At 41.7% G+C, this 286141-nt stretch overlaps 3 protein-coding genes and 2 long non-coding RNA genes across 7 annotated transcripts; 4 read left to right on the forward strand and 1 right to left on the reverse strand.

Annotated features, from left to right (window-relative positions):
- Positions 1 to 10534: 10534 nt before the first annotated feature.
- On the forward strand, positions 10535 to 178763 carry SLC35F3 (solute carrier family 35 member F3). Of its 2 annotated transcripts, XM_069010287.1 has the most exons (8): positions 10535 to 10794; positions 11065 to 11294; positions 132093 to 132417; positions 165913 to 166132; positions 171943 to 172068; positions 174425 to 174617; positions 176172 to 176261; positions 177308 to 178763. In XM_069010287.1, exons 1-8 carry the CDS (start codon positions 10742 to 10744, stop codon positions 177550 to 177552), a joined length of 1482 nt encoding a protein of 493 aa, XP_068866388.1. In that variant the 5' UTR covers positions 10535 to 10741; the 3' UTR covers positions 177553 to 178763. The 2 variants fall into 2 exon arrangements, with proteins under 2 accessions (XP_068866388.1, XP_068866389.1); XM_069010288.1 differs by lacking the exons at positions 10535 to 10794; positions 11065 to 11294 and adding an exon at positions 116692 to 116888.
- Positions 178764 to 188248: 9485 nt separating this feature from the next.
- Positions 188249 to 190206, forward strand: COA6 (cytochrome c oxidase assembly factor 6). 2 transcript variants are annotated; one of them, XM_069008516.1, is made up of 3 exons: positions 188249 to 188319; positions 188476 to 188632; positions 189731 to 190206. In XM_069008516.1, the coding sequence occupies exons 2-3, from the start codon at positions 188489 to 188491 to the stop codon at positions 189824 to 189826; spliced, it is 240 nt and encodes a 79-aa protein (XP_068864617.1). In that variant the 5' UTR covers positions 188249 to 188319; positions 188476 to 188488; the 3' UTR covers positions 189827 to 190206. The 2 variants fall into 2 exon arrangements, with proteins under 2 accessions (XP_068864617.1, XP_068864616.1); XM_069008515.1 differs by lacking the exon at positions 188249 to 188319 and having other exon boundaries at positions 188326 to 188632.
- A 605-nt stretch (positions 190207 to 190811) lies between these two features.
- Positions 190812 to 224865, reverse strand: TARBP1 (TAR (HIV-1) RNA binding protein 1). The gene is made up of 30 exons (XM_069010289.1): positions 224031 to 224865; positions 223841 to 223938; positions 222958 to 223027; positions 221974 to 222122; positions 221236 to 221288; positions 219574 to 219675; positions 218363 to 218494; positions 217225 to 217321; positions 216257 to 216346; positions 215415 to 215553; positions 213648 to 213744; positions 213178 to 213353; positions 210074 to 210171; positions 209263 to 209424; positions 207447 to 207640; positions 206069 to 206324; positions 205797 to 205985; positions 202361 to 202560; positions 202154 to 202225; positions 200885 to 201005; positions 199948 to 200058; positions 199233 to 199382; positions 198003 to 198089; positions 197243 to 197439; positions 196648 to 196729; positions 195167 to 195338; positions 194736 to 194927; positions 193658 to 193782; positions 192386 to 192522; positions 190812 to 191186 (listed from the first exon to the last, which is right to left on the reverse strand). Exons 1-30 carry the CDS (start codon positions 224863 to 224865, stop codon positions 191024 to 191026), a joined length of 4746 nt encoding a protein of 1581 aa, XP_068866390.1. The 3' UTR covers positions 190812 to 191023.
- A 36024-nt stretch (positions 224866 to 260889) lies between these two features.
- LOC138107234 (uncharacterized) lies at positions 260890 to 265429 on the forward strand. Its single transcript, XR_011149336.1, has 3 exons — positions 260890 to 261210; positions 261368 to 261448; positions 263094 to 265429. It is a non-coding gene; the product is annotated as an uncharacterized lncRNA (long non-coding RNA).
- A 3098-nt stretch (positions 265430 to 268527) lies between these two features.
- LOC138107235 (uncharacterized) lies at positions 268528 to 271546 on the forward strand. Its single transcript, XR_011149337.1, has 3 exons — positions 268528 to 268617; positions 269152 to 269370; positions 271058 to 271546. It is a non-coding gene; the product is annotated as an uncharacterized lncRNA (long non-coding RNA).
- Positions 271547 to 286141: the final 14595 nt, after the last annotated feature.

Genomic DNA, 286141 nt, shown 5'->3' on the forward strand with positions numbered 1-286141 from the left:
TTATCTTGACAGTCTAGAACTAAGAAACCAATATGAAGGATTATGACACTTCACAGTCAAGGAGCTGCCACCAGAAAGGATCTATGACTTTGAGTGCTACAAGTTGTTATCTTGTTGCAGATAAGTTGAGACTGTTAATTCTTGTTGATAATGTTTATAATTGCCTAGTAGTTAATAAACCACAGTTTAAACATCTAGTTTCTGGAGAAAAAGGAAACTTTTCTTATACGACTTCTCAACCACCACTTTCTACCAATAATATGTTTAGAAAAGGAAGATCAAATTCTGAACCGAGCTCATAACATTTGCATCTAATCATGATCCATTAGAGCTGGGGTGGCAGAGGGAAGAGAGGAAAGAAGACAATCATCTACAGAAGTTTCTCTAGCTTGACAATTAGAGCAGAAGCTGCAGACTAGCCAGAACTAGAAGCTGCACAATTAATTACCGAGGCCTGCAAAACTTCACCTCTTCCCAGGAGACAAACAGAGCTGAAAGTTTCCAGTTGTTCTGTCAAGCACAGAGTACCCTTGCCTCTTGTTTGATCCTTCTCCATGTTCCTGGCTCACTGCTGGAGAGAGCAGCCTCCAAACAAAAGCTGTGTCACCTGCCCACCACTCTGCAGCACTTGTCAGTCTCATTTTAAGTGATGGTGTAGCTCAGCATCCCTACTAAATGTTGTTATGGTGACCGTGGGAACCTAACGCTGAGCACTGCATCTGTCTGCTTCTCTACTGCTAATGATCCTGCTGTGTACAACTTCAAAAGGAATGGAACCAATGGGCTGTTTTTAAAAACCTGGATAATCAAAGAAGCCAGGGACTACAAAACTGTCCTTCTATTAAAAAATTCATGCTTGAGTTTGATCCCAGGTAGAGGAAGGGGGGGTAGATAAATCTCTTGGTACATCTCTATAGCTTGATCCTTTGTTTATTTAGGGCCTTATCATGCTCCTGCAGAAGATGGCAAAAATGCCCCATGTGAGCAGCCTCCAGTGGGGCCCACAGCTGGTACAGCAGCTTGGAGAATGAGCTGATCAGTGCCATGGTCTGAAGCTAAGTGTGTGTGTGCAGACACACATACTTTATTGGGAAAGCAGTAACAGAGGGTAAGAACGTGCATGCTGGCACATACCTGGGCAGTTTCATATTGCAGAATTGCACAATTCTCAGGGCACATTTTCCTATCATCCCTTCAGCTCTTCGTGCCTTTTGCTTAACACTGGTAACAAATGAATCTATGTAGGTAAATAACTTAAAACCAAATAAAATCAACAGTTGCTTAGGAAAGGTATAGAGATGAAGTGTGGTTTTAAAAAAGAAGTTTGTTAAACTCAAGTAAAAAATATAATAGATCGGTTGACCGTATAATGGTTACCTTTTTATCCTCAGCCACAGCCACATGAGAGGTCTTACTTATCTCCTTTATATCACAGGCTCTTTCTGTAAATCAGATTAGTTGGTGTCTCACTGATCTTTCCACTGTATATTTGCTTGTCTTGTTGGTGTGCGTCAAGAAATACCACAACACAGATGGCATGAGATGCAAACCCCTGCAGTAAGATGGATCTCAGGTGGTAAGTGGGAGCTCTGCAGCCATCCTGCCCGTTCTAGAACAAAGTAAGAGAGGGAAGGCTGAACTTTGGAAAAAATGGCATGCTGATAATTGTTACCACTGGTGGACAACTATGGGTCCTCTTGTATGTTTCTCAGATATTTGGATTCCATATTAATGAATTCTCAAGGATGTTCACAATTTTTTCATCCCAAAATTTTCTTTTTCTGCTTTTGAGTAGTGGGAGGAGGTTCTGGGTTTTTTCTTGGTGCTTTTTACTTTTCCCTTGTGATTTGGCTGCTTCTGTTTTGTCATTTTGATGACTGCCTCACTCATGTGCCTGCCTGAGTTCAAGAGGCATTGGGACAACGCTCTCAGGGACATGGTGGGATTCTTGGGGATGGTGCTGTGCAGGGCCAGGAGTGGGACTTTGATGATCCTTGTGGGTCCCTTCCAACTCAATATATTCTGTGATTCCATGAGGTGAAATTGGAGCCATGGAAGCAGGCAAGCAGTGCTCCTCCTAACACCCCCCTGCATTGCAGGCTGCATGGAAATCTCTTTTGTGCTTCATTTGTATCTTTAGAAAATGTCACCGAAGAACCTTTTAGAAAGTTAGTGCTACAAACTGCATTTCTGAAGGCTATGACACAGGTAACACTCTGCAGCCCTGAGCTGGCTCATAGGCCACAGAGCTGATGAGCATCCATGGGTAAAGCATGAGAATCAAGAGTAATTAAATTTTATCAGATTAAATGATAACTCTGGAGGGGGGTGAAAAAAGCATTCATACTGAACGAGAGAATGGACATTCAGAAAAGGGAAAACAAGTCATTACACAAGCTCCAGGATTTATTTCCTTTCAATCTTGTTTGACAACTAATATAATAAAATGGAAAAAGCAAGGAGGCTGCAAGTAAAGAGATAGCTATTGACTAATGCAATACAAAACATTAAATGGTATAACAGCAGCAACAGCAGCAGCACTTCCCTCAAAATCTAATATTGAGTCTGTGTTTTTACTGGCGTGATTTTGGCCTGGCACATGAAATAGCTGCTGCCAGTGAGCAATGGAGATTGATGTCTCTGCTGTGGAGAAGAGATGGACAAGACTGAATTCATGCTTTGACGTGTGTGTCCTACTACTTCCATAATGCTGATGGAGGCTGCAGCAAACACACCTAAGCAAAGCACTTTACTGTTTTGGGATGGAAAACTGCTGCTGGTAAATTACATGTTTGTTGCGTATCTCTTCAAAGTAATGAGCAGAGCTGAATGTTTTTGCTGAGGTTTTATTTTAATTTGGCTGTTAAAATTAAGCTTAAAAAATGGCTTCTGTACATTACTTACAGACAATACAATATCTCTGCTTGTGTATAATATTGAGGAATATTATACCAGGTAAAGCAGAGAACATCCACAACTACTGGAGGAAGGAGAGAAGGGAGCCTGACTTGGCTCTGCAAGGACAAGGTCGTTTTTTATGGACTAATGCAGCCAAAGTGAACTTGAGGCATGGACCAGCATGGCCACCGCAATAACTGCATTGTGTGGGTGGGCTTTTGTCTTGAATGGTATCATAGTAACTGAGAATTCAGCTGGTGGGAGGAGAAGGCACAAAAAAAGGCTCTTTTATATATGACAACTAAAGGAATAAATACAATTTTTTCCCTAAGTGATGTCAAAAGACAGGCTAAAATATGTTGTGATGAGAATTTGTTTTGTTCTAGTAGAGAAATATATTTAAGGTTACAAGACATTAATTTTAGTAGTAGCTGAGGGTTAAAACCCTAGTTATAAGTGTGTATGAGTACTGGAGTATTGCAAAACACTATCTGTAGCTCAGTGTTCAGGCAGTAACAATGGCTGTATTTTAAAGGGGCTGTTTTATTTCCTTTTCAATGTTTATAAAAATGCATTCAAGGCAATATAAAAATCCCATGTGAGATACAAAGGGTGAAAATTACATCTTCATTGCACTGTAAAGCATAAAAAGTTGCTGGTTTTCAACTTTTTAATGTGTGAAATCTCAACTGCAGGAGGACAATAAAAAAAATTAATCTATTTATTTCTCCTTTTTAGCTATTTGATACAACTAAAATTTTTATTTCTGGCAGGCATTAAAAAAAATCCATTTAGGGAGGTTTGCAATATCCTTGTTTTCTCTATTTACTACAGATTCTAAATGTCAAGGCTAACATTTTTACTTATCTCTATGGCCAAATAATTAAAACTTCACAGCAACCTGAAGAAGATTGTGGGAGAGAAACATTCTTACAGGTCCTCAGTCTCACACAGCACTGTCATTTCCTGAAGTGCCCTGGAGCTCTATATCCTAGGAAAAGTTGTAAATTTTGTCTCTTGATTACTCCTTCTAGGACAATATTTGTATTGCAAGAAATTTAAGGTGAGTGTCCCTTTTCTAATGAAGATACGTAACCATAATGTAATCTCTTCCTTAACTACATATAAAGTTTTAGTTTGCCTTCCTCATATTTATCATGTTGTAAATATGGCTCAATTTTTCTTTGAATTTTCTCACATTCTCCTAATTTTACTTGAATAGGAATTTTGCATGGGCAAGCAAAAGAAAACCTTTATACAAGGAAAACCTTTAGCTCAAAACCAATAAAGGTAGCCTAGAAAAAGGAATATAAAAATACACTTTAGAAGAAACTTTACCAAGAGAGGAACACAAGCTTCTATGAACTTTTAAGACATTTTTATGTGTTTAGCTTAAGCAAAAACACAAGAAGTTAAGATATTTGCAATAAAATTTTCTTGTAGTCACATTTCTTTTGAAAATATGCAAAAATTTTGATCACAAAATTCATGCCACTCTTTACAATGAGAGCCTACCTGTGAATTCAGAGAATAGACATGGGAAGCAACTCTGCTAAGCTGGTGAAGTTTTACCAGTATGAAGTAGATTAATTGAGCTTAGAGGATACCTGTGCCATAAATTTTAATGACTTGAAACTAGTGTGCTTCTGTTGAGAAATGCAGCTGCTTGTGTCTACATACAAAAATGCTATTTCCATCTAGGCGACCAGAGGTAAAGAATGTTTTAACTACCTGGGACATTCACTTTTCATATATAAGTAAATAACCTAAACACTGTTTCCAAAGCAGGCTGTTGTGTATTAGAATTACAATGCAATTTACTTGACAATAAAATGTTCTATAGTTATTGTGCCACAGATGAATGATTTTAAACAATGATGTCATTAATCTTGATCTTGTGGTGTTTTGATAGGCATGATTATGTACACATGCTTTCCATCCACTTTGTCCATGTCTTTCTGAGCTGTATGTGCTTATACAGCCCGTGAGGCAATAAGTTAAAGCGGTATGGAGTGTCTGTATCGATTATTGTAAATGAAAGTTTACCTTTGGACCATCAAGTGATGCTAGCATATGTCCAGCTACCAAAAAAGAGAAAAATAACAACTAAAACACAAAAACCCAGCTAGAGGACATTAGCATACGTGTCTTTTTCAAAACTAAGCTTTTGTATCTAGCTTTCCAATCAGCATGCACAGCAAAATAAAGCCTGATGCATTGAGCTGCATATGGAGAAACCATACTATTTAACATGTTGTTCTGTGCAGTAAGCAGCTCTAGCATGAATGGGCTGGAGGGAATTCTGGACAGTTCAGGACTACAGCTTTTGGAAGGTCATCTTCTCCTGACTCAACCTTTAAGAATATGATTTAAAAGCTTTCTGACTTTCCTCAGCAAATGGCCTTTGGCAGGATTAGACTGCGCTGCTGCCAATCCAGCTCAATACCAAGCATGTTAATGAGGTGTCTTGGCCTTTTTATTAATTCTACAAGCAGGGTAGTCCATTCAGCAGCGACTGAGAAAGTTTAATCAAATAATCTCATTGTTCCAAATTTATCACCACAATAAAAGAATCTACTAAGGAAATACAAGATGAAAGAACTCATTTTTAATGCTGTATCATTTTCCACTAAGAAGCAGTGCAGCCTTGAGGCTCACAGCAGTGCTAACATCCATGTCTCTGTGGGTATGCAGTGTATAGGGGTGTTGCAATCTGCAGGAGGGACCTGCATAGCAAATTGTCTGTCCCTGGTTCTTATTGCTCTCACTAACAATTTATACTGTTAACAGATTTACTTTTTCTAATTAAGTCTTTTGATTTCAAAAAACATCCAGAAAAAAGTGTAGTGAGATACAGTCTTTATCCATGACATGATGAAATCTATCCATTGTAGGTGACAAAAGGTGAAGAGCACCTTTTTGCATATTGTGGGGAGAAGTGAGGTCTGAGTTGGTGTAACAGAATAGTTATAGTAGCTTCCAAAATTAATTCCAGATCTGGAAAAATAAGTAGGGTTGACTTAAAAACAGAACTTAAAATGCACACATGGAAGTAAGCGGTTTTGCCCCACGCTTTAGAACCATATGGCAAAAGCGTAATGCTTTTTTGATCTCCTAAGCTTATAGATCAAAAATTCAGCTGTGGGTTTTTTAATGTTTCAGACACATGTGCAGCTTCAAACAGCTGCCATTAATTTTATAAAGTAAAAATTGGCTGTCAAATCAGTTTCCAAGTGTTCCTTTCTCTTCAGAAATCTCTCCTGCTGAGAAATCTGTGCAGTTCAAGGCTAGTGACACATTTTTTTGCATCAAAAATATTCAACTTTAAAAACACCTTAAAGACTAGAAAATAACCCAGGAGTTTATCTGGAGGGTGAGAATTATCAGGTTTTGCTTGGGGCTAGCACAACTTCCAGATAAGCAACTTAAAACATAACCTGAATATTGTGCTCCAGTTCACTAAAGTTACTTCCCTCCCTGAGCACAAATCCAATAAAAGTTTTCTTTCACATTCTTTCTGGAGTCCTTTGTTCTCTTTCCTGTATCTTTCCCCTTCTTCCTCATTCCCTGGTTGTTTGGCTCGCCCCTCAGCAAACTCATGGGACAAGGATGAGCTAGGACTCATGCACAGATAAATACAGAAAACTTACAGTACCAGTATCTAGTCTTTCCTTAACCTTAACAGGTTTTATAGCACGTTACTTCTAGCACAAATAACTTGAAATGGCAGAACATGAAGGGATATCAAGGCTATATAGCACACCAATGGACTTTGAAACTGAAGCCTCTGGCGTGTCTCAAAATATGGGATATTGAAGAGGTCTGCTGTTATGTAATCTCTCATTAACATCTCCTACAGTCCTTTTGGGGCTCTTGTTGGAGGAAGGAAACATTACTGTTTTTCTGCTTTTTGCATTTTGGGTTTGATTTGAACTGGGAAGAGAGGCACCAGCAGGGCTCGTATGCCACTAAGACACGGTAAGTTGTTCTAATTTTTTTCTGCACTTCTCATCTAATAGTGGATATCAAAACAAAAAATAGGTCTATTTTCCATTCCAAATATAAAGGAATTCTATTTTCCACTGTGTCTATCAAAGAAAGAAAGTGAACAGTTTATATTCAACCACTTCAAAGCAGCAGATTAAAATCAGCTTTCTATAAGGCAGCATACCTCCCAGGAACTGGGACACTAACTCTGTATGGCCCTTCCTAACTATAACAGGCAGCTACATTGTGATTTCCAGAGCTTTACAGTTGCTTTCAGCAAGGTGTCATGACAAAAATTGTGATGCTTATTTGGTTTTGCCATGCATTGCAGGGGGATCAGAGGAATGGGAGAGCTCATGTGACAAATTTCCTTCCACTTGTCTTAAGTTCATCTGACTGCTCTCTCAAGCACAGCGTTGGTTTCTCTACTTGAGAGAGCAAGGGTGATTCTGTCAAAGGTGGTCAGGCTGATTTTTACTTCTCATTCAGTCTTCATTTGGCCATTTTCTGCCTGCTGTATCAGTTTTTCTTGGTTTGCTGGGTTTATTTCAACCATTTCAAGATGGTATTTAATACTTAGAAACAACCATTTCAAGATGGTATTTAATACTTAGAACCAAGCAAATATCTAGGATGGACTAGAAAATTTCTGATTTATTTTGTTTTTGTTGCTGATTCAAAGTATTTTGTATGTGAAATGAATTATGCTCGAAGTTGCATTCCTATTCAATCTGAACATGCTACAATTAGTCCCACTGATAGAGCTGGAGTCATTTGGGTTATGTAGTGACATTATATTCATGTGGATGTCAAATTTGACCCCAGCTAGAGAAAATTAATAGCTTTTAAGAGTCTTTTACATGTAAAACTGTTATCTTGTGGTGGGGGTTGGGAGAAATAAAAAAATGCACTTACCTTTCTCATGAAATTAGTAGTATTTTGATAAATGTAAAACTCCATCCCAGAGAATCTTCTGGCAAGCTAGTATTGATGGGAGGTGAGAATAAATGCAGTTTAAATTACATTTTCCTTTGATATGGCATCACACTGTAGACAACATAATGCTAATATATCTTAATGGCTGTGCCTTTTATGAGCTGAATATCAGTCAAGCATGTAATTTTATGCTGTCTGGAAAAACATAAAAAGGAGTATCTAACAGGACAGAATAAGGCACCACACTCTAGAATAATTACTTATTGTTCCCTTGCTATAGAGCTCTGCCTTTTAAAAAAAATACAGTTTCCTAACTTTTCTGTGTTTGAGTGATTGCAGGAGTTTTACTAAAGTAATAAACTCTCACTAGTAAGAGGTTCAGAAAAGCTGCTTACAGTGGCTCCAGCTTGGTGTTGCATATCATTTTGCCCAGTATTCCTTAAGTAGGTATATTCTGCTAAGCAATTTTTTTTCTTACACTTTGTAGAACTGCTAGTATACTACAACATTTTCTTCTCCTCGTATTCAAAATCTTAAACAGCTCCATAAATCTACAAATTCCAAGCCATGTGGAATCCCATAATTTTTGCTTTAATGTCCTTTGCCATGTTGTAACATTTCAGTTTTAGCTACAATGCTTGAACATAATTAAAATAATATACATGAGAATTTTTACTTGCATCTCTCCAGCAATTTTTAAAGAAACATCATCTACATCAAGGTTTGATAAGATCCTAAGAGGTAGCGGTTGGTAGATGTTGCATCTTACAACAATTTTGAAAGGTCATATTTATTAAACATTTCAGTGAACTTTAAGATGTTCCCTCCCATGCATTTTTTTCCTCTCTCACAAGATGCATGCTCACTTCAAGTTTGGCAGTGCTGCCACCCAAGCTGTCCAAAGTCACTTGCCTGCATGACAGGAGAAACACCCATCTGTCATTTCATTTACGCCTTGGGATGGCAGCAGCTGGGGAGGAATAAAACAGCTGAAAAAATGTTATTGGATCGAAGAATAAGATGGTTCTGGCATATTAAAATGGATATGTGTGTAATAGGGTCTCTGACTTCCACAGCTACTCTCTGGTGCTATAGAAGATGGGCAGCTAAACATATCAGTGACAGAGGCAAAATTTCTAGCAGGGTTGAACCAGCCTCCGCTAGTTTGCACGAGCCCATGCCAAGAGGCAGATGAATGCTCAGCAGGTGTCAGTCACTATTGGCTGGTTAACAGAGTTCAGCTTGCTTCATTATTAGAAACTTTGCTGGCTCTGAGACTATGTTTTTTTTCTGGACCTATAATTATGAAAGAATTTTACACTAGATGCATGCAGTATTACAGGAAATTCTCAGAATAAATCCTATCCTTGTCCATCACTTAAAGCCAGAGGTAGCATGGACTTTGCATACTGAATGATGTTGGTCCAGTGATGGCTTTTGGAGCCTGACTGAAATGATTAATCCCATTCACGCTTGTTTTCACCATTCCTGCCCTAAATGCCCTAAAGAGACTTAAAGCAAGACAGTGATCAGTATCCTTAGATTTAGTGAGCATTGTGTTTTATCCCCTCATCTTAACCAAAAGCATCCTTCTGCATTGATTTGTGTACCCTGCAAGGAGCTCTGTCATTGCTGGCAGGCAGCATCAAACACCTGCACAATTACTCTCTGTTTGCACTATTGGACCACTGCTGTTCACCTGTAGTGGATTTTGGAACCGGCTTCCTCAGCAGCAAACATTTTTGCCTTCGCAGGCTCAAAATAAAGGTTGGAGAGGAAATAAATGTAGTGCATTATTCAATACATGTGTATTTAACATGATAATTAGCTTGATTTTCGTCTGCTGGATATTTGTTTTACTTTTCCTTTCTGATAATGGTGCAGTGATGCTGTAATGTTCCCTTCAGTGACAGTGAAAGATTGTGTTTAACTGATCCAGCTCACTTCCACATTTGATACCTCGGTGGTTTAATGTTCCAGGTAAACTGAGCTTGTGCAGTGGTGAAAAGTAACAACCTTTTCTCCTTGGACTTGATTTTTTTTTCCACCCTAAATATATATGGAAACATATATACAAAACACTCTTTAACTTCAACTATCTCTACTTCTAGGTGATCAAATTTTGCCCAATAATCTATTATCAGATTTTTATCCTATTTGTTTGCGAAGAAATTCTTTGTATAAGCATCTATGCTAACATGTTCATTTAAGCTTAACTGCATGTTTGCCACTTAAGTTAGGTGGTGTGATAAAAAAAAATTTAAAAAGTAAAGGTGAATTGATAGAAGGCTGTGTGGCTCTGAAACTGCCTTGGCGGCCTTACGGGGGTAACCAGGTGGGTGTCCTGGTCAGATGGGGTCCACGGTCACTTCAGGGCCGGCCCTGCTCGGGCTGTCGGCCCCCCCGCGCTGTACCGAGCTTGTCGCCGCCGAACAGAGGTGGGAAAGGCGGGGCCGGGCGGGGCCGGGCGGGGCCGGCGGGCGCGCCCCGGGAGGTGAGGCCGCCCCGGGAGGTGAGGCCGCCCCGGGAGGTGAGGCCGCCCCGCCCCGCCCGAGGGCCGCTTGTGGCGGCGGCGGGCCCGGGGGCTCCCCCTGCCGGCGGCCGGCGGGAGCGCGCGGGTGGGGGGCGCGGAGCGCGCCCTGCCCTGCCCGGCCCCCGCCGCCGGCGCTCCGCGCTCCGCAGGCGGCAGCGGCTCGCAGGCGGCAGCGCTGGCCCGCCCGTCTCCGTCCTTCCATCCCTACCTGCCTCTCTCCCTGCCTGCCTCTCCCGCCGGGGCCAGCCCAGGGACCCTCTGCCACGGGGGCGCCGCCTCCCCCGCTCGCTCCTTTCCTTCCTTTCCGCCTCTTTCCCGGCCGGTGAGAGCCGCCGGCTCGCCCCGCCGGGAAGCCTGGGCGCCCCCCAGCCATCGCTGCTGCTCCCCATGGGGATCCGGGAGTTCCCCAACGGCTCCGCGCGGGGCAAAGCCGCCACGCTGTGAGTACCGCCGGGGGCCGGGCGGGTGGGCCGGGGGGACGGGGACACCGCACACCGCCCCACCTCACCTCACCCTGGTCGGCGGCGCCGCCCGTTCCCGGGGGTCGCTCCGGTGGAGGGCGGCGAGGAAAGTTGTGGGCGCCGCGGGTCCGGGCGGGCTCCGCTGCCGGCAGGGGTCCCGCCGTCCGCCGCCAACTTCACCCGGGGCCGGCGGGGGGCGGTGGCGCTGGCAGCGCGGCCCCGGGCTGATGCCCCTCTCCCGACCCGCAGCGGCATGCGGCGCTCCCCCGATGTCAGCCCCCGGCGGCTGTCCGACATCAGCCCGCAGCTGCGGCAGCTCAAGTACCTGGTGGTGGACGAGGCCATTAAAGAGGACTTGAAGTGGTCTCGCTCCGTGGAAGACCTCACCAGCGCGTCCGTGGGGCTCACCTCCATCGAGGAACGCATCCTCCGCATCACCGGCTACTACGGCTACCAGCCCTGGGCCGCCAGCTACAAACGTGAGTCCCCGGCACGACGGACGGGCGTGGGGGTTTGCCAGGACAGGGGCGAGCGGGGGCAGCCCGGAACCGGCTGAGGGATGTGGGTTCGAGGGGCTGATCGCTTTGCCGCTGGAACAAACCTCGCTGAAGTGCTCTCACTCTCGGCGAAAAATTCTGTGCCCGCGTTGCCTTAGTCCTTTGGCAGTGGCTGGTTCACGAGAGCGTGGTGCTAAGAATGATGACAGCTAAATTCTGCTAAGAAAATAGGTCAAATGTTTGTCTTCGATGTTGCAGTCACACGTAGCGACAGTAATCACCGTGGGCTAACAGCTGTGTAAAAGCCCCTGCACGTTCATGCACAGACTATTTCCACAAGTAACGTGTTATCAGTGTGTTTCCGTTGTTTTAGGAGTCTGTCAAATTTTCCCAGCACTTGAGCTGAATGATCTGTCTTTTCCTATGTCGAGTGAAACTGTTTCTTTCGTATGCATGCACTTGAGAAAGAAACTTCCAATGATAACGATATGAAGAGAGGTGTAGCTGTATTCTTTCAGATACATGATTTTAAAAAAGGAATGCCCTATTTCTTGTCCATCATTCATCATGTTTATGTTAATTGTATGCATGAAAAAGTTCTAGAATACTTTACCAGTTAATTGAAGTCATAGCGTTATTTTGGTTGTCTTAATGTCGTTTGTAACATTACAGGGTTTTTGTTGAAAAAAGGATTCTGCTGTAACAGAGATAATTGCTTTGCTGGAAACACTGGCTCTGATAAAGTGGTTGTTTTCATGTTGTACTTCCCTAAGTATTAAGTGCAAATATTCTGAAATATTTACTACTGGATTATCTATTTGGCAGTGTGTTTAATAATGGAATAGAGTGATACAAGAATGCATGGCACACAGTACTAGTTCAGTTTTTCTCTGAGAGGAGCCACTCCTGGTTGCCTGAAAATAGGACTTTACTAATAAATATTCTAATACCTCTTCTGTGAGAGCCTTTTAAAATTTTTTTCTTTGATTGCAATGATGACAGAAATATTGGATATTTGCTACTTTACTCACTAGGAGTATGGTATTTCTGGAAAAGCAATTCCAGTGCCCGGATTGGGGCTGTTCTTGAGAGTAAAGCTTATTCAGGCAGTTTTAAGGATCAGATCATATGTGGATGCCAGACTGAGTTGGATGTTAATGGTTCTATCTGACAGAGTGACTAATAGTCTAGCTGAAGTCACACTGAGCTGCTGTGGCTGAACCTTCTGAAATAATAAAGGTCATGCTGGCTCCTCAATTATAACCTATTTGTTGAAATTTATAACTCTGTCTGAAAAAGTTAATAGCAAGCCCAAGCCTGCTATTCTAGTTACATTTTCTCTCCTAAATTGATGTGAATAACAAAATTACATACTTGAATTGTAATGCTGGGGAATAAATATACAAAGTGTCTGATTTTCATAAATGTTTGTCTAAAAATAATAGGTTATGTGAATTTGTTGCCAATTAAAATCTGAGTTACTAGGATCATGGAAGGACACGTAGAAGAAGAGACACATCTCTGCAGCATGGTTTAAGGAGAGCTGTGTTGATCTGCATCAGTTGAATAGCTGACTGAATGGGGTATATCATAAAGTGGGAAGACAACTTTGTCACCGCCACTTTGAAACCTCTTTGAATACTCCCTCAAGTTGGGTTGACATCTAATTTTGGGATATGGACTTTCCTTGTGACTTTGCAGTTAGAAAATTTATTTGGCTCAAGTACTGTGAACAAATGATTTTTGTTAAGCTCAGATTGCAACCTGGGTACTTTTTGTCATCTTATTTTGCATGCTTGTAGACATTTGGATGCACTATGATTATAATTACGGAGTGCACTAATAATGGACCTGCTTTGCAGAAAATAAATCTATAATATGGTCTGATCTAGATTTATTTAGTCTATTTCTCTTGGTGACGTTCTTTTTATTGCAACTAAATTGCCTTTAGGGCCAGATCTACTTCTTTTGCACTCGAGTGTATTCCCTTCATACTTTATTTAGACTGCTTATATATATACAGGTGTATGTGCAGATATATATAATTGTTTGAGAGATCCAGAAAGCTTTGGCTGATTTGGTTGCTTTTGTTTTAGCAAACTTCTGTTAGGGAAACTACCACTGATAATCCAAAATAGTGTTACCATGATCCCAAAACTTCCTTGGAGAACAATTTAAAACATACCGGGATGCCTCAAGATTATGTAGCAAATCCAATATTGAATATTCTTATAAATTAGTGGAAAGAGAGGAGAAAGAAGTGAAAATGTGCTGAAGACACAAATTGATCTGGGTTGGACAGAATGAGAAAAGACTCATAACATTATTCTAGGGAGACTTGCCTCAGCCAGGTGACTTGCTGAAATGTCAATAAATGTCATTCAGTTATCACAAACAGAAGCCTCACGTTTCTTGAAAATGCTGAAATTACCTGCCAGCTTTCACATTACATTGGCTGGTGAGTTTGGGACCGTACACAGCTCAGGGAAGACCTCTGCTGTTTGCCTGCACTTGCAAACCAGATTTTAGGAACTGGAATAATGTGATGCAGTTCCTGTGTGTTAGGATGCCTTCAGAGAATTTAGTGAAATACTGTAATTTTGCTTGTCCGCTCTCAAAAAATATTACAGGAGGCTCTGACATGAGCAAGGAGAAAGAGTGCAGGCAATCTGTAAAGAGCCTCAAGAGTTTTTGCTGTTTACCTTAAAGAGGTTGAAATGAAAGTATTGGAAAGTACTGACACATTGCTTAGGCAGGTAGAGAGTTTTTCTTCTTTCTGTGTCATAAGAGAAAAAGGCAGGCAAAGAAACTGAAAAGCCATCAATTAAAGACTGATTGAAAAAGAATATTTAAGAAAACGTAATTTATTCTTGAGATGAAGATTTCAAGGGATTGTAATAGCAGTGAAAAGATCTGGAATTGTGATAAAATAAACATATAGGAGAGAATATTAAATTTCATTATCCAGAATTCAAATTAGCCCCTCCTTAGGGTGTGAGGAGACTTTTCTTGAGGGTTTCTTGTGCTTCCCTCCATAGCATCTGCCAACCTTTAGAAAGAGAATAGGAGTGTTTCCTGATCCAATCTGGTAGTTCTTATTTTTCTGAATTCTTTGATTTCCAGGGTAACTAATTATGTGGTTAACTGCTCTCCAGTCTAAATCAAATATTCATACATGTCCCATGGGAAATATTTTGCAGCATGTGATTTGATTTTTCAAATATGAAGGCAGAGGGGAAGAAACAGATAAGATGCCATCAGATTGTAGAATCATACTCTTATGCAGCTACCAATGTAACAGCTCAATATCTGTGAAGTTCTCATTATCAGTAAGAGGTATGTTGCCTTTTAGTTTTTTTTCTTTTAGTTAGAACATAGGAATCAAAGACTTTAATTTAAAGAAGCCCCCTAAACAATGCCACAAGATTTGCAGAACCCATTGACAGTCTTCTGTCAAAGAAGCTATTGTTAGAGCTGTATTAGCACTGCTGTTCTCTTCCATGAAGGTTATGTGAATTCTCATGATTTCTGCCTCTGGAAGCCTGGGACTTCAGCTGAAGAGCAAAGGCAAGTTTGGAGGTGAACCGCCGTATTTTAAGTTTCAATTTCACACCATTGTCAGTCAGAATCAGTTTTCTAAATATTCTAAATATTTTTAGAAGTATAGTTCCCTGGGAGCTTTTCTGCACTTGACAGATACTGGTGTCACGAAACTCTTGGACTGTCCTCCTGGGCAGTATGGAAGACTTGTCTATTTTAATGATTGTAGCAATCGCCAGGGTGCTTATTTCCTGTGGAAACAAATGTGCACAGCTATCACCTTTACCAAACCTTCATTTTTCTCTAATTAGGTCTATTTTGTGGTGATTCAATATCACACTGTGTCATTATGTGATTAGTATTTTAAATACATTCACGTGGGCTTGAGCCAGCTATCCTTATTTTGCAATCTTCTTCCTACAGATCACCTGCTTCTACTCCTTGTTCAAGATTAGGGTCTTTCTTTTAAAGCAGGGACTTTCATATATCCTTAGCATGTGTTTGTAAATACAGACTTATTGTGGACAAAACAGGATTATATGGGCCTTGGCCTCCCTCTTTTATTCACTTACATTCTTTCTGCGCTCACAGATGTTTCTCTACCTGCAGAAAGAAAATTAAGAGAATAGTATGTAGTTTTAACTCCTCTCAGTTCTGTTTACTAGGAATTGACTGCTATCTGTGGGTCATGGCTTGTGAACATACATTTCTCTGAGGCTTTGACCTTGTGAATAATTCCAGGTTGTGGCAGTGATAACTTCTAAGAGATGTGATGTTCAGGTGAAAGGGAAAGATTGTGTCCTCTAAATGAAGTTCTCTGGCTTTGCTTCTCCCTGCTACTTTAAGTATCAGTTTTCATATTTTTAATGTTTCCTCATAGTTATTTCAGCAATAACAAAAACCATATCATTTTAATGCACAAAATTTCAATATAGTACTCATCCAGTGTGTAGCACATTCGGTCTTGACCTGAATGTGGAATTGAAGTGCTATCACCAGTATAAGTAACATACTGGAACACATTGGCTGAATAACCTGAGCATTGCTCAGAAAGCATAATTGTCTGAGTATGCCAATCACAGAATTATATCAGAGAATGATTTGTGTAAGAAGGGACCTTAAAAGTCATCTAGTTTCCACCCCCCTGCCATAAGCAGGGACACCTTCACTGGACCAGCTAGCTCAAATCCTCATCCAGGTTGGCCTTGAGCACTTCCAGGGATGGGGCACTCCTAACTCCTCTGGGCAGACTGTTCCCAGCTATAGACTTTGATGGCCTTTCAAGGTAATAGTTTAGTGTTGGTTTTAGCTAATTAAACGTATGAGCACTGTACCCTTATAAATATTAGAGTATCAGTTATACAGCTAAAGACCAGTGTTTCCAACTGATCCCCAGTGTTCCTCCTTGTGATTTTCTTTTCATGTGCCACTGAATGCTGAAATTTCACAGTTGCTAAAAGCAAATCCAGTGAGGATATGAATCGAGAGAAATTTGTGCAAATACCATTTTCATGTCTTTGCATCTGAGGGAGAATTTAACTTACTCTTTTGAGTTGATATACTCCAGAAGTTCAAAGATATAAGTTGAAGACTATAATTTTCTCTGGGGAAAGCCATTTTCAGGCCAACAGTAAGCAGTTAATTTAAACTGATTGCTTGCTTTCCAATGCATAAATATTGAATGTAATAAGTTTATAACTGATGCAAGACTTGGTGGTATCGTTCATGTTGCTGTTTCTGAAGTCAAATGATTATGTGAGAATCTTGCTTTTCACGTGAAAACGTGGAGTAACCTCTAGATGTCTTGCTTGGTGCAGCTATCTAAGTTTCTCTCCCCAGGGTCAATCTATAGGTCAACAGCCCTTCTACAATACCCAATCTGTAGGTCACCACTGAAGAAGCTTAGAAGATGAATAACAACATGTGTTTTATAGCTCTTTTTTTTTTTTTCCTTTAAGATAGGCTTATGGCATCTGAAGCCTAGTTTATTTTTTAATCAATGTTCTTCAACTCTTCATTGTCAATGCTAACATAAGTAATTTCTATGCTACCAAGAACACCTACGAAAACACGGGAATGCCTACAGGTTAAAGAAAGCAACGGTGATGAATTGCACTGCAGATTTAAATTACTGCAGCGTTGTTGTTTCAAATGTCAGTTGCAGTTATCTGCCGCAAACTAAGCCTACATACGGTGATACATGAACCAGGGATATTAGTGACTTATGCCCACATGGCAGCTCACACAAAGACTTCTTAAGCAATTTCCTCACGTGCATAGTAGTGTAACTGAGAAGAGCTGTCCCCAGAAACAGTCTTTTTAAGTATTTCAGAGACCCTATCACAAGTCTGCCTGTAGCCCAGATACTACAGGATATGTTTCTCCTTTGGAAGGGAACCCATTGGCTCCTGGGGGTTTTAGATCTTTGGGTGGTCTTGCAACTGAGAATGAGCATATCTAGCCACCCAAGGCAGGGCAGAGCAGTGCAGGTGCTGAATACTGAGCAGCTGCAAAAATTCCAGGTGCATATTTAAAAAAAGAAGCCTTTCAGACGCTTCTTTTTCAAGACAATTCCAATAGAGGAGAAACATAGGGATTCTTAGGCTTTTGAAAATTGGTAATAATTTTTTGGCCTGTCCTAAGGAGAAAACTGGTTCCTGTTGCAATATAGAGCTTAATTAATCACAGGCTTTAAGTTTTAAATTTCTTGCTGGCAAGCCAAGCAAATTCTAATTTAAACTGGTTTGCTAAACATTTTTGATTGTTTAATAAATATTTAGTAAATGGTAAATGTTTAGTGAGCATTTAGTAACTTGTTTACTAAACAATTTTAATTGTGTAGTGTTAAGTAACCACCACTTTTAACTAGGCAGATAAATAAATATTTTGTGTTTCGTATCTAGGTTTCAAAGGGAAGAAACTAAAAATTGCCACCTACAAAATGGGCCCTCTTTTTTTGCTTGTTTGCTGTTTAAACAAATTAATTCATTGCTTTCAGCTTTTTTTTTCAGTGCAGCTTTAATTTCATGTCATCTTCAGCCATTTATGCAAAACAGTTCATGGGACAGCAATTAGGAGTCTGTTGACTTCCAGCATTCATTTTATACCCTTAATGAATGTTATCATTGAATGCTGCTGTGTTAGAATATACCACTGAAGTCTCCACCATGAAAACCTACTGCTAAACCTAGCTGTACGTTTTTGCAAGGTCAGGGCCCATGTTAACAGTTTTGAAGAGAGTTACCTGGCATTTGAGAATCCTTTCATTGGAAAACTGCATTTTTTTTTTTTTAAATAGAAATGTGAACATGTTCACTAATCAATAATAATGGGTTGTTGCTAAAATCAGATACTACTCTGAATTGATATGGAATAATGAGGGAGCAAGTTAATTTGTGAAAAAAATTAATTTGGAAACTATCAAGAATCATGAACAAATACTTTTTTTTTTGGAACTATTTTTATTGCAGACCCTTTGTCAGGGTAAATTTCTGTAATAGTTCTGGAGTGCACTGTGTGAGGTATGTTTGCAACTTTAAATAATTATTTCTTTAAAAAACCCAATTAATTGCACAAGATAATGGCATTGAAATCAGACTAAAGCCCGTGTTGTTCTACAGTGATATCAGATACTGTTGTGTTACTGGAGTGTTACTGAAACACAAAGCCACAAAAGGACAATGACCAGCAGTGCTCATTAGCTTAATAGCTAGTTTTACTAGATTCTGGCTCATGTCAGGGCTGTCTTCAAGGTGAGTTTTTGTGCCATAATCTCTCTTCAGTATAATAAGGTGTTTGCGTTTCATATTCCTTGGGTAAATTGCTGATAATTTCTGCCATTTACTTGAGATCAAATAAGCCTCAAGAGAAAGAGGAGGATGGCAACCTGGTATAGGGGCAGCTATACCCTGCCAATGGCAAGGAGTTGGAACCAGGTGATCCTTAAGGTCCCTTTCAACCCACACTGTTCTGTGGTTTTATAGAAAAGTTATGTAAAGGCCACTTTAGCCCTTTGGCAAGTGCCATCCTTTGGAATGCAAGGGTGTCATTTTGTCCCTCTTGATGTTTTGGAAGCTGAAGCCATAGACTTTCTGTTGTTGCTTGTGAATGATGACTACTCTGAGAACAGTAATAAGATGAGCACTTATGTTTGTAGAAATTTATCTGCAGATCATGGTTCCTACCTAGGGAATACCTTGCCTTCATGGGATACATCTTATTGTAGAAACCACTTCCTGAGCATTTATGATTCCCTGTTTGTCTTCACTAGGCATATGTTCTTTCATTCCTCAGCATATTCTTTGAAGAAAAAAAGATGCTGTGATTGTGTTGTAGTGCTAGGTTTAGTTTAGCAAGCTGCAGCCTTCCCTGAGAGCTCAGCAGAGCTGCTTAGGGCAGTACAACCATTGTCACCCTCCCGCAGTCCATTTCGGACAGCTCTGCAGTTTTGCTCCAGCAGCCATCAGCTTTACAACACAGTGGCAGCGAAGGAGGCGAGAAGGGTCTCCCCATGAGGGTTTCAGAGGATCTTTAATCTTACATCTCATCCCAGCGACCCCCAGAGGCAGAGAGACCTCGTGATCCAGGCACAGGGGCTTTTTCTCAGGGGCTCAGGGGCGGTACATGGGCAGAGTTGGGGTACAGGAACCAACAGGGAGGACCCGAGGGAGTGGCCAGGACTAGGGGCAGGGGACAGTGGGGGGGGAACAATGTGAAAGGCATTTAATGAATGAATCAGTAGGAAATACAACACCACATGATTGCATGGAAGACCATAGAGAAATATTTTCTTTATGAACCGCTACATGTAGTATTCCTTAGACAGAAGGGATGCAGCAGTGATATTCCCTGATTTCATTTTCTTTAGACTTTGAGAAGCTTGTTCTCCTCTCAGTCATCTCCCCTTATAAAAAAGTGCATCTGAGTGGTTTCAGACACCTCTCTTTTTCTCTGGAACTTGAGGGCCTAATAAGGTTCTTTTTTTTTTTTTTACCAAATGTGCCTTATTTTGCTTCCCGTCATTTTGTTTCCATGAGTGTATCTGGGCAATAGAGGAATTGGGATGCTTTCTGAGAAAAGCTCTTCCAGCAGTGTAGGAATTTAGGTAGCCTCACATTTAGAAGAATAACAATGACATCATGTAGTCAATAGGATGTATTAACTCAGCAAGCCAATCATCTGAGGCAAGGAAATTTGAATATTTGAGCTTCTCCAGGATAAGGGAATGTAACTGATTTTTAGTGAAATAAGAAGGCCTTAATCTTGCAATTAAATGTTCTTTTTGCTTTGCTGTAACTAGCCTCTGTCAAATAATTCATGAGAAGTGCCTTATATATCTAAAGGAAGCAAGCAGATTTTCAGTTTTGAGCACTGGTGCAGAGTCCTATTGATCCCATTACAATATAAATATTGTGGCAGAGCTGATCCAATAGTAACAACCCAAAGGTGTGGGGTTTGAAGAGGTGGACTCTGCTGGGTGGTGCATGCAAAGCCCGTTTATTACACAAGTTACCAGCATTTTATAGTTTACTACTCCTGGGTAGATCCATAGGCTCAAACCCCCCTGCCCCATTCCCATAGCAACACTATCAAGTCCTTGGTGATTCCCTCTTGCAACAGCAGTGTCCTGGCTAATCATCCTTTTGCACCAGAGGCTCAGGTCATGTCGTCCTGTTCGTCCTGTTTTGCCTCTTGTTCTTGCCTTGGGCTTTGTTTCATCTGTTTCTTGTTCTTGCCTTGAGTTTTTATCTGTCCCATGGCTTTCACAGCACTAAAACTAGTAGATCCACACAGCTATCAACTTTCATTGCTCTCTGGCCTCTGTCACAACGGGTATCTTTTCCTTGACTCTTACATCAGAAATACCACAAATTTGATGCTTTTCCTCACTATCTCTTCACACCAGCTAAGGTACCAAAGTAGCATGGAAGTTGAGCTGCTTGTCCACTGTCCAAGCTGAGCAGGCCAAGTCATTCCTCCTTAAACTCACTGACTGTTGTGCTGTTTTTAGCCCTGTGGCAGCCTGGGGGCTCTGCCTCATCCAGGATATCTTGCTGTGGCTTTGCCAGATCCATGCAGTTGTGTGAACAGAGCACAGGTTTGTGCTCAGGTGGGAAGTGAAGCAAGAACCTGCTCCTTCAGAGCTGCTGTGCTTGTGTGAGGATGGTGATGGTGTATTCGTGGTCATGCTCTGAAAACCTGGAGTTGTTTTTCCTGTTTCAAGCAGTAACTGCTTTCCAGAAAATCTGGTTCATTGGGTGTTCAGTAGGGATTATCTGCTTGCAAATTTTTTGTCCTAGTTGAAATATGCAGTGCCAGGATTAACATCAACAGTGCAGTGTTTGCACCGTGAAACAGGAAATACAACTTTATGGCTTTGATTCTGTTGTCTCTCCTTCTCACTTGTGCAATGTTTTTTGGAAACTTTGAGACTGATTTAATTACCATGCAGCCATTTATTCTGGACAAGCAAAGATGGTAATCATGTTCACTTTTTCAGCTTAGGCGCTAGCTACCAGTTATGGTTTTGGTTAGCACTTCCCATGGAATGGAAATTAATGACAAGAAAACATTGTTCCTTGTACTTTTGCTGAAATGATTTTTAGCTGCATAGCATTTAGTGTTCTGCTGGCCTGGTAATTTCTCAGTTGTGGGTCTTTCTTCCCTTCAGAAACAAGACATTTATAAAGTAAAGAAATATGTTTAGGTTTGATTACCAAAGGCTAGTTAAAAAGAAAAAAATTACAAAATAATGTAAAGGTAGAAAAAGGCAGTCAAGAAACAAACCCCTTAATGTCAGTGGAGACATGGAAAATGTCTCTAATTAAGTTAGGAGATTTGATCACTTTCAAGTTGAGCAAGAGGAATGAATAAAGAGCAGAAAAGGCTATTTTTTTTTAGCAGATTTGGCTTCCTGACACTTCTACATCATATGTTGTGACTAGAGGCCTCTGTTTTTCAGGACTTATAATTTCAGCTATTTCTTACATGCATTGCAAGTGTATTCCATGGGCCTGAACTTGGGAACTCAGATTTCAAGCAAGCCAGAGATTATGCCCAGACAAGTATTCTGGTGCATTCAGGAGTTAAAAAATTATTTATGTTTTCTCGATAGACATAGGAATGACAAATGGGTCTTGACTTGGAAATGAACATAAGCCCACATTCAGTTATTATAGTAGGTATATCATGGTACTCCTACATACAGCCATGTGAACTTTCTCCCAATATATGGGAAGTAAAGTCCTCTTTATCAGTCTGGGAAATTACATGAGTTGGAGTAAAAACTAGGTTAGCATGAAGGAATAGAGCTACTCTATGCATGGCTTCAGGGATTTTGGGAGGCTATCTGACTCCTGTATGGTTTTTCCAGCTTGCCAGGTTATCTTGGGAGAATATATGAAGAATGCACAAAGACATCTTAAATGACTGCCTTCCCACAGTCGTTGGCTTGTAAGACTTACTAAGATCCTCTTAGAGGGTGCAGTGTGGAATTGGATCTCTGGTTCCAGTTCATAAAATTACATCACAGTCTTTGGGAAGCATTATTTGATAAGTAACTTATTTAATAAACAACTTACTTATTTGCTTTTCTTGTTTCAAAGACAACTTGCTTTCAAACTTTATAGCTTTGTAATATGTAGTTTACTATCTGGAGGAAATTCCTTGTCTTCTGCAAATAGTGATTTTAAGAGGTAGAGGGCTGTAGATGTGTTTTGACTTCACCCAGAGTGAGAAGTAGTTTTATAGTATTTTATAATATTTCTCCAAATGGAAACCAAAACGAGAGTAAATCATAGAAGCATGGATGAGTAATTTCTTTGTAGAGAAATGCATGGACAAGAAACATGTACTGGGAACAATACTTTGTGCTTTCTGTTTTTGCTATCTGCATAGTAAAAACTGGATCTCATTGGAAATAATTCTGGCAAACAATATTAGGCATTCTGTATTTATTTCTACAATATGAAAATATTTTTGCATAACATCTTTATAGGAATCTTTGCTATTAAGATTACTTTAAAATGATGCTCATATACCAGACAGTGTTTTATCACTGCATGTCAAATTGTTTTACACTGTACAATAACATTTCTCTAAAGGCACAGTATCTCTTGTCTATATCGTGAAAATGCACTGGAAGTGGTAGTGGAACTAGAATCTTTAGAGTAGTTTTAGAGTAGTTTTTGTTCCACGATGAGCTTACTGAACAAGGGAAACAGGGAAATGCGTCTCCAGTACAGCACTTTTTAATGTATTATTTAGTTCTGCACTGATAATGATGAGAGAATTAGAAAACCTGTTGGGATGAATCCCTGACTCCAACCAAGCCCATGGCACTTTTCTCAGCAACTTCAGTCAAGCCAGGCTTCACCTATCAGGCTTAAGTCTTTGAGTTTGCCTTTTAAGCAGGCTTCCTGCTTTGTGTGCTGAACATTTGTTCCTAAGGCAACTGCATCCAATTACACCTACCCATACATGGTCTCTATTATATGCTCCTGAGTGGTACTGAGGAGCTCAATTTAAATTACAGAATAATTATTTCTTTTAATAGATGTGCAATTTTAAATTTCTTTAATCTTAAACTTGGTGTTTAGTTATTACTTAATATCTTGTCCCAACATGGGTAGAAAGTATCTACAGAAATTGAGAAGAGACCACTCTTTCTTCCCGTTGCCTAGAAAACTGACTACCAGAGCCCAAGTGCTGAAAGCAGAATGAACATACATGCAATTGTTTGCAGTTTTAGGTTAGGAGTAAAGGATTGAGACTTCTAACAGGGCATGCTATAGAAGCAACAATAGAGGAGAAAAAAGTCCTTAAACAAGTCTGTTACCAATAGAAAATATGTATTGCCCTAAGCTCCAACTCCCACATTTTTGCTAAATAATAAAACATTGTTTATGTCTTTCTGCTTCAGATGAAGACAAAAAATCTGCCTGTACTAGAGTGGGGGTCACTGAATCGGTCTGAGGCAGACGCCTTTCAGAACAGTAAAAGAAAGACATTCCAGTTCATCATTTGTATAAGTAGCAGTCTGAAAGCCATTTAGGTTTTGACAGCCCTGACTCAGTCAGGTGAGGAATAAGAACATATAAACCCAGAACTCCTTGCAAATGTAAACAAAGGACAGTATGCAGTGGGATGGAATTACAGTGTTCTTGGAGAAATTTGAAATGCTAGAGATAAAAAAAAGTTGCACATTCAGCTTAGGTTTTTGGTGGTGATGTTGTTGTTGTTAAATTATCCCACCACAAAGCCACATGTGTGATGGGCAGGATGTGGCTTGGAGAAACTCCGTGGTATTGTTTAAAATCTATCTAATGAAGCTGTTTGAGTTAGTGCATTAACCTCTTATCTCTTTATTTTCAGAGGCCAAAATTGTTCCATCTTCATGTTGGTAAAACTGATAGAAGCTAAGAGGAATTTTGTCAAACTAAAACCAATAACTAATGATATGAAGGAATACTGCAGTCCTGAAAGGAATTGAGGATTCTGGTCTGACTCTGTAATAGGTTTGTGAAAGCTGTGCAGTTTGGCAAGCCTGGACACTCTTAAACCTCCAGAGAGTCCCAGAGCATGCTCACCAAAGTATTTTTATAAACACAACATGCTATATCACAAGGCTAGAGTCTCTTTTGCTATTTGAACATGTTCTACACTTTTCAAATGGAAGTGCAAAGTGACTGGATCTGGTCCCAGCTTCTAACTGAGAGTATTTGTGTTGCAACTATCTATTGATATAAACATGTATAGAAAATTCCCTTCCAGCCAAGAGTATTCCCCTTGTGAACGTCTAGTGAATTCTTGTTTCCTTCGCTTTTTTCCATGCTGAAGGCAATTAGACAGTTGGTGTTTTTGATCCTCCAATTATCTATAAGAATATGATCCTTCTTATTTATGCTGGCTGAGGACAGCATGGGAGCAATGAAACTGCCTTTCCCTCTGAAGCAGTTCAAAGCAGGAAGAGGTAAAACAATCTCAAATGTTGAGATAATTAGGATCTTGAAACACTTTTTTGGAGGGAGGTTTGTAGAACCTATGCAAAGTTGCATGCCCAGTTGTAGGAATTGTAGCAGAGAAATAAGAGGTCAAGATCAAGAGGCATAAAATACCCTGGATATTAAGTGCTCTAGCTGAATTACTTGCACTGTAGAATAAATGGAAGGTACAACAAAATCAGCACCTTGCAGAAAGGCTTCTTCTACTTGAGATATATAGCTCTCAGTTAGTTCAAGGTTAAAACAGTTGCACTGTAATCTGCTTTGTGTAACAGCAGCTGATCTTACTAAAGGATAAGTGGTTATATAAATCTCAGCTCAGTGTTGAAGCTGGTGAATTTCACTGATGAATTTCAATAACCAACCTTGCAAGTCTGATCTTTCTTGGGTTTTTTGTTGCTGTTGGTTTATTTCCCAATAGGCTGAATTATTCTGTCATCTCATAAGGATGATTTCATTTGATTTTCTTTTTTTTTGTATTAAAATTAGAGCAATTCTCAACCATTGTATAATTCTAATAATATATCTCAATTTTGCATTTATAAGCTTTTGGGATTAACTAATGAATGAAATTTAAATATTATATTAGTTATGATAAGGTAACATTTCAGGCATGTCAGCGTTGAAGAAGCATTTGGACAAAGTCCTTAATAATATGCATTAACTTTTGGTCAGCCCTCTGAAGCTGGCAGCTGGACGAGATGACCATGGTAGGTCCTGTCTGAAATTGTTCTATTTTTTCCTACTCTTCATCTCTCATAATTTTTTTATGCTAATGTTACACCATTAAAATATTAAGGACCTTATCCAGTAACCAAAATAATAGCTGAAAACACCCATGGGTGTAATTACAGCATCATGCATCTGCTTTGCAATTGAAAAATAGGTCTTTAGTGGTTTTATTCAGTTAAATAATGAGGAAGCTGTATTTCATTGGAGTTACTGAGTTGCATGGAAATGTCACTGCAACTATTTAATACACAAGTTTCAAGCCTGCAAAATTACATATGAGTAACTTAAGCTGTGCAGAAGCTGTGTGACTAAAATTATTTGTCTGTATATATTAGCTTGGAGGATATGAATTATCTGTATTGCTCCAAGTAGTTGGTTTTAGACAACAGTGAATGTAGAACTTTTAAAAAAATACTAATTTAATATTCTTCACATCATAAAAGATCATTTTTGTCTGTGCTAATTATAGCGATCTAGAAGATTGTATCATTACTCTCATATATAAATTTTAAGTAAATTTGTGTGTAAATAGACCAAATTTTTTTTTTTGTACAAACATAAATAATTCCCTGCACTGTCAAAATACTTGAGTTCTCATAGTCATTTTGTCCTTTTCAACGTAATCACTGATCTATGCTTTAATTTTTTTCAAGTCTGATCTAGTCATTTTTACAGAATACAATGGAATCCAAAGTAACTTGCGCGTGCTGAGCAATTTAGCTTGACACAATGGTCTGTCTATAAGGAAAAATTCTTGTGACAGGGTTTCTTTGTGGTTTATTTAATACAAATTAGAATCTGTATAAATTAGTGTTTTGATGGATGTTTGACTTATTTCAGAAAAATGTATTTCTTCAGGTAATAATTCTGAGTGAACAATTAGACATTGTTGCAATGTGTTGAGAACTTAAGACTTTGATACCTTGTTTGCAAGAAGCACCATTTCCTTAAGCATAAAATCCTCTTCAAACCAAATACATCATTCATTTTATTTACATTGGTTCTCTGTTGACTTTAGTGAAGTGCCAATTAAGCAGTACAAGCTTGTAGAATACCGCTTAAAATAAGTAGCTTGGAAAAGACAAGTAAAGACAATTATCAGTTGTAGGGTTTAGGGAAAACAACATTAAATTTTCAGATGTCTCTCTGAATAAAAATTATAATTTAGATGCCCTGGATCCCAAATGCGGCATGTGACAAGAAACTGTAGCTACCTTTTCCTGGTGCTTTTGTTTGTTTTGTTTTGAGGTTTTTTGTTTGTTTGGGGTTTTCTTGTGGGTCAGGTTTTTGGAAAGAGAAAAGATCTTGTTACAAACAGGTCTTACAGACTTGTAGACTATACAAGATTTATAGTCTCTTGTACAGAACACAACTCTTCTTGTTCTAGATAAACATCACTCAAGGGACAGCCATCTTTAAGTAGCCGCTATTAACCACATTTTATTTGCGAGTGTTCAGCTGCAATTTGAACAAAGAGAGTGGGAGGAGAAGGAGAGAAATTAATCCTACCTGCTGGGAGGCATCCTGTGGGAAGCCTTACAGTTGCCTTCTGTTCTCCAGCCAGATCATTCTCTTGCTCAAAGCCCTCAACTTCTTCCTTGCTGCACTCTCTACCCCATTTAGCACTTCATTTGTCTTTTCTCTCAGCTACTGATGATTTTTTTTTTCCTCTCCTGTTTAGGTTTCTTATCTGTCATGGGGAAGTCTCTTTCATTTTCTAAAGCTGGCTGCAGTACTGGTCGTGTATAGATAAAGACCAGACCTAGAAGAAAAGGAAATTCAGAAACACTAACAACATTCTGGACACTGATGTGCTAAAACCAAAAACTGCTAATATGTTCTGAGTTTTCTGTGGGGAACCCAAAGAGAGAAGGTGGCCAGTGCTAGAAAGGCAACTCTCAAAGGAGTTGGGGAAAAATGGCAAAGGGGAAGGCTGGTAAATCATGAGTTATACCAGTTAATTTTTACATTTAAAATGAGTGAACATAGGATTCTAAATAGAGATGGCGTTTCAAGTTGCTTTGTGATAGGATCTGTACAACTGCTGGGCATCAGTACAAATATTATGAATGTAAAGTAGTATCTGTTCTGCAGAGGAATATATGTCCCAATCTGTTTGTGTGTAGCCAGTCATCTCTAAGAATGAAATGCTAGTAAATTGTATTGAAGCCCTCTGCCTCCTTTAAACCAGCATTTTCTGAAGAGCTGGTCAGACCTTCCCTCACAGCTCCTGCAGTGAAAATGAGAAATATCAGTTCACACAGCAAATGTCACATAACTCACCTGAGTTCTGGTTTTGATAGTCATGATGTGCTGGACTATCCATATGCATATATATGGCAGTTAACGAAAACGATTTTGGCAGTAACAGAGCAACAGGGATAAAATATGGAAATCGAAGGAAAACACACTGAATCGATTCACTAAGTAAAAAAAATAAAGCAAAATAAAACACAAAGTGAAAGAGATTTTTATGGAAGTGTAAGAGTACGTGGGTGAGATGCCATATGGAGCATTGGGTTGCGGGCAGCCAAATTTGCATCTGATGTGAGCTCTGTGAAAACTTGTAAGGAAATAAATAGGATAAGAAAGACATTGAAGAATAGCAAAGGCATAGGAGAGGTCATGAAAGTTTCAAACAGGTCTGAAGAGCTAGAACTGGGAAGAAAACTAGGCTTCTTTTCTGTTGAAAATCTCAGAAGTGCCAAGGTTTCTGGTATCTTAATACATTTGTTATACTCTTACTTAAATAGATTATGAGCTCAAACATTAACACATGAACTGATTGCACTCCAAACAAGTTTTGTTAAAAGGTGACTACTAGCAGGGCTATATTGTAATTTTTTGTTTTGTAGGTGGGCAGAAAGATAAAAGCAACTTTATCTGAAATAACCAGATGAAAAAAACCCACATAGTCTAGTATCAGTCAAAAATTACATTTTCATATAGCCATATAAGTACTTAAAGAGAATATTAAGAAGATTCCTTCCATTTAAACATTTCCTTCTCTTGTACTATATCCTAGCCTCCATAATAAACAAAAATAGTGGTCAGATCTTGGTTATGCTTTTTTCTCACCTTGTATTGTTTCCTGACTTAGAAATTTGTTGGCCAGCAAACTCAGCTGTTTGTGATAAGGGAGAGAGAAGAGAGACATCTTCCATTGAAAGTAGATTTTGGGGGCAATGTGGTACAATTGAGTGATCTTAGAACAAGCAGCCGCATCTACCTGTTATTTTCTATGGACATTGTTTTGACTTGTATCAGTCCAGGATAACAGGAATACAGGGAATGGGGTAATGTATTGATGTGATCTGTGCTCTAGAAGTGCTTTGTACTGGGAAGTTGTCTGAAAAAGGTACCCCTTCCTTTCCAGATAAATTGTTCTTGGCAAAGTAACACCAGAATCCACAGTTCTCTACCTCCTTTGCTTGGTGGCTGAGCCTGTCCATATGCAATATGCCACATATCTAAATCAAGATTTTAATCCTGGTATTACAGTGCTCTGTGCTTTCCATTGATTTAAATACAAATATGATTCTCACACATGCAAACCAAGTGCATGTGTGTGCAGTGTTAACATCCAGTGCTGTTGGGCTTTTAGTGTTACCTTGGTGAAATATGTGTCCCTGAGCAGAAACAGTTACATTTTTCAGAAAAAGTACCACAAGAGAACATTATGTAGGGATCCCCACTGACACCTTTAGGTGGTTTCTTTATGTTGACTGATTGTTCTTGCAATTCTTTTCCCCCCTCCCTTTCTAATAATTTAATTTGTTCGCTTGTATAAAGCCCATTCGTTTTGCACTGAATTTATTATCTCTATCCCAGCTATGGATTTGTTCATCTAAGGCATTTTGCAAAAGCCTTAATTTAGGCTTTTCTACAGTTGCAGCAGTGAATATTGTAGTCTGACAACCAGTTATTTCAACCTGCATAGATCATTCCTTGAGTGGTGTTCATAGAGAAATGGAAAAATTAGTAAGGGAGTTTGGCAGAAAGTCTATGTACTATGCTTTTTACATGGCCAGGAGAAATAAGGATAACCTCTTTAGGGAAAAACAGAGGGAAGGCATTAGGAAAGAAATTAGTGCTATTTTCCTATGACTAAGCTGTTCTGCTAAGAAGTCTGTAAGCACCCACAGTGTACTAAGATCCCTGTTTTGGGTGCTCAATGGAATTCAGAGACAGATTTCTTTTTTATTTAGAAATTGAAATATGCATTGAAAATTTATTTCAAAATACTGGAAATTTTTGTGTTGTCCATGATGCATAATGTTGAGTGGGTGATGGATAAAAGTATAATTTGAAATAATATGCTAATACAGTTATAATGAGAAAGTTTGAATTTTTTAAATGACTTCTTATTCAGTAAGGTTTAGGGTCCACAGACAGGATACTGTAACCAGAAGACACCACAATTACACTGCCAAGCCCCAAATCAGATGCGCTTATTCTGGGCTGGTACACTCCTGCTAATTCTGACTTTCCAACACCTAGACATAGCCCATTACCTCTTACAGCATTTCTTTCCAGTAACTCCTGTTACTTGAGGATAGAAATACAGGAATTGCCATGGTTGCTCTGAGTTAAATTCCATCTAATTGTTATTTAGCTTTCAAGAGAAAGCAAGGTTAGGCAGGTCTGAGAATGTATTATGAGAGAACCTCTCCAGAAAGTTGCTGTTAGATTTTTTGGGGGGCCTTTTTTTGTTGGTTTTTTTTTTTTTTTTTTGGTTTGGTTTTGTTTTGTTTTTTTCCTGATCCCTTAGAGTTAGCTGGTAAAAATAGGAGTTCACATATTTAAATTCAGGTTTTGAATGTTTTGGCAGGTGGTGTCTTACAGGTTCAGATAGTGTCTTAAAATAATCTAACAGCTTGCCTATGTATATTTAAACTGCAAAATAGAATATACTATGCCAGTTATGATAAACTATATGGAATATTATCTTTGGCCATGCAAATTACAGGGACTTTATTGATTTGATTGTCACTGATTTAGTTCAGAATTCTCAAATACCTGACAAGGTAAACAGGATTGAATGATAACAGCCAGCTGATCATGAAATGATGTTTTGCTAAGCAGTAAAAATGCCTAGCTACCAAAGTAACAGTGAAAAAATATCAGAACATGCTGTCATCCCCCCTTATGCCATGTGTCTTAGAAACAAATTTGTCTGAAATGGGAACACAAGCAGGTGAACCAGATAAAGGAGTATAACCTAAAATATTTCTATGTCTTAAAAGTATAAAAAGTAGCTGCACTGATGCCTAGACATTCCACACAGTTTTGATGAAGGACAGGAAGATGAAAAAAAAAAAATTAATTTTCAAAAGTATTATCAGAAGATAGACTTATTTTCTTCATGGTTTGTTTCTCAAGTTAAATTATGTGTGTTTTTTTGTGAAACCAGGAGGCCTTTACAAAAGTATAAGTACAGTTCAATTCCATGAGCATTCATCCCCATTGAGTAAAAAGCAAGCTGGTCACATACTCAGACTGTTAAAAAGTGCAAAAGATCTTTGAATGCAAAGTGTAATTAAAAATTCACTTATTCTGTTTCACAGTATCATTCTTGTGTAAGTTTGACTTTTTCTTTAATGGAGTTCAGATTTTCAGTTATTGTTATGTTTTCAAATGTATTTAGCATGTTATACCTAAACCTTTTCTCTCATGCTAGGTTTTTTCACATACTGGAATCACCTCTTCAAAGTTTCTCCTACATGCTATCTAAAAAGACCTCTAACCTGATGTGCCAGTTTGGACAAATTTGGAGGAAAATATCCTCTGATAGAAGGCAGGTTACAACCACCCACCATGTTCAGGAAAAAAAATTTCCTCAGAGGAAAGTAAAAGAGATTAAAAAAACTATTTATTTAACAAACACACAAGAAAAGGATAACAATGCTAAATAATAAAACCTCTCGCTGTGCAAAGAAACCTGGGAAGATTTCAGAGTCCTTCTGTAGGAGTGGTCTCTCTCCTCCTCCTTGGAGCTGGGTTGGTGCGGGCCCACCTCCAGGGCCTTGCTGGAAAATTCTCCCCATGTGTTCTGATGCTGTTGAAACAGTCCAGAAGAAAAGAAGGGAAGACCCAAAGTCTCAGGAAAACTAAGTTCAACTCTCTGTCTCCCTCCGGAGAAAAGGAGCCGAAAGCTGGCTGAAAAGCAAGAAGGGAGCTTCCCCTGCTCTTGCTACCACAGCAGGAGAACACAGAGGAGTCTGTGTATGTGTGTCCTTGAACAACTGCTTTGAAAAGTTCCTCTCCCCCCTCTCAGGCTCAGTTTAAAGGCACAGAAAGGCACAAAGTTAATTTCTGGGCAGAGAGCAGTGATAGGAGATATACATCACAGTCACCTCAAGACACCTGATAACAGGTATTAGTTTTGAATATTGCTCCCAGCTGGTCCAGGCATAAGGTATATTTTGTGATTTTTGCAACTGTATTTCCTCCCCAGACCAGTTCTCTTTGTTCTCTTGTTATACCCTCCTTTGATCCTGTTTATTTTGTACTATTGGGGGAAAAGTGCTCTAAATAATAATTCTATTACTGATACTGATGGTCCCAGTGTAGGTGGATTCTGAATGTTACCACAATATAAATGTTTATAAGTTATGCCCACTGACTGTAATGCCAAGGGTTGGTGTGTTTCTTGTCTGACATGGGGAGGCTGCAGACCTGCAAACCAGTCAATATGTTGTGACATGTCTGGGAAGGAGGGACTGTGTGTGGTTTATTATTTAATAGGAACTAGCTCATAGAGTCAGACAAAGCATTTGGGTTCTCCCAGTTCTGCTGGAAAAAAGACATCTGTATTAGTTGCAAAAATGTTTTTCTTTTCTTTAACAGAGAAAGGTAATTGAGAGAACTTTCCTGTTTATAACATCTATAAATATGAGATGGGGTGTTTGGATTTGCTGTAGAAGTTTGTTAGAAAATGACTCAAAGAGGAATGCTATTCTCTTTCCACATGTGTCCTGTAGGGTAGTTTTGGACCTTTACATGCCAGCTTGGGCGACTTGTAATAATCACACTGTGAGGTGAGTGACCTCAGACCGGGGGCAGCCTGGATCTTTCAGGTGCATGCTGCTCCACAAGCTGAATCTTCTACAGATTTTTTAAAATTTATTTTTCACTGACTCCAAGGTGACTAATTCATTCAGAAAGATTACATCATATTAATTACTAAGAAGTATTTGACAAGTTGTGTTCTTTCCCAGGGTGGAAGTGTAAAGTGTGGGAGCATAAATCAATAGCGTCAAGCCTTGTGCACAACAGGCTGAGATAGGAAGTGACTAGAGGTGGGATAGACAATAGTCTTATTTTGTTATAAGCAAACTAAAGTCATCTCTGAATGTAGGTTCAAGAGGAAGGGAATGATATTCAGCACTGTTCTTGGCGGTGATTTTTCTTGACACCTGGTGAGTTGACCTGTCAACAGATACATGCAGGAAACGGGGACAACCCAGTGAGGGAAGTGAACAGCTTAAGCGATGGCCTCTTCCCTCTCTGGTTACTGTGGCTGATATCTCCCTCCTGTATGGTTTTTCCCATTATTTAATTATTTTATGCATTGCACAGAAAAGGAAGCATACTGCACAGGAATGAACCTCTGAAAGGATTTCTGTTCTTGGTGTTGATGCTTCTGCAATATGATGGTATCTGCAAGGAAAGTGTTCTCTTCTTCTGTCAGGCTTAACTATCCTCCGTATGATACAGTGGAAACAGATACTTTTCACTGCACAGTGGTCTTTTTGGGGAGGGATATGTCTGGTGAAGCAATTTATAAAGTGATGAAATTATGTTTCAGTTCAGAAGTATTCTGATGTAGCAATTGAGAGTGGGAGATTCCAGTGGTCTGGACAAAGTGAGCAGACTTGTTTGATAAGTAGCATTGCATGTCATTTTTCTCTTTTTACAACAAGAATGAGATTTGCAAAATCCTGAATGCTGAAGGCTGGAATTTCCCTTTTTTTTTGGAGGCTAGGTATTGTGCATCTCACTTGCACCTTTGGAAGTTTACTGAATTGCCTCACATTCTCAAATGAAATTAAATCATTCCTCAACTCCAGCAGAGTGGGCTTTTTTTTCAGTCTTAGAATTGTTAGTGATGGGCATGGTAAACTGCAGTAATTTTATGTAGATAGATAAATACATAACATTATTTAAAGGGATATGAAAAAGTCTCATAAGTGAAGCCTAACTTTGAAAATTTGGGGGACTTTATGCTTAAGTAAATACATTATAATCTATTCAGATAATTCCAAGTGAGTTACTAAAACTGATCAGTATAACAGCTTTGTTTGCTGCTGAAGTGTTAGGAAATGTCAAAAGTGAAAGAGGTAGCAGTCCCTGGTTGTTTAACCAGGACTGCATTTTTTGAATGGCTGCCCCACTTTTGGTATTTGTAATCTATTCTGGAAGAATGGAAAGAATTTTCTCTTGATTGAATAAATCAAATGAGTAAGTTTGGAAGCTGAAGATCATATTACAATAAGAATTTTCTTTTCTACTAATTCTGATTTTGTTGGGGTTTTTTGTTTTGTTTTGTTTTTTTTTTTTTTAAAGATGTACTAGCTCTCTAGGTTCCTCTTGAGCCTCCTTTCTCCAGTCTAAAAAATCCCAGTTCCCTATCCCCTTCTCATAAGGCTTGTGCTCTAAATCCTCCACCAGCTCTGTTGCCCTTCTGGACATGCTCAAGCACCTTCCACCTCTAGCAGTTCTCCTGGATAGCCCCACAGTGTGATGGGAGCTCAGATGAAGAGGGGATTTATTAGAGTGTAAGGGGAAAAGAGCCAACTGGGAGCTGAAAAGAGCAGTTGGGAGTCTGTGGAGGAGCTGGCAGAGGTTGCAGCCTGGTCCCCATGTGCTGAGGGCTCACTTTGGCCACTGAAGGGGTTTCTCTCAGAGCTCCCATCACCTGTGCTGTGAACGTACTTGGTCAACTGCCCCATGGAAGGACTCTTCAATTCCTGTCCCCCACAGCTGTGGAGCTACCCCAGGGCATGTGCTGGCCCACTCTGGTGCCATATGGGCTGTCTGCTGGGGCTGAGGCATCAGTTCATGTCCAGGTGGGACATAAGAAAAAAGAAATGATGTGAGCAGAGCATGACCATACAGAGGTGTTTCCACAGAGCTGTTCAGAGGGAGCTCTCCGGAGTTCATACAGCCCACTGAAGAGGAGTGTGGGTGATGTGCAGGCAGACTCACAGGGCAGAGGTTGATGTTGCTACTAGAGCTGGGTGTGACAGTGGTTGAGGAGACTGCCAGTTGTCAGATCCAGGGCACCACTCGTCTCCTGGGGCCAGCAGTGGGAATGCTGATGGGGGATTGCTATATTAGCCTCCACACTAACACCCTCTGCCAGCCTTGTTCATTTAAACCATAGTCTTTGGTCTTCTGGTTAAACTGGAGTCAAATGAGTTAAAGTCATTGCCCTTCTCTTGAATACTTGTCTTTATACATGGCCCTGCCTGATTTCCATGGGTTAAAATTACTGGATTTAAGAGTGAACAGTGAAGTCCAAGGAAAAACAGGTTTTGCTTGTATACCTTCCAACCTTCATAATCTATCCATCTCAAAATGAAATCAATTCCGGATTTCTTTAATATTCTGCTCCTTTCTTTGTTGGTTTTGTGGACTTTTTTCCTGCTGTCTATGTAGGAAAGGCCAGGAAGACCAAGGCTGGCTGTTTTGATTGAAGGATCCTCTGAAGTACTGCAAGAATTTGTTCACAGTGGGAGCTTATCCCATTCGTTCTCATGAGTTTATTTTAAACAGGTTTAAGCAGAAATGAAAAATAAACAAGGAATTTTAAATAACCTGACTTAACATCCTTTCTCTTTAATGAGAACACACCAAGTCAGAAGCCACTGGGCTTTATTCTGTCATGATTCCTCATGTTCATTATTTTTCAGTTATCCATCAAAACCTGAGGAATCTACGGTTATTTAACACGAGGAGAAACACTCTTCATATCTTTTATTTAACACCTCCTTCTAAGCATCCTTCATTCTTTGTACAGAGAGAATAAAAGACACCAGCTTTTTTTTGTTTGCTTGCTTTTTGCTGTGTTAGTCATCTTTTAGGTTCTTCTTGTCAGTATCTGAAAATGTTTTCCTTTCATTCCAACTTGTGCAGCTGAATTCTTTTTTATTGGTATTATTATTATTTTTGCTTCCTTTGGTAAGAGTAGTTCTGTAGGTAAGTGTGGATAGCATTCAATGCTGTTTTTCAGGTCAAATACTTTATTTCATTCTGTCTTCCTCTGGAATTTTGGGACCCTACTAATTCTGTTTGGTGGCTAAAGCAGTAAATTTTAGCAAAGCCCTTATTTGGACATGTCACTGCAATGCTTTGTGAACAGTGAGAAAAGTTTGGTTTCTGTTGAAAGGAATGTTACAATTTGGATGAAGTTATCAATATTTCTGGTGATTGCTTAAGTATATTTAACTATGTGGTTTATCTTCAATTTTTCTATACTGCTTTAGGTATAAATTATTACATTATTGTATTTAATAGGAAAAGAAAAAATGCCATAGAACAGTTGCATCTAGTTAACTTCTGTAGTTTCTCATTTAATTATTTGTCATTTGTTCCCTTGGTTGCTATGATAAATAAACTGTAACTAGGTTTATCTGACATTGGGGTTTTTTTCCTTTCTCCTTTTTTAGTATTTCTGCTCTGTTGCTATATTTTGTATTTTTCCTAGCACCTCCTGTCTGACTGCCTCTGCATGTTTCCATCTTATGTAAAACATCTGTAATTTCATTTTCATTAAGCACGTGGATACCTAGCATATCTGGTCTCTTTTTAATTAACAGGGGAAGACATAATCATCTCAAATTCTAGAAGAATTTTTAGGTGATCTATTTAATCACTGAAACAAAAATAAAATAAACTTTCATTTAGACTTTCATCTGGAAGTTCCTATCTATTGCTTTTTCCTTCTTCTTCTCTTAGAATAACCTCAGTTCTTCCTTATGTTTTCCGTTTAATGCCTTAAAACTTACATCTTACTAGGCAGCTGTATTGTTGTTGTTGTTGTTGTTGTTGTTTTTTTGGGGGTTTTTATTCCACAGTCAATGTTATATGCATAAAGCAATTTTGTTGTGGAAGCAGTTAGGTATGTGCCTAAATTAGTGCTCTCGATCCTGGTGGATCTTATGTCCACTCTTCTTTTGCAGTCTTCCTTCTTGTCTTTGCTTCAGAATCTGCATCTGGCTTGAGGATGTTGTAACCTGTAGTCTCAATACATCTGTGCTGTTAATGTAACCAGGAAGTCTGACCTGCATGTCAGGTGCTGGATTCTAAATGACAGATTTGCTGCATAGGACTGCTGGTACCACTATGCTATCCCAGCTATTCTTCACAATTTGGGGTTTTAATAACATTGCTTAACTGAGTATTTATCAGATACCCATGCAAACTATTGTGTAGAACTTCTGTGATTAAGTTTTAGAACTGATGAAATCACCTGCTTCAAACAGTGTAAAAGAATTGTTTATTTTTCATATCTTAACATTGTTTTAATATGAATAGGCCAAAGGGATGTGGAGGATGTAGTTCTGTGGCACAGTCAAGTTACATTATTTACAGATTGAGTTTTGCTGGAATTCGTATGGTGGATTTTTATTTAGTGTTTTGTTGTTTGTTTGGGGTTTGTGATTTGTTTTCTTTTTTAATCTTACTACATTGGTAGCTGTGAAGGTACCATTACATTGATACCTGTGAAGGTGATAACCTAATTGGTTAACAGAATATGATTAATGCTGTAAGAGCCACAATTTTAAAAGAACAGAAGTATAGTTTTTCTTCTGGTTGAAATGTTACCAAAATATAGGAAATCCTGTCTTTAAATTAATGTTATCTTTTCATTAATCTGAAATTTAGCACAGCATCTCTGCTTAAAAGGGGAGAAGAATTATTGGAGAAAGTAATATACAGCTAATACAGCTACACTTTTAACACTAATTCTACAGAACACTGGCAGGGACAGTAAGTAATATAAAAATACCAAAACAGTTTAGAAATATGGACAGAAGTAAAAGCTGAATTTGGAAAGTTGCTAAGTCACATCCACACTTGTGAGAGTTTTACTTTACCCAGTTTCAAAAAGAGATTTTTCAACGTAAGTATTTGTTAGAAAGAGAAAATGCCAGTGACACAGTGGTACTGAGGGCCATCTGACAGTAGGAAAAATACTGTAGACATGAATTTATAATGGGATATACCAGTGGAGGAAAATGTGGCTTTTCATGCATCGTCATCCCCTCCTGGCAAAAAGGCAATTGAGGCAATGAGGGAATTGAGCTGCATCTATAATTAGTTTGATTCTGGGTGCCATCTCCTTGATCAAACTTGAGTGAACCCAAAGGAAGAAATGTATTTTGTATTAGATGGCTGGAGGGGTCCATGTTGTAAGAGAAGAATAGCGGAAATTAACACAGTATTTAGCTTGCTTAAGAAATAAAAGAAGGGACAGAAACACAACACATGCTTAATTTAGCATTCATGTCTCTGGAAATAGTAAAGGGACAATGATTCTGCTGGTTTTTACATAGATTATCAGAATCAACACTGCCTGAGACAAACACACTCAGGAGCATATTTGATGTGTTTTTCTGGCTGTGAAGCATCAGACCTTCTGGAAGAAAATGCTTGGGGAGGTCTTTCTGGAGTTGTACATCTTTGGTTTGTTAGCAGTCACCAACATCACTTGTAATGCAGCTACGGAACCTTCACTGTGCGAGAAATTGCCTTAAGGAGTTCATGTGTACTGCCAATGGCATGTTTAAAAAATAGATGCTGCTCTGTTTGCAGGCACATAAATCAATTGAACCTTCTGCAGGATCTTGTAAGTTATTAAAAGGCAGTGTAAGGAGTAGAAGCTAGGAGAGATTTATATCCAGGTGACATGAGCTGAAATGGATCAAGGACATTGAAAGCCTGAGCAACTCAAGAAAAGAATGAGTCTCCCTACATATTTGCTGCAAATAGCTAAGCTTGCTTTGTTTTCCAGGTCATTTAGGTTAATTAGTAGTGAATTTTTTCCCATAATCATGACTGATGGCATACTCTGAGGTTGACACCAGGTATTATTCTTACTGCAACTTTGCAAAGACTCCCAATCACTTTAGCTCACTTCCTAATAGACAAATATTGCTGTATATCCTAGGCAGTCCAGGTACTCTTAAGATATTCAAGTATTCTATTGAAGATGTCATAAACTCTAATCTTGTGAGTTGCATCAGAAATCATTGCTTAGAAAAATTAAGGATATAGTCAAAAACATTAATGTTTGTTTTTTTGAGGTAATCTGTGTGTCTAGCAGACTTTCTCCTTTCTGAAGAAGTTTTAAAATAAAATGCTTAGTTCTTATCTTAGCTAAAATATATTCCTTATCAATGGCTTTAGTTTTTAATGCAATATCAAAGCTGGACTTTTAGTTATGTTTTAAAATGTCAGCTTTGCTTTGAAAGAGAATCTGTTGTGCATGGTTGTAATTAGAATGAAATGCAATAGTGGAGAATTCTAAGGTCAATCAACTGAGATCACATAAAACTGACTTTTTCTTGCAGTCATTACATATGCCTATTTTTTATCTTCCTATTCTTTGGGTAAATTAGATTTTATGTTTTATAAATTATTTGGAAATAATTTTAAGAAATATTTTGCTTGAATCTTACTCCATTTGTTTCTCTTTCTCCTAAGGTCAACATATCTTCCTTTAGTAAGGTTTTGGTGTACTAATGCTTCATGTAGGTCAATGAGGTCACATCCTGAAATCTTTTTTCTCTTCTACCCTATATGAGATGTTTTGAAACATTTGCTTTTTCATTATTTTTTGTGGATTGTGTGAATCTGACTTACTGCCCACTACAGTGGGCTTGTAGGTAGAAGACCTGTCATATACTACACAACATAGCTGGGAAAATGTCAAGAAGTTTTGGTGTCCTGCTTCATCTTGAAAAACTTCACAGGGAAGATAATGGTTCTTACAGTTGCTTATTTTGGTCTACTTTTGTCCCCATAAATTTCAGTGGTAGAATTCTCCTGGTTTCAGAGCAGCCAACACCAAGAACTATAGATATGCAGGCAGGGGTTTTCAAAAGCACTAAATAAACACAATTCGATTAGCTAAGTGCCCAGTAGCCCTGAGGGAAGCAACCAAACAAAACCTGTACTTCCCTACCTTCCACTCACTTCTTCAAACCAGTGACTGTTGTAACTTTGCTGAGCAGTTGTGAGGGGTTTAGGGCATATCTCAGGCATCTTATGCACACAAGTTTTTGGTGCTGTCACCCATAGCCTCCTACCCTATGGCAGATGTGGCAAGAGCTGTTAGTATGAAAGCTCCTCAGCACAGTCCCGTTTGCAGTGCACGTTCTTTGCTCAAACCCAGTGTCACCTCAGCATTCAGCTGTTTCAGCTCAAATGCTTAAAACCAAAGCTTTGCATGGGAGTGAGTGAGCCATAAGTGCCTATTCTCTTCTGCTGCTGTGTGGTAGGGCAGGCAGCACACTGGAAAAAAGAACTGGAAATAGTGAAATCTTGCACCCCCATAGCAAGATCGCCACAAAACATGTTAGTACTTTGACAAGTTGAGGAGGAGCTGGATTATTTACTGTATTGTAGGTGAGGTTATTTATAGTGTGTAACACTGCAACTGATAATTGGTGCCATGTAGTGGTAGAAGTATACATCCACATGGTTATTAATTGGGCTTGTCTGTTGTTTCTTTCAAGAGAGGCTGGGAGATATTAAAGACTATGGAAATTATGCCTGCCCTACAATGCCAATAATTTTAATCATGACTGTAATATCAGTAAGATACCCTTTATGTTTATTAATCTCATGTACGTGGTTTCCCAATAGAAACAGAATAACTTAAGCATGCAGAAGGGTTCCATGTATGTATCTTAGAATTCCCATTCTGCGAAGTGCCATTGTGATACAGGCTTGATCCATGTGAAGACGAAGACTGAGCAACATGTCAGTTCCCTTTTAAATGATGCCCAACCTGTGTTTTTTTCCTACTGTTGTTGCATCTACTGTAATTTCAACCTACTACCAGCTCCAGAGACATACACCCCAGTGCAAAGCTTAATTATAGCCATCTGAAGAAAAGTGACGATGAATCAGCTCTTCACCAGGCTGAATATTAAAATGGCTCAAAATAAGATATTTGCAGCATTTACAGATGTAAAAGATTCTGTGGTTGCCCAGCAACCAGGGAAGAAAAAGCAAACAGAGAACACTTTTCTTCACTAGTGATGGGGAGCACCGATGCTTCCTTGTCACTGGCTGCAGCTTGAAATGAAAGACCACCTCCTACTAACATAGGTTTCTACTCAGATGAGCACATCCACCTCCTTCTGGACTTGACCTTCACAGAAGGTCATTAGCTAGAAGATCAATAGGCCATGAAAGCACTTGCACAAATTGCTGGTTGTGTAGCCACCCTTGCTAAGGAGAACGTGTGAAAGGGGAGTCATCTCTGTAGCAACTTCATTGGACTTTGAGTCAATGCCTCTAAGCATTTAACTGGGCTATGCCTGTGCTTGCTATCGTGTCATTAGACACCTGTCAGGGTGATGAATAGTTCATCACAAACATCAAGCATGGATTCATCTGGCTGTGACTGAAGCTCACTTTTTATTCTTCCCCCATGGATTGCAGACCATTATTCCCTTCCTCCTTGCAGCACCTTTTCATGTTTTGTTAGGGTGTTAATACCCTTGTCTCCTCTCTGTGTATTTTGCATCCCTTTGACTTCTATTTGTAGGTCACTGTTGCCTGACTTCTGATCATTTGACTCTGTCCACGTGTCTCCATTGTGGTTGGCAGCTCCTCCAGCTGTGGCGTTCTGAATGTTTGGAGCTCTTTTCCCAGCTGCTGCTCAGGCTGCAGGACTGCATGCCTGTGTGGCACTTTAAGCAGCAGTGAAGTGCATGCTGGTTGCTGTGATTAGCTCACAGCTCATGTTGGGGTCCAGCTGCTGGAGGAGGCTGCAGATGGGTCACTCCCTGTGCCTGGGGGCACCCTCCTGGCCATAGCCTCACTGTAAGGGAAAGCACTCACAGCCTACCTGTACTAGGTGTACCCAGGAGTCTTCAGGCCTCTCCTCTTCTTATATATCCCAGACAGCAGTATGGTCTCAATGACTTCTTTTCACCTTATGATCCACAACAGCCTGCATTTCTACAGAAGCTCTACTTACTCCTTATTAGTGTTACTGGGTTTTCCCTTGCAGTTACGCTTGTCGAACAGCATCCAGCCTTCCTTCCCATCAAAGGGTTGGCGAGACACCACAAACTCGGGTGGTATTTGGACAGCTTGTTCTGCTTCCTCTAGTATAGCAATTTGTGTATTGTGTGCCAGGTGAACCAGGAAAGAGAGATACATAATCACACAGGGAAATTATGGCACTGCATAGGGATGGATTGAGAGAGAGCTTTAGCAGATGAGTCACAGGAGTAATGCCAGATTCCTCTGCTCTGGCTTTAATCCCAAGGAGCATTCTGAGTGTTGAGGTGGTGAAAAAAATAATGGAAATTCAAAAAATTATTCTCATGTGAAGGAAATGGAAATGATAGTTTCATTATGTAGGAAAATTCAATATTGAAAATACATTTTGCTGTAATTGTGTAGTTCTGTAGTGTGTGCAGGAAAGCTTTGGTATACTTGCTATTTGATGGTACCATCAACCCTTCCTTCTTCCCTTTTGAAAATATATTAAATTTGTTTGTTTTTTTTTCTTTGTGGCAGAGTAAGACAAAAATCATATCACTATTTTTTCCCCCTGTGAGAGTTCTGCTGGTAAGAAGAAGAAATATACATGGCAATATAATTTACCTCACATTCTGGCTGGTGCTTAACAACCAGCTTCTCAAATGGGTACTCATCCCTGGCCCCACAATACAGTCATTTTCATAAGTCTGTGCTTCATAACTGGCCTTTGTATTTTACCAGTGAATTCCTTCCACACACAGCCCGAACAAAACTGTGATTAAAAAATTAGAACCTTGCAGGTTCATTATTTTCTGTGTTTTGTGAACTGAAATGTGCAATGTCTACAGATAAACTTTTCTAATTGTGAAAGCCTCAGATTGTATAGATTCTTCTAAAGTTTCAGATTGTCAGAATGCTTTTTTCCTTCTTATGTTTGGTTTTAAATGCTTGTCTAAGCTACAAAATGCAGTTCCAGGGCTTCACAAGTATCAATACCCCAGACACATTATAGGCAAAACTGGGAAGTAAATGCAGTGAGTGCTATTTGTAACCACTGCTGCTATGTAGTATCCTGCACTTCTGCATGTCTTGGTGAGAGTTCTGGGGCTTGTGCTTCCATGTCACTTGTGCTTCCATGTCACTTAAATGCTTTTGGAAATTTTCCTCAATGCGTTTGACCATGAATTCAGAAGTCATTCAAGGGTTCTTAAATCTGTATTTCAGAAGTTCAACATAACTGTGCTGAAAGTCTGAAAGTCAAGATTAATCTTCTTTCTTAAGGCTGTGCTGTTTTGTTGTGATGGAACTAAATATTATGAAATTAAAAAATAAAACGCTTAGCTCCTTATTCTGCAGTAATTATACACATGCTTAATTTCAAGGACAGAAACAGTTTGTGAAAGACTTTAGGAATAATAATGTGAGTTACATTTCAGCAGTGTCTGTTTTGCCTACAGAGATTGGGTGCTTTTTTGTTAATTGGAGAACAATTCTTAATCTCCTTTATTTCAATTAGAGGAACCTTTTCAATCTCCTTTATTTTAGAAGTTTATCTAGAATTGGTGCAGTAAAATTGTTCATATAATCTAAGGCTATGAAAAAAAATTCAATAAATTATTTTTTTAAACTGAAGTAGTTTCAAAAGGCAGGTGCAATCACTGCTCTTTGGTTTTTTTTTCACTCATTTCCCTCCTCTCCTGCCTTTGTTTTCTTTGCTGTTCAGCTACCTCCAGGCCATCTTTTTCCTTGTCCACCCATTCCCCCCTTGCTGTATTCTTTCTTATCTTTGTTTTACTGTTCTGTTGCTGTCTGATTCAGCATTTCCAGCTCCTTTGATTTGCTTAAACAAACTGCACTGCAAAAACAGTACCTGTGTGCTGCAGGTTTGATTTGAAGTCTGGGACCTGTCTGAGACCCCATTGTCCTTCAGCATTGAGAACAGCAAATATTTTAAGGACATGCTGCTCAGCAGCTGTAGCGATTTCTCTCTTATGACTGCTCAGCAGGATTTTCCCTCTAGACTTGAATCTGTAGGCTCATAAACTCTTTTATAAAGTGTCTGGCATCTGCTCACAGGAAGGTGATTTGGGGATAAGCAAAACTGATGTTGGTAAATGAGACTATTAATAGGTGGGTTTTAATAAATGATCTTGTATGTTGAATAGCAGATGTAATTAATTGTGATTTTCCTAACAGTGGAAATATTTCAGCAGCAGTAATAATCCATTCACATCCACACGAGTGCAGACATACCTGGGGTGCTGCTGCTAATTTTCAATCAGAGCAGTTTCCTTGGTAATTTTAATAATGTTGCCAGAAAGCTCATGGGGAATTCAAGGTGAACAAGCAGATCTGCACACGGCAGAAGCTGCACCATGTTCCAGCACAGCCCCTTTGCCTTGGCTCTGAAAGCAAGCAGGTGACATAGGCCAGAGTCATCCATTACCTGTCAGAGACCAGATGTTGCCCAGGACCTGCAGCTGCCAGCCAGGCCAGAGTGTGTTTGTGCATGTGTGAGGAAGAGGAGGGCTAAGCAAAGCAGTAGAGCTGGGGACCCCAGGTCCAAGAGCCCCAGGATCTGTGTGAGGCGCTCTTCTGTGGTGTGAGATGTGGTGCAGTGTCTAGTCTTTCTGCCAAGAGATGGAAGGGCCTCTCCCCAGGAGATGAGCCATCAGGAGGCACTGTAAGATGAAGTGAAAACCTTTTTCTAGCATCCTACAGATACTTGTTCAGGTTACCCCCCTCTTGCTACGCCTTTACTTTCAGATTTAGTATTAACAATGGCAGTAATATTGAAGTTGTCTGGCAATGGGGGATGCACCCAGTCTCAGTGTCTTAAAACATTTTGATTCAATGAAATTGGGCAGGCAGTGCCATTGGCAAGCTGATTCAAGTAGGATTGACATCCAGTTTGTCTGCAGCCAGTGTGGCTTGATGGTTCCTGCAAACCTGACCTTTACTGCAGATAATACTGAACAATGGCTGTTTGTCCCGAGGGGATCAGGGTGCTTTGCAGGGGTAGCCACCTTGCAAAACCTAATACAAGGAAGTTTTAGCAATTCTTTGGATGACACAGAGAAGCAGTAGTGGTTTATATATTTGCATATGAAGATAATTTTGGAGTATTCTGTGTATAAAAGCAGCAGTCATACAGAATGCAGCTTGAATTAGACTTAAAAGCCACCAAATCCATCAAGCAAGAAAAAAAAATTGTGGGGATTTTATGGTCAAAAAGCCAATTAGAGCTTTACAGAGCTTATAGAAGAGATTTAAGCTTAAAGCCTCTATGAAAGCTTGCAGAACGTATGCCAAAGCAGAAAATTAGCAACAGTTTGCAATAGCTAATTCTTTTATCAAAAGTGAACTCTGTCAACTTAAATTGTTACTGTTTGTAATCTGAATTGACTATATTTGTTTGAAAGGAAAAGCTGAGGTGGGGTAGATAATGGGGAAATACAAAAATAACTGCATGTGACGAAACAGCAAAAATACATAATCCTGATCTTCAGTTAGTAGTGTAATGCCAAGTTCAAGGATGATAATAAATAATTTCACTTAAAAACAAATTCTTGTAATTCACCTACTACGCTCACAAAGGTCTATAAATCTGTCTTGTTAAAGAGATTGTTTAGAAACACTTTCCAATACAATTGTTGAGGAGGGTGAAGTGGATTTGTGGGTTGAAGAGTCATAATCTCAGCACTTTGAAGGATCCTTCTTTTTTTTTATTTCTCCTCTTCCTCAAGGAGAAAACATTGGGAACCACAGAATATGTTGTAGCTTTTAAAAGAACAATTTTTTTGTATGTAGGCTGTACTTCTGAAGGATGCATTGTGCTGTTCCCGAACATTTAGAACTGGAAAAGGGATGCAATCAAATGCTTCAGTAGGATTTGTTCTCAATAGGTGATACTAATTATGTTCAGTAGGTAATGAGAATAGTTGCCAATGCAAGCAACCAAAGGAATGGGTATTGGAGGCATCACCTGTGGGCAAAGACACTACTTCTATTCACTGGGCACCAAGTGCTTAATAAAGTGTTTTACTCCTCTCTATGCACAGCAAAAGCATGATTAATATTAACAGCAGTAACAGTATCTGGCAAATACAAGCATTTAGTCACCAAGTCTACTGGAAAATAAAGTGTCTCAGGAACATTGCACTGTATCTGTGATACACTGTAAATTTTTCTAAGGTTTGGAATCTAAACATCCTTAGTTATGCAGCTGGAACAACACAAGGACAACTGTTCACGTGGATTCTGACAAATACCAGGTTTGTATGTATCTGGGTCAAATTGATCTCCCACTGGATTTGTTAGGATGAATCAGTAATACAGACTCTGTGTTTACCCTCCGAGTAACTGGTATTGATCTACATGAGTTTTGGGAAAGGTTTTCTGAAATGCTTTGCATTTGCTCTTAATGCTTTTTCTTATCAACAATGATTACAAAACCTCAGATGATAAGGCCAGAATTATTGTCTCAGTACTGTGTTATTCTGTTTTATCCGATTCTGCCATTCACCTTTATCTTTTTATTATTAAAATTCTTGGCTATTCCCAGGAACTAAATGATTAAAATTGGATGTGCTGTTAAATGTTTGCTTCTATTTGCCAGCTGAAATTATCTTTTAAATAATCTATCAAGAAAAAAGAACCCCCTTGATTCATACTAATTCTATTGATTTTGGTAGGAGATAGACTTACAAACTTACTTTCTAATGATTTCAGTTATTGCTTTTAGAGGGAAAAGGAAAGACTAGGATTCAGAAATTGAGATTACAGAACTGTGACTGAGATAGCACAGCCAAGAATGAATCTGGTATCTAGAGACAGTTATGAATGGCCCAGACTATGGAAGGTCAGATATCGAGGCTCTTCTTGACCAAAAAAAAAACCCAGCAGAAAAGTCTGGTTCTGCTAAAATATTCTCCCTTTTCGAGCTGGGAATGTGGTCCAGGATTCATAAATCTCAATATTCCTTAAAGTTAACAAATAACTACGAAAACCTGTGTGTGCTTCATGCTTATGAGCATATGCTAATCACATATCTGGTGTCAATTCTTCCCCTAGTTCAGGTAACAGAAAGATAGTGCATCCAGAAATATTTCACCTAGCTTGAGTAAAGTTTCAGTAGGATGCTGTGAGATTAATTTTTTCTCTTTGGTTTCACTTTAGAAGTAGCAAAATACCGAGAAATTCTCATTTAAAATAAAATTACAAAGACAGAATAGTGGAGTAATTTGCAAATGCTAGAATTTAAGTTGCCTGCAGAACCTGGTTGTGACCCAGTTTGTGTAGGTGGAGTCATCAGACTTTCTGAATCCAGGCCAGTGCAGCCTCTGTAGCCAGTCAGCAGCTGGTTAGGTCAATCTTCTCCATGTGCTTTTACTCATCACTGGCCATAAAATACTTTTGATCCTGTATTGACCCTCCAAAGAAATTAGACCTATTGAAAAGGATACTGTTCATGTTTTAGGTTCTGCAGCTGTTAAATATTTGTTAGCTACATTTTCCCTAAACTATTCCACAAAGGAGGGACAAAAGTGTGTTGTTATTCTGGACGCAGAGTGTGGCATGTCAGAAGACACATCTCTCAGGCACGTGAGAGATTCCAGGATTGCTGGGAACGCCCATGCTGTATAGAAGGATTTGTCTATAACCGTTCTCAAAGGAAGTGGGAGAGAACCCTGTTAGACTTGCCAGGAGGAAAACAGTTAAACTAGGAGAGATTTGGAGCAGGGCTCTGCCAGCACCCACCATGCAGCTCTTTGTTACATCTGCCTGTTGCTCCAGGACAGGAATAAACCACAGCCACCATTGCAAATGCCCCAGGAAGGAGGTTTAACAGTGTCATACCTACTGAAGAAGTGCCTGACTTTCTCACCACCCACTTGGCCACCTGCAGGATGGAAAGCTGAGCAGCTCTGTAGGGCCTGCAGGCCTGCATTCAGAAGAAGGTGACTCATGGCGTTTATACAGCAATGGATATAAATTCATGTCTCTATCCCAAGGTGCTGCTACAACTGTGAGCTCTGGGAGAAGCTGAAACTGCAGCAGGCTTCCAGCAGCATCCTTGTACCCTCTGCTTTATATTCCTTTGTTGTTTATCTGGTACAGATAGAGCTGTTGCTGCAGAGTCACTGTAACAAAATGGAGTTTTTCTTATGTGGCGCTACTTGAAGCTTGCTTACATCTCTTTACTGACTGCTGCACTGTTTTATTCTTTTTATCTATGATTACATGCTTTCTTTACATATAGACAGAAGAACATGCTTTCTTATTTACATATATTTGTGTGTAAAGCCAGTTTGCAGCCTTACAATGATCTTTCAGCCTAATGTGTTCATAGTAATATTGTTACCTTGCATATGAACCAAATGTTGATCGTTTCAATTTTTAATTGTGCTTTGGCAGGCAATTTTAGAAGTTTCCGTGTTGCTTTGTTATCTTTTCCAAAGTCAAGCTAGAGTTCTTCTAAGTCTGACTAGGTTTGATACAAGTTGTGGGAAGTGATTTTGTGGTTAGAGATGATTTTAAATGCAACTTATTTGTTTAAGACCACAACTGGAACTCAAAAATCCTTCTGATTCTATATGACCCTATTAGGAAAAGGAATGTGTAGAAGTCAAGCAATGTGTGTGAACAGTCATAAATGCAGACTTGAAGGTGCAATTCCTCAGAAGACTTTTTAAACTGAGGTTTCTTCCTGCCTTATGATTGTAAAAGTAGTAATTATTCTATAAGTGTAATAGCTGAGTAATATTTGGAACAATTTCCATTTTAAAGGTCTGAATTTGTCACTGAAGAAGTAACTGAATACACAATGGTGTAGAAAAAAAATCAATGTACTTCTTACCATATGCTGAATAATTACTTTTTCATGGATATAAAGGAGAACAAAAAAACCTCTGAAAAACATAGACCTCTCTTGCAAATTATTAATTTCACTTTGCAGACAAATTTCTTAGGTTTTCTTGTCAAAGAAGAAATGTCAAATGGAGATAATGTAGAAATCGAAGACTTTTTAAAGATGTAAAACTTTAATATCTTCCTGAATAAGAGGAGGGGTGAGTACTGTGTCTGTGAAACTTATAGGTGATGTGGAGTTATGAGTTGTGAGGAGAAAGAAGTGGATAGGAGTGAAAAAACAAAACCCTCTTTGAAAAATGCAGGATAATACAATGAGGAATTTCAAGATGAATGAGGTAAAAGCTGTAATTTATCAGATGAGATTAAGGTGTTTACTCATGAGCACATCTGCAAATATGTTGCATTAGTCAGAACATGCCTGAAGCTTTTATGACCTCTTACGACAAGGAAAGTATTAAGAATATTTTTCTAGATTACAGGTATTTTGATGTTTTATGAGGAAATTATTTTCACCATGTTTTCTTTAATGTGTGGGAGTGATAATATGAGTGCAGACGCACTGGTAAATAGCAGAGTTTATGGTCTGGGTTCTCTAAATTTTTCTTGCCCGGGATTCAGTCTGGAATAAATCATAACTGAATAGAGTTTGGGGCTCTCATATTAGCCTGGGTTGCAAAAGCAATATAGACTGCAATATATTTATGCTGTATTTGCAGCCATCCTCTGGAAAGCTCCAAGAACAAAACCAGACTTTAGATCGACTGTTTGGCCATTCCAGACAGTGTTGTGAAGAAGCTGGGGGTAATGGTTCCAGTATGAAACCTCTGTTTATGCAGCACCCCACCCACACTGGCTCTGACTCTTCTCTTGTACTTGCGTTCATAAACATCCCTGCTTACAAGATTCTCCAACAAAATATTTTAAAGAGTAGCAGACGTATATTGTGCATCTCATCTCAACCTCTCGTGAAACTTCCATTTAGTGTAAACATTAGGCAACTAAGACAGCCTTCTTCCTGTGACGTCGATGATGAATTCTGACTTCAGGGGCAAATACAGCTCAGTTACAATCAATGGCAAAACTCCAACTGACTTGAGCGGAACTACTATTTGGCCCTTGGTGTTCATCACATCTCTAGCTAGCTAAGGACACAGTAAAGCCTGGAAATCCATGTGTTTATACTTTGCATTTGTTCCTCAGATAACTTTCTGTCAGTTCCTTAAAGCTCTCTGTGGTTTTTTTCAGCTCAGGAACTTGAATTGCTGCCACATTCATGCTTGGAAAATCTCAAGACTTTAAGTGTAGTCCTACCTACATTGAAAAATGAGTGTGTAGCTCAGATTGGTACAGCCATGGGTGTTTATTTTAGAAGTTAAAGCATGTTCTTCATTTTTCTTACTGCTACTTGCCTTGCAGAGTGTACCCACTATAGAGCAGGTATGCATCCTTTCCACTGTTGCCATCAACACATCTTTCCTTTTCCTTTTCTTCTGCAAAACCTCCCCCAGATCTTCAGCTGATGGATCACAAACACCGTTAAACCGCATGAGGTAATGACAAGGAGATAGCACTACGTCAGTGTGGCTCAGACTTTGCCAGAAGAACCTTGGAAGGGAGACAGAGACATGGGATGCTCCCCGCCACCACTCTCTTCATTTCAGGACTGCAAAATTAAGTCTGTCTGAGCTAGGACTTGAAGAGGTCGTGTACATATTTTGGAACTCTTGTTTCTCACACTCTGCGTCTTCACATGGCTCAGAGCAAACCACACCATGCATGTAATCAGGTGGCTGGAAACAGAACTTCAAAAGAGAATTGGAGACACCAGTTTTATTCCAGGAGTTCAGAAACTAGAACACTTAATATGCCTTATGAAATTAGAGACATTATTCCTTTGGTCCATGTGGAGTTTTGGATGCTAGCAGCTGAAAATTTTTTTCATTAGCAAGCCAGGTGTCCTTCATTCCATCTGTGCAGAATGCAAGTCATTAACTTTTAAAAATTACCTTAAAAATTTTTGTGAAATGATTTTCATAAAAAGACTTGAATAGGAACCCATACAGGAATGTGTTATGTGACTGACCAGACTGTCATCTTTAAATGCCTTTAGAGATGTTTGCAAAGAACCCATTTTATTCTGACTACCTGGATATAGGTAGGAAGAATTAAGATTTTTTTTTTCCTTCAGAGAATGTATTTTGTTGAAGCTCATAAATGAATTAAGAAATTCCCATTTTGGCTTCAGTGATGCAGGTCTTTTGACTTGCAATCTGAGAAAATGGTGGATTATGTTTTGTTTATCAATGTTTTTCTCAAATTACCATCCCCAATTTGGAAGCACAACTAGATAAAAAAATGAGCTAACAAAAGACCTCCAGCAACAAGCAAACCCCAAACATAAACAAAACCCACACAGAACAAACAAAGAAAACCCCAAATCTTTGTCCCATCTTGTTTTTTTCCATTTGCCTCTGACTTGGAGGAAGTGTTTATAATTTGATTTTTCCAACAATTGGAACATATGAGGAAGGACCATTTATATACTGGATATCATTGTGACCTCTGCTAGAAAGACTGAAGAGACCAAATATCAATTAAGGGAGGAAGAATACAGCAGCAAATGAATGCTTAGGATGTTGAAATATTGCAAATAGAATAAAGAATCCTGTTTTTCTAAACTGACTCTGGGGAAAAAAGGTGTTTTAGAGAAGCTTGAGAGAAAGTGGGCTGAAGATACCTTTTGCCCTAACTTTGCCCTTACTTGAAACACTTTCTGCCTTGGGTACATTATTTCCAAATCTTCCCATCTTCTCCTTTTTCAAATCAGTCTGCTAAAATACCAGCTATGCTGAGTCTTACTGTCAAATTTCTGAGAAGTGTACACAGTGGATCTCCATATATGTTTGCTGTGCTTGTTACAGGATGAACTTGTGGGATAGTAAAAGGAATTGAATGAAAGCGTAAGTGGGGCATTTTAGTGAGAGTTTCAATAGGTGAAAGTATGTATGAATGGAAATTTGTGGTTAGAAGTGAACAGTAAGGAGAAGTGAGAGGATAAGAACTAGATAGATGCAAAGCAGTACAACAGGAAAACGAGGTGAAAATGCAGTAAAGGGGTCTTGATTACTTAAATTCTTGTTGGATAGCAGTGAGGCTGAAAATGAGCAAATTTTCTTCCAACTTATGGAAGGAAATATTCTGGTTTCTACCCCCATATTGTCTCCTCTTGCTCTCAGTCTCTGTGATATCATCAGTGTCTCTATGACACTGTGAAAATGTGGTGGGAGCTGAGCCCAGAAAATATATTGGAAATGCAGCTCCCACCCTGACAATCTAGGCATAATTTCTAGAGAGCTTTAAAAATAAAATTGTTCAGTTCAGTGGAAGCTGTAGAATCAGTGGAGGAATTAATTGGAAATTAAGAGAGAAGTAGACAGGAAAAGTCATTTGAATGCATGCTTCAGTTTTGGACGATAGTTTGAAATCTGTAAGGAAACAGCAGGAAGAGGATCTTCAAAGTAAGAGTTTGACTTAGCATCAGAGATGAAGAAGCTTTGTAAATTGTTAGCCCAAAGATGGAGCACTTTCAGATTAAGGGCTAAGTTTCATATCTTGGGGAAATTCACAGGGAAGGTAGATGCATCAAAGTTTATTCATGATTAGATCAGTGATTTTAAGCATTATATAATGCTTCAATTGGCTGTCATTGGCAGACATCAAGTTGGTTTATTAGTCTTACTTTTGGTGGGCACTCCAGTGGTGAGCACCACTAGGACAGGTTTACTCTCTCTCTTTATCCATGTGTTGCCATACAGAGGAGCTATCCAGACTGCGTAAGCATCATTTTCTGTATGATAGTTCATTCTAAAATTTTGCTGAAATCTTAAGGTGCTGGAATGAAAAGTACTATTTGTTTGAATAACTGAAGATTTCTAACATGGCATTATGGATCACTTCAGTCTTTTTGCATAATACTGTATATATTTCTTCAGTTTCTGGACAAGCCTTACTAAATTAGTTTTTTTCACAACCTGACAGTGATAGATATATTATAAATATGAACATAAACAAATGATAAATTTATCACGAAAAACAATTTTTCAGTAGAAGCCTGTCTTCTTTCTGAGAGTATTTCTCAAGTACCTACACAAGATTTTGGCCCTCCTTAACCTTTTAAAAATCATCTTGTGTATATGATGTCCTTTGAGTGCTTTTTTTGTTTTGCTTTTATTTTTTTAAACTGATGTTTTTGAGTACTTTGGCAATCCTTGTTCATTTGTTTGCCATAACTCTAAAATTATGTCTCTGGAGCAATACAAAAGAAGATGATGTAGTTTGTGCAAACCTGTCAACTTTTTTTCGGACTCATTTTAAGACCATTGTAGAAAATCACAGGTCTGTCTAACCTTAATGTGTGTTACTTCTTGGAGTGGCTGTTATCAGATATTTTAAGAACAAGGTAAGAACAGGACACAAAAAATAGGGGTTTCCTGGTAGGGAATTACTTCCCTGTTCTTGGAATTCATTTGCTTAGTGTCTTAGCATTTTGCAGTAATGAAGAGTACACCAGTACCTCATTTCACCTGAACAGGGGGAGAGGAAGCAGCCTGCCTGTATGAAAAGCTGCCGTGGACAGCAGCTGCTGGATAAAATGTCATGACAGCATACCCCTTTGTGTATGTCAGCCCCACAGACTGTGGAGTGCTGTGGCTCTTCCCTGCTCAGAGACCTCCTGTGCCTGAGGAGGTTCACAGATGAGGCTCAGCAGCTGTGCTAGCACAGGTAGCAACAGGGCAAAGACAGCTTGAGCACAAACTGACATTGCTGCCCATGCAGGACACTGCAAGGGTCCTAATACATTTCAATCACAATTTTCATTTTCTCTATGAACCTATCCACACATAAAGCACATACTTCTCTGTAACCCCCCTCTGCCCCACATACATGATAAAGATTTTGGGTTTTATTATCTCTTTGTGGGATTTTTGTTCATTTTGTCAGGGTTTTTTTTCTCTCTACTTGAAATGACTCCTTAGAGACTTCCAAGTGGCATTCTTCTTCCTGTCACATTTCTCTTGCCATTGATTTGTTCTCTTGCTTTCAATAGAGGCAAAATTTCAACCAATTTTGTAGTTCTTTCCTTCCACATAATAACTGATGCAGCAATGTCCACACAGCTCTGAGATTACGATTTAAGTTATGCTTTCTCTCTGACTGCAAAGATTTTCAGAAACAGAAGTTCACATATTGTAGCTATAACTTAAAGGCTGTTTGCTTCAGATGTTATTTTACTGTTTCCTGGCAACAGACTGTTTTTTTGCCTTCATCTCTCTTTAGTAGGTCCTAAGTTCTGGGAATACATTTCCAATCATTATATATGTGAAAGTTAGTGCAAAAAACACTATGCATTCTTTTGAGAACATTATATTCTTAAATTAATTTGTTCTCTTTCTCATCTAGAGTACTTATGTGCTGTAGCTTCCATGTCTTTAGCCAAAGGCAAAAGCCTAGCTGATGTCTTTAAAATAAATAATTGCTGCTCCCTGGATTAGCTACATCATATCAGGAAATAGTCTTTCAAATACTGGTAGATATTAAATGTAAATGCTGCTGGATAGTGAATGTATATAAAGGGATAAACCAGTGGAACTCAAAACAGTTTCAGGGAAAAAAATAAAAACATTCACTATTTTATTGTATAGGATATGTCTCAATGTACAGTGTTTGATCTCTTGCTTTTTTAATTGTTGACTTGAGCTTTCTGGTTGGGTTTTTTTTTTTTTTTTTACATTCAGTAGTCCTGCTTCAGCTGAGATCTGAGGGAGTGAAAGCACATGCATGCATTGCATAGTAATAATGCTCCTTGAGCAAGTGTGTGCAAGAGAGCAGCTATACTGGGTCATATCAAAGGCCCAGGTACTTCAGTATCTTCACTCCTTCAATGACTGTATGCTGTTTACTAAGGAGGAGTAAGATCAGGACAAGCCCATACCAACACCTCTTTCTAATAGTGCATCCAGTATCTGCATCTCGGTGACTTCCTGGACAAGATGTTGTTGCACCAATCCAACAGCATAATGAAGGTTTAAAATAAACATAGATGTAATTTGAAGACCATTTTTCTACCATTACTGTTTAAAATGCTTTTGATACAAGGGATAATCAGCATCCTCATTTTGAACATAAATAATTTTATTTTACCTGTGGCTGAAAAACAAAAAGCATAAACTATAATTGTGTTATTGAGCACAATCTGAGGCCATTTCAAAAGGAAGTTTGCATTACCATGAAAGAAGTACTGCTATTCCTTTGTCTAGAGCCTACTCTTTTGTTGGATGTGTCATTAGAAGTTGGGCAAACTGAGCATAAAAATCTTCTTCCCCTTAGAATATATTTTAGCACAGACTCTTTCACATTTCCACTCTTTATTTTGCTGTATCTTTACAAGTGTCCATTACTGTGAAGTACCTGAATACATCTGCAAGTAGTTTTCAAGCTTTGAACTCTCCCAGATCTTTTCATGTATTAGTTGCATTCAGATTTGCCGTAATAATTTTATTTTTGTATACTGGTGTATGACATCTTTAAAAAGTACCCAAACAAACCCTTGATGTTCTTTGATGAACTGCTGGGTTGTCTTTTATTATGAAGTTTGCCTTGAAAAGAAAGGATGAAAAACATGTATTAACCCTTCCTGAAGAAAAGCAGCAGAGACCATAGAGTATTTCTCCTTTTATGCCCAAGTATCCAGGCACATAAATATGCCCTAAAGTTACTCACCTCTGCTTCCAGGACTGCTTGGTTTTTAGTATTAAACATTCCAGTGTTGGTTGGAACTTTTTGTATATTTGGGAAGAAGAAGAAAAGAGTAAATCTCAGTCATCTCTGGAATCTGTGTATCTGTCCTGTATGGGTGTACTGGCTTCTCTTCCCATCCTTTTTCTGTGTTTCAAGGATACATGGCTCTGTTTCCCACAACATGTTAAATTTTTACAAGTAGGAATGGCAAATCCACACCTCGATTCCAAATCTGTCTGTAAGTCAAGGTCAGGGCACTCCACTGGGCCATGCACTGGGAATCCATCTCACCCTGGCAGTGCTAAGTGCAGTAACAGGAGCCACAGGGAGCCAACACCAGCTCCTGATGTGTCCTCTACTCCCTTGCAGTTGCTGAACTGCCTAATTTCAGGGCCAGTGCTAACCTGTGTGCCCCATTCTGTCACTTCTCTCCCTCTCTATGGACGGGGCCTGGTTTCTGCTCTGAAAGCTCAGCATCATCATATCTAGCATCATTTTTTGAAGCAAGCTCTAACTATGTTTTCAACTCTTAAAGCAGAGAAATGCAAGTTAAAGACATTTTAAAGCCTCTTTGCAATGTCAAACGTTGCTGTGATTAAGCAAGAGTATTTGTGCCAATGTATGGTATCTCATGAATCATTCAAATAGCTAATAATGGACGATCTGTATTCTGTAGATTGATCACAGATTTATTTTCTTGCAATTCTTAGGGATGAAATGTGAATTCTGCTGGTACAGACTGTGTCTCATCCTTGTCGATAATAAAGGAGCTACAAAAACTTCCGACATCTCTTTAATTTAAATTTCCAGGAATCAAAAACAAGGTGAAGTCTTTTCATTATGCATGAAGAAAACTTAGTAAGCATCCATTTCTCATCCAGTTGACTTGTCTTTTCTGCTGAACTGATTTTGTGGTAGTTTGATCTTGGCTGCACACCAGGAACCCACCAAAGCTGCTCTATTACTACCCCCTCTGAGCTGGACAGGGGAGATGGTTACTAAGTTATTTTACATATCCTAGGCAGCAGAATTTTTAAAAAAGCAAACAAAATCTGGACAGTATTTTGTATTTAGATGCTTGGTTAGAGAGTTTGGTCAATAAAGGAGAAACTGTGCTGTGTGCAGTTACAGACCCCTTTTTAGTGCCCACCCCAGCCACAGAATTCCCTCCCAAGAAGTGAAGGCCCTGGGAGATGCTGCTTCAGTTTCTATACAAAATCCTTTTTTCTGTCATTTCCACACAAAATGCACAATTACATCTAAAACAGTAAGAAGCTGTTCCACATATAACTTTATATATCATGTAACTGTGCTCCTTCCCAGCTGATCCAGCCGAGTTCCTGCTAAGCCCAGGTTCATTGGCTCCTCCGTTTATGTCCACAGAGCAGTCGGTCTTGCGCCTCCCTGGGCAGTCGTGCTCAGAGAAAGAGGGCAGAGAATCATGATTCACTTTTGACAGTGCCATAAAAGTGAAACAATTGTTCTGTACACACAGAGGATACTGGATTTACTCCATGCTTTTCGGTTCATAACTCGGGAATCTTTAAAATTTTCTTCTGCATATTATACATAGATCAATTTACTTTGTTGATCAATTTGTATTTTGTGAAAGTACAGCCAAGACTGTATTGTCTACAAATACCTGTACAATCCTCCTAATTCTCAATGCCACTGTGAATACAGAGGTTTCATATTCAATAGCATCATTTTAACTACACTCAACGCTATGTAATGATATATTACCGAAACTTTCAACGTCATTTTAATGTGAAAAGCTGTTTCTACAGACAGCTGAATTTTAATCACTAAAAATAGTAATAAAAAGTATATATCTTTCGTTAGACTTGCCTGAATAATTATGATTTATACCAAAGAGGTATAAATCACAATTATGGGGTTTCTCTCATTAAGCACTGAAGTTAAATCACGGTGTACATTTTACTCCAGTGGACTCATTCCCATTTTTAAAGCAAGTCACTCATGGCAGTATAATTCAGAAGATTCTACTGTGCTGTTTATAAAGCTATTCCCAAGCATGTTTCTAATAGTTAGTTCCTAATTGTCCAGATCATTTTTGTAGAGAAACTTCTGCACTGCATTATCATCTGCGTTTTCCCTGCAATGCTGTAGAGAAGCACAAAAATCATCTCATGGCCTTCCTCTTGATCTTCTTTCAAGTTGCAGCAGTTGCAGCAACAACTATGTAAGAGTTGGTGTAGGTTCTGTATATCCTCTAAGTATTGACCTTCATGCAATTGCTGGAATTTTTAGTAGATTTTTAAAATAATATGGGGATTAAAAAGCATGACAAATCCCAGGCTAGAACTTGCTGTAGTCTACCTCTCAATGACATCCATCTTGAGATATCCTGCTTTCTTGCTAGGGATTAGGAATGTGTCTTCATGTTTCTACTGCTGTTTCTACTGCTGTTTCAGCTGCCAGTGATAGCATAATCCATTGACCTTCCTCATCTTTTTTCTCAGCCTTTTGGATCAGAGTGAAACATGACTGGAAACTATGAAAGTTAAAAAAACCCCTTGATTTTTCTTTTCTCTCTGCATTTCTATTGTATAAGATGTTGTGTAAGATAATTTCCTTTCCTCCTCTGTGAACTTTTTTTGGGTCAATAGCGTCTCTGAGGATCCACTAATATTGATACTCACCTGTTTCTTACCAGAGCAAGAAGGCCCAAATTTGTAATTCTTTGCTAATCTAAGTGCCAGTTCTTAGTTTTATTTTACATCCTTTTATTATTGTAAATGCATTAAGATAAATTTTTTGGTCTTTGTCCTGTATTTTGGCATTTTAAATATTGATTTAAATGTACTGAGAGGGGAAACATCAGGCATTTGGAGAACTGACTCTTCACAGGAAGATTTTTAACAAAAAAACATCTGCACGCTCCTTTTTTACCCTTGAAAGAAATCAGTAGGTTTTTTTTGTGCAAGGAGGGCCGAGTGTCCTCAGCACAAGAGTTAAGCACCCTTTAATCTTCTACTCAGGAGTGCATTCTTGAGGTCAAGAGAAGTTTGCTTCAGCTATTAGATGACTAAATTTCATCTTTGAGATCACCGAAAAGGGAAATCTTTACTGGAGCGGTTGGGATTGTGAGAGTTATCCTGTGTCCATTGTATACCTGAAAAATGACGTGGGAAGTTTCTTACCAAAGTTAATTTGGTCCAGGAATTTCATTTTCATCCAGATAGCCTAAGCTATTCCTTCTGTTAGTGAAATGATAACCACGAAGTAACACTTCTCTACACATGGCTCTATCACCAGTCTCTTGAAACTTGTATTACTTATGCTTTAAATATATGATTGTATGTATAAGCTTACTTAGTATATTGATGCATGGTTGTATAGTATATTGATATAGGAAGTGCTATAGTATCATTCATTCATCAAGCATAGTATATTGATGCAGGGAGTGCTACCCTTGTTAGGAGAATCCTTATGAGCTGCACTGGGGTACCCCAGCAATGTTAACAGCTGAAGATCGTCGTGCAGAAATGAAGCTCAGAGTGGACGTGTGGAGAAATAACGACCCTGTCCCCCCTTCACTCTTTTCCTCGATACGTCTGTGACAATTAAGGGTCTGTTTAATTAACTTCTGTGTCAAACAGCCTCCAAAACCCTTATTTCATAACACACTGAAGTAGCAAAGAGCCATCTCTTGATTTATATTGTTATTCAACACATATTCATTTCAAGGTTACATTAAAATGAATTTATTAGTGAAATTAGTGTTCTGAAATGTGAGACCAGGAGGTACAACCTGCAAGTGAGTTGGCTTAATATCAAACACAGTAATTTCTTTAAACTGTATAAATAGTTAAGCTGTCAGCATCCAAGCTGATGTATGCAGTTATCCTCTTCGAGCCTGTGGGAACGGTGTGGGTGCATAAATCGTCTTACTTAGAAAAAACAGTTGTGTAACTGGGCTTTTAATTTTTACTGGAAAATGAAAACACGAGCAGTTGTAGGAAATTGTCTTCATTTTGATCATTTGAATTGTTCTTGGGCCACCAGAAAATTATTCTGTGTCACAATGCTGTACCAGAGCCTTCAGCTGCTCAAAACTATAAGAAGATGCTAAATAATAAATACTTCATGGTATTTTAAAACTTTTCTTAAAATATTTTCTTTTCACATATACATTTTATTGCCTGTTAATATTAAATATTTGAAAAGTAGCTTTAAAATACTGAAATGTTTTGCTGGAGCTTATTGAATTGTTGATAACAGTTGCCAATACGTTGATTGGTAATTTTACTTGGAGGTTAATGTCATTATTCCAATTCGCTTTACAAGACAACTTTGTAATGGTGAAAGTTAATTTTTGATCACGGTTTATCTTAGACTTTACTGCCTGATATTTAGAAAATAACCCATTAAAATGTCTGAAGGTTTTCTACTCAGGTTCATAATACAGGTTTATTTATTTCAAGTAACAGTGAATTAAAGAAAAAAGTAATTTAATTTAATTTTTAAAGGTATCTGTGTACTTTTTAAGCTCTTCTATAAATCTGGCTTATTCTAGATGGCATTAAAAAACCTGAAACAAAACAAAACCTCTATTGGTAATTCTACTTTCATCTGGCCCTACTTTGGAGAAATTATATTCACTTAAAAACTGCATTTCTGTGTAAAATATTTTCCTACAAGTAGTAATTTCTTGAAGATTTTTAATCTTAGAAGTAGATGATACATAACTTTACAGTCTGTCATGTGCTTCTCCGTTTGCTAGTGTTATAAGTTTGTCTAACAATCAAGGTCACTTGTAATCAAAGGTAATTAAAGAGAAAATTAACTTCTCTTTTATTCAGAATATGCCTCCTTTGCACATATGGTTTATAAGATTACTGTGTTCATTCAATCATTTTCTGTTCTGATTTATGGTATATTTTTACAAAAGAAACGGGTTAGAGGGAGAAAACGAGAGTATAAGTAGTACAACTGTAGATGCTAACTGGGGGAGTTATACTGTAGCTAGTGGGGGTTATTTGTGTTTCTTTTTCTTTCTAGAAATATCAGTAAGATTTCAAATTCACCTTTCCTTTAAAACTAGTCTATATTTCAACATTTTTATCTGTTCTTCCAAAAGAGTTTTCTTCTTTTATATTTTTTAACTAAAAAGCTTGCCAGAATGTGTTCATGTATTTTGTAATGGTTGTACATTGTGCAATATAAGGGAGTTGAGAATCTGATCAACCTAGATACATGTTTTTATGGATGTCCCAACTTTTATCCAGTTGTTCATAATGAATCTGAGGAAGATGTCTTTCTAATGCATAGCACAACTACATGTTGCTTAACTGTGCTGGTTTGGGCAGTTTTTCAACCAGAGTTTGGTCGAGGAGGAGCGGGTTGCATCCTAATCTGGAGGGTACTGAGGGGTTACTTCTACACCATACATAAAAGTAGAAGAAATTGTGCTGTACCTTTTGAATGAAAAACTGAAGTAATCTTTTATCTCAGAGTGATGATTTAGTAGGTTTCTTAATCTCTCTGAGCTCATACATATGATTTCTGTAGGTGCTGCGTGGCACAGGAGCATCTAGCCTTTGCGGCATTTGTGGTGTCCAAGTCTGTGGATGTTGTTTAAACTTCAGCCCTATGCTTTGCCTTGGAGGTGGGGTGTGTATATGTGTGCAAGTGCTGTTTTGAAGTCAGGAGAGGGAAGGAGAGAGCTCAGTTAATCTTCTTGAACTGTCCTGCAATAGATGGCATGCTACTGACACCTTGGTGGTTTGGCTTACCTAGGCAGTGGCCCTATAAACGCTTAGGGAACTTTCTGAAAAGTTTGGGCTTTAGGACTAAACTTCCAAAACCCTGTGTCTGCTTTTTTCTTCCTTTTTTTGGTTTTTAACTGGCCATGAACTGCATCAAACTGGTTCATTGGTCAGCAGATGGAAATAAAATTTTAAAATGTGGTACCTTTTCCAACATTTGTAGTGCTAAAGCCAAACAGAACTGAAGAGGACTATTTCCCTGGCTTAAAATGTCTTCTTTAAAATTTCTGCTTTGAAGTTTGAAGTGTTAGAACAAGTCCTTGTCACAATGGATTAGTGAGCATGGAATATATCAAGCTGTCACCAGGGCATTAGAACTTGAGAATGGCTGTGACAGTTCAGACCAGAGATCCGTCCAGCACTGTATCTTATCTCAAACAGTGCCAGCAGCAGGCTTTGTGGGCAGAGTTGCAGACAGGGCAGGAATGCAGCTGTAGCTCCCCAGAGTATTCTCCCCGGCTCCCATGGTCTGTGGCTCAGGGACTTTTTGAGTATCATTTTCTTTGGCTGCCTTTGACAGGCACTGTGAATGTGTCACAAAGTGCTGCCTGGGCATCTGCCCTACAAGGAAGCTTGCATGTGTATCAGGACACAGCTGGTTTCTCAGCCTGGTGTGCCCTGCAAGGAAACATGCATATGTATGTGGGTTAGGAGACAGCAGGTCACTGAGCCTAGTCAATCACTGTGGGGTCTGTATGCCCTAGCACTGCTGTGTTTGTTGACACTAGTGTGAAGATTCATGCTCATTGTTGAATTTTTCAAGATTTTCAAGAAAAACTAGAAGTTAAAAAAAAAAGAAAATTACATGCATAGATGTCACCCGCTTGTTTCCAGGATTTGCATCCTGGACCTTATATACTTTATTAGTTTCTGGTTGGTTGAACTTTGAGTGCCTCCAGAATGGCTCACTGTCTTCAGTTCACAGTATTGGACCCAGCAGTGGGACAAAGCACTGTGGGACACTTGGCCCCATAACTTGCTGTAAACTTAGTGAAAAGGAAGGCCCTGTGGAAGATGAGCCACAGCAGGGTGAGAGCCAGCTGGCTGGTTGGAAATGCCTATAGTGTATTGGTGAACTCACATTAGCTACTGCACTGCAAAGACAGCCCACCTGGGTAGACAAGTTCATAGGTGGCCTTCTCCTTCCCTAACAGGGAGGCCATGCAAGGAGAAGGATTTGCTTCAGGGTTTCCAATGTAAACAACAACAACAACTACAACAATATTTTATTGGTATTTATTATTTTTATCCCTGAGATATTTGGGAGCTACTGATCTTGCTTTTATTTTTTTCAACTGCATGTCTGAAGTCCATTTTGTGCTCTTTGAATTGGTGGAAAACATATTTGGAGTCCAGTAGGCAACTTGAATAGGAAGATTCTACCCTGGTTTTCTTCTCTTTGTACCTTCTCTCTTAAACATAAAGGATATTACCATCTTTATATGCTGTGTGCCCACAGAAAGAAACTGGACCTTACATACTTTAGATATCTGTGCAAAAAGAGTGCTCAGAATATGACATAAATGTTACGTTCCCTTTTCAGGATGCACATAAACTGTTTTCAGTGGTATAAGCACAAAGGTATCAAAATCAGAACTTAAAAATACGAGAACTAAAGCAGAAGTAATTAGCCAAGTCTGCATATTGGTACAGGTGATTCATGTTGAAAGAATCCCCTCTCAGAAGTAATGATGGAGCCAGAAATATCTTTAAAAACCAGAAAGTCTTCTCTAAATGTAGCCGTGCTGCATTCACTTAACTGTATGTCACATTTCTTTCTCTTCAGGGCTTACTTGAATCCTAATCCTTACATTGTGCATTCATTTCTTGTTAATGGTCACTGGTTTTTACCATTTCACATTCTTTTGATCAAAAGGTCTTGCATGCTGTGACTTATCGCTCAACCAAATCATGCTCATGATGTCTCACCTATACAGTACATTATTTTATTGATTTCCACCCCCCTAGCATTTTTTGCTGCTTATCTCTGCAATATCTGAAGCATAGCAGCTTAATAGATTGACAGGAAACCTTCAAGGCAGTGTTTCATACAGGGTTGTTCCAGTAGTAATTTTGAAAGAAAAAAAGTGGCTCTGGTGTCATGATAAGGAGCATTCAGGGGGAGGAACAGAGAGAAGAGGGCAGGAAGGAGGAGAGCAGTTGTTGCTTATATGAGGAAACAAAAGGATCGGTTTGTAGGAGAGCTAGTACAAGTAGTAGTTGCTCACAGAGCTATGGGGTTTTTCATACAGGCTTGAATTAGTAAAGTCTAAGATGTGAAATGGGAATGGTGAGTGAATTTTAAAGAACAGTATCCAAAGTCATCTATTTGAAAATACTAGGTTTGGATGGTTGTTTGGTTTGGTTTGGTTTTCAAGGAAAGGCATAATGATAGCTTGTTTCATTCCTGGCATTACCCTGATCGATGGGTTTATTTTCTCTCTTTTTACAGCTATATGTCATTTATTTATCTCTTTTCAACTCTCTGTAGATGACTGTCTTAAATAATGAGGATAAGCGTTGCATAATGTGCAATATGTTTTATCACAAACACACACATATATATATATTTATATATAAAATTCTGGATGTGAGCAAGAGCAAACTTTTTGACATTACAAAGCACTGGGCTTTGAGCAGCTGCATGGCTAAAGCAGAATTGCAGGTTGCAAACGAACTGGAGGTCAGACAACAAAGATGTGACCACAAACCCAAGGATGTGGTCGGTGGCACCTCCATGAAAGTGTTTTGTATGATCTGTGCTGCGTTTTTAAAACATGTAGCTTGCTAAAACTGTTTGCTAGATAAAAGGATCCTGGTAATTTCTGTCATATAATGCCAAAAGCATTTTTCAGCTAACCATGAGGGCTGTCTATATTCAACCTTTTGTAAAAGTTTGGCTGTATTTGAAAAAGTGCTCAAACCCATTTAGAGCCAAAGAAGCACCACTGGGATTTGAAAACAGTTAAGGAAAGAAAGCACCACCTCTCTTTGAAGCCAAGTCCTTTTGTATATTACCCTCTATTTATCTTTGCTTTTTTCCATGTGCCAGTTCCTTCTGTAGATATCATCTTGCACTTCCCTCAAAAGACCATGAATCAGTAAATCACAGTCCTTTACAAGGTCTCCTGTGCTCTCTTAGAGTTTGAGTCTACTGTGGGAGTTGTAAAAACAGCAGGTTGCCTCACTTGCAGGCCCCCGTTTGGAAAATGGCATTGTTATACAGTGGGCAGAACAATCAATCTTCATCTGGAGCTTTCAATGTGAGTAACATAAAACAGAAAAATTGTTTTTGTTATTTGAGCCTCAGAGTGCTCAAGCAGTGAAAAATTATTATGTAAAATTTAGCAATATACTACTAATGTGATCTGCATTTAATGAATGTCCTGATGTATGTAGTTCATGCATACTTAGCTGAAGAACTTGAGTGGTGCCTTTGCACTTGTGCACATATACCTTTTCCATATTCCATCCCATGTACCAAGTTCACCAGAATAAAGGGACTAAACAGTACAGAAAGAGTGTGGTCAATTAAAGCTGAAAAATTTCACACATTTCAGATTCATAAAACCAGTGTGTGAAACAGAATCATAGAACAGCCCAGACTGGAAGGGACCTCAAAAGATCATCTGGTCCAACCTTTGATAGGAAGGGGAGCCTAGATGGGATTATCTAGCATCTTGAACACCCCCAGTGATGGGGAGTCCTCTCACCATGTCCCTGGGGAGGTTTTTTTGGATAGCTGAATGACATCTTAGTATCAGGTTATGAATAGCCTGAAGAGGAATCATTCAAAAAGAAATGCTTAAAAATAGCCTTAAGGGGGAAGTAAGAGTGAATTTTTCTTGTTCATTTTATGTGTTAGAAGCACCTAAGTGGACCAGATGAGAGCTGTCTTGCTACCTTTTGAATACAGAAAGAATAGTTATAAATCATATACTAGACTTCACATCAGGCAGTCAATGGGGTAACAAAAGCTGGTAAAATGCCATCACAGGAGACCAGCAGAGTCTCCTGGCTGCAGGTAACTCCAAGGAGGTTATGAACTTCAAGGCTGCACTATAGACATTTACTTTTTAATGCAGTAACTTAAAGTGAAATGAAGAAACTAATTGTACATGGTCTTGATTTTAGCAGGATTCCACTGAGAAAACATCCTGCTGTAGACTTAAAAAATTAGGCTGGTTTGACTTGCTAGAATCTGTCTTTTCAGATTACATGGAGACCCTTCTGAGACCCAAGAAGTGTTGCTAAGGCAAAATGCATTAAGAATTACATTCAGTGCTTCAGGGCAGTGAATAGGCATTTTTTGCCCTTAGAATTTACTTACTTGTCTGCACTTTTCACACATTGCACTCAGCTCCCAGGTGGAGCTGATGGTGGAGAAATAGCCAGGTTTATGTAAATTCTTGGTCTCCAGCTAAAGAGTTGGTCTTTCTGAAACATGAATATTAGTTTCTCGTCATTAGAAAGGAAAACCTGTGCTGAATCTGATATGAAAAGTCTATTGTGAGAAGAATTAGTATCTTCTATTCATAGTCTTAGTTTGGTCATGATAGGTACAAGTTTATCAGCCAGATTTCTGAACAGGTCCTCTGGAGGTGAAGTCATGGAAAGATTTTTCTAGAAACCACATTTCAGATTATGTCAGTTAGTAAAGAAAAACCTGCACCAGGGACTAGGAAACTCCTTGATGACTCTGTGATGTTGAAGCTCACCCAAGAGGAGAGGGCTAAATGTTTATTATCTCTAAGCTTAGCAGATTTCAAGGGTCTCAGGGAGGTGAAGGACATCTCTAGACAGAGAACTTCTCTGTCTGGAATATATCTCTTCTTATGCCTGAAGGGCTCAGTTGTGGTATTTGAGATCTAATTTTGCACTGAAACTCAGCTGCTTCTTGTGTTGAATTGGGCTTCTTTTAAGAAAATGAATTGCCTTAGGCTTTATTCCTTAAAATATGACTCTTCCAGATGCCAGTTTTTCTTAAAGGAAAAAAAGCTTGGTACTGGCTATGTTTAGCAAACGTCTCTCCCAAGAATTTCTGCAAAACCACTTACTGCAGATCTGACCAGTTTCAGCCCCAGGCTTGTGGGAGATTTGCTTAGCACTTGACCAGAGATCTGAGCTATTTATTAGCTCAGCATAGCTTTTTATTGTGAAAATATAAACCCCAGAGTGTTAATGAATGCAAGTAAAAACACGGATGTATTTAGTGTAATATCCACACTAAAAACGTGGGTAACATGGCTCTCTTGACAATGGAGCATTTCTATAAGGTTTTGTATTAGGTAAGAACAATAATAGTGGTAAAACAGAATCCCAAGTGATTCTTGGTATTGAGTGGCTATTTCTATCCCAAGTCAGCTGCAGACACCAGCCATCCACCCACTGCTTACATTGTTCAGACAAGCACATTGTTCTTCCCCTGCTCTAGAGGTGCAGATTGTGCCAAACAAGTGGAGATTCTGGTCAACTTTTGGATTCTGTGAACTCTTTTTGGGCTGACTGGAGAGATTTCCAGTAATGTTTGTGTTTGTTCTCGTGAGGAGCAGAGGGTACGTTCACTTTCCTAGTATGATTCATCAATTTTCTGTGTTTCTTTAAACACTTCTAACAAAAATTGTCTCTCTGCTTATGCTGCAGAGGGATTATGTATGAATAAGCCTTGCACCCAGTATCAGCCTTGAGACAAATAGGTTGTGTCCAATGCATGGATCAGTAACCTTTGAGAAAAATAAATGCCTAAAATGAAACATCCTGCAATTCTTCTTCCCTTGAGCATTTCAGCTACTTTGACTTCTCTTAAGAATATTGTGAGTCTCCATCCTTGGAGAAAAGCTATAAATTGTTCCATTGAGAACAGCATTTATGTGGTTCTAATGTTTCGTGGTCTTCAAGTTCTCTCTGTAGACTAAGTGGTGTAGAGCTGTGCTCTGTAGCAGTGACAGCTCACAAGCAGAACCATCAGCTTCTACAAGAAAAGCAGTAACACGATTAGAAAATATGTAAATTTTTGCAAGTGGCATCTTCCTCCTGTGATGGTGATACATACTGTGAGTAGACTGTCATCAAGAAGATATTCTTCATGGTTTAGAAATCAGATGAGAGTTCTCTTATCTGTGCTTTACTGAAAAAACACTGGAAGTTCCCCAAGCTCCTTTAGGTGATTTCTTAGGGACTTTTACATTCACAACATGAACAGGTAAAAATACATTTCTCTGTCTGTAGAAATCTCACATACATTCAGTGGATAAAAATGCCTCTACTGGGACCTTTTAACATCTAGTCAGAAACAACAGCAGGAAAACCTCTTCCTAACAGAGCAAAGCCTTAGGCTTTTCTTTGCTGCCTTGCTTTGGGTGCCAAGAAGCTTTTTGCAGTGGTGTATACCCTGAGTTCTCTGGTTTTGCATAAGCCATTGGGGACCCTCTCAAATACATTCTTAAGAATCATTCCAGCACACACTGAAAAAAAAAAAGCTATTTAAACTTGTGACTTTAGACAAACATGTGAGTGTTGACCATTGAGGTCTTCCACATCCAACTTCTTCGAATTTCCTCATGGTAGAATACCTACCATGGGGGAAACTCATCGTTCTGTGCTCTGTAAACATTCAACCATGGAAAGATTTTTATACAAGGCTCTGCTTATTTCAGAGCATCCCTTGGGAACCCAACTCAGAGAAGCCCATCAAGGAGTTCTGGATGGTTTCAAATTGCCTCAGATGTCATCATTGTTAGAGGCTTCTTCAGGCAAGCCTGAGTTATTGCCTCTATCAATTGCAAGTAAAAGGGGATTCTTCATCTTCTCAACCAATTTTGCTAACAAGTGTGGCTTGACAGCTCCATTCAGGATGCTGATAGCTTTTATTCCAGGCTTCAAAATACAGTGCCCAAGGGAACACTCAGTGAGCTACAGCAATTACAACCTTCAGCTGTGCTTTCTTCACTGCTTATTTTCAAGCAGAGGGATTATCTGGCGTAAGTTTTATCCTGTCATCAGCTGACATATTTGTTTCCCAGGGTCTCAGATCACTGCTGTTGGCACACTGGTTCACACATCAGATTTCCTGGTATACATGAGTAAAATTATATCTGTTTGGCTTAAACCAAATTGTGTATAAGCACTACAGTTTAGTGCAGGCTCTCACAGACCTACAGCTATGTTTACAGAGTGGTCCATCTAGGCTAGTTTACCCTGCCTCTCAGACAGGCTGGGAGGCTTAGGTGCCATACTAAATGCCATTAAATGCCAATGCTATGCCCAGTACCCAGTTTAGCTAATTAGGAATTAGTTTGTATGTCTCCACTAAATTCCATCATGCACAGTAGAAATTAACTTGATTCCTATATAGGTTTTGTGAGACAGAACTGCTTATTTTGTATTTCTTACTAAAATGATTATAGGAATGTTCTTCCATGCTTGATGTGGGCATACATCTACAAGCCAATGGGTACTTCTTAACTGAAAGTTGTCTCTCATCATGAATTGTCACATGAGTTGCTAAGTAATAAGTTTTGTTCATATTTTTCCTTTCACTCAAGAGTACTGAATAGTTTTGACTTTTCTATTCCTTCCTGGCAGTGAATGGATTTTGTAATGGCCCTTGCATGAGAAGGAAGTTGTTCAGATTTGTTAGTATCTGCTGCTTCCTGAGGCCAGTGGGTTATGTATTAACTACCACTGCCCCTGCCTGGCTGGAGATTTCAATTGCAGATACATAGCAGGGTCAATGATTATGAGGTATTTACCCACTGTGGAGTGCTGCATTTACCTTTTAACACAAGTTCATAGCCATAACACATGGGAGGTAATACATTTGTTGGATCTGAAAAGAAATAGTTTTCTTTCACAAGGAGGTGATTTGTCTGGAGATGAATATTCTGTACTTCCAGATGGCCCCTGAGAAACATTGTCACTATCCAAATTAATAGTAGAGACTTCCCTACTAAATGCAAGTGTTTTACAGATGAAAAGCATTACTTTCTCTCTTAGCAGTTCTATTAAGGACATTGCTCTGGGGTTTTCACACTGTATTAAATCTCTCAAACCTGCCTTTGATGTCAGCTAAATAGTAACCATTTTTCAACTATAACCAAATTCCGAACTGCTCTCCCTGCTGCCTTCACAGAAATCTTTGACACTGGGAGTTTTCCTAGAAGTCTGCTTTTCATTTCTTCCTTTTTCTTTTGCCATTTGATGTTTACCAAGGTGACTTGGCCTGCTCGTAAGTTTAGGAATATTGCATTCAATCTGAAAATAAACTTTAATATATCTTGATCTTGATAACCTACACTTGATCAGTAAGAGAGCAAAAAAGTTTGTGAAGGTGTGCTCCGTACCTTGGAGCATTCATACAGGGAATTCATACAGGGCAATCCAGTACTATGTGGAAGAATGCACAGTTGCCCTGAACGAGCCTGCTCTAGAGTCAGGAGCTCTGAAATAATTTCAGCCATGTTAGGCTCAGCCTATGTGACACCATCAGGGAACAGATCTGATAATCGGCCTAATGACACAGCACTCTTTGGTCTCACCAGACACCAATCTGTGCAGAACTCCCTGTCATTTGTGTAGTTAGCAGCCCACATGGACATTCCCAAAGCAGTGCTCACCAAGCTGTTGAGATATACCCACAGAGAGCTTTCAAGTGAGTCCTTTGCTACCTATGCAGCAAAGCAGTGCACAATGGGTGGTCTCTTATCTATGTGATGTCCCACATTAAGTTCACCAAAGTCCTTCCTTTAACTTTCCATGCAGTGCTCTCTGGGAAGCAGCACACAGTCTACTCATAGATAACTTGTAAAGTGAGTACGGGACAGGTGTGAAAAGTACAGGGTTGCAATACTTTAAAGACTATGCTGAAATTCATAGGATTTGTCTCATATCTCTTTGATCTTTAATTTCCTTTCTGCTGTGTAATCTCACAGTAATGTGCTCAAAATCAGTGGTGATAGTGGCATGAAAAATCAGAATGAAGAACAAAGTATATTATGTCCTATCAAAAGGCATATATAACTTATTTTAGGTAGCCTGAGTGTTGTTCTCATTTGCATTGAGACCTCTTTCTGTAACTCTAGTGATATGAAGAAACATTAGAAGATGTATTTACATGTAGTTTATAGCCAGAGAAATACAAAGGGGTGAAGAGAACTAGCATGAATATAATTAAGATTTTCAGTGGAGAAATGTTTTAAGCTCTAATGAGCAGAAGGCTTCATAGACCAATGTGGAGCACTAGTACCAAATTACTAAAATCTCCCACCCAAAAGAAAAGTTGGGAGCTCAAGCTGTCTGCTCCAGAGGGGTGACAGCAGCAGTGTTAAGGAAACTCTTTCTTCTGCTTTCAAGCCTTCTACTTGCATGTTTCCTGCAAGGACTTCGGAAGCAGATAAGGCAGCTGCCGGGGCTGGAAGAAGGCCACTGCTGCAGACCAGTGTGCCAGACTGCTTGGGCAAATCCATGAGAGGCAGGAAGGATGGAGAAGGAGCAGCAGTAAGGAGGGCATAAGTAGAAGCCAGCAAAAAGAGGTTTGAAGTCTCTGGTGAAGAGGAATTAATGGTAAATTTTTTAGCATATTGCTGTTGCTCAATATTGAGTTTGCTGCTTTTATATTGAAATGTGGATAAAGATTCAGCAGTCCCAGGAAAAGTAGTTTGATATAGCCCATTGAGATTTATACTGAGATGACTTTATAGCACCCTAACAGCTTCAGGAGCTCCTTAAAATTGATGGAAACATTGCTCTTGTTAATCATTATACTTTTTCACCCTACCAGAGCACTGGGAAATGAACTCAGTGTGACTCAGGAGCAAGTATGTTTCTCCATAGCCAGAGCTGGCAGCCAAATGGGTCATGTGTAAGCTGGCACTGACTGTGCAGGTTCCTGTTTCTATTCCTGGGCACCAACTGGGGAAGAAGCAGACTTTTCTCTCTTCTGAGGACAGCAGCACTGAATATTGGCAAACATTACTGTGCAATTCAGGAGCAAAATATTATGCCCTTTCGAAACTCAAATTCTTTTTTTCATTCTGGAAAAACTGGCTTTGGGTGCTTAACAAGATGCTCACTATGTCCTTGCAATGGGATTGTTGCATGGTTTCTCTTAATAATCACCTTCCCAGTCAAAGTAAGTGAAGAAAAGGGCTACTGCCTATATTGTAAGACTTACACACATGGTAATGCAGAATTTGCAATTATTTTCCAACCAGCTTACAGCCGCACAACTGAGTGAGCTAAGATAAGAGATGAAAAATTAATGGGGGACTGAGAAGTGGGATTTGTTAGTGTTGCCTCGAAACCTGAGACCTAGTGAGAACCCTGCTATTATCCTGCTGTTGGCATTTCTTGGGACTTACTAGCTTGGATGCTGGGAATGCTACTAATGAGGGAGTCTGTGCACTGCTTGGAGGGTCCATGTTTCATTTCATTTTCTGGCTAACTGGTTCTCTGAGGAACTCGAAGCTCTCATATGTTTTGACTTGTGATGAAACAGGAGATGTAGATTTTTGTTTTCTTTACTCATTCTCTCTGTTGGAGGGCAGAAGCCCTTCTAGTCACCTGCTGGTTCAGGCCCAGACTTTTGGGATTGTATACCCAGGACTCCTTTTCACATTATACTGCACTAGTAAATTCAGTAGCTGTATCTGCTGGTTTTTGGTTGTTCAGTATTTTAATCAGTAAGCTTTCCAGAACTGCCAGTCAGAAATCCATGAGGGAAGGCTTGAAAAACAGCAATATAATAATCATAATTTAGTAACATTTTATTGCTCTTATCTAATAATTTTGTCATCTTGTGACTGAATCCCAGAGTGCACATGCATCACATTTTTGACCATGTTTCCCTAACCAACAGCACTAGGAATGTTTTTGAAGGTATTTCAGATTCTCACAGGGACGAATCCGCAATTGCGGTGGGAGCAGAATAGCAGATGTCTTGAGAATCTGCATGAAATTGGGAGAATTGACAATGTTATAGATTTCCCTCAAAGTCTGAGCTTAATGTAACTGATATGATTCTTTGCACAAAGATTTCAGTGTGTTTATTGCTGCACTGGGGCTTTTTGCAGCCAAAAGCATGTGCTTGTTTTTGGTAGTGTCACAATTCCCATAGATACGTCGATACTTCCCTTTCCTGTGTAAACTAGCTAGTGGGTAAATATTTCCTTTCTGTCTTAAAAATCTGCAGTTTCCAAAGGTACACCTCACAGACCTCCACATGTTGTAAGAGCATTCCCATAGGATGCTCTTCTTGCTGTACTCCACCCTGCATGTCTCCTTTCTTACCAGACATGGCATTTTAACGCCTTCTCATCACTGAGACAATGCGGTTTTGAGGCTGTGACAACAGAGTGGGAGTCAAGCCTTCCAGATTATAGCAGCCCAGGGAAATTCAAACAGCCGTGTAGCTGCTCTGCCTGGGGCCAGAGCCCAGCAAATGGAAGATGGTTCAGTCTGTAAGCTGTAGCCATGTTCAGCTGAGCTGAACTCTTCAGATGCACAGGGGTTTGCACCCAGCCGTAAGCATAAGCCCCAAGGTCGTCCTGCCAGTCCTGTCACTGGTACAGTCTGGTCAAGATCCCTGCTGTGTCTTTGGTGTTGGATTGTCCCCATCTGCAAGAGGGAGACTTCTTTCCTTCTTTGTAAAGGAGTATAAATGTTCGCTCTAATTTTAAATGTGGTAAAACACATATGCGTGCATGCATACATATATATGCAATATATGTACATACATATAGGTACACATAAAGTCTCCAGTGCTCCAGGATTTGTCTTGCTCGAGGATTGAAAGTCATAACTTCAGGTCTGGGGATTTTTGTTGCATTTCTGAAGTAGCCATAAATCCTGCCTGATTTTGAAGTCTTATTTCTCAGACCCTAAATCACCTTCCATTTATCTTCAGATTTCGTGCATTGTGTGATGAGGAGTGTTCTGAATTTCCAAACAGCTTCCATAAATTATTTAGAACTGAAAATGCCATGTTAAAAAAAAGTAAAAGCAAATAAACTGAGCATCTTTGCTGGTGATGGAGCCCTGAGAATAAAAGCAGAGGGGTTTGTGCTCCCTCTTTTGACCATGATCTGGTCACAACATCCTGAAGCTCAGGGCAGCAAGATCTTTGGCATGACAGAATATGAAGAGGGTACACATGTCAAGAGACTTTTCATACTTCAGGAATAAAGCTTATTTTGCAGGCACAGTCTGAGGTTAGGGAGAGAAAATAAAGCAGCTATCTTGCGAAGAGTTTGCGAGCATTTGGATTGCTCTGCCTGAGGAGTAGTCACTGTGTATGGATGTTTAGTTCAACATATCCAGATAGGCACATATTGATGGAATTCTACCAGTTGCAATGGGAGTCTGCAAAACACAAGCTCAAATTAGCTGAAACATTAGAGTTTTTTGTCTTACATCTGCTCTCCTTCCCATCTTGCCTTTTGAACGGTGTTTTATTGAATCTCACAGTTCTTTAAAGCTGTGGCATTTGGTGAAGGAAAGGCTCACACATTCACACTTCAAATATTTAAAGTCCTCTTAAAACTTGAAAAGTAAGTTGCCCTCTAGAGTGGAGGGGAGCTAGGACTGCCAAGTGCTATATTGTCTCAGCTGCTTGATCTGGGAATGCTCCCTCCACCCTGGCAGAGGTGGTGAAGGTCCTGGAGAACCACACTGGGGCTTTATGGTGAACACTGGCACAAGTTGCCCAGAGAGGTTGTGGAGCCTCCATCCCTGGAGATATTCAAGACATACAGATATGGTCCTAGGAAACTGGCTCTGGATGACCCTGCTTGAGCAGGGGTTGGACTAGATGATTTCCAGATCTCCCATCCTACCTCAGCCCTTCTGTCAGTCTTTGATGAAAGTGGCCTTTCATATCTTGGAATTCGTGACCTAATTCAAGTCCTCCTAGCTGGAAATGGCACTCAACAGACTTGTCACTGAAGTGAGGGCAGTATGTGGGCCCAGAAGTGCTGACACAGGGAAGGTCAGTGCTTAGCAGTGTCCAGCGACATTGTTCATGCACTTGGTTACAGTCAAGGCGTGTCTGGTGGTGGTACTGCTCACGATCCTGCATCATGCTGCCATCTCCTGGGACAGCCACTCCATGACTCCTCCTTCCTCGAGCTACCGGGAGCTTCCTGCTCACTTTCCTGTCCTTCCCCATCCTCTCTTAAGCCACAGCACGCCTCAGTAAATGAGATCAGCAGTGTCACAAAGGTTGCTACCCATGACTGGTGTTTCAAGGTTTGCTGTTTCAGAAGGTCCCTGGCAGGGAAGGTGCTTGTGAGTTGGGTAAAATATGAGTTTTAGAAATCTCTGTGTCATGTTCCATGGCTTGTTCCCCAAGACAATGCCTGTATGGCTTTTGCACCCGGGAAGGGATTACTCTCGTAATCTGTGGAGCAGCCTCACAGAACTGTGCAGGAGTGAGCACTGCCTTCTGGCACTCCACAGGAGGAGTGCAGCAGTGCACTTAACCAATTAAGCTTTTCCGATCCTAGGCTAGCACCAAGTGGTGCTGCATGTTTGATATTCATACCACAAGGGATGAAACAGAGCCCCATGCCCAGCTAAACTCCCGTGTGCACCCTAAATTCCCCAAGGCTGCACAGTAGATGTAGGTGTATCTCCTACCCATAAATTCTGGTTTATATGCACCATTGGTGTCTCTGCTGTATCTGGAAACCTTATATAGCCAGGAAATCCTCCAGCTGTGATCATTAAGCTTCTTTAAAAATATGTCTGAATGAAAATAACAAATTTATAAATAAATTAATCTGCTGCCTTTGGGGGGTTGAGAATGGCATCTAGTTCAGCATATTATGGTCATCTAGAATGACCATAATACGCTGAACTTCAGTGGAATTTCTTCACTTGTGCTACTAGTTTTAGGAGACATTTCAGGTTTTTTGGTAATTATTACCTACACTTTCCTCACTGTGCTACCCTGAAATTTTGCAAGTTTTCTGTTACGGAATAGAAGTGACCTACTTTAGTGTTACGCTGCATATAGAATGACTGCTTGTGTTTTCTCACCAGAGCTTTTTGCAGTTAGAAGTGAGTCGCTGGTAAATTTAACAAAACTCCTCTGTGTGGAGAGAGATTAAATCTGGACCTATACTTGTATATAGATCTTTGTGGCCTGTTGTAGTCAGGTTAATGTAATTTGCTTGAATGTTTTTTGTGAAAACTTTTCCTTGAAAGTTCCAAAATGCAGCAAGTTCATTCATTCTCCAGGGATTTTTCCTGTTTCCCAGTTTACCATGAAAAGTCCTAACTGCCAGGTACTGCTGTGGCTTAAGAAATATCCCAGCTCTAGAAGAATCTGGGTTCTGAACTGAGGTCTCTGGAACTCCAGGAAGGACTTTAATGATAAAACATGTGAGAAGCAGCTTCTCCAATGTCCAAGGAGATGTTAAACTTGTCTTGGCGTGAATCAGTTTCCAGAGCTGGAAGGCTGCATTGGCACAAATAAATGGGTTGAGGAGATGAAAGGATTAGAAAATGTATTTGAACACAAGGTGGCACTGTAGGAATTAATTTTACAATGTTTAATTCATTTTCTGAGTTAATGGGTTTTTTTGTGGTGCTCTTAATAGGCATTCAGAGAGTATTTTTCCTTTCACATCTACATTTTCAGGAATTTGTAAGAGCATATTTACTGTAAAATTAATAGGAATCAACCACAGCAATGCGGCTTAGCTAATCACAGGCTCTGCAATTTTTGCTCTGAAAAGACTGAACAAACACAATGCAAATACTAATCCTTTCCCCACCCTGGTTAGAAAAATGTGAAAATACAGAGACTGAGGAGCATCTGGGGTGTTGACTAACTTACTGACTTGCTAAGATGGGCTTGATCTTTATCATACATCTCTTGTTCCTCTCTTGGTTGCTTTGCCCAATGCATAAAGTGTATGATCATTGGGCCAGTGGCATTATTTTCATTCTACTTTGCATACTGCCTCACGGGGATATCCAATATGTGATCAGATTTCTATCATCTTTTAAAATATACACGAGTTTCAAGTTAAAAGCCAGACTTTTAGCTGTTGCCAGTCTCAAGAAGTTTATCTCAAGGACTCTTTATCTCAATATCTTCAAGTTGTGATAGCCACTTAAAAAATCTGTAAGTTGAAGTCAAAGTACTTTATTGTCGACTTCGGTCTGGTGATTTCACATCTCATTGGTTAGAACTGTAGTGGAACAAGATGTTCTATTGAATTTACAGAAGATTTTCTGAAGTGTTTTCCTTCTTTCATTGCTCTTTCATTTTCATAAGCAGGAAAATGCTTATAAAAACACATCTGGTCACTGTTTTCCATATTGGATGTCATAAAATATACCACACACATACAGCATTTGGGCTGAGGAGGTGTGCAGGAATTTTTTCAATGTTTTCACAAATGCTGCTCTGATCAATAGAATTTGGAATCCCATCATCAGCCACAGGCACTCAAAAGCTGTGAACTGCCCTTCACAGTCAAGGCATTATCTCACAAAACACAATATGCTTATTTCTTCTTATGGTCCCAAACATAAATGTTGTCACTGTGTTTTTTGAGCCTGGTTTCTAAGGACACAAAGTGATACTTAGATGGTTGGTTCAGATCTTCTTTTCACGGTGTTATGATCTATAAGCATTTTTTATTGAAAAATCCTAAAATGCTCATGTGATCAATTATCCAAGAGCTGGAACTTTAGCAGAAGAAAATATGTGATAAAATAGTAACTGCTGGAAACATGTTCAAAATTTTTTCACACAACTGCCGTAGCACTGAAGTGTGGAGCTGTGAGTTTCTCTGTATCTTTTAAACAAGAGTGATTGCCTTCATACAGTTAGAGGGTACTTTAATTCTCTGTAGTTTTTTTGTCCCAGAACTTCCTGCACTGCCTACCAATCACGGTATCACACAATGCTGATATCAGAATGGCTAAAAGCAATGCCTCTTGTCATGTGGTGCCAATGCCTGCCAGGGAAAAACACCTTCCAGTTACTACTGGGAAAGATCAGGGTCCAGCTACTAACCTAAACAAAAAATTTCTGTCTTACTTCTAGATTGTGGTTCCAAAATTTGTCAATGAGTCCATGCCAGATAATTGTAACAGTCAAGTTTTATATGATTTTCAAATAAAAGCTTGCATATACATGATGTATGGTACCCCCCAAGGAAGTTTGAAGGCTGACCACTGATCCAGCAGGCTTGGAATCATCTGGTCTTCACTGCTCTTCCTTTAAAATATCTCTAGTTTGAACCATGTTTCATAATCTGGATAGACTTTATATAAGAAGCTGCTGAAACCTCCCAACTCAGTCCTAGTGCTCTGCTTAACCAAGTTTCTGTCAGAGCCAACATATGTCTCCAAGACACTCAAAACCATTTCTCAGCTATGGTATTCCCAAAGTCAAAACTTGTAGGTGTCTCCATGTCTTTCCATCTCCATCTATAAATCTACCAGCATGCTGAGAATGTCTCACATCTGGAAAGAAGTGGAGAGACTTGTGTCAAGAAATAATCTTGGGTCCTGGGAAGCTGTAAAGTGGAGAAACTGAGAGTGTTCTCTTGGACTCAGACAGGCTTGGGAGCTCTGAATGTAGGTAGCCATGTAGGAGCAAGGGCTTGAATGTGATACTCTGTACCTCTGGTGAGTCTTCTGATCCTTAAAGAAACACACACCCTATATCGCAGTTGAGTTCTGCTTCTTGTATAGGATCCCACAAAATTCTGGGTCACTGGCAAGGCTGGAGACAGACCACAGAACAAGTCCTGTTTTGGGGGTTTAGCTCATGTTGGATCCCTGAGAAGCTCATTTGCTCTCTGGTGGCACCAGTCCTGAGGATGCCTTGTGCTCAGCTCAAGGCCCTGTGACAGTGAAGCAGCAGGTTTGAAGGTGGTAGTGGTACCAAACTGGTCTATAAGAACCTTCTGTGTTCCTTTTAGTTTTATGATCTGGGCCTCAGTTCCTAGGAAATCATTTGTCCTGCAGATGTCAGCTCAGCGACACATGCTGGGAAAGGTTGGATTAGCTCTACTTTATAAGGAGGATATGGGTTTGGCAGTGATTCATAACTGAATAATTGCAAGCCTTTTTTCTCCAACTACTTTGAAATGTGACAGCAGCAAAACTAAAAATAAATACAAAACCTGTATTTCTGTTTTTCAAAGTTTTAAAAAATTTTATTTTACTATTTCTAAATATGTGAAAATGAAGCCTGGGTGAACTTATGTGTATTTATTAAAACATTTAACTAGGAAATTCCTAGTGAAAAGAATCATCTTGTCTCTGGGCAGGGGGGATTGTAAAACTAGGTGATCTTGAAGGTCCCTTTCAACTGAAACCATTCTATGATTCTATAGTATCAAAAGTTGAAAGTGTCTTTGACAGTATCATGTTGAGTATAGAACAAAAATACATATTCACAAGTTGTTTTTCTTATTCACTTAACAAATTAGGGAAGTATTCCAATTATTTACACTTTGTGCTGTTAATAACTGTCCAATTTTACTGTTCGTTGTAGTAGCCACCCAGTTAAATTAATATGTTGCACATGCTAATTGCAGCAATGATCAGTTTTGAGACAGTTTTGGAGATACTGGATTTACTCTTTGACGCTACCTAAAGAAGGAACAAATTTCATGTGGCATTCCTTTCAATCTGCAGCCTCTGCTCTACAAGGAGACACCTGGTTATTAAATAATAAAACTCAAAAATTAATAATTGTAGGCTTAATTTTCAGAATTTTTAAAAATTATAACTAAAATGTCAGCAATCAGAACTTCTCAAAAAATGAGGATGCCAGAATGGAAAACAACAGAAAAGATTGTCAGAACGAAGGGCTGAACTCTCTTTTTTCCCTGGTTTGGGCGAGCAGGTATGGTAGGGGATGGGCAACAAGAGAAGCATACTATTGTGGCTTAAAGAATCAGTGCCAATCAGCTGAGCTGCACTAAATACCACGTGCACAACTGCACATTATAGCAGTCTGACAGAGGTCCAAGCTAATGCCTTTTGTCATCCTTTTGGAGCGGGTGGTGAGCACCCCGAAGGCCCAGTGCTGCGACTGTGCGGTGGGGAGGCAGCACCGCCATGGGCACGACGGGTGAGCAGCGCTAGTGAACAGCCCTCACACTTAGGTGGAACCCGGGCCTGGTACCTGTGATTGCCCTGGAGGGACTCTTGCCTGGAGCATTCCTAGTTATCAGTAACAGAAACAGGTAATGAAAATGAGAAGTTTGCTGATGATAATTTAGTGGATCTCAGCTCTTTTTTTTAACAAGTAAAGAACAGTAGTTTAAATGGCATGGATACATTTCACAGGAACAAAGGCTTTTAAAAATAAATATTTACCGTTACTTCTTGAAAGCTTGTATTACGTAGCTGAGGGAGAAGGATCAGCCTGACTTTTTTTTTTTTGTAGACAGAATAAAGTCTGCTGATGCCTCTGTTGACTTACACAGTAGATACTGTCAGGTCTTATCTGAAATGCTCAGTGATATAAAGGTTTCTTTGTGTTAGTCTACAATGGGAAAGGAAAATGATCAAATGTAAGCCCAAGTCTCATTCCTCAATGATAGATTTCCTCTGCTTTGTTCATAGCAAATTAAAAAGACGTGAAAGCAGGAAGGTTTGAGATTTAATTTAGAACAAGTAGAACACTATCCTATAAATAATAATTTCAATTGATCTATAGTAGTTATCTGCTCATGGTACATTGCTTCAAAAGATGAAAACTGAAGTATAAGTTAGAAAAAGCTCCATGTTGCAATAAATAAGCCACTTGCTTTTTGATGCGACAAAATTTCTCTTTTAGTCAGGAACTTCTGCAGATGTCCTAGATGACCTTGGTGAGACATCCCTCTGTAATCTGTTGCACTGCCACTATACAGCACCTGGGCTCCTTTCTGGGGGGCAGATGCTGGCTCAAATGTCAGCCACTGTGGAGTGCTCCTGACCAAAGGACTTCGAGTTGGACCCATGGGTGTGCTAACTTCCCCCAAGTCCTCCCTTAGGCCTGAACATGTGTTTCTATACCGTGTTTAAGTAAAGCAGGTGATGCTTTTCAGGATCTTGGCATCAATATTCAAATTGAAGTTTAGCACCTCCATCCCTGTGCTTCAAGGAGACTGTTTCCTGTTCTCTTTCTTTTGGGCATTTCTGCTCTGGCCTCTGCCCAAGGTTTCTGTACCCTAGAAAGATGAAGCAAGATTTACTTCTCATTTGGGCACACTGCAGCTTAAAAAAAAACCAAACCAAAGGGAAATCAGGGAAAAAACTGGGAAATTTAGAGATTTCTTAAAACAATGGGAAGCTTTGTCCAGAAAGACTGAAAAGTTCACATTCAAGGTAACATGATCATGGTTCACTAAACTTTTCCCTTAGAAAGCACTTATTGTAGGGACTATAGAAGTCAAAACACCTATCTTGTATTGCATACTTACATCATTTCAAGAATCTCTATTATCTGATGATGCTGTTATTCGTATTTTTTTTAGCTTTAAATAGTCCTGCAAGGAGCAGGGAGTTAGAATTGATGATCCTTATGGGTCACTTCCAACTTGAGATATTCCGTGACTCTATATTTAATGAATTTACAGCTGGAAAGGAACTGCTAAACAAAGAGAGGAAGATAGTTTCTCTTTCACAAAGCTCTTGGCCTGCAAACTGCTGGAAGGCAGAAGGATACAACCAGAGATATCACTGTATATTCCCTCTCTCCTTTACTCCTTCTCCAAGCTCCTGCTCACAGTGTGCCCAAACACACGTACAGGCAGGGATGCTCATAGCCACTATATATACTGAACAGTTTCATTAGGGTCCTTGTTTCTGTTTTGCACAGGTATAACACAGCCACAGACACCCATTTGCCTACAAGCTCCTCTGCCTGACAGCAATATCAATGTTTTAATTGTACAAATAGTAGTATGTGTAAGGTTTTGCAAAGCAGCTTCCTAAATTCATGGCACATTCATATTCTATGTTTGAAGTGAAAAGCCTTTAAATGGTACCTAAAATGAAAATGAATGAGACTCCTAATTTAAATAGTTAAATTATTACAAAATTTCCTGAAGAGATTTTATTTCAGTTACAATCAAAAAACCCCAATCATTTCTCAGTAATAGCACTGCATTTGTGATTTCTCATTAGCAGTGTGCCTGCGGTGAGTGGTACAGTGATGGTGTTTCTCTCTTTTAATGTGAGACAGAAGGTCTTAATACTTTGTATTTCTCAATAGAGAAAGTACTGTGGGTTGGTTTTCCTATTGAAAGAATTTGTATTCACTGGAATGACACAAAGGATCACAACCTGTTAATGCATTCCCATCATTTACTGAGCATCTTATTAGTGAAAGTCTCTGGGCATTTACAATCTTACTTTACCGTAAGAAAAGAAATGGAGCAATCAAGATATTTCCAAAAAGTCTCAGAGGAGATTCAGAGGGCCATTTTGTGAGCAATTTGCCATGTGTAGGCATTGGCAGAACTTGAAAGCCTGAAAAACAGATTCACAGTAGCAGAAGCTCTTATCTTCATTGGCACTTTTGGCTTCTCTAAGGGTTTGTGTAACTTTCAGCCCTTGCAAACCAAAGAGAAAGCAAATAGGAATTTACAAAGGAGAGAGTCTAGACACTCTAAACTTTTTGCCCCATCGGCATCATCTGGACACTGTGCATGCATTGGGACACAGGAGATAGAGGAGAAGGTTATTCTAAGGGCCTGAGCTTACAGTTTCTCAGGTAAATTGCTGCTAAAGACTTTGAAAGTTTTGGATTTATAATGTCTACAAGTATTTTTTAACAGTACCAGTTTCAAGTGATGAGGCCAGCTCCAAGGCAATACCATTTGCAGCCACTATATCACCCTTTCCTAGTCTTGAAACAAAATGCTTCAAACTCTGTTGGCTGTAGCTGGCATCTTAGAGCTGTATTATAGAATCATAGAACCACAGAATACGCTTAGTTGGAAGGGACCCACAAGAATCAAGCCCAACTCCTGGCCCTGCACAGTATTCAGTCATCTTAACTCCTTACAGACTTTTTGCTCTAAAATTTAGGGAAAGAGTAACAGAATTCCAGCCAAGAACCTTGTTACCTCCAGGAGTGCGGAAAATGCGACCGCGTATTGAGGAGTGGCAGTAGAGAGCAAGGGCTCTGCCTTGTAATCCGTGTGGCTCAGTGCCCGACTCTCAGGCTGCCTGGCAGTGCAGCTCCTCGGTGGTGGGGCACAGCAAAGCACAGCACCTGCAGAGTTAAATGGGCTCGGCTCCCAAAGGAGCTCAGCAAGCGCTTGGTGGTCTTTAAGAGGGGAACAGAGCACAGTGAGTGAGCCAGAGCTGTGCTTTCATCCCTGGGAGAGCAGACCAAGATAAATTGAATCTCACAACATAAGCTGTAACTATCTTGCAAAACAAGAGAATATTCAGACCCAACTCCTAGAGCAATAACCATTAGCCCGTTTTTGCTGAGATGTCTGCTGCATCTGTACATATTGAATCCACAATCAATCTGGGGAGACTTCAAATCACAGAATGTAATTCATTTGAATAGTCCTTACAGCAAATTTATATCATCCATAAAGATGCAAAGCATAAAAACTGCTTCATCTGAAGAGCTACAATGATGTTGCAGCTAATTTGATTTTGAACCAGTCAGAGAGTCTTCAGGTTCTGATAATCTTCCTATTTCTTTCAGATAGTTATCTCTTAGGAAAGTGAGGGTAGGTTCCTTTCAAACAAGTGAATAATGGTTCCATTCAGTGCCATGCATTCCTTAGGATATTGCAGACCTCTTCCTTTCCTCTCTAAGGACTTAGAAGCTTAGTTTTCTGCCTTACTAACAATTTTTTGGTAAGAAGTAGTCTTTGCTGCTTTGACAGTGTCAAAGTTTTCACTGTCTGTTCAACAACTTTCTCAACAGCTAGAAGAACACATGATACAAATGGTAATAGAGTTATGAAGGAAGCTTCAGTAGCAAACTCACATTGTTCATATCTGATAAGCAAAATCAAAACCATGATTTTAAACAAGTTCTGTTTGCAAAGAGAAAATTCTTGCCTTGTTAGTAAAGTGGCAGCTAAAATACATATGTCCTACAGGTATCCATTGTGTCTGTCTAGCAAAGCCTACAAACAGCAACATCTTATCATAGGATCCCAAATGGATATGGTGGATGAGCAAGGGTGAACCAGAGCAAGGCAAAATTCTGTTAGAGACATCTATTTTTGTTTAATAACTATGGTAAAGGTCTCTTTGTAAAGGTCTGACAGCTATATGCTGATGCTGGCAATGTCTTCTTTTTTCTAGTTGAAAGAAATCCCTGTGGATACAGTTATAAACTTTTGTATTTTCTTGGTATTGGTGATCCCAATGTAGTAGTTTAACATGCAAGAACCTTTCATTATTAAGGAGTTAAATTTTGCAAATTTAGAACATTCCAATCTGCCTGTGTTTTAAGATTATATTGTAATCATCAAACTCTCTTTTGTTCCCAAGACATTGGCATCCTACTTTATTTCCAAGTATAAATGTTTTTCCACCCCTCACACAGGCATAAGCTCACAGGCTGATGTATTTGTATACTAGGTGTCTAAACCCAATGGAATTGTAATGAAAGAAGAGCATGTACATGGATCTGAATGTTCCATCTCGGTTGGCAGGGAAGAGGAGTAGTTCTTAAAATCTGATAGTCATGTGAGCCCATTCAGGTTTTCCAAAGTACATAGAGAGCAGTATCTTTTCTGATATTGATGTGGAGATGAAGATTTGATTAGAGAGATTGCCCCATAACAGGCAACTGAGAAGGTAAAATAGTGAAGAAAAGTGAGAAAGGAAAAAAGTAGAGAGTGGCCCAAAACTCTACCGCTTCAGGAGCTGGTGTGCAATGTTTGCTTTTGGTTGATCATTTTAAAGAGCAGGATCCTGTTGGCACTTGTTCCAGTATATTTGCTTTAATCTTCAAAGTACTGAGTTGAGAAGGAGGTGTGGCAGAATAAAAGAATTTGAATTAGAAAGTCTTAAGAAGCCTGTTAAAGAGGTTTATAAGATATATTTGAATTTCCCTACCTTAGAACTAACTCTCTCTTTGAGTGTCTTGCTTTCTTTTCTTTCACAGTCTTCCTTAGAAGCTATTCTGTTAATTAGGTAAAACATTAACCTTTTTAGTGCTGTAATGCTCTTGTTCTTATAGGTCATTACTCTTTCCATATCACTTAATTTGCACTATTTAAATACTTTTGTTAATATTGATTCTTGCAAATATGTAGTAGTCCCTTCCCCACATCACATCAGATTTAGAAGGCTTGTCTTAGGTTGAACCATTCCCATTGTTCTTTTACATCTGACTCCAGTGGAGTTGTCTCTCAGTTTTAAGGAGCTCATTCTCCAGGGATCATGATCTCTGAGGGACAAGCCACGTGGATGTATTCACAATGCAAAATCAGGAGGTAAACACTATGGTAGCCTAACATTTCCCCCCTGAGAGTTGGCATCTTGAGCACCTACACTGTTCTACCCACAGCTGGGTGTGTTCATGTGTTTGCAGGTTTTATGTTCTGTTGTAACCTTTGTGATGAGTTTGTGATGTTGGCAGACAAAAAGCCAAAAGGAGATACAGAAATGGAGGGCCTCTGAAGCATCTCAAAAAACAAAACAACATCTGTGCTCTTTTCTGCACTCTCCAGGCACGTGAAGGGCTGCCAGATGTGCATGAACTGTTAGGGAGCTGTGGAAGCTTCTGGATCCAGTGTTGTCCTTGAAAAGCACAGCTGGGGTGGAGCGTTTCATTCAAACTACACATGACGGATTTAAAAATAAAATTGCCTACAAATGTAGAGTAACTCTTTCAAAACTAATTGCTTTATAGAAAGCCCTTCCCTTGTAGTTTAAGTTTTAAAATTTCACCAATAATAGGAGATTATTTCAGTGACAATTTATGCTGTATTTAAATGTTTCATCTGGTTTTATGAGAGATAATTAGCAAATACTTTATGTGTTTTAATACTGTACCTTGGAAAAGTCACTGTCAAAATTAGTAAGTCTAATAATATGTATTTCAGAAAAGACATCAGGAATTAATTTGTTTTCCAGAATGTGCATTAATTTCTGGTGAGCAATGCTTCATACAAAGTGAGTAGTCCTATTTTTTTATCCCCCACAATTTATCATTATTAAAATCACCGCCACGTGCCAGATGTATTCATAGCACAGCAGCTTCTGTTTGACAAAGCTGTCCACAAAGCACTGTACACCTTTGATTGGCTCTAATCAATTAATGAGACTTTCAGATAATTCTTTCTGCTGCTTTGGAAGACGTTTCAGCATTCCGTTGCTTCACTTTATTCGAAATCTTAAGGGCTTTTTAACAATATAAGGCACAGAAACCAATCCTACTATTTAGTAGTTCTTTTAAAGATGTGTAGACCTTCTTCGTGTGACCCCACATAAGCACAAATTCAGAGTAAGTGTTTAGCATAACATGTACAAGAAAAGGGAACACATGGGAAGTGCAGCCTCCTGTGATTTGTGGGGTGTGTTAGAGCAATGCTGTGAGGAGCCTTTGCAGAACAAGGACTAGCTGGGGTGCAGCAGGGGTCTGGACAGCAGTCTGGGCATGTGCTACCATCTTAGTAGCAGCTGGTCAGCTGAGAACATCTGAAAAAATAATTTCTTGTCACAAAACCAAAACATTTTATGCAATGTATATAGAACTGAATGTATGTACTTCCAGAATATACATAATTCTATCTTGAATAAAAATATTGTTTTATTAATAGGGAAATGTTTCCTTTGATTTTGATTTTGCTCTTAAATTTAATGTCATTTTTACTACTGTTATTTTCTTGAGTCATGAGACTATTTAATCCAAATTTGTATCATTTAATTACTTTGCAACTTGAGTTCAAAATTCTTGGCTTGGAATTGTTTCTTTCTCTTTCTCTGAGCTTCAGAGTGTATGCTCCTTCATTCATTTGGGCATTCATGCTTCTTGACCTCCTTTCACTGCCTGTAGTTCCAAGATGAAGCTGCCTCATTACTTGGCTTGTGCTGACCCAAATACAGTTTGAGTTACAGACTCCAAAACTTTTCATACCAGGCTGTTTTTCAGGTTGACAGCAATACACAGTAATTTTCCTTACCTACTTAAATTTTTAATATTTAATAAATCATATTGAAATGCTAAAAATAGTTCAGAATGTTAATGGCCATTTGAAGGCAGAAAGACCACTGGGAGAGACATTTCACTTAAGGCCATCTGACTTTCATAAAATGTTTATCATATGGGGTAAGACCCAGCTTGCATCAGTACTGCAACTCTGCATCTGACTGTCTAGCTTGGATCTGAATTTTAGATGTCTTGTGGAGAAAGCCTCTTAAAATATGTACCTGCCTTCCATGTCAAATGAATGGAAATTTCTAAAGTGTTCCAGAGGGAGAAAGCATCTGCTTGAATTCAAGCATCTAAGTAGGTATTTATCTCTCAGCTCAGTGGTGACATTGAAAAGGTAAATTTTGCTTTAGTAACTCAATAGGTAATCTCTCACCAGGTGCAAAAATGAAATAAGCAAGTAAAGATCTGCTTCTGCAACAGTCATATCACTGGCATGTGTAGAAGAGCAAGTATGACTTAATCTGTTCATAATTCCATCTAGAAACACTACCAAGGGCATTTTATCTGATGCCTTTTTCAGCATAGTTCAAAAATGGTTAGTTGGGAAGACTTGCTTTAGCTGGAAACTAGATAAACCAGGATAATTTCTTCTTAGAAAACATGTATGCCTCACTTTAAAGGTACCTTTAATGGATATCTTTTTTTTAAGTATTATTTATAACAATTGAACTATGGGCTAGTTCAGGAGCAATACCTATGCATGTGACCTTCACCTTAAAGATGTGGAGGTTTTTTGTAATGGTCCAAATGCAACACTGTCAGCAATCAGAGTACCTGACTGACAGAAAAGATTCTTGTTTGTGTTATAAGCTTGTAATTTAAAAGTAATCTTTCAGCAATATTTTCCAATAAGAGATATGAGAGTCCATCCTCAACAAGTAACAAGGAAAATTGTGGATAAACTTTTAAAATAAAAACGTGACTCTTAGTAGAATTTCACATCATGGTGGTATGAGGCAAATCCATTTTTCCAAAGGGGGTGGACAACATGGCTTCCTAAGACAATTATTTTGAATAGGTTTCAGTTTGACATAGGCTGACATTATTGACTTCAATCTGAAGTGCTGTGAAAAAGATTGAGTCCAAAGAGCAAACTTGAGTTTTAAAATAAATAGTAGAACAATACCCACGATCAGAATTTTACTGATGTGTTCCTGTTACTTTGAACAGGTTTTGGTATACAAGTTTGCTACAGTAGTTCTTAATTTTAAGAAAGGCTGTCATTATATAGAAGTCCATGAACAAAACAGAAGATGAAAGGCAGTGTTGTGACCAGTGCTACACCAGCAAAGGCCGGTGTGAAGGACAGACCCCTCCTTGGCCTTGGCCAGCCGGCTGCTCAGCACTGTAAACTGTCTGAACTACTTTGGTAGTTGCCTGGGAAGAGAGCAAGAGTTGATTGGTTCAGCACTGGGAGTTTGTTTCTGTCTCTTCCTTAATGCCTTCAGTTTGAAAGGAGAAAGTACTTGGCTGAGTTGCATATGTCAGGGGGGCTGATATGGGCTGGAAACGTGCTGCTGTCGAGTGTCTGTCCAAAAGCCTCACAGCTCAGAAAGGAGGGGGCAGACACATCCCCTCCCAGCCCAGTGCATCCCTTTTCCTGCTTGCCTCTTCCCCACACTGGCAGGGGCATCTGCGTTGGTAAGCGGTGTCAAGGCTGAAAAGTGCACGGATATATGGACCACAGTATTATAAAAAACACTCTAAAGAATTTACGTTGTTTTTACTATTCCTGCTTTCCTGAAGAATGTTGTCCATACTGCAATTTCATGTTGCTTTCATGTAAAAAGTAATAAACTATTTATCTATTTACAAGGTGAAATCAGCATTTCTTCTACTTCAGTAATTCTATGTTTCTTTTAAAATTTCTGTGTTTGTAACATTTTTCATGAGTAAACGGTGATTTTGCAATAAGCATATTAGGTCTGTGGAAATGTGCATCAGATCTATAGTCAGTAAAGACGATACATACGAAGCTTAAAACTATTGATTTGAAATGTTTATTGGGAAAGAAGCTATGGGGATGTTTATGAATTATGGATGTTTCCCATAGCTAAATATTGCCAGTAAACTTAATGTTCCCTCTTTTACATTTCATTTCAGTTGTTGTATCTGTTGTAACACATCCTAGGATTTAAATAACCCAAGTAATTTCTAAACAGGGTGTCATTGGTGTACTTACTCTGTTCTGAGCTAAATGTCAATTCAAGTGCAGAAAGCAGCAGCTGTTAAAGGGGATTACAAAAGTCAATATTTAGACTATACCAGTGTCTAATAAAGCTGATTCTTGAACACATTTGCTGGGTATATCAAGTGTATAGAAGGAAGGGCCTGTTTGTCTACAAAACACTTGAAATAATAATATTGCTGGCAAACACTGTTAGAACAAATAGCCCTATGGCAGGACCTTCTGCTTGAGTAGTGTGTGTGTGTTTATATGAAATTAATCGAATTGTGTTGATCTTTTCCTTTTTAACCTAATAATCCTTTAATAAGCCTCTGTTATTCCTTATGTACCCTTGAAAACCTTGCCCTTCAGTTATTGTAACTTCAAAAGAATCTTTGGCTCTAGAACTAGTCATGGAACATTTGACAATGTATGTTTCTTTGTAATTTTTGAATGATTTTTGTAAGAATATTTTTAAAAGCTTTTGTATGCCTGATCCATCTTACACATAGTACTAACAGCTCAAAGATGGAGTTTTGGCCTGGCATTTAAAGTTAGTGAAGCACCTGAAGCTGCAGAGACACCTATTGTTATAGATGGAGTTTCAGGGACCTAAGCTTCTTTGATTTCCATTAATTTCAGTGGAAATGGGGCATATTATCAGCTTCTGAAATTCCTCATCAATACATACCAGTACTTTCAGGCTTTTGACTTTTAAATATCTGACCCTCACCAGTACTTTCAGGCTTTTGACTTTTAAATATCTGACCCTCAAGGTACCTTGCCTGTAGTAAACTCACCTTTGTAATTTGCTCCTTGAACTTGGGCACTCAATTCTTTTCAGGAAGATCAGCATTACAGTTGCAATCACTTGATCTTACAATGTTTCCCAATGGGAAGATAAAATACTAACTAAGACAACAACACTAAGGTTTTCCTCTGCATGTCCTTCTCAGTCCCACGTGGTACAGTGCTGACTTTTGTCCCACAAGGATGCTGTGCCCTGAACGATGCGCTCTGGGGCGTGAAGGGTTTGCAGGAGCAGAGGTTCCCACTGCACTGTGAGCAGCCCTCGGGAAGCAGCCTGCACCTGTCGGGGAAGGGGAGAGTGGGTGATTGCTGGATCACAGGTTACAGCCCCTGAAGTGAGAGAAAAGAAGACAGCCTAAGTGATGTAGAAATCAATAAAAAGGAGTGAAACACATTTTCCATCTAAAGGGAATTTGCATTCTACACCTCAGCCCAGTGCCTGCCATCTCTTCTTCACTGCAGCTGCAGAGCATCCCTGCTCTACCGTGGCACACTCATATGCTGAGAAGTAAAATGTATTTTTTATGTTTTCTACTGTAAAACAGAATTTCATTCAGTGACTTGTTTCTGTTGAATTATCCCCAAAACTGTCCCTGCTATCTCTTTGGAAGCCAAATCTAGTGATGGCTTGGTTAGACCTACCATCTGTAGGCTGGGGATTTGGTCTTTTCCTATTACTAACTAAACAGCAAGCCACTTTCAGCAGTTCACAGAGCAGAATCCAAGTCATATGTGGTCTCCTCCAGCTCCAAAAAAAAAAAGAGAAGAGAAGAGAAGAGAAAAGAGAAGAGAAGAGAAGAGAAGAGAAGAGAAGAGAAGAGAAGAGAAGAGAAGAGAAGAGAAGAGAAGAGAAGAGAAGAGAAGAGAAGAGAAGAGAAGAAAAAAGGAATTTGATTTATTCCTTTCACACAAGTCTGTGAGATCAGAAAAAGTAACTTGGTGCAAGAGACATTTTAAATAATAGATTTCAAGGCTCAAAATAGTCTCATAACATCTAGGAAGTGCTGCTGCAGCTCAGTTCTTGAGTGTCTGTAAAATTCCAGTGAATTTAAAATCAGTAACAGGAGGGAGAATCGTACCTTCAGCAAATTGGGTTAAAGGGAGGACCCCATAAGAACAATCAGGATACTTTGGCAGTTGCCTTATAAGATTAAAACCAAAACTAGTCAAGTGAATAGGATTCTGTCAGCTCAGAAGTTACAATAAATAGTAATAGCTAAACTGTTTGTGGCAACAAAATGACCCTAAACCAACATACTTTAAGTCTCATGGAGAGCACTGGAATTCACTGTATGTACGATCTCTGCAGATACATTGTACCTCAGCTCTTAATCATGGACCAAATTTTTGTCTAAAAATGAGCTGATACAGCACTAGACACAAAGAGTGTGTGTGTCACCACCAGGAGATCTCCATCATAATGCTGAGTTTGAAGTATCTGGTTATGGATTGCTGTCGGGAACTTCAGAAAGAAATGTAACCAGTAGGTTCAGGTTGTGCAACTTCTCAGCACATTTGCTGAGAGGAAGGAGCACATTGTTGTGGTTTAAGCACAGGTCTGGGAGCCAGGAGGTCTGGATCTATTCATGGCCGTGCGCTGTGACCTTGGAGAAGTCAGGTTATCCTTTCTGGGCTCCTGCACATCCGGTATTATATCTATGCTTAGATAAACACATTGCAAAGTGTTTCTGTTGTGGTCACTACACGTCTCTTCTGAGGGCATCTTTGCCTTCAAGGCAATGGGAATGAGGAGGAAGAGGAAGTTTGGGGTTTTTCCAGGTCGAGACAGTAACTTCTCCAAGTTCATATGTGATTAACTTCAGTGTTATGTATGTGTTTCCTCCAAGAACTAAGTGTCACCCTGCATGCCCCAGTTAGCTTTGGTGGGACTTGGTTGTTCTCCCCATGCAGTGAAAGGGACGGGAATAAGTAGTGCATGTCTAATATTTAATAATCTGAACTCCTTGCATGCTATTCAGCAGCATGCAAGGCTGTAAACTTCCCTGTCGAGAGGAGTGCTGAGATGAAGCAGTAGAAAGACTCTCTCTTATTTGTTGACACTAGAGGGCATTAGAGTAATATTTTACTAAAACATATATGTAAAGAAAAAAAGAGAGGGCAAAATAGTCCCCTAAATCTCGTTAGTAAAGCTTGCAGCTGGAGAGTTGTACCAGGGATTGACGTTTTTAGGTGCTTACCCGAATTGTTAGCAATCCATCCGTCACTATTCATACAACATTGCTAATCATACATAACGCATCTCAGGACACTCTAGGTTCTAAGATATGTGACTAAGTAACATTATTGTGGCTGAACAAGCAAAAAAAAAAGGGATTGCAAATTTGCTTGCTCGTGTTGTGGCTGATTCTAGCCCCAACTGCTTCTGCACTGGGCTTCCAGATCAGGTGGTGGAGGAGAATTTGCACAAATGTGACTGCCTCTTTCCCTTCTGGTAGAAGTTGATATTTTGCTTTGTCTCTAGCCACGGACTGGAAACTAACAGTGGTATAGAAAACAAGAAAACAAACAAATAACCAAAAACCCAAAACAAAACCAAACCAAAACAAACAAATAACCCCAAAACCAAAACCCAAACCAACCGAACCAAAAAAAAAAAAAAAAAAAAAAAAAAACCCAAAACAAAAAAAGAAGTCAGGAAAGCTGGATCGCTGAAGCCACTGGAAGATGGCTGTGTTCTGTGAGCAGCTCTGGGGGGTGGCTTTTGTGCAGAAGGTGGTGGGTGGTTCTGATTTTCTGCTACCCTGTGACAATGGGAAAATAATAGTTGGAATATGAAAAATAAGAGCTGTTTTCTTTACTGTCTGAGACAGGGAGCTATGAAATTCTGTCAGTATTCATATCGCAAAAGGTAGAGCAATGTTTTCATTAGTCTGTTCTGCTACAGTTTTTCTTTCCTACAGCATCTCTGACAGATAGAACAGCAGCAGGAGAGAGTAAAATAAAAGGAATTAGTCTGAATTTTTACTGCAGGCTTTTCATCACAGAACATGAGTGGGAGGCAAAAATAATAGGAGCATACTGCCATCAGGTAGAAAATTAATAATGTAGAAAACTGCATAAGAACACACACATTTGATGTCAAATGCTGTGTAAAGGGGTTTAGCTTTCACTGGCGCTCATGATTTTCAAAGAACAGCTGAGAAGAGGCCCTAATGCCTGAGCTCATTGCAAATGCTGATTATTGAACCTGAAGCAAGTTCTGGAATTGCTATATGAGTCACAAATTTTGAGTATATTTAGTTTGTGGTTGCATGAAACACCTGTACTGAGACACAGAAAGCACTTCACCTCAGAAAGCTTTTGTCTGGTTGTCTTGGCATCACCCTCAATATATTTGTCCCCACATCACTGTCATGACAGACTGATCTTAGCTGGAGTTCTCAGATGTTGCTATAATCCAAAGATTAAATCCTTCCTCCCAGCGACCATGCCTGCTACTGTCTCTGTTTTAGGAGATTTACAACTTTGGCAGTTCACAGTTCTGTGACCAGTGGGCTGAATGGGCTTATTTTACTTGGAATTTAAAAACAGGTCTCGATCACTCTTTGTTTTGCAAGTGTTGACAAACTCAGCCTTTGCCTCTACTACAGAAGGTTTCACAGATGTGGCTGCACTAGCAGAGTACAACCCTCCTAAATTTACTTCTGACCAGAAGTGGGTTTTTGCCTGTACAGCTTAATCTAGAAATGAAATCAGGTAGGTCAGCAGAACTGCTTCCTGCCAGTATGACAGCTATACTGGGCCATTTTCTGGGAAAGTCGCACACTTAATGGACTAGGTATTGTTTCACAGTCCAGACTGGTGCAATCATTCTGGTGAAGCCTCTGGTGTGTTGGTGGGGTCTCGCTGATGCCAGGGGCTGTACTGAGTAGTAGGAGATTTCCTCACTTTCCTGAGGCCTGAAAAGGAGAGGCAGGTGGTTCCTGCCCTTCCTTTTGGAAGTCAGGGGAAGGAACAAGTTCCACATTTTTCTGATGCTAGAGCCTATGCAGAATGATCAGGGGACATGTCCATGCATAAAACAAAGATGTGATACTAGCTCCTTTTTGCCAGCTTGCTCCAGCCAGTTCTGAGGACATGGATTTTAACAACCAACCTGCCTACCAAGATCCCCAGGGGCTCCTGCTCCCGTCTCTAGCTCGTGCAGAAGCCCTCACTGCTGCAATGCCTCCCCTGTTGTAGTTCTCCCAGTCAGCATGGCATACCTGGCCCTGGCACTGACCAAGCCTGCCCTTGCTCTGAGGTGCCAGCAAGCCCTCAGTACCCGGCATGGAGGGAAAACAGCCTTCTGCTCCACCTGTGCAGCACTGTGACTTGTAACTTCTGGGTCTGTGTGTTTTAAAGATTTGAGAACTCACGCTGTGCCCCTGGATAGCTGTTCTTTTCCTTATGTTGCCTTGCATTTCATTGTAACCAGGCAGTGTTGTTTAAGTTCTCTTTTTCTTTCTCACACAGAAGGCCAAATGGTGATAAGCTCCTTCTCCCCTGCCTTGCCATCAAAGTCTGCTAGATGTTTACCTACCCCTCAAATTGTAGTTTAAGTGTTTTGTTTCATCCTTAGGTTGTTAATAAGTTCCAAGCTGAAGCCTTTTCTCAGATGGCGTGGCAAATGTTATTTCAATTACACTCTATTGCATTTGTGGCACTTCCAGTGGGGCGAGATTGCCTGCCAATGAAAAAGAAGTGTTATTTACAGTAAAGGCACTTAATGGATGCTGGCATATGTGGCTTTGTAATGTCATATCTGTATGACTGACAGTGAATGCCAAACAGAGCAGCAAAGGTTTCTTTCCTACCTTTGACTCTCCCACTATTTGGCAGAGGAGAGCCGACAGCCTAGCTCTTAGAAATACTATTTTTGTATTGCACAGAGGCAAGGGAATGAGGCTTTCAGCTGGCATGTGCACTTGATGCCCATTTTTTATCTGCTTGAACATGTGCAGGAAGAAAAACCATGGTAACAGAAACTAGTTATGGATGAAACGTCCTGGTGAATATTTTTTGAAAACAGTATTCTGAACTGTCTGAGTAATTTCAATTCCTCCTCTCAGTGGTGCTTTCATCAGATCATGTTCTGCAGTGTGGTTTTGCTACTGTGCATTATGCATTACTGATTTAATTCCTACCACAAAAGAGGTGCCAAGTCATCTCCAAAGATGCACAGATACTGGCATGAATTTAGACAGGAAAACTGAGGTGACAAACCCAAACTAAGCAATACAATCACCAATAGATTTAAAAATCAGTTGTGATATGGCGAATCTTGTCCAGACAGGAATGATATTTTGAGAGTTTCAGTTGCATGGAATTTATTCTGGTCACTATCTCAAATTAATTTTCCTCTAAACAATGGAATAGGATCTACCTACAGTAATATTGAGAGAGTGTTTCACTCAATGGATCGTTGTTAAAGACCAAAGTTGGAATTTGTATTGAAAGTAATTGGAATTGAAAGTAATTGGAAGTAAAACAGTAGAGTAGTGGGCCATATGGAAGCAGTTGTGAGTGTTATGAACAACTGATAGGATACAAATGTCTATTTTTGTCTCTTCCTCCAGTAAACACTTACAGAAGGAATCCAGCTTCAAATCGTACACTTGCTTTGTGTTAGCAATAAACAGCCATTTGTTAACAATGATCTGTTTTGATAACTCTGTTCTTTGACATTTCAGAGTTTCTATCTTTGAAAATGTTTCTCTGTGCTACCCAAACTGCATTTAACTCTTCTCAAGTCACTTACAGAAGAGCTAGAAGCTCATCTCTTCAAATTCACTCATGCTGCTTCATAACCAGAACATTTAATAATCTCCGTTTTAACATCTGCTACCCCAGGGTGCTTCCCAGCACTGTCAGCAGTGCCTGTATATGGCTGAAGTATAAGGAAATTTTCATATAATTTCAACAAGGAAATGATGTATAAGGGGCTTTTCAGCCCTTAACAACCTCAGAAGGATTGGAGGAAGAGAGGGTCAAGCTGAAAAATCATTGACTTGGAATTAGGGACAGAAATGTGGTAGAAGAATGGGACAGGAATGAAGGGGAATGATGTTTGTGGTAGAAGAATGGGATGGGAATGAAGGGGAATGATGTTTGTTTATTTGGCTGAGGCAGAAAGGGGTCACCCAGCAAACACATAACCCAGACCATGACTTGCAAGGGGACAAAAGAAACTTTCCAAGGAAAGGCAAGCAGGAGCCTGTTTGACTTGTTGACTGGGTCAAAAATCAGGGATGAAGGCCAGAAAGGGCAGGCAAAAGACAGGACATAGGGAACTGTAATGCATAAACCCACCAGTGTGATGCAGTTAGGTGTTACGGGCAGTCAGGCAGATGCTTCCTTGTCTCTCTCATGGCTCATTCTGATTACTGGAAGGTAAAGCCTGCCAGGCTGACTGTAACTGAAGGCATCAGCTAATGCTAGAAATTTGTTCAGGATTTACAGCCTCCAGTGTTAAGTACTTGTGTAGTAATATTACAGAGAAAATACAGAGATGCATTAGAAAACGTTTTGGCACCTTCCTCATACTTACAAGGTGACCAGAGGTGGCAAGGCCACCCCAAGCACTAGGTGTTTTCATGCTGAAAGTTACTCCACTGTTGTAACTTTTAACAATGCTTTGCACTTTGAACACTCACCTGATTCAAAATTCCATGAAATAGTTAAGGAATAAGGGATTTATATTTATTTCTGGTTGAAGGGTGAAATCATGAACAGAACAACAGTTACTTCCTCTGTTTAAATTTCAGTTGCTTTGTTTGAAACTGAAGCTCAAGGCAGAAGGCTTTGAAGCTTACCTTTGGTTAGTTATTTTAAGCATCTTGTGGGCTGCAGCAGAGTAGGAGGGTATCACTGGCAAATAAGCTTTGTATTTTTGACAGGGAGACTTGTGGCATTTCAGTAAGTTGGATCCTTTTGCAGCAGAAAGACTGATATGTGTGGCAGCATTTCTCATGTGTGAGCTTTTTCATCTGGAAAAGAAACCCCTTCCCTTTGTAGTAAGGCAACTTTTGCATCATCCTTGCAGAATGAGAGAGGGAGACTTACTGGCTCAGCTCCTGTGCAGGCTAATGTCTTATAGAACATCCAAGAGAAATACCAGTGGTTCTGCCTGATGATTTGTTGGCAATGTTTAAAAATCCAGGTTGGTGTAAGTTAATCATTCAAGGAGACTTTAAAATAAAGACAGGCTTGACACTGCTGGGCAAAGCTTTAATGTAACATAACTGGGTTTTAGGGTTTCCATGAACTTTAAAATGTCAGGACAAATTACTCACTTTCACAATGGAAGTTTCCTCTTCCTCCTCCTCTCCAAAATACAGAAAGCCTAAAAGGGAGCCAGCTTCTGTTAGTCTGTCCATGTGTCTTCCCCACAAGGTCTGCAGAGGTTTCAGCTCAAAACACATATGGAGAGTGTATGAGTACTCAGTAAATTTACAAGAAAAACATGTTGTTGTTTTCTTCCTGAACTATAAAGTCACTGGAGATCTTAGGCAGGAAAGATTTTAACACAATTACATGTAATACAATTACTCATACTAAAGATTTTTAAGTGGAAATTACCTGGAAAGGATTGTTGATGATGTGCAAGGCAGAAGACAATCTCAAATGTCTGCCCTTAAAACTGTGCCTGCTCTGTAGAGCTGAAACAAGATTTTAGACTGTGATTTTCTCCTGAAATCAATGAATAATAGGGCACAAATATGTATTTTAATAATCACTTTGCTATGACTCAGTAGCACTAGATAAGAAAAGTTAGAGATGCACTTGAATTCTGGACTTGGCAGTGTACCATGGCCTGGAGATGTGGAATAAGATGAAGGACACTTATTAAACATTGAGGGTTTGACACAGTTGCACTCAAGTGCCACAGAAATTAAAAGTCAAGGACACTCATTCCTAAAAGCAGAACTTGATTTAGGAACACATGCATTTTGGGGGCTGTAGAATTAAAAAAATTATGACAGAGAAGGATACCATAGTGCGTTTAAAATATCACAAATGTAACCCAGGGCAGTATTTGATAGCTTTTATCCTATAGATTTCATAGCCCAGTTGAAATACTTCCGTCTTTAAATCTTTCTTATATGCTTAGGCATTGAATAATATGAGGCAGAATATAGTATTAGCTGGTCATTAGGCAGTTTGGGGGGTTTATTCCTATCCCACATATTTTTTTCGTGTTACATATTCTTCCTACCTTACAAAAGCTGTCAAACTTATGAATTGGGCTACTAAAATTACTTTTACTTCATACTGCTTCTAAAAATACCTTATTTTTAAATATACAAGGATGGGTGAGTAGTCCTTATTTTAAGGAGTGGAAGGAGAAGCTGCACATTTCAGATTGTTTTCTCACACACTTACTGTAAGCATACTGCAGATGTGCATGTCCTGCCACTCTTAAGAAAACTCCTTATTTGATGTTCAAGGGAAGCTCCTGATGATGTCTGAGAGAAAACAAAGAGGAATGGATGTGGAACAGAATGGAGATATGTTATTCTTGTCTGAGGTGTTCACTGGGTGTAACCCTTTCACAGGATGTGCTTTGGATGAAATCCTTTCCCCCACAACTGAAGCATTTCATCTTCACTTCAGTGCAGACACGAATTTTACCCAGGAGCTTTTCCACTGATGCTAATTACCTTTGGATCATTCTCTCTGCATGAAAAGATTGTCTGGGGAGTCAGTAGTGAGGTAATTTCCACTGCTAACAGCTCTTCAGAACAACTAAAACTCAAATCCCAATTTACAGTGTTTGTCTTTTGATCTGTTTTTAATACTGTCAGCAATGGAAGTGCTTCTACACTTTGCTGCCACATAGCCTACTTTCAAACTAATTGATGTACCCTGTACAGCTCAGAATAACTAAACTCTGTTTCTCTCTACTCTTATAAGGAGAGATTACTCATTTGTCTTCCAGCCTTACAAGTTTTTCCCCTTTTCTGGGTTTCTGGAATACACATTATCTCTCCATGCAAAGATATTTTTGTTAACCTGAGAGTCACCCAAGGCGGTAAATGAACAATTCCTTGCCTGTGAGGCAGGGCTGATTTCTCCCTAACACTTGGCCATAAGCACCTCCATAAGCCTCTGGGTCTCTTCATAGATACCAAGCTGCAGACATGGTGGGTTTCTGCACACCACTTTTGGTCTGGGTTCTTGACTACCCAGGAAGGAAGAAAACCCAGGGGCATTAGGCTGTCTCAAACCTGTTTCAAATATTAACCTAAAATACAACCCCCCACCCCAGGTTTATTCTAGTGTAGGGTGGTGCTCCAATAATGTAAAACAAAACCAAAATGAGAAGTGGGAAAGAGCAGCCTGCACTGCCAGAGTATCCCAACTGCCTGGCAGCTGGGGCTCTGAGTGCGGACTTGGCAGTGGTAGCCAAGTGTCCTTTTGGCAGCAATCCCCTGCCCATGGAGTGAGTCTTCAAAACCACCTAGCACAACAGGCAACCTAGTTTGCCACTCTGATTGGCTTTGGGAGCTCCCCTACTTTTTTGAATCTGCTCTGTTCCTCTTTTTAGGATGGATTCCCATCTTCTGTCATCTCAGTCTTGCTGCCCACCATCAGGTAAATTTTGTGCTTATAAGCAAATGACTGTGATGAAGCAGCCTTTTACCTCCCTATCTGGCACCAGGCTCAGAAATAAAATTATGTTAATATAGCAAGTCAGGGTTTTCTTTCTCCCCACTGTGTTTCTTAATTAGCACATTCTTTCAAGTTTGAATGGTCGCTGCATTTTGTGAAATAATAACTGTGCTAGTTACTCATGGTAACTACATTTCCAGGACAGTATCATATTTATAAATCATGTATCTGAAATATTTACTATTCATGTACTAACAGACTCTCAGCTTTCTGTTTGCTTTGAGTTATTCAGAGACAGCACACACATGTAAAGCAGTACAGATGATGCTCTTACCAGCACTCTCTCCATGCACCATCCTCCCCCCACTTTCCATCGGGGGTTTGTTCCTTTCACAGCATTGTAACTACTTACGTGGCTCCACACTAACAACAGCCACACAGGACTGCAGCAAATGCCAAATACACCAACTAATACTGCAAGCAGAATGTCTTGTCTCAGCTCTAAAAGGCACAACAGAGCCAAAGCAGAACAATCTCAAGGTGATTGTAACAGCCAGCCAAAATGGCTGAGTGAGGAGGAAAAGCCCTATCACACTTTGTGTGAAAGCCTAATGCATTTTGGTGACTTAGAGTCCAGTTGTAGTGCTTTGACAAAGATGTTTTATAAAAAGCAGAGCAGCAGTTTCTGCTGCCTTTATAGGGAGGCTCACACTGAAGAGAAGTATTTGAGATAGGCCATATCTTAATTGAAAAATAAGTCACTATACAGTATATCATGGGTTCTAATAATAATCTTCTCTTATTTGTTTATTATCATGCACCAGTTATATATGAATGCAAGGACATTGTAAGGAAGCAAATAAAATTAGATCTTGTATCACTAGAATTACTGAAATAAATTTCTCAGAATTTTTTTTCTCTCTTGCCTTCTAGTTCAAAATGACAGTGAGTTTTCTGCAAATAGTGTGTCTATGTGAAGATTATTTTACAATGCATTTTAAGATGTCGTGTACAGGTTATAAATATGATGTTCGAAATACCTACACAATTTTTCTGTACTTCCCATAATGTTATTTTATCTGGAAACCAGACATCTAGTAGCTGTTCACAGATGAGGCATGCGTGGTCTAAATCCTTTGCTCTGGTTCTTTCAATCTCCACTGAAAACATTCTACACTTTCCGGCACTCCTGATAGTTCAGCTCACTGATGAAAAAGCAGTGATTCACTGAATGCTTCCTTCTGTGGGACTTACTTTCTTCTACAATTCCATGGACTTCAGCAGAATAGACCAACTGTGGTGAGTTACCCAAAGTTGCCTAAGCCAAGAGTAAGTTTTCCAGAGATATCAGCAGTAGCCTCTCTGTTGACTCCTGTGGAATTTGGATCTTATCTTCAAGACCAGGCTGCAGATACCTTTCTCCTGGAGGGTCAATAGATATAGTTCACACAGTTGTCTTGTAGGCTCACACAGATATGCTCCGGAAAGTCAGAACATCTTCTCATTCAAGTAGCAAACTGAGCTTCCAAAAGGGAAAACAGAACCTTTCTGCTTCACTGAAATTCTTTGAACACATCTTTATCTTTATATGATCTGAAGAGAAACCAGAGTATACAGTAGCAGAGAGAGAAGTACTCAGTCACAAATTCTGCCTAAAAGCACTGTCAGATGCTGCAGGAGTCTTGAGGTCTTCACCCAGGATGCCTGAGCAAGACCTTGTACTTGCCGAGCTCCTGGGTGTCTGGGTGCACATATCTCCTCTCCACAAATGCCTTGCAAGAAGCTTGTGCCTGTGCAGAGCACCCATGCTTGGCCTGGGGAGCTGGGGGCACCTCTGCTCTGTCACAAATGGGTTTCCACATACAGAACTTCACCCACAGCAGTGCACTCCTCCCTCAGCTGCTGCTGTTTGGAAGTCCGAGCTGAGACTTATTCTGCTGGCATCCAGAGCCTGACTGTAGTATTGCTTTATTTCATCCTTTTGCTTCTGAGGAAATAATTTATCTGTCTCAGGAGGTTTAAATGATGGGCAGGCGTAAAGTGAATGAAAACAAGTGTTGTCTAGCGAAGCAATATGCTACGTTCTTGATCATAAATATGAAAACATAGTTAAAAATAAGAGTGTTAAAAAAGGAAGACGAGATAAAACCATATATATTTATATGTGAAAAATTCTAGCTGTCTTCTAAACTTTTTCTGAGAAATCTCTTAGCTGTTATAGCTGAGGGCTAATCAACAGATCAGCTTGCTGCATTGTAGAGTGTAATAAATTGTGGGCTCCCCTCGCACAGTCTCTGTCTTGGATTTTCTCTAATACTTAACAGTTGTCAGGATTACAATATGTATAAATGATATGTCAGAGCAATTCTAGGATCTCTGCTTTCCTATTAATCCATTTAGGGAAACATATTGTATTTGCAGCCTGGGTTGGCTGCAAATGTGCTTGAGACATTATAATGGATATAATGAATGTTCTTGTAATATTGTTCAAGCCTGTCTAGGTTGGACTGTGCAAAGCCTCTCTTCATAGGAGAGGTGACCTTTTACAACAGCCATATCCTCCTGCTAATTACATTGCAGTCCCTTTCTGTCCCAGACAGAGTGACTGTAATGTGAACATTCCTCCTTTCTGTAGGTAAATGTGATTTATGTATTATGAAAGGCAATACCTGTACAGCATTTTGGTCTCACGAATTCAGTTACAAGAAAGACACACATGTAGCCAGTTCTCTGTCTCCCTTAACATTCAAAAGATTAAAATGTGACTTAGTATTTTCAGTTTCTTCTTTTCTTCCTCTGACTTCTGTCAGAGTTGTTGGCAAGATTAATCATATTAAATCAGACCACTAAATTTAAAGAAATACTACCCTCCCAGTCTTTCTGGGTTCCACACCAAAGTAGCATAATTCCCCATAAGTATAAATCCCTAATTTATTACATAAAGTTTATCTGTTGTCCTCAGTTTTGATCAACTGTTCATAGACCAACTTCAGCAGAAATAGGAGAAAACAATGAGGAGGGGAAAAAACCATTCACAGAGAAGATCCAGAATGAAGAGAGGATGGAAAGACGGAGTTATTTCATTTACAGAAGGGTTAAATAGGAGAGAGCAAAGTGAGTGCAGGGAAAATAAAAAATGGTTGAGGGATCATGTTTTAGACTTCTCCTGTTTGAATTTTCTCATAAAACAAGAAAAAAAAGAATTGTTTTGGATTACTTAGCCAGTAAAACAGATAGGCAGCAGCTGTGAAACTGAGTAGTGTTTTTCACATGGGGCAAAACTAACCTGTGGGACTCCTGTAGTGAAACATTTACTGGAACTGTAAGTTCAGCAGGACTCAGGAGAGGATGGGACTTTTTGGGTGGAGTTCAATGCAGTCCCAGCAACATCAAATGAAAGAACGGGAAATGTGTGTGTCGAGGGTTAAATACATGACATGGAGGGAAGGACGCGAATCAGCATCAGTAAAGCACTGATGCACATTTTTAGCTTTAAATATCTACTTAAAGCCACTCAGCAAATCACTCTGTAAGCAGCTACAGAGCTCTGAAGATGTGCTCAAGTTGGTTAAGTTGAAGCTTCATTATTTGGTGTTTTGTTATAAGCCTGGGCACTTTTCCATTGTATGGAGTCTGAAATTGAAACAAGCTGAGGGGTAATGTCAACAGCAAGCATGCTAAGCATGAAATTATGAACCATGCAAGACAGCAGAAAAACATAGAAGGCATATGTATCAAAAGGTGTAATATTTGAAAGCAGTCCTCCTATTGCCATTGCTCTGGCTTCAGCTGATGAGACAAAGCCTGCTAATATACATGACTTTTGTCAGGAATCACAGCATGTTACTGACGTGACAGATAAAAGTGTATGACTTACAATATGCTATTTTATATGACTATAATAGAAATGATTTTGTGCTATGTTCACTTTCCTTTGGTCTTTTGAGTCTGAGACTCAGTTCAAGTCATTCTTGGGATCCATGGCAAATTCTTAAGGGTCCTTCACATTAAAATATGTACTGAAGAAGGAACGTCTAAAAAGAAAAATGAGAACAAATTAAAATAGGCCCTTGGTTGAGATTTATATTAAACCATTCTGACACACTCTTGTCTCTTATGTATTATCCACAGTTGCTTTGCCTTTCTCATCCAGACATACTTGACTCCTCCTTCTTATTCATCTTCTCCCTTACTTAGGCTTTGGATTCCCTAATCTTCCTCAGTGCTGAACAGCAAAAAAATTTCCTGCAAGCCTGGAGGACCTTCTCTGTTCCCTTTCATCCATCTGTATTATCTGCAACAGAAGTAGCAGTGATTCTAATTATGGAATTTCTGTAATCATTAACATTTTATAAATGATCTGTTTCTTCTTTGAGGTCGTCCTATTCCAGCACCAGATACTCTGCTCATATTCTCCTCTCTTACTGGCAAATTTTTGATGATTTGGCATTCTTCAACCTGCAAAGAAGCTCCCTTCCCCCATTTGGCACATTCATGGATACCACTTTTCTGTTAATCTCTTTTTAAAATGAGGTTTGTTAATGCTTGTGTGCAGTATATAAGCAGGCAGGAGAATATCAGAATGTTAGTAGATAAGTGAAAACAGAAGCATTCATGATTTCTGTTTCTCTTCCATACCTTTCACCTCAAAGTTGTGCAACTATTAAAAAAAACCCCACAAACAAAAACAAAAAAAACCCAACCAAAACAAAAACCCCAAACAACACTGCTCCCTCCCCCCCCAAAAAAACAAACCCCAACCCAACAAACAAACGAAAAACTCCCCCAAAACAAGACCAGAATACCAGAAGCCCAGCACTCTCAGCACTGATCAGGCAATCATTGGCAGTCCCCTTGGGTAGCAACTTCGTCATACCAGATACATTGTACTTGTTTCAAGTTGGAAATAAAAAAGAAAACATAATTTCTCCAGGTGAAACATGGAAAAAATACAGCACATTAAAGAACTTTCCCAAACCTCCTGCTGATGGGGTAAAAGGAATAAAATGTAGGTATGAAAGGCAGAATGTAACGGCCCTGGTTGTTGCCAGTATATAGTGATATCACACTACCATTTAAAGCAAGGTTTTCAGTGACTTTGAGTGACTTCCCTTGAAGCAGATAAAACAATTTTGAAGGTACAAATATCTGGAAGTGAGACCAATCTGGCTGAACTTGTACAGCTCTGCACACTGAAATGTAGTCATTTTACTGGTAAGGCAATAGGATGTGGTGTCTCTTCAGTTAAAGGGTTTTTCTGTTGAAAAAAAATCAACAAACCCAAAAAAACCAATTCATAGTAGGAGGAGTAAAAATCACTGTGAAATAAAATGTACAAGGGTTTTATTTTTCCACTGCAGTGACCCAGGAAGGGAATGATAGGAAAAAACAGGATAACGACACCAGAGGTAAAGGCTTTTCCAATGAATGCAAGATGCTAATCACTAGTTCTGGTGGTATTCAATGATTAGAGCACATGATAAACAGATGATGCTGCTATTTAAGGGTGAACTGTTTAGTATTAGCAATTACATATGACAAAGTTATGTTTGATAAGATAGAGGGGAGATAAGGATGTAGTGAGATAAAAACAAATAGCTTTGCTCGATGCTAAAGTACTTAAAATGATCAGATAGAGTGCCAATATCTAGGTGTTGGCTTCATTGAAAAATAACATCTATTGGAGCAGCTGTATGATTATATACAAGATAAAGAAGACTTCTTTTAAAGTAAAAGAACTTAAACCAGTCCTGCTCCTTAAGGATTTAGACAGTTTGCAGTCAGACATTAACTGGCAGTTAAATTGAGCGACGCTTGATGTGGGCGGTATAGATTGACTAAAATGTAAACAGTTTATTTTCTTATCTTTATGTACATTATACACTGACAGAGGAGGAAGAACAGGGTCAAAACTCTTTTAAATATATAGCATTAACTTAGATTAAGCATTTTTATTATTATTATTACTGTATGACATGGACTGAAGCATAGAAATTAAGGGCCAGTTTTCATCTAAATGTATTCCCCTAAAAGCTAGAGTTGTAGTTTGGAGGATTTCTCTGTAGTGCCTCTGCAGCTAAGGGAAGGAGATTGGCCTAAGGGATCTGCATCTGGATCCTGTCCAGATTACTAAAGTATTCATATTTTTTAAAGTAATTTTCAAGTAAATCTTTACACTCATAAAATAATGAAATGGATGCAACCTGTCAGTGAATATCTGTTTGGATGCTGTTGTGGACTGAACTCTGTTGCTTTTTTCTCAGCAAAGTGAACTTGCACTCCCAATATTTGTCTTATTAGTATTTCATGTCTTTCCTTGCTGTTGCCTTAATTGCCCTAATAAGTTTTGTAAGCTTCTGCCTGTTTTCTGCCTTTGGATTATTTTCTTCAGCTGATGCTGTTTGCTTTGTCAGCCACAAAAGTATCATTCAAAAAAATGTCTCCCACAAATAAGCCTTCTATGACCTTATTTTACACAGTGATTATAAGAATAGCTCTTAAATATAAGGATGAAAAACTATTCTGATATCCTGGTTAACAAGCTCAAAAGTCTTTTGTCCTGTCTGACTGGCAAGAACTTATCTCAAGCTTAGTCATGCAGTTGTCTTAACTCCTTGTAGATTTAAAGCAGTGTTTTGATTCTTTCATCTCTCTCACACAAGCCTTCCAGGCATAACTCTGCAACCTCCCTTGTTCATCCAAACAATCAAGAAAAGAGCACAAGATAAGCTTTTCTGATGGGCAAAAAGAAACCAAGAAAAAGCTTGTCGATTCCCATACATAATCTTGTGTCAGGGAGTATATGTGCTTTTTTGATTAGGGTTTCTGAAGTTCCTTTCAATGCACTAGCAATGCCCTATACAGTGATTAAAGGCTTCAGCAAATAGGGGCTGAGAGGCCTTATAACCTTCCAGTCTCCTATAAATGCATTTGCTTACTTATTTCCCCTTCTTTTCTCTACGCATCTGTTGTTGCTGTCATTTTAATCTGCTCTAGAAAGTCAGTCCTAGAGAAATGCCATTAGTAGGGAAAAGACTGAGCAAGCAGCAAGTCTTATGCTTACCTCTGATGAAGTGATGACTTATTCCTAGTGGTGTCTGAAAGAGCCAGAGAGCCTGGACTGAGTCTAAAGCTTCATTTTTTTACATCTCAGTGAGTAATACTCAGTTTGGAATTACATTTTGCATTGGAAACTCCAATATCCAAGCCAGGTGTAAATTGACACTGAAGAGTTATTTCTTTTCAGTGAGTTACTATATGAAACAGCAATAAGTTATTTGCAAGGTGTTTTATACTTTGTTAATCAGGAAAAAAATTGCTTGGCCTTTGTGCTATTTATTTCCGTCAGGTGGTATGGAATCTAGATTTACATTTTGAAGCATTGAGGAACCGTGAATTGCAGTGGTGAAGGCTTTAGACTGTTATGTGAAAGAAAAGCAGTTAAAGAAATACATGCTGCTGCCTGAATTATTACACATATCTAAATAATAAAGCCCCAGCTGTGTTTGCCTCCTGCCTGTAACAAAAAGTAGGTGTGATTTTAATTACTTAGAGCAAAATTCAAGTGGTTTATTAATACCAACATAACCCTAGGACAGAATTATAGCAATGTTTTATATACACTTTGGGAGATGCTGGTGGAAATAACATGCAAGGTATAAATCTGCTTTCCTGCTGCTTCTCAGCTCGGTGGAAATTTAACCTGAGATCAAGACCTTCATCTGCTGGGAGTGTGAGAGGGAAGAAGAGCACAAATGGTCAACTCAGGGGGAGTTTCCTTGCTCCAGATCTCAGGAGAAAGTTTCTGCCATGGGTGCAGAGGCTGGAGCCTGTCTAAGGAGGATGTCTTTTGCACCCAGCTCCCTTATCCTACCATCATCCAGGCATCTGTCCAATTCCTAGCAAAGATCAGAGCAGGCCTCATCCTCCTGTAAGTGACACCAGAAGCTGATGGTGCCCCAGGGTTATGCTGAGACCATTGGGTACCAGCCAAGGGAGCCTCTCATGGAGGGCAGTCGTCTCCCCTTCACATCTCTGTGCCATCCAGTGAACGCTCCTATGGCCATATCTGACAAGTCTGCTTTGTGTGACAGGAGGGATACAAATCAGCTGGATTCTCCAAAGGATTTGTCCTGGGGACTGTAGTGAAGGGACTAAACTGCAGCTAAAGAAAGAGTCAGATGTCTGTTTGCACAACAACACATTAACTCCTAACACATTATAGGACAAGGAGCCTCCTTTTAATAGAGAACTGTGGTTTTAATAGTGTGTTTTTTACTCGAAAGGAACAGGATCTGATGAATTCCCCTGCTCTATCCAAACCACACATGGACTTACCTCACAATAGGCAGTTGTTTCAGCTTTTCTGAATTAACCTAACATTTTTATTATTTCTTACTCCAATTATGTTTTGTATTTGTGTTCTGATGCTTGCCTGAATTATTGTCCACCTGTTTTGGCTTATCCTACCTGGTAGTCCTCACTTTCCCTCTTTATCTTGGATATTTCTGCCTAATGCTTCACCCTCCTTTAGTTTTCCTGTGGATTCCTAGTTTATCATGACCCTCCCTCCAATTATTCTATAAGCTAATATTTTTTGTTTGTCTACATTTTAAATTTGGTTTCCTTTTAGCTGTTTTATTATTACTGTTTTATCAGCAATGACTGTTCCAACACTGAGTGCATTGAGAGCAATAACGAAGTTCCCATTAGCTCAAAAGAAAATCAACTGAGTCATGGGAATGTAAAACCACATGCATAATCTTATTACAGATATCCCTAGTACTGTTAATTAATCATCCAGATTCATTGCCCAAAAAGCATTAACCAAATCCAGTCTAGAAGTTGGGGGATTAATGATAAGCAGCAGAAAGGCTTTATAAAGACTTGTCCTGTTATTGCATGAAAGTCAGGGCTTATAGCATAGAATGACACATCTTTGGTGCTCACAGCCATTGTGAGCATGGAACTTGGAGCTTTTACTCCAGCATTTTAAGAAATCATCATGCCTATTTTAACAAGATCTGTATAGCAGTTCCTGGCTAGCGAGAGACAGCATGAACCCACTTAAACTTCTTTTGTCTCATACTGCAAGAAAAAAAAGACAAAATCCACCAATGGATGTTCACATAGCAAAAAAGGTTGTAGAAACCGCTGCTTTTTGAAACAATATGTAAAATGCAAACTCCTAAACATTGGCAGGGATCAAGGTGACAAAGGATAAAAGTGTGTGTATCATACAGAACCTCCACAAACAACACATGTACCTTGTGCCTAATGGGTAGGGAAAAAATAAGGTAGTTAATTTAGTAAATTACTGTGGTAAATTTATTTGCCATAGTACAGTCCTAGCTGAAAATAGAGAGTGAGTGACTAAGAGAAACCATCATTTTCTTCCTGTTTCTTTCCTGACCTCCTTCACAGATCCTAGGGCTGTGGTTCCTCTGTATCTGTTGAAACATAAGGCAGTGTGTTAAACCTTCTCACCAATATCTGACCAGTATGTACAAAATATTTTAGAGCTAAGCTGAATTTCCAATCTGAAGAATTAAACATGCAATTTTTTTGCTCCTTTTAGATTAAATTAATCAAATAGAAAATAGAATGTTACAATCCTGCCTTGTTTATCCAAAGTAAACTGTTGGAAAAAAGCTTCCCATTTTCCTCAGTCTCAGCCCTCCCTTGAAGGCAACTACAAACACAGTATTACAGTCTAAGTAAAAGACTGAATTTAATTCAAGATATTTGGGGCAGATGATACTCTTTTCTTCCCATGCATTTATCTGATAGGGCTACACTTAAATCTGTGGAATTATTCCAGATTTGCATTGTTATGAATCTCCTGATTCATGGACCTTCATACAAAGTACCTTCATTCCAAAGAGACAGAGCAGCCCTCTTAACTTTCCAGCCACAGCCTCAAGCTAGTTTCCTGTCTTTAACCCTGCTCTGTTAATCAAAACTCCCATGACCTTGAACCAGCACAAAGGACTTATTCTTTCTCTGTGGTGTTGCTCATCAATAACAGTCACTATTCCTTTGCTGTGGGCATTCATCTGACATTGCATTGTTCAGCAATGTACCTGTGAGGTTAAAATAATTAAATTTATTAATTATTAAATTATTAAAATTTATTTTTTCCCAAACCTGGTGGGGGAGGGATGGTTGTAGCCTGCCTTCTCTCAGAGGATATATTTCTAGATTTGGCCCAACCGGAACAACTCTGTAAAGATATATAAGATTATGAATCAATTTATGAACATCTAGAGTATTGAGAGAGGTACTTCTTGGTCTACAAAGCACTGTTTCACTGTCATTTCAAAAACTCATATTCAACATGTGACCCAAAGATTTTAATTATCCTTGCACTAGTGATAAACAGCAGTAATAATATATTCACCCTCTGCACTAATAACAAAAGCCATTCTCTGCATTTAGAAAGGGTAATAGATTATAAATATTAAGCCTGTTAGATATACTCTGAGTGTTGAATAACAATAATGCTTGGGTGTTCTCAGGGCTTTTCAGCATAGGATCTCAAAAGCACATCAAGAAACTAGCCAGGTTTTGTCCCAGGGTACTTGTGAGTAACTGGTGGCAGCAGCTTAACTCAGGCCCGGTGCCACGATGATGGCAGAGCCTGGAGTGGGAGGATTGCACTGCCACTGCTCATTGCACTCACTAGTAGGTACTTTTAGGTTTTATAAAAGCCATTTCCATCACAACATTCTCTCCCTTTTCCCAGTGTCCAAAGGCAGATATTCATCTTGGAAACAGGCTTATATTGCTGTCTCATAATAAGATAGCTGGGATCCAACTGTATTAATATGTGCTTTAATGGCAGCTGGATGAAGCAAGAGGAAAAGCCCCCCCAAAAAAGACAAATAGCCAGTGGGCTGAAGAAAAACAATTGACTTCAGTGAGAGTGGGAGACTGGAGTGATTAGGATAGCAGGATAGGGAGGGTATAATTACAAAGCACGTGGTGCTAAAAGGCTCATCCTATATAATTTCTTTTAAATAAAATCTATGCTTGAAGGGGGAACTCAGTGTGCCAAACTGATTGGTCTCTCTGAGGGCAATCAGCACAGCTACTTGCTTTCTTAAAACTTACTCTCATTTCAGTGAGAGTTCCCAAGAAAATTAACCCATTTGCTTCCAGAGATCTGACTTGCTGCTTCCTGAGAATTAACCCAGAAGCCCACTTTGCTGAACCTCACTTGGAGCTCCTGTGAGGAAGCAGGGCAGACTTGGAAAATCTGGGGAGAGGCTGTGCCTGTGACATTATTTCTAATCCTTATTCTTGAATTCTCTAATAGCACCATTATTGTGCACAGGCAGAAACTTAAATCATAGACCAAAGGGTAGGAGAGCTTGACAGGTGCACAACTTCTGGACAGCTACAGCAAATTTACTTTGAAGCTGTAAATCGTGAAGTCTAAGACACTTCCAAAACTCCCAGTGCTAACTATTAAGGGTTGTGATGGACATGAACTGTTAAAAAAGAAGGCAAAGTCGAATTTTTTTTTCTGTTTGTCTGTGTAACTTTAAAAGTGAATGTGGCTTTCAGTTCATACTGCAAGCTTTTTAGTATTGGCACTGGGAGGAATTTGACTAAGGAAAGACATGAAAGAGAAAAGACAATGCAAAGGAGAAAAAGAACCAAAGAAATACTGACAATAAAAAATAAGAAGAAAGACAAAGTGCAGAGTATACACAGGAGAACAGGAAAGAATGTAGTTATTTAAAGTGTTTAAAATCAGTCTTCCTGGTAAAAGGGCAACACAGGAATCAGTCTGGATCTGCTGACTCTTACACGTCTTTGTATTTTAGATAGGCAGCAATTTTCTTCCTGGCAAATATCTGGCTAGGTATTTATGTAGGTTGAAACCCTCTCCATTTCACAGGCCATTGGGAGTGCTTAAATCCTACCTAATCTGTGGTTCAAGCAGCTGGCAGTAAAACTTAAATTGGACAGATTTCGTGATTTTCATCCTAGAGCACTGTCTGTAAAAAGACAGTGAATTGACTCTCCTTGGAAGTGTCTTTACTGTTATTTTCTGAAAGATCTTTGGAAGCCCCTTTTTCATCTCATCTCTTGTTCCTGTCCTGCCTGATACAAATTGGGAGGGGAGTGCAGAGTTCTGTGAATATTCTGGTGAGAAGAAGAAAAAACATGATTCTGTCTTCAGTTCTTATGGTCTGTTCTTGGATGTTTGAGGCCAGGAGCATGTGCTTATTTGCTCAGACAGTTCTGAAAGAACCTTTTCTTTGAGGACAAAAGGTTGCCTCATAGATTGAATTTATTCTTTTCTTTCTGAGTCAGAGTCTGAACAATAGATTTTTTTCTTTAATCCTGTTTTTAGGTGTTTTAATTCTGTTTTCATATATTCCAACTTCAGATGTTTTTCACCTACTTTTCTTACAGTGCTCAAAGTGTGAGCTACTGTCTAACATGGCCTCCTCGCCTTTGCATCTTTATTAGAAGAGTCAAGTCCTCCCAAGGTGGGGTGTTTCAGGTGTAGAGATTTAACTCTTACAGAGTTACACACTGTTCATGATGGCAGAAAATGTGCACAACTACATTGAAATGCATTTCACATTCAGTGCTTTACAAAAACAACTGGCCAGGAGTGGGCTGGTGGTAAATAATGTAGAGGTAATGCCCAGTTATTTTTAATACTGTATGTATCCTAGATAATTAAAGGGTTAAGAAGTAATTGTTGCTTCATTGTTGATGGCATAACAATGTATTTTTTTATGATTTGAGGTTATTTAGGTCTTGTAGCCAGACAGCGTCCCATATACAAATATTCAAGGAAAAGCAATTGCCAGATAAACCCAGGAGGGTGTTAAAACTCTGAGATTAAATCTAGCTTTTTTCTTACATATTGTGCAATTCACCAGTATTATTTGAAATGCAGCTGTTCTTTATGCACAAAACCAGGAGAGCTTCTCATAAAATATTGGAAATAGTTAATATTTTATGAGACTTGGAAATAAAATCCATCAGTGCCGTCTTCTCCAGTAATGCTTACAGCAGTTATAAACAGAAGGTTAAAAAAAAAATGCGAGGAAGATATTCTCACCAGGACTTTGCATCTGTGTCTAGGAACTGTTGGATATATTGTCATACAGACAATCTGCAGCCCTTATGGACAACTCACATTTAACTGTTATCTGTAGCACTCTCTTCTGATGAGATTTGAAGAGGAGGCATTCAGGTACAGCGGTGACTCTACAGCAGTGTCCGTGTGGGGCAGTCTGGTGAACACCTTTGGCCAGGGAGGTTTGAATCTCTCCTCTTCCTTTCTCCTTCCCTTCAAAGCCTTGTTCTGTGAATTCAAGACATGATACTAAAAGTAACTGAACTATTTTGGAAGAGGGAAAATTGGAAAGACATTGTCCTTACAGCTAGGTTAATATTGCAGAGAAAAACTGTATATAAATTTGACAAAAATGTGAATTTGTTCTGAGTGGAAGCTGTGAATGTAGGAGGCTGCAAACAGAATAGTGGTGCATGGTCACCAGACAGAGCATCTCAATGCAGATTTCAGAATCATTGCAGGACAGCAACCATCACTTCCAAAATAGCTAATATTTGTGTTGTAAATGTGCTTTTGACATCTGTGGTTTTTGAATTGGGAAATAGAAACAGATTACAAAGTTATTAGTTGTTGTAGCCAACCAAAACTAACACAGCATTCAAGTAGAACAAGCTCCTCACAAAGAGACTAATATTTATTTGTGGAGAATATTCACCAAATTACTTCAAATATACTAGAGGAAAGAATGATTTTTTTCCAGGCAGGTTGTGGCCAGTGTTGGTTTTGTGTATGTGTTTGACTCCAGGCACATGAATTCATTTTGGTATGAGATGGAGCCTATTAGGAAATTGGCTACACGAGTAAAAGTCCACACTTCATTTCCTTTAAGGTTGCTAAGCACAACAATTACTGCCCTCAGTGATAAGGCAAGCACATAAATTAATAAATGTCCTATTAATGAGTACACTAAACATGAAAATGTCTGTACTGAGGAAATACCAACTGTGCCTGTTACCAACAGGGCGTGTTTCATGTTGGTTAAACAAACTAGCTAATAGGATAAAAGTCAAAGGTTGTAGCCCACTTAACTATGAGAATTTAGTTTTGTATTGAACCTACCTTCCTGTGTGAATAAAGAATCTTTCAGGAAAGTGGTTATAATACATAGGTTTAGAAGCAGTGAGATGCTGAGTGTTAGCACACTTGTATATAGGTTTATATGTACAAAATCAACACAATGGCTGTGATTTTTTAACCTAAAACGAAGAAGGGTAACTAATTGTAGCAAAACTGGTTCCATCAAACTACAAATTCTGCAAATTCTTCAAACTGGGCAAATTCTGAATTTTTAATCTAACCTTTTCTTTTTCACATGAAGCATCCTTGCTCTTGATTGGGAATGAAAATCTGCCTTCTCCAGTTTCCAAGGTTTGAGAATTTCTCTCCATATTTGTAACCTGTCCACAGCCCAGACATCCACCAGTTTCTCCTCCACTGCCTCTTGAATACAGGAGTGGTGTTCTAAAGGTAAAAAGCCATACATTTGACTTGAAATTTTACCTGGTGTGAATCAATTTTGCATTGCTTATATACAGTAAGATGCTTACTGTAAATGAAATTAAATGTAATCCAGCAGCAAATGTGTTAAATCTTAGGGAGGTGGGGATGGTGCAGCTACAGAAAGTAATAAGCCTGCTGCCAAATGCAGCTTTCACAGAAGGGTCCCTGGAACACAGTCCTCAGGCATCCTAGTCTTCATTAAATAAACACAACTTTTTTGTTATTGTGATATGTGGCTGGTATTTTTATGCACAGTGTAAGACAGGGGCCTAGTGTGGATCTCTGGTGTAAGTGTGTGTGCCTGTAAAGGCAGCGAGAGACATCAGAGACCATTAAAATGCTCTGGGATTGGACTTGAGCAGAGCTGTGTGCTTCACACACACATTGGGCAAAAGGTTTCCAAGAGCCCACAAGTGGTTAGATGTCCTTTCCCCAGTTTGAAACCAGTCTTAGCTGGATACTGAATGCCTTGATGACTTTGAAAGCTTCTCTGGGTGACTAAACTGAACACTGAGGAGCGGAAGGTTGAGTGCTGTGGTCATGCAAGGCATCATCAGAGGAGGAAGGAGGACAAGATGCCTCAGCTCTCCCACAGCACCAGCTGCAGAGGGGGCCAGCCAGCCACAGGAGAGAGTTACTGCCATACACATCTTTGATGTTTGGAGTTCCAGGCTTAAATAAAACATTGTGAGCCTGAAACATGTTGACAGCTCTACAAACCCTGCAATATTACACATGTGCAGGGTTAAAGTAACATGCCATCTAAAACCCCATTTGTTTTCAATGTGGTTTTCTAGGGGAGCAGCACCACCCAACAAAAAATAATGTACTTACCATGTCTTTCCTTGAACAAATAAGAGAGCATAAGCCTTTCAGAAGGAAAGAATATAAGTGCTCAGCAACAAATACTTTTTAATAAATATCCTTTTAATTCTTATGACCATCCCATTGATTGCAAGTATAACCAGAAGAGAAGTCTGATTATCCTTGCACAGCCATCCACTTCTGGGAAAAAATTGATGACATTTGGATGTAAAATGCTGATTTAGTGTTTTCAGAGGCTGAGATGATCCTTGAAGGTCTGCTCACAGCAGAAGCCAGACAGAGTTCTCCAAATTCTGGTGTTACTGGTCATCTGAATCTAAGGGAGTCTCTTAAATTCTGTGGCTGTATTTTATCTACCAGTGAGCCTGAGTTTTCTTCCCAGAGGCAGTGTAAAATGAGTTAATGTTGTATAATTTGCTTTGAAATCCTCAGATAACAGGCACTGCAACATCACAAAATATTTAATGGACAGAACCATCTGACGTGAAATCTGCCTCTCTTTATGTAGCTTCTTTCAAAAACCAGAAACTAATTGGACTCTGAGACTAAATAGTGCAATGAAACAAGATGGACCCATGGTTCTCAACATGCCTACGATCTAACATCCCAGGAAGCTGAATTGGTCAGACAATTCAAGTAAAAAGTCATGGAAGTAACCATGAAAACCAGGATTGTTTCATTTGACCAAGCTGATATTTTGTGGTCTTAGCACTGAGTACATGAATATTCTTTTAAGAAGGATCCCTTTGAAAGTAGCCTAATGATTTTTTTATAAAAATTCATCCCAAAGGCTGCACAGAACAGGCACAGGAAGTGCAAAACACCCTGGAGCTCCATCAGACTGCAGATCAGCCAATGAGACCCATGCAAACTAACAGTGTGGATCTGACCCCTTGAGAAAGCTCGCCTCTTAAATATAAAGGACTTTCTAGCCAGCAGAAGTAAGGTGGTGTTTTCCCACGGTTTCCTGAAAAGTCTGTCAGGACTGATTTTCAATAGCTACTATTTATATAATTAAAGAACACTTTGGAATGTTTGTGGAGTATTGATGGCTGCCCAGTCTTGTTTGCAAAGTACACTCATTTTAATTTGACCAGATCTTAAGAAGTGTTGAGTATTTGCACCTTGTCTGCTGACGCATCTTGTTTTGGAACCTGGTAAATCTGCAGAGTATTTTCATATCCACAGAAAAATCACAAGGAGTAAAGGGTGCTGAGGTCACTGTGCGCAGCATCTTGTGAATTCTGGTGCTTTGCTTACAGTGATATAAATCTTTTTTACATCTTTCATACTCATTCATTATTATGTGTTCTCTCCTGAATCCACTTGCATTAAGTCTTGTTAATTAATACCAGTTAGATTTTTGTGCTCTGACAGAGTGGTAGCTCTACCACACGTTGTTGGTATGTCATGACTGGGGATCTTAAAATTATTGCTGAAAAAACCAAAAACACCATAAAAGGTTGCTACATACAAGCAGCATCCAGTTGTGATATATGACACTTTATTTAACGTGTGTAGGTATGGACATGCTTTGTTTCGTGCCTCAAAAAGAAGTTGTTAAACTGTGTTAAGAAAGCTGTAGAGTGTGTGACTGCAGGTATCGGAGTACTATTGGTAAATCCATGGAGTATCTCACCTTGGCTGCTGGGTCGAGTTTTGGTCTCCCTCCAAAACAATACAGCAGGAACAGAAAGGCTGTGGCGAGGATGGTAGAAATTACTAAAGGCATGGATGAAAATCGACTCAGAATAGTGGCTGGACTTGAAGGAAAACAGAGAAAGGATAATATGAGTAAGTAATGAATTGGTTCGGAGAGTGTGAATTCTTTCCCCTCAGACAGTGCGAAGAACTAAGCAGAGCGTGATGAGCCAGTAGCCCTCTCCGTGCGGTGCAGCAGCCCAGCGCCAGCAGCCACGGCCGGGGCCGGGAGCCCGGCTCGCTCCGGGGAGCCCTGGCGCACGGGCGGGAGCGGGAGCGGTGTCCGCAGCCGCATTACGGTCCCGGCTCCCTGCGACCTCCGCCGGAGCCGGACCGCGGGGCCGGCGCCGTCCGGGGGCTCGGCAGCGCCTCTCGCCGCGGCGTCCGGGCGCCTCCCCCGCCGCGACCCGGGGGCGGCCCCGCGAGCCCTGGGGGCGGGCGGGGGGGGCCGTGCCGGTGACGTCGGGTTTGCAGCAGCCCCGAGCGGCAGCGGGCGGGCGGGCGAGCCCCAGCCCCCGCCGCCCGGTGCTGCGGCAGAGGGCGGCGGGCCGGGAGCCGAACCGGGGAGCGCCGCCGAGGAGGGCTCCGGCGGCGCCAGGATGTAGGCGCGGGGCGGCGGGGAGCTGCCGCCGGCGACGGGCTCGCCATGAAGAAGCATTCGGCCAGGGTGGCCCCGCTCAGCGCCTGCAACAGCCCCGTCCTCACCCTCACCAAAGTGGAAGGTAAACGACGTCTCTGGGAGCGGGACGGGGGTATCCCGGGAAGACCGGGTACCGCGACGGGAGATGCTCCGCGGAGACCGGGTACCGCGACAGGGGACGCTCCCGGGCGACCGAGTGCGGTGCTCGGGCGATGCCCAGCGGCGGGCGACTGCGCGACTCGTGAGCGGGCGGTGGGGACCCACGGAGCGTGCAGCTCCCCCGCCGCCGGGCATCGCCGGCACTTACCCCTGTCCACCGCCCTGCTCAGCTCCGGGTCTTTCCTCGCCCATGCTCCAGAGGCAGAGCACCTCTCTGGAGCTCCCCTCGGAGCTCGAGAGCAGCCCCCAAACCCGTGGGCAAGTACCTGCCATTGCAGGACCCTTGGCAGGAGGGAAGGAAGATGCTCGGCAGATTTGCTCTCCCGATGTGAGGAACGCAGCCCCGTGTTCCAGCCATCTGTCCTCACCTCTATTTGCCAATCCAGCTGCATGGTAGCCGTGGAGTTGGAGTCTTATGGCCAGGAGGGACATAAGAGCCAAAGAGCAGTGGGGGTTGGCAGACCTTTAGGGATCACAGGGACCTTTGAAGTCTTTTCAGGGATCATGGCAGGGGACCTTGAAAAGGACACTGATGTGCTCAGGAGGGTTCCACGGAGAAATCTGAGGTCTGGGGTGAGGAGCTGTTCTCTTGAATAGAAACCTGTAAGGCACGTCTTAGAGATGGAGGGGTGATGCAAAGGCAGGGTGCAGGTCAGGAAGAGGAGCCCGTCTGAAGGACAGATACAGAGCTCAGTTCCTGAAGGAAGAGCAAAGAGAAAGCTGCTGGTTTGGGGGATACCACTGGGTATTTGGTTGTTGGTTGAGAGAATGGAGTTGGTGAAAGAAAAATGTCGCCATGGGGGAATGGAGGGAGGAGAGGCAGAAAAGGGATGAGCAAGGTGAGGCAAAGAGGAAGAACAGCTAAAAAAGGGAATGATTGAACAGTAAGAGGTGAAATGTGAATGTGAGACTCCAGAGAAAGCTCATGAAAAAGAAAAAACTAATATTGAAAAACTGAGAAATGAATAAAGGAAAATTAAAAAATGGTAGCAAAAGCTCTGTGGAGCAGAAAGTGAGAAAATGCAGAAATGTGCAAGAGGAGAAAAGGAACTAAAATCAGCAAGTAGGAGTGGAAAGTAAGGAGTACCTGAAGGTTCTTATTTCAGTTCACAGAATATTCAGCTGTTGCATTCCCGTAACCACCTACTGCAGAGATAGGAAAAGGGATCCCAGTTTTCTGATGGAAAGAGCAGGCCTGGTCTTCATTACACTATAATTAGAATTTTAAAAAGCTCTTGGAGTTGACCCCGTGCACAGTAGAGTGTTTCTCTCGAGGTTGCATTGGAGGCTCCTCTGGGCAAGGAGCTCGCTTCCCTTTCTTTTGGTGCACTGCACAAGCTTTATGAATCATAAATAATAATAACCTACCAGGTTCCAGCTTTGAAATGTGGGTCATCTCATTCCTCTTTTACCAGTTCAAATACAGTTTATTACCTACCTTATATAGAAGCAGAAGCAGAGCAATCTTCCACTGTGCCATAAAATTGAATCCTTTCAAGCATTTCCATGTCTGCTCTGCATACCAGCTCTCAGATACCCTGTTGCTGCCCACCAGGGACTTTGTTGACCTAGTTGGACTTTTCTTTCTTTACTTCAGATTCCTTTTTGCTTTATCATCAGTGGCAAAAATCTAAATTGCCTTGGTGTATGATAGGGCCCAGAGTTTCTTTCCTTCTCTTTAGTGAAACAGACTGGCTCTGTTTGAGAGCTTCCTTTTCCAAATCAATTGACAACATTTCGTTTCAGACTAACATTGACTAATTTTGCCAGCTGGTGTTAAAGCCATATAAAAAAAAAGCCAAGACATAGTTATAGGCAAAAATAAAGTGAGGCAGCTGGCACACTGTGGACTGCTGACTTCCCTTGGCTTGGCTGCCATACCTCTGGCAAAGATTTGCCTTCCTCTGGTAGTCCAAGTCCATTGCAAAGGCACAGATAATGCTACAAGAGCAAGACAGCAAAAACTTTCATCTGCTTCATAGTTATGATTATTTTCTCCCCTATCAACCACCATCAAAGCATTTCAAGGATCTTTGGCAGAACCACTAGGAATATGTTTCATTCTAGGATGGTTAGCCAAGAGGAGCCTTTCATTGATATGCATTGCTGTAAAGCCCTCCAGCATTCCTTCTATTTTCCTGGCGGTGCAGTGGCTTCTTTGCTTTAAAAGGAAGATAAGGACTCTGTGCGTTCAGAAGCGTGACTGCCATTTCGAATTATTTCAGAGATTGAATCATCAGTATGCTTGGAGCCTGCTGTACCAGCACTTTTCAAGACAACTGTGTCTACATGCATTGCTCAGGCAGACAGTAACCATACCATGTGTTTTCTGTGCCTGGTACCATTGTACACCCTTCACATTTTGAGAAACGTAGGATTGGTGCCTGATTTCTGCTTGTTCTTCCTTGTGTTGTTGTTTTTCTTACCAATTTCTATCCACACTGCAGTGGCCATTCCTCTCAGACCAGCCAGTTGACTGGTTTCACCCCATTTGTACATGAATGCACAGTGTACTTTGAGGACTGACTTCTCTCCCTTGGGAAGGTAAATATCTCCATTCTTGCTCTGCATCTTGGGATCTTGCAGAGACAGGTAACATCAGCTTTGACAAAGAGCTGCGGAACTATCACCACACCAGAGAAAACACATCCTCCATTTAATTAGCCCCTACTTGGAGCTGCTTATTTCCAGGCTTTCAGCACCAAGGAAATGCTATTGCAGCCTCCCCATATAGCACATTTCCTCTGCACTGTTCTATCAGGAATGAATGACTGGTGATATTCAAAGTTTCTTATAGGGCAAATGACATCTCCCTGCAATCAATTATTGTGCATAAACATCTAAACTGAGTTGCTGTGGAGCCAGAGACTGCCACATGTTCAACTGGAGTAACCTGGCCTGCAGCACTGGAGTTGTAGAGAATTTGTATAAGTACGAATGAGAAATAAATTTGGACTTTAGTATATTTGCATGCCTACAGGGAATTCATCAGAAGCATATCAACACTGTAATCGCTTTAATAATAAATCTTTTTCACTTCTTTAGCAAGCGCAAACTAAAGATCCCGAGCACAGCAAAAACTTCCATGAGTGGCAGTCAGCTTTTTAAGAGATGAGATTCTTATTATCCTCATTTTGCAGATGGAGCAGCTGAGAAACTGCAGAATGAAGCAACTTGCCTGAAAACAAGCAGCACATCTTTTCACAGAGCAGGCAAGACCTACAGCAGATAGGAACAGACCCCCAAACTCCCCACGTATACCTTTCTGGCCATGAGAGGTCCATGAACGGATGCAATGGGGATCAGAGAAGCCTTCATTTATTGAAATCAGTGACTAAAGCTTCCTTTTTGGGAAATAAGCTCAAATGCAGCATAATTGTATTTCTGGATAAATACTGTGTAACTATTAGCAGTGTTCTGCTGCCAGCATCCAAAGGTTTTGGTAGTCAGGCAATGTTTGTACCACTGAGCACTAGGGCAGACCCTGTGAACATCTCACCCAGGATTTCACATCTGCAGAAGCAAGATTTGGTGGTCACTGGTCTTCTTCCCATGAAAGCCATACATGACAGGTCTACGCAGTGCTCGTGCATCCTAGAAAACAGAGCAGCTGGCGAGCAGCAGAGGCCGGTGTTTCGGTGGCTCAGCTAGGGCTGCTGGTTTGGGTGTGCTTCCCCACTGAAGCGGCCTTGGCAAGGAATGTGTGTTGGCTTCTGCATGGAGAACTTAACTTGCAAAGTGTTTGCTTTTGTTCAGGCTGCCTCTCTGCACAGGAGACAGTGTTCAGTGTGAGCATCAGGGCACTTTAACCCACCTGGTTCTTTCTCCTTAGCTATGGTAGCAGTTTTCTCCCTCTCGTGACAGGAACTGGTAAAGGTGACGGTGACAAGTTCGCATGAATGGGGGTTTAGGTTTGCTGTGTGTCTGCTTCTCCACCAGACCTAGCAGCACACACCCTGTTACTGCAGGATAATGATAATGTCACTTACTCAGCTGACGGAAAAGCAGTACCCTCTTCCATGCTTACTGTGGGTACTGAGTGTTAAGTACACATGGGCAGTAATTACACTCTGGCTTTGGCCCAAGGCAGCTTTTGCCCAATTTTTGTATACCTTGCAGTATTTTCAGTTAGCACAACAGCATATTTGAGCAGATAGCCAAGATCTTGTTCCAAAGGCATGAGGAGTTTTTTCTTGCATAACAACTGGCTCACTTCCCAAATGGCACCATGCTTTCTTAGGCTTTAAACAGCCTAAAAATGAGCTGCTCTTAGCTGTGAGCTTACTCACTGGGGAGTCCCTCTAGCTCATCTTTGATCATGTCCCACTGGTTGTTTCAGCTACCATCTCGCCTGTGCAAGCTCATAAAGGTATAGGTTTGGAGGTGACTCATTACTTCTGCACTGTGTCCCCTCCACAAATGATGCAAAAATAAAATAAGACCATTTTGAGGTTCTAAACTCAGGCCAGAGCAGTTTTAATGCATCACAAAGCAAAAAGATAAGTTATTAAAGATTTATCTAAGCTTCCTTACCTTAGTGGCTGAAATGAGACAGTATGTACACACAATGGACAAACAGTAGTTTCATTTACAATGATGGAACTTAAGAATGACAGCATCCATTGGATCATCTTCTCAGTCCTTTCATAGATCACAGACCATTACATTTTACCCACTTATCCCTAAATGAAGTAAGGTGCATTTTGTAGTCATCTTGAATCAATTTAGGCATTTGCTTTCAAAAAATAAGCAGATTACTAATCCACCTATTTAATTATAGATTCTCCCATGAGAAGTTGGAACAAGAACCAGTAAAAAATAAATATGAAGTCACTAGAATGCATTATTCACTCCTGTATTTTAATTTTATATGTCTTGTAAAAGAAATTTTATCCCTCTTTCCTAACGGCTGACAATTATAAACAGTAGGATTTGTAGCAGCTGAATGTAAGAGCCGGAGTTCCAAAAAGACTCCTAGTTCAACATACAAGCCTAAGTTAGCTCAACATGTATTCCCCAGCAATTTCCCAGCAACAAGGCTCATATATAGGATTATTTATGTTGTTGCTTTCCTAGCCCATTATATGCAGTACAGCACATTCACTTATGTAGTAAGCAGCTCTCTCCGCTTGGCTGGAGCACCACTGCCAACCTTTAGTCCACAGCCCAGTTAATCTTTGTTAATTATAAACTGTGAGATGCCACTGCAGACCTGGATAGCATCCTGCGGAAGCAGGAATTTGGCCAATGAAGGAGTAGATTTACTTTGTAGTCTTCACTGAGCTTTGCTGACAGCCACTGCGGCATAAGATCAAAGGCAAAAGGAAACAAGGTGTTTTTAGCAGAGCAGAGCTGGCTTCCTTCTAGGCAGAGCTGCCTACCATCTATTGGAGAAATCAGGTACCACCTCCTGTGTTAGCTGCCTGGTTCCAAACACATGGATCCGCTCTATGTGGACATAATGCAGAGGTACCCAGCCTGGAAATTTTGTGAGCCCTACTCAAGGCATGAATTTTGACACGAGATCAAGGACCCTTTGGTTATACAAAAGTTGTCTGTTGCCTCTTCTGGAAGTATTAGGTATACATTTTGTTCAGTATCACTACTTCTGACTGCAAGCCTCCTCAACTGAAAAAGCCCAGGCAAGTGTGAGCCCCGTAAGCCTTGTAATTCAGTCGTGGAGAGTACAGAAGTGAGGAGGTAAGAGCTAGAAATGCCTTTTCCCCAATCACCTCAAATTCCCCAGCACAACTCTCAGCAAGGGTAATATTTTATTTGTGACTGAAAAAGGCATGAGTCTGTCTTCTGTAGCTGACTGAAACAAGTGAGGAATGGTGGGTTGCAAAAGCCTTTCTCACTGCAAAGAGGACGAGACAAGTATCAGAGAGAAAATAGAAACTAGAATTTTTGCATGTAATGTGTTTTTGCTTGGAGTACTTCAGTGCCCACATGGGCCTAGCCAAACCTGTATTTTTTAAAGGAGACTCAGATTTTGATGAGTTTGCTGCTGGAGGCATCTCTTCTTTCTTCCAGTTGATCATTGAGTAAATCATGTGGGGACTCCTATGGATAGATGTACATTCCTCTAACCACTGTGAGCATGCTCAAGTCCGTGTCAAGTCCACACTAGAATCTGGTTACTGGTTGACAGAGAACAGATGCTCCAACTATCTTGAGCTGAACTTAGGGCCTAAGAAAAGCATTGTGTTTGAGTTTCAATAGCAGGTTAAGCCTCTAGATTCTAGGAGAAAAATCAGGTGGAGATGGAATTCACTATGGAAGAAACAAATGGGCTACAGCAGAGTCTTCTGTTGAAAACTGTGCTTACCTGAAAGCTAGGCAGCTCTGAATTTTGAAAGCTCCATAAGAAAGAAAGAACACTATCTTGTTTTTGATACAGTGCAGTTAGCAGAGCCTCCACAGTTAGCATGAGTTCACTTACCTCCCTGTATATATGCACTGATATAAATGTGCTCTTTCTATTAGTATATAAGTAATTGAATTCCCTTGGAGATGAAACTATTACTGAAGAAAGACATGTAGCACTCAAATGCCTGGATAATTATTACAGTAGTTGCCTGCAGAGAATCCAGTCTGGTCTGTTACCACCTCTCAACCCTCTGTTCAGTCTAAAATTTGAAAAGACTGATCAAAATTTGCCCAGAACACAGTTTTGGTCATATCTGATTTTTGTTCTAAAAGAAGTTTTGCTTCCATAACTCCTCAAAGTAAGTGATGAAACTCCCAGTGACCTCACTGGGTAACTCACTGTAAGATTCAGTGCAATTTTTATTCAAGAATGGAATGCAGAATAATATTAAGAATATGTAACTTATAATCAGGGTTACTGTTCGCATGCTTTTATGGTGGTCACTTTCCAGTCCCACAATGCTGCTACTGTAAAAAGCACCCAGTATCTTCCATTTTCTTCCATGATTGTGGGCTCCAGTAATGAATTTAGGGACAGTATTTAGGGGAACTCCTCACCTCATAAAATTCAAAGTAGAGTATCATAATGAGCCCATTCAAATGCAGCACTTTTAATAGAATTTCAAGGCAGTTGCCTCTGAAGATAAATTAAATGGATTAAAGTCCAAATTGCTGCAGTATGAAGTTGATAACTTTTCAGTTCTCTTTATATCACTAACAGGAATTAGAATATATATTTTGCAGCAAGCCTTGCTGGCACATTTGACAGAGGCAGAAAGGCATATGTATACTAGGGAGGAGAATTTGGCATATCTTCAAAAAATGTGTGGAGGTTATTTAATTCCAGCTCTTAGTAAGTTTAGATACAATATTTAGCACAGGGTAAAACAGGAATTCATATATAATAACCTTTAGTGGTAAAATCACTGTATCTGTGAGCAATACTTTAGAATATGAGAGTCCCTGCTACAAGAAACTTAGGCCTATTTGATACAAATCAAGCTATATGGATGATCTGGTGATATCAGTAATATGGGACAGATTTCCATAGATGAGAATCACCTTGATTGTCAGTGAACCAAAAGTCCTGTTTTCTACCCTGCTGAAATTAAGGTGAGAAGATCAGACAAGTTCGAATATCCTGCACAGATTAGCATAACACTTTACTTTTAAAATTAATTCATTTATACTATGAATTTCAATAGCAGAAGAAGGTCTGAACTCAGAACGCTTTTTTCTTGGTTTGAGTTTGTGTTCATGCAATTTTCCCTATTTTCATATACCTACGTCCCTTATTCTGGAGCCTCAAGCCAATTCTGACCTAATAGGTTAATACCCTGGGTTTGTTCTTTAAAATAATTCTATTGTGGACTTTAAAACTGTTTTCTGTATTAGTCATGCTATTTCACGATCAAATTAAGTAAAATTATTTTTCTCTTACTCTAAGAGCAAAGTATTTAAATAAAGCACTTTAAACTTCTCTCAAATAGCATCTAAAAATCCATATGTGCAATGCTGTGTTGACCAAATATTCTAATTTTAAATCTGATTTAATAAATTTTTTGGGGGTTTTGACATTTTTCCATTATGATACATTAATTGATATTCAACAAAAAATAGACTACTGATCTTTTAGACCTTCAGCCTTGACTATGGTTGGAAAACTGGGGAAATGTGAGCAAACCCAAAGTCATTCCAATGCTGTATTACATTCCCACCTACCAGCCACCCACAGGGACTCACAGCTTTTCTGTAGGAACCCGAGAGCAGCTTCCTCAGAAATCCACGCAGCTGCCATATGGGGCCTGACCAAAAGTCCATCGGGTCCTGCCTCCAGCTTGGTGGAATTGAACAGGAACATGTATTTTCTAGCCTGACATTCATCTCTCACAGTGTGGGTGTGCTGACAGCTGCAGCTTCCCCAGATGTAGGAAAAGATTTCTTTTTTCCTGCTTTGTTCCTAGTAATTTTTGGCAGTTATTTTGCTTTTTTTGCTGCTCTTGAACACTGAGTTGCCCTTTTCCACAGAGCAGCGTGTGAAGAGCTCATAATCCCTAATGGCACTGGCCACTGAGCATGCAGCACATGAGTTGTTTACTCCCACCTGCACCTCTTTATCAGCACACTTCTCCATCTGCTGATGTATGACCTGGTCACATAGTCTGTCATCCCCTGCAGCTGGCCATTGCCCTTGCTGACCTGCCTAACTTCACATCATTAGGAAGCTTTGTTGCCTTGTGGCTCACTCCCTTGCTCCGGTTACCTGTGGTTAATGGTGAAGAGTGCAGTTCCCACAGCAAAGCTCTGCAGAGCTTTGGCCACTTCCCCCATTGCTGTGTATACTCCTCATTGGTTTCCTATCCTGTACTGAGCCTTTTATCCATTCCAGCACTTTCCCTGTCTGTCCACTTTCTGTAAGGCCTTTTGGAGAGGGATTTTATCAGGAGATTCTTCAAAACCTGGAAAGGGTACCTGCACCTCCTTTATCAATGTGCCTGTTGACCACTGCCAGAGAACACTGGTGAGGCTGCAGGATGAATCATCTAGTTTGCCCAATAGATTATGCTGTCCTTTATGCCATCTAAGATGCCCATTCTGACTATTGCTCACTCTCTTTAGCACTTACAACTCTGTTTCAGAGCTGAGTTGACAGCTAAGTGGCTGAAACCTTTCCTTCAAAAAGTGGAGGAGGAGTGTGTGTCCCTCTTCAGTAGCTTAGTGCATAGAGCAGCCTTCCACCCCTCTGCTAGGAGCAGGAAATCCATCTGCCAAAGAGAGTGTCTACAGGCCCTCCAAGGCCAGGAGAACCCAGATATTAGCAAAACTGGTTGGCTTAGAAGAGAAAACATCCTTACTTATCAGGAAAGCATAAATTCAGGAGGTCATTTGCCTAGAGGAGAAAAAGTGAGGCCCTAGCCTTGTTCCAGTGACTACTTCAAATACAGAATGGAAATATATATTGGAGATGACTCCTAAAATGAGAGATAGAAACTTAAATGTGTCTTTGAATCCTGACAGAGTCTGGGTATAAGAGAGGCACATAGGTGTTAGAAGTCATGGTCCTTTGGCATGCCTAGGAACAGATTCTTTGGCATCTGATGAGCTCTAGTAGGACTGGGAGGAGGTTACAGCTGCTACAAACAGCTTTGGCAAAGCTAGACCTAATTTGGAAAATGAGGGAATGTCCCTTGATGCAGAAGTTAGGCTGCGCATGCTCTCATTACATCTGTGCAGGAAGGTTGATACATGCAGATTACTGGCTCCCCAAATGAAATATTAACAGTTTCTCAAAACCAGACACCAGGATGACCTGTGAAAGGAGAGGCCATCACTGAAAATGGCACAAGAAAGCTGCACTAGGTGCTGGGTGGTCTGCTAGGCCACAAGTGAGTCTCTGAGACCTCACTCTTTAACCTGACTGACTGCAAAGAAAATGCCTAGGCAACAGATCTGAACAAATATTAACATTTAAGGTTTAGACAGCTACAGTGGTAATTAGAGATGTAAATCACTTCATGAATTTGGTATTTCATCCTCCCAGCATGATGCTTCAGCTGATTTTTATCAGTTTAGCTCAAAAATCTTGAACACCTAAATAATGCATGGTTGGTGTGGTAGGAAAAGGGTAAAACTGTGATAGGCAGGAACAGGATAAAAACAATATTTGAGGAGTTTGTGAGTCTGCTACTGAGGCAAATAATATTGGGTGTCCAGAAGACCACTATCAGAAGCCATTGTGTGTATTCTCAGATATGTTGGAACTAATTGCCTTCCACTGATCTCTCCCTGTAGTAGATACTGGGTGAAGAAGTCACACAGCATTCAAGGCTGTGAGAATATGCCTTGGGTAGTATCCAGCTCTGATCCCCCTGCATGTCACAGGTTTCTAGAGCTCTAACCATGCTGAGGGTCAGACACTGTCTTACAGGACTTGCCTCAGCTCCTCCTCCCCTCTTTATGATAAGCATGTATTTTTGCAAGCAGATTTGTTCTGCGCAATGCTCAAGCAGTTACAAAACATTTGACAGGCTGGCAAAATGGAAATACCCTCAGGATGTCTCATTTGTAATTGTCAGAGAGACCTGTGAGGGTTCTTTTTACCAGAATTTTTTCCAGAAGCCCGATTTAAAGAACTGTTTAAGAATATGCTTACTCCAAAGCACATTTCTAGCCTGGGGAACCTAGAAGAGTTGTGCATTATCGTTAGGTACATGTTTTGGTCCTTAATAGGCCGGACCTTAGTCTGTAAGGGTCACTTTCTCACTCTGAAGGGCTAGAAAGGGCACCCAGCTCTTGTGTAATACTTCCTTCCCTGAATTGCTGACTAGCTGACAACAGCTAAAGCAGGTCACTGATGACAGCTAAATATGTTCGTGTGGCACTGCACAGCTCCAAGTCCACCAGCGCTGTCTGTGGTGGCTTTACTCTCTGTTCCTGACAGCAGTGGTGGAGAGGTGGGACTCATCTCACCCAGCTTCAGACACCCACACCAGAGACACCTACTTCCAGCTTGTCGCCCCAGACTGTTTAGAGCTGGTGGAGAGAAACAAGCGCTTAGGGAGAGTGATTCATCTGGCTCGTTTTAATCATCTTCTTTAGGAGGGGATAAATCGTGCTATGGAAATGTCTTTTTTCTGTCTACTAACTATGCAGAAAGTGTAAATCACTGTCTCAGATACACAAATCGGCATGGCAGATGTCTCAAACTAAGAAGATGAATGCCACCCTTGGTTTTTATCAGTATCACATTTTTAACATACACATTGAGGTACAGTGTGGTCCTACCGTAAGTTTATAGCTGTCTAGCTGTGCGCAGGAGTCGTAAGACTCTTGTACAGACTTTAGAAGAGGCCTGGACAGCTTATTTCAAGGTGTTACAAGGTTTAAAGCTTTAAAGGTGTAGTGCCTAACCATGCCTGTTTTGCTTCATGGCCTTTAGCTGGGTCTGTGGAGTAAATAGCTTGGGTATAGATGGCCCTGCTAGAGGTATCTGAAGTCAACTGAGGGGGGTCTTAGCCGTAATAGAGGAAACAGAAGGACAGCAGTTTTCTGGGGCTGGGCATCTCCGTGGTTAATGGCATTGGCGGTAGCTTTGGAGATGATTTCCTTCCTTTGTTTCTGAATGCCATGGGAGAGAGGTTGGACTGAAAGGGAGGAAGGAGGAATGGCTCCATTTGGGATTTATGACAAAGGAAAATGAATGAACAAAAGGGACAATGAAAAACCAAAATTAGTAAAGCAAGATAGGCACTTTTTCCTCTACCTCAGTATCTTAATTTGTTCTTTTGGGGGATACAGAGCAGTCTGCTGCAAGGAGCAATGGAAGAAACCCATTAAAAGTCTGCAGAAATAAAATTCTTCAATGCCCTGCCTTATCAATTCTAAAAAGACATTTTGCCATCTTTAAATTCATGTGTGTTCTGTTGCCAGCTGACCCTTGTGCCCTTGTGCAGTGTTAGAGAGGAGCTTTTCAGCCATGTGTGGGTTTAATGTCACCCCAACGGTGCACCTGTGGTTCGGGTGAGGAAAATGTCCCCAGGAGAGACACAGGCACTTGACAAGGCAAACTACAGCTTTGGGTTTTGTGTTTGCCAGCTGGCAGGCAAGTGCTCTCCACAGTAAATGAGAGGATGAGACCACATGAGTGTATATCATCTGTAGTGTCCACCATCTCCAAAGACAATCTGTTTTTTTGGGGCAGATTATGTCCCAGGTATTCTCCAGGTCAGTGGTGCATCCACTGGAAAAGGTTGTGGCACAAGAAATCACGAGTTTCTCTGATAGATACTACAGATACTGAGAGATATTACAAGTCTCAGCTTGTAACTGTTAATCATCAGACAGTGTTTTTTACCCCTATCATTATGAAATCCATTGTGCCTGGGATAAGTTTTTAGTCCCTCCAGGATGTAAAAGCATCAAGAGAACGAGCATCCCTAGAAAGTTAACCTTTCAGGTGCAAGGTCACTTTAGAAGTTATGCATGCAGTATTGTCTATTGCTGAAAGCAAATGTTTCTGTTGGTGTGTTTAACACAAAATTAAATATACCTGGACAAGTAATCTTCCCTATGTAGCAGAGAAAGCATCAGTAAAGTTTAGCTTTAGGGAATAATTGCCATGGAACAGAGTAGAAGGCAGTGATATTCATGCAAGCTGTCCAGATGAACTGCTGACTCCTGTGTACATGCACAGTACAGTGGGGATCTGGGCAGGTGGCTTCAGCCCTTCATGAGGGGAAGATCTTCACCACAGTGTCTGTAGTGGGCTGTCTATCAACGCTTTATTGCCAGATCTTGAGTGTCAGATGGTAGAGTTGTGATTGATTCTCATATTAGAAGAAATAACACAGCTTCAGTGTTGTGATTCAGAGCACCTACTCATCTTAAAATACCCCAGTGGCTTTAGGCACGTTCCTAATGTTAAATATCTTCAGCAGGAGTGGTTTAAAGCCTCGTTTCCTGTTTCCCAGGGGAGTAGCTGCAGAAAGATGGGAATGGCAGATACCTCACTGGCTGTCTTCTAGAAGGAGGACCATTTTTGCCTACATGTCCAAGTAGTTTCAAAAATGTAAACTCTGAGTGCAGTTGCATTGACCCAGAGGCACAAACTCCTCTTAAGCTCTCGTTTGGCACACTGGCTTCCTGAATTCATTTATTCTGTGCCCAGAAATCCCAGTGGTCCATGGGAAGAAGTACGCTGGAGTTTCTTGGGGTGTGTGAAGTGTTTGGTGTTGCAGTGACAATGCTCAGAAGAAGATCTTGAGTGGAAAGGAAAAATTCGGTAATCATTGCAGGACTTGTGTGGTGGACAGCAAAGAGAGTCTAGCAACTGCCCATTACATGGTGAGGTTAAAATAAATGAGTGTACCATTGTTTGGTATAAACTGAACCCTGACACTGGTCTGTGCAGCAAGTGAGGTAAGAAGCATTAGTTACAAGCAAAGTATTACTAAGAAAATGCATTGGAATTATTTTGAATGAGCCAAGGTCTTCTCAGGCAGTCTGTTTTCAATTGAAACATTTGGCAGGTAACTTGTAACCTTTCCATTATGTGTTTAATACAAGGTCACATTAATTTTGGACAGTTCATTGGCTTGCTGGTGCATCTCTTGTTATGTGGGAGGCTGCCCACACAATCTTCTATTGAAAACTGAAATAAGTGGAGAAATCAGAAACATCCCTATCTCTCTGAAAACCACACAAAAAGGCTAGATGTTTATATCTTTGCTGCTGTACGTTCTTTTTAGATATCAGGCCATCAAACAGAGGCCACAGTCCTTCTTGTTATAAAATACAGCTTTACCAGGCAAACTAATGGTACTTTTAGCTCAGATAATGTATTTCTTATCTGTAGAGAAATAACTAAATAGTTCTTTCCATAGAAAGAAAAAATTTTCTTTCATAATGTATTAGGTCATGTAAATACAAATTTATGTTACCTTGAAATAGGAGATTTTCCATTCCAAATACTAATTCACACCAGGATAAGGAAGGACTTTTTTTTTTCATATGCGGACCTCTCTTCATCTGCCTTGAACATATATAAATGTTTGGCAATAATACAGTCTCTCATTGTCCTGGCTTTACTTACATGTTTTCATCTTTCAATGCATGCAGTAAATTCTGGACAGTTTTGAAGTTGTAGATTGCTGGATTTCAACATGAGCTACTGTTACTTCCTGCTTTAGGCAAATGGACCAACTAAACTGCAGTCAGCCTCTGAGAGACATCACTGCTGAGTGTTGTGTGTGGGGGACTGACAACTTCAGCGGATGTTGAATGGGGTGAATTTAAGAGAGGCAGGTAGAAATCCCTAAGGGCAGTGGCCTACCGCTGAGGTCTGCCAGCATGTTTTGATCTAACCTCTCTTTGCTCATTCATTCACAAGCTGGATACATTATTGACTGACAGCTGTAGGATAGCAGGGCTATAACAGTTTGTGTTTGAGGATTGAAGGGGCAAGGTTTTTTAGGAGAAAAATTTCCAGCAGCATGCTAGGCTTAGTTATAAAGGGGCAAAGCTCCAATCCAGTCTCAGTTTGTGCAGGACTCGAACTAAAAAAAGTTAGGATTGCCTAGTCAGAGATGGACTTCAGGGCAGCCTGTGGGTTTGTCTAGTTTTTGCCATCTGGCTACAGCCACAGGAGACCTGTTTTTCCAGGGATCACTGAAATGCCTGGTGATCAATTCAGTATTAATCATGCTATTTGTGTTGCAGTGATTTTGCTTAACTTCAAGATTAAATATATTGTCCTCCCTCTCTTTTAAGAAACACCATATTCCATAAACTGGCCATTTCTGCATTTTCCAAGACAATAACAATTTCAAGTGCTGTTATAATCCCCTTTGCTGCTTTATTAAACTCAATACCATATTTTTCATTCATTTACACATCCTAACAGCACGAGTTTAAGTGGTGTGTTAAGCCTTTCTATGTACATCAAAGCAACATGTAATTTTCACTTCCATTTTACTCAACAGCTTCTAAATCTAGAGGTGATAATTGTTATTTGCATTCTAATTATGCCTCAGTTCAACCAGAGGCTTTGCAATGATCTAAAAACAAAGGACATTTTGTGGCAAGATCCGGTGGGTTCCTTTGCTCATAAAGCTCCACGTGACTTCAGAAGGGCCTAAGATTTGAAAACTAAAATGTAGGATGGATTTCCTTAGTAAGCCATGTGTTTTCTTCTCCGCAGGGGATGAGCGCTCCCGGGAGTCTCCAGCCCCAGCCGAAGCACAGATGCAAGCTGGGGCGGAAGGCAGTGGAAGGGTGAACCGCTGCTGCTGGAAATGCTCCGTGACGCAACTCAAGAAGATTTTCTGGGGTGTGGCCGTGGTGCTGGGTGTCTGCTCCTCTTGGTCGGGTTCCACCCAGCTAGCAAAACTGACCTTTAAGAAATTCGATGCACCCTTCACTCTAACGTGGTTTGCAACAAACTGGAACTTTTTATTCTTTCCTTTGTATTATCTTGGACATGTTTTTAAGTCAGCTGAAAAGCAGTCTCCAAAGCAAAGATACAGGTATGGGAGCTTTTGTTTTTAATCCCGTGGCTCTTGCATGCTGCTCTACATTTCGCAGACATTTTGTTCAAATCAGTCAGTAAAATCAAACTTGTGTTTGCTTTCCTCTCCAGGTTTGTTAAAGGATGGTCTGAGTTCCTTGTGTGTTCTATGCTAGGTGCTGTTATTATTCCTAATATGATTTCATTCCAGCATTAAGAAATCCAGATTTATTTCCGAGATGTGCAAGTCATGTAATGAAAGTCTGCATTTTCTGCTATTATTTATCAAGAGTTTTCTGCAAACATAATTTTTTTTTTTTAATATCTCTTTCCCCTACCTGACTTCTCTGTCAGTCTCTGAGTAAGCTAAGTAAGCTTTTCTTTTCCAAGTTCAGGCGTATAGCAAAGCCTTGAATAGCTGAGTAAAAAGTACTGCAGTATTTTCCTGGCACTACGCCCTTGACATCAAAGGCCAAGCTGTGATCCCAGTTAAACTTGGGCTGTTGTTTTTATTTCCGGGAGGAAGTACAGTCATAACCAAAGGCAGCACTTTGTCTTCAGCACACCTTGTCTTTATAGCAAGCCAAACCCGCAAAGCCTGAGTCACTCATGGAAAGCCCTGAGTGCCCATCCTCTGTGAGAGGCTGAGGATGCTGTGGCTGCCTGAAGTACTGCCTCTCACTGAGCGCTCCCCCAGCTCTGCTCCACTCATTTTGGCCTGAGAGGTGTCTGGGACAGATGGGATGACTCAGCCATCAAGATGTCCCATGTCAGAGAGCTTCCCTGATACGTGGAAGGATGTGAACAACGTTTTCCCCTTCTGTTACACAGTGGGACTCATAGACTTTTAATGAAGTAGCTCAGAAAAGTAAACAGTAAGAAGTACACATTTCTCAGCTCCCAGCTGCGCAGCAGCAAGGTGGAAACTTACTACAAGAAAAATCTAAGAAACCAGGTTACTCAGGAAATGCTCTACCTCAGATATCTAGGGTTAAGAAATTTTACTGCTTAACTATCATTGTGGTTGCTTCACCTTTTAAATGATGTGGGGGCTGCAGATAAAGGATATGACCATTCACTTCAGGTTCTAGAGCAGGATCCAGAAGTTCTAAAGGCATTTTCATAAGTGCCACGTTTCCTGCACTTTAGTCCTCAGGTTGTATTTGTTCACGGCAAATGTGGTTGCTTCAGAGATAAGAGGAGTATGGAGCTTACAGAAAGCTACAGTTTAATCTAAAAACAGCAACAAATGCTAGCCTAAAAGCTACTACCTTTTTGTTTCTTTGGTTTTAAGTATTTTTCTTTCCAGCTGCTCTCAGAGAATGTTTTAAATACTGCTGAATTCTGGGGTGAGCGGTTGTGGTTTGCCAGATCCCTGGGGTTAAAAACCCAGAGCATCATACTTGTTACTGCTGCAGTAAATTGATACAGTTGGTAGTTTTATGTCTTTCATTAATTAAATGAGGGCTGAATTGAAGAGCAGGTGCAAGCCCTGCAGCATGTTTGGGATGCAGGGGGATATCATTAGTAGTAGGCTTGCCCTGGCTTCATAAATAGTGTGTGTTTGTGTGTCTGACAAGCAGACTGAATAGGGTTAACTTAGGTTTTTCTGGGTGTCAGGGAAGATGTGTGCATTTGGAGATGCGGCTGTGGCTCCTAGCTTTGCTGCAGATTTGTTCTGTGGTTTACAGCAAGTCACTGCAGACCTCTGATTTCCTTGTACTCCCTGTTCTTTTGGATGAGAAGTCCTTTAGAGAGGAGGGAAGACTTCCCCTTACCATGTGTTTACATAGTGTCTGCCTCAGCATGTCCACTATCTACACTGAGGCCTTTTGGTGGTGCTGCACGAAGAGTAACTGTGAAAAGATTTACTGCTCATCTGCTTGCTCCATTACAGATGAGATGTCACATGCATATACGTCAGTAAACCCGAGCACTGCGGTCCAGCCTCCCCCCTTGATTATTCCCCCTTTTTCCATATTATGTTTGTGTGCAAATATATAGGGAAAGAGATACACAGGGACTTTGCAGCTCCATATGAGGCATCACCATCTTCAGGAAAGCTTGCAGTTCAGGCATGGTTGGACATGTTAGAGAGACATTTCATAGACTTCTGGGTAGTAAAAGAAGACAGTTCTGACCTAGAGCTATAAAGAAACTGGCATAATCACTTTCTGCTTCTTTTATCCTTCACTTTCATCTGTATTTTACATATTATCTGAGCTCTCTGGCAGGAATTTGGAACAAGGTAAATTAAAAGGCGGTAGTGGGAGAAGGTGGAAATATGTCTAAGGCACCTTAGCAGTGAGGTAGAAAAAGAAGGGGTTCTCGGATCTTGCCCACGCAGGCTGCTAAAATCCACAGGTATCTAATGTTTTTGGCAGCAAAGCTCCCCAAGGAGACCTACCCAGCCACCTCAGCAGGCTGGGCAGCTCAGCCTCCCCTCCACCTGGCACAGGCAGTGCTTTCACACCGCCCCTTCCTGAGGGCGCTGGAGCCAGCAGGTGTGCTTTGAGTACCTCCCTATACAGTTAAAGGGCACGTAAAAAACAGCAACCACCAGGAAAAATACACAAAAGGGGGATCATAAAATGTAGCAACAGTGAATAGATGTATAGTCCTTCCTACATAGATTATATGGTTTATTGCTGTTTTTAAATTCCTGTTGTATTGTACCAGTATGTATGCTATGCTGTTAATACATGAATTTTTATGTTTTGTAGTCTCACAAGAAGAACATACCCATCATGGACATAAGCCAGATTTTAGCTGACTTATGACAGAAAAACAGATTTTTTTCCCCTTTTTATAGCATGTATAATAGTTGTAAATTTGCCACCGAACTTTTGTAGTGACATGAATGTAAGAGCAGGTTTATTCAGTTTCTTTATAAGATTTTGTGTATTAGACCACAATATGAAGTATTAAGGATTTATGTTTGAACCATATTGCATGGTAAGGAACTTGCTGTTTAAGCTGGACTATCAGTGTGTCCACACCATGGGGAGAGAGTCACTCTTCATAGCAAACCAGAACTCATGCATTCAGTTCCAGCTGTTCTATACTCCCTGTACAGCTCCATCAAATGCTGTCAGGGTTGTGCCCAAGTGTAGACTGCTTAGAGAGAACTTCTCCCATGGTTGCTACCAAGGACATCATGGCGCAGGACTGCATGCATGGGAGTGATACGGAGAGCTCTGGAAGGCCACAGGAGAGCATGCCAGGGTCAGCATCACTCTCCTACTTCTTGTGCAAGTGCTCACTAGCTTAAAATAAAATTACTGTAACTAAAATATTATTCATTTCAACCACTGTCCAGTCCAGAAATAACACATGTAATGATTTGTGCACCTAATGCATCATTTAAGAGTACTTCATACTTTTTGCTTCCAAACTGCTTTATAAAATGACACATTTAATCTGATGAGCTATCCTCCATCATACCTACATTATTAATTTATGAGGTAACATAAATTAAAAGCACCAGGGCTTAAAACTCCCTGGCTACATGAAAGATTAAATTAAAATCTCTGTAAGATATTGCTTAGCTTTGTGTATGTCTAGGCAGAATGAAACACGCCTTTTATAAAGACTCACCCTCTGTGTTCCAGCTGGGAGGAATAATAGAGGGGTTTATTCCCATTTTAGAAAAATACCTTAGAAAGCTTGTTTATTTTGATGGTATGGTCTTAGCTAATGATTTTTTTGAGAAGGAAAGGGAAGGACTTTCAGGAATGGTTTTCAGGATTATTTATTTATTTATATCATTTAGATCTTGGTTTTTATTTCATAAAGCTTTAGGACTAAAGAACACAACAGAAGCTAAAACTAAATCTCTTCTGAAACCTTGAATGTACCTGCTGTGTTGGGCAAATGAAGAAATCAAGACAGTGCAGTCCCCACACTGATCTGCCACCACATTTGGACATGTTTTAGAATGTTCTTTTTCACTGATTCAGAGTTTTGTCTCGATATTGTCCCCAAATTATCTGCCACTAATCTTTCAGAATCTGAAGATTTTTCTTTGAAAATAAAGAAAAAGTTACAAGTAACACCAAAGTATTGCTATGTCTTTGAAACTGAGCCAAAATACTGATGCAACAAGGGTAGAGGACTGACATAGTAGATCTCACTTACTCTGATTTACCTACATATTGACTTCACAGAAGCCACTTTTGATCTATATGCATATGGGCCCAGAATCAAGATTTGGTTCTTCAGGGGCCTTGAAGTTTCAGTGCCATAGCTTCACTTGAGGTCCAGGAGAAAGTGGGCCAGTTTCTAAATGTGTTTCAGAGGTATTTCTGCTACCATGGAGAAGATGAGACACTAGCCATCACCCCCAGTAATACAAGGAGTTGAGTCCTTTAGTTTGATCCTGACTCATATGAAATGCAATTCACTGCACCATCGGTACTGCCCTCCTTTTCTGCAGCAGGCAGAGAACCCCACTGGTAACCAAACCCCTGGCAACCATGAAACTCTAAGGGGAAAAAAGGTCAGAGCCATTTGGCGTGACTGGATGCTGTTTTACTATTGATTTTTCAGTGGTTTGTGTTCATGAGCCTCTCTTACCCAGTAGCATTAAAATGTTGTAGTGTGGTTAACTTTTGGCATCCTACTGATTTATATTACTACTTAGATGGGATCTTCGCCACCAGAGCAGACAGCATTAAGAGAGTCATAAATAAGCTGTGGAGGCATCAAGACATGACAAATGCAAGTGTTTTTAGCAAATGTCACCCAGTGAAGCATGTTTTCTTTCAAAAAACTTCAGTTTATAAACTCCTATTTGTCTAATTAAGAACATTATCCTTAAAATAATACCTATTTACTTTGTGTTCCTCAAAATAAAATCACTTTACATTTCAGGTTCACATTAGCTTCTCGGGAAAAATAAAAATAAAAAAGCAACCAAGGAACAAATTAAACTTGAAATTAAAAGACAGAGCATCCGATTCTTGCCTGTGTTCAAAAGACACCAGTTAGGAGTAACTCCAGATTAAATCAGTTTGATCTCTACAGCAAGAGATCAGTTTGATCCCTACAGTCATCTGTCAGGGCTCACCTTTGTGCTTGGTATCAAAGCAATTAATTAAAAGAAGATGTGGATATTGTACAAGAGGTTTATGATACTCGTAGTCATCTTTATCTCTCCCGCAGATATCTGAGCTCCTGGTGGTGTTGTGTTATTGATGGACCACTGTATCACTTCTCGTTTTCAGTGAATATGCACTTTTCTGCCAGAGGTTCTAGCTGAAGACAAGGCCAAATTGTACAATTAACAAGTAGCAGTAGTAGGGAAGCCTTCTGCTGGAACAGCATGATGTTTGTGGTGGTGGCAGTGCTGGTGGGCATGTGTCCAGTGTCCAACCTGTTGTCTGTATGGCATCAAGCTTGGTCATGGGGCATTCGTTTGGGCTTAGCTCAGCCGAAGCCCAAGCCACAGAGCTCAGGGTGATGTGGTTGTTAACTTCTATTTCTCAAGTCAAGTAGTTACCTCTTCCTGATGAAACCTGCAGCAGCTGCTATTTCTTGCCTTTTGAAGAGGAAAGTGCCTCCCCATGGGATGTGGGATGGGTGTGCTGTCACCCCACAGGGGTTCTGGAGGTGGCCCCTTGCTGCTGCCTTGACATAATACAGCTATGCTGCCCTATTGCCAGATGATCGCGTGAGTCGTCATTTCCTCTGCTTTTTTGGGGAGGTTTGTTTTCTTAGGTGATTAAAGATTAATGTCATGGTCTCTTGGTCTTTATGCCTCGTGAAACAAAAGTTTCTCAGCCAGCTGTCAAAAATATGCTCTACAGGCTGCCTGTTCTTGAGAAAATAACAGCTCCAGATTTTTTCTAGAGTAGCCTCCTGTTCACATCAGTCTCCTCTGAAGACAGTACCAGGGGTTGATTTAGGGAGGAAATGTGCCACAGCTGGCTTCTCAGTGTCACACTGCATACTCCAGCACTGCCAGCTTGGCGCTGAATGTCTGGTTTCCCCACAGAATTCACTGGAGAGCGAAACCTACAGCAGAAACACAAACATGAGGTATGTGAGGTAAGCAGCAGGAGAGGGTGAGGAGAAAGAGAAAGGCTGTGGTCAAACTCGCTGCTAGTGGGACCCCTCCACCATCCCAGAGTTAGGCACCTCACTAGAATTGAGGTACTGCTCCCTCTCAGTGTCTTCCACTGAAAAGCTTAAAAAACTTCTCCTGGAACATGGTGAAGGTGATAGTTTTTCTCTCCCTCAAATGTATGGTACCTACATCAGACTCTTGATGTGAGCTTTCTGGCTGGCAGAAAGCCACAAAATTTAATGCCTAAGTCCTAATTTCTCTGGAGGCAGCTCTCACAACAGTAAGCCTGCATGGCGGACTCAGGGACATAAGGTGGCTTTTATATGTTTACCTCCCTTTCTAAACCTCCTGGAAATACCTTTTAGAGATTTCTTTTAAAATTCTGTTTGACTAATTTGCTAATTCCTTCTATTCATCTAGAACACTGTCTCTGAGAGCTCATGTCTTAGCTTTTGTGTGAAAATGGTCTTATAGGTCCTTCTTTAGGAAACCAGTCCTTTCTAATTTAACCTCACAGATTATACTTGGAGTTTGTATTTGTTTTTCAGAACATGATGTTCTGAAAAGAGCTTAAAATTTATGTCCTGTGAAAAGCTTTCCCTTAATCTGAAGAGCCTTCATCTGTTGAGAATCACCTCTTCTGGGTTTTGGACTTCTCTGAAGTGCTAATCGAGAATACAAATTGGGTACTGCTTCATCAGGAGAAACCCACATTCTTTAATCTTGAGCCTGGTTTGCAAAAGCATTCCAAGGATGATTGAATTAAGTAATGTCCTGTAATTCTGTCTTGTTGTTCCATTACTTTTGTCTCCTCTGCTGTGGCTTGAACAGATGCTTCAAAATAATTACATTAACTGCCTCCTATGAGGTAACAGTGCTTGAGGCAAGGACTAGAAAGAGAAGTAATTGTTCTTGTTACCTGCAGACAGGGCATGTGCTATGAAACAATGTATTTATGTAATGGCTTTTGCTTGGAAAAAAATGTGTCTTACAGCACCAAATGATCTCTCTCTGGTCAGTAGTTAAACTGCATTTCATTAGCACTGCCTCTGGTTAGTTAAGCAAGCTGCCAAGCTCCCACACTGCTAGGGCTTTTCTCAGGAGATCTCAAGAGCAAATCCACCTGTGCTGTTCCTACTCAAGATGATCTGACCTCTCTGCACTCACTGAGACCATGGGACAAAAGCAAGCCAGACTGAAGGGACTGCGGGTCACCTCCTCCCTTTTCTGCCTCCAGGCACAACCTGCACACACAAACAGAAAAGTAGCTGCATTTTATGGCTGGCAAATGAAAAAAAAAGGACTGGGAAAAGAGTGTGTGATCGTGTTTACTTTGTAGAAAGAGAAGCAGAAAGCTGAGGTGAGCATGGATTTGCCGTTTTTCCAATCATGATAACATGGAAGGTTTCACAGCTGGCCTTTTTGCAGAATGTTGTTTACCTTGGTCACCACACCAAGTACCTTGGCCCCCAGTGCACAAACTCATTAAATGGGGATTGTCCTAGATAGATTCCCCATGATGTTTACAGAAGCAACAAAAATAACAACAAAACCTGGGAAGGAGTGATAAGGAATTCTGCTTTTGTTTTTTTCAGCCCAGATCTGTGACAAAATATCTTGAAGGCATCTACCTTTAAAGCTGCTTTAAAAAGGGAAAGTGCATGTATGGCAACAGACTTTGTAGCTATAATTAACAGCTCTCAATAAAGACGGATGATACAGTGAGAAGTGTTGGAGGCTGGCAGTACTACAGAAGTGGAAAAAACCTATTTGTCCAGCTGCCTAGTGGTTATGAACTGTGTCCAGATTTCCCAGAATTGTTTGTGTTTGTGTTTGTGTTTGTGTTTGTATGAAAAGGCAGCCTCATATAAATGTACATGTACCTGGCCGAGGATCCTATTCAGTCCAGGTCTCCAGGAGCTGGCCACCCTTGCCAGTCGGACAAAGCTGTAACAGGTAAAAAGGGACAAATAGCCAAAGGTGAAGGTTGCAGCAACAGTGGTATATGAATAGGGCATCATAAACTGAAAAACTCTGTTGAGCAGCTACATAATGTTGTCTCTGAACATCCATAAGGGGTTTTGGAGGGAAATAATGTTAAGGTATGAGCTGATGGGCAGACAGGTTCATATGTGTATTCACACACTCATGTACAACCATTTTGTGTTTTCCAATGCTAAAACACCTTTCCAAATAGTAGCTTTTTTTTGCCAGAGAATCCAATCCAAAAATGGGGAAGGCAAACAACATCTGGTTTTGTTACCTTGTTCACCTGCTTTGGGTGGCAATTAGTGAAGATCACTTCTCTTCAGCCTGGCTGTGGAAAAGAAACAAGCCTCCTGTTGGTTTCTTTGCCAGTCCCTGGGGTCAGGGCTAGAAGTCAGTGAGTTTAAAAGAAAGAGCATCATTTACTTTACAGCTTAAGGGGCACTGCCTGCACTAAGTCTCCTGTGGCTGCTTCATCTGTTCCCTGTTCCTCATACCTCCCAATGAGCTCTTCCCCACCTAGAGCTGGTGTTGGTTGCTTGTGGTTTGTTAATGTATAAATTGTGTCCCTTCTCTCTGGAGCTGGGGAGGTGTTTACTTTTCTACTGAAGCTGCTCATTTCACAGTTAAGAGTCTGCTGCAATATACCCTTCATATCTTCAAAAACCTTCCACTGCCTGAGTGAAACATTCAGATTCCCACAGGGAGAGTGGGCCTCTGGAAGCCTTATGTGAAGGATGGCATCCCTCATCTCTTTCAGCATCCACAACCATTAAGCCTCAGGGATCTCAAGTCCCTTCAAGCACCCATGAGTGCCCCCTCAGTGACAGAGTATTAACCTTCATGTAGTACATTGCTAAGATGAAGCACCTTGGATGGTATGAATCCAGGTCCATTTGCCAGAGGAGGACTCTGTGTCTTTTTCCTCTACATCATATGGCATTTGCCGTTGCATTTCATCTAAAAGAATGTTTTGCTTCACTAAAATACTGCATTCTTTAACTAAATTCTGTTCACAGTATCTATTATAGATGCCAGCCAGGCCAACTGAAAATTGTATCTTGCTTTTTCTGCACTGGAATTGCAACTTTCTTCACTAGTCTGGCTTATTATACATTCGGCTGGAGTACATGTAGATTTCCAAGTACAGAAAGATAATTTTTCTGATAGGAAAAACTCTCCTGTTCAATAGGACACTAGGAAATTGCAAGAATTTCACCCCTACTTTCAGTACCTCTTAAGACTGACTGGAAGAAAAAAGAAACTACAGCTCTGTAATGCTGTCTGATATTTTTTCCATCTAACAAGTGGTGGTCTTGTTAGACCATCTCACAGCGATACCCTGAACATCAGGTCATAGAATCATGGCAAAATTCTAGCTGCTGGGGACTTGGGGAGGCAGCTCTACTCCAGCCTGCTCAGTGCAGAGCCACATCATATCTGCCTTTTAATTTTGTTAATGATTAGCACTCTGCAGACACTGAACGAGGCGTAACTGTTATTAAATTTAGGTGTGCTTTATTGCATCTTTCATTGCGCTGTCTCTAGGATATCCCAAAATTACACATACCAGAACATCTTGCCATGAATGGTACTTGTTCTGCTTCTGTTTGCCCCTTTTTGCCAGAGCCACCTTAAGTATTTTTCTGTTGTCAGGCAAAGATATGTTGACTCAAACCCTGACCATTTGATTTATTTTTTAATAGCCTTGAAATTTAAAAAGAAATGGTATTAAGCCACTAAAATGAGGGTTTAACTTCTTTTTAATAATCAAACAAATTTTCACCTAGCATTTTCAGTATTTCATGAAGTTCTCCATATTAAATGTGATGAGTACAGGCAGTACTTCACCCTGTCTAGAATAACTCCACTGAGCCCCATAACAGAATGCTGATTTCATCATAGAATGGCAGGGATCTTAAAGATCATCCAGTTCCAACTCCCCCGCCATGGGCAGGGACACCTCCCACTAGACCAGATTGCTCAAAGCCCCATCCAACCTGACCTTGAACACTTCCCAGGATGAGGCATCACAGCTTCTCTGGGCAACCTGTTCTAGTGCCTCACCACCCTCACAGCAACTACTTTCTTCCTAATTTCTATCAGAAAGGGTCTGGCTGAGTGTTTATTAAAAATATCAAGTTAATAACTATTTAGATTTATTTCATCTTGCAGAGGGGAACTCAGGCTTTGACCAGACTGAAATTCACCCTGCTCCTCCACATTACTTTTCAAAAGTGACTTTTGATTCTGGAGAACTGAAATATAAAAATTTAGTGTTGAAAAATAGTGTGCCAGAAGAGGATACAGTGACATACAGACACTGTATGGTCAGCTGCTTTCTGTTAATATGCATGCAGACCTGCCCTTGCTCATGAAATTTTTAACAATTAAGGCCAACCCTCTGAAAGTCTTACAGCACTTAACAAAGAGCTCTATTGATTTCATAGATTTTTCAGACAATTTATAAACCCATGTTTTTCTGTAGTTCCAGTAGTTCCTATGCCAAAATTTTCTGCATTACCAAGTTCCACATGGATTTTTTAATACAGTTGTAGTCTTGACCATGTAAGACAGATAACTGTATGGGAGTATGATAAAGATCAGCTAAACCATGGATTGAGGAAGGTGAGGAAAGAGCTAAGTGACATTAAGCAGAATAAGGGAGGTATTTGAAACAAGGAAGCTGGTTTCTCTCAGTGTGCTGGTGAGCTGTCAGGAGCCTGAAAAACAAGAAGAGCCTCAAAGAGTGGTTACTGCACGCTTGGGAATCAGAGGTGGTAGGCCAGATGTGTTGTGTTGTGGAAGCAGGGTGCCTGAGCTCTGTTGAAACGTAACATTTGCATGAGTGACAGTACTTATAGCTCCTCTATGAGCTAAGCTGGGTCAATAAATCCTGTGTGATTTCAGGGGACAGTGTGCTTCTTGTAGTATTGCTCATGTATAGAGTCCTGTGGCTGGCTGCAGACTGTTAGCATGGGATATACCAGGGCTTGCTTTGGCTCAGCAGCCATCCAAGTTACAGAGGTCCAGATAAGTCACTCAGAACCAGCAAGGGAAGACATACTCATACCACCATGAGTTACTTCATGTGTTAACGGATTTGTTTCTTGACAAGTATGAATGTACAAATAAAATTTGCCAAACTGCTAAAGACATCTTTTTGCGGTCTTTTCAAAAGTGAGCAGTGAATTGGTGTTATTTTCAGGTGAACAGGAGTCATAATGAGGAAATTCCTCTTGAAAATCATGCCAGTTATATGTTCAGTTAATTATGGACTTCACTTTTGGCTGGCAAGTTGCAAACTAACTTGTCTGCTGCTTTATATTTCTTGAGCTTTGCTTTGTTTTAAGGATTAAAACAAAACAAAACAAAAAACAGCTGGCTTCCCGGATGTGTTTGCTGCAAGAAACCAGAGACAAGTGGTTTCGAGAAACTGGAGACAAGTGTGTTTCCTCCATAGCAATTGTGCTAAAAACAAACTGTTCTCTTAGTCAATGTGGCTTCAGACACTTTCTACTATTATGCTGCTGGTATCTGGAGTCTCAAAAAACTTTTGTCTAGTTCCGAACAGTAAATAACCACAGGTTTTGGGGACAGGTAGAAACATCTCATTAGGGATATTTGAGAGAGAGATGGCAAATAAAGTCCTGGTATCCATCTCATGTCATGATCTGAGTGTGCAACAACAAATTATCCTTCCTCAAGTAACTCAGCTACTGAAGGCTACAGATGGGGTTTGTCTTCAGCAAAAAAGCTCAGCGTTTGCATGCATTTGGGCTAACAGCCATGACCACGCACATGAAGCATGCTGATGGCATCTACTAGATGTTGTGCAGCTGACAGGAAAAAGATGCAATAGTTCATTAGTTTTGTCATTCTGTTTAATTCAGACATTTTCAAAAGAAATGGCACTGAAAGCTTTGTAGTACTGAAGGTGCATAATAATTGCATCAAAATTGCCCATCTGCGGCTAAAGCAAGATAATTGCCTAGGCGTGTTCACATTTGCAGAAGAGATTTTGAATAATAAATGTTTATAAAGCCCTTCTGTCATTATGTTATCCAATCCTCACCCGTGAGCCAAACTCTCAGTTCATTTACACTCTTTTCAAACCAAAAATATCTCATGTTGGCACAGCTCTGGGGTGGGTGAAGATGAGAATCCTGACTAGTGTAAGTTACCTGAAACGGGCTTCCAGCTCCCCAGCAACATTTATGAACCAAATAGAAAGAGAGTAATCAGCAAACCCTGCTAATTCCTTGCTGGTGTTATTTTCTGTATCTTTAAAAATTAATTTGACTAATTACTAAGAGTTAGGAGTGCCAGTGCTGATTTTCAGTAATGCTGAATGGCACTCCTTCCTGAGGAGCAAAGCTTGTCAAAGGGTCAGAGCCACAAAAAGGTGAAGACGCATGCCCCATCCTGCAAACAGCCATGAACATCTGTGTGTGGCTTCCAGCAGACATTTCCCCCTCCTCAGGAGTCTCTCTTCTCTGCGAGAGGTAAGGCCTAAGCAGATCCATCCCCACAAGCACAGACAGGCCAAAGATTTGGTGGCACTGGCAGCAGCAGGTGAGATGCAAGCCGTCTTTATTCGGCTTATCATGGCTGATCTAACATACTCCAGCAGATAAGCTCCTTAGCACACACTCAAGTCACCCAAGCCTTTGAACACAGTCCCTCCACGCTCTACAAAATGCAGACAGCTGAAAGACATGTCCTGGTTTAAGTGCATGCTTACCTGGTCAATCCCTCCTCCACAGGGACTTGGTTTATAGCCACCTCCGTGTTCTGATGCTCTCCCCTTTTCTGGCAATTAAAGATGTAAATAGCACTGACCAGGCAAGATTTGTTAGTGCAGCTTTGTTATCTTATGCTTCTTGGAGAATGAATTAATTGATTTTTCCATTAGACTTGGTACAAATCATGCTGATGTTCCCACAGTCCTCAGTGTGCCTGAGTGATTCCCAGTAGCTGTGTTACAGTCTTCACAACACATCTCATGCCTGAACAGAGAGCTCTTCATTCCAGCCCACCAGCACACAGTGAACAAGAGCAGGTGATTTACAACGAGATGGAAAGCGTCTCCAGCTAATTGCCAGGTTCACCTGCTTTCTGCCACTGCATGCCACCGGTCTTTCTGCATGAACAGGAACTGCCATTCCGGCTTTGGGATCCCTTCAACAAAATAGCCACCTGCCCTTCCCCTTGGCCAGCTAGCTACACAGCTCTTCAGCTCATACATCCTTGGTGTTGTAGTGAGATTTCAGCAGGCTGTACCTCCTGGGTGGTCCCAACATGGCCATGGCAAAGCTGACCAGCTCTCCAGCACTGGGAAAGTAGCCAGCAACCCTAGGAGATAACTAAGCTGGTGTCCCCAGCCACTTAAAACCCTGCACATCTCAGAGTGCTTTGCCCACCTGCCTTAGTGAGGTGTTTTAGATCCCTTCCCTGCAGCAGCAGGGGCTGGCCAGAGCAGCAGCAGCCTCACCACTAGGGATCCAGGAGAAAGTAGGGTAGCAAAACAGGCATTGCCTCTGAACAGATAGCTGGAACCACATTGCTGCTTTTGTCACTCTTCCCGGGAAACAGTCTGTAAAGAAAGTCAGACACTCCACTAAAATTAGTAACTACTGTTCAGTACATTTTTCTGTCTCTCAAGGGCTTCAGCTTATTGAGTAACCTCCCTTTCTCTCAGTTTCATCACAGCACATTAAGTTTTGAGAAAGGGCTGAGTTCAAACACTGAAGCTCTTTATTCTAGTTGTGTAGGTGCAGTATTGATAGAGCCAAATTTAGCAGATTCCCTCCTGCACATTTACAGTAAAATGAGCCAGATTTTGTGTTCGGTACCTTGAGGCGGAGAGGGGGAAGGGAATGACAGATAAGGATATCACAGGGCACTATGACTCTGAATGACTCTGTTGCTGAGATTTAGTGAGGTGTCAGGATATTTTGGGTAGCATTTTTGAGGTTCTGCTGCTGGATTCTCTATTCTTACTGAAGGCTGTGGTGGGACTGTAATGATTCTGTTGGAAGGAGTGGTGAACCAGTAGTAAAAGCTGTTGGAAATGTCTCCTTGTGGTGTTGTACATACGTGTGTGTATGTCTGTGTGTGTATACAGGCACCATTTGATGTCAGCTACATGCTGAGCCCCTTTACCCTGCAAGAACTGGGATTTCCCAGGGAGGTAACAGGCTGTTTTACTTTTGACAGGCTTCATAGAACATCCTGCAGATCAGGAGCTCTCCTGTAAACTGCAAACTGTTGAAAGGAAAGTGAAGCCACAGATTTTGTGCTTTCTTGCTCTAGGATCAGTGTGGGGTCATGCTCTTGACAGGGGTGGAAAAATTCCCTTGTGCAACAAGCATCTTACCCTGGGGGTCTGGATAGAAAAGCACGGTCTCCAGGATCAGGCCCGAGTTTGTTTGCTGAGGGACCTGACACCTGCCTTTCCACAGCAGGAAGAAGGCTGCTTATTCTCAAGCATCCGTCTGCAAAGCACTGCCTGGTGCTGCTCCCAAAGTCCCTTCCTTCCTGCCTACAGACAGAGCTGAAGCCCCAGGAAGAGGACAAGGCACCCCCAGCACTCACCTGCCTACAAACCTTCCAAATGGGAAAACTCCCCTTCAGAAAAGTTTTCTGACTCTCTCCTGGACTGGAATCCCACCATGGCTGATTGTAGTGGTTTGGGCTAAAATACTCATTACTGTTTATCTTCTGTGAGATAAGAATTAGGAGAAATGCTCTGTGTGAGAGACACGATAGGTAACCTTCCTACATCTATTTTAAGATCCAAATTGATCACCCATAATTCCTTTTGAAGTCTGTAGGTAGTGACAATCTTCAGTCCACTGGCAAAGTCAGTGCATTAGTACCTGAATATGAATTGATGTTTTTAATTTGGTATGGTCCTCCTAGGATTTCGGTGTGGAGTAATCCAGTCATTTCTTGCAGTTTGCTCATTTGTGCTGTCTGTGGATTATTTGTCAAATTCTTTCTGTATTATCTTGGTGAGAAATTTGATCAATCTCACCAACACCGAATCATTTCTGTCTGTTGGTTTACTTTTTTAGGATGATTTATGATTTATGCATACATTAAAAGTGATTGTGAGCCATTTCCTAACACATGTAAACCTCAATTGTCAAAGATCTCTGGGGACGCTCCAAGTTTCAATATAAAACACAGTTACCCCATTCTGGCACTGCACATGAGTAAAAATGGATATGGGGAGTTACTAAAATAATGGTTTATTTGTTATTTCACAAATTATAATTAGTGAAAACTCCCTTCTAATAATGCATTGACCACATACCCTAAACTTGGTATATTCATCCTTGTTACATATGCTATTGATAATGAAGAGAAAATGCTAAATATATTTTTGCTCAACAAGCATAGCAATAAAATACAATTCATATCAAAGAGCAAGTATTATTAGATAGATTAGTCTTTTACTATGTATTTTGAAGATACTATTCTATGTTTTCTTGTTGGACAGTTGACATTGTTTGCTTCCATCTCCCATATAATCTTGAAGCTGCCTGCTCATCCTCTCTCACATGCTGGGATTATTTTAGTTTATGGCTCAGCCCACCTACCAACTATTTCAGCTCCTGAGATGCAGTGAGCTAATTAACGCATCCATCATCTTACATGTTCTTCAGATGCCATGAGCAATAAGGAGACTTAGCCTTAATCTTTGATGTCTTACTTGTTCTCCCAGGCTCAGGGCTCAGGGTTCTATGTCTTAACTCAAGCCCATACACATTTTCGTTGCTGAACAGTTCATTCATGTATTTTTGTTCTCTATTTATTGACTTCTAATTCCCTTCCTCTCCTAGCGACATGCTATATTAAATCTCCATTATCTAAGCCCGTGTCTCCTTTTCTTAGCTCACACAGCCAGGCAAGTATCACTATTGCTTAATAGTTGCATGAAATTAGCAATCAGCAAATCCTGATCTGGACCAGCTTGTGCTTGGTGCTTTTTCAGCAGGGAAACAAACACAGCATCTGTGCCACAGAGTCTGCCATCAAGGTTGAGGCACATATCTGCTAAAACCTGCCATTTTGCATTTAACTGGTGAGTGCTGATTTCTTCAGCTGCTGTTCGGCATCCTGTGGAGGGGCTTTGGTCCCACAGTACTTGCCAAGGGAAGGTTATGTCCAGAGAAGGGCAACGAAGCCCAGGAAGGGCCTGGAGCACAAGTCTTATAAGGAGCAGCTGAGGGAGCTGGGGTTGTTTAATTTGGAGTAAAGGAGGTTCAGGGGAGACCTTATTGCTCTCTACAATTACCTGAAAGGTTGTAGTGAGGTGATGTCACTCTCTTCTCCCAGGTAACAAGTGACAGAAGGAAATGAAATGACCTCAAGTTTGCCAGAGGAGGTTTAGATCAGGTATTAGGAAAAATTTCTTCATGAAAAGGGTTGGCAAACATTGGAACAGGCTGCCCATAGAAGTAGTGGAATCACCATCCCCAGAAATATTCAAAAAATGTGTGGCTGTGGCACTTGAGGACATGGTTTAGTTGTGAACATGGTGATGGTGCTAAGATGATGGTTGGACTTGGTAATCTTAGAGGCCTTTTTTGACCTTAGTGATTCTATGATTCTTTGACTCTAAGGCCAGACAGAAGGATGAGGACATCAGGGAGATGCTTTTCTCACCTCTTCATGGACCTCACCATGAACCTAAGTAACACAACATGTGATGCAGTAGCAGAACCTGGCAAGTGAACAGGAAGGCAAATAATTACAAACATCCTTGTAGATGCAAGTAACAGGACTTTCAAAAGGCCTGGTTCCTCTTCTGCCTGAAATTTGCTTTCTGCCAACATAATGCCTCTATCTCCCCCAGTTCATGTCACAATATGACATAAGGTGTCCAGATCTTGCTAATTACAGTGAAAGAGGAAACCCTATGTGAGAGGCAGTCAAATGACGAGTCTCACTGCGATGCTCCCCCAGAAAGCTTGCAGCACTGAGCTCAGCCTGGCTGGGCTGACTTAACCAAAAGCAGTTTATGAAATACAAGGCTGAAAGCAATCTGAGAGTCTTAGAAAGATGTAAACATGCTTTTCCAGATAAAGTTATTTGGTTAAATTAATCTATGTCTGAACTTAAACTGAGGTAAGTGCTTACAGAGTATGTAGGCTGTGATAAATCCCCAGCAGCAATTCTGTTAAATTTTTCAACACCCCCTGCTATGCATGTGTAAGGATTCACAGGCACACTGAAACAGGCCAGCTAACTGTGCTTGTCTCCTCTGCTTTTAACCACTCAGAACAGCACTGTGCCTCCTCCTCGCATGCTTTCTGCTAAAAACCCAACCATTTTCATTTCCCCGGCAATCCTCTGTATGTGGCTGCAATTGTACTAGCCATAACTGCAACCAAAGGGTATCTGATCCAAATTATGTAGCACGTTCTGATGTTGGCCTCTGGAGCCACAGATCTGGGAGAGGGCCAGAAAAGCTATTTTACAATTATAGTCTGTCACGGGCCTTAAAAATGTGTTATTAAAATGAAGACAGAGCAGGCACACCCACAGGGCAGGCATCAATCATGGCTAGATAAGGTCCACTTCTCTCCTAGGTGGCAAGCTGCAAGGTTTCAGCAGGAGCTGGCTCCTGCTGTAAGGACACCCTGTGCTTCCTCCCCTCATAATGCTTTTACTCCGTAATAGCAGGGAGCAGATTTTTCACTGCTCTCTGTGCAGCTGCTCTGGAAATAGTGTGATGCTGGAAGCAAGGATCACAAGGTCATTTTCCAAAATGAAGGAAGGAATAAGCATGTCACAGGAGTAGAAGGTGGAAGACAAATGAGTCCGGTAATTTCGTATCTGGCAAATACTTGGCTCTCCTCACTGTTGCTCGGCTTTCAGAACCACCAAGCAGGAGGGAGGCTCATTGCACAGCCCTTACAGTCTCGCTCAGAAAATCACGGTCCCACATTCCCTGTTACTCCCTCTACCCATGAAAGCCAGGGAGATGCCATAAACCGCAGCTGTGTGTCATAAAGCTATTTCATTTTAGCTGAAAGTGAGTGCTGTAAGAACGGATACACTGCATGCTTCACTGATGTAGATTAGAAGGAGCTTTACTCCTCTAGTCATAAATAGTCAAAGAACAGAAATTACTTTTGTGACTTTAAATCAGGTTGTAGTACAGGAGGGTCTTCCCTAATATTCTTACATCTTATTTTAGAAATCTTCTATCATAAAAGGATGTTCATCTGTGCTACAGTCAATCCCATGGTATCTGAGGATCTAAATCTAAGAAAACTGTTTAACAGGCTCTATTCCAGACATTTTATTAAAGCCATTACCAGAGGCACATCAAAATGTAATAGCACAGAAGCAGATAACAGCCAGAACATTTCCAGCATGAAATGCATGATCTATTCTGATTAAGGGAAATCCATGTTAAAAGTTGTCATTTTCATTTGACACTTTCAAATGTCAGAGTCACATTTCTGAGACAAATCCAGATACCATGTTTCTGAGTCACCTCGAGTTTATTGTCAGCAGTCAATCTTTGCCACTTGAAAGCAAGGGCTCTCCTTGCAAGTCTTCCAGGAGTTCTCGCTAGACAGTGTACCTTCACCCTGAATAATCTGTATTCTTCCTCTATCGGCTGTGCTAATTCCCAGAAGGTAATGATACTGTTTTCTCTCCAGAGAGGTAGTCTTAGTGAATCCCAATCACCCTGCACCATCACAACATGCAGTATGGATGGCTTCTTGTCACAGGAAGAAATCCCAAATTTGTCAGACCAAGCACATGCAGAACATTCCTTGAGGGTGGCAAAGTCCAAGTTGAGCTGTGCAGATAATCAGGAGCTTATGATAATGATAAAGGCAACAGAGAAGTACTTCAGCTCTGCACTTACACCTAAGGGCTTCAGAGTGCTTTAATTAATGAAATTTTAATTAATTTTCACTGCTCCTGAACTGCTGGGGGCTACACTTGTGTTACACGTTGAGTGAAGGTACATGGCTAATGCATCCAAGGTGGATTAAGCAGGAGAGCAGGAGGAGAAAGACAAGAAAGTGGCAGCTTGTCCCAGGGAATGGGTTTCTTCACGAGTGCCATGTCCCTGGTGCCTCCACCATCAGCAGCTGCCAGAGATAGGACAGGGCCTGGCTGGACCCAGGCTGGCAATTCCTGTGTGGTCCAGGCCCATCTCTTCACAGGCATCTCTGAGTTACTGCATCACTGACACAGAATGGGTAGAGAAGGAAGGGATGGTTTATGCTGCTTTAGTCTTTCAAAAATTTTGTTCCCAAAAAGACAAGTGCAGCATTTGGACCAGCATATGGGTTTTCCAATTCATTAACTCAGGAGTCCTGCATCTTGTGGTGAAAAGTTCCTGTGTTATTACCATTACAAATAAGGGCTTCTTTCTGTCTTTCAGCCTTTCACAAAGTAAATTGGTGCATTCAGCAATGACTGGGTTGAAATCCTAGTTTGCAGATTCACAGCCAAGATCAGGATGGTGCATTATATGCTATCGACGCACCAGCTCGCTCCTCCTCAGGACAGTTTGCAAAGTGCTTCTCTGCACAGAACTGTTTTCTTTGCACTGAGGTTCACACAAAGCAGAGCCAAAAGAAACCGTTTAGTAGGCAATAAAAATACAAATGAAAAAGAACAAGTACATAAAACTGTCACTAGGAAGGAGAGCAGGGTGTGCTGTAACAGCCTTATCCAAACCACACTGACATTCCCCCACATGTGCACAGCAAGGACGAGATGCAACTGCTTTGTATTTTCCTAGTGCTGTGGCACCAGACTCTGGCCAAAGACTTTTGGTGCTTCATCACCTCTTATCATGTAGGAGGAAAACCTTAAAAATATAAAATATTTCATATAAATAATATAACATTTTAAAACACACAGATGAGCACTCTGAAGCATCCTATCCATGGAAGGCTTCGGATTCAAAACAAAGTTCCGCCTGTCTCTGAAGAACAGCTGTGTATTCCATCCAAACACATAAATAATAATGGTTAGCATCCTGTTCAGAGGGACTCTTATGGCTTCCAGCAATTTTTAGTCACATCCACTGTCTCAACTTCAAATCTGTTTTTTAAATGTGGCAAATCTGAAACCACCTTAAGTACCCTGCACCACGTTCTCATTTCTGGTCTTTCCAGGGACTTCAAATAGATCTCATTTCTTATAACCTCTAAGCAGTGTAATCACCTCAGTGCCATAATCCTTTTGCTTACTTGTAAAATGAATCAATTTCTATCTGATCTCTCTCTTTTCTTATATTTATTCTCTGTTCTTTTTAACATCACACTTGCTTTACTCCATTCTGAATGAAGTAATTGAAGGCTAATAAACCTGTCCTGGTTTGAGACAAAGTCACCCCAAGACATAACCCCATTAGGTATTTATGTTCCTATGTTCTGTCTAAGGAGGATGTTGGCTGAAAAATTCCAGAGTGGGACATTGACAGCAGCTGGAAGAAAAGTCAGCACCATATGTGGCTGCTCTAGTAGCCAACAGTGGAGGCAACAAGGCTGCCCCATATATGTGCCACCTCACACTTCCAGTAGGAACCAGGGAGGTAAATAAAGCCACACCATTCTGGAATTCAAATGAACATAAGACTTAATAGCCATGGCAGCTGACACCTGTTTTACAGACCTGATCCGACCAGTGCAACAACATGTGTAACAGGGGCATTGCAGCTCTTTGAATCTGTGGTATTTGCTTACTATTTCTCCTATTTCTGGACCCCAAGTTCACACCAGCATCATCAGGCAAGGCTCTGATGGAGTTTGCCATTCCTGACACTGCTGGAGGACCTCTGCATCCGTAGCTGTCTGTGGAGTGCTTTGTAGTTCTCCTGTGTTAGTGGCTACATGCTGGAGGAGATGCAGATGGGCATGCAGCTGCTAATGGCAGACCTCTGGAGATACCTTTTCCACCCACAGGTAGCCCTTTCTCCCATGAAAATGACATATCTCTCAAGGAGAGAACCAGTTGTAGTTTCTTTGAAATTGGAGGGTGCTGGCTTAAGCAGAGGAGGAGAGGGAAGGGTTACCTACTTCCACAATTCTGAAACATCAAGGGCTTTTCACCTGGGATGTCTGGGGAGTTGCAAGGAGCTGATGGAAGGAGCTGGAAATTTTCTGAGCTGCAAAAGCAGACACAAATCCTGTTCCTAGAATTGCTCTGTGGTAACTCAACTTCCTCTCTGGAGGGAGGATCTATCACAAAACTCAGTATCCTGCTCACTTCTTTTGAGTGTATAAAGGGGAAAAGATCACAGCCTTCATATTTATGGATCACGAAACTGATGTTCAGGTTCTGAACCATGTAACAATGAGTGGCCCATCAACCCATAAGCATAAAAAGAGCTTGAAAGAACTATCAAGATGTTGACCCCTCAGAGTGCAAGAAGACAACTGAAAGACAACTGTGTCTTGTATTTATACTGTAGACCTGCCTCTCGTGCTCAGAAAGAAAATGAAGTTGTTGCTCTGTACACTTGTGTCTTGAGAAGAGTCTTCAGAGAAAATTTTGCTTTTATATAGGATCCTCATATTCATATGTGCATGTAAGTTTACAGATTTCTTTATTACTCTGAAAAGTAGGGAGGAGAAAATTCCTCAGAGACAAGGCTCCTGAAATGGCATGTGCATGATCAGCTTTATTATTTCCTTTTAATATTTCCTCCTGCAGGTCTTATTTATGAAGATAATTATAAACTATCTTGTAAGGCTATGGAGGGAAAAATTCCCCTCCTTCTCTTCAAGAATGTGCTTTCTTGGCTGAGTAGCTTGGGTCAGCAGAGCCTTTCATGCAGTCACATAGAAGAGTTGTTAAGGGATAGTTTAAAGGGTCATTAATAGACTTTGCTTTCTAGGATGCATTTTGAAATTTTAAAAGAAATCTTGTTCCAAATGGATGACAGGCAAAAAAAATCCAAGAGCATATACAGGTGGGAAATGAAAATAAAACCACTTTTCAAGTACAGTACAATCTGGCCTATTTTTTTTATTATTTTCTGCTGATTTTGATCGCCTCCATTATTTTCCACTATAGATTTAGTTGATATTTTCTGGGAGTTAAGAAGAATAATTTCACTTAAATTTTTCAAACCAAAAAATTTCAAAACTTATTTCAGTATTTTTGTAAGTTTTTTTGTTAACCTGTACCCTTCTTCAGAAGCTTCTGATTCAGTGAATGGGTATCTTGTTTCCCTGCAAATTGAAAGAAAATAAACATGTACAACTTCTCAACCAACATTTGTAGAACAACATTGTAGAGGAGATGTTGCCCTCAAAAATCCAAACCACACAAGTTCCTACAGCTCTTCACTGGAGTTATATCTGCCTAATCCTTCATGAGTACATTCTCTTGGCATTTCAGGTACTATGGCTCCATTTCTGCGCTGTCTGGTCCTTTAAAAATTCATTAGGTGTCAGTATTTTTTAATTTGCATCTTTACTGTTCAAACAACAAAGTGCTTATATGGGGAGCGTAAAATTTCATGTTTCTCTTGGACAGCAGGTAATTGATTTCAAGCCATTCTCAGTTACTGTATGCCACTTGAGAGACCTTAATGTCCCAGTAGCAGAGATGAAAGCCATTCAAGTTCTGTTATATATTGCTCTGTTTTTACCATTTATACTAAGGCATTACACAAATTTAATGCAACTAGCAACATCAGTGTTTTCTGAAGGATTAGCCTATTGGGAGAAAGGTCAAAACAAGTAAAGCTGCCTAGAAATCTCAATCTCAGAAGCGATGGACATTGTATTTTCTAACACCCCCTCCTTTTGGCACTAAACTCATCAGCTGTACTCGTTCACCTCATGTGACTGCTGAATTTCTCAATCTTTCACAGGCTGCTTTTCAAAGATTGCTGTGATCTGAAGGGTGCTGTTCAATCAGGCTCTGGGATGAGGGTGTAGATGCCATCACAGAGTCTTGAGACCTCCTCACTCCACTTCCATGGTCCCCTCCTTGCTGTGCTGCTGTGTGCAGGATTGGGATGACTTTGCTGAAGAACAGAAAGTAAGGGAGTACAGGGCAGAGAGTGCTCTGGTTTTATGCTAAATGGACATCAGCAGTGCAACTAAAAAGGCAAACAAACTTCAAACAGAAAAGATTCACCTGTTCTTGAGAGGACATACTCTAAAAATGACCACAAGTACAAGTATTTAGAAAAGATTATTTCCTTCTATATCCCGTTTATTTAATGCATCTAGGGGCAATTTGTGCATTGTAAATGTCAGCTACTCTGTTATGTCAGCAAACTCTCAGCTTTCTTTTTTTGTATAACTTTCTTTCTTTTCATAGACTAGCTGCCAAGTTAATGGTGTGCCTTTTGGTATCTCCTGACTCACATGCCTTCTTGTTCCCAGCAATCCCCAGAATCCCATCATGGTGCTGAACAATCAGTACTTAGGCTATGAAGTTGATTAGTTTATGCCCTTGGCCCAAGGCTGGCAGTGCCAGCAGCAAGGGCTAACAGGGCTTTGCCCAGCTGGAGCCATATCTCCACACAAAGTGTCTCTGACAATCCACAGGCATAAAGGTGCAAATTAAATATGTATGTGAGGGTATATATATGTGTTTCAGTAACAGCTGTCTCAAGGTGTTTCCATAGCCAATTTTATCACAGAGATATTTCTCTCCTCCTTGTTTTGCCTCTTGTTCCTTCTCCTAAGACACAGCAGCACTGCTCCCCCTCCTATTGGCACCCTGTTTCTGTATCAGCACAGCACAGAAGCCAAGACAGCAACTACTAGAAAAGCATTTTATTCTTGCCTACTTTTTTGGTCTGCCTATGCCAACCACTACAAAAATCCAATTTACAGGAGGCCAGCTGGCCAGTTTCTCCTAAAAGTTTCATTCTGACTATTCCAAAAAGTACTAAGTGGTTCAGGTCACAGCTGAAGAGGACAAGCTGGATATAAATCACATCAGGCCAAGCTTAAGATATCCACAAGCAATTGCTGCACAGTTTCAGAGTCTGCAGGCCTTTCACACCCAGAACATCCACTGACGTCAATGGAAATTTTGGATGATGACGGAGAGCAGTGATGATGTTGACTCCGGCAGTCAAAGCCTTGAGAGTCTAATGTTTAGGTTTTCTCTGCCTCAGTTTGTGTATGCTGTCCCTCACCACACGCCGAATGCCGCACAAATGCTTGACTGCATTTACCTCAACACAGCCCTGGGAAATAACAGCGAGCCTGTACCCTCATACCCCACTGCCACAGGGGGACAGGCTGGCTGGGGGACTCATCCAAGCTCATACTGAAGATTTGTGATAGACCGTCACTATGGACCTGAAATTCAGCCCCCTGGTGCCCTTTCCAAGTGCTTTCCCTGGAAGGCTTTTCATGCTTTTCATCTTTTCAGTAAATGAAGTACTGAAGCATTGCTTAAAGTGCCTCTCCAAACTGCTGGGACCTGCAGGGAATTGCCTAATCCACTTGGGTTACAGTGGATTAAAAATAATGTGGGTTTGTGGTTCGGGTTTTCTTCCAAAAAATAGTTTGATTAACTAAAGGCCAACATTAGCAAACTCATTCATACTGAGCCATGCAGGACACAGTTTAGCTGTAACTTTGGTGCCAGTGCATCTCCCAAGCCACCCAAAACACAACCCCTGCTCCTTAGTGCAACACCCACCTGCCATGGGCAAGAAAAGGGGCCCTGAAGCAGCTCTTCTGATAGCTGGGATGCCCTTCCCAAGAACTGAAGTGTGTCCCCCACAGCTGGGCCCAGGTGGCTGGGGAGGTTGGTGATGCTGAGGGGCTGTGGTGCTGCACTGCTCCCTGTCTGGGAGAAGCTGCACCTGCAAAGGTGAGAGGCCTTCCCTTCAGGCAGGCAGAGCCCCAAGAGTTTTTCTAATTGCAGCTGCACAGGATAAAAGTGAGGAGCAGGAGCCTTCAGGGGAATGGTCCCTCTGGAGACCCAGCAACCCCAGGCCACTTCCACATGACTGGTGCAGTGGGAGATCCTCAGGAAGGTCTGAATTCATTAGCACTAAGTTGCTGCAAGCAGTCAGCATCCTGTTTTTGAGGATGGCAGCAGTCATTAGGTGCATGGTACAAGCAGGAGCATTCCTGCTGGGCTAAGGCCTTAAGGACACCTGCTCAGCAGTGCCAGCATGCTCCTTGAACTGGGCATTCCCTGTCTTTGTCACTCCTTGATGAATCCAGGAGGAGGAAGAGGTAATGCAGAGCAGTCTTTACCTAGCAATGGTCATTTTCAAATAGCCAGCCACAGTCACTGCACAAATTGGATTTAAAGAATCAATGCAATGTTTGCTTTGGGCAAGAATTTTTTGTTTTAAGGGAATTACAGAGCCCTGTTATGAATTCCCTATTTCATTCTTGGGCTTTTTGAACTCTTGAGTAAATACTGTCTGATGACTTGCTGCTGCTCATTTTCTCAGCTTGCTCCATAGCTCCCCAAGGACTGTCATTAGCTTCAATACAGATCATTAACTGCTCCTCACACCCTGCCGTGGCTGCCTGTGCCTGGCTGTACGTGGTGCTGTTGGAGCTGACAGTCCTTTCCCTGTACTCCATCTGAGCATGGCGGTGGGTCCAGACATACTCTTTATCACACCCCACTGAGTAAATGGGTCAGTTCCCTCCAGCTCATCCTCCAGCCCTGTCCCAAACACCAGCAGGAACTCTCCCTCTGCTTGCACTGTGGGCATGCCAGTAACCCCCAGGAACCTTTGAAGCTTTCATTTCCCTCATGCCCCTCTCAGCTTCAGGCACTGCAGCTGTGGAGGGGAATGTCCAGTCTGAGTACCTCCTGGCCACTGCTCTGGTGGGCTCTAACAAAAATTTGAGGCTAATGCTGAGTGCTACACCAGGTCAAGTCAAGGGTTTCATTTCTCATGGGCTCAGAAACAAGGTGCTCTACGAAGCAATCTTTGAGTGTAACTAAAAAGCTCATTTCTGTGTTCAAGTGTGATGCCTGCCTGGTCTGTGGGTGTTTGGAGCTTGCACATAGCAACAGTCTTACATTTTATTTGTATAATGCCAGTTGTCTAGAAGAGCATAAAGTACTGCAGGCTCTGGGTACCTCTGGGGTGTAAAGGCAGAAAACATTGGATAATTCATTATCATTTCAGCTGCCTGATTGCTGAGGGCATCTTGTCACATTAAAAGCTTCTTCTTGCCAGGAATACTTGCTGCATTTTCCAAAATGTGGTTCGGTCTTGTTCTTTTAAACTTTTTTTATTTAAATGTTAGTTTAAACAGTCTCTCATTAAGGCTTCTGAGTCTGTGCTAAGACTTGTCTTGAAAATGTGTATTCAGGTGGTTTGTAAGATTTGTATTATTTGCTTCTTTTGGAGCCATTCTGGTGTATTATGTAAATCCATAGCTAAGCATTTCCTGGGAGCATTTATTGTGCAAACGTCTAGTTTGGCACGTGCACAGTGCCGAGCAAAACCAATTGCTTCTGCCTCTCTAGTTCAGAGAAGGTCAGTCTGGAGATTTTTTATTTCATTTACTTTTGTTTAATTTAAGAGAAGACAATTTTCTCATTCCATTGCCTATCAGAATATATTTTCTGCATATGAACTGGAAACTCCCAGGGGATAGAAGTTTAGAGCCAGAACACCAGCCCCAAACTAAGTGTAGAAACAAGTAATGGTCAGTCACAGGCACAGATATTTAAAAGTGGCAGCTGGATGCTTGATTGGCTTCTATGGTAATTTCTTGCATTTAATAACATGCTTACAGAAAAATATGCATGAGATGATAGGCATTAACAAGCCATTAGAGTATTTTAGAGAAGCCACCCTTTGCATCCATCTCCCGAAACCAGTGCTGTCATCGGGGCTGATGTTACCTCCAGGACTGCAGAGTTGCCATTCCCGTTAGGAAGGGTATAATAAGAGACTGAAGGGCGAGGATCTGCAGCCCTAGTTCAGTCCCCAGCACAGACAGACTGGACTGGATAAGTACAGACATCTCTGAAGAGCAACAGGTGCTTGGCCATGGGCTGTGGCATTCCGCAGTAGGTACTGCAGGCAGCAAGGCAGGCAAGGCCCACCAGCACACCCAGGACAGGTCTCAGACTTCTGCCCCACGGAAGCTGAGGAGAAGCTTGTGCCCTCCCAGCACTGGAAAACAACTTTCCTGGGGAGAGCTGCAGGCAGGGGTATGCAGGTTTTGTTGTAGGAGCCTCAGACCAGCGAGGCAATAAAAGCCATGGCAGGAGTCCTGGGCATCTCTCTGCAAAGTGCTGAGGCTAGCAGGTTTATTCACGGCATTTTATGATCTGGGACACACCACAGGAGCCTCTGTGCAACTGTTCTGCTGGCATGTGAACCTGTGGTGACTCAGGAAAAAGGCGCTCAGGGACTGTCTTGATAAGTAACAGGAGCTGGCTATAAAATAAACATGCAGGAGAAGCAAATCCCCGTCTCTCTGAAGGTGCAATCAACAGGCAGCCTTCATCCTGCCACTTTAAATCATCCAGTGACTTTGTCTCTCTGTGCCCCAGCCTGCACATCTGTAAAATGGGTTTCATGAGCTCACCCTCTTCTCCCACTGCTTTGAAATCCACCCACCTCAGAGGCTGATTTTGTCATGGCTACCCTTTGGGTCAGTGCTGGCTCAAAGGGGAAGGAAGCAGAGCTGGAGGCATGATCCTTTTTTCTGCAAAACACATCTACTTTCCTGGAGACAATTCTTGAAGAATATATTGAGTTAACTTTCATTTTTTTATCTGTACAGCAGTCATACTTACCTCCACTTAATGTGTGAGAGATGCTGTGGTCCTAACAGGATGAATTACAAAAAATATCCTTGTGGTTTTTTTCACTGGGAGAAAATAAACTTGAGTCTAGTTTCCTTCTCTCCTGTTACTGTCAGGGCGTCTTTGTCTGCTTTGCTTTTGCTTACTACAACTGGCTTGCGAGTGCTCCCAGAAGACATGGCATGACATTTCAGTCCATGTCTTCTTTTTTGTACATTGAACAGAAAATGTAAGACTGTTGCACATCTGCAGATTATTTATCCATGCAGGCCTAATTGGTGCAGGGATTAGCAAAACATGTTTTGCCTGCCAATCTCTAATCAAGAAGACAGATTCACTGGCACAGTGGTGGCTTTGCTGTGCTCCAGGGAGGTGATGCTCACTCTGCTGAAAATCAGAAGCAATTTAGCCAAATTCAATTTGCAGGTACAGACCTTGCAAGGTCAAAGTAAGAAGCACAGTCTACAAAGAAAAAATATTACCCTCTAAGAGCAACAGCAGATCCAAACCTGGTTTCGAGAAAAAGGCTCCAGTATGAACATTGAGACGATGAAAAAATTCTAGTGAAAGTTAACAGTCTGGAAAGGAGAAATAACTGGCTTGTGAAAAGTATTCCCTTAGGATGTGTATTACTCCCAGAAATTTTCTACTTTGCTGCAAATTTCCCAAAGATGTAATGGCCATTTCAATGGCTTACAAACCTTTCTGGCACTGGTTTGCTCTGCAGGAGTATCAGGAGACCAAACCCCTGGCCTGGGGCAGCACACTGTGTGTACTTTTTCTGGTTCTTGTCTGCCTTTCCTCTTCATAGGTGGGATTTTCTTTTTCTCAAAATAGGGAAAAAAGCATTCCTTCTAGTGTTGGCAAAATTTTATAAATTCATTTTCTCGATGTTCAGAGAAGTGGGGAAACATCAAGACTACCTAGCAATGGTTAAAGACAAAACAGGCAGTGGAAGGTGAATAGTGTTAAATACGTAATTGTGAACTCAGTGGGGAAAAAGTGTAGCTTTGCTGTCATATTTTATTTGCTAGTTTTATTTGACTGCAACACCTACTTTCAATATAATTAACTCTTACTTAGCTTGGAATTTTGGCACTGATGACTTCTGATCTACTTCACTGAGGATGCTTGGTTCCAGTGATGGAGTTATTTTGCTAGTATTGTGCTGGAGACCTGCCTAATGGGGTAGAGGTAATTTGTGATTTGCTGGGTTAATGAACATACACACTAAAAAGAGTATGAGGAAGAACAAGATCTAGTACATGACAACTAAAACCAGCAAACAATTTAGAGTTAAGACACCAACAGGAAGATTGCTGTGCCTTAGGCTTTTCTGTAGTATCTTTTACCCCAATTCCTTTAGTACTGTAGCAGCTAGATGCTGTTTCCAAGTGACACTACACATCTCCTTCAGGCCAAGCTGACAGACCACCAAGTGACAAGTGGCAGGGGACCAGAATCCCGATTTGGGAGAGGACCACTGGCATGTACAGCCCTGCCTGGGTGCTGGTCAGGACTCGCTGAGCCCTGCATGGGGGCTGCTGCGGTGGGGAGCTTGTGCCACAGCAGCAGCAAGGTGAGTTCAGTGGTGCCATGTGGTGCCCACTGCTTTATTTTAGAAACTACAAGCAAGTCTCCATCTGCCTTCATTGTTGTTTTCCCATGAATAGGATGCCCTGAAAGCGACACGGCCACTTCTGCTCCCAGCTGTCCCCCCTACCAGTTGACATCCTGAGGAAGAGTAGTGTGACCAGGCCGAGTTTCTGCCCCTCTTTCTCACCTGCACCATCCCGTTACCCCAACACACAGCAAGGCTGCTTGCTGCAGCGGTGCCCTCAGCAGCACCCCTTGGCGAGCACATCCACTGTGTCACATCTCACTGGAAACACTTCCCAAGGGCCACATGTAACCAGGCTGCAGTGCTTTCTGTTCACATGGAGACCTCCTCCCCACTGTGTAATCCCGCTGCTTATTTCACTCTTGAGCCTTCAGATTGTCTGAACATGGACGTGGCACTTCTGGGTGGAAGGAAACTTTTTTGTATTGCTGCTGCAGCAATTGAGCCAGTACATTTCCCTTCCAGTATCCTTCCTCTGACATTTCCATTCCAGTCTTACACAGACTTTGGCTGTTGCCTTCATTAATGCCTTGCATTTATATTTTAAAACAAATTCTGTGATTACAATGGAGCGCCAGCTCATGATGGCAGAATTGAGGAAAATGATGCAGGAAGATCATTTATCTCAAAATACAGCATTATACCCTACAATGCCACAGCTCCTTGCTGTGTGCTCCCACCTTATCTGCACACAGCCTGGCATTTGTAGGAATTTACTCCTCACATAGAGGATTACGGCGATTAAGGGGAAGATCATCTCAGCAGAAGGGCTCTTCAGGGCGGCTTCTCTGCCAAAGAGGGGCCACACTCAGCATGACCTGGGGATTCACAGGGCCAGGGTACACCTGAGCTTTGTATCAGCTTTTTCCTATAAGCTCTCTGGCTGTTGTCCACACCCAAAGTCCCACTATTCTGTGGGCAAAGCAGGGTGATCCCAGCAAGCAAAACTGTATTGTCAAGAGAGCACCATAGCAGCTTTCAGGTTGAGGAGGCAGATGAGAGCAGCAGGCACAGGATTTCTGGTGATGTGACCAGGAATAGGTTTGGTCAGTCTTAGATGAAAATTTCTCTTTTAACAAAGTGTGGGGGTTAACACAGGGGATGTGCCCATGTCTGTACTGGGCCCAGAAATTAGTGGACAGCAGGAACAGCTGTGTTCAAATGTTCTGTCAAAATATTTAAGCTGAAGGGTTTTTTTTCTGGAGTCATCCCTGGCTGTTTTGAGCTTACAGCGTAGGTTATACCAAAGTCCTGCTGTACTTCCCATAACAATTTATCTGCTGTTACTCACGGACAACTCTCTTCATCAAATGCTTCCTGGTGTGGCTTCACAAGCTGTGCTATGGCACCAAGGAAAAGTCAGTTTTCCCAGTAAGCAGTAGCAAACCTGCGGAGACAATTAACTGTGAGAGGTTTATTGTATGGCACATAGCCATTCTGGTGCACAAACTATGCCACACTCTCCCAGATGCTCCTCGTACTTCACTGAAGACGCCAGTCCAAGGCAGTCATCTAACCCATCTGCAGGAGTGCCCCTGTTTAGAACAACAGGGCTTGCTGTGGATGTGGGTGCATGGCTGGCAGCACCCTCCACAGCCCTAGGAGTCCTCAGGGAGAAGCTTCCTTACAACTGAGCTGGGTGAGGAAATCTCTGCCATAAGGAGGTTTCCGTTGAAAGCTGGAGCCAGCCTACGAAAAGCAATTCATGCTTGGTGAAACCAGCCAAAGCAGCTAAAGGGAGCTTTGTTGTATAGGGCAGAGAGAGGAGTCTCCCAAAGTGGGCACTGCAGCTCAGGATCCATGTCAGGGCAAGGCTGTCCTTTGGGGCGTCATGGCACTACAGTGGATGCTTCAGGGATCTGGGCTGTGATATCATATGAATCCAGTGGTATTTACTAAACAAGAATCAGGCCCACAAGACAGTAAAAGCACGTTTCTATTGTATATGAAATAGTGATAGCCAATTCTGTGTGTGGGGAACACATTTTTGGCAGGAGGAATTTGTTTTCCCCAGGATGAATCCCACCATAAATTCCATTTTTGTCCTTTTATTTGAGTACAGCCTTTCTGTTCCTCTCATACTAATATTGCTTCACGTAATTTAATTTAAACTGTGCCTGTGTATTTTGTTTTCAGAGCATGAGGCTGGCTGCCTATGACACCCTGGCAGTCAAACCCTTGCAGTGTCTTAGGAAGCAGGTTTAAGCCTCTAATGAAGTTTGGGACTGGCTTTTGCAGGGTGTCTCTGCTTCCTTTTGCACTCCCGGTGTCGCCTGTGGCAAGTGGCTGGTACAGTCAGTGCTGTGTAGGACTGAAGGCCGGACTTGAAGTGGGTATAGTGTTTGTGGAAGGGAAGAATGAATCCAGGCCACATGCTGAGCATAGGCAGCATCTGTCAGGGTCATGAGCATCCCTAACAGCCCAGCACCGCTCCAGCAGGTGGGAAGTTGGGCTGTGGTTTGTGGTGTAGATGGGCAGCTCTTCTACTGATACGGAGAGGCAGTTAACAGGTGTGGCAGGGAATAGGCTGCTGCCAGGAGGCAATTTTGCAGAGGACAAGGGACACTGAGTGACACAGTGCAGAACCAGCAGCTCAAATGAAAGTATCCGTGTACAGCAGCCAAAATACAGGGTCGTCACATCCAGAGACGGGCAAGTTCTGCGTAGCTATGATTTGATACAAGGGAGTGGCAGACAACAAAATCCAATCAACACAAAAAATGTGTTTCCTCTACCTTGCAGTCTTCTACCTGCTGCAGCAGAAGGGCTGTGGGCTAATGTAGACTTGTGGATGGGGAGATCTGATGAGCCTCAAAGAATGGATGGGGGTTTTTTTGGGTATTCATCTGGTACAGCCCTGTCTTCTAGGAAAGTAGATCAAAACAGTGCTTTCATCAGAGTCCAAATAATGATCTTTACATGCCCAGTCTCAGGAAACAAACAGCTTGAAATTCATGACAGCAGTGAAAACCTATTTGTCCATCATTGTCAGTGGGAAATTTAATTCTGCTCAGGTTTTGTCAAAACACCCCAATAAAGTACTTCAGGGCCCTGGGGAGTTTGCAGGTTTGAAAGTAAGCAATGGCAGTGCCTGCCAGGGCACTGTGCTGGCTGCCCCCCACACACCTTGCAGGCTGCTGGCCATAGTCCCAGCCCCGCAGGCTGATTCATTCCTTCTTTGTGTTACTGAATTTCCATGCAGTCGGCAGCTCCCAGCTCTGCTGCCAGGCAGGAACACACTGTAGGCAGGTTTCCCCCCCCACCCCTGAAGCCCCATCCCAGCTCTGCCAGCAGGGCCAAGCTGCACCCCATCACCTCCTGTGTCCTGTTGCCCACTGCCACATTCGGGACACAAACAAACTGCTGGTGCTTCTGCTCTTTGTGCCAAGGCTGAACCTGCTCAGGCTGCCTCCTGCTCAGGGATTCACAACATCCCCAGCCTGGATTGCACACACAAGCTCCTGACTCCCCACTGCTGCTGCAGCTGATCCAGTGTGTCCCCAGGTGCTACCATGCCATGTTCTCACCCCAGTGGGAGCAGGCAGCTGCCTGCCACCCCCTCCTGCTCCTGCCCTGATGGTGCTGGAGATTTGAGCCAGGTCCCACCCCTTGAGTGGAAAAACCCCAAACCGGACTCCTGCAAGGCTTCTTGCAAGCTCCACATAGCAGATCGGATGGGCTTCCCATGGCTTCAGCAGGAGCAGGGAGCTAGGGGCTTTGCTGCCAACCCTGGGCCCTCAGCATCCTGGTGCCCACAGGGGTGAAGGGAGGAGGATGACCCCACACTTCTTCAAGATGTGAAAGGACTGGGGAAAGAGTGAGATTTCACCTCCTGTTGTCACCTCTCCCCTTGCTCTTTGCAGCCCTCTCCCATGTTTGCAGCCCCTCCCTGTTTGTACCCTGTGCAGATGCTGGCTGTTGCAGCAGAAGCTGAAACTTGGATTTTTTTCTCCTCTTTAAGGTGTGTGCCTCTCTTTCCCCAGAGGAAGAGAAGAGGAGCAAAAAAAGCCATCTATTTGCTGCAGACTGTGACTGGCTTATGTAATAACACTGCCTTTCTCTCCTTGTTTTAGGGAGTGCTGCCGATTTTTTGGAGACAATGGCTTGACTTTGAAGGTGTTTTTTACCAAGGCAGCACCCTTTGGTGTTCTTTGGACACTCACAAACTACCTTTACTTACATGCAATAAAGAAAATAAACACTACGGATGTCTCCGTGTTGTTCTGCTGCAACAAAGCTTTTGTGTTCTTGCTTTCATGGATCGTTCTGAGGGACAGGTTCATGGGAGTGAGGGTAAGTGACTCCTTATCTGTCTCCCTTCTTCCCCCTCACCCTTGTGTCTTTCCTTTTCCCCTTGCCTCCTGCCAGCTGAGTCAAGCAGCACCCATGCAGACAGCTGAGCAGGCACAGAAGTCCTTGCAGAGCAGGGATGCATCCTTCCCTGCAGCCTTCCCAGGTGCCTGTGATCTCTTGGAGCCCCTGGCTCCCCCAGCCCAGTGCCTTTGTGCATATGGCTTCAAGAAAGAGGTAACTTGCTCCAGAGTGTGTCACAAAGGATATGTGCTATCTCTGTGTTGCTGTGGATGTGTGAGCCTTTGCCAATGCCTTCCAAGTGACTATTCCCAGGCTGCCACCAGACCTGGTTGTTTCTAACTGCATATTCTTGCAAGCCCTGGCTACACACAATGCCCTTCTGGTCCCAGCCTGGGAATTTAACAGGGCCCTTTACACCTTTCTGTGTGTGACAGCAGGCTTGCAGGATGGGACAGTTATCTTTTGCATCCATGTCAGGTAGCAGCAGCTGCGGACAGGAGAGGAGAGCTGGGCTGCCCTCGCCCACCTGTGGCCGAAACGTGTGTCTGCATGTGTCACTGAGGGAGGATCGGTGTCCACAGGGACTTGCATCTGGCCAGCAGCTGTGGGCTGCTCTCCTGGTGGCACCCCAGATGTTTGCTTACACCTTTAGTTCTGCACCCCACGCAAATGCCTCTGCAGCAGCAGCAACAGAGCCACGTGCAGAGGGTTTATCAGAAAGCCCTCAGCTCCCTGCTGACCCTGCTGCCATTCCAGCAGCCCTCAGCATGTCATCATGTCCTTTGGCAGCAGAGTGGGTGGGTGGGTAACCCACCACCCTGGGGCCAAGGAGCTCCTGCCAGGGCCAGGAGCAACTGCAGGGAAAAGGTGGGTCCCTCCTGCCTTGCTGCACCAATTAATAGTAATTAATAATCAAGATCAACGGCAATAACTGTAATTATTCCCATCTCGTGTTCACTGCTTGAGGAGCTCCCTGCTCACCCACCCATGCTGGTAGTGCTAAGAAGAGGTTGCTGTATGGAGCAGCTGAGAGTTAACTTTTCAGGAAGTATTCCTCTCTGGCAGGAGAATTTGGCAGGAGAGCTTGGCCAGCCTTTCAGTGGTGGCAGCCAAGAGGCAGCTGAGGGGATGGTTGCAAAATGTACCTGCCAAAAGCTCGGCATGGCCAGCTGCTGTCTGCCCACCCCTCTGCCCAAGTAGCCTTACCCTGAAAACAAATTAACTGTGATTTTTGAGTGCAGAAGCAAGGGTATCCTGAAATGATCCTGAAGGTAAGGAAGTCTCATTGTTATCAAAGCTGGACGTGCTGGCCATTTTGATAAATGAAAATAAAAAAGGTATTTTTGTGTCTTCACGTCTCTTGTGGCTCTGTCAGCTGTAGCACTGGTGGGACATCAAGAGAGATGGTGTGTGGAGGGGTGACCACTGTGGTCTGCACCTGCAGCTTGGTCCTCAGTCAGAATGGGCCATCTGTCACCATGGGACATGGCTGTGGTGTGGAGGGAAAGAAGCCAACCTGTGTGTGTAGGGATACCTACATGGGCACGTACATGTTGGAGCAGAGGTGCTTCTTGGGCTCTCCGGAGTGCATGGCCATGATGGAAGAGCCAGGATGCTCAGGGACTTTCCAGCAGCTTCTTGGGAAGGTTGTCTTGTGCCATGGCAGGGGACATGCACTGGGGGATGAATCCTGTTCTGGATGCCTTCCTTTTCAGAGGGGCAGGAAGAGTGGAAGGAGCAGAGCAGCAGACCCAAGTGGTGGTCCCGGCCATGTCCAGCTGTCTTTTGTTTCCCATCAGCACTACTTTGGGAAAGCAGCAATGAAGCAGAGAAGCAGAACAGGGACGAGGGCAGTGGTGGCTGTGTGATGCTCCTGCCATGTGTTCCAGCCCCTCACTGTGGCACCTGGCATTGGTGAGGTTGTGTATGGGGGGTCTTCCTGAGAAGGAACAAGCTATCTCCTGAACCCAGGAAGGAACACAGCTGTCTCCTTCCCAGGTGACAGGCCAGCAAGGGACCTGGGTGCAGGGAGAAGGGGTTTGCAGACAGACTGGGCTATTCACTCTTAAGCAGTTGTGGCATCCTGACATGTGGCAGTATGGGAGTGAGGAGGCACTTGTGCTTAGGGATTGGAAGGGCACATGGCAGCACAGCGGTTCTACTGCACAGCTTTGTGTGACACAGTGGGAGTGCTGGGGCACTCCTGTCTGCAGAGGGACATAGCATGGAGTCTTTGGAGACAATTATTTTCTTCCCTCTTTTCTCTCTTTTCTGTACAGCCCATGTGAAAAGCAACTGGCAGCGAGTGTCACTGCTGGGGGATAGCCTCAGGATGACCCCAGCACACTGCCTTCTTCCTGGGACTGGCAACCGGGAGGAAGGACAGCTGCTAGGGCCTCGCTGCGAGTGACCCAGGGGCTGCAGCTACCATACAGCCCGGCCCCAAAGTGCGTGGTCCCTCGGGGCCACACTGTGCCAGAGCTGCTGACCCTGTTAGAAGCACCCCTTGAGAGGGTATTTGGCAGACAAGGCTGCAAGGGGGAGAGTGCCTTGCCCCGCAGTGAGTGCCTTCCCATGCTCCTGCTCCATCCCCACACCAGTGCAGCAGGATGGATAGTGCCACAGCAAAGCTGTGATTGCAAATTTGGGTGTCCCTGTTTATGCTCACTGACAGGGGCAAGGTGAGAAAGGCAGCCACTCAGTGGAGTTAAAACAAGTACAAGTATCCTCCTTGGCCTTCAGAAGTGCATCTATTGGCTCTATAATAATGTAAATCACAATTTGGCTGGAATTTAAATGTAAGGGCAAGCTACAAGTTCCCATCCTTGCCATTCAGGTACTTTTAAGTGCCTTCACCTCCCATAATGAAGTTGAGCTCTTCCCCCTTGCCCTTCGCTGTGCCCAGGGAACAACTGGCTGGGCTGTGCGCTGTCAGAGAAGACACACACATAACGAAGCTGTGAGTGCCTCTGCAAACCCTGCAGTGCTGTGACATTTGTGGGCTCTGTGGTGTGCAAGCAGCCTGTCACCACCACTAACAACGTGCTTGATAGACAGGCTGAAAGGCTTTCACAGAAGGTGTGTGTGACACCCCGGCAGGTCAGCAGGAGACTGCGAGGTGAGGCCAAGACTCATCTGACACTTGTGACGTGCTTGATGGAAGAGACAAGGACCTCTGTCCCAGCAGAACTATTTACAGACTGCATTTATTTGCTTTGATCTTTGACTTCAGTGTTTCCCTCCATGCTACAGTGAATAAAACAGCTTGGGATCCAAAAGAGCCATCACTTGCAAGTGCCTCCTGTGTACATAACATATAGACAAGCACATCTGCCTGTGGGACTTGGAAATAAATATCCTCTCAAATCTCAGACTGTAGTCTTCCCTTCCAACCAGGCAGAGACACAGTCTCTTGCAAGGTGCTCTGAAGCTGATCAGCTCCCGATGTTAAAAGCAAAGCTGGAGACTTTTCATTCTGCAGTTCATGAATGCACCCCCGAGCTTCCAGTGCAGAGGCGTTACAGCTGCCTGCGGGGGTTGAGGCAGGCTTCCTTCGCCAATGCACCTGGAGGTGCCAGCTGGATGCCACAGCCTGGCTTGTGGTTGTGGATCTCCTCAGCTCTCCCGTGAAGGCTGGACAAACCCCATGCAGCTCACAGGAGGACAGCCACACCTGGAGCAGATGCTACAGGAAATGCTGCATCTTCCACTCTTTGTCAACTCATCTGTAGCACAGGTGATGTTGAAGGAGTTGCCATCTTTCAGATAAGCCTGAGCCATGTACCTTGCAGCTCTCCAAAGAGCCATAGTGAGTCAGAGCAAAGGTGCCTCTGCCCCAGAAGCCTGCTTGCAGCAGCTGCCAGTAGTGGACACCTGGAGAAATCTGTCTAAATAGGAAAAGCCGGTAATGATATTTCCTCATGAGACTTTCCAGCCTCCAACAATTTGAGGCTCAAGGACTTCCTGAGATGGAAGCAGTGTTTCTATAGCTAAGTCGTTAATGGAATTTTTTTCTTCCATGAGTTTATCGTTGTAAACTTTTCACATCCACAGTGTGCAACAGCAAAGCTTTCCTTCACTTAATTGTGTGTTGGGTGAAGGCAAATCTCTTTTTCTTTGTTCTGCACCTACCTCATGCTAGTCTCATTCAATGACCTTTTTTCTTGCACCTCTGAAGCCACACAGAGTGTCTGAATTTTTATTTGACAAGCATCAGCACACTGGTGAGAGAACTGCTGAGCTCCTTCAGCATTGCCTGTCTGAAACAGCCCCCCACTGCTGTAGAGCCATGCAGGGGGGTTGTCTCCTTGACTTACAAAGAAGCTTGTCCTGGACCAAAAGACCCAGTTACACCACCACAAAACTTCACTTTAGAAATTATGCCCCACAGCTGTACGTGGAGAGACCGGATACCAACTGGGCTGCAAGCCAAGACACTGCATCTGAACCTCTCCAAATCTGCAGCGTGTATACCCAGCCTCTGCACCTTGTGCTGGGCTCCACCCTGACCAGGTCATAAATCAGCATTGTGCCTTATGCCACCCTGCCATTGTACAGCAACACCTGTGGAGAAATTGATAAGGTTTTGTTTGCAAAAATGGGCCATTTTTATGCTAGGGGAAATTGAAGGTGTTGATGTCAGTGTGCGGGAAGTACCTGCTGGATGATTGTCTGGTTTATAGGTGTCTCCTGGCACTGTCTTCAGCTTAACCCAGGGAAGAGGCTGCTGGTGCTGCTGGGGTTGGGACCTGCAGCTGCTAAAGGGCTACCTCACCACATCTTGCTCATCAGGCAGCAGCAGAGCTTGGCACACAGACTTCCCCCTGCATCTTCACTGCAGCCCTGGTATCTCTGGTGGGAAGCAGGAAAGATGAGAGGAGGCTCATGGATGTTTAGACAGCTGCAGCCTGTGGATGGGGCTTACAACCCCAGTCTGGTCCTGGGAGAGGGGACAGTTGGCTGGCACTTTCCCATCTGTAGATCAAAATAAACTAATATCCCAGTCATCTTGGACGCATCACCACAGCTGTGCAGCCACAACGCATGTGGTCTAAGCAGGGCTTCCCTCGCATCCCTGCAGACACAGGAAGCATGAGCATACAGAAAGCCCTATTCACCCCAGAATTAACACCCTGAGAGGCTGAAGGTATCTGACAGGACAATCCCGGAGAAGCCAGGGGTTTCTTGCTGACTGGTAAATCAGGGTCAGCCTGTCCCCTGCCTTTGTGAAAGCTCCCCCCGCTTGGGAGACGCCGCTCAGGCATTGCGGTGTGCGTAGTTGGCTGAAAAAAATTCCTCCTACTCTCTGCAATGATTCGTCTAGACTGGAAAGCAGTTGCATGAGTTTTATTCCCCTGTTTATTTCTATAACCTTTTTCCTCCAAAACTTCAACAGGACTCGAAGCCTTTTCTGCAAGCTCCAGGGAATTATTACTTGTGTATTATTGCCACGCACCGGCTGCAGGGACCCACTGATGGGGAGGCTCAGTGACAGAGATTAAATCCCCACTTCAGCTCAGTCGGAGGCAGTGAGCCCTGCGGTCTGGCTTGCCACACATGCCCGAAGCAGCCACTCCTTTGCAGCTCTGCCCGCAGCTTCCCTGTAGCCAGGGAAACCACGAGGGCAGGCAGCATCTGCTCCCTGGGTATTGGCCCGGGCTTGCTACTATTTTCCACATAAGCAGATGATGCAGAAGTACTGCGCTCACATGTAAATCTGCCTGCCTGTTTCTCCATCGTGGAGGTTGTCTAGTAACACTTTCTTGCTTTCTTTCTTTGTCTCCAACCAGATCGTGGCTGCTATATTTGCCATTGCAGGGATAGTTATGATGACGTACGCCGATGGGTTTCACAGCCACTCTGTTATTGGGATAGCCCTGGTGGTGGGCTCTGCCTCAATGTCTGCTCTCTACAAGGTAAGCACACCTGGCTCTCCCCCCCCCCCAGAAAGATGCCTCGTTCCCCTCGTCACTCACTTTGGCTGTTCCTGTCTTACTTGCAAACTTCTGTGCAGTTCAGTGCCATGTACCCTTCTTTGAGGGCTCTGCCATAAACACACTGGCTCTGCAGCAGTGCATTCAGGTGTTCACTTGCTTTGGTGTCTGCTCTCACTTAGGATAAAAACTCCTATTTCCTTGAAATAGTCTTCTCCAGTGCTCCTCCACCAGGGGGGGGATTTACAGATGTTCCACCTTCATGAAAAATGAGGCTGCTTTTCCATAGATTGTGGATTTAATCACTGATTCTGGAAGCACCCTGCAGAGATTTAGCTTCTTTAAGTCACTTTGTTACCTCCCCTTGCCAGTCCTCCTTCACTAACATACATAGCCCGTGTTGAGCTTAAAAGTATTGCTTACCATGGAAGCAATCGCATCCTTAAAATGCAAAGCACATGCCTACGAACCAAGTACTCATCCTGAGAAGCTGGATGAGTTGCACTACATGTAAGATGCCGCCTTCTCTGCTGAGCAGAGCCATTTCACTCAGACTGAGACACTTTCGGGCACTCGCCTCTGTGCTGCTCATGGCACTCAGAGTCACAGCCCACAGTGAGGAATAACCATTTGTAGGGTGTGGTTCACCCACCCTGGCTCGGATGTGTAGATTAGGAGGAGATGTAGACATCTCCATCTGGTCTAATGAATTGCACTGTACCAGTCATCCAGCAAGAATTAGCCAGGAGAGCCCTGCAGCCCCAACAGCAGCAGTCCAGGGAAACTTGCCAAACTGAGAAACATCTGCCTGTGCCCCTCAGCACAGTGCTGCGATGCTTTCTGCTCGTTTTTTCAGATCAGATAATGCCTTACTTTAGGGAGGTCATGAAGTTTCATACAGCTCATTCCTCGAGACATGGCCCTCCAAACCAGAGAAAATTAAAGGCTAGAGCGTAGTTCTGTTCCCCTTCCTATGACACTGCTGCTCTTCCTGGGAATGGGAGTCTCAGGGCTGCTCCACCAGAGCCCGTACACAGGAGGGTGGTGGTGGCAGTGCCAGCAGGGTGCAGTGTGCTCTGCATGTCAGGACAGATGAAGCTCTGCAGCTTGTTGTGCGACACATGCCACTGCCACTGCTGCTGCCACCCTGCTCTTGCTTTCCACAGTCTGGCTCAGTTTCCATGAGTTGTGTGTGCCAAAGGGGCAGGCAGATCTGCAGGCAGACAAATCTCACCATGTGCAGCAGAGTCACTGCTGTCCGTGTCTGGGGTAGGAGGACAGGTCAAGGTGGCCCTGGCAGGGGCAACACGCTGTCCTCAGGTGACAGATGAGGAATAAGAGGCTTTTGGGACATTTTGCTCCATATTGCAGAGCAGCAACACAGCTGCACTGGCCAGTGATGGCTGAGGGGTGGTGGGAGTGGGCAGAGCCCTACATGCACGGCAGCCCTGCAGACTTGCCTGCTCTGTGTAGGCAAAGGAGAGAACTGACACTGGTGTGGGGGGCTGCCAGTGCAGCATGAACCACTAAGTCAGAGTCCATTGGCTGTCCAGGTTTGCAGCCAGTAGCAGAGGAAAACTGTACCCACAGATCATGGTATCCAGCAGACTCTCTGCAGCTCTGTGGTGAAAAGCCAGTGCAGACTCCAGACAAGACCTGTCCACAGGCACTCCCCAGCCACAGATGGGCTACTCACATCCTTCATTTCTACTGTCTTTTCTCCTTCGCCCACTAACAAACCAGAGCTTTCAAATCCCTCCCTGCAGTCTCATTAACCAGGCTGCATCTGTGCTCTGGGCTGTGGGGCTGCTGCTCTGCTGTCTGCCTTCTGGAGATGAGTTCCCAGGGAGAAGGTGGAAGGACAGCCAGCCAGCATGGCCTGTGCTTGCCCACCACCACAGCACTGCTCAGGCAGCAGCCAAAGGCCTGGACCAGTGATGTCTCCTGCAGGGAGATAACACATTGCTTCGTCTCCTCCCCCTGTCCTGTTCCACAGTCTTCTTAATGCCAAGTTTTCTGGAGGTGCAGAAAAAAGACTGAAGGGTCTAAGCTAGGGTTGAAGGGTCTAAGCTAGGGTTAGTGACATTTCCTTTCAGGACATGCACAGAATAATGTGCTGAGTCCCCTTTCTGCATGGACTCAGTCGGCAGCTGCCCCTGCCTGTGCTCCAGGAGGTGCCAGGAGGGTGAAGGCTGGGTGACACAAGCTGCTTACCACAGTTTCATGAGCAGCCATCCCAAGTGTCCAGCAAGCATCACTGCATAGGTGGCAGAACAAAACACCAGCCTTCCAGGGATGTGGTGCAAGACAGTTAAACCCATGTATTTTCCTCTTTTAGGTTTTATTCAAACTTCTTTTGGGCAGTGCTAAATTTGGAGAAGCTGCCTTATTCCTGTCTGTGTTAGCTGTCTTCAACGTCCTCTTCGTTACCTGTATTCCTGTCATCCTTTATTTTACCAAAGTGGAGTACTGGAGCTCTTTTGACATCATTCCTTGGGGGAACCTCTGCGGATTTTCAATTCTCTTATTGAGTGAGTAGATGGGGGGGCTCTCACACTGCTCGGGGTGTTGGAGGGTGCCAGAAACTGGCCACTGGAGGAAGCTGCAAACCTCTCTCATACTGTAGCTGTTTTCCCTTCTTCTCAAACTAATTGTTAGCTTGAGATATTATGAGAGGGCCCAATCCTAGGGGCAATGTAGACTTTGCTTCTGCTGTTACTACCACACCAAAATACTGTGGCACTCTTTAAAAGGTGCTGTGGGACTAAACTGTAGATCTTGTCCTAACTCCTACTCATGAACTCTGTGTCACAGAGACAGGAGATGCTTGCCCAGGCTGTGGCAGACCAGCCCTGCTAGGAGGGCATTATCTTGGGTTCATCAGCATCCCCACAGCAAGGAGGTTAGGCCAAGCCAGTCAAGGCCAGACTCCGATGCCTCTGCTGCCTGCAGTAATAGCTAATTGCTACTCCTAAAGAGGAGGAAACTTCTGAAAATGTAGTGTTGAACAGTGATGGAAATTTTGATAGGTGGCAGTCCTCTCTTCTGCTGCCACTGCTGTGCCACCAAAGGAGCCCAGCTGGGGACGGATGCCAATCTAAGTTTTAAAGGCTGATGGTTACCAGAAATGTGGTGTTGTTCATTGTTAAACTAGATGTGTTGACTTCCTGCCACAGTTGGTCCCTAATGGATGATGGAATCACATCTCCTAAAACATTAATTTCTACTGGCAATAGTTCTTCTCTATCCCTGTCTTTAGTCCCAGCTCCTTTTATCCTGAACAGTCACAATGCCTGATTCCAGAAGTACCTCCAGGTTACTTATCAGTGGACTCCGTGGAAGGTGTCTGTAAGGAAGTGGTGCAGAACTGGACAAGTGATCACTGGCATGTGCAATATATGGGTACTAGTGGTTGGAGCCCCAGCTCCCAAGAAGCTCAGTATTGGAAAGGCTCTCCTGACTCTGCTAAATCTAAATCACCTTAAAATAAGGGTGAATTTGATCCAAAGCAATTATTAATTTGTCACAAAACACTCCACAAACAGCATATGGTATTACAATGGAGTGATATTATAATCATTCTGTAGTAATGATATTATTATTTCATTGTATGAAATTATATTTAGCAAGTTCCTGCCTGGAAGAGGGTTAGACTTACAACATCTTCCACCTGCAACTGGAGGCAGCTTTTCCACAAAAAGGCACCCAGACAGAAGCTGCTGTTCAGCTGAAATCTCCCAGATGAGGAGTGTTTAGTCTTTCAGCAGGGCCAAGTGAATCACTGGATCAATATAAAGAGTAGGAGTTACTGCACATGACACTGAGAGACTGGCTGTACGCAAAACCCACCCTGATCCTGCCACTGGATTCCAGAGGGATAGAGAATTCCCCAGAAACAGCAATGTCTCAGGCAGGTGGACATGCAGCAGACAGATCTTTGTCCTCTAGCATCTTCAGGAAAATCAACAGAAGCTGACATCCCTTTATTTGAACAACAAATAGAGTAATAAAGCATAAGTGTTTCAAGTGACATTCCTTCTGCCTAATTTCACTGTACTAAAAGACATTTTTCTTTCCTTCATCAGCATTCAATATTCTACTAAATTTTGGGATTGCTATTACCTACCCCACCTTGATTTCTCTTGGAATTGTACTGAGTGTTCCAGTGAATGCAGGTAAGATTTTCTGTCTTTTCCATCTTAATGAATACATTAAATCTGTGGCCTTTCAAATACACAGCAGGGGTAAAAGAAAACAGATTTATTAAACATGTTTTGCATCTTCTCTCAAAGGCTTACAGAGATGACACTGATTAAAAATTTATTCTTTATATGTTAAATATGTATCGTGTAATATTACATGGATATTCATAATCCCTAGAATTGGTTTTTAAATTACTGTCCGAAGAAGCCGGCATACTGAAAAACAAAGTAGATTTGAAGACATTCATCTCTGGGCTGGAATGAAAACCCATGGATAAAGCAGAAATCAATTCTTAATGATTTTTTCAAGGCAGGCTTAACACTAAATTAAAACAAATCAAATTGCTTATATTTTAGAGCAGATATGTACTAGTAACTCTGCTTGCCTTTGTAAATAACATTGCAGGTGTTTATCAAGAGCACTGGACAATTCAGTTTTGGGCATGTCCTGGTACATTTCTCTGATAGTTTTCTGAAATTTAGTGAAAGCCAAGAGACTGCAGAATCTGAGAGGGCTGGGCATGGGAGTGCAGACACAACCCCAATATAAAGCAGCTCCTAAAACCCAGCACATTCAGCTGGTGCCACGGTGCAGGTGGCAGCTCCCAGCTTCGTGCTGATTAAGTGCACACAGAGCCGGGCACTGCTCTGGCAGATTTGGCTGCCAAAAGGTGTGATCCCCCCAGTGTGCACACAGCTCAGCCCAGGAAGTGTTTCTTACTCTGCAGGGCACTCAGGGTGGCAAGAAAAATTTACAATCAGGAGCTGCTGTGCAGGGAAGGGAAATGCCCCTTTCTCTGTGTCCCAGGACCTCAGCAGGAGTTCCTGTACTATTGGTGGCAGGGCATACCCTGCTGTGTGGTCAACCAGCAGGAGATAGTGCCCCTGTCATCACTGCCTCCATGGCCAGGTACTCCTGCCACAGCCAGCCCTCAGAGCCAGGGAGGTGAGGGGAGGGAAGGGGATACTGTCCTAATGCCTTTTACTATATAATAACACCCACTCAATGTCCCACACAGTTGTTGATCACTACACGAGTGAAATTGTCTTCAATAGTGTCCGAGTAATCGCCATCGTCATTATTGGCCTGGGCTTTCTCCTGTTGCTCTTGCCAGAGGAGTGGGATGTCTGGGTAATAAAGCTCCTCACACGTCTCAAAGTCCGGAAGAAGGAAGAAATTCCCGAAGGGAATGGAGACATTGCTTCAGGACTGCCTAATAAAAGCCGGAGAACTCGCCCTTCCATGTCATCCTTTGCTCATTAAATGCTCTTTTTACCAAAACTTTGTGGTTAACGTTATATATGATGATGCAAAGGTCTTTTCTTGGGAAGAAGCACACCTGTCCAACATGGTGTACATACCTGTACAGTTTTGATATGATCACCATCTAAAGTATCGAGTCTTGGCATGTCCAGTTTGCTTGTACTTTTTTCACATCTGACCTTTCACTTAAGTAGTACACTGAAAAAAACTGCAAACCAAGAACCTCTCTTCTCTTTTTAAATGAATGTAATATATAGTCAAAATATATTTGCATAGGTTATTTTAAAGAATGACTTTCATGAAAAGCAGGGCAGATATTTTGAACATTAGGTACTGAATGATGCATTGCACACTGTGATTTAAAAGAAACAAATGCTATGCTACATCACGTTTATTTTTGACCAGAGCTGTACTTTGAAAGTTTTCAAGGAGCAAAAAAAGGGAATCTTTTCGGGGACGGGAAGATGGGGGGGAAGAGTGGAAGGAAGATTTAGAAATCACTCTATGTAGATGAGCGCATGTTGCGCTGCAAACAGGGAAAATTCAAGCGCAAAAAACTGCTTGCACTAAAGCACTAGAGAGAAAGCAGTCTAGAGCCCAAATCTCCTTATTCTGCATATGACTGTAGTCCACGCTGAAAATCATGCAAGAGAAATCCAGTGCCTTCTACAGAACTCTTGTCTTCATCCACACAGAACCAGGTCCTGCTGTGAGGCACTTGCAAAGGCAGGGCTCAGGTTTGTGGCCCCAAAGGACCCCAAATTCCCACCGACATCAGGACGTGCCTCCTGTACACTCCGTGGCTTCTGTGGGAACACGGGGCCCAGGGGACTGCAAGTTCGAGCGCAGGAGACCTGGTTCTCTTCTCACTTCACAGGTTTTACCCCTGTGTGGAGCTGCGCTTGATTAATGCCAATGTGAGGAAGGGGGAGTCTTGGTCATGTGTGGGACAATCCAACCGAAAATGATCAAAGGGGCTGGCAGGAGCGTGGTTGCTGATGTACAGTCTGAGAGCATGGACTAAGGGGGTGAATCGCCAGTTGCTTTTACTCCATAATTGTGAGTGTTAAGAGTTAAAAATGTAAGATATTTACATCAAATGTAACACTTTTTATGAAACTTGTAAGCACCAGGATGTTTACTTACGCGATTTTGGTTCGCCATTAAATTTCTATCTGTGATAGATCACATGCTATGTAAAAAGGGGGGGGGGGGGGGAAAGGTTATAGTTTACTATTTTTGAAGTTTACATTGTTGCATACAAAATTAAAAGTGTTCTTTTGAACTGCTGCCATAGCCTAAGGTCCCTGCTGCCACTGAGGTCGTCTTTGTCTCAGGCAGGGGTGGCATCCACTTCAAAACATTTTAGCAAATCAACTTCAGATTCCATTATCTGTTTGGCAAAGCTAAATAATAAAAGATTTTAAACTCAGCCTTGGTCAGTGCTATCTGTTTCCTTCTCATGACTGAACCTTTATTGCAGTTCTGCTGTGGGTAGTATTTGGCCAAAGTGATCAGAAGGGAGAGACACAATCATCAAAGCAGCCAAGGCTGCATCTCAATGCACTGCTAGCCCGTCTGTCCAAGACAGCAAAGCCTGCTCCAGGCTACCTGGACAAATCCATCTAGAGGGATGCTGTTAGGCATCAGTCAGGAAACAAATGTCCAGCAGAAGTAGACCAAAGGAAAAATTGATCTTTGAATGCATCAGTGAGCAGCCATACATGCATATGCTAACAGGTGTTTGGGGGCTGCGTGTGGGACATGAATTTGTACATTAATAATCAGGCCCTAGTCCTGGCTGTATGTTTGTCCCCACCATATTGCTTGATGACCACACACTAAAGACTTGCTAACAGAGATTACACACCTGAATTTTTAAATCTATTTCTTTGGGAAGCAGAGGAGGGTAAAGGCACAAGACAGGAGCACAGGTACAACTCCAGTAACGGCATTGAGGGCCACACATAGAGACTTGACCTCAAAGCTCCCAGATTCATGTTTATTCCATCTTTGGACAAATTTTGTCATCCTTGGAGATGTCATCCTCCCCAAGCTTCCTCTCTGAGCAAGACAGAGAATATACAAACAGTCCTTCCATTTTCCATTGACCCAAAAAGTGGCATCTTCTGTGATCTCCACACTTCATTTTGTTCTGTGTTTGATGCAGTTTGTAGGTATTCAAAAGGCTCCAAATGCCATTTTATAAACTGCAACTAACGTGTGTTTTTAACCAAAATGGAACCAGGTTTTTTAGCATTCAGCATGGATTCAGTGGGGGAACTTATACACCAGAATGGACAGGAGCATTAGTAAAACTGTGATTTACCAGATGCAACTAAGTCATTGCTTCTGTTGGCTCATCCTTCCTGAGAACAGGCTGAACACATGCAAGGGCTGGGATTTCAAACAGCACTTTGAGAACCATCCCTCTCCTGAGTGGGAACTGTGCAAACTAGATTTACCCATGTTAAGCAGTTCTGAGCTGGCCATATTAACCAGATGAAATGACCTATATTTCTTCAGGCAACACCTTGCCCTAGGCGTAAGCACCTGACTTGACAGTAAGTCACTGCATAGCAAAACCTTCCAGACACTGAAGTCCAGGATGTGATTAGGAGAACAAGAACTCCCCATGTCCATATAGTACGTGTGCACATCTCTAAGTGTCAAAACATCACAGATCTGAAGCTGAGGAATGAAAAAACTGGAGTTGTTGGCTTTCACCAGAACAACAAGCCAGAGCAAACCCCTCTGAGAAGGCATTAGATGTAACTGGGCCACCCTTCAGGTGAAGGCAAGATTGAACTCCTGATCTCAGACTGTTGAAGGATGCCCAGGACAAATTCAGTGCCTTGGAGAGGAGGGCTGAGCTGTGGCAGACTCTCCTGCTTGCCCGCAGAGGTCGAAGCACTGTGTGCAATCTCTGCAGCAGTCTGTGAGTGAGACCCACTGCTGGCCTGTATGGACCCCACACTGCTCTGCAGGGCCATACCTGCTCTGCAGCACAGAAAAACACAAGCCTGGAATTAGCACTTTTAGCCCACCACTGGCCACCTTGAACCTCCTCCTTAGGCAGAACTACAGGTCCCTCCAGTGTGAGGTTTCTTAATGTGTCTCTTAAGCCGGTCTCCTGCGTTATCATTGTGTGTCTCCTGCCCTCACAGAGAACTGCCAGCCACAAGTGTGCACCCTTGTTCAAGGGCTGACCTTGACTGGCAACCTTCTGCCCCAACTCAGCCCTCAAAGTGTCCAGTAACAATCCAGTGGGCTTGTTATAACAGCAAGTTGAGAAAAAAAATCTCAGAAAAGCAACTAGCATCACCAGACCTCATTGCAGCTGCTGGTTTTCACTGCTGCACAATACAGCAGTGAGAAGGCATGGCAGTTCTCCTCCTCCCTTGTGTGCCTTTGTCCTCGTCCTGTTGTCTCCTGCTGCTACATTTATAATAATTTTTTATTGCAACTCTCCACAGTGACAGTATGAGCCTTTTATCAGCACATGGGTCAGAGATGGGCTTATTTTAAAAAGCTTTTCCTGTTCTTCTGTCTAGAATGGCTGTATTCATATCAGAAGTCTCCAGAAAACAGCCATGAAGGGCAGAAATCCAACCACAGTAATCAGCAGATGAACAAAAGACACTGAAACCAATACGTAGCTTAACTGTTTTGGGAGCTGAGTGTAGACTAGCAGGACCTGTAGATCACCACGTTCTGGGGCTGAACTAATGTTTCCTGTGAGCTCAGGAACAAATCTCTCACCCCCAGCTCTCCAGAGTGCTCTAAACCAAAACTAGTGCAATACTGAACTGGTCAGAGTTACTAAAGATACTGTATCTTCAACTTACAGAGAAGGCAACATGACCAGGCTGACACCATTTCTAGTCAAAGACCTGTCTGCTACGGTGTCTGCAGGCCCAAAAGCAAACTGAGAAGTGAAGGTTTCCCAGTGCAGTGAGTCAACACGAAAGTCTAGATGGACTGGCATAGCCATGGATCACATTCCAAATAAACTCAAAAATGTGCTCAGCTGAAGCACATGGAAACACCCTTCTCTTCACTGAAAAGGAATTAGATTCTCCAGCCCTTCAGAAGCCCTAGGAATAGCACCAGCCACCTTGCCTTGGCTGTGTGGACTCAGACACCAGGCTGGGACTGGGCATTTCTTCAAGGAAGGGGGGAGGAAAAGTGGCCAGAAACAATGCAGCTCATGTGAAGCAGAAGCACAGGAGAGCTGATGATGGAATCAGAAATAAATGCCTTCTGCTAAATAGCTTCCAGGGCAAGATGCCCACCTGTCCATTGCAACAACTCCAGTTTGAATAAATGGAGTCTGTGCACATGCTGTAAAGTCATAAACTACAGCTAGTTTGGCTCCATGGACCCTGCTGGTACTGCAGAAAGGATGGAGCCTTCAAGGCCTCCAAACCTGAGCTATTCCTTGGTAAAGGCCAAGGCTGAGAAGCTTCTTTCACAGCCCAGTCCTCATGCAAGATCTCTCTGCAGAAACTGCCTGAAGAAATGGATTTTGATGAATGAGTTTAATTACCCCATCATTATTAACAGAGAAGCAAATAGATTGTCTTCTTCAGCGGGCATGTTCCAGGGCATTTCCATAATAATCTGAACCTTATGGAGAAGTCCTGAACATTAAAAAGAGAAGTAAGAAAAAAAAAAAGCAGAAAGATTTTATGATCTGTAGCTTAAAAGCCTTCTGAGGGGAAATCAAATTCCTAAGGACAGCTTAGGGAATCAAATTCCTAAGGACAGTAGCTCAAACTAATGCTTCTGAAAATAATAAACCTGATATTTTTCTTTTCTACCTGAAACTCTGTTAGGTAGAAAAGATCTTCATATATGCACAAGATCATTTTAAAGAAGGTGGCAATTAGTATTTCTCTGTGCATTCTACAGAGATTCTAGGGTGCCAGCAGCTTCTCAGAAGTGAAGAGTGGAACTTCTAAGCAGAGTTACAATTCTGGAAAAGGCTTAAACAAGAGAGGTTGTGGAGCTCACATTAGCGGTGTACTTAGGAACCTGTTATATGCAACTTTTCTACAATGATCTAGAGACAGTTCTTTAATCCTACTGCTGAAGTAGATGATCCCTTCAGAAGAGAAATCAAATTTTCCAGCTCTTCATCCCCAGGTTTCCCTCCTCTTCTAGATTCAGTCCACCATCTCAAGACAGCCATCAGTGCAGATTGGGAACAACAGCAACCAAAGAGGTGTTTTGCTATTTGGCTACCAGAGAGTGACAGATCCCCTCTCAGTGCTCATCTCCTGAATCAGTAAAAAAGTATTATCAGTAAAGAGCTTTTTTGACCAATCATTTAACCAATCAATGACCAAGAAGACTGGCCTCAGCACGGCTCCTTTAGTAATCTCTGTCCTTTTGAACAGCAATATTTTTTTCCTGCTATTTCCTGGCTCACTACCCAGTTATTAAGCCACAAGAAAACATCCTTTTATCAACAGTTGCTTCATTTCTTTGGTAAGAAGCATCATTTAAAATCCTTCAAAAATCTAAGTGCAGTGTTTCCTATTCTCTCAAAAAAAAGAGAGCCAACACACAAGTCTGCAGAAAGTCATCCATCCTTCAGAGTCCTTTCAACATGAAAGGACGAGACAACTGAGAGACTGTGATTTCAGCAGCATTTTGCCTTTCCTTAAGGGAGGGCTTTCTTGCCTAACTTCCACAGAACATTTACACCAAAACTCCAGCTTCTGCACATACCCACGACTGACCCAGACACTTAGAAGATTATTGAATTAAGACCTGGATTCCTGTGAGTTCCAAGCAGCAGGATTTGTAAATACTTCAAAAATGTGAACTTGTCTTTCCTGGCTATGAGTAGGTATTATGGGCAGTGAACATAGCTTTGCAGTCTCCCAGCAATAGGTCTCACTGCCTCTTTGGCTTCTGAAGCTGCCAAGTTTTTAATGACTGCAGCCTAGTAGACAGAATAAGCTGCATAATGGTCTCCTGGTGATTTTTGGTCAGCTATACATTTTAAATGCCTTCCTGACTTGTACACAAAGCATCGCTCTTCCATTGTGTGATTTTGGATTTGGTCAAAGGCATGTCACTTGCTAACTTGGTTGCTAAGAAAATTGATACTGATCTTGAGAACAAACACCATGTTTGAGAATGATGTTGCCTTTGTGCATGTGTAAGCAATCCCATCTGGTATGGTACACCTACGTTTCAGACATTGTTTATAGTGCACATAAGGTAACTGGTGCAGCTGATGGGTTATTAAACACAATACTTGAATGCAAGAATGCAGACAGGTATTTCATAAAGAATTTTAGGATATGCTTCAGTCTTAGAGAGAGCTAGGAACCACTTCTTTTCTTTAGTACATAACACGTCACAGAAATTTGAAGACATCCAGTTAAAAGATGAGTTTTCCTCTTCTAGTTACATAGCTTTGAAAACTGAAGTCTCCTTGTAGAACAGGCAGATTTCCAGCTTCCCATCTAGCTTTCTTGCAAAAAGCTGAGCATCAACATTGCTGCAAAGCAAACTTGTCTCATCCTTGGTAGGCTTGGAGAATTGCTAAGCAGGAGCCAATAGAAGAGTGAGAATTAGTCAGTCTTCCCACCATCGCCTGCTTTTCCCAAAATACTCCTCTTTCTGTTTTCTTCCTTTCTAACAACTGAACAAAAACAGAATTCTGGCATTAAAAACAAGTGCCTACAATTAATGCAAATTACTTCATCACCCTAAAAAAACCCTAAACCTCCAGTTTTTGGGCTTTTTCTTCATCATAATCACCAGTCCTCAAGGTACCTACTGATTTTCAGACCACACTCCATAGAGTACTCCACTGATGTCCATGAGAGGTCACAAATATAAGACAAACCTTTGCTCAACAGGCTTCAAATCACCAAACACAGGTCTGGAGAAGGTGAAAAATCACCATTCTGTCTATTCTTTCTCCTCTGTCTCCACACCAGCCTGCACAGATGGCTCATCTTACCCAGCCAAATCCCCTCCAGCACTACCTGATGCAGGCACCCAGCCCTCTGGTACACACAGAGCTGCACACAGAGCTGGGGCAGTCTCTCGACCTCTGTCCCTCCCCTGGTGTCCCAAGCCCTGGTGTGCTGCATCCTCTATGTTCACGTCACACTGGCACTCCCTAGCACAGGGATACTCATCGCAACAGCCAGCAGAGAGCCCTCTGAAGAAATCAAGGCAAGAACCCCAACACACAGTTAAACAAACAAACAAACCAACCCACGATAACTCACCTTGTTAGGGATTTGGAGAACTGATCTGCTAAGACCACCAAACAAAAGCTACAGTTTTCTTTCTCCTCATACACTCCTCCTTCTTTATTCATACATAAATCTAAATTTTTGCTAACTAATCTGAAGTTTAGGCATGCTATTGTTAAAGAGAAATTCAGAGAAGTAAAACACAGAGTGAAGTCTTTATGAAATAATGAAGAGGAGTGCTTTGCACAAGGCAATAGAAAGTACAGTATGCACTTCTTAAATGTTTCCAATCTAAGATTACTGTGTGCAGTTCATGAGGCTTCTTTGCTTAATTTACTCCTTTTTAATAATAAAACCAGGTACAATTATCATTGTAATGATTTTGCTTTTTTAAAATTATTTTCTTTCACCAAGCATAGCAAGGAACACTGTATGGCCAAAGGAGTCAGAGTTACATCCTTAATGGAATTTAAGAAGGAAGGTGGGAAGGAGGGAAAGAATCCTAATATATGGTTCTCTTGAACTACCTTTTTTTTTTAATTTTATAAAAAAAAAATTCTTGGTATTCCACAACAGAAGAAAATGTCACAGGCTACCTCAGGTAAGATTTTGTTATTATTTCTAGCAAAATAAATAGTTAGACACAGGGCTATATTGCTTAAAGAACTCATTTTTAAATTCAGTTCCCTGAAAATCTATCATGGATAAGGATTGTATTTCAGAATATTTCAATGAAAGAAAAACAAATTAACTGAGCTCCTGGTATAAGCACAGTGCTACAGTACATCAAGGATTGCTTCTATTATTGGTTGTAGGGACACCTATGACATACTAATTGCTTCCAAAGTGAAAGGAGAAATCATTATAGTTACACATCAAGAATCTGCTGGGCAAATTTCAATTAAAGATGGGGTTAGTAAGGCTGTAGGTGAGGAGTGATCTGTTAGGCATTACTGGAAGGCAAAGCACACACAATACTCTATCCCAACTAGCAAGAACAGGCACAAAAGAGCTTGAGAGCTGAACCAGGCATCAACTGTATAAACACCACATGATTCACTTTAACACACTGCTGGCAAGAGTTTCAGTGGGAAACTGGTATCTATTTCTTTAACATCTGTCTCACTAACTGCTAAATGAAAATGTAATTCAAAGGCTTCAACTGTGGCAACCAGCACAACTTACAAATTTGGAATTTTTTCTCCCATCATTCTAGAACATTAGCCTCTGCCTATTATTATAAATATCCCATTCATTACTCCCTGGGCACATTTGCCAAAACAAAAGACTAAAAATAAACACTTAGAATTGGCTAACTAACAACAAAAAACCTCCACCCCCTTATGACAGCAGTTTAACCAAATGGAAATACTGACATTAAAAATTTATAATCTAAATCTGTGTATTTTTTTATTCATGCACTTTATAAAACCATATCACTAAATTTCCTTAATATCCATTACACAGAGTTATTTACAATTGTCTCCAGTGAGTACTTTTCGGGCTACAGGTCATTAAAGAATAAACTATTTATCACAAATATCCCAGATGTGCTATTTGGGCTTTGTTATTAATTATATATAATCACATTATCCCCTCTGTTTCATAAATGCAGTAACTAAACAACTTTACACGCAACATAAATTTTGAAATCTAAAACACAACTGGCATTTCCTATTATTATGTTCCATTATCACATGTTCTGGTCTCGAGACTTAACATTAATTTTCTTTTCAATATTCATGCTTGTAAAACCTTGCTTTGCAAAAGACTGAGTGCAAAAGGGTCCTAAGTAAGCTGTAATACAAATTTATTACTACATGAATTCTTTGCAACATAAAAACATAACTGAAATTTCATTTTTGCAGTAACTTCAACTCACCTTAAACCCCTTGTTCTGTTATTAGAAACTAAATTACTGCATTTCTATTTCTTACCTATCATAGTGTAGCAGGTTAAACAAATAGGCAGGGCAGACAAGATGGGCAAGTGTTGGATACCATACATTGTACAGCAGCAGTCACATTCACATGGCTCCGAAAGAGTGTCCCTTCCAAAGGGATGGCTGGGCATTTCAACAAAATCCCCTCCAGATCCAGCTGGTTTACCTGGGGGCTCTGCTGAAAAAGTGCAGATCTTTGGCCCTCTCCTAAAATAGCTTTCATGTACCAAGATGAGTGAGCTACCTGCAAGGAGAACCAGGAAAGGATGCTCAGCACCACCAGCCAGAACCAAGGTAGCTCGAGGTAGGTCGACAGCTCCACCCACCCCCAAACTGGCTGCCGGGCGATCTCACACACCACACAGAGCATCCGCTACCAGCAAACTCAAGGGAAAGCTGCCGGACCTTCTGGGAGCTGCCAGGACAAACACCCGGTAAAGCTGCTGGGCAGTCTGGGAGCTGCCAAGGGCTCAGCAGCTGCCAGTCAGGCTCTTCCCAGCTGCCAATATGTCACCCTTCCCAAAAATGCAGTGTGTTACCATGGGAACATGCGCCATAGCTTTCAAAACTGCAAAACTGGTCCACATTTCCAGGTGGAATTGATGCATAAAAGGAGACCGCCAATTCTTTGGCCTATAGGGGCTGCCACAAGGAAATGCCACGGAGTCCCAAATGAAATAATGAAACAGAGTGCGCTTCTGGATGCTCTCTACCGGTGCTGCAGGCTTCAGTCACCACCTGGCTGCCTTCAGGCTTCTCTTGCTCTTTTACCGCCTTGACTATGAGTATGCTTTTCTTTCACTGCGGTAATCAGCTTGACTCAGTGACAGAGTCAGTTCCAAAAAACCTTCCCAGAGTGGTTTGCTCATGCTGAATGAAATCAATGGACTACCTCTCAGGAGGGACCATGCTTCAAGGAAAACTGTCAAACATGCACTATATGTATATGTTATCTTTATCAGCCGTCCACCCAGTCATTACCTTACTGTTATGCAATTTAAAGTGTGGCAAATTTACAGTGCTGTAAGTGCTATCAGATTTTTTTTTTTCCCCTAATTCATTACATTAGCAAAGCCTGAAGTAGCTCAGACCACGTGCCATTGCTCAGCACTACTGTTTACTTGAGTTTACTCTTACGGCTTTATAAACACCACATGGAAACTGGTCCTGGCCCCAAATATTTTACACAATGATTTTATCCAACTGTCTTTCAAAGGAAAGCAGAGACGCTTTGTTTCTTTGAACAGATAATCCACTAAGGCACTGCACGGAACTCACGAGAACAGTTGTTTATTGTGTGCTAGAGAACAGAGGATGACACCGGAAAGAAATCACGTACAGAAAAGCACATCAGGCAACTAATATTTCCAAATATCTATTGCGACCGAGAGGCCAGAGCAGCCCTGGCGGGCCCAGGATGAGGGAAACCCTGCGGACAGGACGATGCGGGAGCCGCACCAAGTCCGCGCCGACACGGCGGGGCGGGCCAGGGCCAGGCGGCGGGGCGGGACACGCGTCCTGCCCGCCAATCGCAACGGGGCCCGGCCGCGCCCCGGGAAAGCGCCGGGATCGCTTCCGGAGCGCGACCTTGGCGGGCGGGTGAGTGAGTGCGGGGCCGTGCGGGGCCGTGCGGGGCCCTGCGCCCGGCGGCGGCACCGCCTTCCCCCGGAGCCTCGGGACCGCGGGCAGGGCGGCGCGGGGCCCCGATGGCAGCGGGGCGGGAGCGCTCGGACAGCGGCCGTGTGTTGTGTTCAGGGCCGCAGCCGGGATGGCGGCGCCGACGATGGAGGAGAGGAAGGCGTGCTGGGGGGCCCGGGACGAGTTCTGGCAGTGCCTGGACAGCCACGGGGATGACGCCGCCAAGTGCGAGAAGCTGCGCCGGGCCTTCGAGTCGCGCTGCCCGCAGCAGTGGGTGAGCACCGTGCGCGCATCCCTGTCAGCGGCGGCGGGATACAGCTCTGGCTGGGATGGCAGCTCCAGCTTCCTGCAGTGCAGAGCCCGGGCAGCCCGAAGCTTTCCGTAGAGAACCCTGCACCCGTGCCAGGCGTAGCTTCTGGCTGGACAGGAAAGGACAGAGCCTGAGCACACCCCTGCGTAGCCCGGGAACTAAGAAAAGCAGTGTTAAGGGTATAGTGCAAAGGGAAAGGAGAATACGGTCTCGAACTTCCAGATAAACACACAGGCTTATTGTTTAATTAAAGAAAGAAAAAAGTTTTAGAAGATACTTGAAAGCTTGTTGTTAGAAGTACCCAGAAATTCCTGTTACTAAAGAAGCAAGGCCAGTACAGAAGGGAGCTGCCACACAGGTCTTGTGGTTGTACAGCATTTTAGTACTGGCAGCTGATACCTGCTGCATGAAAATACCTTTTTCTTCATGCAGTGTAATTTCACAGTAAGGCACCTGCCTGCATGTAACCCGTTCATGTTGTGTTTTTTAGTTTCCTAAGCACAAGCTGTATTTTTTAATAGGCATTGCCCTGTAGTAAGGGTAGCTGAGGGGCTGTACCATTCCTGTTGCAGCTGGTAGACTGAAGTCAGTTAAAAAGCCCAAGTACCTTCACAGCTGCTGCACTGACTTACACTTTGTGCAGTGCAGTTCTGCTGTTTGTCATCTCTAGGGAGGATGGTCTCACTTGCAGCGCTTTGCACCGTGCACATCAAGGAGTTCAGACAGTGAATTCAGAGGTTACATAGGCTGTGATACCACAGAAAGGCTGCCGGACTTAATCTTTGCATCACAAATAATTTTTGTTTGTAGCAGTGAAGAAAGCAACAGACTGCTTCTACAATGTCTTCATGAAGTAACAGGGTGGTGAACTTAAAGAAACTAAAGTTCACTGGCAAAATGGTAAAAAAACCCCCCAAAACTAAACGCCACTTTTTTGTCTTCAACAGAAGCTCCTAACTAGTGTATTAAAAATCCTCCTTTTCAGTGATCAAAGACTTTTTACACAAAGCCCCTTCCTCTTGCTAGTTTCTTCTAAGGAACATATTTTCTCTTTTTAAACAGGTTAAACACTTTGACAAAAGAAGAGACTTTTTAAAATATAAAAAAAAGCTTGAAACAGAAGGGTATCATCCTCCAGAAGCTGCTGGAAAGTCATAGGAAGTCTGCTTTCAAAATAAATCAAATGAAAGTAACTATAAAAGGAAGAAGCCAGATAAAGCAACAGAAGCTGCTTGAGTGCAAGAACTGATAGTGTGTCTGTCTCCCTGAAATGCGGACCGCTCTTCTTGTTGCCAGGCCTCACGTGTCTGCTGAAAAAAAAAAGGTTGTGGACAGCTTTTTGATGAGTTCAAGTCAAAGAAATACGGTGCAGGGTTATTCACACATTTAAGGGTTTGAATGTATAATGGAAAAAATTGTTTCACAGGAATAAATGACTATTTAATACTGCAATGTACATATTCTAAAGAGAAAATGAAATTGTTTTTCAGTAAGTGAACTAGCTTTTTCCTAAAATAAAAAAGTCCATTCCAACTTGCCTTTCTTGTTGAAAGCAGTGGGTTGTATAATATAATTTGTATTTGTCATTTACCAAGTATTTCAAAGTATTTTAAAATACAGTTTAAGTCAGACATTAATTTATGTAACAGTGGGCACTAGAAGACCTAAAGCATTCCGTGCATATATGTAATTTATGTTTCGAGTATGCTCATTTTTTTATAAGCAACAGGAATTTTTACATTGGTGATAGGTTTTCAATCAGCATCTCTGCTAGAAGTATGTCCAGTTATTTCTCACAATTCTCACATTATGGCCTTTTGTAGAATTGGATTACCTTAGTGATGGAGCTTTATTGAAAGGTACAGACTATTTACAGCAGACTAATAAATGTGACTGTAGAAGGCATTTAAACAAGAAGCAGCATTAAATGTAATTATGTAAGTGACATTCCCTTCCAAAAATTATATAATTAGTGTATCTACGGGCTAGAATAATTTAATACTATGGCTAAAGGCAGGACTTCAATTTCAAGCACAGTCACCACAACTGAAGTAACTGCAGTAAAAATCCTGTGTTTTGACTTTGGGATTGTTCACAGTACTGTGCTGATGTTCAAATAGCAGAAAAACACATGCACGCCACATGCAATATAAATAGTATTTATTTCCAATGCAACAATTGAAGGAGGTAAAGTATTAAGGCATTTAAAAGTCACTCAGAACACTACAGAGAACAGAACATGCAAAAGTTAAGAATCCTCGTTCACCCTGAGTTTGTATCTCATCTATTCAGGATTTCACGCTGTAGCACCTAGGAAGCCATCAGCTGTACAGTAAGGCACGAGACTCTGGGCAGTTATTGTTGTTTTTGCTTGATCACTTGTTGCCTTGTGTACTCCCAGATCAGCAGAGCTCCGCTCACGTGAACATTGAGTGACCGAATGATGCCCTGCTGAGGAATTTCCACACAGACATCCAGGTGGTGAATCAGGTTGGCTGGGATTCCTTCATGTTCATTTCTAGTAAAGAAACAGTAACTTGTATCTGAGAGAGGACATGTGTGTTCCAGCAGGCAAAAAAATACAAATGGCACAACAGCATCCAAACATCTTTTGACAAATGGTGCAAAACAGGGTAACTGATGACAAGAAATGAATTTTTTAAAAACAGTAATACATTACAAAGAAAACATGGGGAGAGCTGATTTAAGTTTTGGTGTTAAAAAACTCCTGGAAGACTCGAATTTTCAGCTCACTGGTCCAGCAACAGCTGAGAACTCAGCATAAAGACTCTCTGCTTTTGTTTTTAAACTCCATATATAGCAAAATGACCATATATAGCAAAATACCAAATGGTATGAGCTGCTGGCACAACAGGAAAGCTCAACTGCCCACTTTACATTCAGGTCTCAGCATGAAGGAATGTCAAAATTAAGCACACCAGAGGATACCAAAGTTTACTGGCAGTTAAAACTATTGTTTGTAATTAAAGAGAACAAAGTGATTATGAGCACTCAATTTTGAAGACAAGCTACATATAAAGAAGTTGGAAAAAAACTTTGTTCTAAGAGGATAGCCAGGCCCTCCCTCCTGGTTTCACTCAGTGGCCCTGCAATTCCAGAAGCTTTCTGGTTAGTATGTGCTTTACTGTAGATTTAAGTAGCCTCCCCTTTGTATCACATTTGAGGCTTGTCTGATTATAGAAACTAATTACTGCTCTTCTATGACACTGTCCCATGCTCTGCTTGTACTGCAAAAAAATTGCTACTTCATCTTGTGCCTCATCTTAACTTTTAAATCATCTCCCAGCTATGCAGACTCAGTCTGCTCCAGCCCCCCTCACCAAGTTCAGCAGGGCAAACGCAGCCTCCTCCTCGCTGAGCTCACCCCAGCCCACACATACAGGGCCCCATGTAACCAAACTGAACAGATGATATCTCTAGCACTCCCAGAAAAATACAACCCATGCTGTTGCTACCTTCACCCATTGTTAAAAGGAGTTACAGTGTAGGGATAGGTTATTATGGATATGAAGGGTCATTCAGTAGATACCAATACCTCCTGGTCCTTAGCACACAAAGACAAGCTCTACTCTTTCCATAGTCATTTCCCATTCTAAGATCACCTTTACCAGTGTCACTTGGTTTTGATATGACCAAACTGACTAGAGAAAGGGATGGACTCAAGAGGCAGATTTACAAAACTGTGTGTGCTCTTACCCCAGCAATAATAGTGATTTCTCTGGGAAGCAATATTCTGTAAGATCAAAACTTTTAGCTGTCTGCTCCACACCAATAATAGTGTAGCCTTCTGTTTTCTTCTGCTGTAAATAATCAACAAGCTGAGATGGTTTCACCTGTCCATTAAAAATAGAGAGAAATAGAGAAACACTTAAGTATCACTTTTTGTAAACTTCTGAAGTTACTCTAAAAAAAAACCAATTTACTTGGACACTTTTTAAGAGTAATGACTTTTATCCCCAAAGACTCTGTCCATGTACATAGCTTAACATTTTAAAAGCTCTTCAGCAGTAGTACAAGAGGTTAGGTAATGTCACAAAATACCCCCAACAATACAATGAAGAAAGGCTTTTCCAGGCTTTTTATAGCTACAAGCCTTACATCGGAATGTGAAAGAATCATTCTTGCATAGGGACAAGGTGCATAGTTGTTATTTAACCTGAAATTCCTTCCCAATACCACAGAACAAGCAGTACTGAAACTGCACTGCCACTTGTGATAGCTCGAAGTGAAGAAATTCTTAGTTCTCCGCATCCTACTCTCTAAACTGCTAATTTGTATTAAAATGCCGATTTCTTCATGCAACAGCAGCTCTACCATCAGTACACTTCTGCACAGAGATTAGGCATGACAACTTATGTCCATCAGCATTGTTTTAGGCAAAACACACTACAGCTATCTTGTTCTGACAATAGGCTGAAAATGAACACAATGGGGTTTGCACAGAATGAAAAATTTGCACTGGATGTTTCAGATGACTTAAAGCTGATCTTGAAAAAGTGATTTGTTATAAAATATCACAGAAATATTTTCTACCAAACACCACACATGCAGGTTGATACCCTCATTTTTGTAAGTGATAATAGGTTCAAAAAGCTTGGCAAAAGTAAAATTCAGGCAAACTCGAAGATTATCCCTATGAAAGTTACCAAAAGCAGTGGACCAAGCAAGAAAAATGAAGTGTTGTCCAACTTTTATAAACATCAAATTCAAACTCACTGCTAATAAGACGTAACAATGACAGTTCACATAAGCAGTTTATCACAGCAGTAAGAAATTGCAAGTATTTTCTAAATTCTTTTTTGTAAGGTTGACCCAAAACATACAAGATTGTCAGAGGTAACAGCAGGAGCTTCCATGAAACAAAATGGTATTTTTTTTCAATATAAAAAATGTAAGAAACTGAACTATGCATGTGACAAACTGAAGATGCTGAGTACACTTTTTAGCTATCAAAATGTTTCCGTTCACCTCAACAAGGGGGAGCCACTGCTCTGCAGAAACACTCAGATGCTGAAACTGCTTATCCTGTATATAATGAAGACTGCCAACAACTAGTGCAGATGCCCCAAATATTTCACTTGTACGACATAAACCTACAAAAACAAGAAATAAAGTGATTTTTGTGTAGAAAATAAACACCAAGGCAGAACACAAAGTGAAAATTACAAAGAATGTGAAAGAGAAATTGCTACTTTAGTTATCTATTTTTAATTAGTTTCAGGTCTTCCAAGCCACACCTTGTTCCATATAAATTACAGGAAAAAAATGTTCTGTAACTCAGCAGAAAGATAGAAATTAGAATAGCACTGTGTCTGACAACATGCTTTTACAATACTAATTACACCAAGTAAGGGGTTAAGTGTCGAAGCCTTAGCAAGGATGGGTGATTAGACACATCCACACACAAGCTTAAGCTTTAAATCCAGTACCTGTTAAATAAAAGGCTCGAGAGGATGACACATAACAGCATTACAGTGCAGACAGCACCAGCCTGTGGGCTTCTCATTACTCACTGCAGCTATTTAAACTGCTAACAACATCGAATACCATGCCAATAAAGGATTTGCAGAATTTATTATGTCACAGCTGACACATTGTGAAGACAATCTTAATCAGGAAATGGGGCTCTGCTGTCCAACAGACATGAGAATCTAGCTGGTTTACAAGATTTGGTTTCATCATTACAGAAAAAAAAAGAAAAAGCAAATAATTTCCTCTAACTGCATACGCAGTTGAAAAATTCAACTGTAGCAAATATAAAATCAGCAAGAAACTGAGCACGATTTACAGCCAAATTCTACTTAATTAATGCATTCCATGTGAAAGTACTTCTTTTTTTTCCTTAAAATGTAACTGTAGAAGGCCTCTTTCTCTGAAGTAGGTAGTATTTTCTTTGGCTTCCAGTTTTTTTCAGGATAATGATCTATTCTTTGGAGCTGTACTTAAGTAAGATTCTAATTATCACCATAAAATGAAATTAACTTCCATTATCTAAGTGTGCACCAAGGTGTAAAATAAAAGATTGAAAATGTGCAATCAACCTTACCTCCTAAATTGGTAGGTTTATCAATAAGTGAAGCCACCACAATCAATCTGCTGTTTGATTTGCCAAGTTTAGCAGCACGATCCTGAAATGCCATTTCCAAGTCTAAACTAGGAGTACTGTTCTTCCAGGGTATAATCTTTTTCTGAACATCAGTCCACTCTGTCTGGCTGTCTGCTTCAGCCGAATGTGAACCTATAACAACAAACTGTATTATTCATATGGGTATGCAAGGGGGAGTGAAACTAGTGCTTCAATAAAGAAGATAATCCAAATGGTAATACTGGAGATACCATTCGTCATCCATTTTATGGTGCATGTTCTACTCACACAGATACAAGTTTACTTCAGCTGAAAACCAGAGGTCAGATTGAACAGATGTACACAGCTACTCCATACAAGTAATTGACAAACATAGACTGGCTGTATTTTACCCATGTCTTGCTGAGACCAGTCACTTGGTTTTAGATCACGAAGTTCCCTTCGGGAATGGTACCCCTGAAATGCCGGTGGCAAAGGAACGTCAGTGAATCTGTCAAATTTAGAGAGGGAGATCCATTCATCTTCAGCGAGTTCCGAAAGGCGGGGAAGAGTATAAAATATCGTCTGCAATGCAGTGCAACACACAGTTATCAGCAGAGCAGCACTAAAGCAAGCAAAACCAGATAATTAATCCCTGGTAGTTTAACTGAACTAGTCTGTTATCTAGCCTCCTATGCTTTTCATACTTGTTTTTCTGGGTACTTGATACAGCTTACCAGTATGTCTCTCAATATTCACAACTTTACTTATAGTGCTATCCAAAACTTCCATAAATCTAGACTCATTCTCTCTGTAATTAAACTTTTCCTGAGGATCTGCACTGATTACGGTTCTGAACTTTTAGAGTATCAAAGAATTAACACTATGCCTCTCAGCACAATAATCTAGTGAAAACCTCGTAAGTGTAACTAACACTGAAGAGTTTTCAAATACTCTTACAAATTTCTAGTAAAGGATGCAGATTGATTTAAAGTCAAAAGGAAAATAGTTGAAAGCATTAAAATCTAGTGGTAAAATCCAACTTAGCACAACCAACACAGCTAGCTAACCATGATTTTTCAAGGAGGAAAAAACATGCATCCCAAGGGAAAGACAGAGTAAGCCAAAGAGTTTAAAACCCAGACTTTTGTTTATCCCAATGCACCCTTCAAGACAAAGGTGAAGATGCACCCTGAATACATTTAAATGCTTCATAAATATTAGTCTTGCTTTGCTGGCTTTTTTTTCCTCCTGTTCAGGACTTTTACTCTCCACTATTTAGCATATTTCAGTTAAAAAAAGATTTCTTTTATCAAAGATGGCACTGTTTCTGCCAAAACATACACCCCATTCACACCCATGCTTATCTTGTATTTTGAGCTTAGTTCTTCTGTCTCTTATATTTATCTGCACCCTTATTTTTTGCCTTCCTTCCTCAATGTTTATTCAGCTGTTAGCTATGTGAGCTATAGCATAAAGGATGGCTGAAAACGGTGCTCTGGAATTGATGTATCTGTATCCCACTCACATCAGACAATCCAGTTAAGCAACCTCAAGTTACTTCTGAGAACAGATGCCTTAAAAGTCCTCATAAACTACCTCAATTAAGTAGATGGTCTTCCATTATTAGAATGAACTTTTCCAGTCACAAATCCAAAACCTGATTAACTCCCACAAATAGGCACATTCATCACACATACCTCTTCTTAGGTTTTTAACACAATATCAAGTAGAAAAACTAAGCTGCAATCTTAGTCTAAAACCCATCACAATCTGGGCAAAGTAATTTTTCGGGGTTTTAAATGAATAATAGTTGATAATTTCATCCCACATTAGAAGATACCAAAAGAGATAAAAATACAGTTGTGAAACTAGACAAATAGTGTGGACTTGCCTCTAGACTATAGTCCTCAAGTGGATGAAATGTTGCAAAGAAGAAGTGATCTTGGATTCGCTGCCAGTTCCTTCTGGCATTCCTGCAAGTGCAGAAAGTTACATAAGAGACATTAGAAAGGTAATGAGCTGGATTTAAAATTGCAATCGTCAAATTGGCATAAAGCAACCTAATTTATTTACTACATATTGTATAGGAAAGAAAGTACTTCAATAATTAAGTATAGGCCCATTTTTAAAAAACCAACAGCATTCAGGAAATGAGTTTTATTTACGCTTCAAGAAAGGCCCATAACACACCTTCAAATTCTATTATCAAAAGGTGTGAGTTTGGCAAGAAGTATCCCATGGAAACTGGATACTAGCCCATGGTTCAGTGCCAGCTTTTAGCTGTTTAAAAAAAAAAATTAAAAAGTCAAGACTCCTCTCGTTACTGCTTTTTTCTGTTTCATGTCTCCCCACACCAACTTCTTTTTAAACAGAGATTAAAAAACCCCACAAAACCCCATAAAAATTATCAAGTGACATTTTAGAAAATGTAACTTGCTGCATATGGCTCAGAAGAACAGTATTAAGCTGTAAAAAATGTTACTAACCCTGTGCCATGCATGTTTTCCACTTGTTGAAGGCTAGATTCAATAACTGGTGTCAGAGCTTCAAATTCCTCCACATGCAGCATTCTGCACATACCCCAAATTTTTTTAAGGGCGACTAACGCATAAAGTCGAACGCTGAAATTATGGTTGAAACACCACTGCAGAACAACTATGAGGGCTTTCTTCAAAGCTGGCTTCTAAAGAAACAAAGACAAAGAAGCTTCTTTTATGTTAAGTTTGAATGCACCATTCAGAAGTTATGAGTGGCCCAAGAAAAAGTTCCTCAAAAGAAAGCCTTTTGGAAAGCAAAAGTCTTTGAACATGATAGTCATTTCCTTCTTTCCATCTCCTTAGGACAAAACCTACAGCCTCACTTGTTTTTTGAAAATGTATTCATTTGCTTTAAAAATCATTATTCTGCCTACGAGGAAACCTCTACTTACTTCTGATTAAAAGAGCAGCAAGAAAAACAAACCCAGGTGCATCCACATGTTTAGTTAAAACTGGATTAGCTATTCTAGAAAATTTCACAGGTAATCAGGCTCTATGTATCCAAAACACCTGCTAATTTAGCTAATTTTCCTAAGTTCAGTATTTTACAGAGGTGACAGGAAGAGTTAGTGTTTTGCATAACAAAGGATACCTTAGTAGGAAGTAAGTATTAAAGAGATCTTTAAACCATTTTGGCAGTCTATTTTCAATTCATATCTCTATATGCACTGAAAGTGAATAAAGAATGAATGCTCTTAGAGAAATGTACCTTCTCTGAGGTATTCTGAAGAATGATGTCAAAGTGGGCCAACACTGATAAAAATGTGCAGATGCTTGTTTTAAGCTTTTCTTCATCCTAAAGTAAAAAAGAATTTAACAAGACATATGCATATTTAAAATATTTTTATACTTTATATATTTTCACACCATGTTCTGCACATGCAATAATATTAACACCATTTAAAATCTACGTGTTTCCACAGCCAAATTTACTAAAATACAAGGTTGATATTATTAGGATTTAATTTTTCGTAACATGCTGCTTGCTTTTTACTGACACTTCAATCAGAATGAAGTATACAGTGGTATAAATGAGCTAAAATTCAACCCAAGTTCACTGTATTCCCCCAGGAATGCAGAGGGTCAGCACCACTCCACAGCCTCTTGCCTGGGGCCCCGCTAACCAGAGCTCAATCCACAGCTCACACTGCAGTTGCACACTGAGCCACCTGCACTACATGTATTCCTCAACACCAGGAGAGCCTCTGAAAACACAATCTGTACTCCTTTTTCATAAATCTACGTGTTTTCTGCTTGCTCTGATGGTTTGAATGGCCCCACTGTGATTTAGTATATTTGGTATCAGCATGAGATCACTTTGATCCAACAGATTATCATCTACTAAGATGACAGCAATTCCAACAGCCTGCGCTTTTGGAAGAACTCTGAAACAGTCAGCTCTCCTCAGTCAACCCTTTCACGACTTTTGGGTATCATCACTCAAACCCTGCTTCAGGTTTAAAATCTCATTACAGAACTCCACTGTGAGAGAAGTCCATATTAAAAGCTCCAAAGTGAATAAGTATTATGCAAGTCATGATCTCACTGACACAGAGGATGTGACAAAAAAGACAAAGGTAGGCTGTGGAAACCACAAGTAACTCAGACCTTCAGACTGAGGATCTAGGGCATCCATGTGGTCCTGATGGCTCTTACATTGGACTACTCTGACTCACTATGCCAGCTCTACTCTGCCCATTATAATACATCAAAAAAGGAAATCTCTCAACAGGAGGAATTCACTTCGGCCATTTTTATGTCACAAATTTCTAAATGTCTCAGGTTATTGCTCAGACTCACTTCAAGCTAAGCTGAACTACTCAACAGCCCACTGCTTTTAAAGGAAGATTGGAATACACAGAAAGTAAGGTATGGGAAGACAAACTGTACCCTCTTTGTTCAAATTACTCTTCAAGTGAATGGCAAAGGTCTTACTTACATAGCAAAAGCAATCCCAGAATTTATCAAGGAATTGGGGATATTTATGTAGACTCAAGATAACAATCCACTCTATGAAGTATTTCACAGATGCCTGATTATTACTGAATCCAGCCTGAAAAACTCTGTCAAGAGCTCCACACAAAAAATTCTGAGAAAACAAAATCAGGCAATCTTTTAGTATATTGTTAGAGTTATTTCCATAGAGAAAAAAAAAGAAAAGAACATTCTCACCTTTATCATAATATTATATATATTTTTTTTAATATGCAAATTAAAACATTTTAGAACCATCTAATTTCTTTATTGTACTTTTCAAATATTTTCCTATGAAGCAGCATTTGATGAAAGTAACACTTGTCAATTTCTTGACTGTTCATAAAGTAGCAACACTTTTACTAAATGAAAAGTTTTCAATCAGATAGTCAGTACAAACTTTTAGCTAGTTTTAACAGGAACAATCTGGCCTCCTAAAATTCACAAATCTAAGAATCAGTTTCCAGTGTCCTCAGAAATGCATCATAAATCCATGACTTCAGACTGAAAGAATGAAACTACACAGAACTTCTACTACATAAAACTTCCACATCAGCCACAGGTTACGTGCCTTTTATACCCTGCTGTAATTTAATATATGCAGCTTGCATGACACCAAATTAGATCTTAAAAGTAGGTACATATTTATTTATTTACAAATTAATAGTGAAGAGCAATACCTGGTTAAGCTTTGGGAGAAGAACTAAGAGTGTCTGCCATATCCGGTTTTTAACTCTGTGCTGTAAAGAGTTGGCATAATAGCGTGTTCTAGATCTGGATACCAGTTCATCCTAAAAGAAAATTAGAAGGTTTATTGCCTATTCTTCCTTTAAATTTGAATACATGTAAATACACTTTTCTGTACTAAGAAAGCAGCATCTACTGCACAGCTAGGATCAGCACTGAACATAAGCGTAGGAAAAGATATGAACTTATTAAGAATTAAATTCTGAAGCTTATCATTAAATAATAAAGTAAGCAAATACCTTCTAAAGCTCCCTTTTTTCGCTTGGTCAATCTCACAACACAAATATTAATCATTCTTCTGCAGTTCTTAATTGAGAGGATTGAGGGACCTACCCACTCCTTGTTCTTCAGACAAAAGCAGAATTCAATAGTACCAGAATGTATGGATGATGTTCTAATAGCAGCCACACTAATTTACCACTGACTTTAGACTCCTGCCAATGCAGAAGCAGCTATGATATAAATGAAAACCAGACCCCCACCTTCTCCATGATTTCTATCTATAAAGGTATTCTAAGGAGACAACAGCTCTCTCAATTTAAGATGTAGTCTGCAATTGTTAAAGTCAAATGCAGCGCTTCAGAATGCAGCCCAATGGAAGACTCTTAATGGAACAATGGTTACAATTTGGATAATGTTCCAGGAAGTCAAAATATCCACTAAAAACAGAGAAATAAACCCAAAAGGCAATTTTTACTCTTTTGGTTTGGCCAAATTAACTTCTGTCTCCTAACGAAGAAAAGTGTATTACTTGGGAGATCCAGAGAGGCTAAACAAACAACCATAAAAGCATCCTGTCAACTGTAATTATTTCACATTTTACTGATGGTACTAACGCTACATTTCTATACCAAGAGAAATGAATTTTACTTTATCAAGTAGTTTGATGAAAATGTCTTCCAGAAACGTCTTATGCAAGATGTTTGATGTGTCCACCAAGCAGAGAAATTTAACAGCACAAACACGAATGTAGTGATCATCTCGATTTGTACTGTAAAATATTAATAAAAATAAAAATCAAATGCTACTTGTTTAGACATAAAGATAATTCCTAAATTATAAAAAAGCACCAAACATCATCTTGAACATACAGCCATCAAGTTGTCTGCAGTGAGACAACATCAAATACCCAGAACCAGAATTTTAAAATCTGTAATTGGTGATCAAAACTAGTGAGTTCACAACCTGACCCTGAGTCTACCTAGAGTTCTTTAGTAATATCTAGGTGTTTTTTTAAAAAATTTTCCATAGAAAAAGCTGTATCAAAAAGTTTTTGAAATGTTGTGCCTGTAAATTGTAATCTTTTAACAACTAATTCGTGCTTACAGTTTGGTCAAATATTCTAGTCCAAAACAACACTTTATTCCTATTAATTACAGACATCTAGAATAACTTATGGCAAGAGTAAAATTAATGACATTATAGGTTGTGACAGCTGCAGACTGTCACAACAAGATACATGATTGCCAAAAAGCTCTTGGCAGAAAACACAGGAACTTTTGCAGTAGAATTTTTTTAAAGCTCAGGTTTTATAAACTACTAACTCTTCTGAAAGCAAAGTGACAGAACTTTTTCTCTGACTTTCTTCCACTGAGTAAAGATGGGAGTGAAACTAGAAGAAAATTTAACAATCCAGTAGCTAACATCCCCGTTTCAAAAGCTGGAGGCAGAACCTATTGGCAGTAAACGCACGTAAAGGGCCTGCAACCAATGTTAAAAAGCCAAGCTCAAAATCTGGCTGCATTAAAATCTGAGTTTCCTAACTGTCTTGCTTACAATGATAAGATAATATATTAACTCAGCATCCTAAAAAGTATTACTTTTATGAGGTGAGACAATGAGGAAGTAGTTACTTCAGCCACAATCAGGTTAGCAAGTGGGATATATTTTCCTGAAAATAGTTAACATTTTTCTACCTTTTGTATTTGAATTATGAATATAATGTGATGTACAACCCTTTTACCAGTATTTTAAAAGATTATGAATACATTCTCTGTGGGTCCCTTCCTACTCATGATATTCCACGATTGTATGATAAACAGCTGAGTTCAAAACCAGCATCCTTCCTATCACAGCATCAATCAAGACAAAGAGACAATCCACACCAAATACTCTAAGATCCATCATCAAAAGCATTACCTTTCTGTAACAACATTTGCTGCACATTTTTCTCCAAGATTTTCTATGAAGGCATGCACATCCTGAATGAGTCTTCAGAGATGAAAGAAGACAAAGAAAAATTAGCAGAATAACATACAAAACCTTTCAATAGTTATCTCAAAGTTTAAAAGGAAAAAAGGCACACGAGATTGTAAAACATAAATCACAAAGATTTTTTTTATATACCTTTGATCTCTCCTAAACACAGTTCCAAAGACACAAGCCTCAGTGATAAGTTCACTATAATTTCCAGCATTTAAGAAAGCATTTGTCAAGGCACTTCTCTCATCAACAGTGGCAAATATCCAAGACTGACAACAATGACTAAGGACTACAATGAAGACTCCAGTCTTTGTAGTGGACAGATCTATGAGCTTGAAAATTATCTGAAAATAAGAAATAAAATATTCAAAATCTAGTTTTCAGAAGTGCCAGATCTATTAGAATAAAATTGCAGTGGTATCTATTTTAATAGGTCTCATGGTCTTTTGCATCCTATCTCTGCTCAGGTTAATGCTGTCTTCAATCTATTTAGAATTCCCTGACTGTAAGAGCAGGTGAACGGGCAACAACTGGCCCAGTATATGCTTATGTTAACAAAAACCAGAACTGATCTTTGCTTAAAAAGATATTAACACCATCTCCTTCAAACAAATCTCCTGGTTAGTGGAACAAATGAACCAGGGCTTACTTCATGAGCACAAACCTCGTGTTTTAATCCCTCCTTACCAATTTAGAAAAAAAAAAATTAAGCAAAATTTCTTACATAAGTAGCCATATGACTAGTTGTCTTCTTTAAGGAGGATTACATTCATGTCAAAGTTCCTATCTAAGTCACAGTGCAAAAGTGTCTTTGTACCATTTATTTTTTGGTTTTGAGGAGAGCATATTTAAGGTATTTGAAACTGCTATCTAAAGCTTCTCCAAAAAGAAGAAAAATAAAACAAAACAAGAAAAATGGCCCCAAAATTCTTCTTTCCCTTCCTGAGGGTAAGGGCAAGAGTAAATTTCACTTCCAAAGTAAATTTTTTTCTAAGAAGTTGCAAGCAATTGGGAGAGGGCAGGGAGATTCAGAATGAACAGGTAAGGCTTTCTAAGAATTCCTTTTTAGACATCAGTTAGAGCTGTCCATGAAAATGGTTTTTCAGAAGGTGTAACAGCTCTTAAAGGACAAAGGTGCTTTGCTTCCCTACACTGAAATGACAGGTTTGATAATGTGACAATTCTTTGACAGTAATGCTGGTTTTATAGAGAAAGTTGTTCTGAATTGCTAAGCATTAAAGCACCAAGAAGCTCATGAAGAGCTTAAAACTGAAATACTGCAATGCAGTCTGAAGAAACGCTTGCTGGAAAGAAAGCTCTACACTAGAAGTATGTGGGGTTTTTACCAAGAATTCAAACCTATTTTCTAGCACAAAGACAGGCATTGTAACTTTCCTAATAATTCCAAAACTGAACTATTGTTTCACCTGCAGGGAAGCAGCACAGCATCTACTACACATTTCTCAATCCTGAAATTTTTTTCAGCTGTTTCACTAATATAGTAAAAGTTCAGCACACACGAAAGAAATTTAGCATATTTAAGTTCTAGCATAATTAACATATGAATAATCACAAAGAAAAAAGAAGAGTGCAGCAGAAGAAATTAAGCTAAAGAACACAGTGCTCTGGGCACCTTCTGTGGAAGCCCTTCACGGTATTACCACAGCAATACTCCCTTTTTTGACTCAAAAATACCCCTTTATTCCACCCCTTCCAACTACTAAAAAGACAAGAGTACACTGTGGTAGACAATATTAAAATTATGCTTCTGTGACAAATCAACATCAGGCAGTTCCATTTTTTCTTCTCTTTAGCTACAACTACACAGCAGGTCAATGGCAACAGGGACTGCTGAGGGCTGGGATAAGAATATACGTAAGTAGGCACTTGCTTGGGAACTTTATCTTCATTTTCTTATGAAGGGGCAGAAGGTGGCTCGACCAGATGCCCTTTGTTGAGTATAGGAGACCTTCATTAGCTCCTTGATGCCTGCTGTCATGGTATGTCCCACTGCAGACAATGGCATAGCTGTCACACGGACTCAACACTCTCAACATTGGCAAAACACACCTTACATAATGCTTGAAATAATAATGCTGAAGATATAAGGCAATAATTTTAAGAATTTAAACAAGTTATAAGATCAAGAAAAATAAAATACTAACTATAGCTCATTAGTTACTACAACACTGAGCATACAATTAGCTGTTACAGATATTCATTGAAAGTAAAAGCTAACCAACTTCTACAACAGAAGAGGTAATTTACCATCTTTACATACGTATCTTATTTTGGCTTGGGTCCACAGGGGGACTACAAATGCAAAGTGTTTAAAATAGAGAATGGTAACATTCATTTGAAGCAAGTTTAAAAAAAAAAAAAACAAAGAGAAAATAAATGGGACTACATTTTAAGGTAATTAAGGCTAATACGGATATAGCACAGCAGTTTTAAATAGCTGGGAAGTGTCTATTTTTCTGTATTTTATTACAAATAATTTTAGTGTGTCTGGGCTGAAAATAAATTTGAGACATTTGCTATTATGCTATTATTACAGCTATGAATGTGACACCAGGACAGAGCTACTTATGGTGACTTCAAAGCAAAACTGCAATCCCTCCTAGTGTGATTTGTGTGCTAAGTGCAAAGCCAGCACATGAGCTAGTAAGTCTAAGCAGACATATATACTGGTATATAATTTGTAATGTACTGTTGCCCTAGTTAGTCTTGCAGTCATTGTGGACTGTTCTGCACAAGTATTTAATTGATGCTCAGAGGGGAAAAAAAAAAAAGTAAAAACTCAAGAAAGATTATTTAGAAAATAAATAGTTAACAACTTTCCAATGTATAAAGTCAATATGAACCAACATCCCACTACTGCATACAGTTTCCCGGACTTAAAATCAAAAAAAGAACACTATGATGTATGCAAGAACTCTTAGAGTTCTGGCAGCTGCATAATCTTAAAAAAGAAGATTGTGTTTTTCTTCTCCTTAGCTCTGGAAGCAGCTCTGCCAGGCAGTATTAAACTGAACTCTAAGGTAACTGTGGGGTTTTTTTTCCTACATCCGGACCACCAGAGAAAAAGAAGCCTTTAAAGAAGCAGTAAAAATGGCTTATCAGTAACATCTACAAAACTTTGAACTGTTCTAACTTTTCATCTAAGACAGCACTTCCAGAAAGAGTAGACTATTAAAAAAAAAAGGCATCAGTTCCCCAGAATATTAATAGTTTGTGACAGTTCAGGTGTCAAATCCTAAATAAAATATTCAAGAGGAAGTGCATTAGGTAAAAATAAAATAAAAGAAAACCCACTAGTTTTACTGCATGCAGAACATACTGAACAACCTAAAAATCCAAGTAACAGTACTTTTCATTTTCTGTGCTACGAGAACAATAAATTTGTTTATCTTTAATCTAATTCTCAGGTCTTTTATCTTAACACTCTCAAACCTGGGCCTTCTCAGAAATGAAAAATTCACAACAATAGCTGAAGAGAAAATAAATAAAATACATTTTTACCTCCACGCAGAATTTATGTTCCCTTCTCAAAAAAAAAAAAAGAATTCTTGAAACTGACCTCTTTTATTTTGGCATATGCTTGACCCTTTGCACTTGCAGCAACAGCTAGAACCTCAGTATCAAAGATGAACTGAACAAAAGCTTTTAGATTGGCCCAAAATATTAGCTGTGTGTTGCTCAAAGAGGATATAATTTTCCAAGCCAAATCAAATGCTTCTATGCAGAGAGACTCTGATGAGTCCAGAAGCTGTAAATAAAGAGATGAACAAAGTTACATTTGACAAAAAACACCCAAAAACCCTATCAATACTGCACAGGTTTATCTTTTACCTTGGGAACAAGGACTTTCATGCAGTCGAACACAGGTAAAACTTGGTCTGAAGGAAGAATAGACAGGGCTTCCAATGCAGACTGTAGAGTTTTTTTTGACCTTACAACTGTAGAAAATGACATTTCTGAAGTTTCTTCATAACCCTGAGCCAGTGTTGGAAATGATTTTAAAACAAAACGAAGGCAAATCCACTGGTCACGAATGTAGCGTGCAACAATTTTCCCCCATCCTTGAGATGTCATTTCATCACATAAGCTGTGAAAAAAATACTTTTCTTAAATAAACATTGTGTTAAGTTTATCCCAGGCATTCCTACTCCACCAGGACGTGCTTAACTGCACAAACTCACTGTGCTACTTCAAGGTGCTAAGATTTATACAGTTCAAGGCAAGACTGGACAAGTACATGGAAAAGAAATCTGAAAATGAAGTGTTTTTTAAAAGAGAAAAGTCAATTCTGGGCTCAGTCAGTCTCATTAGTCAAACACCTGTTAGAGTTTTCAGTGAAACATCACTATATGTTGGTCATGGTTTTTTGTTACCCAAGTATTTGAGTTTTGGCTCTCTGGCTTGCTCTGGGTTTCCTTTCCCAACAATAAATAATTTCCATTTAAACTGGCTTGCGTACATGCCACGGCTTTCTGCAGTGTATAAATATTTAATCTGGCCTAAGGGTAAGCAGTGTTCAAAGCCAGCTCTGGCTTCATAGCACTAAGGGACTTGATGCCTTAAGAGGCCTACTAGACACAGAGACTAGACAAGAGTAAGGGAATAAAAGTAGGTATTTATTTGAAAGGCCTTCAAAGGTACCCCCTGGGGAGCCAGAGGCTACTGCCAAGATGGACCCCAAGATGGACAACAGGTCACGAGTTCTTCACACTTTTATAGGTTTGGTTTATTTGCCTATCAGGGTTAATTCTCCAATTGAAGCTTCAGTTTAATGATGTAATTTCCCCTCTGCTTGCCGCCCTTTAGAGGCTCTTTGCTTTATACTTTTTGGGCCTAGGACAGTCTAGGTGTCCTTGAAGAGCAGGCTGGGAGAGGCTTTGTTATGTCTACCTAGCATGAGAGAGCAGAAATCAACAGGCTACAAGAAACTTCAGAGTTACATGCTAAGCAGTACAGAATTTGAAAAATATAAAAGTTACAACCTAAGGCATCAGACTGAACAAAAGAAGCTTTGGTCTGATCAATTATGGCTGCTTTAATGTTCTAAAATCTGGATGTTAAGACGAAAGAGCAACTGAGTGAATAGTTTGTGTACATCTTTTCATCTTGGCCAAAAGCTGTCAAAGAACAGGAAAAGCCAACATCTTAACCACTGCTTCACATTAATCAAGTTTATTCTAAAAAATTACTGAAGCTTTAGCAGACATACCTATTTTTTTCTTCAACATAAGATGGCTTCTTTAATACTTCATTGAATTGAGAAAAGCAAATGAATTTCTTCAGAGCATCCACAGAAGGCAGAGATTCCAGGTGTGTTTCCGGCTTCCCACCCATTATCTCACATACAGCTGCAAGTGAAGCCATGCTAGCTACTTTTCTGATTTGTTCCTTCATCTTTGGCTCCTAGGAAAAACCAAATCATACATGAACAAACACACACCAACTTCTTCTAATATGATTCAAATAACACACTAATACTTTAAATAATCCTCCTTCCTATTTGTATCACCACAGACATCATAAGGTAGCAACTCTGCATCCTTCTACTTCTGTATTTTCTTCCCCTGTGCCTAACACAGCTTGGCTTGGCTGTGCCAGCACGATCACAAGTTACAAACACTGACAGAAACATAAATCTTCCAAATTAGAGTCACTTATGCATTAAGTGCAGGCAGCTTGGCTGTGACAGAACACTTCTGTCTTGCCAGGTAACAGTTCATACATACAGCAGGAGAGCAATTAGAAAAAAAAGATGTAGGTCCAGTTAATCAGAAACCCAACAGCTGGAATTTGGAATACGACACACTGGCTGCTCCAAACACCCAAAAGATCACAACCATGCCATGGTTATTTTGTGTGATAAACATATATATTCAAAGAGGCATGAAATAGAAAAGTCTCATTAAAAAGAAAACACCAATAGGCATGTAATACCCGTATAATAAGAAAACTTTGACGTTATTTAAATATCTCCAGAAGTTACATTTGGCTGTCGAGAGCACAGAAAAACCTTATCTTGTCTGTAATTACTCAGCATTTTCTTCTTTCTTTTGAAACTAAAGATGTACTGTACTGAAGGTGTACTGAAGAAATCATCATGAAAATATAATTTCCCTGAATTCAAAATAAGTTGGTAAAGGCACCCAGTGAACACTAAGTTTGAACCAGAAAATGTTTACTTTGAAACTACTGGAAAAAGTATATAATTCACATAAATGAAGGAAAAAACTAAAATTAAGTGCTGTTCTTTGTTTCCTTAGAATGCAAACCCAGCTAATCAAATACTTACAATCTTTTAATGTGTTATTAACTGTTCTTGCACAAAACAATAATACCAAATAAGACCAAAGTTTACACTGCCCAACAAATCTTAATTTAAATCTCCTTCATTTTAATGGAAGTTATTAATGTTTCTTTACCTTTTGAAAATTTATCCATTTCAGATATAGTAGCCTAACTCATAGAACTATGGGACAGTCAACATAACTATAGGAAAAAGCCAAAGCAATGCTGGATTCTGGAATTTCTTTTTTTCTGTGTATTTCAGCTTTGAAGTCAACAAACACAAAAGGCATTTCATTTAGTAGTAACTTGATCAGTAAGATTACTTCCTATTTGAGGAAAAAAATCTTTGAGTACATAGTTCATTTTTACAGTAAGAATTTTACTTTAGCTATACAGACTTCTAAATAATGCAATACAAAAGACCAAAAGTAAGTACTAAATCTTAGCTACAAATATTTTACATTCATATTACACTGCCAAATAAAGACATATGTGTTAGGGAATATATATGCACATACACATCCACACAAACTATTATTTAATTTCACGTTAGATATAACATTATTACGCATTATATATATATATCATCATAATATAAATAAATAGCAGTACATTAACTTTTGTTTATAGTAGGTCTATATAATTATCAATGCAGAATCTAAATATTATATTAGCATATATTTCATTTACTACTTATTGGTTTATGTTAATCTTTATTGTTGTAAGTAATTTTAAATTACCTTCTCAGAATTTCTCTCTTGAAGATTACGAATAGATGCATTTATCAGGGATGAAAGGAAATTCTTGATAGATGGCATTTTCTTCCAGTTGACTTTCAAGCACAAATTCACTGTCTCTGGAATTACAGTCAAGTACAGATCACAACGATCCAGGTCGCCAACCTAAAAGCGAGGAAACAACAGCAATCTGAATCAGTGAGAGGAGGAAAATTCAACTGAAATCAGGAAGAAAGCTACTGGTAACGATAGCAGAAGGAAAACTACAACTGTCATTGCAACTGAACAAATTTTAATTTTGGGTTTTGCTTGTTTAGGGGAGGTCATTAATTTTTAAATCTTAAAAACTGACTTTCAGATGCCATTCTCCTGATTCAACTCAACTTTTGCTTTGCAAGTGTCAGGTTTCTTTCACTATAAACACTGGCCACAGCAATGAGCAAGCAGTGAGAGACAGTCAAATAAGATGATAACCAGGCTGACTACTGAAAGTCTCCAAACACCTAACATCTTATGTCCACAGCTGTACTAGTAGATATTATGCAGTACATGACACTCGGGATTTCTTAATACATGATTTCTTTAGATTTAAGAAGAAACAAGAAATGCAGTTTATAGACAGTGAACACTACTTGTCAAGACACCTTTTTTTTTCCCTCTTCTTACTGTGCCCATTCAAAAAATGGTAACAGAAGTGTTCCTATGCAAATTAACTTTCGAGGTGTTTAAAGATTTGGTATGAACTTTAGGAACACTGTTAAATCATGTTAATAAGCAAAACCACACCAAAGTATGTCTCATAATCATTACTTACAGTGCTTAACTCATCGGTAGTAAGCCGTCGGAGAACAAATTCAAGAATACTCTCCACAGGTGTCACAAGAGATTTCCAGATAAAAACCAGTACTTCATCTGTGTGGAGGAAAAAAAAAAAAGTATAAATACAGAAACACAAGTCCCTTCAGAATTTTATTATATCATGCAGGTTTATTTATATTACAAAGTTATACAGTAATAGTATTCAAATACCTAAAAATAACTTAAAACAGCTCTGTATTCTTTCACAGTGTAAGCCATAAGGCTGAAAAGAATCAAACCAGATTACATTATTTCCTGAGACTCACAATGTATTAGTGAACCAAAACCCACACAAGACCAGAAGACCACAGTCCAATTTTCCAGCTTTTAATGCCCACTTTTGTGCTACTCCCAACCATCTGCACAAACAGCTTATTAATGAACTTAAGTCTTTAATAAAACCAAAAGCTTTCATATCCAGCAATTAACTTTATGTGAGAAAAATACAGTTTTCCATTCCTAGTATTTATAGACATGAACACTGGTTTTTGGGGCTTGCTGGTTTTTTGATGCTTAGGAATAATTCATCTTTGGAAATAGTGTGATCTTACAAGATTTTAGCCAAGTAGCTTCTAGGCTTAACACTGTAAATGAAAATACAAGATTATGACACAAAATGTGGTATTTTCTATAAGAAAAGGCTAGGCTTCCAAGTATACCACATGTACATAGCATTTCACAAACGAAGACACAAGTTTATACACAAGGGAGGTAGGGTAGGTCACTCTGGTAAAACATTTAACCACAAACACACTTCAGTCTGTGTTTCAAGGGTAAGGGCTAGCTGAGAGACAAGGAAATAACATCTCAGTATGAAAATGAAGTTAAAATACTCTGCATGGCCACCTTGTTCTAAAAACACCAGTCATCAGTCTCAGTATTTAGTATTATCCAGAGGCTAGAGCTGTTTTTCCTGGAGCTGACCCTGAGGAACACTTCATGTTGCAAAAATATTATGAAATGGAAGACCTTCAAAAAGTAAAAATATAAAGGGAAATATTTCCAGAAGTTCCAAATCCATATTACACTTTCAATGCTCCCAACTAAAATGGCTCATTGGACTACATTTCTAAGGCTTAAATTGTTTAGAACCAAGTTTAATTATTTCAGATTCTCATCATGTTTCATCATAAGTCTCAAATCACTAAAACATCTTCTGCAATTTATATTCATAAAATCTTCAGATAAGCATGTTGGACATAAAACCCAATTCCTTAACAGTGGCTCTGTAACACTAGCAAAAAATAGTAATTATCAAAATCCTACTGTTTAAAATAGTGAAATCTAACAACAGTTTATAGACAGCAAGAACTGTAGAAGAATGCTGATGATTTCAGCATGCGTTCCAGGCATGTCTATCCCCATTAAAATATTCTTAAATAAAACAATTCCCACTTATTATTTTTGTTTTAAAGGTTAAATTCCTTTATTATTTCCTACCATTTTATTGTTTTCCATTTGAAAAACAGGACTTCTCACCTCCCATTTAATCAACACAGAAACACAACTTCTGTATTTTACAGCATTAATCCTCCCACCCCTCACCACACTCAAATCACAGCTGCAAAGATGATTTATTACTTGTTCACCTGTGCAGAAGGAAGAAGCACAAAAACACCGTAAAAAGTAATTTAAGAAAAGTAATCCTTGCTTAACTTAGAACTACAATGCAACTCAGAAGCCTCTCAAAAGACTGATGATGGGCTGTACTGGAGCACCTATAGGGACCTTCGAAAGGATGGAGACACTGCAATGCTCAGCCTTGCCATACCTTTGGAACTCTGCTAGCAGAACTCAACCTGCCATGTCAGGTGTCAAAATTCCCAAAGCAGGAGCAATCCATTGCAGGTACATTAGCAAGCACATGAAGAAATAAGGCACACAAGGCAATTATTTACTCTTGATACCAAAAAACTAATATGCGCTTGCATGTGTTTTGTAGGGTTCTGCTTCAGGCTCGTTCTATCCTTGCGCCAGAGGCTGAATGCCCAGTGGTAGCTTAGTGGACACTTTTCCCAGTTTAGTTCATTTCAAGGAACCCATTTCAACAGTCACAGACCATGCCCCAATATGAACTTGAATAGCCTGCATAATTAGTGCTCAGAATTTCAGACAAACAGCTAAAATTTAAGGGCGCAGGGGTTTTGAATGTATACAGCACTTGTTAAAACGAGGGTGGGCATTTATTTTGGGCTGCATTTAGACATGTATATGAAACCTAGATGAGTAACACGAAACTATCTTTGTTACAAGTAAGAGCCTAGATATGGAGCCTCCCCACTCCAAAAGTACTCTTCTGTTCCATGCTATAAACACCCTGAAATAAATCCCAAAATAATCTGGGGGAGCAGAAACCAAACACCAAGATCTCTCCTGTTCCCATTCAGCATCCCAATTCATGAAAATAATACTGCAATTTTTCATTTGCTCTCAGGAAAAACATTTAGGTCTATTCTGGTTACAAATCGACCAAGTTCTCTCAAAAGGAGTAGTAAGGACTCCACAGTTTGTTGTTCAGACTCTCCTGAAAGGTCTGCAAGTTAAAGTGCTCCATCTGTGAGGGGCCAACACTGCCAGACAGATCACCAGGCTTGTACTTCACTGAGCACCTCTTAGACTACCAGTCAACTCAGAAAACAGGATATCCAGCAGGATCACTTTATGCACTCAGGAAAGACTGGCTGTGGCAACTAAGCAGGCTAGGCTGGGTTTCTGTAGTAACTTCTTTCTGAAGTGACTAAATGATTTATGGAATTCATTTGTTTGCAAGGAATAGGCCTACAAATATTTGCAATACAGTCACACTCTTTAAATTTTAACTGATAATCTAATCCTAATGGAGCTTCCTCAGAAGGCTTCCCCATTCTCAATTCCCAGTCCTTAGGACATCTGCAAGACTGGACCCACAGCTCAAGTTTTATAACACACACGCCAGATTGTCAACCTTTACATTTACCACTTCTACGCTAGTATCAGTTTGACAATGTAGCTGTAAAACAGTTTAGCTGTAGTTAAGACTGAAATGAACAGAAGACACAGTAGACTGAAGATGTCACTAACCATCTTGCGAATTGGAACATTTTAACCAACGGGTCTGCAATAACTTCAAGAGAAGCTGAAGGCTTTTATCTGTTTTCACTGTTGGTATGTAAGCATTACTGCCAAGTTTCATCAAGACATCCAGAAGAGGGTTCAAGAAAGCCTCTAGTTCAATCCACTCTATGTTGCTTTTTCCACTACACAAAAACAAAAATTAAAAAGAAAGTCTTCTTCTGAGTATCTGCCTTAAGTGCTGAAGTTACTTATGGAAATAAATAGGACACGTTTCCAAGACACTTAAGTATCTTTAGAATGTTACCCACTATGTCTGCAGCAACAGTTTGACAAGGCCTAAGGAATGATCAGGCTGATCAAAAGTCTACAGAGAAAAGAGGACAGCTTCCCAACTTCATCAGGCTTCTACTGGATCCTTCAGGAGTGAGGGGATTGAAAAAGAGAGAAATGTAAAAAATAAGGTATTTCATACTTACCTGTATTTATTCTTCATCTGCTCCACATCAGCAGCCAACAGAATCATTGTGGAGACAAGCTTAGCTTCAAACCAGTCAGGCATAAAGCAATTTTCTCCTGATTAAAGATATTTTAAGGTTTCCACAGTAACTAAAAAATACCTTTGTATTAATTTCTAAAACTTCTGGTTTTGTAACTTACTTTAATAAAATAATAGCACAAAAACAATTCATGCTAACATGCGTATTACTACTAACTTTTTGTATTCTTTATCTAGATAAAAATTAAACTCAAACACAACTGGCCTTTATGCTCAAGTAAATTCTAGGCAATGTGTTATGTAGTATCATATGTTATGTAGCAGTTCACAGACTCCTCCATTGCTTTTAAAAACACATTAGCATATTAAAATGAATTTAATGAAGAATGTAATTCCACTACACTTTATCAGAAATATCAGCTGTGATTTTGACCACAGTAGTTACATAAAGAACTAAAACTGTTCTGTAAAAAGGAAATTTAAAAAAAAACAAGTGAAGTTTCTCTTTTTATCAGTCTTTAATGAAGAACTACATCATCATAGCTATAAAATTGTTTCTTAAATAGCAGTACATAGATTTGTTTTAAGGGGTTTTCTAACTGGTATGTTTCTGGCTTTGGAAATTCAGAAAGAAAAACACACTTTGGAGGTCAAATTCAAGCAGCTGGACATGGTTCCTTTTTTTTTTCCCTCTAAAGAACTGCTTATTAGTTAAGTTTCATATAAAACCAGGATTAAAAACCATCACTTTTTATAAGTGAAATGCAGATGGTTGCCATGGAATTGCAGATAATACAGACCAAGGACTGAACAAACATTTCAGGAAGGAGAGAAGATCTGCCAAAATTTTTAGTGAATTTACCTTGGAGTATCAACAGAGAGAATTTGCTTGCAACTTCTCTAGGAATAAGACAATCACGTGAAGTTTCCTGGTCTGCAGGAAGCTTCTGAAGCTATTTATCATTAGCAAACTCTGACCTAGCTTTTTTATCTCCTGTATGTATAATACTTTAAACGTGTTCAGTTTTGACTTCTGACAAAATAGAACTATAAAATTCACTATGATTGTGAATGCCACACAAAAGTTGAAGTATTTTTAAAAAAATCAATTTGCCATTCCTTTCAATGTATCTGAAAGAAGACACTAACCCGACGTGGTAATCATTTAAAATGTATCAGTGAACAAAAAGGCCCTTTGGAATTTATCTGCACATTTGCTGCACCTTCCTTGGTTATAACATGTGGCAGCTCACCTGCTGCAAGCTGTCCAAGATCAAAAGGATGTAACAACACAGGAGGGTGTGCAATGAGCTGTTGAGAAGCTGCCTCACTCCATGGCCTCTCTCTCTCTAAAAATACTTGGTCATTTTACAAAGCTCTACTGAGAAAGGTGACAGAATCTGTGTGTTCATATTCCCTTGCGCTTTCCTCTGCCCCCACATTCCAGCAATTTCAGATACCATCAAAAGAGTGACAAAATAAATCTAATGGACAAGCATCAGGGCAGCATTAAAACTGAATATTAAGACTTAATGTTCAGTTAATACTGCAGGACTAATTTAGGGAGGAAAGCTGGAATTAAAAAATAAGGTTCAAACTTAAGAACTGTGAATAGACAGGTTGGGCAGAACCTGAACAGATACAATACAAAAAAACAGACAACTTTTCTAAAATCCAAGGGATTGTTGTAATTTATTTTAAAATTATCTTTAAAATAGTGGTTTTTATCAATACACATTTAACTTACTTTCAGATGCAGGTGTCTTAAGGTACTCTCCCAAAAGACTGCGTACGTATTGACATAATGATGATGTCTCTTGATGTTCAAAATCAGAGGTTACAGACTTCCTGAAGCACCTGTCATTCACTTGCAACCAACTGCAAAGCTGAATTAAGAACAGTATGTTACTCCTTGACCACATCTGGCAGCGGTGCACTGACATCACTGACTTAACAGCAGCACACCAGGGCACTGTTAAACACAAACTCTTACAGCAGGAAATGCACACGCTGCGAGAGGTGCTCACCACAGCTACCTTGAGCCGGAGCAGACTGCTCCCTTCTAACTACACACAGAAAAATGTCCTTCCAGAGGGTAACTCAGAGCTCCCACAAAAAATCAGTGGCACCAACATAAGAAAAACAAGAACTTTTAAAACTAAGCAAAACTAGTAAAAATTCCCTTATCTCAAAAGGGCTTCTTCCAATCAAGTGTTGTCTAGTGAGACCAGCATTTTGTCTTTTTAACTTGTATGCTAAAAGTGAATGGAGCAAGATGAAACATACAGTACACACAACAAGAAGACACTGAGCAAAAAAATCCCTTTATCATTATATGGCTCTACAAGTAACCAAACATTATGGCTACGTGATCAGTTGGCTCCAGTATATACTATACTAAAAATTATTTCATTTTTGAATTTTTATTCACAGCATTTTACATCTCGCAAAGACACAAAATACATATCCTGTGAAAATTTATGACTTACAATCTCACTTTACATGGTATGCACATTCTTCCCTTTGAGATTATCCTGCTATTTCTACCAGTGATGGGTTTATTGAACAAAAACCAGCTTCAGTTCTCACCTCTGTCCACAACAAAGTATCTCTCCTTAGGGATTCCTCTGGTCTAAGGGACAGAAGAAAGCTTGAAACTTCTGGGAAGGACACTTTCTCCTGAAGAAATTAATCAAAATACAATAGCTACCAACATAAAATACAACAAATAATATCTATATGACAACTCAAGAAGTTTGCCTTTATCTGGCAAGTTTTTAAAGAAAATTTAAAAGAAATTTACTTTTTCCTTTTCGTGATGCAGACTCATTTCTGCCCCTTTGGGACCAACTTATCTGTACCAAGGAACAAAACCTAATTTCCCAAGTATTAAAGCCTATCTGAAAATAAATGAATGACTGTACGAAGGGTGCTATTCACTGATGATACCTTTTACATTAATGTAGATAAATGATTAAGAGCCGCTCGTAAGTACTATTTCTGCATCTCTAGAAAGAAATTGAGACAGGTTTACATTTACAGCCATAACACACAACAGGAAGACTACTTATTTAGAAAGCAAGCTATAAAACAAACCAAACACGAATACTTCGATTACTGAATAACTACGGTCCTGCTATTTCAACAGTAATGGTAGTTTATCAGTCTGGTATCATGAATACTTTTATTATTAGGTACTACAGAAAAGTCTATTTAGTTTCTATCTGTTAAAACCTGAGTTTATAGGGTAGATATGGAATAATATCCTGTTATGATAACTAGCACATGAAAACCCCACAACAAAACATCAACTCATAAAAGCTAATGAAAAAAAATACTTCTTATGAAAACCAAAGGTAACAGAAGCATACCATACTTACATAGCACAATTTAAATAGTCACTAAAAAAAAATTGCAAATCCAGCAAAATCAGTAAAAATACTGTATGTAGCAATTTTTTGAATACTGTTGGCCCTGTAAAAGTGTTACAGGGTTTCTATGACATCAGGGAAGAAGAAAACAATAAAACAAAATAAAACACAAAACCCCAAACTGACCACATCTGTTAAATGCATAGCTGTTTGAAGAAGATAACACTGAGCAGCTCCACGCAACAAAATCTGATGTGTAATCATAGTACACTGGAGGACATCTCTGCAAAGAGGAAAAATACACACTGCATAAAACACACACTTAAAAATGTAAACATTTTCACATATTTTCTAATTATTAACCATTTAAAATACATTAGATTGCATGTAACAGACATATTCTGTTAAGTATGACACAAACACCGCCTGATCAGACCACAAACAATCCAGAACCAAGACTACTGTTACATGTACTTTCCAAAACCGCTAATGAAACTTGGATGAGCATAAACCTGACAAAACAAAAAGGGGGAGAAGAAAGAACAAAACCAAAACTAAAGGAACAACCCCCATGACCACATCAGTTCAAACTGATAATTTAATACTACCATTTCTATCTGTAACAAGTATACAAATGTTTGCCATCAAACTCTCACTCAAGCACGAAACTGAAAGAAACTTTCAGGGATCTTTTATCAGCAAAGGCATGTCCAACATTTTTTTTTTCTTTTTGTAAACTGCTTCTATCCAATAGTCCTTCAACCACCATTAAGATTTTATTTTAAAGCTCAGATTTGATTAAACTGGGATGACAACTGATTTTTAGTGGCTCTAGGAAGTGAAAGCAGACACTTAGGAAATATCAGTGTGATTAAGGTCAATAATGAGGCCAAGAACTTTTACCTAGCCTTTTATTTAGAAATCTTTCCATTTCCAGCATTGTGGGCTGTGGCTATACCCCTGATATAGCCTCAACTGCTGTTAAAGCAGGCTGTATTGTAAATAGAAGAAAAGGAAGAAGTGTGATATCTATCAACCAGGAAGTGCGAAAGACCAGGAAAAAAATATCCTAAAAAGTAGAAATTATGAAGATCTAAAATGCAAAAACTCAGTTGGTTTTTTTTTAATTCACAGAGAGATAGAAATACACTGATTCTTTAATTGCTTTCCTCTGAAAAGTAGCCATAAAGGAGACAGAACCTTCCATTCCCATGCACAGCCATCCCTTCAGAAGTAACGAACATGAATCAAATCCTGGCTCTCCAGACTGTCAGCACATTTCTTTGGAAAAATGCTGTAAGAACACAGTGGAGTGTATACTTACCTTAAAGCATGAAGTCCTTCAGCACCAAGTACTTTACACACAGGGATAGATGCCAAAGCCATAGAAAGAAACAGAATAGGAACAGCACACCAATGCCTACTTGTCATCTTCTGAATAAATTTTAACAGGAAGCTACCTTAAAATAAAAGTAAACAAAACAACCCAGAGTGATTTTGTGTTCTCCAGTGCATTCAAATAACATGAACTCCAGCAGAAGTGTTATTATAATTTCTGACAATTAAAGACACCAGAATAATTTCCTAATTATTTCAGTGAAAAAAATTACATTCCAAAGAAGTCCGTCAGTAAGGTGATATGATTCGGAGATAACCAGAAATAAACCTAGTTTAGACTTTGGTAATCTGCACTAATCACCATGTTCAGGAATGGAATTTTAATTCTCGATTGTTTTGAGAACTAATCAATGCCTTTTTTAAGTTGCTATTCAGTTTGTGAAATGGCTGACCATAGGAATTCAACCAGTTTAATGGATGCTGGAATGGGCAGAGCAATCCTCAATAAGCCACCACATGTACAGTTTCTGGAAGCAGGCTACCCATCTCAGGATTCCTGATCACACACCCTCCCACTTAGTGATGAAATACATGCCTTGGGACATGACAGAGAAACAGGGCACCTAAGGCATTACAAATATATAAGGTGTTTCCACCAGAATACACCTGTACATATAGGGTGCTGAAGAGAGCTGATTCTACCCTTATCTGATCCAATTAGACCAGGTATTAAATCCTGGTTGCCTTCATGTCAGCCTATACTAGCATCAAAATTTGAAACAGTCTCAGAAATCCTTCCCCAGCCAGCTTCACAATAGAAGAATCCTTATTTTGTTTCAGCACTTGGCCTGGCTCTTTTGAATGTGTCATTACACAAGTCATGACTAAAAAAGTTGGGCAGATAAAGAAAAAAGAATCTGCAAGTACTGTTCACTTCAGATCTTAGAAACTTGTCTGGGCTTTTTATTTTTCCATTAATAAAAAGGAAATCTGCTTCATTTTACCCCTAGAACAATTTTGTAGCTTAGTACTGCAGGATCCCTTAGACTGCCTCAAGGCCTTTTCTCTGTAAAGTCCACTGTCAGGACAACTACTCCCTTTTTCTCTCAAGTAAATGCTTACATGACATACAAAAAATGGCTCCATAGCTTTTATTTGGTTTCCTTATTTAAAAAAAGATAAAGGTGAGACTGAAACCTACCTTTTTCTTCTTCTGGAAGAAGAGTGAGATAAGTAGCCAAAAACTTCTGTAACCTTATTCCCAAAGGAGGACAAGCACCTATTGATTGACCTGGTGTCCTGTTGGGTTTTAAAACATGTTTTGATGCAACTGGCATGTTAACAGCTTTAGGATTAGATGTTAACAGATTTAATCTAAAATCAAACAGATTTAGAATGTTTAGAACTGCCCCAAAACAAAAACAAAGTGTCATTCAGTGGCACTCCATGAGACCAACAGAGACCACCTATGTCTCATGAGAAGTCTCAGGATCCTGGCTATCAAAGATTAGCATCAGTCAAGAGACTCTATAGCTTTCTCTCAGCTGGACATTAACTGTGACAACTTTGTATATTCTTGGTATACTCAAATATGCACCCTCCTCTACATATGCCAACATGCTTCAGCAGAAACACAGAAGCTAAGAGAGAAGTTTAAGAAGATTATGAAGTATTGATTCAACACAGATCTAACATACACCCTGAAACACCTGGCACTTGCTTCACCTTCTGAATTCCCATCTGTGCATGTCCATGGAAAGATACTGCAGCCAGCTAAGATGAGAAATGTGTAACTATTGCCAAGTGCCTGTAGAGGTCACATCTGTCCTGCCATAATTAGAGGAAACAATCTATTTTGACTACACTTCATCCATCATCACCTAATCCCCACTATCACCAGTGACAGTTGGTTTTATCCCCCCAAAAATAAACATATATTAAACTCTTTGAACTCTTTGTTTCATGGCCTTCCCCCACTAGATTAAGACCGTGACCATCAACTCGACCAAGGGGCATTGAAAATTCCAACAATTAAGTCTTGTCACTGGATCCACAGATGGTGATATCCTTCCTCTGCACTAGCTACTCTTATCTTCTCTTTCTTTTCATTATAGATATTTTCTATTTTTATATTGTTACATTTCTACGGACAACAACCAAAATGGCTACACACCTCCTTTTCATTGAACCAAACTGTTCTGAAATAAACCTGCCATATATAAATACACCAGTCATTCACTCTAATCCACTCCAAGGGATCGATCAACAAGAACCTCCGTTACCCTGGGTCATAACAAAGTGCATTTAGCACTTTATTCCTCTCTCAATACTCTCCATGCAACTAGCATGGACTGAAGGACTGAATGCCATCCATCACTACACTGAATGTGTAGCAACCTGCAACTCCTCTATCTTTCCTCTGTTCTTTACATATTTACACCACGAGGATCAATGTCATCTGTCAGCCACAGTCTCCTGCAAAAACCCACTTCCAGCAGCTATGAATTGGGAACAACTAGAGCAGTCTGTGTGGCAAGAAAATAAGAAGATAAAAAAGTACTTCGCTAAGTTATTCATTTATTGTATCTCACTTACAAATTAATGTTTCAAAACAAGATGCAATATAGGAGCTTGAGGCATCCTTTGTTGCTGTTACTCGGATCAAATTGTACATACTTCATCTGTTCACAGCCACTCACCTTTCCTGAAAAACTCTCTACCTGTCAGTAAGTTTAGCAGCACCATTTTTTTCATTAATGTGTTTTCCTTAGCTTTTACCCACATACTTAAACCAGTACTATTAGAACACATTTGCAGCAGTCAAGACATTATAAATGATTAATTAAACCAGTAGTTTACCTGCTGTAGAGGGAACTTTCTGAAAGGGCATCCATTAGTGGTCCAATAACAAACTAAAAAAAAAGAAATAATGGCTAAATGTACACTTCCAAGGCACTGTTACATAGAAGCTAGACTTATCCCACCAGACTTTAAAGGATAGAGCCAGGAATCAGGGAATACTTTTGTTAATAGTAAATAGGAGAAGTAAAAAGAGGAAGAAACTAAAGAGAAGGGGCACCAGGAAAGTAAACAAGGAATGAGATTTTCCCACTACATACATTTCACAGAGTATTGTGGAAAGATGCAGGCAAATAAAAAATCCTTTTGGGAAACAGATAGAGAAAATAGATTTAAACATGAAATAAAAGAACGATGAAGAGCCAACACAGGTAAAAAGATTTAGGGTGCATATTAAGGCTGACTTAATTTGTATAACTCAGGAATGTTACCTTCTGAGGGGGAAGCTCCTGTGAAGACTAAATAGTATAACGTAGATCGTTCCTTACTAAATTGTAGGCTGGTTGGACAGTCAATACACGTGATAGTAATAAAAAAAACCCCAAACCTCTAAGCCTTAATGTTTCTTCCCACATAGAGAATATTTTAAAGTGTGGGGGTTTTATGGGATACAGTGATACACTGATTATACTACAGAGACAGAATGTGTCCAATTCCAACTACTGAAGCAATTAGTGTTAAGATCTATTACAAATTAGAAAATTCGTTTGTTCAGGCAAGTAAGAGTAACACCCTTACCTCTGAGAAACCAAGTGAATTTGGAAGGTGCTTAGTTTCATAAAGCTCCAGAAAATGAAGAATGCCTTCCTTAGTCAATGTTTTATTCTCACTCTCAAACATTCGTCTATAAATGCACATATGCCACGATGGGTGAAACAGCCAACAACCTGTTACAAAAAGAAATTCTTCTAAACTAAACTGACACAGAAATGACAGTGACACACTAGCATGTAACATAATGACATTATAATCTATGTACAGGACATTTCAAAAAGGTGACTATAGCTATTAGTTTTATAAAGACATCCTGCTAAATCTAATTTTAAAAATTAATACCGTTTTCTCCAGTTACTCTCTATTTTATTAGTTACAAATTAAAATTACTAAGAAGTGCAAATGGCACATCCTTCTTTCTGCAACTCTATTTATGCCAATGTATTTCCAGGCAAAAGTTTCACATTAGTGGTCTTTCTGCTTTACCAGTCTCTAACATGTTGCACTAGCTAATCACATGTACTCGTGTGCCCTAGACACACTGTCTCAGCACTCATATTCTTTATTCTCTCCCCACTTCTAGTAAGTTGGGTTGGGGGGGGTGGAGGGTTTCCCCTTTTACAAAGTTGTGCAGGTGACTTGGTTTCTACAACCCCAAAAATCTCTGTGTTTGTTGTATTTTCACATTGTCTTAAGTAGAGCAAAACACAGTGGAAAATGACCACTTATTTGGCTTTTCTAGCAGAAAAATAGTATTTCAAGACAATATAGTAAGCAACAAATATATGCTCGGATTTCCTCTCACAGCAGAGTGGCCAGTGCCTATGCATGTTTGCCAAACAACCTATGCATAGAGCAGACACACAAAAACTGGAACAGCCACCCAGAAAACACCTAACTTGAGAAACAAAACACTACAAAAAGCTGCTACTAAACAGAAGAAAACATAAAGAGTGTAACTTAACTGACTAATATTTAAGAGATTAAATAGAAAAAGGTCCATCTTACCTTTATCCCCTGATATGGCAAGCTCGTATAAACTGTTTAGTTTTGGTAAGACTGGCTTTATAACGTGGATCTGAAATGCAAGTGAGATGTAAACAGTTTATATCTCAAACCCAGGAGCTGTCAGTTACTCGGACTAGAATTTACTATCAATAACATTAATATAGCAATTGACAAGAGAAGTACATTTAAATAAAACCTACAATGCCTGTGGTATGCAACACTCAGATGCAGTCTAGCACTGAAGAAAAACTGATACATCAGCGCTACCATATTTTAAGAATGATACTTACTAATAACCATTCCTTTCCTCAAAAGTAAAACAGCACAAATATCTAAAACTAAGAATTTAAATAAACAGGTTTTCAGTTGCAGGACAACCATATACAAATAACATAAAATAACTACAGGGAGGTGGGTACACTACTAATAGTTAACACCACGATACCATACAATTATGGAAGCCTCAAGTCAACAGGAATCTTTCTGCTAAGTACACCGGACCCAAAAAATTGCTTTAATCCATGGCTACAGGTACTTCACCATACAGACATAATCCCCTCTACCAAAGAGAGGTTATTAAGTGCAATCACTGGATTTTTCACTAAGCTGGTTACCTTGCTCTTGCAGTTAGCTGCACCCCACGTTTTTGCCATTGCATTAACAAGACGTATTCCGATGACAGAGTTCTGAATTTATTCCCAATGAATGACACATGCTGTGTTTTAAGTATTTAAGAGTTGAAACAAAAATATTCCACTTAACGCTGACTTAGATACCCTCAATCACCAACACTGGAAATACTCTGCCCCACAGGAACATTCATACGTGCCACAAGTGAGGCAGCACGTCTATCTAGGATGGGCAGATTTTAAGGCGCTCCTACCTGGTTTCCTTCCAAAGTTTCCATTATCAAAATGTAAGTTTCCCAAAACTGTTGGAGTTGCTCGTTCTTCTCAGCAGACCACCAAAACAGACTCGATTCTAAGAAAAAAGAAAAAAGATGGAAGATATTCGTTTCGGCCAGCTCCGCATCCCGGGCCGCGCTGCCCCTCCCGCGGCCCGCCCGGCCGTACCGTGTTCGCCGTCCGGGGGGCAGCGCAGCTCGGCGCGCTGGCCGCCGCTCAGGTCCAGCGCTCGCTTCAGCAGGTAGCGAGCCCGCTTGCGGCACAGCCCGTCCCGCTCCGTCAGGCCCTCCTGCACCAGCCGCCAGAACCGCGGGCACAGCCGCGCGTCCAGCCCCGGCCCCGCCGGGCCCCGCGGCAGCAGCGCGTCCGCCAAGGCGCTCAGCGCCAGCAGCGCCCGCCCGGCCCGCGGCGCCCCGCCCGCGCCCATCAGCCCCTCCCAGACGCGCGGCAGCGCCGCGCCGTTCCCACCCAGCGCCGGCAGCAGCCGCCCGGCCACCAGCGCCGCCGCCGCCTCGCCCTCGCCCTCCTCTCGCACCAGCGCCAGCGCCGCCGCCACGCACCGCGACAGCAGCTCCGGCTCCTCCAGCCGCGGCGCCGCCGCCACCAGCGCCTCCACCGCCGCCTCCTCCGCGCCCGCCCCGCCGCCCGCCGCCAGCTCGGCCAGCGCGTCGCGGGCGAGGCGCGCTGCCAGCGGCGCCCCGCAGAGCTGCACGCAGTGCCGCAGCGCGCCCCGCGCCGCCCGCGCCGCCCGCACCCGCTCCCCGCACCCCGCCGCGCCCTCCCCGCCCCGCAGCAGCGGCCGGCACCGCTCCAGCGCCACCTCCCAGGCCGCCCGCCGCAGCGCCTCCGCCTCGCCCGCCGCCGGCCCGCCCGCCGCCAGGCGCTGCAGCAGCAGGCGCAGCGCCTCCGCCCGCTCGGCGGAGAGCGGCGCGCTGAGCGCCCGCAACAGCGCGGCGCGGTCCCCGCAGCGGGACAGCAGCGTGTCCGCCAGCACCACCTCCATCGCGGGGGGGAGGCGGAGGAGGAGCGGCGGCTGCGCAGGCGGGGGCGGGCGGGGCCCAGGAGGGGCGGCGGGAGGCGAAAAATTCGTGTGATTGACTGGTTTGTCTGCGTGTGTACGTTTAAAATATTCTTCATCTCTCGGTCAAAACCCGTCTGCATGAATGTTCCCAGTCGTCGTGTCTGCTAAGCACAACGAGGCCCACTGTGTGCTCTCATGGGCCCAACACAGGAGGCCTAACGGAGATACCCCAGGTGCGAGTATCCCGCTTGGGGGGGGTGAAGTTCCAGCCTTGTGTGCCATAGAAACTCTCTCTACTCTTCATGCGCATTACAACGCAAGATCAGGCAGCAGTAATACACAAAATGTCCCGTCTTCCCACCTGTCATACTCTAACCATTTATGCCAAAAGAAGTTGCCAAAAGCAGTCACTGTCTTCATCACAGCGTACCTGAGGTTTGCCTGAATGCCTTGTATATGCCTCAGGTCAGAGGCATTCCTGGATGCTGGCTCTGTGCTGTTGGCTTGTTTGAAGGGCCCAGGCCACCAGCACTGAGGCCAGAGAACAACTCCTGTGCAGTTCAATGTACCGGTGCAGGCAAAGCCTAACTCAGAAAATCAAGCTAATTTCCAGTACCTGTAAATTCAGTATGCAAGATTACAATTCCCATGAAAAAAAATTTAGAGATCAGCACATCAGAAGCGGTGACAAACTACTCTCCTAGAAGTTGTGGTCATTGGAAAAGGCAAACCTGGAACCTTCTGTTCTTGTGAAAGCAATGAATAGCAAATTCCCTGTACAGCAGCACGGATACAACATGGTTAACAATGGGTGTGGGCATTACCTTGGCCAAGCTGTAGTTGCTTAGAATCTAATGAAGATGAAAGGTTTACTGCAAGTTTTCCAAGTGGGGTTCCACTTGATCACTCCTCTCCAAATCACATAAGTAGTCTCTCCTTTTCCTGGCTATCCATTTTCCCCAAACATTTTTACAAATTATTTTATCCTTGAGAGTTTTTTATTACAAAATGACTGGATTTTCTTATTAGAATGGGGCCTGTACTGTGATTATATATGCAATATATTCTGGAAAAAAGAAGATGGAAATGAATTCTTTCAAACCATGTAGCTAACACGGGATCCATGTGCCTTACCACTCTTCGTTTGTTCTGTTACACATATATTACAGAATCTAATAAAAGCTCAAGAAAACAGTTCAAATGACACACTTTACTCAAATGTAAAGTAAAACTTAGTACTTTGTTTCACACACACAGAAACATGGTTCATAGGAGGAATTATTACAATGTACGTTAGTAAATAGGATGCTTACAGTGTAAATCTCTTACATGCCATAATATATTTTGTTTTTCTATTTGCTCTTTAGTAACTTTTCCATTTCCACTTATAGCATGCAGTCTGATGAATTGTGGGGGTTTCTTTTATTAGGCTTGAAACAGTGCCAAGCAGGGTATCACTTCTTATTATAGTTTTACTCTTCCCTTCTTGGCATCTGTAACACTTAACTAAATGAAGAGTTAAAGGTCTGCACAACAACTAGCTATCAAAACAGAATCAAATGTACTACGTGTTGTGCTGGATTGTTGTCTGAATTCTCCATTATTGTCTGAATTCTGCTTTGCCTTTATTTTTATCCCAGTGGGATGCCAAATATAAGATCTCACTACACCAAGTTAAACAACAGCATTTACATTTGAACTGTTCCATTGTAGATTGTCTTATCAGACAAAGGGGAGATTGGGCTTGGGGAGCTTCTGAGTGGAACATTATGACAGCAAAACAAAACAAACAAACAAAAACAAGCCAGAAAGGTGAATATGGAGTTAAGAGAGAGAAAATGAGCAAGCATTTTGTAATTTTCAGCAGTGTTTTGTAATTTTCTGATGTCAGGAACCACACCATTTACACCTTCATAACACAGTTGCTAAGTGTCTTCATGCTAGGACCCTAAATTTGTGTTTTCCAGCTCTAGAATTCCAACACAACCCCTGCATCACCAAAGACCATGTTCGGTTTTCTCCACTTTCCAAGCTTATCCCAGCCACTTCCTTTCTTCTTCCTAAGCCAGCCCTGCTCATAGGCCTCCATCCTGCCACCTGTAGCCACTTCTAGGATCCCAAAGCCCTTTCAGCCTAGATTTGCTGCACCAGCCTCAGCACTCAGAACATCCCACACCTGCCAATCTCTCATGTACTCTGCACTCCTATTTATAAGGTATCCTGTATTCCCTGACCTCTCCAGGTCCCCTCCAAACTCAGCGTACAGCCTAGATCAAAGGCTGAAATAGCTTGCAATTTTATTTTTATTTTTAGAGAGGACATCTTGTAGATACTTTCTTTATTTCTGTCATACAAGATATTCTCCCTCAATCAGATTAGTCTATCTTAAAAATGTGAGACTAAGAGGAATTGCCTGAGGCATCAAAAGCAGTCCACCACAACTGCAGAGAGCCCTGAAATAAATGGCCAGTCTGAACATGTCCCCTTCACAGGCCACTTCTATCTATAGGCCACAAAATAATTCTCAACTCCTTGTAACTCCAGATGTAGAGCCTACTTCACACTCTTCTCACTTAACCAGGGTCTCTCTGTGTCATTTAATACTATTACTAAGCCTATAAGAGGCAGGAAAAAGATGAGAAACATATTATTGTTGATTCTTATCTGAACTTTGTAACAGTGCCTTTGCTGATGGTTTGGGTTTCCAGCACATAATAACAAGTTAACCAAATTTGGGCTGATTTTACAAGTTAAATGCTTTACAGTAATAGTCTATTGGTTTTCATCAGGACCCCTAATTCCTCACCAATTTAGTAATGCAAGAGGACTGATTCCTTCCTTGGACTCGTAAATGAAAAATCAGGGCCTTTATTAGCTGCATTTTCTTTTGGACAAATGCATATTTGTTCTAATGTAAATGCTTTCCCCTGTGATCACACAAACAGGCAATTCTGTACTAGGAAAAATTTCTGGTTGATCATTCCAGTGGTCGGTTAGCTTAGAAAAGGATTATGGACAAAACTACAGTATAAACTACAGACAACTGTAAGTCTTGGAAACCCCCACTTACAGTTTTGGAAGGATGTGTTATGCTGTTGCCATAAAGCCCCTTCTAAGGTGCTGAGGCACCACAGATTATTAGAACCCAGGCCAAATCTATGTCTTTAAAAAGTTTAGTTTCAGTGATGGTTTTAGATCGCACAAAATACATTTCTTCTCATGAAAGCCCCGTACTACCAACTGCACATTTACAGGTAATTCTGCACAGTTCATAAGGAGGAAGGCTCAGCTAACCCTGCAGCATGACTTTTCCTCCTTACAGGAGGCTGTGGGAGTGTGTCTGCACAGTTTAAGATCTCTAGGGGCACCAGGTACGTAACACAGCCTTTTCTTTCCTCTCCCACTGCATGCAGGAGAAGGAAATCGGAGATTTCTGAAAGAGTTATGCAGAAAATTTCCCACCACAGCCCTCTCCCACGATAATGAAATTAAAAGCCCAGATGTGCTCCAGGCAATAAACCTTACCTGTTATTTTGGTTACGTATATCCATGTTCTTTTCTAGATTTCCTCAGTGCTGTAGTGCAAAAAAACAGCAGCACACAAAGCTGTTACATGATTCTCTGAGACAGCACTTTCCCTCCCTGCCAGGGGGTAAGGAAAAAGAAATTTACAGGAGGTGAGAAAGGGAAAGAAGAAAATCACCTCATTTTTGCCAGTTTGACCTGAAGTCCTTGAACCCTCTTGCTAAGAGAGAGAGAGGCAGAAGTGTTCTAACTGAAAGAGGAAATCATTGATACGCAGCCGGGAAAGCTGGTCACAACAATTTCCACAAGGTGGTTGTGCTGTTATCTCCTGATCCTCTACTACTTGTTTCATTTGCCTCCCCACCCACACATTCTGGCTCTTTCACATCACAATGCAAACATGTGTTAATCTTCATCATTTAAAAATGAGATTCAGCTTGTCCCTCCACCTAGTCCCTTCCGCCATCACCTTCTCTCCCTCCTTCTTTTCATTTCTGAGCTTGCTACCCACATACAGTGAGCCTGGAGTTTGTCCTCTGCAGCATCCCAGTCAGATTTGTATATCCCAATTTGACTACACTGTCTACTGTTATTATAGTATATCAGCTATGACTGCTCACAAGCTACCTGCTGAGTAACTAGCTCCACATTTCTATCCCCAAACTCCTCTATAAAAGATGAATAAACCCTTTATATTGCAAAATCTATCTGCAGAATTTCCCCAAAACAGGCACATTCCTATCAATTCACATACTTAAAATTACTGTCTGATCTGTTGGTGTATCACATCCACATCCCCTTTCCTGGCTTAACAAAAGCAATCTTACCCTAATTAGATATTGCTGTTGTGAAGATCTGTTTCTTAACCTGCTGTTTTGACCTTGCCACCTCTCCCCTTATGTCCCTCTGCTGGTTCCCTCTTCTGTGCTACATCACACATGCTGTTCTTTTCCTTTTCCATTTCCAGACCCATTAGGCTATCCTTCCTCATCCTCTTATCTAATACCAAGACATTGACTTCGCACTGACCTACCCATGCTGCCAGCCTGAATTGTCCATATATTAGTCTTTCAAGTAAGACTTAATGTTTATCTTGTGCTAACTCCCACCTCATTTTCCTCTATTATACCCCAAACAACCCTTTGTTGCCACAGTGACAAATTTTAGGCAGCACGTGGTCTGTGACCTTCTGTGATCTATGGCCTTCTATGTGGACTGATAAGCTGATCTCCTCTCTGTGTGTATCTTACCTATTTGGGCTGCATATTTTCCCTGGTGACAATTAGTACAATACTATTGGTAGAGAGTAAGGATAACACTAATTGTGATAAGTAAATAAATGAACAAACCCAGAAACCGTCAATGTGTCAAGCCACAGGGAAGACAAGCAAGAGGAGCCTAAGGTTTGCAACTGAACTCTTATGAGGAGAAGAATAAAAGACAAATGTAAAGCTGTCTCACAGAGAGAATTGCTATGAGAACTTTTTGTTGCCTTTCGTACACGCATACTGCCCCACATACATTCAGAGTTGTTCAGATATTGAAACTCATTAATAGTTCGTATCCAGCAGTGGCTCCAGATTTTTCCATCAGACCCATCTCTGAAGTGTTCATAGACACAAGAGTGTAGCCTTCATGATCTCTGCAGAACAGAAGATGGTGCTGTTGTCTCTGACATGCGCCTCTCAGGATTTTTCCTGGTGAAAAGAAAGCAAGTGAGAGCAAAGAAAAGGAGAGGAGAGAAACTAAAAGGAAATGTACAGGAAGAAAAGTGACTGTCATTTCTTGGGGGTTTTTTTCAGTGGAGAAATTTAGAAACTCAAAGGGAAGAATGACAAATGCACAGAAAACTGGAAAGAGTATCTAAAAGAGCATGTAGGAGGAGCAGAGAGGGCAGCATAGACTGTATGCTGGATACACTCTCCCTCATTTCCCTGAAGATACTGTAAACTACGCTCAGGAAGGTGCTGAATGCCATCAGTCCCCAGTGATTGCATAAGGAGCTGTTATTGATTGTCAGCCCCTGGGAAGATCAGGGTCAGCGTGCCTCAAGCCCGGCATTTGAAAACAAAGACATCAAAAACCAGTGGGAATTTTAAAAAATAGCATTAAGTAATGGAGTGGAGAAGGAGAAAGTAGAATCAGGCAGGCAGGGAGGAGCTGTGACTGCAGCACGGGCCCTCTCTCACTGAATCACGGACTGCACGCTTCCAGCGTTATCAGGGCTGTGCTGCATGGCTTCCTTTCTTTATCTGCACGGGGAAGAAAGCGCACAAGAAAGAAACAGCAAGGTATCTTTGGGACACTGCTGTTAGTGTTGTGCTGTGAGACTGTGCACATCTGTATAAGAGATTCCAGTGTGAAATTCTTTCTTGACTGAGCAGGACAGCTACATTCACCAGAAACACTACAATATTCCTGGACTTTTTAGGATGTTTACTTTAAAAATAAAGCCAGAGTTCTACTGTGTAATGCTGTAAACATCCTGTGTTCAGAAGCAGCATTTAAAGGCAGCTGATGAAAAGCAGTTGTGTCCAGTTAAACATTCCTAATGATGGGAAGTTACAAATCTACTATGTGGTTTGTCACGGTAAGTTACAGAGGGGAAGTTAAGCTGGTAAAGCTCTCCATTTAGACTGAGTGCAGTGGAATGGTCAGGAAAAGATGAATTAGGAAAAAGAATTAGATCTAATCCTTTGCCATCTGTCTTTATTTTGAAAACCTGCTTGACATGATACTACTGAAATCTGCAGACATTTTTTATCTGCTTCTTGTAGCTGAAGAGCATTTGCTGTACAGACTGGAATTAAAATGCTTCCCAAATAATAGTCGGCCATCCCAGTTATTGTCCCTGTTTGCTTCCCTTTTTTTAAAAAAACCCAAACACTTGGGATTTTTGCTTCAGCTGTAGGCTGCACCATTAAGGGCTGCACCTCTCCCCTTCACTAGGACTCAGAGCTGGGTGTTAAAGGCTAAATAGATTTCACCACTAGTTTTACAGGGAAGCAAAAGGGCTGTTGAAATGTATGTAATACATTCTTCTCCAGCTTTCAGCCTGAAAAGCATGTGTAGATCTGGACGAAATGTGACAATCAAGAGAATGTCCATATGGTATCACAGTTTCTCCATAACAGTTTTTGTCTATAGGTCTTCATCTAGCAAATCATGTAAACATGAGCTTATCTCTAAGCACACGCCTGAGTATTTTGCTGCCTCTGGATTTTATTGTGCAGAGGATTCTACTGATAATGAACCAGATAAGAGGATCTACTGCAGAGGGGGAAATACGCTGCATGAAAATTTATCAGCTGCAACCCTGGGAGCCTTTGGTCTTTTTAAAGCCCTGGTGTTGTTACTGGGAATAATACTACGGGAAAGGGGATAAAAGAACCCCAAATATAACCAAAGCACGCTGCAAGGACCAATCTGGTTCTTACTTACTTTCTTGGGAATACAGCAAAATTCCACCTTGGGTATTTTTGGTTTTTTTTTTTTAGCAGGGAGGGAGGGAGGGAAGGAGGAAGGAAGAGAGGAGAGAGGCAGGGAGGAAGCTTTCACTTTATTTCCAACTCCCACGTAGTTTTCTTTGGAAAGGCAAAGGTTTGTATGCCAGTGTCTTTTCAGAATGCATGATATGAAGAGCTTTGTAGCTCCTTGGCTTCAGAAAATAGAGCATTGATGATTAGCTTTTCAGAGATGAGCTAAAGTTAATTTGTCCCTTCTGGAAGCATAGAGATAGCCTGCTAGGTACAAAGAAGTTATCTTTGCTTTTCAGATCAGTGGAGGAATTCATCAGGCACTGGTTGAGACCAAGGTTATTTCCTCAGTGGGAATTCAGATTATGAAAGGCCCACACCACTGCTGCCTCCCATCTCTTACAGTCTTTCACATCAATGGGGAGCAAGGGAAAACAGCTTTAAAATGTTCTCCTTCATCTTCCAAAGTACTTTAGATTACACTGGTTTAACTAACCTCACAAGGAAAAAAGCGTGAATCTGTTGTGCTAAGATGTAATTTTCACTCTTTGACTTGTGCATCTCACTTCAAAGAACTTCTTCCAAGTTTATTTTGAGTTTCCCATGCTAAAAATAAAGACACAGAACAAATTAGTTCAGTTTAGCTGAGAACAGCAGTTTTGGGAGCATTAGGCAAGAAGAAGCTCTAGTGTTTTCAAAACAGCTCCTAATGCTGTCATCTTTAATGGGGATGGCTAATCCTCCCTGTTTTCTCATATTCCCAATGATTCTCTCTAAGTGGAAGCCTGCCAGTTATTCTGCAAAACTCCTGACTCATTCCGACATCATTTAGGGCCTTCCTAATTGATTGCAGGGTATCTTCAAAGTCAGAGGAGGGCTCTTGTTTGATGCTGTAAAAGGTTTGCCAAAAGGTTACAATCTCTTCAGTTTCTGTAAATTATTTTAAAGATACTGGGATCAAAGGAAAAACCTTCAGATCAGCTAATTTTTAGAAATACCTCACTTTTACAATTTCATTAAAAAGACAGTGGCTGTTTTTAAAAATATTTTTCAATTATTAATTAATTAATTAACCTGGGTCTTGCAGGTTTACTTTGGGTTCTTTTCCTGCTGCCCATACAGGAACTGTAAAAAGAGGCATTTGTCATATTGCCACAACATTTCTTTTTTCCTTCACCCCTTAAATCTCAATCTTGTAAAAAATGATAATAGTAGTCTTTTACACATTTATGAGGTCTTCCATTAAAGTCCATTTGAAGGATTTTATAGACAATAATGTATGAAGGCTCAAAGCACACTTCTGAGGTATTTATTACCACGTTTTTACACTCAGGAGAATGTACCACAATAATCACACAACTTCAAGACCACAATAACTAGTCATCAGGTTTCGGGCAAAAGAAATACTTTAATGGAACCCAGTATTCAGAAGCTGAAACATTTTCTAAAAGTGTGGCTCTCCTCTAGTAGCTGCCCAAAAATGAAGGCATCCAAAATAACTCTCCATCTTCAAGAATTTTGACATTAAGATGTTTTCTTCGACCTCCGCCTCCTGTCACTGCATCTAATTAGTTCTTTTTTTTAAATCATGTTGCATAATTCTGAAACTTTCCACTGTAGAGGCATAACACTACATTGTGAAAACTTTGCTTTCTTCAAAAAGAAAAAAAAAAAAAGGATGTCATTTTCCAGAAGCATTTGGCCTTAGCCTAGACCCCTTCTGGTTTTCATTGAAATTACTGAATACATATGAATGCTGAGCAAAGCCATCTCTTTGGAGGTTTTGCAATCTTTTTCAGGGGAAACTGGTTTTATAATACATTCTCGTATTGGAGTTACATTTGTAAGCCCACTCTAGGGATCTTTGACCATCTGTGCTTTAAAAAACATGGTGTTTTCAGATCATGGTGCAAAGTTTTCCTCACATAAACTCCCAGCTTTTGGTTAACTCTGCAAGGAAGTTTGCAGACAAACTATCATAATACCTGTTCTAGATTTAGCATCATTACTAAGACAAAATGCATATTCCTTCTTTATCTTTCACATGAGATCCTCTCACATACCCAAAAGGTATATAGTTTTTGACAGTAAATGTAGAAATGCTGGCTAGTTCTATATTCTGGACTGTAAGGCATTCTAAAATGTGCTGCAACTAAGAAAAACAAGTCTAAAAATAACACAGAGGTGTGCGTATGTTTGACTTCGTGTGTGGAAGGGGAATACAGCATTTCTCATCCCTTGATAATTCTATGTAAATGCACTCAGTTTATATTATGGAAATACTTTCTCCACCTAAACGGCACTGAGGCAGATTCATCTTGGACTCTTAATAAAAGAAATATTTGTGTAGATTCTAATTTGTGAATCACTGTTAATAAATAACTTGTTGCAGGAGATACTTGGTTAGTCACTGCTTATGATATGAAGTCCAAGCTAAAATCCTGTTCATCCTGTTCAGCTCTGTAATACAGAATTAAACCAGAGTGTGTTAGGTACAGGAAACAACCTACTTTTGTCAGCAAAATGTTTTTTCACTTTAGAAATAAAAATAACCCGAAATGATTTTTTTTAATCTTTACAAAATCAGAGCAAACCTTTATCTTAAAAAAAACCTCATCTGGCAATAAATACAACTAATTTTAATGAATAAATAATGAATAATGGTAAGATACATTTCAGTAAGGATTGGCAATACCGCTTCATTCAGGGCCTCATAAGTGACAAAAAACCACGAGAGGTGAAGGATAGGGGGAAGATTAAAATAGGTAATGTTCTTAAAAAAGAACCTGACTTTTAACTCCTGCAATAGCAAAGGAAGCCCAGCAGATGGTGGAAGGAGACCACAGAGCTAAAGGAGAGCTCTTGGCATTGTGCTCGTTATTAGCCCTTAAAGGACGTTACTGACTTATATTTCATAATGCCATCTAAGTGTTTAAAACAAAAATAGGATCGCAATTGTTTAGGCTATGCATTTTGTGTCAAAAAATCTTATGATTTTGACCAACATGGCAAATGCATTCTTTTTCACTATGGAGTTGAGGCTTTGTTTTAAAGCCAATGACATCAATGACAGTAAAAAAATCACTTAACCAATAAAAATGCTGCTGGCTTCCTTTATTTTGTGTTGCGGAGGTATTGTATTTTATTTGTCTTGGGTTTTTGTTTGTTTTGTTGGTTGGTTGGGGTTTTTTTTGGGGGGGGGGAGGGGGGAGGTTTGTTTTGCCAGCATTTTGATTTATTATTCAGGTGCTGTTGAAGATCATATCTGCATTACCCAAAGCCATAACAAGAAGAAAAAGACATTACACTTTTCAGACCATATTTGCACTCTGAGTGACAAGACCCTGCAGAGCTCCCTATCTGCGGCAGCTTTCTGTCATGAGTGCCAGTGAAGACCTGGAATCCAGCAATATGTCTGCTCTAATCCTAAGAAATGTACAATTGGAGGCTGACATCTTGTTTTATCTGGTTCATTCTTTAAATATTCTCTCTTTCTCTCTCTAACTTCTATGTCTGTGTTATGTCATATCAAGATAGACATTAAACACCTGAGAGATGATCCAGATCAAAGGCACCCTGATTTTTCTCTGTAAAGGATCAACTATTATATAAAAACTATCAGTGTTACTGCAATTTTGGTGACACTTTCAGTAATTAGAATGGGCTTCAGAAATGTGAGGACAGAAATGCTAGCAATAGGGAACCCGTTTTTGCAGTGTTAATGCAGAAGCACTGGATGACAGGCAGTAGCTCTGAAGCGACAGCATGACACACCTCTTCCTACTCATCGTTTTGGCACCTAGATCCCACAAGCACCCCAAGCATTTTTTGGGCTTAGCAGAAGACTCATAAAAATACATTCCCCAAATAGTTTTCAAACAACTTGGCTTATTTTATTACAGCAGGTAGAAAATAAAACTGTTTAGACCCTTTTTTGATTAGTGGGCATCCTATCATTTTTTGGGGGGCACAGGGGAGAGGGCATGTATCTCTTGCTGAGTGACTCTAAGTGGGCTTATTTTGGTGGGTATCTTTTGTGGGCTTGGTGGCCATGCCCAGGGAGCACCTAGCGCTCAAGCTTGAACAGGTTGCTGTAGGCACACTGTCTTTTATGGTCTTCAGAATGAACAGCAGTTGCTTATTCCTGCCCTCAGTACAGTTCCCTAAAATGATGTGTTTATAAGGGGCACTCCCAGGGCCACCAAAATTGTCACTCTGCTTGCCCTCTGCAGCAGGCAGGGAAACCTGATTGGCCAGGGTTGTGCTCCCCTAGGGGCTGGGGCTATGCTGCTCCCTGCTTCCCCTTTGCCTCCCACCCAGATTGCAGCTGCCAGCTACCTGCAGCTCAGCCCTTCCATGCTGCAGGTTTATCCCTCCCTCTGTGCCTCCTGTGCTTCTCATCCACTGCTTGCTGAGGTGACATTATCCTCTGCCTGTATATCCAAGTCCCAAATGGGTGCTTCAGTTTTGTAGCTTTAGTCACATTTGAGACCACAGCATTAAACAGGAACAGCATAACCTGTGAGAACCTTTAAATGTACATTCTTTTTGTCTTGTTTTATAGCTAATGTATTGGGATGAGATTTTTTTGTTTGCTTTTTTTTTTCTCTTCACTTCTTGTGGGAACAAGGCTATATTCCTCTGTGTCTGCAGAGGCTGTTCTTTTATGCCAGGGTACTGTACTGCCTTGTGTGTACATCTGGAAGCATCAAGGTACACCTTGATGTTGGAGTTGGTGTATTGTTCACTTGTGAGTACAGATGACTGCATTCTGCTTGAGCTCTTCAGCAATGTATTTCTGGGGTATCACATCTATCCCCACAGTCACTGCTCTTTTGCTTTGATCTGTGCCCTCTCAATGAAGTCTGCAGCGTGCATAATTCACTGTTATCTCTGTGTCTTCTGTGCACGGCAACTTAATGTATTTGAGATTTCAGGGAAATACATATTTACAAATGCTATATTACATGAGCAAGAACTTACCTGTTCAACAAAATGGTTTGCCCACCAGAACATGGTATGTCCAGCAGAAATAATCTGATAAAAATACCTTGTTCTGCTGGTAGTTCTGTGAGGTCTTTATTTCATCAGTCATGGGAGGCTTTGGCTTTCACATGTTTCTTCAGTACATGACTGCTTTCATTGCTGTTAGTCACATTAGTGATGCCACTGCTCACAGTATCAGACAACGGAAGCAGATTGAGCCGGGTTTTCTGTGAGATTGTTTCTCCATTCAAGAGCAGAGATGCTATGCATTTTCTTCATGTTCTTCTGCATTAATAAAATTTCAGGAATTTTAGGGGCTAATTTGACTTTGCCATTTGGTGGCAATGCTGTGGTGGTAACTGAAGGGAGTCCATTTGAGGATGGATTGCAAGCAAAACAGATCTGTGCTCCCACTGCATAGGATATTCTGCCTATTAAAGTACTTCATTGCTTTAAACTCACCCACCTGACTAGATGTCTGAGTAGCAGTCCAAATAGCCAAATTTCGGGTTGGGAGGCAAATTTGTGTTCTTGCTACAGATGATGGAAAGAGCAGTGTGCTTCCACTTTTTCATTGCTGGTTGTCCTAAACACGGCACAACAGATCACCAGATGTTGGCTAGCCTCTGTCATATTTGGTCAGGACAGAGTATTTCTGGCTTCCTCTGCACAGACTGCAGATCCAGAGGAGAGCCAGACAATTCCCAAAGAAAGTGTCCATTCCCTGCAATCTGGGTATTGTGATTATCTTCAGTCTGTTTTAGTAGATCCAGTACTCTTGAAAATGGAGACAGTTTCCCCTGCTTTCTGGCCTTTCCAATAGAAAAAAAAAATAACGTTTCTGTTTGGTTTGGATGTATCTCTCTGTTCTGCTGGAGATACTAAAATCAAGCTGTAGGTTAGCAAGAGGAACATGTCTTTTTCTAAGGTGTAGAACTGCTCACTAGCAATATGTTATGTATCTGCCTCTTTATTAGAAGCAGGATAATTAAGTGTCTGCTCTTTCACATGGGTGATTGGTGTATTCTCTGATGATACCAGTTGTCCATATTGCATCTCTGTTCAGGAGCTGTATCAATGACTTGCACATATGTGAAAGCTGTGAGAGAAAAGTTGTCTGATAGGTTGCAAATCCCAGCAGACTCTGGATGGAGTCTGTGCATCTGAGAGCAGGAGGCTTCTGTATTCTCTAAATTGCTGAGGCTGGTCCTCGCTCTTGGGAGATCAACAGATGTCTCATACAGGATACCATAAGCAGTCCCCACACCAGGATGGTTTAGTCAGCTCTAGGTCTATTCTCTGTCTCTTTCTAACTGACAGATGAAGGTTGGATCATGATGTGTCACAGCTTCTGCCACATGATCTCTGCGTCCACCCCCAGAACACAGCAGCCATTGCACTGATCCCTCAGAGTCCTTTTAATACATCTTGCTGACAGCACTGATGCTCTACCACCTCACATCTGATCCCAGTAGTGCTCACAACTATTTGCATATGCTCTTTTCCTGGATGTGCTGAGGTAGTTTCTTTCTTTCCCCAACAGTTTTTGTCAATACCCTATGTAAAATTCATTTCTTTGTTCTCACCAAGCTGGATATTCCCTCATTTGTAGGAATTCAGTTGAACAGTCTTTTCCTGCTTGTTCAAGGTACTTCAGTTTTCAGAAAGGGGTAGGTTGTCTGGTGTCTCAGCATCCATACTGCTTGTGTGACTTCTTACTTAACATTACATAAAAATGTCTTCCTTTTGCGTTCCCTCTACTGCTCCAATTATTTTTTCTTTTTGTTCTGTAGTCACTCCTGGAGGCACAAATTGAAAAGATGAAAATAGATGAAGGCAATTGTATGCCTGGAAGACACTGTCCCCTTCGAACACTTCTTGATATGCCACCCAACAGCTTCATTGCAAGGATGCAAGTGAATATTGCCAGCTTGGCACATGTAATTATTTTTTAAAAATTTGTTCTGCTTCTGTTGCCTGCATGAATTGTTTGCTTCAAACTTAAAGCCCCTGTGTGGTGACAATTCACTGGGTGCAGCTGGAAGTAGAGGATTTGTTGTTGCCAGCATCACTGATTCAATCTGCAATTTACTTTGCTTAATGGCATGGGGTCATTGCAATGCTTTAATTCAGCTTTGCATGTCTACAATTCCTTTCCCTCCTTGGCATAGCTGTAAGGAAGCCTTTGCATCCTAACACATTTAGTAATGTCCTACTGTCTCCATAGCATTCATTTTTCTAACTAAGTGCTGCTGCTCTCTCTTGGCACATAGCTCAGAGTTTTGTTTTCGCCCTTTTGCACCATATTAATGTCAGTGCTGTGCATTCTATCATGTGCACATTTTTCTCACAGCACTAAAGGTCTTCCCTGATGTCTTCTGCTTCATATTTATGCATTTGCTTTTGATATTATTTTATGCTTCTCAGTTCTATCTTCTGAACTAACCGTGTCTACCCCACCTACACCCTGCTTTGCAGCAGCTTTAGACACTCCTATACTATACTATCAGTGAGGACAGCTGTTCTTTCAGCAGCCTCATTGCACTTTTTTCCCACTTATGAATCTAACACTAATTATTTCAGGTTTAAGATTGCATACTTGCATGAGTCAGCCATTTTCTGCACAGTTTGGCAGCATATCAATCTATTGTTTCTCCAGCTTCTTGATTACACAACTGTGGGGAAGATACCTTCCCTATGTGTCATTTTTCTGAGGACTGGAAATGCTTCTGAGACATTTCTAGGATCTTGCATGGAGTTCTTCCAGTCTGCAGTGTGTATACATCCAGATACTGCAGAAACACATGGGAGTTACCACCCAGTACAGCTAGCAGCAGGAATGGGCTTCTTTTGGCTTGCTGTTTACCCAACCCCACAGCAATGGGTTACATACCCCATGTCACTCTAAGGAAGGGCTAGCAGAGCTACTGCCAGTACTTCCTCTTTAATTTTCTGCAGCTTGGGGGCAGGAACCTGCTATGAACCCATGATGTCTTCTCTGTACTTCTGGGGTTTGGGGAAGTGTAGTGTTGTCTCTTTTTTTCCAATCTTCAAAGCTGTCTATGACACATGGCTGCCCAATCTCTTTTGCCACCATATCCAATGTCCACTCTGTCGCTGCACATGAACCTGAGAGAGAACCAGGGAGGCAGTGCTGGTTGATGGTTCTTATCTTCTCCCCTTTACCTCCCACTCTGGGAGTGCAAGGAGCTCCCCTGCTTTCCAGCAGAGCTACCTTCTCTGGAGCTCACACAGCCTGTCCCAAAAGGAAATTGCCAGATCTTCCTTTGTTGTGCCAGGACAGACTCTAAGTAGTCAACCAAGGAAGGACTGCTATAATGGAGACTGTGGATTTTGTACAGGAGTCAAAGCAAGAGACAGCTGTGTAGCCTGAAAGATGATCAGAAGATAAAATGACAAAGGCTGAATTTCTGAAGACATTATACTGCCAATTAAAAGTCTGAAATCTTCCTGGCTTGCCCTGCCCCAGAAATTCAGATCAAATCATTCCCTGAGCTGTTCCCACAAAAGGAACTGGAAATTCAATAGGTCAGATTGTCAGCTAGAGTAAGTCCACTGACTCCAGGAGAACTACTCCACTTTCTGTCATCAGAGAACCTGGCCCCATGACCACAAGCCTCAGATTTTCCATATGGCTGTTTCCTTGGGACTTACATCATCACCCTGCACAACAAGGAGAGTTCAAGGTCACAGTGTAGGGGGATTTTTAAAGAAGCAAAACAAGAGACCCACAAAAAGCTCAAGTTCATGCTGTGCCTCCACAATACCACTGGGTTTAGTAGACCCGTGGATCAGTATCTTCCTCAGGTTCCATGCGATTGGTGCCAGATCTCAGTGCTGAGTCCTTCAACTCAGACCAGAAATGGTGGAGGTCAAGGACCCATGGAGCAGCTGTGCTATGTCTTTGCTTCTTGCCAGTCCCATGTCATCTATGATACAATACTTGTGGCATCAGGGTACAGATAAGGAATGCCTTAAAAGTGTTAGTTTCCCTTACTGCTGTCTCCTAACCTGCTGTTCATTAATACAGAAAGGAATATCTATTATCCCAGTCCTACAGTAAGAACCCAAATCATACAATAAAATGTAGGATTTCTAGGAGGAGCAATGCCAATGAAAATGAGTTTTAAAAATTCTGCCTGAAATTTCCAAACCATGACATTCACCCCCAGGCAGAAAGCCTGCAGATAGTTCTGTGTATCAATTGAGAGGTGCCAAGTCACTTCTTCAGCCTCATGTGGGCTGCTCCATTGGTGAGATTCAGCTAAAAATCAGTTAGGAAGAAGAACACCAGTGCTGCTATGAAGAAGAATGATCATTACCCGACACACCTTTTCTTGCAGAGGCATGAGTTCAGTGATTTACTGGTTCTTTCCCATTACTGACTACTATGATCTTATATGCTGTATATCATATTAACAAAACAAGAGCTTTGGTGTTATCCCTTCCTGTCATCTGCTGTAACCCCAAACCTTTTATGTGAGGACAGAAAATCTAAATTGTTTATTTCAAAATTGTCAGAACAGTAGGGGCAAAAACTCTTAAAAATGAGATACTAATTATTAATGTGAATGCTTTTCACATCCATCTCCTACTAACTAAATGGAATGATTCAGTTGAACATTGCTCAGTGAGAAAATCCATTTGTCATACTTCTTTAATTTGTTATCCATTTGTAACGTTTCCTAAGACCTAGCCAGCAATAAGACAGCAAAGAAATTGCCCAAGGCATCCTCTTAAAGAAGCAGTATGGGCTGGGTTCTGTTCTGCCACAGATTACTCTAAATTGGTAGTTATTCCATGATGTCAGTGAAACTGAGCTGCCGAAATGCAGAGGCGAATCTGGCCCCATGATCTAATTCCATGATGAAATTGCTAGTGTAAATAAATGACTGCTGCTGTTCAGTGCTTTTCCCCTCACTCCCCAAAGTGCGTTAATGAATAATGAATTTTATGAATAAGCTTTAATGAATGACTGAATACATTTTAACAGCCCAACTAATAAGATCGTATGTTAGAATACTTTCCTTCACACTTTCCTCTCCTCCACTGCCTTCCTTTGCTTCCTTGAACCAGAGAATTGCCCTTTTAAACTACCTGTCAATCACACATAAAATTATCACATCCCAAAAGGTATTATCAAATGGCAAAAGTGGCCAGTTTTTAATTCCGGGAAAGACATTCCATATTTGTTTTAAACATCTAATTCAGGTTTCAAAATGCAAGTGCTGAAACAGAACAAACCCCTAAGCATTTATTCCTTCCTTCCTCCTGCCCCCCAAGATTAAAATCCATTCATTTCAATCAAGTTATTCAGAGGAAGGCTGTAAAATGAATGACATAATTAGCCACTTAATATACTGCATATGGAATTTTAATTTCAGATGAAAATCAGAGAGGCTTTTCTAAAGCTCTTCACTGAGGAAAAAAAAATAGTGATATTTGAAGACAGCCAATGCTTTTCAGTTTAGTGATACTTTGTTGTCTGAGTTCCCCAGTACTCTAAGCATTACTGAAAAAACCTTCTTGAGTTCCATCAGAAGGGGCAAATATACCCTTACAGAGGGAAGAAGTCAGGAAGACAGTGAGCCTAAGGACCTAGTTTTGCAGGATACAATGCAATCACAAAGAACAAAGTGACTGCTTCCTCTGGCTGAATCCTATGGGAACCAGTTTGGGGACAATTTTCTGAAGTATCTTCCAAGAGGCTGAAGTACAAAAGTCAAAGATGAAGGCACCTCCAAATGGGTCTGTACTTCTGAAAACACTCAGTCAGACATCCAAAGTCATATGAATAATATCTATCTGATCCAGAAACAGTTTTAACCAAACACCTGCTGACCAACACAGTGGGATTTTATGGCTGCAGCCTAAATATTAATCAAAACTAGAAAAAAACCCACCCCACAGGAGAGCTAAAAGGTAATTGGGCAGTTTGCTATCTGATGAACTTGACTGTCTCTGTAACCAGTCCATCCTGTTCAATCCTGTTGGCCACTCATTTCTGTCCTGCTTGTATTGACATATTCTGCAGGCTTTTAACCACGTTACTGAGTCAGGCAACACTAGAAGATGACCCATTAGCCTGTTAGATTAAACAAGAGACACTAAACAGGAGATAATAGCCAAAGGGGAGGGAATGGGAACAAGTCAACATTACTCAAGGCTTAGAAAGATGTTCCAAAATGTAATCTGTGTTCATTACCTTGAGTAAATATACAGTCAACCTCCATTTGCACAAGCCTTGTTCACATGAAGTAATAATTTCAGGGGAAAAAAAACACATTCCACCAGTGTGGAATTTGTGCAATGACTCTTCCCCACATGTGCTCCTCCCAGACTTTGGGAGAAATTTCATTTACCTGCATTGCTTTCACTGCCCACTGATGACTTTCAGATCCATCTGCCCATACCACAGGGAATGCAGCAAGAAGTACAATGGTTCTGCTGTGGAAAAAAAAAAATCCCAAGAAATCTTTGGAAACAGAAGGAAACGTTAAAAAACTCGTGATTAAAGTACTGAGATCCTCTGGCATTGATCTACATCCCAGATGACCTCAATTGTACTACCCTCTTTCTTTTTTTTTTTTTTTTTTTGTTTTGTTTTGTTCTTTTTGTGAAAGTCAAAACAACTGCATTAAAAATATGCTTATCAGTATAAGTCTATATTATTTCTGTTATTTTTTTATTTGGATTTTTTTTCAATGATTGAACTAAACTTTGTAAACCTTTGGTCTTTGGGTTGCATGCGAGAGTTTTCTTCTTATTTTGGTCTGAGAGGGGGGGATGAGGAGGAACCTCTTGACCTTAATGGAAACCTTTGAGGGTTCCCCCATACCACATCGTGCCAATCCCATGCACTTTACTAGATGCATAATTCAAGTCACTGCAACATTATTCCCAGCCTAAGCTGGCATACCTCACTGATGGTGGAAAAACTAAAAGTGAACCTGCCCAAGAAAGCAGAAGAAAACCCTTAGGGATATTTGCAGCATCTAAATGCTAAAAGGTTGTGGGGCTGTTTCCCTGAAGAATTGTTCTTGTTGAACAGGAGGAGCATGAAGTCTTGTACTAAAACTGGCACACACGAGATGAAGATGTGCACCAAAATCTTGGGTCTTTCCTTCATGTCCCATAGGCAATTAGAAACAACAGGGTTGTCAGTTCTTTGGGGAAGAGGTATGGGCCTTGCAAGACCACTGGAAAAGACCACTGGAAGCCCCTTCCCAGAACACTAGTCAAGGAGCTTAGGCCAGCAGCTTAGAGTCACATGCCATTCTTTCACTTTGATTGCTACAGAGGGTTGATTGGGAAAGAGAAGGAATCTGTCCAGTTTTTCCAGTATTCCAGCTCTCAGCCTCTTGGGGACCTGAGGCTGAGGCAAGAGCCATTGCTCTGATCCTTTGTGTAACCAGGCTGCTGGCCTCAAACCCTAGGACACTGTCAACCTCTGGAGCCCCACCGCCTCTCACCTGGCAGCTCTGCACTACAGTCCTCAGATGCTGAGCATCAGACCTCACACTGAAATGCAAATGTTTCATTTCAGCTGTTTATGAAGGTACCCTCAACACCTCTGGCTTCATATAATGCTCAACAAAATACACCAGCAAAAGCCTGCAGATAGTTAAGTCATCTCACTGCAGAGTTAAGTTGTACAAGACCTCCAAAATCATCTTTTCCAGCCTGAGCCAACGCAGAGCCTGGTGTTGCACTCTGACAGCCAGCATATTTGGAAGCGAATGAAGGACCCACCACTGATGCCTGGCAATTTTGGAAGTGTAATATTATAAAAACTTATTAAAATCCATCTCAGAGTGTCTCGTTCCCATGCACCACTTTTTTTCTCCTTTAATTTTTTGATGTTTTCAGCTGCAGGAAACACCCTCCTGCCCTTGGAACTAGAGCAACTGTGTCACAGAGATCACAGTCCCTTTAAAGTTCATGTGGTTACAACATTGCTGTCCCACTTCTGTCACAAACAGTATCACTGCACATCTGGTCTGGCTGTGCCTGTTTTCTGCATGCCCTTTCCTGCCTAGGGATCACCTTGAGCAGATGTCGCCCTCCATCCAGTGGCTGGTGAGCAGCCATGGTGGCACTGATCCAATGAAGGAAACTGATGAGCCATCATGTTTCTCCATCCAATGCCAGCAGGGCCCTGGCTTGATTGCCCTCTTTAAAATGCTGCTTCCAGATGGAAATTCCCACTTGGAGAAAGCTCTCTAAAATGCACGTACCCATAGGACATTACTGGGCAAAAACAAGAAGAGGAGTCTGTTTATGCCTCTAAAGCCTGCATCCTCACTAATCTGACTCCAGGCCTCGTTATTCCTGTTGTGCTCACTGCAATAGCTTACACTGTCAACAGGAGGATATATCAGGGCAGCTAAGCACTGGCTGACTCAGCACAGTCAGAGCATAAGAATTCCCTGAGGATGGATGGACAGAAGTCAGCCTGGAGGACAGAGTCACCAGTGTTCAGCTTGAAATGGCTGCAGGGGGAAGCTCTTCTACAAAATACAATACAACAGCAGGCCAATTTAGACTCTTTTTCCCATCTACAACATTTCTCTCCTTCTGGACAAAGATTGGAGGCTGTTTCAGTCTGACTGGTGTTTAATACTCCCAGGCTCACTGTGTGAGATGCAAGACATGTACTATGGCAACATGAAGGTTCAACATGCTGCCTTCCCACAGTACTGAGTCTTGAACTACAGACCATGCTTGCCACCTTTGTACCACACTTTCTGAGTGGGTCAGATCCACAGACCTTCTCTACTCCCCTCCATACTACAGGCCTGCAACAATGTCCTAATGCTCCTGTTGAAGAAGTCAACAAATAAAATAACTTGTGGCATATCTTCTACAATAAACACACTTCTCATAATGGCAGGTGTAGAGAAAAGATGTGGATGAGGTTCTTTGAACACTGCTTAGCTGGGAGGACATTATTCTGCATACTTTCCTGAGCTGTCGTTTCAAAGATGATGCTTTGAGTGGGATTTGTCTCACTCTGCTTTAGATATCTACATCTGAGCAAGTCACCTTTCATATTCAATGCAGAGAAACAGGCATGTCTGGGGTGTGAATCATCTGATTTACTTTATACATCTCCTTTAGACTAAGATGAATCACACTCCAGAAGTGCTTATTTTTCTCTATTGACTATAAAGGGAAGCAAGATGAATGCTCAGATAGAGACATCTACATTTGGTCAGATGACTCTTACCCTGCACCTGCTGAGACACATCTTCAGGTACCATCCTCTGCACAGGCAATCTTTACTCTGACTCTCTCTATCACTCACCCATGCCAAAGCCTACAACCAAGACAGCTGTTCACTCAAGGTTCCCTCCAAAATCTGCTGCATATCCCAAGCCAGCACAGGGATCTGAACACCAGCCTTTGCTACAGAAATTAATAGGCAAAATAAGTGGGAAATGTGCTACTGTATTGAAGGAAGCCCCAGAATGGAAGGGTAGAATTGGAGTAACATGCATGGAAGGAATTGTCATTATTGGCATGGAAGATAGGATCCCATTAAAGACACTCAGTCCATGGTGGGGTCTGGGGAACATAATCATTTCCACTGGCAACTGTAGCAGCAGGAATCACAAATAAGAAAAAGAAAAATTATCAACTATTAGTAGCTTTTGAATTTTTCACAAAACCCTAGAAACAAGGAAAAGGAAGTATCCATTTGGAGAACACCTGCATTCATCCCTACAGGGCTCTGTGAAGGCAGGTATCGATAAGGCTGATTCCTACTGCACTCACAACACTGAAGACCTGATGTGCAGAGAGCTCAGAGAAGTGGCTGATGTCCTGTTGGCATAGCCTTCCACTTACATGAGAGTGGCCATGCCAACCAGTGATCAGTGACCTCTCTCCCTACAGCAGATATCCATTTCAGTCCATAGCCATCTGCAGTCTGTGAATTCCTCTGAAGTTTAGCCCTTGTGCACTTATACCCATCCTACATTTGAATTATATTCTTATTTATCTTCTTTTATTCCTATCATCAGCCATGTGCTGCTTATATTTATTGCAAGCAAGCTGGTTGGAAGATTCAATTGAGAACCACCTTGTCTCATGAACATGATACCTGGCACATAGTGTGGGTTTTCAGTGAAATCAGTTAGAAACATTACCTTGCTAGGGAGAACATTCATTACGTACAGTACTGTTTCCCTGACCCATCAGAGCAAGTTCATAGACATCCTATCTGGATGTCCTCAAGGTTCAGAAATCTCCCTGCCTCTTGTCCTGTTCACATCCATGCCCTCAAGAGCACTCACTTGCTGTCAGGGATGTCCAAAATACAGCATACCCCTCTCACATGAGGCACATACTAGCCAGAAATAACCAGTGTTTCCATTCAGGGTGGCTATCTGCCCTTTGGTCTCCCAAGCATTCACTATACCCACATTCTGCAGCTACGCAAGGAAACATTCATTTGCTCCTTGTCCTGGCCCAAGTCTCCAGCCAGAGATTTCCTAAGCTGGGGCATGGGAGGACAAGCTGGGTTTCTGCGACTGACATATGGAGTCATAGCACTGTTGATATCCATTAGCACAGACCTATGAAATGTCCAGGACAAACATGAATTTTGGATAAAAACAAACAAAGCAGATTTTTATAACATGGATGAAGTATTAAAAGATTGTTTTATTTTTATAAAGACGATTCAAAACATCTGGACTCTCGAATAAGTCTCTGTACAAAATGTTTTAACCCAAACTCCCTGATATTTATGGAATTTCCCCTGCACTGCACTCTGAGCAGAGCTGACTGGCTGAGGTGAACCAGGCTTCTTTCCTGTGTTAGGAAAAGCAACTGGATACAGAGCGCCTGCTTTGGGTGGACAAACACAGTTAGATGACAAGGCATTTTTTAATGGGAATATTTGGCTGAGTTTCCATCCCAAAACCAGGCCTGACTTTCTAAATATTCTGGCATCACAAAAGGACGTGTGATACCCTTCTTTATGGGCTTGGCATAGCTCCTCCTCTGCTACTATAGCTTCTGTCACTCTCTCCATGTAGCTTATGAGTCAGCGCACCTGTAGGTGACTCACTTCAAAGTCTACTCTGAAAACAAAAGGCTCAGTGCTGGGTCTTTAGATATGCTAGTTGTTGCCAGTGCTATCTTTCCATAACAGAGGAAGACAAGTGGAGCCAAAGCAACAATGTCCTTCAGACTGCAGCCTGAGGACCCGCGCTTACCATCAGAAAGCCTCACTTTCCTAATTCAGTATTTCCTCAGGCTGCCACTGACTTTCTCTGCTTACCACAGCAGGAAGTTGCACCATATGACACCTGCCCGGAATATTGAGCATTTGGCTTAAAAAGCACAAAGTCATGGGGAAACAATGATTAACTGTAAATCACCGTGGAATCCATTCCCCAGGGGAATACCTGCAGACAGCCTAGCAAATTGGTATGGATGTACATTAGCTCGACAGACTGCATCCAGGGCTAATTTAATGGCGTATTGCTGCAGCACAAATAGAGGCAAGATACTGTCTAGTGCTCCAGCAACCAGTTTCAGTGATCTGTTTCAAAATACCATGGGTCAAAACTACTCCTATTAAATTGGCATGTTTAAATGAGGCAAAAGAACATAATGTGTCAAATCTATGCCAGTCTCTGAGGATCACTTGCTTCAGACAGTCAGATTTAAAAGCTGGTCAGCATAGCCTCTGAAGCCTTCCATCCTGGCATCATGCATGGGAAGAGGACATAAAAAGTGGAACTTATATGGGGCTTTGTAGATTGTCATCAGTGCTGTGAGGGTACGTCTACATTCACTGAGGTCAATGGCAAGGCTCCCGCTGCCTTCTTTGGGCGCAGAGGCAGAGAGTGTTGAACTGCACCCAGAAACAGGGAGGAAGCACTATTGGAAAGCTGATAGGAAGTGCAGAGCTCAAGGGCAAGCTGGCACCCACCTCCTTCAGCTGCAGCTACTTGGTGACTGTAAGCAGTACTCTTGAGCAACAGAAGTTTTAGGGATTCGGATATCACCGGGATTGTCAAGGCCTAGCTCTCAGTGGTACAAAAGACCTCAACTTGCAGCTTTCCGGGACTAGGAGAAAGTTAATTCATAGAATCATGAAAATTCAAACCTGTTCAGGAGCTGACCTTCATTCAACAATCTTTTTGAATAATGACACAAGCAATCAGGATAGACCAATTTTGTTTTCAAGGCTCTGTTTCTAAAGGTTTTGCCATGTATTTAACTTTACCTCAGAAAATGCCCTTTGCAGCAGACAGGAGCCTTGTGTTATATATAGCAATGTGTGATAGCAATAGACAGAGAGGAACCACAGGGCTGACAGTAGGAAGGGTCAGGGCTTTGAAGCGAGATTCGGGGCACATCTCACTTGGTAAGAAATCTGGGGTTCATAGCAGGTGAATGGAGGCTAGAAAGCAATCCTAGGAGGGGTGAATCACAAGCTCTGTCTCAGAGAAGGAAGTTTTTCATTTCCCTTTGCCCTCCCAGCACTGCTAATCCTGCTGTGGGGGCTTCTTCTACCTCAGCCCTTTGTCCCTACAGCACAAAGGCAGCGTCCCTTAAGAAGGCAACCACTGGCCTGTGGGGGTCTCTGCAGCAGCCAAGAGGCAAAAGCAGCTACAGCTGGGATCAGTTCTGCTTCTGGCATCTGTGTTCAAGCCCAGATGCTCAGCTGGGGCCTTGCTCCTGCCTCTTGCCAGGCTGGTAACCTACAGCCAAACACCCCTGGGTTTGCACATCAGTACTCTCCACCTGCCTCCAGCATATGACCCAGGCCCAATTTTGGATTACCCTGTGAGTCACATTTTTCCTACCTGCCTCTTCCAGCCCTCCCAGCAGAGTGGCAGCATGGGGCCAAGAGTAGAACCCATCACTATCTGGCTCCAACCCAGTGAGCACCAGGCTCTGCGAGAGAAGCTGGGGTGCAGACGAAGCAGCTGAGCTTTGTTATCTCTGTGTGGGTTTCAGGCATCATGAGGCTAAGGGGAAAGCCAGTTCTGCCAGCACCCCGAGACAGTGGAAGGCATGGTTGCTCCTCCCTAGGGATGCTGCTGTAATGGGTACTCCATGTTCTCCCACTGAACCGAGTCACTCGTCACCTGTCTGTCAAGGGTAAAGCTGGCCATGAGAGTTGCAGACCAGGGAGGTGGCAAAGTGTAAGGACAAACAGACACAGGGGTCAGGCAAGAGCATCAGTTCCCTCACAGGTGTCTGTGAGGGCATGTGCAAACACTTCACCTGAAGGGCTCAGTCACTTCTGCGCTGCTAATGCAGGTTGCCAGGTCAGGGTTCTCAGGAATCTCCCTCCTGCCCTGCAGCCCTGGCCTAGCTGCAGGCAGGGACCGCCTGCCTCTGCTCGGGCCCCAGAGAGCACCTCCCTCCCTGCTCTGCCTGCCCATGGCTGCTTAAGGAAACAGCTCGCATGGGGTGCTACGCAGGAGACAAATTCCAGCGCTGGGGTCACATTCCTCAAGCAAGGAATCTGGAAGTCCTTCAGTACTGGCTAAAGACTGCAAACTAACAGAGCTCCCTGTCCCCTCAGCAGAACAGAGTTTCAACCAGCAGAGTGGTTTTCTGTTCGGTCAGTGGGTTGCGTGAAATGCATACAACAGTGATAAATGATCATGAGCACTTTGTAGTGCTCCTTGACCAAAATTAAGTTACTCACGAAGTGATTTCTTAGAATTGCTTCTTTGCTCGCTCTTCCTGAACTCTTAAATTACAAGTCTGTGATTAATTACTACAGCAAACTTTAAACTGTCACCTAAGAACAAAAGGTCTTTCTGATAGCGGATGTTTACTTTCAGCTGAAAGGGCACATGCTCAGATTTTGTTCAGTGTGTCTTACTTGCATTTTAATTCTTCAAGTTGAAAATATCATTTTGCTGCATGGAGGAGCAGAAAGGTGAAAATGTCATTGGATAAAACCTCTGACTATTTCTCAAAATTGGCACTAACCAATGTCTTCCGGAAGCTAGAGGTCACTGCACACACAGTCCTACAGCTTTCAGGCATTAACCTGAAGTTATTGTGTGGAACTGGAATTCCTAAAGCAAGGTCAGATAGTTTATCCCAAACGTTAGCAAATTCCAACAATTGATCTAACACAGATGCTTTCATTCCCTCCAGTGGGATGCTCTGGAGGCAGAGGAGGAGTGGTTTTGAACAGGGCTGCTGCTTCCTCAGTGCATCCAAACGGCAATCCCGCTGCAGATGGGCTTTGTGCTTCACCCAGATCTGACTGTAACTGCTGTGACCCTCCCCCAAAAGGTATTAAGCCTCATCTACATAGGTATATAATTTTTTAATACATGGGGCAGCAGGAGACATTAGCTACACTGTCACCTAAGTGTTTCTGGAAGAGGAAAAAGAGCTATTCAGCATTAAAGATTCAGGAATGTCTGTTGACATATTAAGGAAACAACCTCGGGGGACAGCTGACACGGCTCCAAGAAGCATTACCAAGGGAACAGTGACGCAAATGTCTTCCATTTTTACAGGCTGGCAGCTTGCCAGGTTCCCTCGCCTGATGGCTGATGTAATGCTAATCCCTATCTGGGTTAGCGCTCGGATATCAACCACAGCAGCTCACTGTGCTGCAATCAATATAGCACACTTTTTATAGAAGAGCGTATAAAAAAAATTCTGCTCTAATCTACTAGGAATATGTACAGTAGAGTAATAGCAGGGGAAATCTAATGGCTAGCCTGGAGCTCACCCAGCGTGTGCTTTTGCAAGCGTGCACGTGTGTGTGCAGGCTTGTACACAAACCCATCTACACCTCAAATAATGGCAAGTCCGGGCGAGGGCCACACATTGAGAAAGGGCTGGCTGTTCATCACGTACAAGAAGCGCCTTCCAATTCCTTTATTAAGTGACGTATTGGCAGAGGAAAAGAAGCAAAATGGGACTGGAAAATAAAATGGGTTATCAGTCATAGCATGGAATAAAATTGATGTTTCTGTTTTAATGACAACATTTTGTAGTTCTGTGAGTACCAGAGGGCCCTGTGGGGTTTAAGGAGGCCTTACAGCACACCTCTACAGAGTAGACAGCACTGACTCAGAGTGAAGGACACACAGTCACTAGCAGTCAAAACCCACCAGCCCTGCAGTCGGTGTGTAAATGCCTTCATAGTGCCACCAACACCAGCACCTTAAGACAAGAAATGAGCAGGAAAGGAGTCCAGGGATCCTGAACTACCCTGCAATTATCTGAGTAGCAATTTGGCTTCCTCATAAAAGAAGAATTTTGAAATCCTGAGTAATTTCCAGTTAATATAGTCCTGGCTTTATACCATCTACTATGAAAAACCTTTCCACTGCTTGACTGCACCTAAAACCACTCTAGAGCACTGGTTTGCTGTGAGCTGATAGTGCAGCTTCCTGCTTCATCACTCCATTTCCTGTAATGGATAACCCCCGTCAGTTTATTTCACAGGATACTGGTGTCATAACTGTGAAAGTACCTAAGGGTGTTCTTGTCCCAGATAAAATTTTAAGATAAACTCCGTGTGTAACAAAGTAGATGAATTCCAGCCTTATCCTGTGTTTAACTAGTGTGATGAGGAATTATGCAGGACAATATGTTGTTTCTTTCTAGTCCCCCTTTGTCATGTAATATTTAAGGGAAAATTTAGGAAAACACTACTTAAAAATAAATGCTGATATTCCAGAAATATCATTAGTCCTTGGGTTAACTCCTGGCAGATTTGAGAATAATATTAACCACGTCATTCAGGGTTTCTAGAGGGGGTCAGCTTTACAGAACAGCCCAAGAGCTGGGTTGGTATTTTGGGAAAATCCAGTTACATGGCCTATGGAGATTAAAAAGGCAGTACTCTCAACCACATCTATCCCCAGGCCACACTCAAGGCAATTTTTCGACAGCAGCTGGTGCTGACTGGAGTGAGTAACTGACCCGACCTTTCACTGCAGCAAAAATGAAGGAAATCAGTGTCCATTCCTGTTAGGCCATACCTGTGCAAGCAGCCACACAGCATAAAGCTCCCCTGAGATGCTCACCAGCACTCAGCTGCAACCTCATGCATCCATCAGGCATTCCCTTGTATTTCTGCCTCCCTTTCTCCAGGAGCTGCCAGGGCACAGTGCTTTTTGTGGCCGTCCCTCCCTCCTCTGCTCTTCATTCTCCACCAACAGAGTCCTGGACACAGCAGCAGTAGCTTCAGGAAGGGCTGACTATGGTAGTGATGTGGGGGCGGTGGTCTGCAAGAGGGTTTTCTGGATCCTTCCAGCAGGCAGAAAGGCTCAAGGAGCAAAACAGGGAAGAAGAGTGAGGCAGGAATTACAAAAAAAAGTAGGGCAGGTGTGGCCAGACCAAAGCAAGAAGAGGACAGCATTTGGCTTCATAACTTCTTCCTTCATTTCTATACCTTTGGTCACCAGAAGCCATGGCCCTCTTCCATCCACCCATCCTGCTCAGTGCTTCCTGGCCCAACATTGGCTCCTCTGCCTTTAATTTTCAAAATACACTCTAAGCAAAGGGATAGTCTTGTTACAACAGCCTGATAAAACAGACCAGTTGAGAGCATCAGTATAATTATATTACCCTCTCTCTGATTTGTGAAGAGGTGAAATGTTTGATCACCGAAGAGCTCTGTTCTCCAACAAAGGATTTAGCTGAGGTTGCTCACATGTCAGTAGGGGAGAAGAAAGAATATTTCCCTTTCAAAAAGAAGTAAGGAAGAGGCACATAGCTCAAGCAAAGATTACATTGCAGCACCCTTTGGAGCACGTCAGTGCTCCAGACATGCCCTCTCTTTGAGCACATACACATGTAACAGGGAGGAAACTATAAGCTCGGTCCCCCTCGTGGACAAAGATGACCTCAAGGAATTATGATGCAATACCAACGTGAAAGGAAAATCCAAGTCCTTCCCATGCAATCTATAGGACATTGGCACAGTTTTTAACATATGTGATTATATTTCCTTAATATTTAATGACACGCTTAAGGAAAACATGTTCTAAAAATTCTGATGTAATCACAGTTTGTTGTGCTTCAGTTCTGAATGAAGAACAGTCTCCATTATTTTTTCCACATGCTCATACTACATTATATTAAAATCATACACTGCTCTGACAGACATGTTGTGTGCTTTATAAATACTTTGCACAGTTGGAAACATTAATGTTTAGCAAAAATCCCAGTGCCAGATAATGCAATGTGGAGAACCTCCTTTGTAGCAAATGGTCTGCGCACTGATCATGGGAGGTGATCTCCAGATCATGCATGAAGGACCTACTCTGTATCTCCATGCAGCTCAGCAGGGCTCCTCAGGGTCCAGCACTGCTCCAGAGGACACAAAACAGAGTGCGAAGACTCCAGACAAGTTAATACTCTGGTCTAGGTGGTGTTTGTATCATTGTATTTTAAAATATAAGATACATATCAGTTAGCACCAGTGCCCCGCAAGGTTCGTTGCCTTCCCAGCTTCTCTCACATTTATGGCGGGGTCCAGTAGTCCCTGACAATCCAATTAATGGGACTCAGGCATTATCACATGATCTTTCTGACTCTAAACACTCTACTTCATTGCAGTACTCCTAGAAATAGTCAGAGAGCTCCAAAAAGATCATTCTAGTATTTTGTTTTAAAATGTTAATGCAAGGCTGATATTCATAATCTCTAGTGAACAATTAGTAAAATCAGGTGGTTTTCAGGGCAAAATCATTAGACAAAATTCACAGGAATGAGAAAATGCCATCTTTTCATTCTCAGAGCAAATATGGTTCTGTGTTTTCAGTGGAAGAATCATTCTTATCCAGGCCAGCAGCATCTGGGGATTTCCACATTTTTTCCTACATATAAACAAAATAAACTTGTGGTGTGGATCAATCTCAAGTTCCAAACCCTCTGATTCCCTTTCAAAATGAAGGCTATGTCAGGTGCAAAACTGATTCCTGTTCCCAACTGGAATAATATGTTCTCTATGTGCAGAGCTGGAGTCAGTGTGTTCATGGATGGATTTGTGCCCATTCCATGTTAATGGAAGGCTCAGAAGGAAAGTAGTAGTGAACTAGTGCATTTTACACAGCTTTCCTTTATGATGTATCATCCCACACCACATCAATATACATTGGCAGCAAGTGAGAGATACAAGCCAGTTCTTATGCTTTAATGCCCGATGGCACCTTGATGTGATGAAAACATGGTTGAACAACATGCAGGAAATACTGCTAAGGGAAATAGGTATTTAGAAAACAAAAAGCAAACATTTCTTTGCCTGAGAAACACTGAAATGGAGCATTCTTTCCTGAATTCTTGGAATACGTTTCCTTTGTTCACATTAGCAACTGTGTGGCAATTTATGGTAATTTTCCTCATGGTTTTCATGTTCTTTTTTGATATGTTGTTCCCTGTCTAAAGCACACACTGGTCAGGGGCAAGGCTGAGATCTGTGAACCCTCCTAGCAGCCCTGTGAAAAGTAGGACCTGTGCTCCCATTCAGATGATGTGAGGACCGCAGAACATAAAAATTCTATTCCTTAAGGTAGAGAAGAATCTGCTTTAGCCCAGAGCACGGGAGTCTGGGTTTCTTTTCACACTCCTGCACAAGCATGAATTGCTAGAAAGGGACTTGCCTGTTCGGTTGTAACAAGTGTCACACAAAAGTAGATGAACAATAACCTTGGTCTTAACAGCAGCACCTTCCTTTGAAGACACATTTCTTAGTGGCAGGACACCCATCAAGGTGAACATTTGGCCTTATGCCTTAAAGTGAAGGCACAGCCAGCTGAAGAGCTGAGCTGAGACCTGGTCTGGTGAACATTGCCCAGTGGTAAGTTTGAGGAGACCAAAGAGAATGACACTTCTTTATCCTGCCCATTAGGCACTCGTGCCCTGTCCAGCTGAGTGCAGCTGCACCACTGAGTCTCTGACCATCAGAGGAGCCATGCTCAGATCTAAGTAGCTGGAATCACTTCACCCCAGGGTCATTACGATATTCAATTATGGCTCTGTACTTAAGTGACACAATAGGTATGGGAATTGAAAGCACAAGAACTCCTAACCTCTGATCCCAACTCTACAACAGAATCCCTCATTGGCTTTAGGCAAGGTACTTAACATCTCCTCCTCGGTTTTCCCATTTGCAGAAGGGGGCTAATAATACTCAGCTACCTACTCCACAGGGAAGTCCTGAGGATTCATTACTTAATGTAAAGTGGCTAGAAGATGAAAACCTGCATGTAAGTGCCAAGCGTTATTACAGTTACCAGGTTTAGGTTCAATTTTTGCAACTTGCTTTCTTCTTTGAAATGAGAAAAAGTGTTCCTTTTAGTCGACCAAGATTAGTGTTCTGCACTGCATTTCCTATAGAAGTGGGAATGCGCCCTGGGAATATGAAAGGAAAGGAGAAAAATGTGTCCCTTTGGATCCCAATCTACCTTTCACATCCTCTCAGGAAATTGTTTTGAAACTGTCCAACATTTGGTGCAATATGCTGCAGTCACAAGGCAAAAATTTTATTCTTTCAAGAATGTTTTATGAGCCCTAGGAATAAATCATCTCTAGCAGGGATGGTGAAGCATAATGTTAAGAGTCTGTGATTTTCCTCAGAGGTACAGAAATTATTCTAAGCTTTTCTCCAATTTGTTCATGAAACTTTAACAAGAAAATACCAAGGGCCGTTCTGGCACATCGCTGGGATATGTACATTAAGAAAAACCAAGGGGAGTGTTTCAATTGACCAAATTATTTCCTTCAGTCTCAAATGATTTAAATGTTTGATTTTAAGCAGCAGTTCTGTTATGGCAAACTATTTTCATGGCAAGGCAGTCAACATTATGCTTGGTCAGCATCTTTAAAAAGACTGGCATAATTTTGTGGTGGAGGGCAGGGGGACTGGTCATCCTAACATGAGCTGCACTGAGACTACAGTCTGCAATAAATAGATGCAGCAAACAAAAGGACCAATTCAGTATTTTCAAATGCTAAGATTATTGGAAACAAAGGAAACAATTTTGTCACCCCAGAAAAAAAAAAGGGCCTTTTATAATTGTTCTGAAAAAGCCCCCTGCCATGAACGGCTGCCACTCCTAAGAATTCAAAGCATGCAGCTAATGCACATGGCTCTGCTTCCAGCTTCATTAATATGAGATTTTGGCACTGCAGGAGCACGTCCTGTGTGTACTGGATCTGGATCTAGCATAAGCACACCAGTATGTTTCTGTTGAATTAGTCAGAGCACACGATGTGGTGTTTATGCCAGTTTTATGCTGACTGGAGGACAGACCTTACCTGATTTGGTGCAGTGTCTGCCAGAATGTGTCAAACAGATCTGAACCAGCATAGTAAGTTTGTGCTTGTTCGGTGCTTGGCTTCGTGTGGCTATGATGTCCTGGTCCAGCACAGAATGCTTTTTAGGCCAGATTTTCTATTCCATGAAACTGTGATTTAAGACATACAGTACAGTTTCATGCCTTGCTTATATTAGCTAAATGTTCTGCCCCTTTCCTGTAAGGTGTTGTTTAATTACCATATTCATAACAGAGATTATATAATTCCAGAGAAAAAGCTCTCCTTTGATGTTTACTCGCAGGCTTCAGGTTTCTTAGTGAATGCAGGAATTGTCAGGTGCCTCCTGAAAGTAAAAGGTTTATGCATCTCTTCGATAAGTGAATGAAAGGCACCAAGTTAACATGAGCAAAGCAAGTAAATAAAAGGAGTATTAGATCAGAAGAGAAATCTACTATTTGCTTCTGCTCTTCTGACTTTCCATTGACTGGGGACTAGGACCAAGCCACGCGGTACTCTGAGTTGCTCCACTTTCAACAAATATTGGTCAAATCCTGCAGGATCAGAGCCAGCTTTGAGACATGCTGGCAAGAGGATTCTGCTAGGATACTCCCTTCTTCATCATCCCTCCCAAGCAGAACAGAGTAATTTGCAGCAAAGTGGGTGGGGAGGGTTCAGAAATCTTTGAGCCCCTACAGCTTACCCAGGCGACACAGAGGCCAGCCACATGTACACTGGGGATGTCAGCATCCCAGCTATTTTCTAGAAACAATTCCCTCTGAGGGGAGCAGTCCTTCAGACAAAGCCTTATGACACATCCGGGTGACTTTAAGGCTCTTTTCCTTTTCTTCTAATTACTTAGTCATGGAAACCAGAATAATTAGCCATAAGTGGTCAAAAGAGCCACAGAAACAAAATGCCTCTTGGGACATTGCAACACAATACTGAACTAGTAAAAAGAAACTTCATTAACCTAAGAACAGTGTGGCCTCTTTGCTTCACCTGCTTTCTCCAGTGTCCCTGTCTTATTATTCCTCTTTCCACCTCTGACTTTTTCTGTTTTCTCTATATAATTCTCTCCTGTCTTGGTTTGCATTCCCTCTTCAAAAATAATTTTCTTCTCTTGTTCATTATGCCACTCCTTTTCTTTACACTATAGTTTTACCTACTTCTCTCATTTTTTCTCTGGTCATTCCCATTCATTCCTGGCCATTGTCATCCTCAGTTTCTTTGGTCTGGCTCTTTAGCTCTCCATTGCTCTTCTCTCCCCTTCACTTCTCCCTGTCTGATGTTTTCTCTTCTTTCATATTTGCATCCCTGAGGAAATTAAGTTCTCTCACCTTGAATCTTACACATTCTTACTCCCCATTCTTGCAGTCCTTACCTTTCTTACACTGTCTGTTATTCTCATTCCTTCTCGCCTCACTGCCCTGCAAACTTTCTGTATCCTTACCCATTAACTACTTGGCAAAATGTCATTGACAAGCTATGGATGTCACTACAGCCACAGGAGCTACAGCCATGGGAGTGATGTTTACAGCAGCAAGACTGGGCTGAAAAGAAGCTCTGCTTGTGCACAAGTTAACCCATGGAGAGTTATTAGTGTGGCTTATCAGAGGGTGGGTCAGCAGACAGGAAAATCCCAAGCTTATCTGTTTGTCCCTTGGACAGCTATGCCTGTTTTGTCGCTGTTACTAATCCTTTCCCACTTTCCTAAAGAATGTTGTGGGTGCTGCATAGATCAAGAGCCACTGGTTGCCCCTTCCCTTGTCCCTCTTGGAAGTGGGGAGGGTTGCTGTAGCCAAAAGCATGCAGCAGCAGAGCCAGATCCCCTCTTCCACTTATGTTGGTATGCAGCTTGGAGTCGCGTCAGCTCTTTGGATGAGATGTTCTTTCTGTGGCTGGAAATTGCATCAGAAGTTCATCACAGAGGACAGCTGAGCCACCAGGCAGCAGCCAGCAGTGCCTGGTAGGGTGCTTTTGCACTCCCTTCCTGAGCTTTACCCAGGTAGTTCCCTGCTGCACTGCCCACTGATCCACAGGAAGGACAGCCATACACAACCTGGGTGCTAGAGCTGGTCACTGGCCATGGAGTAATAGTGCACAATGTGCTTTAAAGTTGCTGCGATTAATCCCCTCTGCTCATGGCCAGCCTTCACACTAAATTCTCTCTTCACAGTGAAAAAGGCTAGAAACTACCCGGACTAACTCCTTCCCCAGGGTTCCATCACTAAGTCAACAAAGTTGCAATATAAATGCATGTGTCCCATTGTTAGAGGTGGGAGAGGCAAAACTGACAAGGGTTTGTCAGGAACACCCACAAAGATCCCTAGACGCAGAGCAACCAAGTTTAAAGATCCAAAGGCCAGTGTCTTGCAACAGCAGCAGCCAAGCACAGTCAAGCAACAAATGAACATTTGCTTTTCTGCTTCATATCCTTCCCAGTTCTTTCCTTAAGAAATGCGGAGGATTAATAATTTTGGCCACAGAGCCTAAGTTCACACAAACACATATGAAACCAGCAAACAATACCCCCATTAAATGCATCGAGAAGCTCAGAGACTGGAACAACTCACCTCCAAGAGCTTCACCCAAGTCCCACAGGAAGGCTACAGCGGAGCCAGAAATAGAGACCAGACCTCCTGACTCCAAGCCCTGGGCCCTAACAAAAACACCAGCTTCCCTCCACCAAGCCTCTCTTCATACACTACATTGACCAGACTGGAAAAGGCATTCAAAATAAATAAAACCTGCTTCTTGCGCCAAGTTTTAAAAAACATTTTCTTGTCATGGCTGTTGTTTTTCTCCTGCTAGACATTAGGCAGTCTCCATGAGTGAGACAGCTCTCCTTTCTTCTCCAGGAAACACAGTTGTCTCCCACATGTTGCACTCAATGTAGCTCAAAGAAATGTTTTAGGAAATTCCCCCTAATTCGGTGAAATTGTTAGCTTGGCAGAGGCATGCTGGAAACAGGACTGAAGGATTGCCTTGGAGGTTTTTTTCATTTTTCCTTTTTAAAGTGTACAGGAGAGCTCAGGCTTCAGACGGGCTGCTGAGGAAGACAGAAACTCATGTTACATAGGAAGGACTTGGCAGGCCTGAACACAGAAATTTCCAGAAGTGTTTGCGTGGCAACAGCTCTGTGCCAATTCACATTTTTTAGCTGTTCTGGCTGCATGCCCAGCCGAAAAGAAAGTCTTGTATCTCCACGCAGTTCACTGGCTTCCCTGAGGAGTTTCCATACTGCATGGCAACATTGGATAATCTCATTTGCGCGCCAGAAAAACTCCTGCTACTTACACTGTTACTAAATACCAGATGTGCTTAATAAAGAGTAAGTGGAGCCAAACCTAGGGTAATCACATAACCTATCATTAACATTTTCTAAAAACAAAAAAATGCCATTGGAACAGCAGATTACTGTTTTGCTTTGTTTGCTTTACGCCCTCTTACGGGAACCCCTGGGGTGCTGGGAAGGGAGCACGGCAGGAGCAGACAGCTCTGGCACGGCTGATGACATTGTTTACAATCACACCCCTGCACATCTGAAACATGTGTGAGAAAGTAAAGGCTAAGCAGATTTCCCTGTGCTGGAGAGGGAGGGGAGGATTGCAACAGGAAGTCTACGCCACCAAGAAAGTGCTGGAGTCTCGTGTTTCTTCATTCCGGGGAGGTGGCTGGGGAGGGGGGATGCAGCGAGGGTGGTGTGAGTTTGGTCTTTCACAATATGCACATCTCCAGGTCCCCGGTGCATAGGAACGCAGGAGTGGGCCTTGTTCCTTGAAATTTAATGATGGCCCAAATCCTCCAAGCCCATTTAAAATACATTTTTGTGTGAGTCAGGGGGCCAGTCACCACACAAAATGTGTGTGCACATTTATTATGGATTTAAATGGATGTTGCACATGTGCATATCTGATGCTGACCAGACCCTTGAGGGAAATAGCTAAATCTCAGCGATGGCGAGTGAATTCTGCTGTGACAGGCTATTAAGAGGAGGGAGACAGATCCATCGCAATGCAGTCCCTGTGTGCCCTGGGCAGTGGAGGTACAGAGAGCAGGAAGACACCCCGATGTGAGAGGGGCAAGCCCTCCCTGAAATGAGAGGAGGGTGAAAATTCTTGCTTCTCCCAAAGCTGTCTCTACAACTGACAGGGGAGAATGGATTTAAATGACTAGAAAAAGAGGTTTTTTCTATATTTTAGTGGCCACTAAATGGAAGAGAAGCCTGGAAAATGCATGCCAGCCTTCACAGGTCTGCTTGCTCTGGCTGTGTGGAAAGCAAGGTAAGGGGATGGGAACAGGGACAAGTCCAGACCTTGCTTGTTTTGTACAGGAAGGCGAAGGCAGGGAGCGGGAGCAGTGAGTCACTCATCACACAACAGCCCGGAGCAGTGCCATTGCTCTAGGCCCTCAAGGTAAACTCTGATCCAAGCCAGTAGGAGTTGCAACTATGCAAAGCTGGGATATCTGATGCCAGCAGCTGTGCCAAGGGCACCGGGTGAGGAGGTCACAGTAGGTGTCAGCCTGCCACAGCCCAAGAGCAGGAGGGCGGTCACAGTCCAGTGCTCACATGGTTCCCAGTGTGACTGAGCCCCAGTGTCTTCCAAAGCCTGGATGCAAGGAGAGAAAAGCCAGCAGGCCAGGAAAACACAATGGTCTTGATGCTGCAAGCCCACTGCTTGTGCTGTTCCTTCTTGGCGCCATTCATTGCACCCACTGTGCAAGGTCGTGCCCATACTCCATGTTTCCCCACGAATCCAGCAGCACTGGTCCCACAGGCTGTACAGTGTGTCAGTGAGTAGCACGGCCGCCTGTGCTGCCCCCGGGCCAAACAGATGGTACAATCCTGCTTCCTGGCATGGGAGCCAGCTGCACAGTGATAGTGATGGAGCAGCTGGTCTCGCTCAGGCCAGGCTGATGTAGGTGTTTTGCCTGATGTAGGTATTGCTTGGCTGGCCCTTAGCCAGTGGCTCAGGACAGCAGATGACTCAGGGCACCAAAACAGCCATGTGCCCACCAGCTATTCTGTCTGCACCACAGCCCTGGGAATCTGGGCTTGCTGCTGCCACCACTCAGAGGTCAGGCTGAGGAGGATGTGGTTAGCCTGTTGAGGGGATGAAACTCTAGGACACTTGGGTCTTGCCACACATCTCCCCCTTCCAGCTCCCTTTGTCCCATGGCAGAGTGGTCCTGGCTGCTCAGCCTCCAGATGGAAAGACTTGGTTTCACCTGTGCTATGGAGAAGCCCCAAAACATCCTGCAATATTCCAATCTTGTTGCTGGTGCCTTTCCTGTCTTTGTCACCATAGTGTCTTGGGCTCCTGTGGAGCACTGAGGGAGCAGTCTGTTACTTGGCAGCCAGAGCAGGAACAAGAAGCCTACTTCACCCACAGCTGCAGGCACAGAGTGACCAGCTTTCCCAAACTAAAAACTTGGGACAGCAGTGACGTAGCCAGCAGCTCACTCGCTCAGTCTGCCCACTCCCTGTCAGACAGAAGACTTTGTATCAGTACAGCTGCTGGTTCAGGGAAGCCTCACCCCATCAGCTGTGGGTGGTGTGCAAGAGAGCCAGGAGAAAATTAGGTAGCTGCTGCCCAATGCTGTATCACCGTTTCCACTTCGAGGTTTAAGGATCTTATAAAGTCAGGAAACAGCAAAGAGGAACAGCTAATCAGCTGCATAAAGCCACTCCTTCCTTCCCTCACTGCTGCCAGGGTCTCCCAGCCCCTGCCAGATGCCTCCAGCTAGCTGCTCCCCTCTTGGCCTCCCCCCAGGAGGCTGAGGGAAGAATACTCAGGCAAGGCTCCTTGACTGCAAGGATCCAGGCACCTCCACACCCCGCACCAGATCTGTCCCCTTCCTCACTGCACTACATAGGCCACTCACTCCAGTTTGTAGACAAACTAACAACATGTTTTCCTCCTACAGCTGCTTCCAGGAGTTCAGCAACTGCACTGCTCTTTGGAGTTTGGTTTGATTGTTGTGTTGAGAAGGGGTACCCATCAGATGGTCCTGGAAATGAACACCTAACTCCATTCCTCACTGGCAGCAGGAAGGAAAGGGTCCTGCCAAGCAGTCACAAGACATGCCTCAAACAGCTTGCTTCACTGCCCCGCCAGGGAACGAAGTCCATCGCCAGTAGGAGACTTCAGTGTGCTAAGTGGAGCTCATGAGCTTAATGGTGTTGGCATGCACGTGAGGTTTCTATTTTCTGCTGTGGCCAAGCAGAACTGGAGCACACTTGGCAAGGCACTGCACAGGTCTGAACTGTGGGGCAGTCCTTGACCTGAAGGGCTATCTCAAGAGAGACAATAAAGGCAATAAAAGGGACAAGGAAGCAGAAGGGACATAGAAAGAATTTGCAAATATGACAGCAGTGGCATGATCAGTGTGAAAAGAGATGGGCTTTAAGGTTTTAATTAGGAAAGAGCTAAGGGAGAGGTATGAGAAGGACAAGAGCAGGAAAGAGCAGGGAAGGCAGATGAGATGAGACTGAGAGGAAGGCAAAGGAGAAAGGGAAGGAAACTGACAGGTCCTATTATACCTTCTTCTGTTCCCCAGCCTGCAAGATATAGGGAAAGGGACATAAAACATCATGTGCAGTAAAGATGCAGAGGGTGACTGCTTCCTCCTTCATTTCTTACACCAGTAAGCCTAAGCTGACCCTGTCTTTTCCCATATCACGGGGCTGCTGTGTCTGTTAAAACAACCTCTCCTAGCTCCCATCAATCAAAGCCTACATTGGACAAGCAGGCAACACAATGTCAGGGAAGAACCACAACGTATATGCACACAGGAAAGATCTGTTAGAGCTCTCCAACACATTGGCAGGTTTTATCTTATCTGTTGCCAGGAGGGACAAAGAGCTGGAGAGACAGTGAAGGTCAATCGGGCTCTTAGGAGAGTTCGGAACAAGGGAATAACTGATTACATTGAAGGACATCATATTTGCAATTAAGGCTGAGCTCCAAAAGTGTGGGGGAAGTAAGCTGTATCTCTTCCCTAGTTCAGTGCAAGAAAGACTCCCCAGCTACCAGAACCAACAACTGTGCAAAACCATCTTTCCCCTTCCTACATGCCCACCGGGTTCTGAATGAGGGAGGATGAGCAATAAGCCTGTGGGTATTTACAAGAAAAAGACTTAGCACAGAGTGCTTCCGGGCACAGCTCTACTGCCAGTAAAAAGCATGATGAAAAGCATACTTTCTTTGATGAAGCCTCATTCGAGTGGTTTTTGGGTAAAGGTGAATCTAGTGTATATCATATTTGTCTGATGGCAAACAGAGTGTATTTGTGAAATCCATCTGATTAGATCTTCTGAGAAAATCTTCGTGAAACATCTGTGAGCTTTGAATCACTCCATTGTTGTCAGGGTTTCAGCTGGAAATTGTTCTGGGTGCAAAGGAATGGCAGGTCACTAATGGCTTATTTCTTATTAAATGCTTTGGGTTTAGGAACTTAGAGGATATGTAGATACTTTTCTCATTTACAGCTTCACATGAAGCAAAATACTAGATGAAGATAAATAACCAAAGCAACTTGCCTTTTGCTTGAGAAGTAAAGACCCAGGTTAATGCTGTGTTAAAAAAATGTGTGAAAATATGTGAAAAGTACTTTTTACCCTCTATAAGAGAATTGCTCAGTCACTGATTCATATTAGCAGGCCTTGAAATGCAACTGCTGTGGGCCAAAGAGAAAGGTATGTACCAGAAAGGTTATATCACAAAGAGAGACTCAGTATATCTGGCTTAACCACCCAGCTCTGTTGCTGACGTCCTATCGTTTTATCCATCTTTCTTGGTTTAGCACAGTAATTTCAGAGCATCAAAACAAATTTATTGCTTGTGGGTTTAGAGTTAGGTCCTCTGCTGGATGGCCCTTAAATCCTCTCATCAAAAAAGGCAAGAATAAGATGCCCTTCCTGACGGCTTCAGCCTGAAAAGAACAGTTTCATGCTCCAGGGAACTGCTGAAAAGATACAAAGGCTGTATTCGCTGGACACCCTCTGTCACCTCTGCTCATGAGCAAAGCTTTGCAAGTTATCTCCCAGCTTTCACTGGAGGGGGAAAAAAAGTAATCACAGCTTTCCTGATTTAGTCCCCCCTCAGTGGACTTTCATCTGCTTAGGGCCACATGACAGTGTCCCTGATATCCCAGCCTGCTGTCAATTCAGCCTTCTCTCACTTCATTTACTTGGCTGCTAAATGATGCTGAAGTCACAGTCAGAACATCAGTGGCAGTGAAACAGGGGACTAATACACTGAAATGAGAACCTCTATGGAAACACCTCCCAAAATAATGAAAGGTGTGATGTAAAACTGGCTTAGGTGTTTGAGTGCTGCATCTGCACATCACTGTGATATTGGCCTACAACCTGTGGTAGGAAACTTGCCAGTGCAAGCTACGCTAGATCAGGTCCAGAGCCCCCCATGACCCCTCCCATCGCTCCAGGTGCCGGCTAAAACTCTTCATACCTGCTGTGTCCCAGGAAGTTCTTGTCTTTTCCCTTGCACCTTGCATGATCTTAAAGATGAAAAGGAACAAGCTGGGACAGGCCACAGCCAGCTCTGTCTCAGCCACACTTTCCACTCTACCCTCAAAGGAAGTGAGGTCTGATCACGGTGGGGATTTTGGGGGTAATGTGTTAAAAAAGCTGCTTCATCATTCTTGCCTGGGGCTTCCCCTTTCCACCTGCCTTACCTGCAGTTAGGACTGTGCTGACTGTAGATGGCTGCTAGTGCCAGAGGTGACAGCAGACACAAGTCCTCAGTTACCCATGTCCCTTCCACATCCGGTTGGGAGTCTCGGGAGCTTCTCATCAGTGGGGCTCCTCCTCCCTTCCACACATCTGTGCCATGGTCTCTCAGCTATAATACTGCTACAAAAAATTTTGTCCAGGCACCATTGAGACAAGCTCCTTGCAGCTTTCCAGAGTATTGATGGTGAGTGGCGATTCTGCAAGATTTGGCCTAGGTATAGGCAGTTGTCCTCACTAGCCACATGCCTATGGCTGAAGCCCAAAGAGGGAGCAAAATATCTGACACTGAGCAAGCCCAAACAGGGAGCAAAGAGACCACCCAACAGCAAGAGACCACCCAAGCCCTCAGTGTTTAACGTGTGCGGATCATGACCTTGGGGGAAAGGAAGAAGTGATTTTCCAGTATTAGTGAGAGGAAGGAAGGCAGACAGCTATTGGGATCTCCCAATATCACACAAAAAAATGCATTACATGATCAGGAATGAATGTAGATTTCCTAATTCCCAGACCCATGGCAGCCATCATACTGGTTCCTGCCCAGTATGGGCCATCAGGCTTCATTCAGCCTTTTGAAATGACAGCTAGCTATTTATAGATGCTGCCTACATTACTCCAAGGAGCAGCATCTTTCTATATTTTACAAACCCACCCCGTTTCTTCAGTACCCTGCCAACACAGGGTAAATTTCTGAGAGTAATCTTCTCTCCTTTTTCCCAGAACAGAGAACATCTGTGACTACTGAGATATCATCTTGTGGCATTGGCTATATTTTTTCTTTTTTTTTTTTTTTAAACGAGTTTCTGTGTAACAACTTCATGATGTTTTTCCTGGGAGGACAACTGTCTCATCTAAAACCTTGTCCCACATATTCCTTTACAGATGACGTTTTATGCTAAGGTTCTTGAAAGGATTTCCTTTTGTGCTCTGTCCCCACCTTTCTCTGTTTAATTCCTCCCAAATGTCTCTCTGATGCTTAACCTGCAGGTCGCCCCATTCAATAAACCAAAGCAAAATGCTGGTTTGAATAAGCTCAGGATACATTGATGTCATTTCTGAATATTAGCAGGCCACATGATACTACCAACTTTATTTGATCCCATTTGCTGAAGCAGCCTGAATTTCTCAGGGGCAGGTTTTTTAAATCCTGGTTCATTATTGTTCAAACCCATCAAGTAAATGGCTGTGGAGCGGAAGCTTGAATGGGCTTGTTTAATAGGAAAAGTCATTCATCTGCAGCATAGCAGCTCTGCAGCAAGGCTATCTTCCCCCTTCTGCTTCTTACTGGGTCTGCATCGGCAGCAGTGATGTTAAACCCTGGTAGGGAAATGCTGGGGAGAGTAGACCTTTGGCTTCACACTAACTGCTTTTGTTCACTGCAAGAAATCCCTTCCAAAGTAAACAGTCTGATTGTTTCTATGGGTCAATGGCCTATTTTAAATTTATTTCTCACATATCACTTGGTACTGCTGAGGACACTGGCCCCATGGCAAGCTGTGTTCTTTATCTGAGGCAGCAACCCACTCAGGCCCCAAATGGTAACCTTGGGATCTGTTGATGCTACATTTGCAGCTCCCCACAGGTCTTATCTGCTGCTATGGAAGGCCAAGATAGGCTGTGAAACCATGGCACCTGCCAGCTTTGGAAAACTAGCCCTAAAGTGTTGGGATGGGCATGATGCTATGAGCTAGGAGGTGCACTGAGCTTCTTTACCCTCCTGACTTGTACCATGTTTGAATTAAGAATCAGACCCTCAAATGGGCTGAGCTGGTGCATGGAAATTCAATGGAGCCCTGCCACATAATGGCAGATGAAGTTCTGGCACTCAAACCTATATTTTTATACATAAAACGTGCTATTTTTGCCCAGCCTTTGGTTTTGCAGCACTGCCAGGAAAGTGCCCTGGCTGCATTTCCCCCATGAAAGCACAAATGTAAGATCTTGTTGCTGGACACTTGCACCAAAGATGTGTTCAAGGCAGATAACTGCTAGTATTGATCACAGTGCCATTCCTGCACTGAGCAATGCATGTGGGACCCTGGCCTGTCCCCCTGCTCCCTGCCTGCTAAAACCAAACTGAAACTCATTACATACCAGGAATACCAGCATCCCCACAAAGCCTGTGCTGGGTGGAGGAGGAGGCTCTCCCTCTCTCCCTTTTTTCCTTTCCACCCAGCTTGGCTAGTTCTTTGGCAGAGCCCCAGGACTTTGGAGGGGGAAGCAGAGGGGGGCTTGGGAGGGCAGCAACTTCCCGAGCTTACCCATGGCCTCATTTTGATCTGCAGTACTGCCTGCTCATTTCCACTTCACAGATGCTGCTGAGCTCTGCCACAGAGAGACACAAATCCCAGAAGGGGAAGGGAGCGTGGTGGGGAGGGAAGAGATGAAAGGAGAAAAGAGCCGCATTTATTAAGCTGTTTTTCTTTCAGTGAAAAGAAGCATTTATCAGTGATTTCATATGTCATGTGAGATGTGGCTCCCTGCCAATTTCTAAGGATGCAAACAAGCCGCTGACATCATACACTAAATATAGAGCAGCTCCTGCTTTAGGTGAATAAATAATGCAGATGCAGAAGACCAGGTTTTCAGTTACACATTCATTACCATCTGTCTGTCAGGTTCTCATCATCAGGAGAAAAACGTCCGACGCCAGCAAGGAGTGACAGGTGAAGAATGCAAAACAACTGCAGACAATAGGTGATTAAGCAGAATTTCCTTGTTCTCTGCTTTTTTTCCTTACAGCTACATTTCATTTCAGCATTAATCCATGGTGCAGCTTTTCTAGCACAGCTCTGCTGCCTCCCTCTCTTTCCCTTGAAGCCAAGCTGGAGTGACAAGCCTGGGTGGGGAGAGCCTGAACAATGAACACAGCCAAAATGTGGAAACTTCCCTAGGCGCTTAGCAGGGGAAAAAAAGCAGAAGAAAGAAAGTGGCCAAAAAAAAAAAAAAAAGCCTCTGATCAGACTGTGCAGGCAGTAAAGCAGCAGCATTCCCCAGTGAAGCAGTTTTCCATGCCCTGTCAGGGAGAAGTTTTAATTATGGTCTCCCAATGCTAATCATTCTTGACTCCTCTACTGGGGTTTTTTTTGTTGAGGCACCCATTTTAACAGCACACAAGCAAACCTGTAACTGGTTCCATGGCATATTATTTCAGCTCTCAGAAAACCCTCCAGGAAGGATTACAATTGGTAATAAAGCTGAATCGATAACTTCTCCCTTCTCCTCCTTCAGATCAAAGGCCTTGAGCAGGAGGAAGCATCCCAACCCATCCTTTCTGGGGGAGAACAGAGACAGGAGAGCGGGAAACAAGAAGACAATGCGCCATCAAAGCTGCCGCAAGGTGTTGGATCAATGACAACATCTGCATGAGGGTCTGGGCTACAATAGAAGCTGTTACCATGGAAACGGGTGCAAAAGCATCAGGCGGGAAGAAGCAGGCAATGATGAAAGGTGAGAAAGAGAGAGAGAGTATTTTTAGATCCCGTAGGAGGAATGCTATTCAATGACATCACCCTATCTCATTATTTGCACCCGTGCTGTACAACACATTGTGGCACCTGCCCCAGACTGCTAAATGGGAAAATGTTATTACAGATGTGAATTATAAATACTGCAGTGACACTTGAGCTTGGGAGTTACTAGACATCACTATTCTGTAATAAAGGAGAGCATTTAATACATTGTGCTGTAGAGATTCACTGTACAGTGTAAGAAGCATCATGTCTAGGATTTTAATAGTCTCAGAAAGTAATTATGACTCATCCTTTTATTGTTATTAAGAAGCAGAGTGAAAATAATTTTACACATTTGATATCCCACACATCAACAAGCCTTTTGCACTGGAGAAACATGGCCTAATTTTCCAGAGCTCTGTGTGCCAACATGTTTTGAGTGAATGTGGTGGTAGTCATAGGTGCTCAGCACTGCCAAAAATCCAGCCATCTGTGTCACATGTGAATGAAGCCTCATTAATCTCAAAAATACAAAGTATACATTTCACTGCCTGTATTCAGCTCCTTTGGAAGGGCCAGACCCCTTTTGTAGTTAAGGACCAGTAGATACCCATAACATCTGCTGAAGCCCTGATTCCAGGCAGGGAAAAAATTCTGGCTGTCAGACATCGCTCCTGGCTGCCAAACAGAGGGGAAAACCTCCATCCTGGGGAGTTGAAACAAGCTGGGGCTCATCTGCCTTGCACCAAGAGGTGGGTGCCCGGAGCTCACCACAGCAGAGAGGCTGGAATCACTATTCCTGTCATGCTGCTCACAGTGAAGTTGAAAGGATAAACCCAGAGGAATGTGTGTTTCTTGTGTCTGCAGAACTTTGAGCCCGCTCCCAGCCCTGGAATAACTATCGATAAACGCCACGCTCAGCCAGAATGTGTTGGGGGCACAGGGGCCTGTCACTGGAGATGGGCAGGAACTGCAGTTCCCAACCCGCGCTGGCACCCACCGGTGCTGCCAAAGCAGCGGCGGGTGAGTGACAGGGCCTGCCCTGGCTTTTGCCCTGTGCACAGCGGAGCACGTGGGCACTCAGCCATTTGTTTTCGCAGGCTGGCCGGGCCCTGCGTCAGCAGGCCAGAGCAGGAGCGGGTGACCGGGGCGGCGCCAGGCACTGATGCCAAGGGTGTAGGGCAGGCGGTGGAGTGTGGCCTGGCTGTGAGGAGCAAGCCAGGCTGATGTCATGCTGTAGCCCTCCTCCTTGGTGAGCTAAATATACCCTCCCTGTGCCCCACCGCCTGTCCCAGGAGCACGGGCGGGCTGGGGGCAGTGGCGAGAGGCTGGGGGCACAGCTGAAGCAGTGGCCTCGCCTGCCCTGCCATAAAAGGCACTGGTGCACAAGCCAGCCAACTGGGGAAACAGAGCAAGAAATAGCACAGGGGCCATGGTGGACGACAAGAAACACGAGCGAGCCAGGGAGTTACCGCCTAGCGGCAGGCAGAGGGGGCTTACAGCAAGGAAAACTGGTGGCAAAACCTGATTTTCGTTCTGGTTTGGGTTTTTTCGCCGTGCAATCACGATGTGCACTCTTCCCTCTGTTTGAGCTATCTTTCCTACCAGACGATCTGAGTCTTTAAATATACAGTAAATAGGGAAATGTACTGACATATGTGTGCTACTTTTGATCCATCTTCTAGGGGGAGAAGACGAAGGTTACCCAACACAGCACAGCTCAGGCTGCTGAAGGTCCCATAGGGCACATTTACGAAGAAGGGTAGAAAAGGTGAGTGAATTTAGCTGAGCCTGAAATAACAACACCCGAAAACATTTTCTTTCCTGGTCTAAATGCAGTCTTCTTGCTCCAACATCCCTGAGTCTGTTGTACCTAATCCTCATGATGATTAACCAGACCATGCCTGAAACAGCAGCCCTTTTTTATTATATCACTGGCTAACTTGAATTATTCTGCACATCAGCTTATCTCTCCTTAACCTCACCCCCATTTCCTAGTTAAGCTAATGCCCAGCACAATGCTGAATTGCTTCTGCTTTCTTCCTGGCACCTCTTTTTTGGCACTTCTCATTTTATTTTTAAGGAAGGAGGTTACGGTCCTACATTTTACAGTATTAGTGTTGGATATAGATGAAACAATATTTCATGTGACTTATCATTTAATTTGTCTTATATGTTAGCTTTGGCACTGCCAGCATTGTAGTCATGCCAGTAGAGAAACTTTGATCTGAATGAGTGTAAAATTCAGCCAGGCTTGATGTAGGGTTGCAGAAAATAATTTCAAATATGAAAAATCTGGCCCATGCCTTTGGGGATACAAGTGCTGTTGCTGCTCTAAATATCACATTTTATGGGAGGTATGACCTCTCTGCTAAAATCAAGGACCATTTTAGGACAACATAAGGAGTCACTCTGGGCACGTGTGGAATTCACCAGACACATTTTGGGCACTGTCCCAATCTGAATCACTGCAGTCGTGGACATGTATGGCTCAAGAGACCATCCAGCCCCCCTTCCCCTCCCCTTCCCTCCTTTTCTAGCTGATATCCCTGACTGATATGTGCTTAACCTTTTTAAAATATCTTTGGGGACAGCAACAGCCCTCAGCCAGGGCTCACCTCACTTGCTGGTTACAGCATGTTTTTCTCTAGGTGTAACCCAGCTCACTCTGACTGAGAAAGAGCTCAACTTCTCTGCCTACCTGAAGACTAGTTGGTCTAATGACTTAGATATTTGACATGCTACCACATCTGGCCTCATCCTCTAGTCCTCCACCTCGAACAAATTCTTTTAATCTCTCCCTGTAAACCAGGCCTTCCAGCCAACCACCATGCCCCTCTCTGTTCCATGCCCACTTGCATCACCCCTGGATCAGTGGGATGCTGTTCCCTGCCTGCCTAAGTCCTGATGGGGGAGAAATGGTGATTTCCCCAGACTCACATCTGGCATGACCTCTGGTACCTCCTGCTTGGCCCCTTCCCCATTCCAGACCTCCATCTTCTGCCTTCCCATTCACCCAGACCCACCCTGCTCTGCTGCTGCTGCCAGCCTGGCGCTTCCCCACAGCATCATTATGTGTTTGAGTCCTCCTTCTAAATGTGTGCTGAGCACTGCCCTGTATTGAATTTCGGTTTATTGATCTCACACTGTACTCCCATTTGCCAAGACTACTTTGACTTCCAGCCCTCCAAAGTGCTTGCAAATTGTGCCTCCCCACCTGGAGGAACTCACATATTTTAAAGTGTGCTTTCTATTCCATTATGCTCCTTATTAACAATATAAATAATAGCAGCACCATCCAGCACTGTCTTCTTGCTTGCTGCTCTCCCTTGCCTTCAATCTCTCCAGCTACCAGGGCAGTGAGCACTCTTGCCCACGAGACAGAAAAGACATAGGCTTACCACCTGGGTGGCACCTGGATAACAGCAGGACCCTGAAAACAGGGGATAATGCACATTGTCCCATGCTCAGCCTCTTGTTGCTGCCAGCATCAGGCATTAGGCCCTCATGTCTGACTTAAACTTGCCTCCATCCAAATTCAAAAGCTGTTCCCATGTGCAGTGCGCACCCACGGCGGTGTTGAAGCTTGAAGCTTCTAGCTTGTAGCTAGAAGACAAGAGGGGATTGGTTTGGCTCAGCAGGACTGCTGAAGGTCGGGCTACTAGAAATGTTTACTGAGCGAGTTTGTGCAGCTTCAGCTCATGCTTGCCAGGGACCCAGCTGAACAATTAAAGGAAATATCAGTTCAGTCGCAGGTTGCAGCACACTCATAGCCCTGCCTTCAATGAATAAAATAAATCATTCACACTGATTCTCTAATCAATCCAATCCTCAGAGGTGTAAATTATGCTGGCAGCTGTATAATCAGTGAAGTTTCCAAATTAACCTAAAAAACCCCAAAGAACCCTCTGAGCTGAGCAAAGGCTGTCTAAAACAAGTGCAACACAAAACTGGGTGGCAGCAACTGTGCCTTGCAAAACCTGATAGAAAAACAACCATCCTGGAACGTAGAGCTTTGGTTCAAAAGGACGGTGCTCCAACCTCGGCTGTCCTTTCTTCACATTCTGACAGATGCTCAGGGCATGCCTTGTTTGCATGGGAATCCCATCAGGATCCTATACCTCTGCAGGAGCATCTTAGGAAAGGTCCTAATCCTTTCAGCCAGCAGACCTGTAGGCAGGAAATACACTATAGCACATGGCTAGAAATAAAACACAGAGTGCAGGGGTACGGCCAGCAGTATGGCAGAGGGTGTCACCCTCTGCTAAACACACCCCTGACAGCAGCCTCAGTCGAGCTGCTGGCTGGAAGGGGACATCAGCTTGACAGTCTCAGCTTGATTTTGTCCTCTCACTGCTTCTGTGGTGGGGAACACCAGGGTTCCTCGAAGAAGTGAGGGTGGCTGCTGTGTGACAGCACCCAGCAGACAGCCAGTGTTGTTCACCCACTGATCCAGGTCTGCAAAGGAATTTGGAACCACTTTATTTATTCTCTATAGAGATGTGGGTTGAAATAATTTACTGGTGTGGAGTGAGTAACAAAAGAGATGTCAGGATTCTAAACAAAGCATTTGGAGCTGTTAGAGGAAAGCAGTGAAACAAAGCAGCAAAACCTGAGTTAAAAGCATATTGCCTGCTCGACCTGGGGGGACAAAAAGTGTTTGGATGGGGCCCAGCCTGCTGCTTTATGTAGCCACTGTTTTATTGTGTAAAATAAAATTGAAATGGATTCCAGCAAATAATGGTAAATATTTGATGATATAATTATGTCTTATTAATGCAATGTTCTTTCTTTTGCAAATTAAATTTTCACAAGAATTCATCACCCATTTAATTTTTATTATTTAGGCCATGAGTATGTCACAGTTGTTTGTTATGTACTTTCATAACCATTTGATTAATATTAAATGTTTAAAATAAAAACTCCATTTATATTTTAGTTATAATGGCCCTATGAAAATATTACAAATACAAGTTAGTATTTATGGCTCACATTAGCTCTTAGTACTACTTTTGATATTTTTATTGCTGCACAGGACATGCACAGTTCATTACATATGAAAAATAGTTTAATTTTCAGAAGCTTTGTAATGATCTGTAAACTGAAGAATTTTCCTTGCCATGCTGCAGAAACCCTCTCAGTACTCCTGATTGCACTTCTTTTATCCTGAAGAAAGCAGACCCGAGGAGGGGACAAATCTGCCCTATTTATATGTATTGCTGTAAGAGAGGATCTCTTAGAAGGCATGAATGCAGGAGATACAAGGTTTGAAAATCCTGAATACACAGAGCCTCTTCATCCAAATGTACAGATATGGACTGTGACTGGGCAGGAATTAGGGGAGAGCATTAACCATCAGGAATTATCTCATGGGTTTGCAGGGCATCTGTCATACCTGTTGGGTGTGGTAATAAATTGAACCCTGTCTGTCTGACAGTTACCGTGCACACAAAAGCTCCTTCTGGCCACTTACAGTGTGGGGCTGCTGTGGGTTTCAGGCTCCAAAAATGCCCAGGAGCAGGCTCCCTTGCAGCATTAGGAGCAGCATTAGGTTTTCTGCTCCAGTAGCTCAGGCAATTTCAAGTGCATCAGTTTTTTCGGTTTTTTTACAGTACTACAGAGAAGTGCTGTTGGCTTCTAAAATAAACACCGCTCCCCAAAAATAAGGGCCAAAAAAAATCCTCCCCTGCTCTCTGCCAATTCACTGGGAATCAAGCAATCCTATGCAATATTTTCAGAAGGAAAAAAAGCACCACAGTCATTAGTGTGTCTGTGTAGGATGTTAGACCTAAACCTACGAAGGCCTTACTTTCCTTTAGCTGTACCAGGCTGGTGCTCTGTCAGCTTTCACAACATCCTTACAGACTTTAAGTGTCACTGTATCTCCTGCCAGCCACAGGCTCCTTGTACAAAACATCTCCTTCCCAGCTCCATTTATGCTGGATTTCACCTACATGGTCATCCGTTACCTGCTGGAAGAAAACTAGATCCCAGGATTTGCTAAACATTGTAATGCCAGCAGGAGACATAGGGCTGCAGATAACAGCATCCTTGCCCACTACCACTTCCAGTGCTGGAAAATGACAGGGTGACAGGGCACAACTAGGCTTTTCTTGCCCAGCTTTCTCTTAGCAACTTGGAAGAAGCATGCTTACACCCAGCTGGGCTGGGCTTTTGTGAGGCGTGGTGGACTTCTGCCACACACTTCGTGCTCATTTATAGTGGTGCACAGTGAATGCAAAACCTCTCCAGTCTGTCCTGATGGTTTCCTATATGCCTTCCCTTGCTACACCTGACTAGCCAAGGCAAGTACAACAAAGACAAGGAGCTCCTGGAGAAGGTCCAGCAGAGGTCACAAAGATGATTTGGGCTCTGGAGTGTCTCTTACGAGGAGAGACTCTGGGAGCTGGGCCTGTTTAGTCTGGAGGAGGCTGAGAGGGAAGCTCATTAATGCACAAACATATCTCAAAGGTGAGTTTCAAGAGGATATAGTGCCAGACTCTCTTCAGTGATGCCCAGTGACAGGGCATGGAGCAATGGCCATAAATTGAAACACAGGAAGTTCCACCTCAACGTGAGGGAGAACTTCTTTACGTTGAGGGTGGCAGAGCACTGGAAGATGCTGCCCTGGTAACTCGTGGAATCTCCTTATCTGGAGACATTCAAAACCCACCTGGATGCATTCCTGTGTCACCTGCTTCAGGTGACCCTGCCTTGGTAGCAGGGTTGGACTGGATGATGGACCAGAGGTCCCTTCCAACCCCAACAATTCTGTGATTCTGTGAAGTGGCTGCAATGGTGGGTCTATACAGCAGCAGTATGCACCTCACCTGGGTGAAGCCAACTAATGGTGACAGGCTTTAGAAAGTTAAACAGTCCTTCTAAATATTCTCTCCTCCTCTGCTTCTGAAAGGCTGCCGTATAGCCATCCTACCTCTGCGGTGGGTAGTGCCCCCTGCGATTTGGAGTTTGCTAGGCAGAGTGAGTGGGGACAGCCACCAACAAAAGGCACGTATTCTCCTCAGAGGCTGCTGAAGTGACATTTCAAACAAGCACAAAAAATACTCCTGAAGGTATAGTGGTTTAAGTACTGGAGTTAAAAGCAGTAGTCTCCACCTGCACCACCAGCATGTGCTCTCCAGAGCTCATCCTGATTCTCATTTTAGTTCCCCAGGTTCTGGGTGTGTATCCAGCATGGCTTTTCACTGAACTGAAACCTCTCGTTTCAGGTGATGTTTAGCAAAACATTTTCTTCCTGAGGCTAGTTTGGGAACTTTTGGGCTGTGAGAGGCAGAGTGGGCACAGGCCTTCATGTGTTGTTTTCACCCCTTCCCTCTCTCGGCCTCATGCCCATGCTGTCTGCCTGTAAAGACCACTGGAGGAACACAAGCTGTTTGTGGCCATGACCTTGTCATTGCAGCCCACTGTGGGCTGCTAGGTCTGAGGAAGTGAATCCAGACCTTAGTTTGCAGAGGTAGGGGAGCCAGGACCCCATTTCTAAGTGCTGCTGAGAGCAGGGATCTTCTCTTATTGCCAGAACAGGATGTGCTTTGTTTTCTTCCAACGATGCCATCTCAGAAAGCAGGAGGGGAGCAGTGCCCAGGGTGAGGCTGGTAGCTGCGACCTGGCTAGCAGGGCACCTGCAAGGAGGCTTGTGTCCCCTCACCCCAACACTGCTCTCCACTCACTGGACTGCTGTTTCCATTTAGTGCAAAGCATTCCATGTTTCTCAGCCACCATGATAAAACAGGTTAGAGGGTGTCAAAGTGGGAGACTTGATTAATTTGGTTTGTAGGTAACAGCTGCCATGGAAAACAGAAGGCTGTTTGGCCCCTGGGACCCATCGAGCATCTCTGCTAAATTGAAGGGAAGCCTTTTTCCCTTCCAAAATTGTGCTTCCCTTCAGCTGTTGGGTTTCAGGATCTTTGGAAAGAAACACAGCTCTGGTATGGACACAGGCAAGAGCCTGGGACAACAATCAAATTACACTGTTTAAAATACTCAGTCCTTTGAAGGAACTGAAAAGATTTTTTTCTTACATGCTAGGAGAAATTACCAGCTTCAGTGAGGGCGAGACAGTGCACAGGCACAATGTACAAAGGCAACGGCAGGGGGAATGAAGCCCATCGAGTCCGTTTGCCCTGAATCATTCCCAAAGTGCAGAGCCCGGCTGTTTCCGGAGGTGCTGCCATGCTGGGCTCTGCAGCAGCCAGGACCATTGGACTGCCTCCTGTGAGCTTTGTTTGTTTCTGGAAACTGAAATGCCTCAGCGTCCAAATCATGACAGGAGATGATGCTTTACTTAGGGTTGAAATCTGAGCCACAATCTATTCCTGGCAATGACTTGAAGGTCATGCACCAGTAAAGAGTTCCTACCCCAACGGTATGTGCTATTAGACAGATGCGGCTGTTGCTCTTTCTCTGACAGTGACAGATTTTAGGCCACCCTTTCATGGGTGTGTTTGTTTTCTCCTCCAGTCTGCATTGCTCTCCTAATCTGTGCCCCCAACTCAAGTTTCACTCACTTGTGCCCTCCCCAAAGAGATGTGATTAAGCACAGCTAGTGAAGAACTTTACAGTAACAGCAAATTCCTTCGTGCCTGCAGAGTTCACCAGCAATGAGATGGCAATGTGACTTTGCAAGCATGCCTCACATAGCTTCTCATCTTCATTCCCCCTGAGGTGAGCAAAGCAGTTCACACACAGCCCTTGCACCTGTCACAGGAGCTGGGGACAGCCTAGGGGACTCAAAAGGCAATCAGCAGACCCATGAGAAGTGTCCATGGAGACATGTCCTATCACTGTCCTTTCCCAGCTGGTGAGATGCAGCACTGCACACTGACCTCTGAGGTGGCTGTGAGGAGCACAGCTCTGGTTTGCAGCACTGAGGGTCTGGCACCCTTTCTTGGCAACATGACAGATACGCTTTACAGAGCAAATGTCTTGGTCTTCGAACTGTGGAGGAGTTCAGGCTCCCACAATACAGAGGCAGTTTATTACCAAATCCCGTTACTCTTCACTTTTCTCTGGAATAACACACCCACCGTGAAGAACGGAGAGGAATAAAGCTCCCAAAAGGGCTGCACTGCTGCCCCCACCCACCCTGCACCACTCTGGTGCCTCTGCATCTCAAGAGGATGATTTTTTTTTTAAGGCAACTCTCTGTGGGTGTTTGGCATATAAGGAGACATCAATAAGAAACAAAGAAAGCTGAGTATTATGAATGGTGGCCACAGGTTGGGCAAGTCAATCAGGGATAAATTGGGAGTAAGGAAAGAGGAGCCTGGTGCACCACTTATCCCTATGGTCAGAGCTGGATTAGAGCAAACAGTTGCTTGTATTTATAAACTTCCCAACACCCTGCTGCGCCTGAAGAAGAGAAAGGAAGGATCACAAGACCCTCACTGGCTGGGGCTTGGGAAAGGAAGTCTCTGAAATATGAATGCTGGACATTCTCTTCCCCTCCCCCCAGGATGAAGATTTTCCATGGTGTCACTCCCGCTGTCACTCACAGTGGGAGCACCCTGGTGATCTGATTTCACTCCCCAACCCTTAGAAGAGTTTTTCGTGTGCCCAGAAACCCAACCGGAAGGGAGGCAGGGAGAAAGCTGCTCCTATGGTACCTGCCCCTCACCCCCTGCTGCCTCCAGGGGCTGATGGACCTAATTGGTTTATTATTAGTACAGTCCTTTTCAGTGTGGGTCTGTGTTTATGTTTACTTTCAGGAGCTGGAGATGGTACAGATGGCTAATTTGTTTGTTCGGTATTGTTCTTTCTAGCTGCCTAGAGCTGTTTTTGTACTTCTGTATTTGTCATGGTTACTGCATACTCAAAATCTCAAGTGCCTCTTTTCCTGTGTGATGGAAAGCTTACTGAGTATCAGCTGAAAAGTCATGACTGTTTAGAAGGATTCTCTCTTTTGTCCCTTTGTCCGGCACTACCCCCCATTGCCTTTGTTTAAGTGGGGAGATCTGGGAGGCAGACAGCCAGCTACAGTCCGGAGGTTTCCCAGAACACCCAGAAAACATGGACAATGGGCTTTTCCCTGGCTCTGAGCCTCCAAAATGGGTCACCTTCCGTGCCGGTTAGCAAGGAACATGGGCAGGGACAACTAGTGCTGCTGGCAAGAGAAATGGTGGTAGTGGGGAAGGAAGCAGCTGCATTTGATCACACAGTTTTGCTGCCCAGTTGCTGCTGGTGGGAAGAACAAGCCTGCTGATTAGCATTCCCAAGAATACAATTAGGAGACAAGGCTATTTTCAGCAGTGTCCCCTCCCAAGGCTTGTAAAGACACAAGCGCAAAGAAGCCCGGAGTAAGCGCTTCCTCCACCGCAGGCACTGGATGGCTTATATTAGCACAATGCTCCAAATCCCCTGTAAGTCCTCCCAGAAAGGGAGAGTAAATATAGTTTGTCAAACAGTTATCTTTAGCACACTGTCTCGTCTGCCAGCATGGATCTTTCTGCATGACCTCCTGCTAAGTCAGGGCAATTTCTTCTCGTTTGCTTATTCCTGCCTGCGATGCCGTTCCCGGAGGGGAACTGGGGCTCCCTAGGGCTGGGGGAGAGACCATTTCCACCCCCCTCACTGACCAGCCTCTGTATGGACATAGCTGGGTTATTGACCTCTAAACCCAGTTTTTCCCATCTGCTTTAAAAGGCAAAAAAATGGGATGGAAGATCACACAAAAGGAGGGCAAAGGGAAAGCAAGCTGTCTCTGCTGGGGACCCCCTCTGAACTCCAGCAGGAAAGGGACGTGCTGAGTCCACACCTCTGCAACAGATTCTCTGTGATGATGGGATGGTGATGGAAGAAGAAGCCCAGGGAGGTTTTGCTGAAACCATCCCTACCTCACACTGCTGCTTAGACTGGCAGTTTTTCCCTGTCTGGCCTCACTTTGGCATCACTTCCCTTGTGCCACTGCTCATGCACACACACACAGTTCTCCACTGCACCAGGCTGCCTCTGACCTGCCAGTTCCATGAGCAGTAGCATAAGCACAACGAGGAGGGTGGGTAAGTCCCACCTTTGGAGGTTTGCTCAGGCTGGGACAATTGTGGCTGGCTCATGGGCCATGCATGGGGTTGTGGCAATGCTGGGACATCACAAGGCAGCAACTAAACCCTTTTGAGCTGAAAAGAGGACATGTGGGAAACAGGGCCGCACACACCAGCAGGCACCTTGCCTGCAAGATGAAGAGCATCCCTTTTTGTAGCAAAGAAAAAAGAGCGAAGGATCAGAGCTGACTGCAGCTCTGGCCGCCCACCAGCTGCCCTGTGAGCTGGGGCACTGCAGCAGGGCAAACCCCCTGCCCCTGGGTCTGCAGTCTCTGCCTCACTACAAGGCAGCCCCGTGGCAGCAAGCAGCTATCTGGACAACTTGATAGCACCCAGCAGCCAAAAAAGCCTGATCCAGCACAGGTCATGGCTATACCAGAAAGTAAGAGGCAGAGTTTGCCTCCCCCAGGGTAAGCTGGAGCAGGGAGAAGGCAGCAGCCCCAGCATGCCGTGTCCATAGGAGCGCTGGGTTTCACAGCAGGTCTCCTGTGCCCATTGCAGTGGGCAGTGATGTGCTTCTGCACAAAATTCCGTATGTCTGAACCACTAATTTTCAAACAAATAATTTCCTTTTTTTTAATCTCAGTGGAGTCTCATCTCTTCGGGATACTGCCACAGGCAAGTGGTGTAACACAAAGCTCAGAGACTCCGTTGTAATGCAAAGGGGGAGATTAGAGAGTTAATGGCCCCAGCTGCTACTATAAGCTTTACTCTCCAGGCTGCACTCAGTTGGAGAGGCATCATGTTGCAGCTCCTTCCCCTGTGCCACTCTCTACATGGTTGGGGAACTCTCCAGAACAAGAACAACATCGTTTTGTTGCCGTCTGCCAGACGAAGAAACCAGACCGTGCTCTTTCATCAGGAGGCCCCCTGCTTCCTTCTGCACTTCTGAACAGAGCTCTTCTTAACTCACCAAGGCCACATCCCCATCTCTGCTGTGCTGCTGTACAGGTACAGCAACTCCAGCTTGGGGGAAAGAAGACCAGTGTGCGGCCTGGTGAGCTGCTGCTTATCCTGCAGGTGTTGAAGAGGGACCAGCTGTCCCATGGCGTGGCTACGTTTCATAGTGCTCTGGGAATGGAGAGTGAACCCAGCTCTGGCTGAGCACCGGGAAGGGCATAGAAGAGGAGCTGTCACCAGCATCCAACTGCCTGCTGCAGAGGATCACATCCGAAAAGCCTCCTTCTCCTGGCAATAACCACGGGTAGCTCCATTAAATATGTATCTGTAAGAAACCTGTGTGCTGGGGGGACAGCCAAAGGAAAGTCAGACAGCTGCGTGCCAGGTGTGTGGCATACAGCTGCATGTATCCTGTGGCCAAACTAATGCAGGGGCACCAGAACCACCTCCTACAACACAGGGTGTATGACAGGTTCCAATCCATGTGCTCTTTCCTCTCAGGTCATCAGCTCCATTTTTTCCTCCATTAACTTTGAGTGATGGAGGAAGGGAGGCCTGGCAGGAGCCTGTGCTGCTGTGGGTGCAGGGATGCCGCTCACCTCTCTGTATGCAGGACATTACTCAGCTCTCCTCTCTCTTTTCCAGGCACCTCGTGGTGCCTCCTGATGGTGCTACCCCCTTGCAATTCTCCCCTGCCCGGTGCATGCCAAAATGCACTGCCTTGGCCCTGCACAGCCACTTGGTGCTTCCTCACCTCCCCCCAGTAGGGAAATGAGTTTAAGGCCAACCACAGGACTCCTTCATCCAGCACAGCTCCACTCCAGCCAGCTATGACATGGTGGTCAGCCTTACTCCCAGGTGATTTCCCCGTGGTTTCCTGAGATGCCAACGCACACATGCAGCACAGACATGCCAGCAGACAAAAAACCTCTTGGAGAGCATATCCAGTGATTCAAATGAAGCTCACTACTTCAGATCACTTCCCCAGCTTATTCTTTTCCTTAACTTTGAAGCAATTCTGACTCTATCATAACTTCCGTATGCCTGACCCAGTTATGCTTGCCCCAGTTCCTGCCTTCACCAGCTCTTCAGTGGGCTTGAGGGTAACAGAGCACACCTCAGTACTGGAGTCCAGCCACCCCTACCCCTGATCCTGACATGGTTTGCATCCCAGGACTCACAAAACCCTTTCCCATTAGGACACTGCTAAGGAGACAGCAACAGTAAGAAATGGCTTCAAGAAATTCTCTCAGCCCTGCATAATTATTATAAAACAGTGAGATGCCAGTACCAATGAGCAAAGTCTTAAAATACTAGTGAGATTCTGCTTGGAAGTTTTCATCTTGTTATTCATGAACAAGGATTGCATTTCCCGGGTAAATTAACTTGAAAAACATTTCTAAAGTTAGTTTAAGTGTGAATTTTTCAACACCATTTCTTGCTTGTTTTTCAAAAGGCAAATTAAACTTGCAGTGACAACAAAAACACTTTTGCCTTTACTTGAAGGGAAACAAATGCTGTGGAGCAAAGGCAGACCAGTGGATAAAGTCCTTCACTCCATCAATTCTGCACTTCCTTCTGATTATTCTGAAAAGCAGCCAGGACATGCCCAGCATGGAGACAAAAGCCCTGCAATGCTGAGGACAGGACCCAGCATTGTATTTCACTCATTGGCCACCCCCTGTCCCTTTCCTTCCCAGTTTTTCTGAAGATGTAGTTGTGAAAAAGTCGAGGATGGAGCAACTTTGCTCTGCTCAGGTCCAGATTGCTCTTCTGCCTTATCCGAACATACAAACTACCCTGAAAGAACCCACCTTTCTTCTGAATTATTTATAGTTTATGGAAATGATAATAACACAGAAATTTGCAATGATTTAATTAATTATGGATAAGTAACAAGGTAATGCTAGCAATACTTTTAACTGAAAAACCTATTTATAAGGGAACGATTTCTTATAAATAATTAAAGTAATTCTGTCTGTGTTGTAACTCATAATTTACATTTAAGCCCTGGTTTTTCTTGCATTTCTGGTGAAACTTTATTCATAGGAATGCTCCCATGAAGCTGCTGAAGTCAAGGACAGAGCTGTTGGCAGGATGGAATCCAGTTTAGAATTAGAAGAACAGATTCCAAAAGAAAAGCGTCGCTTTTTCTGTTTTGTGTTTTAAACTAACTAAGGGTCAGCAATTCAGTCCCTAAAAGATGAGCTTTGCTTTTTGCTCAGTGAGGAAACTCATCTTTTTTTGCCCTCCTTAACCCCATTTTAAAAGCAAATGAAGCCCAGATGACACCAGCTGTTTCATAAGTATTGCTTACCATTTCCTTAAACCACTCTTGCCTGACTGTACAATAGCTCCCAGCAATTTGGATCCTCACTGATACACTTGTGGGTACCATGACAAAGCCCAAAGTTTGGTTACTGAGCAGTGATGGGAGGAAGGGCACCTGAAGGAGTTGTGAAGATCAGCTAAGCAAGAGGAATCAAATTTGGACTGCCATCACCAGCCTCACCCTGGTGAGTACTTCACTGGACTTGAGGATTGCAAGATGTTCCTTCTTCATTTTGTCCCTTTTCAAGAAGGTGACAGTGAAGAACTATCCTTTCTATTTACTGCAAGTTCAGTGAAACACTCACTTCAAGTACCTTGGCATTTGTCAACAGGCAAGGGTTGAGCCTCAAGGAGTGGAGGGTATCAGCCCAGACCCTGTTGTCAGCTTTCCTTGATGGTCCTCAGAACTTGGCAAACTTGACAGTCTGTGAGCTCCAAAAGGTGTCCCACTCAGGGAGATACTGGTGGCAGCCTGCTGTAGTTCAGGAGAGCTCAAGGGTCCTTACAGGGGACCACTGTTCATAGGATCATGAGATGACTGGCCTTAGTAATCCACAAATTTCCATCCTGGACACAGTCCGGGTCAGTAATTACTGGAATTTTCTAAAGTCCAATAATAATGATAGCATTCCACTCAGGCTACAATTCAGGTAAGGAAAATTCCAAGGCTGTCAGGGGATGACTGATTATTCCTGCTCTTTACACCACCTTGGCCATGCAAGAGTTCCTGGTACAGTCAAGAGATGCTTCATTGGCTGACTCCTTATACAGAGAGCCCAAGGCCTGATAGAAATTCCTTAGATCCCAAAGTGGTCCAGAGGAACAGGGGTGAATGCACCATCACAATCAGGACAAAATGGGCTGTGCCAAGCACCTCTTTGGAGCTGCTTGGAGGGATCTTAAACGAGCCCTGAGGCTGCACACAGTGAGAAAGGTCAGTACTGCTGAAACCCAGCCCTCTCGAACACCCCTTCCCCTCCAGGTACCTCTCAAGGCTCTCTCTCCCAAGGAAGGTGCTGCCAGCAGTACGGGAAGGGAAAAAGGCAGGCTGGCAGGGCTGGTACTTCTGTCCTTCTGCAGCCAAGGAGCAGCTAAAAAAGGAACCTGGAAGCTTTCCTACACAGGCCACATTTATTGGTGTTGCTCCAGTGCTTCATGGACTGTTATCCATCAAAAGCAGCACTGAAATTGGCACTCTTCACAGAAAAGGAAGGGATCCACCCCAAAACACTAAATGTCAGGAAATTTTTGTGACACAGGATGAAGAAACACATGCTGCTCCTGCAGTTCAAAATGTTCCTGCTCGGAAGATAACCGGGAAGCAGCATGGCTGGTTCACACCTTCCACTAGTGCCAGGACCACACAAAACCCCCAGAGCCCTTGCTGTGAGCCCTCCCTGAGAGGTGGCCAGAGACCAAATGGCTAACCAGATAGAGCGTACCACCATTCCCAGAAAGTCTTACTAGCTGGAGAGTCTCCCCATTAAGAGGCAGATTTCAGGAAATGTCCAAATTGTGCAGGAAAGAAGAGGAGCTGCAATCAGTCATCCACCTTCACAAGTAATTTTAACACAGACAAAGAGGTCTGGACAAAGAGCAACCGTAACCCAAAGAGGCAGAACTGGTAAGATAAAATTTGAATTATAAAAATATTAATTGGGGGCATAAAGGAGTTGATTCAGTTAAGGGCACAGATTATTTGTCTCTCCAAAGCAAAGCAGAGGGCCTACACAAATGGAACAGCTCTCAGTATGAAACTAAACAGCAAAATACTAATTAAAAAGCACATCTAAAAATTGTTGCTTTGTTATGTTTATCATGGTTTGTTTCCTCCAAGAAAACCAGAATGGATGTCTAAGCACAATTTTTGAACTAATTAGAGCAAGTTAAAGCCCCAGCTGGGCCCATCCAGCCCCCTTCTTTCCAGGTGCAGGGAAGCCCATACCTACTGCCATTAGCGCATGACGTGTTGTGTTGCCCAGAGTTAATAAAGACACTATGGTACTTTCAGCAACGAAAATAACACCTTCCCTCTGTAATTTCTGTAGGGGAGGTTGCCCTAATTGTATTCTCATGGGGAAGAAGGATAGAACCCTATTTAATCACCACCACAAAATCACAGGGAACTTAGTATTTGGAATTTTTAAATTATTACAGCATGAATAGTTATGAAAGAGTGATGGAAAAAGTGGTCCTTATGCTGATTTGACTTCCCTGCAATTCCTGAAATAGGAGCTGCAAAGACATGAGTCAGTGTGCAGAAGCTGATTTATTTCCCAATTTTTGTTAAGTGAAAGAAACGTGATGTTCAGCATCACCTTCCTGTGCTTGCATTGAAGTCTTTCATCAGTACCCTGATTTTAGAGTTTTCTAACTATCAGCTGAGGTGTGATACATCTTAAAAGAGAAAATTATTTGTTCCTAGTGCTTAGCAGCACCTGAATAAGGTGGATGGGGAAAAAAAATACTTGTAAGTAGTCT

The sequence above is a fragment of the Aphelocoma coerulescens genome, chromosome 3 (genome assembly GCF_041296385.1).
Source record: "Aphelocoma coerulescens isolate FSJ_1873_10779 chromosome 3, UR_Acoe_1.0, whole genome shotgun sequence".
In the NCBI taxonomy this organism is placed as follows: domain Eukaryota; kingdom Metazoa; phylum Chordata; class Aves; order Passeriformes; family Corvidae; genus Aphelocoma; species Aphelocoma coerulescens.

What these genes read in the sequence shown, in the direction of transcription:
- SLC35F3 (XM_069010287.1), top strand. Translation starts at nt 10,742, where the DNA reads ATGGGGATCCGGGAGTTCCCCAACGGCTCCGCGCGGGGCAAAGCCGCC. An exon ending in ACAGGTTCATGGGAGTGAGG is followed by an intron (nt 166,133 to 171,942) that starts GTAAGTGACTCC and finishes GTCTCCAACCAG; the next exon opens with ATCGTGGCTGCTATATTTGC. An exon ending in ATTTTCAATTCTCTTATTGA is followed by an intron (nt 174,618 to 176,171) that starts GTGAGTAGATGG and finishes TTCCTTCATCAG; the next exon opens with CATTCAATATTCTACTAAAT.
- COA6 (XM_069008516.1), top strand. Translation starts at nt 188,489, where the DNA reads ATGGCGGCGCCGACGATGGAGGAGAGGAAGGCGTGCTGGGGGGCCCGG. An exon ending in CGCGCTGCCCGCAGCAGTGG is followed by an intron (nt 188,633 to 189,730) that starts GTGAGCACCGTG and finishes CTTTTTAAACAG; the next exon opens with GTTAAACACTTTGACAAAAG.
- TARBP1 (XM_069010289.1), bottom strand. Translation starts at nt 224,865, where the DNA reads ATGGAGGTGGTGCTGGCGGACACGCTGCTGTCCCGCTGCGGGGACCGC. An exon ending in TGCCATATCAGGGGATAAAG is followed by an intron (nt 222,123 to 222,957) that starts GTAAGATGGACC and finishes TTTTTGTAACAG; the next exon opens with GTTGTTGGCTGTTTCACCCA. An exon ending in TCTGGGATTGCTTTTGCTAT is followed by an intron (nt 198,090 to 199,232) that starts GTAAGTAAGACC and finishes TTTTTACTTTAG; the next exon opens with GATGAAGAAAAGCTTAAAAC.